The sequence below is a fragment of the Schistosoma mansoni genome (assembly GCF_000237925.1).
Source record: "Schistosoma mansoni, WGS project CABG00000000 data, chromosome 1 unplaced supercontig 0135, strain Puerto Rico, whole genome shotgun sequence".
NCBI lineage: Eukaryota > Metazoa > Platyhelminthes > Trematoda > Strigeidida > Schistosomatidae > Schistosoma > Schistosoma mansoni.
In genome coordinates this window covers 528,340-763,622 of record NW_017385993.1, presented here as the reverse complement: position 1 = coordinate 763,622, position 235,283 = coordinate 528,340, and the positions used below count along the sequence as shown (strand labels likewise).

At 37.5% G+C, this 235,283-nt stretch overlaps 8 protein-coding genes and 1 non-coding gene across 9 annotated transcripts in view; 4 read left to right on the top strand and 5 right to left on the bottom strand.

The window, feature by feature from the left end:
* The window catches only part of Smp_176090 (fbxl4, putative), a gene marked incomplete at both ends in the record, with an annotated part of 31,413 nt that extends 10,055 nt beyond the window's left edge, over positions 1-21,358 (top strand). The window contains 5 exons of the mRNA XM_018791684.1: positions 3,568-4,081; positions 7,753-7,885; positions 10,756-10,978; positions 18,092-18,292; positions 20,965-21,358. Of these exons, the coding sequence (XP_018645199.1) occupies positions 3,568-4,081; positions 7,753-7,885; positions 10,756-10,978; positions 18,092-18,292; positions 20,965-21,358 (1,465 nt within the window). The remainder of the gene's footprint in view (positions 1-3,567; positions 4,082-7,752; positions 7,886-10,755; positions 10,979-18,091; positions 18,293-20,964) is intronic.
* A 2,574-nt stretch (positions 21,359-23,932) lies between these two features.
* Smp_176080 (hypothetical protein) lies at positions 23,933-37,477 on the bottom strand. The gene is made up of 7 exons (XM_018791683.1): positions 37,382-37,477; positions 35,990-36,433; positions 32,761-32,794; positions 32,628-32,689; positions 30,398-30,494; positions 26,082-26,162; positions 23,933-24,886 (listed from the first exon to the last, which is right to left on the bottom strand). Exons 1-7 carry the CDS (start codon positions 37,430-37,432, stop codon positions 24,774-24,776), a joined length of 882 nt encoding a protein of 293 aa, XP_018645198.1. The 5' UTR covers positions 37,433-37,477; the 3' UTR covers positions 23,933-24,773.
* Positions 37,478-67,168: 29,691 nt separating this feature from the next.
* On the top strand, positions 67,169-73,987 carry Smp_098090 (hypothetical protein). Its single transcript, XM_018791682.1, has 5 exons — positions 67,169-67,404; positions 72,029-72,371; positions 72,410-72,647; positions 72,681-72,858; positions 73,729-73,987. The coding sequence occupies exons 2-5, from the start codon at positions 72,128-72,130 to the stop codon at positions 73,945-73,947; spliced, it is 879 nt and encodes a 292-aa protein (XP_018645197.1). The 5' UTR covers positions 67,169-67,404; positions 72,029-72,127; the 3' UTR covers positions 73,948-73,987.
* A 3,771-nt stretch (positions 73,988-77,758) lies between these two features.
* Positions 77,759-104,941, bottom strand: Smp_176070 (hypothetical protein). The gene is made up of 12 exons (XM_018791681.1): positions 104,327-104,941; positions 102,109-102,243; positions 101,056-101,245; positions 98,770-99,324; positions 93,870-94,150; positions 91,790-91,910; positions 91,651-91,693; positions 89,501-89,827; positions 86,216-86,663; positions 82,972-83,370; positions 79,955-80,656; positions 77,759-78,170 (listed from the first exon to the last, which is right to left on the bottom strand). Exons 1-12 carry the CDS (start codon positions 104,903-104,905, stop codon positions 78,117-78,119), a joined length of 3,834 nt encoding a protein of 1,277 aa, XP_018645196.1. The 5' UTR covers positions 104,906-104,941; the 3' UTR covers positions 77,759-78,116.
* Positions 104,942-109,901: 4,960 nt separating this feature from the next.
* Positions 109,902-184,976, bottom strand: Smp_176060 (ubiquitin ligase E3 alpha-related; the record flags this gene model as incomplete). Its single annotated transcript, XM_018791679.1, has 33 exons — positions 109,902-110,034; positions 111,535-111,706; positions 111,764-111,897; positions 114,466-114,898; positions 116,692-116,920; positions 118,961-119,329; positions 129,776-130,438; positions 131,666-131,792; positions 131,889-132,038; positions 133,156-133,396; positions 134,083-134,239; positions 135,432-135,671; positions 136,083-136,310; positions 137,990-138,142; positions 139,197-139,293; positions 140,302-140,373; positions 141,798-141,947; positions 143,396-143,691; positions 144,940-145,567; positions 147,387-147,532; positions 149,166-149,270; positions 151,009-151,284; positions 155,226-155,393; positions 157,165-157,716; positions 159,319-159,417; positions 165,685-165,773; positions 166,834-167,140; positions 168,369-168,512; positions 168,807-169,235; positions 170,249-170,536; positions 174,485-174,563; positions 177,650-178,008; positions 184,806-184,976. The coding sequence occupies 33 exons, from the start codon at positions 184,974-184,976 to the stop codon at positions 109,902-109,904; spliced, it is 7,884 nt and encodes a 2,627-aa protein (XP_018645194.1).
* Smp_tRNA_01167_Gln_TTG.1.1 lies at positions 115,722-115,788 on the bottom strand. Its single transcript has one exon. It is a non-coding gene (tRNA).
* On the bottom strand, positions 124,145-124,801 carry Smp_114210 (hypothetical protein; the record flags this gene model as incomplete). Its single annotated transcript, XM_018791680.1, has 1 exon — positions 124,145-124,801. One exon carries the CDS (start codon positions 124,799-124,801, stop codon positions 124,145-124,147), a length of 657 nt encoding a protein of 218 aa, XP_018645195.1.
* A 10,503-nt stretch (positions 184,977-195,479) lies between the features above and the next one.
* On the top strand, positions 195,480-205,052 carry Smp_176050 (rab6, putative; the record flags this gene model as incomplete). The annotated part of the gene is made up of 8 exons (XM_018791678.1): positions 195,480-195,549; positions 195,583-195,641; positions 195,680-195,733; positions 195,776-195,813; positions 195,850-195,917; positions 197,643-197,754; positions 203,416-203,509; positions 204,957-205,052. The coding sequence occupies 8 exons, from the start codon at positions 195,480-195,482 to the stop codon at positions 205,050-205,052; spliced, it is 591 nt and encodes a 196-aa protein (XP_018645193.1).
* An 18,225-nt stretch (positions 205,053-223,277) lies between these two features.
* The window catches only part of Smp_176040 (eukaryotictranslation initiation factor,putative), a gene marked incomplete at both ends in the record, with an annotated part of 61,836 nt that continues 49,830 nt past the window's right edge, over positions 223,278-235,283 (top strand). The window contains 2 exons of the mRNA XM_018791675.1: positions 223,278-223,288; positions 231,094-231,383. Of these exons, the coding sequence (XP_018645191.1) occupies positions 223,278-223,288; positions 231,094-231,383 (301 nt within the window). The remainder of the gene's footprint in view (positions 223,289-231,093; positions 231,384-235,283) is intronic.

The following is a 235,283-nucleotide window of genomic DNA, read 5'->3' as shown; positions in this document are numbered from 1 at the left end:
TCAATGTTTGTGATTACCTTGCCTTCCTTGCTTTTCACTGGTCTTTCTGGCTTATGGTAATTTCCAGCAAGTTTCTTTGTTGTATCATACAGTTGTCTCATGTTTCTCTCTCTTGCAGCCTTTTTCGCTGTCATTGCTAAATCTTCCACATATTTACGTTTGTCGGTTCTGATGCTCCTCTTCACTTGCTTGTTTGCCTCTGTGTATTCGGCTTGTTCCTTGGCTCTTTCTGCTCTTGTTCGGCTGGTACTGATTGCTGCCTTCTTGTTCCTCCTTTCTTCAATCTTATCCAGTGTACCAGCAGCGATCCATTCCTTGTGGTGGTGCTTCTTGTAGCCCAGAACCTCCTGACATGTTGAAATGATTGCCTCCTTGATACCTTTCCAGTTGTTCTGCATGGTAGTTTCCTCTCCATTGAGTAGATCATGAAAGGCCTGGAACCTGTTGCTGAGGACTATGTTGAATTTGTTGAGTTTGTCAGCATCTCGAAGAAAGGCCGTATCAAACTTTTGTGATGTTGTCCGCGCCGTTGTCTAGTGCTTCTTAAGTTTTAGTTTCATCTTGGCGACCAGCGAATGATGATCTGATGCTATATCAGCTCCTCTCCTAGTTCCCACATCCTCCATCGCCCTCCTGAACTTTTTGTTGATGCAGGTATGGTCGATTTGGTTCTGCGTAGTGTGATCCGGTGAAGTCCATGTGGTTTTGTGGATGCGTTTGTGTGGGAATATAGTGCCACCTATGACCAGTTTATTGAAGGCACATAGACTTGCAAATCTCTCACCATTTTCGTTTCTTTCTCCCAGTCCATGTCGTCCCATGACGTCTTCGTATCCAGTGTTGTCCATTCCAACCTTGGCATTGAAATCTCCCATCAGAATGGTCAGGTCCTTGTTTGGGCACTTCTCGAAGATCGACTGCAGCCTATTGTAGAATTGGTCTTTAGCGTCTTCATCGTAGTCGTTGGTAGGCGCATAACATTGGATGAAGTTCATTCTAATGCCCTCTCTCTTTGTTTTGAAGGAGGCTTTGATGATCCTTGGTCCATGAGATTCATATCCAATAAGTGAATTTTGTGCTTTTCTGGACAGCATCAATGCCACTCCTTGTGTATGTGGGGCGTTTTCTTCTTCATGACCGGAGTATAACAGAAGTTCCCCTGAAGATAGTCGTCGTTGTCCAACCTGCGTCCAATGTGTTTCACTGATTCCAAGCACCTCCAGGTTGTATTTTCTCATTTCTGCAGCAATTTGGAAGACTCTTCCTGTCTCCCACTGTTGGGATGATTCTGCAAATTTCTCGCAATCGACATGACAAGCTCATGAAACATTAAGGAGCATTTCATCCAATCAGCGTTTGATTAGAAATTATGTTAGTAACATAGAGAAAATGAAAAGTCACATTTAGAGATTCTGATTGACTGATTAATACACTGCTACTATGTTTGGCAGTATTCTAGAATTTTCAGTAAAACCCAAGGACTTTTAAAATACTATAAAAACCCCATATTTTCTGTACATAAAACTAACTTTGGAGTAAAGTGCTTCCCACATATTTTGTGCCTTTTCTCTCGTCTTCAAGTCGCTGTATAGTTCTAGCTCGAGGGTTACGAACCTAGCTTAGGATCCGAATATAGCGTTCAATCAACAAGACGTATCACCCACATTGTCCGGACATTCCATGTACCTATAAAAATTGTCGCTCTGGTTGTAAGAAGGTGCATCGGCCTCATGACTGCAGAAGGAACTTGGCTTTCATCATGAGACGTCATAATTATTCCTTCAACTTGAAGGGCAGAGATTAAATGGTTTGAATAGTTTTTTTCTGGTTAGCGTTTTTTTAGAACTCCGCCTGTAGCTCCTACGGGGGCTACTGCCGGTCCCAAGCCAGGTAAATAAGGGGGGTTGGACATGGGCTTAGCCAAACCATCCCGTAGAAAACAAACTCAACAGAGTATTGTTAAACAGGATGAAGGATTCCGTAGACGCCCAACTTCGAGATCAACAGGCTGGATTCCGTAAGGATCGATCGTGTACAGACCAAATCGCAACTCTACGTATCATTGTGGAACAATCAATTGAATGGAATTCATCACTCTACATCAACTTCATTGACTACGAGAAAGCATTTGATAGCGTGGACAGGATAACGCTATGGAGGCTTCTTCGACACTACGGCGTGCCTGAGAAGATAGTCAATATCACACGAAACTCCTATGATGGATTAAACTGCCAAATCGTCCATGGAGGATAACTCACCGACTCATTCAAGGTAAAGACTGGTGTTAGGCAAGGTTTCTTACTCTCACCCTTTCTCTTTTTCCTGGTGATCGACTGGATCATGAAGACGTCAACATCTGGAGGAAAGCACGGGATACAGTGGACAGGTAGGATGCAGCTGGACGATTTAGACTTCGCAGATGACCTGGCTCTTATATCACACACGCAACAACAAATGCAGGAGAAGACGATCAGTGTAGCAGCAGCCTCAGCAGCAGTAGGTCTCAATATAAACAAAGGGAAAAGCAAGACTCTCCGATACAATACAACATGAACCAATCGAATTACACTTGACGGAGAAGCTTTTGAGAATGTGGAAACCTTTACATATCTGAGCAGCATCATTGATGAACACGGTGGATCAGATGCAGATGTGAGGGTGAGGATCGGCAAAACAAGAACAGCATATTTACAACTGAAGGACATCTGGAACTCGAAACAATTGTCAACCAACACCAAGATCAGAATATTCAATACAAATGTCAAGACAGTTCTACTGTATGGGGCGGAGACGTGGAGAACTACGAAAGCCATCATCCAGAAGATACAAGTGTTTATTAACAGTTGTCTATGCAAGATACTTCGGATCCGTTGACCAGACACTATCAGCAACATTCTACTGTGGGAGAGAACAAACCAGAATCCAGTGGAGGAGGAAACCAAGAAGAAGTGGTGGAAGTGGATAGGACACACATGGAGGAAAGCACCCAACTGAGTCACAAGGCAAACCCTCACATGAACTCCTGAAGGCCAAAGGAGAAGAGGAAAATCAAAGGACACTTTACACCAAAAAATAGAGACAGACATGATAAGAATGAACAAAAATTGGATAGAACTATAAAGGAAGGCCCAGAACGGAGTGGGTTGGAGAATGCTGGTCGGCGGCTTATGCTGCATTGGGAGTAATAGGAGTAAGTAGGCGTGTTTTTAGCGAGTTGGTTTTCTACGGGACGGGGTTGCCTACCCCTTGCTTAATACTCCTCCTTTTTCCTAGCTTGGGATCGGCAGTAGCCCCCGGAGTAGCTGCAGACGGAGTTCCTAGTTAAAAGTATGTGTATGTTCGCAAGGCCACTTTGGCGTCGCTCCAAGGTGATCCATAAATTATAGTCTCACCAACTTTTCTAATTAGAATGAATGAATTCATATTGATATCCATTTAACAATCAACAACTTTGAATGTTGAACTGTATGGATATGTTCGTTTATTAGTTGGTAAATTTCTTAATAAGATGAAATACAACCATTTTTCTTTTATTTGATTCTTTTTTTCCTATTCTCATACATACAGCCAATTCCGTTGTTTAGTTAAAGATACCCTGGCTAATATGACTAGTATTGATCTTCAATCATTTTGGCCAATATTAAATGATTCAACATTAATAAGTTTAGGTAAACGTCTTGGTCAAGTTAATTTAACTGAAAGAGCAGTTGCTGAATATTATACAACAGGTCAATCATTAGTTGCACCAATCACTTTATTACGTCGTCAATGTAGAGAAGAAGAAGAAAGGAATAATGATGAGATTGAAAATCAATATGTAGCTAATCAACAGCACAGTTCAAACACACGTTACACTTACCGTGCACATACACCATTTGCTGCACGAGTACGTAGTTATAGTTCGAATGCTGCTGCACGTTTACTTAATCATACCAGGTTATTGGATTCCATTCCATCCGATGGTCCAGCAGCAGAAGCATTACAAGTACAAACAGATGAATTAAGTCAAAGTGATTATTTTGAATTGCCAAACTCTCATTTAAGACGTTTGGATATGTCATGGTGTGGAAACTATTCTATGGTGAGTTTAGATATTTGTTAAGTAGATATGTATTTGTGTGTAGACATGTTTATTCCTGTTTTAAAACCCATAAAATGTTATCAGAAAGAGAGTTTTTTTGGAGATTGTAGTAATTTAATCGTTGAATTTATGAATCGATTGAAGCACCGAATACATATGCGGCACACAAGTCCCTTGATTTGTGTGTGGGTTTTCATACTGTCCATGTGCCCAAACCGAAGCAGGTAGTTTTCTTAGATAGCCACTACCGAAGCCTTCGACATAAAGGTCTGGTCCACAAAGCAGTAGAGCAACGTCAGGAGATGCAATATCATGGTAGCCGGTAACCAATAATTGGTTCATACGACATTTGTTCTCTCAGGATACTGGAGCCCATGTGCACCATTGGTTTGGAATCAGGGCTTTTCAACTCTCCTAAGTGGACTCTCCGTATCCACCAACCCGGTTAAAGCGCCGGACATTGGCTTTTCGTGTTCTCGATTTCGTAAACAACAGTAATGTTGCGAGAAGGCAGTGAGTAGGTTTTCCCTACCAGTGGCTGTATACACGTGGCCATATCTATCAACATGAAATTAGTTAATCCAATAAACTTTGGTTTTTTATGTTATTTCAACTTATAACAATGAGTGATTGTTGGGGATCTTGTCATCTATTATCATTATAACACGTCTTCAAATATTCTAATAAGGTGGCCTAACCGAACATCTTTAAAATCATAAACGCACGTGATTGCTCAACGAATGGCTTCATTTTGTAAGGGAGAAGACACTGACAGGCTTCATTTCTCAAGGGATATCTATATAACTTAGCCAAATAAACTTCCTTCTTCACTTTTCTTTTATTTCGAGTAATCAGGCCTGTATTTGACAAGAGTGCGTATCCATATCAGCTTTATAACACTTTGTGTCACAACAGATTCCTACCTAACGGTCAAGTTTAGCGTAAAATTCCGAAGCCAAACATGAGTCGTGTCCAAAAATGTAATACTAGTATAGAAAACCACATATTCATTATGGAATCACAAACCTCAAATTATACAGTGTTCATATTTCATTTACGCATCACTAAAGAAAATACTTATCCTTATGATCAGTTAATCAGAATTATTGATTATTGATTATTGTAGGAAGCTAAATTATCAGCGATCAGTGAAAATAAGTCATGTACTATGTTTCCAAGTTAAACTAGACGTTTAGAATAGATAAAACGGTAAAAATCAGCATACATAAGTAAAACTGAACAATAAAACGATTTTAGAAGTTATATCGTAGTGAAGACATAAGTACGGGTAACTCCCAGGACCTATTGATGGACGATTATTCTGTATATATTCTTATGGTTTAACTATTGAGTAATTAGATTGTGTATATCTATATTCATCTTATTATAAGCTTCATTTTGATCTATGAATTACGATTATACGAATCACTGTCCCTAAATTATGTTCAGTTTATTGATTATTATCTCCCATGTTCGCAGCCACATTTGGCTTGATCTTGTACAAATATTATTTTCTATTTTATGGTATGATGTAGTCTGTCTGTCTGGTATATAAACCGAGTATGCTTGAAATAAACGATTCGCATATATTCGTATAGCAGACGCTGTCACTGGTGTTCTAGACACAATTGGAAGGACTAGGCGGACAAGGGACCAATAAGAACTCTAGACTGCACATACTGGTCGAACGTCATTGATTTGGTACAGTGTTAAGGTTAGACAAGTCGTATTTCGATTGGTGGATAATTCACGTGATAAAAGCCGGACATAAAGTCAATAACCAGTTGGCAACGGCTTTCTTTATTTTTTGAAATTCATAACAAAAAGATTCTCATCAATTCGAGAAATCGAATTAAACTTATCAAAATAAGTAGACGGAATAAATGATTAGTTAATTTGATAAATAAACATTATTAACTTCAATACACAACTTGTGACAATGATCGAGCATAACATAGGCTTCTTAGTGATTGATAAATAATGTTGTTATAACTTGTGGCCGAGTGGATGCCCTGTTAATGTATAACGTGATAAGACCGCCAATTAGAGAGCGGTGGATTATCGATTGAAACAATGACACACGAAAACCGTACGAGCAGTCTAGAGTACGTATCGGTCCTGCTTCTGCCTAGCCCAGCCAGTTAAGTCCAGGACAGCCTCTATGGTATGAATCATTGTATTTCAAACATACTGAGTTTATATACCAAACAGACTGATCACATCATACCAATAAAATAGAAAATAACATTTGTACAAGAGTTAGCCAAATGTGGCCGTGAATAGGGGGAGCAGTAATTAATAGACTAGGGATAACTCAAGAATGGTTAATCGTACAATAATAGTCTATAGGTCAAAATAAAGCTTATAATAAGAGGAACATGAATATGAATAGTTGAGTTATTTATCAAATATACGATAAAAGTTATATGCATAATATTGGCCCATAAATGGATCCCAAAGTTACCATTCACTTTTGTTATCGGGACACAACAAGTGTAGTAGATCATACTATTTGTAACTTTATTGTAATAACTACGCTCATTAACTGATAGTATTCTCTGTTTAATATTCTTATAGACGATCAAAGTGTAAGGTTCACGAATCCGACCATTCTTCAATTGAACTGTAATTATAAGGATTATATATCATATCTTTCTCTATAGATAGATCTTCAATTTGTTAAAAGCAACTAAAAACTAAATTGAAGAGGTGGAAACATTCACGTATCTGGGAAGCATCGTTCATAAGCAATGAGGATCTGATGCAGATGTAAAGGCGAGGATTGGCAAAGCAAATGCAGCATTTCCACAATTGAAGAACATATGCTACTCAAAACAACTGTCAACTAACTTCAAAGTGAGAATCTTCAATACAAACGTCAAGACAGTCCTACTGTACGGAGCTGAAACGTGGAGAACTACTACGACCATCATCAGGAAGGTACAAGTATTTATAAATAGTTGTCTACGCAAAATACTCAACATCCATTGACCGGATACAATCAGCAACAGCCTTCTGTGGAAGAGGATAAACCAGCTTCCAGCTCAAGAGGAAATTGGGTAAAGATGTTGGAAGTGGATAGGTCATACATTAAGGAAATCACCAATGTGCATTACAAGGCAATCCCTAACTTGGAATCCGGAAGGGAAACGAATAAGAGAAAGGCTAAAGAACACATTACGCCGGGAAATAGAAACAGATATGAAAAGGATAAATAACAACTGGAAAGAACTGGAAAGAAAGGCCCAGGACAATGTTGGATGGAGAATCTTGGTGGACGGCCTATGCTCCTCGACGAGGGGTAACAGGCGTAAGTAAGTAAATAACTAAAAACTAGAAATAATTAGAACATTATATATATATATATATATATATATGACAAAACTATTTATCAAGAATAGTACATAGGTAAAAGTGCATACACATAATAAATAAGAATGTTCTATCTAATAAGGCAATTCTTCATTATATGGAAAAGTTCACAAGTATTGATTTTTTTTTTGAAGAAAAAAAAATGGTAACGATTAATAGACCTAAAAAATTGATTCGATTCAAAATCAATTTGATCCTTTGAACAATATTCTATTCATGATAATATTGATTTTTAAAGAAAAAAAAGTTATTGAATTTTTCGGGGGGTGGGGTGGGTTGTTTTTTCTTCTTCTTTACAGATATCACCAACTGCATTTGGTCATTTTCTTACTGATGCTTGTCGTTATTTAACTACATTACGTTTGTCGAGTTGTAAATTTCTTAATGATGATTGCTTGTTACATATTGTCAATACTTGTCCATATATAAAAGGTGAGTAGAAAACAATTATATATATTTTTTTTTCTGGCTAATGTTTTTTTAGTGATTTGGTTTTCTACGGGATAGGGTCAACAACCTCATGCCCAACCCTCCTCCTATACCCGGACTTAGGACCGGTAGTAGCCCCTGGAGGAGCTACAGGCGGAGTTATATATATATATATAAGATTATAATTTATATTCGTTCTATCATGATGTTCAAGAATGGATATAAACAATATGGTTATTGATAAGAAATATAGTTCAGTAACTAAGCACTAATTATTGCACTCAGCTTTCAGCTATATGTTTTAATGTGAAGGGTATTATATCTATTTGAAGTAATTAGAGAGGGGTTGAGTATGATAAGTATTTATCTTTCACGTATAGTCATGTTTGTGATCAAGTTTCTGTATCGTGTATGTTGATTGATGTTAATTTTTGCTTGATAGAGTTTTGGTCTCTGAGCTGGATGGTTTAGTCGTGAAGCTTTCATCATCCATCTGAACGATATCATCAGCACAAACTTCAGGTAGAAGTGAAGTTTTTGAATTTCTTCACATATGGTTCACAGCTTATCCTTTAGACCTCGATGTTGATTGGTTCTCGTTGACCTTAAATCTGTCATTGTTTACTTCTTTATTTTGGTTGCATCTCCCGTAGGTTTGATGTTTGTTCCTATGTTTCGGCATAATTTTCCTGATTGGTTGATAAATTGGATTGATTTCAATGTGCTTCTTTATTGCTGATTGACCTGAGTGCCAAGCTTCTAAAAATTCTCTGGTGTTTATGGAATTGCCTATATCCAAAATCTCCACATTTTTCCAGTCCAATGTGTGTCCGCAGTTGTCCACGTGTATTGATATGAGTGAAGAAATGTCGCGGCGTTTGACTGTTAATTGATGTTCATGCAGACGAAGATAAAGAGGGTGTCCGCTTTGTCCGATTTAGTGTTTGTCGCAGTTGGCACAATTTATTTTGTAGATAATGTTTGGTTTATCTTTTTTTGTCATTTTATCCTTTGGTTTACGTAAGATTGAATGGAAGGATTTTGTTGGTTTGTGAGCAACACCTATTCCGAAGGTTTTCAGCAGTTTCATTGCCGTTTCCGAAATACCTTTTATGTATGGTAAGGTGATCCTTTTGTTGATTTCTGTATTTGATTTCGTTTCTGATGATGGGTGCAGCTGGTATTTTTTGATGAAATTGATTGGAAAGCCGTTCTTTTGGAGTATGGTTTTCTGATATTTTGCTTCATTTTTCCGTGCTGTAATTGTGTTGCAGTGTGTCCTCACCCTCTTGAACAAGGTTTTTACGTAGTTGATTTTGTGAGCTCTTGGGTTGTTGCTATTGTAGTTGAGAATTTGATAAGTGCGGATCGGCTTCCTGTGCGCTTGAGTCTCAAGTTTACCTATGTCGGTTCTGGTGATTAATATATCTAAGAATGGTAGCTTGTTGTTTGACTCTTGTTCCATGGTGAACTTGATGTCGCTGAAGACGTTGTTGATCTGCCTGTAGGTGTTTTCTAGTTCATCCTTTTTGACGATGACAAATGTGTCGTCCACATAACGAATCCAAATTTTTGGTTTGATCACTGGTAGAATCGTGGTTTCTAGTCTTCACATTACTGCTTCTGCGATAAGTCTTGATATTGGTAATCCCATTGGCGTCCCTTTTGTTTGTTCGTTGTTGATGAAGTTGATTGAATAATAAATAAATATAAACCAACTTAAATTGAAACAACAAATGTTTATTTTAGAATACTCAACTTAAATTTTACAGTAAACTAATACTCAATGGATCCATTTACAGAATAATGACTAAACAAAGCTATTTATACAATGTTATGACTTTATAAAAGAAGACCGTATGCCAATTCGTTACGATTTTATATTCGGCTTTTATCACGTGAATTATCCACCAATCGAAATACGAATTTTCCGATCTTAACACTGTACCAAATCAATGACGTTCAACCACTATGAGCAGTTTAGCGTCCTTATTGATCCTTTGTCCGCCTAGTCCTTCCAATTGTGTCTAGAACACCAATTACAACTTCTGCTATGTGAATCATTTATTACAAGCATACTCGGTTTATATACCAGACAGACAGACCACCTCACACCATAAAATAGAAAATAATATTTGTACAAGATCAAGCCAAATGTGGCTGTGAACATGGGAGATAATAATCAATAAACTGAACATAATTTAGGGACAGTGATTCGTATAATCGTAATTCATAGATCAAAATGAAGCTTATAATAAGATGAATATAGATATATGTAATCTAATTACTCAATAGTTATACCATAAGAATACTTACTTACTGGTTAGCCTTTTTTAGCGATTTGGTTTTCTACGGGATGGGGTCGCTAACCACATGCCTAACCCCCCTCCTTTACCCAGACTTGGGACCGGCAGTAGCCCCCGGAGGAGCTACAGGCGGAGTTAAACAATATGAATATATATAGAATAATCGTCCATTAATAGATCCCGGAAGTTACCCGTATTTATTTCTTCGCTAGGATATAACAGAATTTTGACCAGTTGCAGTCCTAAAACATCAATGGGAAGATTCAAACAAACAATACTAAGTCAAATTTAAACTTCACTCCATTGTACAAGCAAGTGGCTATCAGGAATCAGTGGCTGAGTGAATAACGCGATGGTATTTGAAGCGAAAGGTACTAGGTTCGAGTCCGAGAGTGAACATCAACAAGTCTGAGATGCAGGTACATCCAGCTGACGAGTCCCAAATAGGACGAAACACGCGTCCAACTGGATTCTACTGCTAGCTACTATCCATCTTTGCTTAACATAGAATTTCGTTATTACTTTGTATTCTTTATCTTTCTTCCTTATTTGTTTTGATGTATATAGAACTTGATTTATCATCATGTCTTGGTATTACATCATATGGTTTTTTAACATTGGGTCGATTAATTCATTTACAATGGATATCCCTTTATCGTACACATATTACTGATAATGGTTTAGCCATATTAGCTGAATTATGTCAATATTTAAAACATGTTAATCTTGGTTCATGTATAGATATTAATGATATAGATCATATATTACATAATCTAACAAGAAATAATCCGTAAGTAAATCATCATTATTAATATTTATAATTTACTTACATTTCAAGTCTTTACTCTAAACTACTGTTATATACACATATAGTTGAGATCATGAGTCAATTGAAGCTAGACCACCATGGAAAACATGGAAGCACTGGACAGCCGTTTCGCCCTATTATGGGTCTCCTCTGCAGTACGCATCCACGATCCCGCCTCGCGAGATTCGAACCGAGGACTTATCAGTCTCTCGCGCCAGTGCTTAACCACTAGACCATTGAGCCGGCCGGCATCCAACGGTGTTAATGTTTAACTTCAACTAATCCACGAAGTTGAGCAACCATTTCACCAATGTCTTCATTGAGTTGATATCTCATAACAGACCTGGTTAAACTCCACTGGTTACTGCTTCTCACTAGAACTCCAGGAAATAGCTTATGGAGACAGTCACTAGTGATAATATAACATATGAACAAGTAGTGTTAAAGATGTTAACAACTTTAATAGAAGAAGATTCAATACAAGAAGGGCATCGAAATCTGAAAAAAATTATCTTTTTGATACAGTAGTTGGAAAATTATCTAGTAAAGTGTGTATGTTAATAATTCATTTAATTATATAAGAAGTGATAAAGAGTTTTGAAAGTGATAAACAGAAGCAAACAATGAATAGGATGAATGAGTAAAGTCTTCTATAAATTTATCTTTATGTGGCTAAGGAAGGTACCAGAGGTATTACAAACTCCTTTTATACTCAAAATCTAAGGATGTCGGCGCCCCCAAATGCCCTGGTACGGCCGAGAGTGGGGAGAGTCCGCTCTCCCTCTCCAAATTCTCTCAAGTGACCACACGTATATAGCCTCTGCCAGCAGAGTCCTACTCACTGCCTTCTCGTGACATTACTGTTGTTTACGAAATCGAGAACACGAAAAGCCAATGTCCGGCGCTTTAACCGGGTTGGTGGATACGGAGAGTCCACTTAGGAGAGTTGAAAAGCCCTGATTCCAAACCAATGGTGCACATGGGCTCCAGTATCCTGAGGTAACAAATGGCGTATGAATCAATCGTTGGTCACCAGCTACCATGGAATTTCATCTCCTTACGATGCTCCACTGCTTTGTGGATCAGACCTTTAAGTCAAAGGCTCCGCATGTGGCCCCCTAAGAAAACCACCTACTTCGGTCTCGGCACGTGGCCAGTATCACAGCCCTTTCACACAAATCAAATGAAATTTGTGTGGCGCATATTTATCTGGTGCCCCTTTGTATTAAAATTTTATGTGTTTAAGTAAAAAAAGGGTTGTCGGCTCGAATCTCTGCATCTTCCATTGTATGTAAGAGACGAGATTGAATCAAATTTTACATTGGGAAGATTTGTATATTTTTGATGAGTCTGGTTTGATTCTTAGATAACTATTGAATTTAGGATTTATAAATATTTATACTTCTACTACCTTTTTAATAGCAATCTCTCTTTCGAGATTCTTTGCTTCATGATTGGGACTTACCGTTTGCACATTGTTTGTAATCAATGAAACTCAAATGATGTGTACACATTTAACAAACGTACTATCAAAAATTCTACTAGTCAATGATAATTTGTACTGATCATAACGTTGTAAATTTTAAGCCTACTGGCTTCTTTAATCAAAAATGTCCACATTGTATACTGAATATCCAGACATCAAATCAAAACCAGCAATTTCGATTAAAATATTTGAGTTACTTGCGAGTAGTATACTTGTTAGCGTTCAAATTCTACCATATTATGTTATTGAGGACCATAGTTTTGCTCGGATATTATCTGGGTCCCGATAAATGCCCGAATTTCGGAATACAAATCTCAAGCAAGTCACTATTATTAATCATCGCTTACACTTTTCAAGTCAAGGATATAAACAACTATATAAGATATACTGTTATACTAATCTATATCGTTCGTAACCAAAACGTGTACATAGACCTCAACATACATGAGCACACGAAAATGGTCTCTATCAATCATTGGGGAGTATTTAGAGTTGTTCTAACACTGAAAAATGATCCACTGCAACTGAGAACACATTTTATGTACGGTGGTAATCTAACAGTAGAAGATTTATCAGTATGGGGTTGTGGAGATTGTTAAGTTTTCGATTGAGATCATGAAACGATTGAAGTTAGATCACCATTGAAAACTTGGAAGCAAAGAACCTCCGTTTCGTCCTACTGTGGGACTCCTCAGCAGTGCGCATCCACGATCCCGCACTCGCGAGATTCGAAGCCAAAAGATTTCCTATCGTTCAACACCATAATTAATTATTCTATTACTGAATAGTCTCCTTTCCTCGAAAGTTTGAAATTCCTCGATAATTATTTAGTCAGTCAGACGCAACGAAGAACCTTACTTACATATACATCGGTTCAAGTTACCACAACAGATTAGCACAATGAGATGGGACCATCAAGGCAAATCCCAGTAGTATAAGTCATAACAGTAGTAGAAAAGATTGCGTAGAAAAAGTAGATAGCATAAGAACATATCGTGTATTAAGATATAAATGGAGAATGAAAGTGGATGCATCTGCATCACTGCACTTGATTATGAGACATATCACCTAAAATCTTCAACCATTGGTTACAATAATTGCCTCGACCCCCACTAGGTAGTCGCCCATCTACACAGCTCAGTCCAATAGTCATGGCATGGAATGTCATCATATATTGGTTTGATATCTCCTGACTTTCTATCAACTTACTTCTATATCAGCTAACACCACCCATCAAATCAGGTGGTGCAGTTGCATACGTAATGAATATCACAACTACTTCAGTTGATGGACCCGACCGTTGCTGCTACCTTGACGTGGTGGTCGGGCTTGCCTATCGTGATGAAGCAATCGAGCTATGCTGGCTGCAACAATCGTTCCTCGAGGTCCTACCATGCCAGACAGGTCGGTTGAAGAGCGGTGAGACTAAAAGCAGCAAACCCAAGGTCCGAAGGCGAAGTCGTACTGCTGACTGTACAGAGGTGTGACAGCAGTAAGGTGTTTCCTTCAGACAACCAGCATGACAGTGGTGCTGCCTTCCCACAAGGAGGGGTGGAGTTAGAAAAGGCCCACCCTAAAAATGCACACCTCGCCTTATCCCACGGATATCCGTCTCCGGCGGTAAGGTCCTTTGAAGAACAGAGCTAACACAAAAACTACCCACAAAAAGGTCGTGTGTGACCGACCTCAAGCAGTTGCCCCATGGGTACTGTGGTCACGCTCTCAGGTCATTAAGACCACTTCCAACCCAAGTTCCTTTTCAGGTACCCCTAGAAGAACCCTTCCACGGTGTGGACAACCGGGAAGTGATAACTGCCCTCATACCTCTAACAGCACTCAAGACCACTGTATTCATAATCAATCTCCTTCAATCCCTACTATTCCCTTTACCTTGACTTTCAACACTAAACTTCCTCTTCCGGTTTCCTCCTCAAGTGTCACCATGGCCAACGATTCTAGTGCGCGAAACGCTGTCCCAGGTCTACTAAAACCTCGCTCCAAACTACACATTGGAGCCTTCAACGTACGTACTTTAAGTCAAGTCGGTCAACAGACCTCCTTAGCTAAAACCCTAGAATCTCGTACCATTGATGTATGCTGTGTCTCTGAAACACGTATACAGGATCCCAGTGTGGTCATTCACTTGACCTCACCTCGCCAAAATGGACAGCCAACGAAATACACCCTTCGTGTATCTGGCGACCCGTTGGCTAGTTCTCGTGGACTTGCAGGTGTAGGCATAGCACTAAGTACAAGGGCAGAACAAGCACTACTAGAATGGATCCCCGTTAACAGTCGCCTGTGTGCTGTCCGGCTAAATGGCTCCGTAAGAACTCGGAAGGATAGGGACACACGTCGTTGCCTTTTCGTCGTTTCTGCCTACGCTCCCACTGACTACACCCATGATGAAGTAAAAGATGACTTCTACAGAAAACTCTCTGAGCTTCTTCAGAAAGCTAAGCGCTCAGACATAGTAGTCGTAGCGGGTGACTTTAATGCCCAGGTAGGCAGCTTAATTCAAACAGAAAGACATTTAGGTGGGTGTTTTAGTATCCCGGCTCAACGAACCGATAATGGTGATCGTCTGTTGTAACTATGCTCAGACAATCGTTTATTTTTAGCAAGCACTAATTTTAAGCATAAGGAGAAACATCGTCTAACATGGCGACTACCTTCACCAAACCAACGATGGACTCAAATAGACCATATTGTCATCATTCATCGTTGGAGAGGCTCAATAGAAGATTGTCGCTCGTATTGGAATACTTGTTTAGACTCTGATCACGCTTTAATACGAGCGCGCATTTGTCTGCGCCTCAATGGACGCAGGAAAAGTACACTAAGAAGACCCATTAGGATTGAACTGGAGGACGAGAAAGCCAAATGCGAATTCCAGAAACAACTGAGTTCACATCTAGGCAGTTTTGTAAACGAGACTGACCCAGATGCTGCTTGGAAAGACACACGAACAGCTGTGGAAACAGCAGTAACATCTATTAGTTATTTAAACCATAGGGCTCCAAAAAACCAGTGGATTTCCTCTAAGTCTATTTCACTGATGGATTCGCGTAAACTCATCCCATCAGGCTCTGAACACGACGAAGAGCGTAAACAAATTAGATCTAGGTTAACTAAAAGTCTAAGGAACGATCGTGAGCAGTGGTGGGCAACGAAAGCAAAAGAGATGGAAAAGGCAGCGGCTGTAGGCAACACCAGGTAACTCTTTAGACTAATAAAAGAAACCGGAATTAAGAAGTCAAGTGTAAGTGAGACAATCTCGGAAAAAGACGGAACCCCTATCTGCTCTCAACCCAAACGTTTAGAACGATGGGCGGAACACTTTAAGGAGCAGTTTAGCTGGCCTTCAGCTAATGCACAACTACCCACTATTCCCAGAAAACCTGAATGGAACATTGAAGTAGGCCCCCCGACCCTACTTGAAGTTCAAAAGGCTATAAGTAATCTGAAACGAGGAAGAGCAGCTGGTCCAGATGGATTGGCTCCAGAGGTCTTTAAATATGGTGGTCCAATTTTAGCGATTAGGTTGACTAATATTCTGGCTAAAATCTGGGAGACGGACGCAATCCCATCTGACTGGTCACAATCACTGATTGTCCCAATATATAAGAAGGGGCCAAAATCATCCTGTGATAACCATAGAGGGATTAGTCTGACTAACATAGCATCTAAAATACTAGCCTCAATAATTATCGGGCGCCTAACTAAGACTCATGAACTGCAAACACGAGAAAATCAGGCTGGCTTCAGACCTGGTCGTGGCTGTATCGACCACATATTCACCATTCGTCAAGTTTTAGAGCACAGACATGCTTATCGGCGTCCGACAATGACAGTTTTTCTTGACTTAAAAGCAGCATTTGACTCTGTAGACCGAGAGGTTCTGTGGTAGTGTCTGTCATTGAAAGGTGTACCTGAGAAGTACATAAACCTTGTGAAGGCTCTTTACTCGAACACTACCAGTCGAGTGAGAGCTTATGGCGAACTGTCATATGATTTTACTACCTCAAGTGGTGTCCGTCAAGGCTGTCCACTATCCCCATTTTTGTTTAACTTCATTATAGACCTATTGCTGGAAATAACACTCTCGTCGACTGAATTTTCAGGAATTGATCTTCTACCAGGTGGTTCACTTATCGACTTAGAATACGCAGATGACATAGTCCTGTTTGCTGAAGACGCTGGCAAAATGCAGAGTCTTCTGTTAGAACTAAGTAATAATGCCAGGATGTTTGGGATGCGTTTCTCCCCATCCAAATGTAAATTGTTACTCCAGGACTGGCCTGCGTCAACACCCGAACTAAGGATAGGGAGTGAAGTAGTCGAACGCGTGGACAACTTCACTTATCTTGGAAGTCTGATCAGCCCTAATGGGTTGGTGTCTGACGAAATCTCAGCACGGATTCAAAGAGCTCGTTTGGCTTTTGCCAACTTACGTCACCTATGGCGAAGACGAGATATCCGTCTATCAATTAAGGGACGAGTATACTACACAGCAGTTCTCTCTGTTCTACTTTACGGCTGTGAAACATGGCCATTAAGAGTAGAATATACTCGTAGGTTACTAGTATTTGACCACAGATGTCTTAGAAATATTGCTCGCATCTGCTGGGATAACCGGGTAAGTAATAGTGAGGTTAGACGCAGGGTATTAGGGAATGATGGTAAATCAGTTGATGAGGTGATGAATCTTCATCAACTGAGATGGTTGGGCCACGTGTTACGTATGCCTGAACACCGATTACCACGACACGCAATGCTGACTAGTGTAGGGGATGGTTGGAAGAGAGTTAGGGGCGGCCAAACCAAAACATGGCATCAGTGTTTGAAGTCACTAACTTCTAGTCTGAGCCATGTTGGTAGATGCAGACTACCTGGTTGGGGTCCGCGTGACTATCGTAACCAATGGTTGGAGACTCTAGGTGACATGGCTCAGAATCGATCACAATGGTTTAGGTGTATACACTCTTTATCTTCCCTTAAACCTTGAGATTAAAATTGCTTCATGACTTTCTTCCTTCCTATACTATATCCTTATATACAACCTTTCTTTATATACTACCACCACTAAATTAATTACTTTATGAATCCGGTGTTCATCTTGTGCTAACGAGGTATGGCAACTTTGACCGATGCATAAATGTGCCTGGTCCTACGTTGTCGCTGACTGACTGACTGACTCAGTTGATGGAGATTTGTTACTTCACCAACCGATTTGTCATGTTTACCAGTTACCTTATGCCTAACCTCAGCATTGTTCACTTGATGGAATTAAAGTACAGAAACATGACACCTACAATAGAATACTGGTAACATATGAATATACTATAATAATAGCCATGTTTTGCAACCACAAAGTAAAACAAAAGGAACTACTACTCAGTAAGCTCATCTTATTGTTGGCTGACAGACATCTCGTCTATGTCACAAGTGATGCAAGTTTCCAAAGTCAACTGAGCCTTTTGGAATATTAGATTTGAGCTGTCTGTAAGATATCTTGATTCATCTTGTTCACATAGTTTGCTATAGTCTCTTTATATTTTATGTTTACCACAACCCATTCCTGTCGTTTTAATTATATTGTTTTCTAGAAATTTACGTTCATTAAACTTATGGCGATGCAATAGTTTAACTGCCATAGGGATATCAACTATATCAGAACATTGTTTACAATTAGAAGAGTTAGACATTGGTTGGTGTCGTAATGTAGTTTCAACACAAGAATCAAATTGTATTGTACATTTAACTAGCCGTGTTCAACATTTGAAGAAATTATTCTTAACCGGAACAAAGTGAGTTTAATTTTTGACTTTCATGCTTATCAATCTCTATTCATGTATCATTAATATTGTATGACGTTGTTGTCATGATTTTAATATGTAGTGTGGTAGTGAGGTATGTTTAGCCACTGATCGAAAGCAAACTAGTTTCTCTGTCTAAGCTTATTGTACTGTTTAGTGTTATATCTTAAAGAAAGATCTCACCGTAACTCTTCAGATTTCACACTGTGATTGCTGTAGTTATGATCTATTGTCTGGCTTTGATGGAGTTTTGTTCTCTGAGCTGGATGGTTTAGTCGTGAAGCTTTCATCGCCCTTCTGAACGACATCATCAGCAGAAACTTCGGGTAGAAGTGAAGTGTTTGAATTTCTCCACATGTGGTTCAAGGCTTGTTCTATACACCTCAATGGTGATGTAGACGGCACATTCGTCATCGTCAAAAAGGATGAACTAGAAAACACCTACCGGCTGATCAACAACGTCTTCAATGACTCAAGTGTACAGGAAGCCGACCCGCACTTATCAAATTCTCAACTACAATAGCAACAACCCAAGAGCTCACAAAATCAACTACGTAAAAACCTTGTTCAAGAGGGTGAGGACACACTGCAACACAATTACAGCACGGAAAAATGAAGCAAAATATCAGAAAACCATACTCCAAAAGAACGGCTTTCCAATCAATTTCATCAAAAAATACCAGCTGCACCCATCATCAGAAACGAAATCAAACACAGAAATCAACAAAAGGATCACCTTACCATACATAAAAGGTATTTCGGAAACGGCAATGAAACTGCTGAAAACCTTCGGAATAGGTGTTGCTCACAAACCAACAAAATCCTTCCATTCAATCTTACGTAAACCAAAGGATAAAATGACAAAAAAAGATAAACCAAACATTATCTACAAAATAAATTGTGCCAACTGCGACAAACACTAAATCGGACAAAGCGGACACCCTCTTTATCTTCGTCTGCATGAACATCAATTAACAGTCAAACGCCGCGACATTTCTTCACTCATATCAATACACGTGGACAACTGCGGACACACATTGGACTGGAAAAATGTGGAGATTTTGGATATAGGCAATTCCATAAACACCAGAGAATTTTTAGAAGCTTGGCACTCAGGTCAATCAGCAATAAAGAAGCACATTGAAATCAATCCAATTTATCAACCAATCAGGAAAATTATGCCGAAACATAGGAACAAACATCAAACCTACGGGAGATGCAACCAAAATAAAGAAGTAAACAATGACAGATTTAAGGTCAACGAGAACCAATCAACATCGAGGTCTAAAGGATAAGCTGTGAACCATATATGAAGAAATTCGAACACTTCACTTCTACCTGAAGTTTGTGCTGATGATATCGTTCAGAAAGACGATGAAAACTCCACGACTAAACCATCCAGCTCAGAGACCGAAACTCCATCAAAATCATACATCTGTGCTACAAACCTTCTCCAAAATATATTGTCTGGTGTTCAATTGTCGATTGGAGATTGTATAATATGTGTATCGTGTGACTATTATTGTAGTCTGATAGTGTCAAATTGAATTTCGCTTCCCCGTTCGATTATCTTGTATATCACATCTCGAATCTAGAGTATTACCTTGCTGTAGCCGACAACTATTAAATTATTACTAGGTATGAATATTGTTTATTGAATCCGAAGTAATGAGAATATGAAATATCTGTAATAATACAAATTGAGTCAATATTACTGAATTATCTGGACAATAACAATAGCATGTGAATAATAAGATCAAGAGGGAGAAAATGGAGACATTCAACTAAAAGTTTATGTTTCCAAGACAAGACAATTAGATATGTAAGCATTATGGTATATCATCCTAAACAAAACAATCATTAAAAACTAGATACGAATTCTGTAACACTGTCACACTATCAAGGTCATCAGTAATCAATCAAGTTGTGAGAAGCTACAATCATTATTGGGATCTCCAATCATTGTGAATAGCATTTCCGGTCCCCGGCTGTTACTGCTACCTTGACGTGGTGGTCGGGCTTGCTTATCGTGATGAACCAGTCGACCTATACTGGCTGGAACAATCGCCCCTCGTTGTCCTACCATGCCAGACTGGTCGGTTGAAGAGCGGTAAGACTAAAAGCAGCAATCCCAAGGTCCGAAGGCGAAATCGTACTGCTGACTGTACAGAGGTGTGACAGCAGTAAGGTGTTTCCTTCAGACAACCAGCATAACAGCGATGCTGCCTTCCCACAAGGAGGGGTGAGGTTAGAGAAGGTCGACCCTAAAAATGAACACCTCGCCTTATCCGTCTCCGGCGGTAAGGTCCTTTGAAGAACAGAGCTAACACAAAAACTACCCACAAAAAGGTCGTGTGTGACCGACCTCAAGCAGTTGCCCCATGGGTACTGTGGTCACGCTCTCAGGTCATTAAGACCACTTCCAACCCAAGTTCCTTTTCAGGTACCTCCAGAAGAACCCTTCCACGGTGTGGACAACCGGGAAGTGATAACTGCCCTCATACCTCTAACAGCACTCAAGACCACTGCGTTTCCGGTCTATTGTTCTAGTTTGCTAAAATCTATTCCATTTGATGTGATGTTATTTCATAGTTTCTTATCCTTTCAGTCTTATTCTTACCCTGGCTCTTTTTTTAAAAAAAAATAATTGTTTCCTCTTTTAGCCTCCTCAATTCTGAAGAACTCTTATTAATTGGTCAATATGTAGGTGCTACATTAGAACAATTAGATATCCATGGTTCAACAAATATTACAATCTCTGCTATTACTTCTATACTTAATCAATGTTCAAAATTAAAATTATTAGATGTATCATTTTGTCCAGAAATTCATTCAGGTAATTTAATTAAACTACGGTATTTATATCCATTTTGTACAATTATCGACTCAATACCGGATATGAATGCAGAAATATTAGGGAATCGACTCCCTGAAATGATTATTGATGAAGTGGATGATATGGATGAAGAGAATATTGTAGGAAATCATGAACCATTAGCATTACCTGCACCAAATCCATTACAAGCTATTGATGCTCATAATTATTGGATTCATTAGTCTATGTGTGTGTGTGTGTGTGTGTGTAAAGTAACACTTTGTTCCAGATTCATTTGAACACTGATTTACTTTCCAAGTAAGCAGTTTATTTTTTTCTCGTTTCCCTGATGTTTATTATTTTAATTTGTATATTTTATTTCGAAATTCCGCTTTATTTTGTTGTGCATTTAAAAAAGTCAATGTGTTTTAATTTGTTGTGAACGAATAGATTGGAGACAGTATATAAACATTATATAAATTGATCTATTGTGTTTGATTTGATATCATAGATTTCAGTATAATTTGATATAGTTGCCTGGATTTTAGTATCTTAAATCTATTAAATCACAAACATGGATTTCATCCTAGGCCCGAGTGGGGAGAGTCAGCTCTTCCTCTCGAAACGCTCTCACACGGCCACGCGTATATAGCCTCTGTCACGGAAGTCCTACTCACTGCCTTCTCGTAACAGAATGGGGTGTTGTTTACGAAATTGAGACGACGAAAAGCGAATGTCCGGCGCCTCAACCGGGTTGGTGGGCACTGCAAGTTCACCTAGGGGGGTTGAAAAACCCTGATTACAAACCAATGGGGCACATAGGTTTCAGTATCCTGAAAGAAACAAATGGCGTATGAACCGGCTATCATGGGACTGCATCTCCTTACGATGCTCCACTGCTTTGTGGATCAGACATTTAGGTCAAAGGCTCAGGGTGTGGTCCCCTAAGAAAATCACCTGCTTCGATCTGGGCAGTATCACAGCTCTCACACAAATCGAATGAGATTTGTGTGGCGCATATGTGTCTAGTACTTCCTTGTACCAATATTTATGCGTTTAAATAAATAAAACTTCCATCCTGGTGTATTTAACAATCTTTTGTAGTGAAGTAAGTGGTCTATATGGGCGGCTATTCAATCGATTGATGATTCTTAGCCGTACCATGTATCATATTTTCGTTACAGCTAATTTATTCAAAGATAATCCCCAAAGTCCGACTCACTATCATGAACGGATAATGAATGGCATGCAAACTACAGTCGGATCGATAATTTGGTTTTATGAATGCTAGTTATAACTGCATGATACCAGCAAGGATATCTTCGTGAGATTTCAAAACGTGAAAACCGTGATTTTGATTTATTCACTGTCTATATCAACTAACAAAACGTAGAGACTCAGGAAATCAACATCTCAAATATTGGTCATGATTTATAAAAAGATCAACGACTACGGTATTTCAAACCCTGGTTTGATTGGTCTCCTATAATAAGATTGATCGCGTTAAGACTTCGTTGTGGGAGGAATAAAGGTATCATAGTCATACTATATCGACCAGAAGTCTTGTACGACCGAGAATGGGTAACTAGATGGTTGGGCACTAATGTTCGCCACACTCATGATCAACATATTCTCGTTGTTAATAGAAAGAATAGTGTAAGTCGTTGGATACGTTGTGCTTTGCTCGGATAATGATTCCAAATATCACTTGCGCACAAAACCAGGCAACATCGTTTACCACTCCGACTGTAACTATTACCTTGAGATAGTAGGCGAAACGATTGTGACAGTTCAATTTAACTGTATTAGCTAAAGTAATTAAACCTTAAAACTCTACCACATCAATGCGGTCGGTGTTAGATCTGTAAGAAACTGAAGCAAAGATTTAAGGACAAAGTTCTACTGAGATTTGTCGGTTGGTTTTTTCTACTAGTAATCAAGCATGTTTAGCAAAGCTGTTTTTCCAGTTTTATGTTAACAACTTTCATGATAAGTCTACCAATTTAGCCTATTCCAAATAAGTCATTTATGAATTACTTGTTTGTATTAAACAAATAAATATTTAACCGAACCTACTAAATACTCAGGATTGCAGATACCAATAAATCAACGATACTTACTTAGACTATGCATTCTCTCGAGTTGTTCCAATAAAGGAATACATTATGTTTCTTATTGGAATCGTAAGAAGCTTAATTGACAGATAAATGATCATAAGCTACTGAATAGATGCTTCATCAATTGTACGATTGCTACATTTCCAGAAACCAGAGTGTAATGAAGCAGTGTAAGTCAGTCACAACGTAGAACTTCGTGCATACGTACATCAGTTCGAGTTACCATACCACATTGGCACAATGTCGATTCAAATCTCATAGTGGTAGAAGTAGTAAGAGTATAAGCAGTAATCCGAAAGATTAGGGTTTGAAGATGTTTTTGAAGGAGTATAATCCAGTAAGATAAATGTGGAAAGAGATAAAAAAGAAAGGGAGCTGAAGAATTCAGAAGATTAGAATTTAGCAGATCACAACGAGTGAATGCACCTTCACCATTGCAAACGATTTTGAGCCATATCATTCAAGGTCTTTAAACCATCGATTGCTATCATCTCGCTGATCCCAACCAGGTAGTCTACACCTACCAACATGGCTCAGTCCAATTGTCAGTGAATTCATGGATTTGCGCTATGTTTTGGTCTGACCGCCCCTAGCTTTTTTTCAACCTACAAGTTACATTTATTTAATAGCTAAAATTTTTAACTATTATTTAGAAATTACTGATTACATTGATAAATTTAACTTCAAAACTGACACTTTAGACTATTATTATTATTGTTCGGACTTGTTGTTGTTGTTGAGTAAACTGTCATAATGTATGAAATTTAAGATATAAAGACAACAACAATTTCACGCTATACCATTGAAATAAACGTTTGTTTTATGATATAAATTACGTCAATAATGTATAGTTGTACATTACTTTTTTTCCCCGACATAATGAATATTAATGATAGAAATTTGAACAGTTATGAAATACAAGTTATACATTAATTATGCTACTACTTATAATGTGATAATATCAGTAGTCAATTACTAATACACAATTACGAATTAAATTTGTTATTGTACTTGATTAAAACAACAATAATAATCATCATTAATGTTTACCATGAATGATTAGGGTATATATAGTGAGTGAGTGAGTGAGTGACTATTTTAAAACAAAAAAAATACCATTAAAGAAATAATGAAATGAATAAGTATGATTAGAAATGCAAATGTATGTCGATGAATAACACTAATAAGTAGCATAATTAAAAACTATTAATAATAATAATAATAATAATATTACTAATGAATGTATGTATGGTTATTATTATTATTATTATTATACGAATATAAACGATCAATCGAACAATATCATCAGTAACCAATCGAATAATGACTACCCAGCATTAAAAAAAAATGCAGTTCATGATTACAACATAATCGAAATCAAAATTGTGATCATCATGTCATTGTCAAATTGAAAGATAAGCAATGAATATTATTATAGTACGAGGAGAGAAGAAAAATGTTTTAAGTCATTAATTGTTAAAAAAGCAGATTGATTTTCAAAAAGGTTAAACATGGCTTTTTTTTGTCTTGATTAGATTATTTATGAACATGACATGATTACATCACGAAGTATTGGTACAGGATGATTATCATGTGTTGATGTAATTGTAGCATCTTCTAAAAGAACATCTACAATTTCACATTTAGAAATATCTGAAACGATAATAAGTAAAATGAAAAACATAGAGAACCCGTGATATTATATGACACAACCGAAATAAACTTTAAACTTAAAGTAAATTACATGAATTGATTTTATGGGTGATACATCCTGTGCTAAGCATGTTACCCGATTTTTTTTTACATCAAAGAGTGATTACAATTACTTTCTTCTCATTTGTATTTTCCCACTGACCTTTGTTGTTAATTGATTGGTTACTCAGTTCTATTTTACTAGTTTTACTTGTCACAAGGTCACGTCTTGCTACTATATACCGAAAGTTATTCTAGTTTAAACTTGTCCCTGTAAATATCAAGTTTTCCTGACCTTATCACTTTCTTCTCTCTTCCATCATATTGAAGATTATTACAGAAGTGTTGTATTAGTCACCGGATCTATTGAGTTCTCATTGGATTCCGTATGTATGAAAAGAATCCCGAGTGCTTGTAACTAGGAATTGCCGTAGGTGAACACTTTATTTTGTCATATATGCTGAAACATCGAAAAGCAACCAACATAACGTGTGTTTAACAAACAAATAACTAATTTTGATTGGGCTTAGAGTATTGTGATCACGTCATTATTATTTCGAGAGAAAAAACAATACTCCCAAGTAGAAGCAACGGCCTCTATTAGTAAAAACTGGTACAAATAACTATCTAATCCCAAATGCCCTGGTACGGCCGAGAGTGGGAAGAGTCCGCTCTCCCTCTCGAAATTCTCTCAAGTGGCCACGCGTATATAGCCTCTGCCAGGGAAGTCTTACTCACTGCCTTCTTGTGGCGGGGGTGTTGTTTACGAGAGTGAGAAGACGGAAAGCGAATGTCTGGTGCTTTAACCGCATTAGTGGACACAGAAAGTCCACCTAGGGGAGTTGGAAAACCCCGATTCCAAACCAATGCTCCACATGGGCTCCAGTATCCTGAAGAAACAAATGGCGTATGAATCAATCGTTGGTCGCCGGCTAACATGGGACTGCATCTCCTTACGATGCTCGACTGCCTTGTGGATCAGACCTTTAGGTTAAAGGCTTGGGGTGTGGCTCCCTAAGAAAACCACCTACTTCGGTCTGGGCACGTGGCCAGTATCATAACCCTCACACAGATTTGTGTGGTGCATATATATTCAGTTCCCATTTTTACCAATATTTATGTGTTCAAATAAATAAAGAATAAAAAGATCGCTAACTTGATTTCGTTAACTTTCTTGATTTATCTTGCATCTCTGGGGCCATGTCTACACTACGTACTCGACGAATATTTTCACGATCTAATGTTGTTATTAGAAAGAAAACACAAATTAGTCTAATTTGATAGGGGTGATTCAATAAAGTAGGAAAATAAACTGAATTAATAAAAAGGAAATCGTATAAAATCTCATCAACCAAATGGTGTATATGTATCATACTTTGATCATGAAAATAATATCACTACCTTAACCCCACATCATTATTTAAGCTAGCCCTTTGCAGCTTTCTTTCATACCACGACACCATGTCATACACTGACCACCTCTCCGCTTTTTCCAACCAGTCCCAGAGTCGGCAAATAATGCACGACATGGAATTCTCTGGGACGACATTCGTAAAACATGTCCAAGCCACCGAAGTCGGTGTTTCAAGATGGTGACACCAATCGAATTATCGTCTCTGCGCCCGAACACACGATGCCGGACCTCTGCATTACTAACATAGTGTTGCCCCTGGATGTCAGCAGTCCTTTGGAGACAACGATGATCGAACACAGAGAGACGTCTAACATCCTCAACTCGGAGAGGCCAGGTTTCATGAATCATACTTTAATCATGAAAATAATATCACTATCTTAACCCCACATCATTATTAAGGAGTATGAAATATAAACTGGGAAATAAGTAATATTTTGTTCACAAACTTGAATATCAATTCAATTAAAAACAAAACAAATAAAATATAAATCACTATGCAGATTCATAATGATTTATTTATTTGAACACATAAATATTGGTACAAAGGGGCACCAGATGCATATCTTGAGTGCTGTTAGAGGTATGAGGACAGTTATCACTTCCCCGTTGCCCACACCGTGGAAGGGTTCTTCTAGAGGTACCTGGAAAGGAAATCGGGTTAGAAGTGGTCTTAATGACCTGAGAGCGTGACCGCAGTGCCCAAGAGACAACTGCTTGAGGTCGGTCACACACGACTTTTTTGTGGGTAGTTTTTGTGTTAGCTCCGTTCTTATTTGATATATTAGCTCAATACATTTTGAACAATCTGATCACTTACAATATACATGTTAAGAACATTTATATATAAAAATAAAAGGTCAACTATACTGGAAATGGGGGGTAAGAGTAGACAAGAATAATAATAATGATAAAATAATATGAAAACAATTTGACACCTAATCACTCTGGTTAATAAGCTAATAATATTACCAGGGTAGGTTTAAGGAGAGAACAAACTGTTTTTGAATAAACAAAAGGGGGTTTGAATTTTCGTATGGATAAGGCTTCAATAAACCTCAGTATACGCAGGATTTGAAAGTGACCAACTTGGTCTCGTGTACAGTTACGAGTATGAGGGTTAATATCACTTCCCAGCTGCCCACATCGTGGAAGGGTGTTTCTTGAGGGATCTGAAAAAGAAGTTGGATTAGTGTTGGTCTTAACGACTTGGGAGCGTGACCACAGTGCTTAAGGGACAACCGCTTGAGGTCAGTCACACACGACCTTTTTGTGGGTAGTTTTGTGTTAGCTCCGTTTTTCAAAGGACCTTACCGCCGGAGACGGATATCCGTGGGATAAGGTGAGGTGTGCATTTTTAGAGTCGACCTTTTCTAACCCCACCCCTCCTTGTGGGAAGGCAGCACCACTGTCATGCTGGTTGTCTGAAGGAAACACCTTACTACCGTCACACCTCTGTACAGTCGGCAGTACGACTTCGCCTTCGGAGCTTGGGATTGCTGCTTTTAGTCTTACCGCTCTTCAACCGACCAGTCTGGCATGGTAGGACCTTGAGGAACGATTGTTCCAGCCAGTATAGCTCGATTGGTTCATCACGATAGGCAAGCCCGACCACCACGTCAAGGTAGCAGCAACGGTCGGGACCAGATACATATGCGCCACATAAATCTTATGTGATTTGTATGAGGGCTGTGATACTACCCAGGTGCCCAAACCGAAGCAGAAATGATTTATTACAAATTATCTCCACTCTATAATTAGTACATCCATAAAAAATGAATACAATTAAACCATGATTTTTATCAGAAGGGTTTTTTGTATGGAGATTTTAGTAATTTCAATAGTTGAGATCATGAGTCAATTGAAGCTAGACCACCATGGAAAACCTGGAAGCACTGAACGGCCGTCTCGTCCCATTGTGGGACTCCTCAACAGTGCGCATCCACGATCCCGCACTCGCGAGATTCGAACCCGCGACCTATCAGTCCAGGTTTTCCATGGTGGTCTAACTTCAACTGACTCATGATTTCAATTATGAAAAATACTGAAATCTCCATAAAACCCCTTCTGATCATTATTCATAATTATATGGAATAATTAAAGTAATCATTGTTAGTTAATGTTTATTAATGAATAAAAATATTTACACGAATTGTTATTATGCAATAACATTGAAATAATGAGGAATAGACTTCATAATAACTAAGTAGAACTAGGTAATAAAGATAAAATTACCAGTATTAGATTGAATATAAAATATTTTTGTCTGTAAACATTCACATTTCAATAATCTCTAATGTTTATACAGTCAGTCAGCTACAACGTAGGACGACCAAGCATATTTATGCATCGGTCCAAGTTGCCATACCTCATTCATTAGGCACAACAAGATCAACACCGGATGATTCATAGACGTTGTCAAAACATTTTGTATAATTAACTTGTAATAGTGTGTATAAACATTAATTATTAATAAACACTAATGTTTATACACTATTAGAAAGTTAATCATACAAAATGTTTTAACAATGCCTGATATCACAACTAGATAGAATTGTTATTTGTTTTCACTGTAGAGCATCGATTAAGTTGTTGTTGTTGTTATTGTTCTTTTTAAGTTGGTGCAGTAACTAAGTGATTAGGATATCTAGGATTCAACTGTTGATGAATCAGGTCTAAGACGAGTAGTATTGTGGTGTGGTCTACTTATATCTATATAAGTAGTATATGGTGTTGGTCAGACATAGAATGTATTTTGCCAGAAGACCGATGTGCAAAGAACTGAAATGAAGCGCAATCGTTTGGAAAATGCATGAGCAATGAAATTAGAGAAGAAACAGAGAAGATTGAAACAATTGGTTGTTAATTTGCAAATTGACTGTTCATTGTTTGGTTATCAGAATTTACTGAGATAGTCTGTAATTTTTGCTTAAATACATTCGATTGTCCCCAACCAGTGTTTTGTTCACTACATTTGGTGTCGCTGCCAACCAGAAGGAGGAAGGGTGCTGTTCTGCGGACGCCGCTGCGGGTCTGGAGTTGAGGTGCTAGTTGGGGCAGTCTGGTGCGGAGTGGTGGCGTCGAGTGGAGTGTTCTGGCGGGGCGGCGTTGGCTGTAGCGGGTGCTGTCGACGGAGAGGAGCAGTGGGACGTGCGGCTGCTGGGCGGACATCGGATGTAGATGGCTCAGCAGGCCGGTGGAGTACGGGTGTTGAACGTCCCAGGTGCCGGGTGGATGCGGATGTTGGTGCCCCGGCAGGTCGACGGAGCTATGGAGGTCAGCGCGCCGCAGACTCGACATTCTGACGGAGAGTTTGGCACAGACTGCAGTGGAAGAAGATTGCGGCTTGGCGAGCAGAACCACCGCATGGTCGAATGCTTTAGAGGGGGGACGAGTGTGGTGTGGTCTACTTATATCTATATAAGTAGTATATGGTGTTGGTCAGACATAGAATGTATTTTGCCAGAAGACCGATGTGCAAAGAACTGAAATGAAGCGCAATCGTTTGGAAAATGCATGAGCAATGAAATTAGAGAAGAAACAGAGAAGATTGAAACAATTGGTTGTTAATTTGCAAATTGACTGTTCATTGTTTGGTTATCAGAATTTACTGAGATAGTCTGTAATTTTTGCTTAAATACATTCGATTGTCCCCAACCAGTGTTTTGTTCACTACAGTATCACCGGATGTTGTAGTGAAAGTATCTTAGAGACAAAGTACAGAAATCTGTGTATGGAAAATGAGTTACAAGAGTTGAATAAAACAAGCATTACATATGTATATTCTTTATCTAGTTCTTGTCTTCAAGTACCCTGATACGATATTCGGTACAGAACCAATCTTCTGTCTCCCAATGTTGTCGTATGGCTGAGGGTTTATAGTCTCTTCTAGGGAAGTCCTACTCACTGCTTTTATATGGTGAGGGTGTTTACAAAAAAGGCGAGATAAAAGTGGACGTTTGTTGATTTAATCTAGTTAAGAGATATGAAGGATCAACATAAGAGAGTCAATAAGTAATAATTCAGAAAAAATAATGAGGATTTTATATTCAAAGACTAACCAGGCAGAAGGATACGCAGAATATCCGCCTGATCACTGTTATCATAATCACCCACGAATGGATCTGGATTGCCCGGTTTCAATGATTCATCTGGCATCTAAATAGTAAAAATGATATAAAAATGATGAATTTGAGGAAAATTGAGAAGGAAAACAATAGAGGTAGGTTCTGTTTGATGAAGATCGTCCGTATTCTTCTTCATGAAATACAACATAAACCTAACCCATGGATTACCGCCAGCTTTGATTTCGAACCATGACTGGTAAACTGCACAATCTTTAATATCCTGAAAAACGGATCATGATGAACCAACAAATGGCAGTTTGATATTTATTCCATACTACTGTTATAGGACCGGTATCAGACAAGTCTACTTACTCTCACCTTTTCTCTTTCTTCTGGTGGTTGGCTGGATTATGAAGACCTCCACATCTGACGGGAAACACGGAATACAATGAACAACTTGAATGCGACTAGACGATTTCGACTTCGCAGATCACCTAGTCCTTCTATCCCATACACACTAGCAAATGCAGGTCAAGACAACCTGTTTAGCAGAAGCCTATGCATCAGTAGGTCTCAACATACACAAGGGAAAAATCAAGATCCTTAAATACAAACATGGAGAACACCAACCCAATCACATTTGATGGACAATTTTTGGAACATGTTGAGTCTTTCACGTACCTGGTTAGCAGCACCATCGATGTACAAGGAGGGTCTGATGCAGACACAATGGCAATGATTGGCAAAGCAAGGGCCACATCCCTACAGTTGAAGAACATACAAAACTCAAAAAGACTATCAACCAATGTCAAAGCCACAATCTTCAATACGAACGTCAAGACAGTTCTACTGTACGGAGATGAAACTTGGAGAACTACCACAACCATCATCAAAGTGACAGAAGTATTTACAGACAAATGTCTACACAAGATACTCACTATCCACTGGCCGGAAGCCGTCAGTAACAGCCCACTGACTGTGCGAGAGAACAAACCAGCTTCCAGTTGAAGAGGAAATTAGGAAAAGACGCTGGAAGTGGATAGGAAATGAATGAAAATATACTTCAAGCGCCTGACGAGTTTTTATGAGTACACCCTCGACATTTCCATTTCCCAGCTACGCTCGGAGAGATTTACCTGTTGTGATTTCCCAGCTTTTACCAAGGCGCTGACACACACAAATCCTCACAGTGAGGTATGATCACAGCTCAAATGTAAGCTTTAGAAGAAGCGATACACCTGTCAACCTTCTTAGTGATCGGTGACATTTGGTTTACATTTTCCCATCAAGTGAGCAACTTATCAAACAAAATAGCTAAGTACATGGATAATCGTCAACCACTTTTTCCTACTTACCGTTGATGATATCATAGAAATAACCCCGAAGAAACTCTGTAACTCTAGAGAAATTAACATATTCTTGTATTATAATATAAAGGTTGCTAAAATAGCACATAGCATGCCGACGATTTGTGTTCAAAAGTATTATAAGCATGTATGGTACTTTTGAGAACCTGAGAAGAAAATACAACTGCAATACTTATCTGTATTAATGTTTTTTCGGAGATGCAGCATGACTACGTCTCTAGACATACGCTCTAGCATCGGTGAAAGTTGTGTGGAACCGACCACCTTGCATAAATTGGAATTCACAAAGCAACCTACCAAATAGTACAATCCACGTTACATAACAGCACGTACATCTGGTTCACAAAGATCGGGGTTGTGCAACCCTTTCGTTTGAAAGGAAACATACTTTATATCCATAATTCCCGGCAAATGCAATATGATGCCTGCCGTGATGTTTGATCATGGTTTTTTATGATCGTATCCAATAGAGACATCGTTTCAAAGATTACTGTAGTCTGGTTGCTGCTTATGTGTATATTTTTTGCATAGGAATTCGTTCTTGAGTAACAAATTTCTAAGTGGGATTAAGATTTGTAAACATTTAAATGATTTAAAACATCCCTCGATATTAGTAAAAATTAGGGTCCAAAGGCTATTACCATGTCCGAACTTACCGTGTTACTTATGAACAGTAGATGAATTCAAATATATATACCACACTTAATTCCTTGTTTTCTTTTCTTCCTAGCTAACTCAAAATCTCGTATTTGCATTGAATGGTCTCAGATAATAATAATAATAATAATAATAATAATAATAATAATAATAATAATATCTACATACAACGAACATTTTCAATTTAGAAAAAAACTTACAGCAGGCATTATATCTCCTTTATATCCACTTATTGGAGGTCTTGTTGAGACTAAACGAAAGGCTGGCACACCAGCACACCATGACATAATCAACGAATTATGAATAGTATTATATGGATCTCTATCTATATACCAAGGCTCGGTGACAGGATAACCTTCCACTGAATCTTTAAGATCATTTCCATCCTAATTGCACAAATTTGAAGTTGAAAGAAAATAGATGTTAAGTATAGGGATAAACTGGATTAAAATCACACGTTTTATTACCGGTATTCGATCAAATTGCTGTTAGCTAAGCAAGATGAGACACATTAAAAACAGAGAGTAATTTATAACGAATAATTTCTGTCATCCTTTCTCAAATTAGTGAAGAATATCGCAATTACCAATCCTATATGATTTAGGAAAAACACAACTGTGTTATATCGTCTGTTAACACCGGGTGATGGTTTTCTCTTTGACAACAAATGACCAATTAAGTAGGCAGAACTCTTGATTAAGTGTAATAATTATACTATATGGTGGCTTGATATAAATCATTTCCAGGCAGAACATTTACAAACTTTAAAGAGAAATTAGCTTTAACAATTATCAACTTTTTATAAGCAGCTGTCCTGCTACTGGATGCATATACATTGTGACTGATTGCTTTAATCTTCCCATTTATAATTTTGAAGCTGTTTGAAGCTTTTATTAGTGATCTGTACATTCCATTTATATCAGTATGTATGTTGATTTACTGTTAGTCAGTTAGTCACACCCAACGTTGGACCTGACATATTTTAGCACCTGTTAAAGTTGCTATACCACATCGGTACAGTGAGGTGCTAGAATAGAAGTAGTAATAATATTTGTGGTGAAAAATATTAAATATAGACCATATTATTCGAGATAAATATGAATCCACGAAACAAAAGAGCTTGGAGAAATTCCGAAACTCAGGACCTATAAAAAGATAAGGAGTGAATGAGTGCATTGTGAAAAACTCGGAGTTACGTCGTCCAAATTTTCTAGTAATTGAAGATAATCGTATGTACACCGACCGAGTAGACTGTACCTACCTACATAGCTCAGTTCAACTTTTGATGACCTCACGGACTGATACCGTGTTTATCTTAGATAACTCTGGCTTTTTTTCTAATCCACTTCTACACCATCCAATATCCCACATCGAGGTATACAGCTGTTGAGCACAACTTAATACATATCACAACCCCCTTGATGGATAATGATTTGCAACATTATCAACTGACTTATCATCCTTGCATCTAACCTCAGGACCACTCACTCGGTGGACAATGTCCATGACAAAACTAAATAAAAATAAGTAAAGTGGATAGCCCTAACGAACACCAATTGATGTTATTAATTCTGATGACAGTTCCCCAGTACAGTTTAAGATTCTGTGCAATGGTTGCGAATGTGAGATCCTCAAATAAAACTTATGAGAAATGAAATCAATATCGACTTAAGATAAATGTGAGGTCAACTGTTAACACATCTCGTTACAATACTTTGTGAACTATCAATTTAATTTTACTAAGATGTATCAAGTGACAATTAATCAGTTTGTAAATTCGAATCAATGTAACCAATATGTAACAGATTAATGTATGTAAATTTTCGATTCTACTGGGAGCATGGTCTATAAAGCTTGTACAACGGAAGCAAACTTCTTACAGTAGTTAGCAGAATATAGTAGAAGAAAACAGATGATCCTAGTTCACTGTATTAAAGCCTGGGTTGCGAAATATTTGCTTGGTGCACGAACGCATCAGCAAGCTTTCCAACGACACACTGGCATTTACTAGCATCTAAGTTCTACAAGTAATCTAGTATATTTTTTTAGTAAATTTAAAGTCTGAGGTTGTAGGCATGCGATTGATATTGTTTTGATTAAGTGAAAGAATTCTGAGTAGTAGACAATATAAAATGATGTGATGATTGTTGACAAGAATTGATCTTAATGATTTACTGAACTTCAGGACAAAGTGCAACTTTACATATTAAACAACAATCAAAAAGGTTAAACAATTGGTTACTTCCCTTTGCTACATTATTATCTTACGTAAAACAGTAACTTAAGAGTAACTATTCTGGTTAGAGGCTAGATGTTAATAATAATGATAAATAATAATAATAACGATAATAGTAATAATAATGACTAATAATGCTCGATAACAGATAATGCCCGACGACCTGCAAGCTTCAAAAACTTTTAGAGATAGGGGTGATTTTTCTGTCATGATAACCATGCCTTGAAGTAACGGAAAGTATGTCGTATTATTTATTTATTTATTTAAACACATAAATATTGGTACAAGGAAGCACCAGATACATATGCGCCATACAAATCTCATCCGATTTGCTTGAGGGCTGTGATACTGCCCAGGTGCCCGAACTGAAGCGAATAACCGACTGATTGTTGTAGTAGTCTGTTTCGAATTTAGACCTACATTCCGTCCCTATAGTGTAATGAAACTGTAAATTATTTTCCATGTTTCTCATAATTTACTGAAGATCTGTGGAATTGTTTTAGGGAATGAACGATCATTGGCTTATTCCTTTTCATAAATAAACAATTCTAGTATTTACACAGAACCATAGACATACAATTTTGAAAGTTCTTTCTCTAATAACTGTATTGGGGATGTGCGATCTCAAATGACAAATCTAAGTGGATTAGGTCGACATTCTGTTACAGTAAACAATTCAGCATGAACACTTTATGAAATTTCAATTTATTTTTACGATGACTTTTGTTAATGACAAATACTCAGTCTAAATATCCTAATCAGTTTTTATCGATATACAATCGATAAGTTTAATGTACTTAGATTGATTATAGTGACTAACGCCAAAAAGCTTCATCTGCTAAACTGATGTTTGTACTCAAGTTAATGAGAGCAGGGTAAAGAAGAGGACCGAAATAGTTTTAACCATAGTATTGAAGTTGGAGTAGCGAATCACCAGCGCAGCGCACGAAAGTATCAAACCGGACGTCGGCCTTCAAGTTGAAGTTCAGAATTTCGTAACGTAAAACCAAACATTTGGGGTTTTTAACTGTTATATCCCACCGTAGTCTGCGATGTATTTTAGGTCATTTCGAGGAAATATATTACTTCCAGTATATCATGATTGTTTCGAGGTTTTGTTGGTATATTTTGGTGAGTGTTGAACTTCTACTCTTACAGAAACAGAAATGAAGTTGAATGGGTAATTAGCATAAGTATTAACTCGTGGCCTGAAACGCACTTCGTCTACCGTAGTCTAAGAGGATGAATAGCAGTGTTAAAGAGTAGTTTGGTCGGTATAAAACATACAAAATTACTTCAACTTCACAAAAATTAGGAGAAACTTACATTTAGTCGACGCAGATAATCTTCGATTCCAGATCCTCTCAACTCAGCTCTCAACGGTCTGATGTAACAATGCTTATTTGTCCTAATCACTGTCAAGCCCTCAGAGAACAGATGTAAGATACGGATCACATTGTAGTAAGGTACTTCAGATAGTGTAACATTAAGGAAATTGTCATCTGTCGTGATAGATTCTACAGGATCTATTTTTAAAAATGGAATACGAATGCGACAAATTGATCTGTGTGCATTTCCTTTATGGTTAAGTGAAGTTAACGGTCTATAACCAAGGATGTATAGCAGCAGAAATACACTAGCAATCATTAGCAAAGTGAACAAGACGAATAATGAACCCAATATGAAAGGACGGCTACGACTAGTACGTCTTGATGGAGGTGATCCATAAACTTCTGACCCAACAGGTGGACGAAGAACAAGAGGCTCCAGCTAAATTCAAGGGAAATTAAGGATGTTATTACTGAAAAACCAGAAACATATCAGAGAACCTTTTGAAAAGAATTCAACGAAAAACGGGATGGTGACAACTGTGTAATCACTACTTAAAAGATACTTGTTTTGTCCCAGAAGCAGAGTGAATCTAAGAACGACTCTCTCGTATAAAATATTCATTGTCTTGTATTCGCGAAGTGCTTGTCCACAAGTTTATTTAAGAAATATGAAGTGTTTGGAAAGTACGTATGTTCAATAATTCCGAGAATGGTCCTAACACTAAACAAATTCGAAAATTCAAATATATATATATATATATATATATATATATTGTTGCTCATCTTCAGCATTCAGGAACTAATACATATCGAGTGTTGTATGTTAATCCTGGTGTTTGCAGTACACAAGATACTTCCAGTAGGTTTTCAAACTAGAGCGAGAGACTTTCTTTAACATGTAGAAACGGAAAAGTACGAGTCGTTTGCAACAGCTTTTCTTAAGGTCCTATTTAATTGTAAGCTGTCCAATATGGACGACCAGGAAGCAACAGGACACTCAATAGCAAGCTTAACGAAACGCGTCAAGCGCTGCAAAGGGGTTGTCTGTGAAAAATGGTTCAGGACATGAAAATTGAAATAATACATGTGATGAAAGTCAACTGGTAGGAAAATGAGTTATATTGCAAGTAATCTTTCATAAACGCAAGAACAACCAGCCCAGCAACTTCCAAAACTTGGGATTGCTTAGATGAAGCGTTAGTTTTTGTTATGAACAATTCTCTTTAAGTTCCCGAAGACATAAGGGACGGATCTCTATGTAGATACCAAAATTATAAGGCTAAAGTATTGGACTAAATGGTTCACATGGACCACTAATGACCGTTTTTAAACACAAGATAAACCACATTTACATACAGCTATTATTATGGATATTTGCCAAACATACTGGGTCTACTGCGATCTTCTCAAAGTTCTTGACATTATCTTCAGAACCCATCTTGAAAAATTCGAACTTTTCACCACATTTAAAACCAACTAAAACAAAAGAAGGCAATGCCAAACATTTTCAGAAAGATCAATTATTTGTTTCTTGTGGTAAAGATACGTGTTTCAAGATAAATTCTTTAACTACTAAGAGGAATAACTTTGGATTCAGTCGCTCAAAACTAAAGGATAAACCTGTTACCCAGACAGTATAAGAGCTGATGAGAGGAGAGATGACCAAAAAATTACGTATTTCAATGACCCTGTATCTGACCCCATTTAGGTTGTACGCTGATTGTTATCGAAGTATACATCTAGGCTACCCTCGTAAGTAATCATCGACTTAAAACGTGTTAGTGAACAACGGAATTAAATAAGTCAAATACTGGAATGGACTAGGAATACACATATTTCACACATTCGTTGATCTCAACAGACAATTAGGGAAACTAAGCGAAAGAAACGAAGAGGACAGAGCGCAGCGAAATGAATCAAGGAAGGCATATGAGCCAACTTGATTTGATCAAGCGTAACTCAATATTTATGGTCAAACAAGTTACAGAGATGTGATGAGTAGGATAAGAAGTGCGCACACATACGCTCACATAAAAATTGTCATGGTTGATTGACGAAAAATTAAGAAAGCCAAAATGCGACCCGAGAAAAATGAATAAATTGGTCTATCTGCCAGCTTCGCGCGCTATTTAAAAGGACAGTGGTATTGTTTCTCGTTGAGTTAAATTCACTGTTTTGATCGTAAATTACGTATCAAAACTACCGTTTACACTTTAATTGAATTTATTTCAGTTAACGTGACATTGTATTTGTGTGTTTTGATCCTGCTTTTGTGTATTTACTGCATCAAAGCATTCTTGGTCGACTGTGGCTTGATTATTTGATCAAGGTTGTGATTTGTCATACATATCTACCTTGCCTATCATTTTACATCATTCTAAGATGGTCGGCTCTGCACACAAGTGTGGACAGCCATATTGCTTATTCCCCGTGGAAGAAGGGATGCAATGAGACGAATGTAAGAAGTGGTTTCACAAAATGTGCACCCGCTTAAGCCCTACTGTCTATAAAAGGTGTTCGAAACCCAGTTCTCATTGGCTCTGTATGTTTTGTTGTTCAAGCAAAACATTACTCATTCAGCAAGCCATTAGCCTTCTAGCGTTAGCTAAAAAGGTCGACGTTGGCCGTGCCGGCAACATGGATACTGATAACGAAGATTGTATCAGTGTCGTAAATGCTGCCATGGCAGGTACCAGACACCCAATTTTGTAACACGAAACAGAAATTTCTACTCCGATACAACTAATGAAAGACATGCCATTAGGTATTGAGGGACAAGTTGCTTTAGCAGCGACGGATGACCCAGCTAGAACCACTATCGTCCAGAGTAGTTCCAATCTGGATGTTGAGACTAGTGGGAAATGGATTACGCGGAAACGTAAAAGAGAAGGAAAAATACCCAAAGAAAGCGCGCGTATAGTCGACTAAACCTTGTTGGACTCACGTCCTGCGCACCAGGCAACTCCGCTTAAGTCCAAATGTAAGAAAATATTTAGCACTGTTGTGGATGGGAACAGTTTGGCTTCACCAAATGTTGTGAGTCACTCGCTCGACTCACACGACACTGTTATAAAGAAAGCTAACAGTAAGAAGCCGGTAGCTAACCGGCAGGATCTGACATCACGGTCGGAACCCGTGAACACGACTTTTAAGGAAGTTAAACAGGTCCCTAATGTAATCATTTGGAATTTGGAAGAATCGAAAGACACTGATCCCACTAAGAGACATGCCCACGACCTGCAGTTAGTGGGATCTCTCATCAGAAATGTACTGCCCGATGAGGTCCCAGGGGTACATATCTCGAAAGTCATCAGACTCGGTAAATATGTTGGAGGCGAAACCCAACAGAGAAGGATCCTTAAATTAGTACTCGGTAATTTTGAGGAAAGAGACGTAGTACTGAATAACGCACATGAAATTCGGGACTCAACTATTCGTATTCGACCAGACTGGCCACTTGAGGATCGGATCAAGTGGAAGAATGCCCTAACAGAGTTAAAAACTCGAAAGCTAAATGGTGAAGCGAACCTTACGATTAAGGGTTTTCGGGTAGTCAGGTCTTGGAAATGTGTGTTGCACGAATGCCCGTAGTCTTCGGAATAAGATGTCTGAACTAAGTTTGATGGTAGACGACTTAAATCCGGATATAATTGTTATCACCGAAACTTGGCTCACTGTAGATATAGACTGTTCTCCAGTCATTTCAGGCTACATCTGTGTCAGAAGTGATAGAGTTAGAAGTCGCAAGGGAGGAGGCATAATATTATATATTAGGGACCACTTCCGCATTAACTCGATCGTATCGGAGGCGCATGTAAGTGGTACGTGTGAGGTAGTATGTTGTACAATTAGGTCTAGAAACGGGTTAGTGACGATAGGAGGAATATATCGTAGTCCGTGTTGTCTCGCTGACGACTTTATCCTAAAACACGTCTGTTCTTGGAGTAAAGCAGAATGTTGTCTCATCGTTGGAGATTTCAATGCACCCCATATAAACTGGATAGAGCTCAGAGCTCCATGTGGGGGTTTCGATAGCGTCCTTCTGTCATCAATTATTCAATGTGCACTTGTACAATGTATCGTTAAGCCGACGCATATAGACTTGGAACATAATCCGTCATTGATAGACCTTGTCCTCACACACCACTGTGAAGATATCGTTGACATTCAACATCTTCCCCCACTGGTGAATAGTGACCATGTCGTACTTTCCTTTAAGTTCCGGATACATGGTATAGATTTTGCATCAGCTCCACCCCGTCCTAATATCTGGAGAGCTAATATTCCGGCAATCAGGGACTATGCTATCTCAATTGACTGGTCGGTCGATGCTGATGGATCGATTGATGATGCATGGAATAGGTTTAAGTCTACGTTCGAATCCGTAACTCAACCGTTTATCCCATGGTCAGCACGTAAGTTATCATATTGCCCTCCATGGATTAATAAGGAAACCCGGAAGCTGTTGAAGCGTAGGGGACACTTCTGGGACTTATTCTTGTCAACAGGTCAGGCATCATTTAAGTGCGAATATAAAAAAATCCGGAATATATGTAAAAAGACCATAGCTAAACCCCGCATGGCTTACGAACGACAGTTGGCATACGATAGCCGTACCTGTCCGAAGTGACTGTTTTCGTACGTTAAAAGGCGGACGAAACGTAGTGATGGTATCCCCCCAGATTTATTGGCTGAATCTGATCTAGCGAAAGTGGAGACATTTGCACACTATTTCAGTGGAGTCTACTTTATATGTAGTGTTACAATTACTTGTCCCATTTACAACGAGATACCAGCCATAGGATCTTTACACGTGACAGAGGATATAGTTCTTCCTTTGATAACTAACCTAAAACCTTGTAAGGTACCGGGCCCCGATGGGTTACACCCACGTTTGCTGTCGTCGCTTGCGGACATTATCTCAAGACCGCTCACGACGCTCTCTAACATGTCCCTTTCACAGGCTCAACTACCTAGAGACTGGAAAGACGCTACAGTCAATCCTATATTTAAGGATGGTCAGAGACGGATAGTATCTAACTACCGGCCTGTTAGCCTGACCAGCATAGTAGTTAAGTTACTTGAAAAATTAATTCGGGCTAAGCTACTGAGCCACATTGATTCGTACAATCTGTTAACTCCCGAGCAACATGGGTTTCGTAACAAGCATTCATGCTTGACTAACTTACTCATTGCGAGAGAGGATTGGACAGCTGCCCTAGACAACGGCCAGTCTGTTGACGTGATATTCATAGATTTTAGCAAAGCGTTTGATAAGGTTTCACACTTAGGTCTTATGCAAAAGCTCTCGAGCTTTGGTATAACAGGTGCTATACAGGAATGGATAGGTAGCTTCTTATGTGACCGCAGACAGAGAGTGAGGGTCAATGGAACGCTATCCGAATAGAAACCGGTCAAAAGTGGTGTACCCCAAGGCACCATCTTGGGCCCTTTACTTTTCCTTCTGTATATTAATGAACTACCTTTATTACTTAAGTCGTCCACATTATTGTTTGCGGATGATGTCGAAATCTGGAGAACAATAAGAAGTGAGACTGATCGTTGTTATCTACAAGCAGATTTAGACGAATTAGTTAGGTGGGCTCATGATTGGGGCCTGGAAGTTAATTCTAGGAAGAGCGTGTTCATGCACATCGGGCACGATATTAGTTACCACTATACCATTAATGGTACATCTCTGCCACGCGTTCATGCGCATAAAGACTTAGGAGTAATTATAAGTCACGACTTAAAAACTACAACGCACTGCAGTGCGGTTGCTTCCAAAGGTTATCGTGCGCTATGGTCGCTTCGCCTAGCATTTAAATGCTTTGACGAGGAGATGTTTCGAATTTTATATCCCACCTATGTAAGGCCACACTTAGAATACTGTATCCAAGCAGCTAGCCCTTGTCTGATAAAGGATACTAAATCGCTTGAGCGTGTCCAGCGTGTAGGGACAAAATTAGTAAAGGGTCTCCCTAAACTCCCTTACGATGAGCGTTTGAAACGTCTAAACCTTTTCCTCTTATCTTATCGTAGGACACGAGGTGACCTTATACTGGCATTTCGTATCTTTAATTATGATCTGGGTGTTAATATGTCTTATCTTTCTGCTCCCTCCAGCACTAATAATCTCCGAGGTCATAGAAAGAAGGTTCTGAAACCGCGATCTAATAAACTAAAGGTGGGGTCCCGTTTTTCTCATCGAGTGGTCAATGACTGGAACGCTTTACCAGAACAAGTGGTATCAGCACCATCAGTGAACATTTTCAAGAAGAAGCTGGACCTTCACTGGAAGGCAATCTGTCAGGATTAACACAGGTTCATCAACCTACTATCCTTATTACTGAAGACTGGAATCCAGAATAACCCATGTGGGCTTGAGATTGTACTATGCACGACGGTCTACAATAGTCCCGGCCAGTATCTTCAGAAATAAAATAAGTTTTGATCCTTCTTTTAAAAAACTATCAAAAAGCATCTCCTCCGACATGCACAAAGATAGCAGTCATTCACCTGCGGCCACTCGCAATTACGGATATGACTGACTGAATGAAACATAGTCAAAGTGAACGTGTAGTTCGAACAACGAACAATTAAGGGGCGAAATTTCTGAAAGCGGAACGAAAGTGGAAAGTTGTGAATGGATTAATTAAGGATTTAGGACAAATTGAGAACTGGACATAATTCAGAACTGGACACAAATAGAAGCTGAATTATATTTAGAACAAGATTCTTATAATCCCTCGGTCCATTACGAATACCAAAATCAAACGAATTAGTTCACCACCTGTTTACAACCTATGCGGACTGATATATGACTGTCATTAGCTGGAACTAATTCAGACGTTCAACTCAATTCTAAACTCGATATATTATTGTTGATATCTGTAAAACGGAAATAATTGACTGGCTGAATAATACCCACGTAACCATTGGTGTTCAAATAAACTATATATCTTCATCCATTCTGCTGCTTCAATTCCTACGGCCTGTGGTTGAAGTTAATGATAATAGTGTTACCACCTTTTAGGTCTGTGAATCCCAAATGTAGATGATCTATGTTGAAATGATCGAGGGCCTACTAGAATTAGACCGCAGCGGTGTGACAAACCAGCTAACTTTGAAGTCACGCCTCGCGGTCAGCACCTAACGTGGATTATTCCATCGACGTATCAAAGTACTATGGCTGCTTTGAGGACCGTATAGCACAAAAAACGTTATTACGGAAATATATTGGCAAGAATGGGTACAAGGAAGAGACAGTGACCACTTTTACTGGAATTTATCACATACTGGATAAACTCTTGGTTTACCATCAAATACATAAATAATTTATTTTTTTTAACGCATACTTTGATGCAAATACTACCGTTTATTCTTTTTTTTCCGCAAACGTACGAACGTCATAGAAGCTCGTGCATAATTGCACGAAGAAAAACGAAGCGGTTTCTTCAAAACATTCATATGATAAGTTGTTTGTTAATAATATTTGTAATAATGTAACCTCCACGTAAGGTCTGACAGATTAGGTACTAAATCATAGCGAGTCTACAAATGTGGAATGGTTCTCTTTATTAGCATGGATAAGTGTAATAACACAGACCCAAACTATTGTTTTACAATTTCTTAGAAATCTAGTGGAAGTTAACACACTTTACTGTAGTTTCATTTAGAAGAATGCTAGTAGTTGAGAAGGAACTCAAATTAAGGTAGAAAGCTGTTTATATGGGAGAACAGTACTGTAAATGCATGATCTGTTTAGCTGAACATGCTTATTTTAAATTATCACTTGTCATTTCCCGTCGGTAGTATCCAGGTATCTGACATACCAGGCTCTGCCACCGTTTCTTGGAAAATGAGACAAATCCAAGACAGCAAACACGCGTTTTCAACACACAGGCTATTCACACGGTGACTGGGGAGACTGTCGAGTTTTAAAAATACATTCTGACCGGAGCAGATTTTTACTAATCATAAGCTCTCACAAACACTAGAAATATCCAACGCTACCACCAAATTCTCACTAGACACTACTATCCCCTCGAAAATAGCTCTTAAAACAACAACTCTTCATTTCGACTAAAAAGGCAGGGCTAGGTTTCGAAAATTATAATTAAGGTATCTTTTATCAAAAGCATTCGTTGTCGTGCGCCAAATATACTCCGTACATGAGGGAGTGCAAAGTCAGCACAAAAAACATGGGGAGTATCTTTCTACGCTCACTACAGCATCCAAATCCTAAAACTTATGTCGTCTACCTGGAACGCACAGAAGAAAGTGTGCAAGTCATAACACTCAATCCCCATTGTACGATCGTAAGACCTATTATTACCAAACTGTCATGTGCAAACTGCCAAGTGAATAGATTTCCACATTGCGAATATATCTCATGCCTCAGACATTGACACCAAATGCATCGGCACAAATAATCTTAGTACCATCAACGCAGTATAGACACTGCCACCTAAACACTGAAGCTGAATTCAACTTATGTGCAGATGACAAAACGGAAGCGCCGGGTATACAAACACTGTTACTCAAAACATTCATATTATTCTTAGAGGCAGGTACATTAAGTCTTTTCTCACAAACAGATACCAAATAACCAAGATTAACTCAACAACATCTACACCTCGACCAATAACCAGTGGTGTTCTGCAGGGTAGTGTTTTGAGTCCATTGCTCTTTATAATCTATATCAACAATATATGCAAGTGCTTTACCACAGGTAAGACCTACCTCTACGCTGATGACTTAAAAGTCATCTATAAAACTGACATTGGCGATGTACGTAGTACTATGCAAACAATCCAACATGAACTCAACAAAGTAGACAACTGGTGCAAACGCTGGGGATTAGAGCTTAACACAGAGAAATGCGGTTGGCTATGTATTGGAAACACGTCACTTAAAACAAACCTAGCACTTAACAAAAACCCACTGCCCAGACTGACATCAGTAACTGACCTAGGGGTACACTACTCAGACAGTCTTAACTTCTCTGAACATGTCTCAACTAAAGCGTCTCAAACGCGGAGATTGATTGGCTTCATTCTTCGTAATTTCTTCCAAAACGAAACTAAAATCATCCTGTATAAAGCCTGGGTAAGACCCATCGTCGAATACTGCTCGTTCTTATTTTCCAACCTACGCCTATCCGATATAATTAAGGTGGAAGGAATACAGCGAGACTTCATTCGCAAAATACTTAAGAACGACTAACCCATTGACTACAGATCCAGATGCCATATCTTAGGACTGGAACCTCTCTGGAAAAGAAGGTTTAGGTCTAACTTAATTCTTTATTTCAAACTTCTTAAAAACCTTACTTATTCCACATGTAATATAGCTCTCTACCAAGACTCACATGGATACAACCTTCGAGACAAAATATCCACAGTCAAAATAGAAAAATACAAATCAAAAACTCGGGAAAACTTCTTCCTTATCAAGTGCTCATTAATATGGAACAGTCTTCCTTCTGAAATACTCATGGCAGATAAATTAAATACGTTTGTAAGACTTACCGATCAAGCCCTCACCTGCACAGATCTAGCACAAACGAACACATCCACGTCCCACACAGACATCACAGGCTCTCCACATATATAGACTAAATTGCCTTACTTCCCTACTTTGTAATTGAATTAGATACTTTCCACTCCCTAACTTTTTTTAAATTGAAGTAGACAGGCAACTCACTGGACCTATCAATACTCAGTCGCTAAATGACGCTTACAAATACCCTAAAGCGTCCAAAGAAACACACAATCGACTACCTTCTACTAGTGGTCGTACATCTGTTGAACCTGTTGCCCATCAACTGGTTAGGATGGGACAAAAGAACATCAGTACGAATTTAGTGTGAGTTCCTTCTTGTCTATTCTTTATCAGCTTTTTACCCTTCTGTACACTATATTGTCTTGCCATTAATATTATTTCACCACTCGTTATCTTACCTTATCTGTAACTAATATGAATCTACACTTTTCCGCCTACTTTGGTAAGCAACTATCCTACATTATATCCTTCTTAATGCCTATACTCTGATTGGCAACCTATACTTCACACTATAGTCAATTAAAGCATTGCATCGAAGCCTTACCCACAGTCCATAATGTGTAACTGTCTGATAAGCTTGTAACATGGTACTTATAGAAATAGTGTTTTCCAACAGGATGTGAAACACAGAGCAATGTGTGAGGTATGATATATATCCAAAAAATAAGCCTAAATGAGCCTAACATCACAAAAGGAGGGAGGGTGGAGTTACTGACCAGCAAGCATTGATGGTGAGGGCTATGACTTCAATCCACCCGTGTTTGTGGGGCAGAACATTTTGTCTGTATCAGGCTCTCTATGGATGAGAACAAGTCAATCAATCTGTGATATTGAGGTTGTTCTCCTACACTCACCATTCAGACTCTTGTTTCTAATTTCTATGCTGGATTAACTATTCTACTAAAACAACCTATAACATGCTAACTCGGACTTTTACATGAAAACTGTTTGGCAGGCATCGGATGATGAAAAAAAAGAAAAAAACAGACTGTAAAGGATATGGTTGCTATTTTACTTAACACTCTACTCTCTACATGCACCCTCCGTTCTAATAAACAGTCTTTCTCATTCCAATCTTGACTTCACTTCCTTCATTAGGACTTACTCCACCATTATAAATATCACATCTCATTGTTCTTTATTACTGCATTCCTTCATCTGAAGCCCCTGATCACATTTCACTCTAAAAACATGAGCTAGTATCAATTTGATCTAATAATTTATCATACTTCCGTTTGTTCCACTACTAAATGTTAAGCATTGTTTGTCGTTCATATCCAAGTGCCTTGCTGCTTCTCGGTTTCTTTCTCCTTTTCTTTTCTCTCTTCAGAATCTTACTCTGAGGGTGAAGCACTCCCCCAAGGTCATAATCGCACCAGGCGCTCTACAACACTACCAAAATCCTAACACAATTTTGCCGAGATTTGATCTGGTGTGTAACGTGGACGCGATGCCCCATTGGAAAATATTTTGATGAAAACACATTATATATCTGAACGAATGAACTGCTATCAACTTTTATAGATTACGTTTATTAAACAACTATGCTTGGGATGAATACTGTGAACCAGTATATGTTGTAACTTGTAGATCATGCCTGTGAAAATGGCGTGTACCTGCCCTTGCAGAAATGTATTATTATTATTATATCCTGAAACCTGGAAGATAACGTAAGTCGTCCCCAAACACAAACATAAATATCACCTCAATCATATCACGCGTAATGGAAAAAGTGATACAAAATTCATTATCTGATTACCCCCCCCCCAAAGGTCTAATCAACCCATCGCAACACAGCTTCGTTAGAACAAGGTCCTGCAGTACATGCCTGACAGACTTCTGTAACGCGGTCAATCGCATACCTGACCAAACAACTAGTGGTTATGCTATGTTTCGGTATCGAGAAAGCTTTTGATAAGGTGCCTCACAGACTTCTTATCAATAGACTTGGGTCATTTGATATTACTAGCCCTCTACTGCAATGGTTTGAATCTTTTCCTTCAAATAGATACCAAATAACCAAAAGTAACTTGACAACATCTACATCTCAACCAATAACCAGTGTCTTTGTGCAGAGTAGTGTCTTGTGTCCATTGCATTTTGCAGCATACATCAACAATATACACAGGTGCTTCAACACAGGTAAGACCTACCTTTACGCCGATGGCTTGAAAGTCATCTATAAAACTAATAATTGCTATGTACGTGGTACCAAGCAAACAATCCAATATGATCTCAACAAAGTATTTAATTGGTGTGGGTGCTAGAGCTTAGGGCACAACACAGAGAAATGCGGCTGTTTACGTATTAGAGAAACTGCTCTTAAAATACAGCTAACACTGGACGGGAACGTACTGCACAAATTCATATCAGTAAGTGATTTGGGTGTGCAGTTGTGTCACAGTCTTAACTTCTCTAAAAATATATCCATCAAAGCATCTTAAACACATAAGATATACCATTGAATACTGTTAGTTCTTATTTTCCAACTTACACCTATCCGATATACTAAAGGTAAAAGAAATACAACGACTTTCACTAGCGAGCTACCTGAAACTTGTAGATCACTAACTTATATGATCTATGTCGAATGATTGGAGTCCTACTCGAGTTAGACGAGAACGGTGTGACGAACCAGCTAACTTCGAAGTCACACTTCGCGGTCAGCATCTAACGTGGATTACTCCATCGACGAATCAAAGTACTATGACTGCTTTGAGGACCGTATAATACAAAGGACGTTATTATGGAAATATATTAGTAAGAATGAGTACCGAGAAGATAGAGAGATCACCATTGCATGCTCCAGTTTATGGCTTACGATTAACTGATGCGCGTTAGTTGTCCTTGGCCTTGACGAGGATAGATGATCTGTTCGATATTCAGTGACCCAGCAGCCAGATGATCACGCTAGGGCTTAGTGACATTTCACTGGCCCTACAAACTGATTCATCCACTGACCATCACTCTTGATACGAAATCCTAGGACTTGAGACCCTCTAGAAAAGATGACCAGGTCCAATTTCATCCTCTACTTCTAGCTGCTCAAAAACATTACTGACTTCTCTCTTAATATAGTCTTTACCCAGGACCCAAATTTATACGACCTTCGAGACAAAATATCTGAAGTCAAAGCTGAAAAAATAGGTCAAAAACTGGAGTAAACGTCTTCCCTGTAGTGTTCGCATTGATATAGAACAGTCTTTCCTGCGAAATATGTATGGCAGATGGATTACATAGGTTTTTAAGACTGATTGGTAAAGTTCTTGCTTGATCTTTTTTGCTAGCACTCACAAACACATCCGCACCATACTCGGATACCATTGGCCCTCCAAATCTCTAAGTCATATCAGATCCTGAGTTTCACTTCTGTTTTTCTTCTTCCTTGAAGTTACGTCAGACGTGTCCCCGTTGCCATACGTCCCTCCTTAATTTTTACTTGAAGTGAGCTGAAAATTCACTGGACCTATCGATAGTGCTCAACTATAGTCAGCCACAAGTGATGCTCATAACTATTTTATAGAGTTATGAAGTGACCAACACTATTTCTCGCCTACTACCAGTGGTCTTGCGTCCATAGGGCCTGTAAACGATCACCTAGTTAAGGTAACACGAACCTGTCTAAACCAAGTTAACGTGGGTTCCTTTTTGTATATTTTTTACTAGTTTACTACTTCCAAGAGCACTTTGTTGACTTACGATTAATGTCATCTTATTGTCCATCATTTATAATTATTATACTTTCACTCTTTTCCGCCTACTTCGGTAAAGATTTGTACGTTATTATACCCATCTAAGTGCTTAAACTCTGTTTAGAAGACCATAATTCAGACTATCTTATTCTGCAGTGTTACACAGACGGCTCTCCCACAGTACATAAATTGTAACCGCCCTATAAGCTTGTAAAATGGTACCTATAGAAATAGTGTTCTCCAACAGCATGTGAAACATAAGGTAGCGGGTATGACATGGTAATTTATCTTGAGATAACCTTGAAGGAGCCTAACATCACAAGAGAAATGAAAGTGGAATCACTGACCAGCAAGCATAGATGTAGAGGGCGACCACTTCAATCCACCTATGTTCGTGAAGTTGAAAATTTTGTTTGCCCCAGACTCCTTATGATTGAGGACGAGGCAATCAGTCAGTGATACTGAGACTGTTCACCTACGCTCGCTACTCAAAGTCGTATTCCCGATATTTTGCTGGATTCGCCGTTCTACTTAAATAACTTAAAATATGCTGACTCAGGCTTTTACATTGTGGCCTAGTGACTGACATTAGATGAAAAAATGAGAGTAATAAAAGGGACAACAGGTGATGAAAGATACACTTTTTAGCGTTTTCGAAAACTTTACTCTCTTTGGATGCATTATTGATTCTAATGAGTGGCCTTTCTGTTTTTAACTTAAGGTTCCCAACCATCATTTGAACTTATTCTAGCTTGTTAAACATCACAAATCATCGTTCTTTATTGCTGTGTTTTCTCGTATGAAGATTTTCAACCACTTTTCATTCCAGTAACACCAGTCAGTATGGGTTTTACTGATTTACCATACCTTTTCACGATATACTGTACATTTATGGTTTAAATCGGTATTAGCACCACCATAATAGTATACCTAATCCTAGAATCGTATATTTGTCATGATTTGACTACCAAATATGTAAGATCGTACTTGGAAGTCATACCATTGTCTGTTCTGACCCAATGTATTGTGACAACTAACAATAAGATGATTAGCGCTTCTGAAGAACGCAGTTGGACTGGGGATAGAATAATATATTTAATGTGATTAGTAATAAGTTACACGTAGTGACCACACCTGCAGGGCTGGGCCATGCCATTCCAATTGATTCGTGCCGCGTTCACCTTTCCTGACCTTCTCTTCGTGTTAAATGTTGGATATGAATTTTGTCGTTCATCTCATGTTCAGCTTTTAGAGGCATACGGTTAGGACCAATACCACAACACCACAAAGCGTAGAGCATTGTTGAGGGTTTACATCAAACATACTTCTTTTCAATCGTTTTTCTTGTTTACAGCATCACGTTCTCAGCGCACATTTATGGAACGTTTGACCCCTGACGTAAACCAAACGTACACGTCTTTGAAGGTTACGGCCTATGCCGAGCGCCCTTACTATTAACTTCATAAAAAAATATAAACTTCTTAAACAGTTGGATGGTATAAATGTTTGACCGTACCACAATTCTAACAAACAAATGTCGAGTTTGGATCTTCTGTACGTTCCTCAAAGTCACGGTGTGGATGAGATGCCATTCTTGAAACGGAACACAAAGACTACACCCATAGTACCACACTCATGCATCTGTAAGAGTATGCTGCTATTTATTCACGTTGATGTTATCTATTTAACGGCCCAGCTTGGGAAGTATTTCTTTCTATAAACCAATGCTTTAAATTAATAATCATGACTGTAAAATTTTCGTGTGTCTGCTCTGTCAGAAATATATATTATTTATTTATTTCTTCTAGATAGGTATTGCATACTGAGTATGTGCTTTCTGGTTGCTGGGGGGCTGTTGTAAATAACGTTTGGATTAATTTTCTTAGAATAAAAACTGCTAGGCATGGATTGCTTTTTTAACTGTTTAGTCGTCACGTTGAGGCCATCGTCATTTAGCATTTGGAAATTTATAGAGCTGTATGGACTCCTGCTGTAGCGATGCCCATCATATTCATATTCGTCGTTGCGCCATTTTCTCCATCCCATTACAACGAATCGATGTTGAGATACGCCAGGAAGAACCTCAAATGTGCATCTTCGACAGGTTTGTAATAACTGCAACAGTTTTACTGCGATGCATATGAGCAAGTCGAAAGGATAAGTTCCATTTCTTTGGTCTTTTGTGCATGCAATGATTATCAATTGACAACCTGTTTAAATATCTGGGCTTCCTGTATCGCCTACCATCTAGATACTGCAATAAGTTATCTTCGCTTGTTCGTTTTTATTGTTTGTTATGTCCATCAACTCCATGAACTATTCGGGTACGTATTTGAAAAGCTCAAAACCTATCGCTTTGGTGGATATAAAACATACAGCTGGCATCAACGCGGTGTCTGATAATGCTCACTGAAAAAAATGGGCGTTAATCAAATGTCCAGTTTTAAACTTCTAACTTTCATATGCTGATTGTTAGTGAAGATCAATTACTTTCAATTCTTCCTAAATTTAAACTTGTGTCGTCATTATGGTTCGATTACAATTCAAAAATCGTGGTTGGATGATTTACACAAAGATTGAATAGTATCACCACATGATTCCAGTATTCGTCGTCAGGATCGACTAGACAATAAGAAAACCTATGGTGATGGCAATAACTACATTCGTAAGTGTGAACTATTGTCAGCCTTATTTTGCGGTATTTAAGCTTTCGAACGATTATACTGCCTGTTTAGCCTTAAGGTGCCATACATGACACTTCAACAAGCACACTTGTATTTAACCTACAAACATCAATGTGACTCTGAAATCGCTCATGAGGAAATGCTTAAGATCTAAAAAATAGGCATCGCACCACAAACTGTCATCCATCAACAAATGATTCACAGAAAATGCTGTCACCATTGACACTTTTTATTTAAAATTCTTCTCTAACGTTTATTTTACCACGGAAACTAGCTTTAGAAGATGTAAATCTTGACGACTAAAGCCATAAGAGAGGATAAAAGAAAGAGTTGTCTTTTTGATGGAGTTTTGTCCTCTGAGCCGGATGGTTTGGTTCCCTCATTAATCCATGGAGGTAATGTGATAGCTTACATGTTGACCATGAGATGAATGGTGATGTTACGGATTCGAATGCAGCCTTAAACTTATTTCATTCGTCTTCGATTGATCTATCCGCATCGCACGACCAGTCAGTCGAGACAGCACAGTCTCTGATTGCTGGAACACTAGCTCCCCAGACACTGGAACGGGGTGGAGCAGATACAAATTGTATACCATGTGTCCGAAACTTAAAGTAAAGTACAACGTGATCACTATCCACTAGTTGTGGAAGGTGCTGAATGTCGATGACATCCTCACAGTGGTGTGTGAGCATAAAGTCCATCAATGACGGGTCATGTTCCAAGTCAATATCTGTTGGCTTTACGATATATTATTCAAGCGCACACTGAATAAATGTTGATAGAAGGTCACTATCGAGCCCCCACCCCACCCGATGCTGTAAGCTCTATCCAGTTGATAGGCCCTGTGTTGAAGTCTCCAGTGATGAGACAACATTCTGCCCTACTCCAAGAACAGATGTGTCTTAAGATAAAGTCGTCAGCGAGACAAAACGGACTACGGTATATTTCTCCCATAAGTCACTAACCCGTTTCTAGATCTAATTGTACAACACGCTACCTCACATGTTCCACTAACATGCGTCTCCGATATGATTGATTATACACGAAAGTGATCCGTAACATATAACATTATGTCTCCTTCCTTGAGTCTGATAACTCTTTCCTATTCCAATGCAGATGCAACCTGCAATGATGGGGGAACAGTTTATATGTACGGTGAGCCAAGTTTCTGTGACAGCAACTACATCGCGACATAATTCATCCACCATCAATTTTATTTCGAAGACTACGGGTGTTTGTGTAGCACACATTTAAGGTGTTTTGGGAATCGTACGTTCTACCCATGTAGGTCTCGCAAGCGTTGGCTTCCAAGACCTAACTACCGGAAAACCCCTAATCGTAAGATTCATTCAGCCATTTAGATTTCGGGTTCTTAACTTTGTAAGAGCGTTCTTCGACTTCATTGGATCTTCAGACAGCCAATCTGGTCGGATACGAATATTTGAATCATGCGTTCTGTGTGGGTCATTCAATATTACGTCTCCTTCAAAATTACCGATTACCAACTTCAACATCCTTCTTTGTTGGGTCTCGCCTCCAACCCATTTACCGAGTCTTATTACTTTCGTGATATGTACCTCTGAAACCTCTTCGGAGAGTACATTTCTGACGACAGATTACACTAACTGTAGATCGTGTGCGTGTCTCTTAGCAGGATCATTGCCCTTCTACTCTTGTAGATTCCAAATAATTAAACTAGGAACGTGTTCGACCCCCTTAAACGTCAAATCCAAGGCTTTCGACGGTGATGTGAGATTCTGCCTGTTAATTGCTGGGATCTTACCGTTTAGCTCTCCTTGTAACAGTGTCATCGGAGTCGAGCGAATGACTCACGACAATGTTTGATGAAGCCGAACCTTTCCCGTATACGATAGGACCAAATATTGTCTTACTCTCGGACTTTTGTGGGGTAATCTGACACGCAGGATGTGAGTCCGATAAGGACTTTTCAACTAGACGTGAGCTTTCTTTGACTATCTTTCCCCTTCTTTTGCGTTTCCGCATCATCCCATCAGTCGCAGCATCCAGATTAGAACTACTCTGGACGATGATGGTTCTAGCCGGATCATCAATCTCTGCTGTAGCAACTTAGCCATCAATGTCAAATGGTGTGTCGGTCACTAATTGTTTCGGGGTAGAAAGCTCTATTTCGTATTGCACGGTCGAGTTTCTGGCGCGTGCCATGACAGCACTTACGACACTGACACATTCCTCTTTATCAGTACCCATATCACCGGTGCAGCACTCGTCAACCTTTTTGTTAGCTAGTGACAGAAGGCTAATTGCTTCTTGAATAAGTAGTCGTTTGCCCGAACAAAAAACATACAGAGCCAGTGAGAGTTATGCTTTGAGCACCTTTTATAGACAGTGGGACTTAAACGGGTACATATCTTATGGAACCACTTCTTACACTCATCACATTGCATTCCTTCTTATATAGGGAATAAGCAATATGGCTGTCCACACATGTGAGCACAGCCGACCATCTTAAAAGTTAACTAAAATGGATATGTAAGAAAAATCCCAAACCTTGATCAAATAAATCAAGCCAAAATCGACCAAGGATGCTTTGATGTAATATATACACAAAAGCAAGACCAAAACACACAATAACAATACCACTTTAACGGAAATAAATTCAATTAAAGTGTGAACAGTAATTTTGATGAGTAATTTACGATCAAAACAGTGAATTTAACTAAACGAGGAACAATACCACAGTCCTTTTTTAATAGCGCGTCAAAACCTTGTTGCGAAGTAAACATTACAACTCATCTGTATCATCGGTAAAGTGCCAATTGTTTCGGAGTACATGCACACTTAATAATCTTTGGAGTTCAAATGGTTCAAATGGTTGTGGACGGGATAGAAAAAGTCTTCGCTTAACGGGTTTCCGTGTCTAGTGGCAATGGATCACCAATACCTCCAGGCAGGAACCTAGGTATATTAACGATAATAGAGGAAAAAAGAAATTGGCAAATCATAATACGGTGTTAACCTTAGACCTTAAGAATAGGTCAAGTTTCCTCTTAAAGAACTCCTGGGAAGTCGCTAGGACTAGCTCATTCGGCAGCGAATTCCAGCATTTGATAACTCTCAAGGAGTTGTCTAGAGTCTTTTCTGCTATGTTGGGTCTCCAGTTTCTGGGTGTTACCCCTTAGGTTAGTATTAAGACTAAGCTTAAGTAGATGCTTAAGGGAATGACTAGAAGTGTTAAGGATACTGTAAGCCATTAGAAGGTCACCCCTAAGACGCCTGTATTCTAACGGGTAAAGGTTAAGTAATTGAAGGCGCTCTTCATAAGGTTTGAATTTGAGTCCTCGAACTGATTTCGTGCCTCACCATTAGATAGTTTCAAGGTGTCCCTATCCTCTGGGAGTGAGGGGGAAAATACTATGTTTCCGTACTCCAAATGAGGACGAATAAAATTGTTAAAGCTTATGTGGAAAGTCCTACCGTCAAACGTGACCAGTGCAAGGTTTGCTCGAGAGGCATTTTTGCCACAGTTAGCTCACGACCTCAAATCTCAGGTACCAACACTTCTAAATCTTATTCAACTAGGGACACTTCTGGAGAGGATTTGCTTATGTTTTAACTGTAGTCTACAACATGTCTCAGATGGACTACTTTACGCTTTGAAATGTTGAATGTATAACCGTTGTCGTCTGCTCAACTTTGTAGTCGAGTCCGATCATCCTGAAGTGCTAGTATATCCTCTTGGTTGCATATCTTTCTCCAAAGTTTCACATCATTAGCAAAACCAGTAAGTCAGACGATACTTGTTGTGGAAGATCGTTTATATGAATCAAGAAGAGAAGAGGCCCTAGTAATGAGCCCTGTGGGAACCCTCTAGGATATTCCATAGCCTGAGGGAAAGTGAAGTCAACCCTGTCTATTTCTCAGATATGAAGTCAGTCGATTAGAGGTGGTTTGATACCCAATCGTTTGAGCTTGGTGATAAGACATATACGGTTGACCCTATCAAAAGCTTTTGAGAAATCAAGGTAAATGATTTCAACCTTCCCCTTGCGATCAACGGTGGTTGTCCATCTGCCCACCGCAGTCAGCAGGTTGGTTATACGATTGCGACCTTTGTTGAAACCATGCTGTTGGGGTGAAAAGAAGTTTACGGATAACAAGTAGTCATGCAAACCATCACATATCAGGGACTCCATAATTTAAGAAGGTATAGAGAGAAGGGCCACCGGTCGGTAGTTAGAGGGTTCGCTGCTCCGACCTCCTTTGAAAATTGGTGTGATGTGAACCAGCTTCCAAAATTCCGGTAGTGTGAGAACATCACGCCAAGTGGTGTTGCCAGGATTGAAGCTGCTTCTCTCAGTATAGCAGAATGAACTATATCCGAGCCAGGAGAAGTGCCTTTTATTACATACTGCAATTTACGGAACACCTAGTCAGCGCTCAGGTCCACTTCGGAAAGTCCTGTGCAGTTGCAGATGAAGCTTCCATCAGTGTAGTTGATGTGGGTCGGTTGAAATGTCTGAAGGTATTGTTCAGCCAAAAGGTATGCGGCATCACCGTCGTAATTGGTCGGACCATTAGGACCTAGCAGTTGGGAAACTCCAGTTTTGGATTGTCGAAGAGAAGCTGAGTGACGGAATAAGCTTATCGGATTGGGGACAATTTTATAGATAAGCTTGGTTTGGTACTGAAGCCTGTCTTCTCTTATTGACTTTGTGCATGTGCGCTCCGTTATCACCAGTTAGTTTGTATTCTACCCAACAGTGCTTTTTGCGGCTTAGCAAACGGTTTTTGATGACTGTAGGTTGCTTGTAGCTTTTGGGACCATCTAAGGGACTGAATGCTTAGTAGCACATAAGAGCGTGTACAGTAAGAAATCCCGATGAGCATCCCAATTCACATGTTGTAGATAGTCCTGAAAAACTGACACATTCGATCGTTTGGAATTCCAGCACCCGTTGTTGGTGGGATACCTTAGCTCGGTTTTGTTGACGAAACTGAAGGTTATAGTGGCGTGATCGATCTTCCCCAGGGGAGTCAGAATTGAGAGGTCATCGACTAGGAATTCTTCATTTGTAAATACCCAGTCTACGTGCGACGGCGTCTGACCGTTTCTCCGACGAGTTGCCGACTTCACATCTTCGAATAAACTTCAATGAGGTTGAAGAACCGAGCTTCAGTACAGTAGTCACTTCCAATATTGGTATGATCCGCGAAATCGACTCCAGGAAGATTGAAGTGCTCTAGAATCAGGATATGAATGAATCCGAGACGAGTAGAGCGCGTTAATCCTTCCAGCATACGATTGTCATATTCGATGTCAGCAGTGGAATTCCTGTAGATGGCTCCGACTAGAAATCTCGAGGTGGTAGACAATCTTACTGAGCACCATATGGATTCATCAAGATTGAGAAACTCTCGGTTGTGAAGTTGGTGTACCTCCAGGCATGATCGTATGTATAATACTACTCCTAGCCCCTTCCTGTTTTTTTGTCGTTTCGAAACGAAGACATCCCAAGTATTGCTAGCTCTCAGTCCGTGAACTGGGAAGATATCCAGAATTTAGTTAGGATGAAGAATTAAAGTGTTTGTCTTGTGATGTTAAAGGAGGATATTTCGATTGATGAAGTTTTTGAAGGTCAGTTTCGACACTGTGGTAATCGCTTCCGTGTTAGTTCTTATCACCATTGGTTCAACCTGTTGTTAAGTTATGGAAGCAGTGAACTATAACAAAGCATGATCACTATGCTCTCTACTTTCCCTTCTGTATGTTAATGGATTACCGCTATTGCTTAAGTCGTCGACACTATTGTTTGCGGATGATGTCGAAATCTGGAGAACAATAAGAAGTAAGGCTGATAGTTTTCATCTCCAAGCTGAATTAGATGAACTAGTTAGGTGGGCTTGAGGTTGGGGCTCAGAAGTCAATTTTAGGAAGAGTGTGCTCATGCACATCGGACACGGTAATAGTAACAGGACAGTGGTATTGTTTCACGTTGAGTTTAATTCACTGTTTTGATCGTAAATTACGTATCAAAACTACCGTTTACACTTTAATTGAATTTATTTCAGTTAACGTGACATTGTATTTGTGTGTTTTGATTCTGCTTTTGTGTATTTACTGCATCAAAGCATTCTTGGTCGACTGAGGCTTGTTTATTTGATAAGGTTGTGATTTATCTTACATATCTACCTTGCCTATCATTTTGTTTTATTCTAAGATGGTCGGCTCTGTACACAAGTGTGGACAGCCATATTGCTTATTCCCCGTGGAAGAAGGGATGCAATGTGACGATTGTCTTCAGTCTTCAGTCTTCAGTCTTCAGTAATAAGGATAGTAGGTTGATGAACCTGTGTTAATCCTGACAGATTTCCTTCCAGTGAAGGTCCAGCTTCTTTTTGAAAATGTTCACTGATGGTGCTGATACCACTTGTTCTGGTAAAGCGTTCCAGTCATTGACCACTCGATGAGAAAAACGGGACCCCACCTTTAATTTATTAGATCGCGGTTTCAGAACCTTCTTGCTATGACCCCGGAGATTATTAGTGCTGGAGGGAGCAAAAAGGTAAGACATATTAACACCCAGATCATAATTAAAGATACGAAATGCCAGTATAAGGTCACCTCGCGTCCTACGATAAGGGGAAAAGATTTAGACGTTTTAAACGCTCATCGTAAGGGAGTTTGGAAAGACCCTTTACTAATTTTGTCCCTACACGCTGGACACGCTCAAGCGATTTAGTATCCTTTATCAGACAAGGGCTAGCTGCTTGGATACAGTATTCTAAGTGTGGCCTTACATAGGTGGGATATAAAATTCGAAAAATATCCTCGTCAAAGCATTTAAATGCTCTGCGAAGCGACCATAGCGCACGATAGCCTTTGGAAGCAACCGCACTGCAGTGCGTTGTAGTTTTTAAGTCGTGACTTATAATTACTCCTAAGTCTTTATGCGCATGAACGCGTGGCAGAGATGTACCATTAATGGTATAGTGGTAACTAATATCGTGCCCGATGTGCATGAACACGCTCTTCCTAGAATTAACTTCCAGGCCCCAATCATGAGCCCACCTAACTAATTCGTCTAAATCTGCTTGTAGATAACAACGATCAGTCTCATTTCTTATTGTTCTCCAGATTTTAACATCATCCGCAAACAATAACGTCGACGACTTAAGTAATAAAGGTAGTTCATTAATATACAGAAGGAAAAGTAAAGGGCCCAAGATGGTGCCTTGGGGTACACCACTTTTGACCGGTTTCCATTCGGATAGAGTTCCATTGACTCTCACTCTCTGTCTGCGGTCACATAAGAAGCTTCCTATCCATTCCTGTATAGCACCTGTTATACCAAAGCTCGAGAGCTTTTGCATAAGACCTAAGTGTGAAACCTTATCAAACGCTTTGCTAAAATCTATAAATATCACGTCGACAGACTGGCCGTTGTCTAGTGCAGCTGTCCAATCCTCTCTCGCAATGAGTAAGTTAGTCAAGCATGAATGCTTGTTACGAAACCCATGTTGCTCGGGAGTTAACAGATTGTACGAATCAATGTGGCTCAGTAGCTTAGCCCGAATTAATTTTTCAAGTAACTTAACTACTATACTGGTCAGGCTAACAGGCCGGTAGTTAGATACTATCCGTCTCTGACCATCCTTAAATATAGGACTAACTATGGCGTCTTTCTAGTCTCTAGGTAGTTGAGCCTGTGAAAGGGACATGTTGAAGAGCATCGTGAGCGGTCTTGAGATAATGTCCGCAAGCGACGACAGCAAACGTGGGTGTAACCCATCGGGGCCCGGTATCTTACAAGGTTTTAGGTTAGTTATCAAAGGAAGAACTATATCCTCTGTCACGTGTAAAGGTCCTATGGCTGGTATCTCATTGTCAACGGGACAAGTAGTTGTAACACTACACGTAGAGTAGACTTCACTGAAATAGTTAGCAAATAACTCCGCTTTCGCCAGATCAGATTCAGCCAATAAAGCTGAATTTTCGCTTAACAGTAATGAGGGGATACCATCACTACGTTTCGTCCGCCTTTTAACGTACGAAAACAGTCGCTTCGGACAGGTACGGCTATCGTATGCCAACTGTCGTTCGTAAGCCGTGCGGGATTTAGCTATGGTCTTTTTACATATATTCCGGATTTTTTTATATTTGCACTTAAATGATGCCTGACCTGTTGACAAGAATAAGTCCCAGAAGTGTTTCCTACGCTTCAACAGCTTCCGGGTTTCCTTATTAATCCATGGAGGGCAATATGATAACTTACGTGCTGACCATGGGATAAACGGTTGAGTTACGGATTCGAACGTAGACTTAAACCTATTCCATGCATCATCAATCGATCCATCAGCATCGACCGACCAGTCAATTGAGATAGCATAGTCCCTGATTGCCGGAATATTAGCTCTCCAGATATTAGGACGGGGTGGAGCTGATGCAAAATCTATACCATGTATCCGGAACTTAAAGGAAAGTACGACATGGTCACTATTCACCAGTGGGGGAAGATGTTGAATGTCAACGATATCTTCACAGTGGTGTGTGAGGACAAGGTCTATCAATGACGGATTATGTTCCAAGTCTATATGCGTCGGCTTAACGATACATTGTACAAGTGCACATTGAATAATTGATGACAGAAGGACGCTATCGAAACCCCCACATGGAGCTCTGAGCTCTATCCAGTTTATATGGGGTGCATTGAAATCTCCAACGATGAGACAACATTCTGCTTTACTCCAAGAACAGACGTGTTTTAGGATAAAGTCGTCAGCGAGACAACACGGACTACGATATATTCCTCCTATCGTCACTAACCCGTTTCTAGACCTAATTGTACAACATACTACCTCACACGTACCACTTACATGCGCCTCCGATACGATCGAGTTAATGCGGAAGTGGTCCCTAATATATAATATTATGCCTCCTCCCTTGCGACTTCTAACTCTATCACTTCTGACACAGATGTAGCCTGAAATGACTGGAGAACAGTCTATATCTACAGTGAGCCAAGTTTCGGTGATAACAATTATATCCGGATTTAAGTCGTCTACCATCAAACTTAGTTCAGACATCTTATTCCGAAGACTACGAGCATTCGTATAACACACATTTAGGGTGTTTTTGGAGACATGCGTTCTACCCACACAGGTCTCGGAAGCATTGGCTTCCAAGACCTGACTACCCGAAAACCCTTAATCGTAAGGTTCGCTTCACCGTTTAGCCTTCGAGTTTTTAACTCTGTTAGGGCATTCTTCCACTTGATCCGATCCTCAAGTGGCCAGTCAGGTCGAATACGAATGTTTGAGTCACGAGTTTTGCGTGAGTTATTTAGTAATACGTCCCGTTCCTCAAAATTACCGAGTACTAATTTGAGGATCCTTCTCTGTTGGGTTTCGCCTCCAACATACTTACCAAGTCTGATGACTTTCGAGATATGTACCCCTGGGACCTCCTCTGGCAGTATATTTCTGATGAGAGATCCCACTAACTGCAGGTCGTGGGCATGTCTCTTAGTGGGATCAGTGTCTTTCGATTCTGCCAATTTCCAGATGATTACACTAGGCACCTGTTTAACTGCCTTAAACGTCGTGTTCACGGCCTTTGACCGTGATGTCAGATCCTGCCGGTTAGCTACCGGCTTCTTGCTATTAGCTTTCTTTATGACAGTGTCATGTGGGTCAAGCGAGTTACTCCCAACAACATTTGGTGAAGTTAGACTATTTCCATCCACAACAGTATTAATTATTTCCTTACATTTGGACTTGAGCGGAGTTGCCTGATGCTCAGGACGTGAGTCCAACGATGACTTACCGACTATACGCGCGCTTTCTTTGGATGTTTTTCCGTCTCTTTTGCGTTTCCGCGTAATCCATTTGCCACTAGTCTCAGCATCCAGAATGGAACTATTCTGGACGATAGTGGTTCTAGCCGGGTCCTCAGTCGCTGCTAAAGCGACTGGTCCCTCAGTACTTAATGGCATGGCTTTCATTGGTTGTATCGGAGTACAAATTTTTGCTTCATGTTGCGAAATTGGGTGTCTGGTACCTGCCATGGCAGCATTTACGACACTGATACAATCTTCATTATCAGTATCTATGTTGCCTGCACGGCCTACTTCGACCTTTTTAGCTAACGCTAGAAGGCTGATGGCTTCCTGAATGAGTAATGTCTTACTTGAGCAACAAAACATACAGAGCCAATGAGAATTTGGTTTCGAGCACCTTTTATAGGCAGCAGGGCTTAAGCGGGTGCACATTTTATGAAACCACTTGTCCGCACGCGCGCTATTTAAAAGGACAGTGGTATTGTTTCACGTTGAGTTTAATTCACTGTTTTGATCGTAAATTACGTATCAAAACTACCGTTTACACTTTAATTGAATTTATTTCAGTTAATGTGACATTGTATTTGTGTGTTTTGATTCTGCTTTTGTGTATTTATTGCATCAAAGCATTCTTGGTCGACTGAGGCTTGTTTATTTGATAAGGTTGTGATTTATCTTACATATCTACCTTGCCTATCATTTTGTTTTATTCTAAGATGGTCGGCTCTGTACACAAGTGTGGACAGCCATATTGCTTATTCCCCGTGGAAGAAGGGATGCAATGTGACGATTGTAAGAAGTGGTTTCATAAAATGTGCACCCGCTTAAGCCCTGCTGCCTATAAAAGGTGCTCGAAACCAAATTCTCATTGGCTCTGTATGTTTTGTTGCTCAAGTAAGACATTACTCATTCAGGAAGCCATCAGCCTTCTAGCGTTAGCTAAAAAGGTCGAAGTAGGCCGTGCAGGCAACATAGATACTGATAATGAAGATTGTATCAGTGTCGTAAATGCTGCCATGGCAGGTACCAGACACCCAATTTCGCAACATGAAGCAAAAATTTGTACTCCGATACAACCAATGAAAGCCATGCCATTAAGTACTGAGGGACCAGTCGCTTTAGCAGCGACTGAGGACCCGGCTAGAACCACTATCGTCCAGAATAGTTCCAATCTGGATGCTGAGAATAGTGGCAAATGGATTACGCGGAAACGCAAAAGAGACGGAAAAACATCCAAAGAAAGCGCGCGTATAGTCGGTAAGTCATCGTTGGACTCACGTCCTGAGCATCAGGCAACTCCGCTCAAGTCCAAATGTAAGGAAATAATTAATACTGTTGTGGATGGAAATAGTCTAACTTCACCAAATGTTGTTGGGAGTAACTCGCTTGACCCACATGACACTGTCATAAAGAAAGCTAATAGCAAGAAGCCGGTAGCTAACCGGCAGGATCTGACATCACGGTCAAAGGCCGTGAACACGACGTTTAAGGCAGTTAAACAGGTGCCTAGTGTAATCATCTGGAACTTGGCAGAATCGAAAGACACTGATCCCACTAAGAGACATGCCCACGACCTGCAGTTAGTGGGATCTCTCATCAGAAATATACTGCCAGAGGAGGTCCCAGGGGTACATATCTCGAAAGTCATCAGACTTGGTAAGTATGTTGGAGGCGAAACCCAACAGAGAAGGATCCTCAAATTAGTACTCGGTAATTTTGAGGAACGGGACGTATTACTAAATAACTCACGCAAAACTCGTGACTCAAACATTCGTATTCGACCTGACTGGCCACTTGAGGATCGGATCAAGTGGAAGAATGCCCTAACAGAGTTAAAAACTCGAAGGCTAAACGGTGAAGCGAACCTTACGATTAAGGGTTTTCGGGTAGTCAGGTCTTGGAAGCCAATGCTTCCGAGACCTGTGTGGGTAGAACGCATGTCTCCAAAAACACCCTAAATGTGTGTTATACGAATGCTCGTAGTCTTCGGAATAAGATGTCTGAACTAAGTTTGATGGTAGACGACTTAAATCCGGATATAATTGTTATCACCGAAACTTGGCTCACTGTAGATATAGACTGTTCTCCAGTCATTTCAGGCTACATCTGTGTCAGAAGTGATAGAGTTAGAAGTCGCAAGGGAGGAGGCATAATATTATATATTAGGGACCACTTCCGCATTAACTCGATCGTATCGGAGGCGCATGTAAGTGGTACGTGTGAGGTAGTATGTTGTACAATTAGGTCTAGAAACGGGTTAGTGACGATAGGAGGAATATATCGTAGTCCGTGTTGTCTCGCTGACGACTTTATCCTAAAACACGTCTGTTCTTGGAGTAAAGCAGAATGTTGTCTCATCGTTGGAGATTTCAATGCACCCCATATAAACTGGATAGAGCTCAGAGCTCCATGTGGGGGTTTCGATAGCGTCCTTCTGTCATCAATTATTCAATGTGCACTTGTACAATGTATCGTTAAGCCGACGCATATAGACTTGGAACATAATCCGTCATTGATAGACCTTGTCCTCACACACCACTGTGAAGATATCGTTGACATTCAACATCTTCCCCCACTGGTGAATAGTGACCATGTCGTACTTTCCTTTAAGTTCCGGATACATGGTATAGATTTTGCATCAGCTCCACCCCGTCCTAATATCTGGAGAGCTAATATTCCGGCAATCAGGGACTATGCTATCTCAATTGACTGGTCGGTCGATGCTGATGGATCGATTGATGATGCATGGAATAGGTTTAAGTCTACGTTCGAATCCGTAACTCAACCGTTTATCCCATGGTCAGCACGTAAGTTATCATATTGCCCTCCATGGATTAATAAGGAAACCCGGAAGCTGTTGAAGCGTAGGAAACACTTCTGGGACTTATTCTTGTCAACAGGTCAGGCATCATTTAAGTGCAAATATAAAAAAATCCGGAATATATGTAAAAAGACCATAGCTAAATCCCGCACGGCTTACGAACGACAGTTGGCATACGATAGCCGTACCTGTCCGAAGCGACTGTTTTCGTACGTTAAAAGGCGGACGAAACGTAGTGATGGTATCCCCTCATTACTGTTAAGCGAAAATTCAGCTTTATTGGCTGAATCTGATCTGGCGAAAGCGGAGTTATTTGCTAACTATTTCAGTGAAGTCTACTCTACGTGTAGTGTTACAACTACTTGTCCCGTTGACAATGAGATACCAGCCATAGGACCTTTACACGTGACAGAGGATATAGTTCTTCCTTTGATAACTAACCTAAAACCTTGTAAGATACCGGGCCCCGATGGGTTACACCCACGTTTGCTGTCGTCGCTTGCGGACATTATCTCAAGACCGCTCACGATGCTCTTCAACATGTCCCTTTCACAGGCTCAACTACCTAGAGACTAGAAAGACGCCATAGTTAGTCCTATATTTAAGGATGGTCAGAGACGGATAGTATCTAACTACCGGCCTGTTAGCCTGACCAGTATAGTAGTTAAGTTACTTGAAAAATTAATTCGGGCTAAGCTACTGAGCCACATTGATTCGTACAATCTGTTAACTCCCGAGCAACATGGGTTTCGTAACAAGCATTCATGCTTGACTAACTTACTCATTGCGAGAGAGGATTGGACAGCTGCCCTAGACAACGGCCAGTCTGTCGACGTGATATTTATAGATTTTAGCAAAGCGTTTGATAAGGTTTCACACTTAGGTCTTATGCAAAAGCTCTCGAGCTTTGGTATAACAGGTGCTATACAGGAATGGATAGGAAGCTTCTTATGTGACCGCAGACAGAGAGTGAGAGTCAATGGAACTCTATCCGAATGGAAACCGGTCAAAAGTGGTGTACCCCAAGGCACCATCTTGGGCCCTTTACTTTTCCTTCTGTATATTAATGAACTACCTTTATTACTTAAGTCGTCGACGTTATTGTTTGCGGATGATGTTAAAATCTGGAGAACAATAAGAAATGAGACTGATCGTTGTTATCTACAAGCAGATTTAGACGAATTAGTTAGGTGGGCTCATGATTGGGGCCTGGAAGTTAATTCTAGGAAGAGCGTGTTCATGCACATCGGGCACGATATTAGTTACCACTATACCATTAATGGTACATCTCTGCCACGCGTTCGTGAGCACAAAGACTTAGGAGTAATTATAAGTCACGACTTAAAAACTACAACGCACTGCAGTGCGGTTGCTTCCAAAGGCTATCGCGCGCTATGGTCGCTTCGCAGAGCATTTAAATGCTTTGACGAGGATATTTTTCGAATTTTATATTCCACCTATGTAAGGCCACACTTAGAATACTGTATCCAAGCAGCTAGCCCTTGTCTGATAAAGGATACTAAATCGCTTGAGCGTGTCCAGCGTGTAGGGACAAAATTAGTAAAGGGTCTTTCCAAACTCCCTTACGATGAGCGTTTAAAACGTCTAAATCTTTTCCCCTTATCTTATCGTAGGACGCGAGGTGACCTTATACTGGCATTTCGTATCTTTAATTATGATCTGGGTGTTAATATGTCTTACCTTTTTGCTCCCTCCAGCACTAATAATCTCCGGGGTCATAGCAAGAAGGTTCTGAAACCGCGATCTAATAAACTAAAGGTGGGGTCCCGTTTTTCTCATCGAGTGGTCAATGACTGGAACGCTTTACCAGAACAAGTGGTATCAGCACCATCAGTGAACATTTTCAAAAAGAAGCTGGACCTTCACTGGAAGGAAATCTGTCAGGATTAACACAGGTTCATCAACCTACTATCCTTATTACTGAAGACTGAAGACTGAAGACTGAAGTAACCATTATACTATTGATGGTACATCTCTTTCACGCGTTCAAGAACATAAAGACTTAAAAGTAATGATAAGTCATGACTTGAAAACAACTACGCATTTCAACACAGCTGCTGCCAAAGGTTAACGCGCGTCATGGTCACTTCACTGAGCATTCAAATGCTTTGACAAGATGTTTCGAATTTTGTATTCCACTTATGTAAGACCACACTTAGAGTGCAATATCCAAGCAGCTAGCCCATGTTCGATAGAGGATACTAACTCACTTGAGTGTGTCCAGCGTGTGGGAGCGAAATTAGTGAAGGGTCTTTCTAGACTCTTACGATGAGTGCTTAAAACGCCTAAACCCTTTACCTTGTCGTATCGTAGGACGCGAGGTGACCTTATACTTACATTTCGTATCTTTGATTATGATTTGGGTGTTAATGTGTCTTGTCTTTTTGCTCCCTCCAGCACTAATAATCTCCGAGGTCATAGCAAGAAGGTTCACAAGCCGCGATCTAGTAAACCTAAAGTGGGGTCCCGTTTTTCTCATCGAGTGGTCAATGACTGGAATGCCTTGCCCGAACAATTGGTATCGGCCCCATCAGTGAATATTTTCAAGGAGAAGCTGGACCTTCACTGGAAGGCAATCTGTCAGGATTGACACAGGTTCACCAACCTAAAATCCTTATTACTGAAGACAAAGTAAATTCGGAACTTTTACTGCTTGATCGGTTAAAATGTCGTCTGCTCTGTAATCTCATTTATTATGCACCCAACGCGTACACTGAATGGTGCATCAAATCTTATTGGGAAACAATAAAGTACTAGCTCGCTGTTGCATGTGTATAGGTTACAGGGATAAATCTTAAGTCACTGTGAGTTATAATTTTTGAGTCAATAATCACAATGAAATAGAATACATCACCAAACATAGTAGTTAAAAGTACAAGTTGATAGTGGGGAGACCTATTTCCTATGTTCAACTATTGATCAGACTTTTGTTATCGTAATTTAATATTCTCACTACTATCAGTACACCTGTCTTCCCACTATCAACTTGTACTTTTAACTATTGTGCTTGGTGACGTATTCTATTTCATTGGGATTATTGACTCAAATAGCCTTGTGATTGGTCTAACATTTTCGTATAATTATTCATGTATATTAGAGTAAAGCCTGATGATGATCTAGTTATAATTTTTGTTGAGTTCTTTATGATCCTAAAATGGGGTAGCCTACACCAGACTGAATAGGCGTTTAGTATATCTCGACATTCATAATGGTGGCAAACCAGACCACATTTTTTGATAACTAATCTCTCTCACCATCACTCTTATGATCATTACTACTTCTATATTCATTTTAATCATCTCATTTCTGTATGCTAATTTGCAGTTTGGCAACTTGAACCTAAGCGCATTAGTGCTAGGTTTCACCTTGCATGTAACTAACTTTCATTCAAATATTCGTCTTACTTTAGTGTAGAATGTATTAGTGAACTGTAAAAGGATCCTGGAACCACCGAGTAAGTAATGCAGTTGTTAGGAAACGGGTACTAGGTAATGATGCCCCCAAATGCCCTGGTATGGCCGAGAGTGGGGAGAATCCGCTCTCCCCCTCCAAATGCTCTCACATGGCCAGCGAATATATAGCCTCTGCTAGGGAAGTCTTACTCACTGCCTTCTCGTGGCGGGGGTGTTGTTTACGAAATTGAGAGGACGAAAAGCGAATGTCCGGCGTTTTAACCGGGTTGGTGGACAAGGTGAGTCCACCTAGGGGAGTTGGGAAACCCTGATTCCAAACCAATGGTGCACATGGGCTCCAGTATCCTGAAGGAACAAATGGCGTACGAATCAATCGTTGATCACCGGTTACCATGGGATTGCATCTCCTCACGATGCTCCACCGCCTTGTGAATCAGATCTTTCGGTCAAAGGCTCCAGGTGTGGCCCCCTAAGAAAACCACCTGCTTCAGTCTGGGCACCTGGGCAGTATCACAGCTCTCACACACAAATCGAATGAGATTTGTGAGGCGCATATGTATCTGGTGCTTCCTTGTACCAATATTTATGTGTTTAAATAATAATAATAATACTAGGTAAGGATGGCAAATCGACTGATGAAGTTGTGAAACCAATAATCTTAAGGATAAATTATCTCATTTGATCAACTCCATATGCGTTTATCAATTTACCTTTTCATGTGCAGCCAGGCATATAGGTCGCTTGATGCGTATTTTGCCCGAAATAATTTGAGAACATTATCCGGCTTGGTTGTAAAGAGGTGAAAATGGCTGAATAAGTTCAATAATCGAAAACCTTGTGAACATAGGTCTCTCAATCAAAGTGGATTCTGCCAAAGACAGTTATATCCCATCTTAGTATTGCAGAAGCGTCCGCTATACATTTGAAATAACCAGAATTATGTGTCCAAAAGAAACTTGTACCACCTCTTTTTCTACCATGATCTTAATCACTCGTAATTTTCTTCCTAATTTTTTTCCTTCACAGCTATCTGCTTCCCTCTTAGTCCCTTCATAGACCTTTTGCCCTCGACCGATTTGTCTCTGTTTCTATGATCTTTCTGATTACAGTTCATTTCAATTTCAACAGTTTATCTTATCATACTGAGCAATCCTTTCCCAATTATAATTTCCCTCTCTATCTTCATAATGAATATTCAAGCTCTCAACAACAAAATTTTTATTAGTTTCTTTGATAAAAGATAACATTTTAATGCCTTTGCTTATTCTATTTCACTGTTGCCGTGTTTAAAAAATTTTATTATCACTTTGAAAAATAAGTTTACATTTGCAGTTGTACAGCTTTAAAAATGAATTCGCCGAAAAGTGGATTCTTCACTGAACCAATATTTTGTATTTTATGTCTCTATGGGTATATTCCGTTTACTTAAAAAAATAATACAAGAAACAGTTCAGTTAAGGAAAATACAATCATAAAGGATTTTCCCGGTTAAAGGAGTCTCTCCCACTTTCATGAAAGTAAAAGAAATACAGCATGACCGCCACCGACTTCAATTGTGAGCTGTCTGATAACGTCTCAAGTCAGTGTGTTGCTCTATCTCTAGGACTTCAACCAGAGAGTTGTGAACGATCGACATACTCCAGTCTTATGCAGGTTCTATATCACAACATCATTTCATAAATCTTTCACAACCGCACTACTATCTCAGTAGTGCCTAGAATTCCTTAGGTGGACATGATTCGTCTTGACCTTTATTTTGCGTCGACTGATTTGTAGATCCGTTTTCGCATGTTATGAAGTTCATCTGTTTCTAGTTACTTTAAATTCCCTCATATCTTAGTTCGCTAGCTGTGGAGGTAATGTCATTTAATCTATTAAATGCATTAGTTCCTTGCTGTGCGCCAAAGGAACAGTATATTTTGTACCTTTACAATATTGAATGTAAAGCATTTAGTTTGGTAGTTAAGTCGTTCGAGGTTTTCACGGTTGCTTAGTCTGTTGTTATGACCTATTTATTTGTTCCATCCAGGCTAAAGTTTTACAACTGTGTATTATATCTGCAGGTTGGCTTTTAGTTAAGTGCTGTCGTTTTTGCTTTGCTGTGTGGATTTCCAGTACTAGGGAAATAATCTTATCGTGACGTTCGGGTCAGTTAAGCTATTAGTTTTCGAGTTTTCGTTTTCACATGAATATAGTGGACATACTTTTGTTAATAATTATCAATACAGGTCGTGAGCTGGACCAACTAACTAAACTGGTTCGAAAATATGTCTTATAGTGATGTTGATTGTGGCTTACCGTACCTACAATGTATTTAGACCTAGTATCACAGTTTGAAACCGTCACATATCGATATACTGTTCTACCAGCATAAACATCAAATATCTCAGATTCAATATGTGTTAAATGTCATTATGACTTTTTATGATAGAACAAGTAATTAGTGCAGGAAGAATGATGAAAGGGATTTTCTTGCAACCCTAAAATCTGCCTGCTAGCGGCTCCCATGTGTCATGCACTAAAGATGATATTTTCTTTATTTGTTTAAACACGTAAACATCGGTACAAGGAGACACCAAATACATATACGAGGGCTGGGATACTGCTCGGGTGCCCAGACTGAAGCAGGTGGTTTTCTTAGGGAGCCACACTCGAAGCCTTTGACCTAAAGATCTGATCCACAAGGCAGTGGAGCAACGTCAGGAGATGCAGTTCCATGGTAGCCGGTCACCAATAATTGGTTCATACACCATTTTTTCTCAGGATATTGGAGCCCATGTGCATATTTTCTTAAAGTCCTTGGATGAAAAATCAATTGAGAAGACTGTAATTATTGACTGAACTAAATCTTACACATTTTTAAAAGATTCACAGTGGTGTGTGCTGGCTGTTGTATTACCGAACATCGTAAGTCATCAACCACCTGTGATGCATTAAAGGCGGCAGAAAAACCGTAACTATACTCTAAAGTAAACCACGCCAAGTCAGGTTTTTTGAATCTTGTTTGTTCTTACTACACTTTTAGACCTAATGTTTCCTAATATATGTGAACAAAACACGAGATTTTTAACAATACTAAAATATTGAGGTCTCCATTCTCAGTATAATATCTCGAAATTAATTATTGGGGTTGTCACCCCGAAGCTATAATACTAAGAGTGCTTTTTACTCAACCTTCCCAAAGGGTGTAGGATCAACCGCTTGAACTCGCATGATGTATAAGTCACTTATTTACTCCTATCACCCCTCGTAGAGTACAGGCCACTGATCAACAATCTCCAGCCTATTTCGTACCTACGTTTCCAATCCAATTGTTGCCGAGTTTTATTTATTCTTTTGATGTCTACCTCTAGTGCAATGTATTCTTTGGTCTGCGTCTCTTCCTTTTGCCATGAGGATTTCAAGTCAGGGTTTGCTTTGTGATGCAGTTCTGGAATTGCTGCAGTGTGTGTCCTATTTACGTCCAGCATCCTCTCCAACTTAAAGCTGGTTTTTCCCCTGCCATAGTAGGTTGTTGTTAACAGTGTTTGGTCAACAGATCTGGAGTATCTTGGTTAAAAACTTTATCATTAACCGTATCATTTTGATGGTGTTTGTGATACTATCAGCTCTGTGCAGTAGCACTGTCTTGACGTTTGTATTTATTAGTATACAAACTTTGTATCTCTCATTTTGTCCACCTAATAAAGATCGACAGTATTTCTATTATTGTTTACTGTTTATTCTATGTAGATCATTAGAAACTACTCATAACTTTATAAACAGTACTAATTATGTGTTTCGTCGATTGAATATTGCTCCGTCTGGATCCCTTCTGAAGGTTGCTTCCGGTTTGAACCCTGGATAAATGAGGAGGTTTGGGCGTGAGGTTAGCGATCCCATTCCGTAGAAAGGAACTTAGTTAGGAAAAATACGCTGATCAGAATAAATCACTTAAATCTAGATGTGTTTTGTGTAACCAATTTTAGATAATTCTTAATTTACCGCAACTTTCACTCTTCTTCTTTCATTTCAGGTCAACTATCATTGTACTGATCGAGTTACTATTTTCGACTTCTCTGTTATCTTCATTAAAAAACACACATTAAAACATCGATTTTCTACTTAAAATAAAATGAGTAGACTTAAATTTGGACTACTTGTGCATCGATTATTATCGCCCACATACACTGTTGATCGTACCCTTCAAATTCCAACTCATTTATTTGTAAATAAGATTAATGTTTTCTCGACACAAATAAAACGATTTGCCGGTCATGCTCATTGGCAAAATGTGAAACATATCAAAGAAGCTGGTGATCGTGAAAAAGCTCAAAATGCACTGTACTACGTTAAGGCTGTACAGAGAGCAATTAGAGGTTAGTTAAAGATCAGTCTTATTCGATAATAATTGTAGAAGGCGGAGGAATTCGTGATCCAAAGAAAAACTCAAAATTAGCTGCAGTTTTAGCTGAAGCTAAATCAAAAGCTGTCCCCTTTTCTACCTTGGAAAAACAATTAAATACGGATAATGAAATTGAACCGTATATAATTGAAATAAAAGCTCCAGGTGGATTATTTGTGATTGTAGAAAGTCGAGCTAAACACGTTGCCTCTGAGCGTCAACGTGTCTGTTCTATCGTAAAAAAATATGGGTAATTTATTCATTCACTCTAATTTCATTTAAGTTTCTCTCTTGTTCTTTCTGGTGATATGGCTAACAAGTTCTTCGATCATATTGGTTTAGTCACTGTCTCTGCTAAATCTAGTAAGCATTTATCAGATTTAGATGCAGCAACTAATTTGGGCATTGAAATCGGAGCGAAAGAAGTTGAATTAAGTTCTAGTGAAGATCAAACTTATCATGTAAGTGATCCATATGTCTTTAGTTTTGCATGATACCATTTGGAAAGTTAAATACCTTTTTTTTGACGTTCTTTTTCATGAAATATACCAAACTCTACTCATTTTAGGTGACTATATAGTCGCGCATATTCCTGTGAATTATGGTTTCCTGTTATGTTTTATTATTTTTCTCGGCAACAAGATGTCCGTTACTCTAAATCACATTAAATTACTAAGTCGTTTTCCCTTCTTCTGTAGTGTATTCTATTCATCCTATACCATTACCTCATTTCCAATGTTTATAATTCAGATTATATAAATATTGGTACAAAGGGGAACTGAATAAATATGCGACACACAAGTCCCTTGATTTGTGTGAGGGCTGTGATACTGCCCAGGTGCCCAGACCGAAACAGGTGGTTTTCTTAGGGGGCCACACTCGGAGCCTTTAACCTAAAGGTCTGATCCACATGGCAGTGGAGCATCGTGAGGAGATGCAGTCCCATGGTAGCCGGTGACTAACGATTGATTCATATGCCATTTGTTCCCTCAGGACACTGGAGCCCATGTGCATTATTGGTTTGGAATCAGGGTTTTCCAACTTCCCCAGGTGGATCCTCCATATCCACCAACTTGGTTAAAGCGCCGGACATTCGCTTTACGTCCTCTCAATTTCGTAAACAACAGTAATGCCACGAGAAGGCAATGAGTAGAACTTCCCTGGCAAAGGCTGTATACGCGTGGTCGTGTGAGAGCGGACTCTCCCTACTCTCGGCCGTACCAGAGCATTTGGGGGCCCTCATTTGTTTACTATTTATAAAACTTGTTTTTTTCTCGTGTGTATGTGTGCATCTTCTTCTCTTTTCTTTTTTTCTCTTCAACTAATTTTAGTTTCATTGTGAAGTACATGAAATTGATAGTTTACGTCAATCCCTTGAAAATATTTATCAAATTCCAGTAATCAATACCCAAGATATTTATTATGCTAAAACTCTTGTTCCTATTCATCCAGAAGTACGTCAAACATTAAATGAAATGTATGAAAAAATTAAAACACTTGAATATGTTGATAGAATATTTGATAATGCAATCATTAATAATAAAGCATAATTATTATTTGGATTCATGAATTCCCCCCCTCTACATTAACCCCTCCCCCTCTATAACTTAATCCAGTATAGTTTCATATGTACAACATTTTGATACAAGCCGCATACTTCGTATATATTCATTCGTACAACTTTTTGTACTCTGTATCTGTTTCCAATTATATTTTAAAGATCAATTTGAGTTGAAAAAAAAGTGTATGAGGTTTTCTTTTTTCTGTCATTTCAAAGGAAATATCTTTCTTTTCTTTGTACATTGATGTCATTCATAATGAACATGGAACCAAATAAGATCAATTAGATATCACTCGATGTATCTTAGTATATTAGTTAGCATATTTAACAGTGTATAGCAAATACAAGATTATCGTACGGTAAATTGACTTGCTTGAATTATTAAGTACTATGATGCTCCTTGAGTTAGAGATTAAATTGGAACTGCCAACCTCTGAATTTTGTCGTAATATCCTAAATTCATTTGGTGCTTGTTTTACATAAAAGTCAAATTTACAACCAGGAATTTCAAATTTCCTTAGATTGATTAGTAGATGTCAGTTCGTTTAGTTGAAAATAAGGTAAAGCACTCTGTGATTGATTCACATTGAACAGTATTTGTTCCGTTGAATAGTATTCTAAAATCTCTAAAAAATTAAAACACTTTTTTAAATATCAGAAAGGGTTCTGTGGAAATTTCAGTATTTTTTATAGTTGAAATCATGAGTCAATTGAAGCTAGACTACCATGGAAAACCTGGACGGCCCTTTCGTCCTATTATGGGACTCCTCAGCAGTGCGCATCCACAATCCCGCCTCGCGAGATTCGAACCCAGGATCTACTAGTCTCGCGCCAGAGCACTTAACCGATAGACCACTGAACCGGCATCCAACGGTGTTAATGACCAGTGGAGTTCAACCACGTTTGTTGTAGAGATATCAACTCACTGAAGACAATTGGTGAACGGTTGATCAGATTTTTTAAATATGTTTATAGACACCGCCTCTGTTAGTGAGAACCCATTAGAAAACCTAGCTAGACATTAAACAACTCTTATATTTCTTTAGTATAGTTTTAGGGGTCGATATTCGAAAATGCTAAAAAATAAGCCTAATAGTGGTCTATCGTTATATAGACATTTATTTATTTGAATACATAGATATTGGTACAAAGGGGCACCAAATACATATGCGCTACACTACAGACACTCATTACATGCTTATGAGACATTCATTCTGAATTAATTGACCACTGAATACTACCAATGTCAGGTTGTCCAATCCTTAGTGCTATTTAACTTCAAGCGAATAGATTGTAGTGTAGACCAAATATCTTGACGGTAACGCATATTCATATGTCACCGTAATATCGGTCCTCTAAAGATTGGATAATCAAAATATGGGTAGTTCAGTGGCCCATTGAAAGCAAGTAAGCCAATCTACTGATGGACAGGAAACTTGAAAATGATATCGTTGAAAAGTAAATTTCCTCCCCTGAATTATCTTCATAATTCCAAAATAACACTTAGATGCAGTACTTTTAAACTTAATTAGTCTGATTTATAAAAAGACAAATATGCGACTCCTGCATACAAATTGACTTAGTCTTAATATTCTAGTATTTATAATCACGATCAGTTGGAAGAAATGTAGGGTCTAACACCTGACTGATATTTTTGAAGAACCTAACCGAATCTAAGCACCAACCAATCGTTATTTTCAATCAAAACAGAGGCATTCGGATTCAATTATACATAACTTTGGATAATATTTACCGGTTAAGATGAATCCACTTCGTTTTATTCGTTTGTAACCATTGTATGAATAAAATTATTGCGACGCGCAACTATAGTTTTTGGTCACTGCCATTGATTTCATACAAAAGCGAATTTCCTTTTTTTCAACATATTTCATATGTTAAAGAGTAAGAATCGCCAACACATAGACAATGACTCAAACATACTAACTGGAATGGGAACTGAACATAATGCTATATGACTGATTCCGACCCCTGATAATCTCGGTCTATAAAAGAAGGCGGATCCAACAAAACCGAATTCCGAACAGTTCATTTATCTTTCTTCATGATCGCTAATACTATTGCTTTGCATGTTTAATCACTGTACTGATATGATATAATAACCTGGGCTAATGCGTGTTTGTGTTAGGCTCTATATTGATTATAACTGACATTGACATTATACGTTATGTAATTATTACTAAAGCACATGTGTCCAGTGATTTATTCCAGTATTCAAAGACATCATATATTGTCCGAAAATATGGAATCACCGAGTGGTCCCAGTTTTAGTAAACTGTTCTATGCGTGGATTCGATAATTCATTTTTCTACTGTGCATCAGGTATGTGCTCAAGAAGTGTGACCTAGGTTATATACTATAAATATCCACTGGCTATTCAATATAGGCATGATACAATGTTTATTTTTCCTGTAATTTACAGTACTCAGTTAAAATTGTATCAAAATTGAGACAGCTTTTATTCACGGATGTCATTAGATGCTTACTGTACTATATTACGCATGGAATAATTGACTCAAATCCATTGGTCTAAAACGACATGTTATCTAAAGGTTTTGATTCCGATAACCAGATTCCTTAGAACGAAATATCGATATCCAGTGCTTCCTGGGTTCTGATTCGTTTAACCAGTGAGATAGAAAAGAGAAGTTGGTTTAAAATTTGGTGCATACACTTATTTCCTCAATTAGATTAAGCTGAACTGATGACACAATCTGAAAAACGTCGTATATACATTATTCACAGGATATTATACAATATTAATAACGACTACTGATAAGTCAATATATTTAATAGCTATTTTTAAGCGATTCGAATCTTATGCCCCCTCTGATACTATTACTACTACTTTTCCAGCATTTGTCTTGACAATTTCGTGGCGAGACTACAATTTATGGACGACTTTTGAACGAACCTAATATGACCTTGAGAAATGTTAGCCAATCAGTAAACAATCAGCATAGAGTAAAAATGTATTATACAAAACCAAATAATTAAAGTGGATACACTTCTTTTATATGGTCCATAAACTTGTCAAGGTTAGAAAAAGATTCAAAGGTTCCAAAATCGTAATGCATAAGGTAGAGGAACTCATCCATATGGCTCTATAATAGTTGGTTTCTGGAGCCATGATAAGGTCACAAAAACCCTTTCAGCCTCGACCGTATAGCTTCATTATTGTTTGTTTGTACTCCGGTTGTGTAAATTTATCATTTTTTTTATGGATATGTCCCTACAATAGTCATATCACTGAACAGCCGAAGCTTCAGTAACATCTGCGATTATTGCAACCAATGTTACTAGTGCTTTTATTATACAGTTCGCGGCAATTATTATAATATGCCTTAGTCTCAATCTGGATCGAGCGATAAAATTTCCTATTCTGGCAAACGTTTTCCTTCAACATATATTACATCGAAGGACAACATCACGGTAGTCTGCACAAGGTCTACAACAAGTCATTTAATACCCGCAATTACAAATACAGGAACTTCTTAGTAGTTTCATTTGTTGTAGCCGCTTAATTGTCAAGTCTTTTCTATAATTCTCTATGAACCGATCGTACATGAGCACCAGGTACTGAAATTGGCGCCGTGACCTTGAAATCTCTCAAACGCTTCTGATTGGCTTGTCCATAAATTATAGTCTCGCCCAATTTCGTCTCTCTGTACTGATATTGTGCGGTTATGGAATTAATGTACGCATACCTCATGCACTGCATTTGCTTATGATTGATATAATAATAATACAATTATCTCTTTTCTATTGTATTTCCTTTGTTTAAAAATATACACAATCATCAATGTCACAATTGGTTAACATTAAGAATAGAATTAAAAGTTATGGTGTTTGGTAAATCACAGATTCTATTCATAGTTTCAATAATTATAAAAACTATGACCTATTTTTGAAATAGAATAGATTGAAATTAAATGCATGATTTTAAAAAAAGGGGGGGTAAATCAAAATGAGAAGGATGAATAAATGGAATACAGATTGCCTTGATAAGTAACATTAGAACAATGATCGGTGATGATGATGGTTGATTGGTTGGTTGAAATCGCAACATTGTGGATCCAGCGGATCAAACTGTTCAAATTTCTTCTCCTTATTATTATCGTTATTACTGATTGTTGATGATTAAATAGTGCCTATTGGTTTATTGTAGGAATTATGACGAAGTTTGAGTAAAACCTGTATGTAAATAAACGCAATACGTAGACGTAAATAAGGCAGGTAATGGTGAAAAGGTATGAAATAAAAAAGTTAGACAAATAATACTACCCCCGCAACACACACACACACTCCGGTTATACACATATATATACATGAAAATAAAATGATCTATGGCCCTCATAGGGTGTAAAGAAGATTTGTAGCCCAGTAATTGTAGATGGAATACAGAAAGTTGGATGGAATTCACCACTAGTACGTATCAGAACGCAAAATGCTGCGGTCTCAAGACTTTTATAAAAACGACTTCAGAAGCAACTACAGAAGTGCGAAATCGTTCAAATTGAAGCAGCTGTTCACTAGTTCTTCTTGATTAATAAACCATCAGTGAAAATTATTGATGTGGTGGTGAATTAGTGATAAGATCACGGTGAATCCACAGTTTACGGGAGACCTTTGAAGAACCCTTAAGTATCCACCTACTACTTACTAGGGCTAAATGAGGGTTATAAATTAGTGTGAGGGATTGGAATTAGGACCGAAGATTGGATGTTGGGATCAGGAATTACAGCTAGGATTCTGATCACGAACTGACACCAGCTATAATGCCAAGATGCTACTTAGTCTTATTGACGAATGGATTTCGAGCCAAAATCCAACAATTGCTATCTTAAATCTGACTGGTTCGTCCATAAATTATATTCTCGCCTAAATCACTCAGATTTTACAGCTAGCAGGTGCGTTAGAACCCCACACCAGATACATCAGTTCAGGTAGAAGAATTAATTCTCACACCTAAAATGTGCCGCAAGTCAGGCAATAATACACAAATCCCTACCTAACAAATGCGTTGCATCAAACGCCCTCAATAAAATCTCTAGAGGTCCAGAAAAAGACTGAAGATTTTTGACTCAATAGGCATGGAAGAGAAACTTATCCAGAAGAATGTGGAGTTGTCACATTTTGGTTGGAGTCACTACATTTAGAAAGCACCCAAAAGTTTCTAGACTGCAGAGGTCATAAGTTAATCTTGAATTAAGATGGATATTTTTCAAGTTCCCTTATAAAAGTAGTCGGGTTACAACAAGGGACTTGGAAATGAGTAACAAGCACTGAAGCATTAGATTTACCGACTTAGTCACTTTATCATAACTTTAAATAAGTTGCTTAATACAAATTAATATTCGAAAACAGTCCCATGTACAGGATTTTCAGATATACTTCATATGTGAAGATATTGATAATATTCGTCTGCTTACAATGAAGTACATACGGGTAGGCTTGAACGTGAAACATAATACTTTAACCTGTCTTGAAAGGATGAGTGTTCTAGCTTCTAAAATTCGATTAGGTCATCACTATGTACAAGGCCAATCATCAAGTCACGGCAACAGCTACGGTCGTGCATGTGTTAGTGTTTGATTATTCAACTTTAATGAAACAACTAGAATTGTCATAATCCACGCAAATATGCACTAGTGATTATTTATTATTTATTTAAACACATAAATATTGGTACAAAGGGGCACCAGATAAATATGCGCCTCACAAATCTCGTTTGATTTGTGTGAGGGCTATGATACTGCCCAGGTGCCCAGACTGAAGCAGGTGGTTCTCTTAGGGGGCCACACCTGGAGCCTTTGACCTGAAGGTCTAGTCCACAAGGCAGTGGAGCATCTTAAGGAGATGCACTAGTGATAATGGTATCTTATAAAAAAGCTCAAATTTTACTAGTGTTACGGATGAAAAGAACCGATTTATGTTATCAATTTAAGAATACATATATGTATACCATAAAGTCATACTTTTAAATCGGCGCAGCGATTTCGTTCAGCTTGTATAGCTTCTAACGAACGAGCATTGAGTTGTTCTAAACGAGCATTATCCAATGTTAGTTGATGTAATGTTGTAGCTAACTCTAGCTCACATTCATCTTCATCATCATATTCTTCTTCTTCTTCTTCATCATCATCATCGTCGTCGTCGTCATCATCATTGTTTTGTTCACGTTTTGTTAGTTGTACATTTCGTACAGAATTTATATCGTTTTCTTCTTCAGTTAGACGTGAATAAGCGACTGAATCAGGTGAAGAACCTCTATTCGTTAAAATTGGTTCTACCAACGAATCACCATCGCCATTATCATCATTATCAAAATGAAGATGACGGTGGTGACGATCGGAATCACTTGAATACTCATCGAGCAAACATGTTTCTTTTTGATTATTAATACTACTATATTGTGTAGTAGCAGTAGTATGATCGTCATCATCATCATCAAGAACATTGTCATTGATTACAGTTGTTAAACTTTCAGCTATTTTAGTCCATGGTTGGGAAATATAATAATTCATTTGATCTTCATTATTCAAAGTATGTCGTGGTGTTGAAATAATAGGATTTTGATTTAACAACCAAGCTGGACAAAAACGTTTAGCCGTCATATAGGTACGATATATTCGTTTAGCTCGTCTACCACCAGATTCTAGGAGGTGATTTATACAGGACTATGTTGAAAGAAAACAGAAAAATAGATCTTAGAACGAATGATTAGTTTTACACAGAAACAAGGAATAATAATGGAGAATAAACATTGATTTACAACAGAGTATTCAATGAAAGTATATCGCCTCTGGTTAACTGTACTGATCAATTTCCATCTCTGAAATAAAAGTTATTTACACTATTCAGTATCTAATGTAAAAATACAACCAGACACTTACATCCCCATCTAATTTATTTACAAAGAAATAGAGTCCGCTACTATATCATTTTAAATAGCTAATGTTTTCATTCAGCCGTCTGATATATAACATCTTTGACTGACGCGAGTTCGAACATTACAGGGAACATTAATTCCCTCATGATGGCGAATATTCCTTACTGACGAGTGTCAACTATCACAAAACCTAGGCTTAGTGATTTGAACAAGTTGCCTCCAACCATCAGAAACGGATCTAAATAAATAACGAAGAGAAATAAGTCAGTGTAAAGAGAAAGTCGGTGTATAGAATAATTGAATTTGATTACTACCGTGTCATCATATTAAATATAGACCCTTTCTTAACCCGAAATTCACAAGCTCTTCAGATAATCTTCCCACATCAGTTGATAAAGTGTCGTGATTACAGATTAAACTAATATGAATTATTCGCTACAGTAACAACTTCTAATCCAAAATCAAATTGTTTTAAGGAAATGACTTTGTACGATGACGCTTTAAAATTAGGAGGTAGTGGATAATAGTTTAGTTTCAATCCGTGACACTTCAGAAATATTCATCTGCAAGTATTAGAGTCCGTGGTGAAAAACATTGGTCCAATAATAATAATATTAATGAAATATCTTATGGATGTTAGTTCAATTTGTGAACCGTAGTTTCCATGGGCTGAAATTATTCGAAGTAATATTGAAAATCAAGAAGCTCTGGAAAGTTATTTCATGGTAGTATGACACTCCACAGCCATGTGCACCTACGTCCCCCAATAAGGATCAAATTTATGACTTTAAGAACTCAGAGCGAAAGTATAAGACAGTCTTTATTTCAACCCCAATGAATGCTCAGCATAGAGCGACGATAGCCTAAGGGAACCTGGTTTAATTCTACCATTAGCCTAAAACTTCGATAACCTATCGAGAAGGCAGATCTGAAGATCCTAGATTCAGTCCCTAAATGGACTGTCAGCATATACTTCTGGGAAAGACTCAGGTTAAGATAGTATTCAAAACAAATGTTGATTCATGACAAATACGACTTTTAAAAATCCTTGTGATGTTAAGTAGTATTGAAAATTATTCCTATCTTTAAAAAGTGAAAGATGAAGAATACAACCAGGTTTAAAATTTAATATTTCATTGAAACATCTTTAAAACTTAGTATACATGTTAGTAGGTAGGTTAATTCAATCAGTCGTAATCAATCTAGAGTCTGGCTTAAACGTACATCAGTCCAAGTGAGAACAATGACAAAATAACAAGATGAATGGTAAAGGAGTCAGAATAATTGCTGTATTAATGATAGTAAGAAATACAAGGACTGAGAGTATAATTATAAAAGACTGAAGAAAAAAGCATGTTTAAAGAAATACTAAAACTCAAGATCTAGAGGAAGGAAGAAAATAAATATATCTATGTCAACGTTCCGAACAACTGGCCGTGAAAACACCAACCAGGTAAGTTAGGATAATTGACGAAACGGTAGTATTCAACGCATTCAACATCGAAAGTCACCCAATACTGAACAACGTACGTTATAAACCATGCAATAAATAACTTGAAACATAAATTAAAGTCATTGGCAAGCTTGTGAGATAGCTATTAACAATGATTGTGGACTGTAAGGCGCAAAATCGATTGCAATTATTCCCTATCTTCTCCTGAACTATTTTTTTCTGGTTAGTGTTTTTCAGAAGGAAATCACTAATGTGCATCACGAGGCAATCCCTAACTTGGAATCCGGAAGGGAATCGGAAAAGAGGAAGACCAAAGAACACATTACGTCGGGAAATAGAAGCAGATATGAAGAGGATGAATAACAACTGGAAAGAATTGCCCAGGATAGAGTTAGATGGACAATGCTGGTGGGTGGCCTATGCTCCTCCACGAGGGGTAACAGGAGTAAGTAAGTAACTTCTCCTGAATATTAAGTTTTAATATTAATCCATTCTTTTTTGAACTATATTCTTTTATATTAAATCTTTATCAATATCACTGATACTACTACATATACTTTGGCTTCTCTGCTACCCACTCTTATTATGTAATAATACCGGTTTCTCATGGTAACTAACTAACTAATTAATTAATTAATCAAATACTTTACCTGTAATCGACTAATTTCTGCATTTTCTGAACGTATTCGTGCATGTAAATCTGTTTGTATTGCGATCAATTCTTGTTTACGCGCTTTATAATACATAATTTGACGTGATTTAGGATCATTTATATCAACTGTAGAAGAAGTTTTAATAAATTCTGACAATTTTGGTGCTAAATCTGATGGTGGTGGAAGTGAAGGTGAATGACTGATAGAATAAGTTGAGTTATCAACAGTCGAAGTTGTTTCATTAGGATATAATACAATATTATTATCATTAGTATTAGTGGGGATCAATGTATTCTGAGTGTATACATTAGGAATAGTTTTGTCATTAATTTCTATAGGAGTTTGATCTGAAGGTGAATGTAAAATATCCTCAGGTTTGATCTCTTGTTTAACGACCTAAAAAATTGAAATGAGAAGAAAATATACACATATATATACTACTGATTTGTGAAAATTTTCTTTGAGGTTAGAGCTATAGGAGAATTCAATGTAATCAGTCAACTCATAATCAAAGTATGTTCTAGCACAAATGTGTTTTGATACAAAATTGTATTACTACACATTCCATAGACAAATAAGTCGATAATTGTGAGAAGCAGACAATATACCGACTAAATAGTTCAAAAAGAAGAAGCAAGTATCCGGGGTAACAGTCAGTTAGCTGAACGTAAGAGCAGGCACATATATGCATCGGTCTAAAATGCCATACCTCATTAGCACAACAGGATTAACACCAAATTCATAGCAGTAGGTAATTTAATAATGGTAATATATAAAAGAAAGATTGTGTCTAAGGATATAGTATAGGAAGAAAAACAGATATGAAGCAATTTTAATCTCACGGTTTATGGGAAGACAAAGAGTATATACACCTATGCCATTGTGATCGATTCTGAGATATGTCATCCAGAGTCTCCAACCATTGGCTACGATAGTCACACGGACCCCAACCGAGTAGTCTGTATCTACCAACAAGGCTCAGACCAGAAGTCAGTGACTTTATGGACTGATGCTACGTTTTGGTTTGTCCATCCCTAACTATCTTCCAACCGTCTCCAACACTGGTCAGCATTGCACGCCGTAGTAATCGGTGTTCAGGAATACGTAACACCTGGTTTTAACACTTATAGACATGATTATCTATAAAGAATGAAGTAAATGTGAAATCAACTTGATAACTACAGAAAATAGTCTGAGACATGTTGGTAGATGCAGACTAATTGGTTGGGGTCCGTGTGATCATCTTAACCAATGGTTAGAGACTCTAGGTGACATGGCTCAGAATCGATCACAATGGCGTAGGTGTATACACTCTTTATCTTCCCTTAAACCTTAAGATCAAAATTACTTCATATCTGTCTTTCTTCCTATACTATATCTTTATATACAACCTATCTTTTATATACTACCATCACCACTAAATTAACTATTTCTATGAATCCGGTGTTGATCTTGTTGTGCTAACGAGGTATGGCAACTTGGACCGATGCATATTTGTTTCTGGTCCTACGTTGTAGCTGATTGACTGACTGATAATAATAATAATGATTAGTGATTACTAACAGAACATAAACTTTTTTCAATACTTTTTAATAAAAACTTTAAAATACAAAAAAAGAAAAGAAAAGAGAAAAGAAGAAAAGATAAACACTTTAAAGATGAGTAAATACAATTTCTTTTTCCAAATTAAAACTTATTATTATCAGAAGGGGTTTTGTGGATATGATAGTAATTTTTTAATAGTTGAGATCATGAATCAATTGAAGTTAGGTCACCATGGAAAACCTGGAAGCACTGGATGGCCGTTTCGTGCGCAAAACTGATAGGTCCTGCGTTCGAATCTCGCGAGGCGGGATAGTGGATGCGTACTGCTGAGGAGTCCCACAATAGGATGAAACAACCATCCAATGCTTCCAGGTTTTCCATGGTGATCTAACTTCAATTGATTTATCATCTCAACTATTTTAAAACTTATTAATTATGAATCAATAATATTTATTGTACAATATGTAAACTATCATGATTCAATCATTTAATGCATATAAAAGTTTCACTTTACAATTAACCACTCACGTGAATGAAGGTTAATATAACGGATACATTCTAATATATAATATACATACAGTTGCTAACAGTTAGTCACGATTTAGAAATATTATAAACCAATACTTATTTTCATATTATAAGCAAACTATGAATAATAATAATAGGGTGGGTTGCAAAAGCAAATAGAGTCGAATGACCCGATAAAAGTAAAGGATAAACATCTATCATCCTCTATTGACAAACATATAATTGAAACAGGTCATAAGATTGATCTTAACTCGGCTTTTGTTGTGTTGTTTAAAAGTGTAAAAGGGCGTATACTGAGCCAGACCGTTGCTGCTACCTTGAAGTGGTGGTCGTGCATGCCTATCGTGATGAACCAATCGAGCTATACTGGCTGGAACAATCGTTCCTCAAGGTCCTACCATGCCAGACAGGTCGGTTGAAGATCGGTAAGACTAAAAGCAGCGAACCCAATGTCCGAAGGTGAAGTCGTACTACTGACTGTACAGAGGTGTGACGACAGTAAGGTGTTTCCTTCAGACAACCAGTATAACAGCGATGCTGCCTTCCCACAAGGAGGGGTGGGGTTAGAAAAGGTCGACCCTAAAAATGCACACCTCACCTTATCCCACGAATTTCCGTCTCCGGAGGTAAGGTCCTTTGAAGAACGGAGCTAACACAAAACTACCCACAAAAAGGTCGTGTGTGACCGACCTCAAGCAGTTGTCGCTTGGGCACTGCGGTCACGCTCCCAGGTCGTTAAGACCAACACTAATCCAACTTCTTTTTCAGGTCCCTCAAGAAATACCCTTACACGGTGTGGGCAGCCGGGAAGTGATATCAGCCCTCTTACCCGTAACTGCACATGAGACCAAGTTGGTCAATTTCAAATCCTGCGTATACTGAGGTTTATTGAAGCCTTAGCCATACGAAAATTCAAACCCCCTTTTGTTTATTCAAAAACAGTTTGTTCTCTCCTTAAACCTACCCTGGTAATATTATTAGCTTATTGTCCAGAGTGATTAGGTGTCAAATTGTTTTCACATTATTATTATCCTTGTCCCCCCCCCATTTCCAGTCTAGTTGACCTTTTATTTTTATATATAAATGTTCTTAACAAGTATATGTGTGATCAGATTGTTCGAAATGTATTGCGCTAATATATCAAATAATAATAATCATAGAAATTTACTTGGTTATCCATATTAGACATTTGTTGTTGGCTATTTGATGTCAAAACTTCTTGTTGATACATAGATTTATCATTTATATGATTATCTTTATTCTCATTGTCTGTATTCTCTTTTAAATATCCTTCTTCATGGTTATTATTTTCATCTTGTATAATATTGTTTACATTTAATGTATTACAGCTATTATCATTAGCACCACCACCACCATCTTCATCATTATTAACATCATTATCAATATGATGGTTATCTTCTTGATGTATACAATCATTTGTGACCACTGTCCCATTCCCAGTGGTCATCGTTTCCAATGGTGTTGCTGTTGAGATTTGCTCATTTAATTCTATGTTACCATGGTTAATATGATCATTGATTGATTTTTCTGAACAACCATCACGAGTCGTAGGTAGTTGTTGTGTCATTGAACTAATTGGTTCAATTGGTAATTTTCTAAACAGAAAAAAGAAGTTTTATTTTAAACGAGAAATATCATCTATCATATTTCAAGCAAGGGGGAATAGATCCTCTTTATGATAGAAATTTCCCCCGGTAACACAAAATAAAAATGAGAATATATTTCTATGCCAAAATATGATTGAGAATTGTTTCCACAAATACACCATAACAATATTGATATGAATTAGTAATGAATACTAATATGTAAATAATACATGTTTATATAGACTAAACACACTTGCACACACACACACACAATACAAATACACTCAACAATAAAAAAACTAAAAAAACAGATAAGTAAACAAAGTAAATTCTGATGATGCCTTTAAACTTTATGTAATTAAAACATGATATTAATAGTTGAATTCATGAGTCGATGTAATTTACTTACTTACGCCTGTTACCCCTTGTCGAGAAGCATAGGCCGCTCACCAGCATTCTCCATTCTGAACTCCGCCTTTAGCTCTTCCAGAATTACTGCCGGTCCCAAACCCAGGCAAAGGAGGAGGGTTGGGCATGGGGTTAGCGACCCCATCCCGTAGAAAAACTAACTCGCTAAAAAAAAAACGCTAACCAGAAAAAATAATTCAAACCATGAGTCGATGTAAGTTAGACCATAATTGGAAATCTAGAAGCACTGGACGGCCGTTTCGTCCTAGTATGGGGTATGATAGTTGTTATATCTAGAGCTTTAATTCTTGCTATTCCGCGTAATACTAGACTACTTGAACGATCGAACCCGCAACGTCGCAAGAGAAAAGACAGAAGACTAGTAAATAGGAATCATATTCCCAAAACAGTGTCAAATATAGTACAACAATATAGTGCAAACTAGTTTTGTGTAATTGTGGACACTGTATGATATGCCTTTGCATTCACTTATACTCACTCATTAAAACGACACAAAATAAAGTAACTGATCAAAGTGACTAAGTCAGTTAACTAGAGGAAGTTAAACTTCATGATCGGGATAAGTTGTTTGCTGATTAAATGAGGCTTTTGTTGTTCAATAAGAAATAGTATTAATGAATTTTACAAGTCTGACAGAGTAAGATATTCATCATATGATAATAAATAACATTTGAACAACTGATTTCTATCACAAATTTAGGTTTACCTGGTGATGCCTGTAGAACTAATAATAAGTTGAACAAAGAATAGTTATGAACTCTCTTTATCCTGTTGTATAACATTGAAACAAACCTGTATAACTGTCAAGACAGTTCTACTGTATGGGGCGGAGAAGTGGAAAACTATAAAAGCCATCATCCACAAGATACAGGTGTTTATTAACAGTTGTCTACGCAAAATACTTCGAATCCGTTAGCCAGACACTATCAGCAACAAGATACTGTGGGAGAGAACAAACCAGATTCCGACGGAGGAAGAAATCAGGAAGAAGCGCTGGAAGTGGATAGGACACACATTGAGGAAGTCACACAATTGCGTCACAAGGCAAGCCCTCACACGGAATCATAAAGCCCAAAGGAGAAGAGGAAGACCAAAGAACACATTACGCCGAGAAATGGAGACAGATATGAGAAGAATGAACAAAAACTGGACAGAACTAGAAACGAAGGCCCAGGACAGAGTGAGTGGGTTGGAGAATGCTGGACGGCGGCCTATGCTCCATTGGGAGTAACAGGCGAAAGTAAGTAAGTAAGTAAGTAAGTAAGAACTGTAAGAAAACATAGACAGATAGCATGGGCATAGATGTTTAGCAAATATCCATCATATAAAGAATTTGTTATGGACATCAAAACTGTTGGCTATTCACGTGGCAGTTTCACGATAAAACAACCTCAAAAATACTTGTTTAATCTGGTTGGCGTTTTTTTAGTGAGATTTTTTTCACGGGATGGGGTTGGCGAACCCATGCCCAACGCCCCTCTTTTACCCGGGCTTAAGATCGGAAGTAACTCTAGAAGAGCTACAGGCGGAGTCAAGCTCAAAAATAACCGGAAAGAAATAGATCACTAATAAATAAAGGTACCGTAAATTAGTTAATGTGGCATGATGGTAGGTAGGATGCGGATACCTTGATATTTGTTAAATTTTTTTTTAGAAATTCGTTACTTTCCATCTACTATGATTGATATCACAATCACTATTTGCTTACCAATGATTTGTGCTGGTCCATTCAACAGTAGAATAAATTAGCTAAGAGGATTAAATAAAACCATGAAGCATAGTTTGAATTATTTTTTCTGGTTAGCGTTTTTTTAGCGAATTAGTTTTTCTACGGGATGGAGTCGCTAACCCCATGCCCAACCCTCCTCCTTTACCCGGGCTTGGGACCGGCAGTAACTCTAGAAGAGCTACAGGCGGAGTATTTATAAACAGTTGTCTACGCAAAATATTCAATATTCACTGGCCAGATATCATCAGCAACAACCTACTGTGGGAGAGGACAAACCAGCTTCCAGCTGAAGAGGAAATTAGGAAAAGACGTTGGAAGTGGATGGGACATACGTTAAGGAAATCACCAAACTGCATAACGAGGCAATCCCTAACTTGGAATCCGGAAGAGAAACGAAAAAGAGGAAGGCCAGAGAAAACACTGCGTCGGGAAATAGAAGATATGAAAAGGATGAATAACAACTGGAAAAGATTGTCCAGGACTGATTTGGATGGAGAATGCTGATGGGTGGCCTATGCTCCTCCACGAGGGGTAACAGGCGTAAGTAAGTACGTATGAAGCATAGTATACATTAAAGATTTGAAATACAAAAACTTCTTATATATTATTGAGGTGAAAAATGTCACATCACTTATATACATGAATTCATAATCCATCTTTTTAATGCAAAATAATAATCAACTCTAACCTTAATGTTAAATTAAGGACTTCCTCCTGATCTAATTCCAAAACTGACGGTATAACTAATGGGGCACCAGACATGAACAAAATACAAGGATTATTTGATTTTAACTCATTTGTTCCCGCGAATGATGATGATGTGGATGTTGCTGTCGTCATATCTGACGATTGTTGGCTTTGTTGTAATGCTTTCGACCTTTCATGTTGTTTTAACTTGCGTTTAAGTGTTGTTATTTCACGCTGAACTTCCCATAGTTCATCGGAATAAGGAATCTTCTCAAAGGTTGTTGAATGTTGGCGATGACCTTTTGAGTGTTTGTCAGTTCCAGTAATTCTAATTTCATATTATTTAATTAAATACAGACACATGTGTGAGAAATAGTTATATAAAAATAAAGAACAAATAAAAACTATAGATAATAAAATAAACATGACAATATATTGTATTTGATTACATATTCAGTCGGTCAGTCAGCTACAACGTAGGACTAGGCACATATATGCATCGGTCCAAGTTGCCATACCTCAACAACAAGATGAACGCCGGATTCATAGAAGTAGTTAATTTAGTGTGCCGATGACAGTTATGTGTTTCTATTAGACAACTAGCATCGCCAGCGATGCCGCTTTACAATAAATGAAGGATTGAGTTGGTAAAAGTCAGATCCAAAATCAGCACACCTCATCTTAATTCATAGATTTCTTGCTCTAGTTGCAAAGTACGAAACGTACAAAGCTAACACAAAAAGACTGTGTGTAACTAACTTTAAGTGGTTGTCCTTTGGGATCTATGGTCATAAACTCAGATTTTCAGGACAACACGTAAACTGGTTTAGTTTCTAGGTACCTCAAGAAGCATTCTTCTGCCGTGTGGGGAACCGGGGAATGACAACCATCTCTAAGATCACCTTGTTTATGAGTGAGTGAAATAAGTCATTATTCTTGTTCAGGCATATGAACTGAAGAGAAACAAGAACCATTAATCCTGTATGCTTTTCATCTCAGCGGACTCTCCCCAATCTCGGCTGTATAAGGGCCGAAGTAGTACATTACATCACACCACTTGTCAACCCATATACATTTGAGTGAATTTAATTAATGACTGATTGACAGCATTTAATCAAAAACGCGAGGACTACGAGTTGAGGAATTAAGTACAGTAAAAAAAGATCCAGTTATTGATGTGTTGGCGAGAATGATAATGATTGGTTGTTTTGCTGAGTCAGACATGTAGATAGTGTGACAGGTGTTATATATTCCCCTATCCTTATTATTATTAATGGACCGTTCTTGTTGTTGGATTGTGTCGGATTATGGTGTGGAAATATATTGACGTTTTAGTCAGGCTAATCTCGTGTTCTTAATCTGAGTTGTGTTGAAGTCCTGTAGAATAGACGACACTGGGAGGGAATCTAGTGTAGATATTCGTCTAAGGTGAATTAACGTCCCACATACGTGTAAAAAGTGAAAGGACTGTTATAACAAGAAACCCTAGCGTTATAACAAGTATCCTACCCGTTTATAACAGTTATAAAATGTCAAACAATGATAAAATACAGGTGCATTTTTCATAAAACGTGCTTTGAGCTAAAAACCAGTTTTCTAAGCTTATCATTGTCAAATAAAAACTGGTTGGATAGTAACTAAGTGAAGTTTTGAAAAGACTGCAAAATGACCATTATACTTAATGTGCACTGAATAAACAGTTTTTGTGACACTATGGTTAAATCAAGTGAAATAATATACAAAAAACATAACACTTTTCGACAGTGTAGCTACTGACTCATTACGATAGTTGAAGTTGCGCGTACCATGACGCACCAATTAAACTGTATTGAATGCAATATTTATTCCTACAGAGCTCATAAAAAACGAGGGAGCGACATTAAACAGCCATTTCGTCCTCATTTAGAACTCCTCAACAGATTAATACGTAACCCAAGATTGTCAATGATTCTCTAGCTGATATCAGTCTGTTATGATGAGAACTACACTTACACTAGATTAATTAATTCTTCCACAAATACTGGGCTTCATTTAAATTGTTTTGGGCAGCCAGATTAGCGTCGGTAGTATTTACTCAAAAATTATGGCTCAAAGTTCAATATACAAACCTGTACCTCGTAAATGAGTTATACTATTCAAACAAACACATACCTTCGACGTTGATTACAATTATCTTTAGATCCACTCGATGTACCTGAGCACCCATCACCACCAACAGGGGCAGTAGTAGTAGTAGTAGAAGAAGAAGATATAGTAGTAGTATGCATATTAGTAGGTGGCATTGATATACTTTGTATTATTAAATTATGTAATCGATCTAGGTGTGCTTGTTGTTTAATTATTTCTTGTCGAATCGCTTCAGGATCTGTTAAGCTTTTACGTCGTTTTAGTTCTGTCATTATATGCTGTACCTAAATTTAGTTTTCAAAAAAAAATTAACAACAAGAGAGCATGTACAATATAGGAAGATAATGATTTCATATTAATCGGCTTGTGTATGCACGTATGTGTGTATGGGGGCATCTGTATAATAATCTTATATAGATATAATCAAAAAGTATATTTGGATCATATTGTGTACGGATAGAAAAGATAATAACTATTACTCTTTAAAAACAGAACAACAAGGGGTTTTTGTGGAGATCTTTAGTAATTTTATATAGTTTAAGTCATGAGTCAATTGAAGCTAGACCACTATGGAAAACTTGGAAGCACTGGACGGCCGTTTCGTCCTATTGTGGAACTCCTCAGCAGTGCGCATCCACGATCCCGCCTCGCGAGATTCGAACCCAGGACCTATCAGTCTTGAGCGCGAGCGCTTAACCACGAAACCACTGAGCCGGCCAGCATCAAACGGTGTTAATGTCTAACTTCAACCAATCCACGAAATTCAGCAACTATTCACCATTGTCTTCAGTGAGTTTATATCTCACAACAGACCTGGTTGAACTCCACTGATCATTGCTTCTCACTAGAACTCCAGGAAATACCTCATGGAGCCAGTCACTAGTGAGCATATTATCGTGAATGAGCCCTGCTGAGAAGTCCCACAATGGGATGAAAAGGCCGTCCAGTGCTTCCAGGTTTTTCATGGCGGTCTAGCTTCAACTGACTCATGATTTCAACTATATAAAATTACTAAAAATCTCCACAAAGCCCCCTTTTAATAAAGATCATATGCTCACTAGTGACTGGCTCCATGAGGTATTTCGTGAAGTTCTAGTGAGAAGCAGTGACCAGTGGAGAACAACAATTGTTTATTATGATTTTACATAGGTGTGAATAGTTGAAAACCTAGTCACATTAAACTGTGTGTACATGGATTGGTTAGTTATAATATGCTTGAATATGTTTAAATATTAGATATTTATTTAGTCAAAAATCATCAAAATCACAAACTGTTTAAATGTGGTACTGGGTTTGAGTCCCAGAGTGAACATCAACTCTGTGATGCAGGTACATCCAGCTGACAAGTCCCAAATAGGACGAAATGCGCGTCAAACTAGATCCCACTGCTAGCCACTATCCATCTTTGCTTATAATGTTTAAATGTGATTAGGTAAAATAAAACATTATTTCATGGATTGTTTATATTATCATAAGGACTAATAAAGGAATTTTGTGAATTATTTCGGAAAACTTGTATTTCCATAGTTGCAAGCGTGAGTCCATTGAACAACATTTTTGTTAAGAATCACACACTTCAGACTGTTTTCGAATCCCTTGCTACAACTGAGAGTGAAAAGGGTACTTTATTTCTTTCTGAAGACATTGTCGCGAGCTATTAGCTTTTTCGAAAAAAAATTATACTTAATTGCTTCAGGAAAAGAGGAAATTCAGTGCATAAATCGGATAGATTAATGCAAACGGTATATAAAGAGGTCGGAAAACTTTAATTCTAAACTGATAATATGTAATTGAGATTCACGATTATAAATGATCAAATGGTGTAAAATTACACAGTGATTACAAAATTAATGTATTTGTGGGGGAAGGTTTGTTGCCTAGGCTACTACATAGTAATTCTTAATTTTATTAGATATAACACTATCGAAACTCATTGAATAATATAACTCAATAAAGAATCACGTATTTGTCTGCTCAGCTGAGAACTAAACATTTTGGGAATTAGGGTTAGTAATACTACCTGTTTATACAAGTTAAATAAGAAATGGAATGCTGTGTTCGAACCTACAGGCGTATAGCTAAAAATGAACTTTTTTAACCAATGAACTATTATTACTAATGAATTTGTATTTCAGAGTGTTAAGAAACTCAAACAAACTCAACAATGATGCCAGTATAATGAATACAATTTGAGTAGACAAAGAGCGAGAGAAAGCACACATAAACAATCAATTTAAGCTTACATTACGTAAATGATATTCTTTGCTAGAATTGCCTTCATCACTATCCATTTGAATTTGTTCACATAAATAAGCAAGCAATGATTCCTGTTTCTTCAATTCAATATCTAATTCTTCATTAGTATCAGGCAACTCTAATCCATATAATGATTTTAATGGAGGTATATAAGATTTTAATAGATAGATTGGATGAGGAAATAACCAATGCCAATTACTTGGATCAATATTATTTGTCGTGAATGGAGGCAATTTTGGATCTAATTTACATAGATCCAAAGAAAAATCTTTAACATGCATATTTATGACAGATAGATGGAATGAGTAGCAAAGTGGATTGATGATTGAAGAACAAATGATGATTGGAATTGAATAACAATGGAAAAAAAAGAAACACATAATTAAGTACATCCGGGCCAACTATATATTGTAGTTTATAGCAAAGGTTGCATTATTATTAATATTACAAGTTAAAATCAAACTTTTACGAGCATGATAGGCAAAGATGGATAGTGGCTAGCAGTGGAATCCAGTTTGATGCGCGTTTCGTCCTATTTGGGACTCGTCAACTGGATGTACCTGCATCTCAGAGTTGATGTTCACCCTGGGACTCGAAACCATAAACATTGACCACTTTCCTATGATTGTTTAAAACACTTTTTAACTAAACAACTTATTGATTTCACAAAGTGTTGAGAAAACTAGTTTAAACAGTTGTATTCTTTCCCTATAGTTGTGACCATATAGAAACAAAAACATACTTATTGTAATGACTATGCAGTTGTGTTACAAGATAAGCCCTCACATGGAATCTTGAAGGTCAAAGGAAAAGAGGAAGACCAAAGAATACATTACGCCGAGAAATGGAGATAGACATGAGAAGAATGACCAAAAATTGGATAGAACTAGAAACGAAGGCCCAGGACAGAGTGGGTTGGAGAATGCTGGTCGGCGGCTTATGCTCCATTGGAAGTAACAGGCGTAAGTAAGTAAGTAAGTAGTAATTCGGTTGTGTAATGCTAAAGTGTAATTATGTTGTAATAATTATTCGATATGCATCAATCAATTTGAAAATGCTCTCGTGTATTACCAGTCTAATATTTCATCTCCAGTACGATAAATGACATATTTTTATACATATATTTCCAACATAAAATTGACGTGAGACCATGTGACCAGAACTCTGTATTAGTAAAATTTTCCAAATATGAAAAGTGGGAAAGTTTCACTGGACAGAATTGTGATACGATGCAAAACAGCAAATAAATAAACCAGAAGGGGTTTTTGTGGATATTTCAGTATTTTCATAGTTGAAATCATGAGTCAATTGAAGCTAAACCACTATGGAAAACATGAAAGCACTGGAAGGCCGTTTCGTCCTATTATGGGTCTCCTCAGCAGTGCGCATACACGATCCCGCACTCGCGAGATTCGAACTCAGGACCTACCAGTCTCGCGCCAGAGCACGTCTAGACCCCTGAGCGGGCATCCAACGGTGTTAATGTCTAACTTCAACCAATCCACGATGTTTGAGCAACCGTTCACAAAATAAACCTTGAATAAAAAACTTCAATAAGGTGAGATTTTATATGCTCCAGGACGGGGTAATAATTTTATATTCGAAGCATTCAGACATCAAATAAGCTAGGTGTTATATACTAGGGAAGAAGTAAGTACGGATAACTTACGGGACCTATTATCGGACTATTGTTCTATGTATATTCCTATTGTATAACTATTCAGTAACTAGATTATCTATATCTATATTCATCTTATCGTAAGCTTCATTTTGACCTATTGATTATTATTATATGATTTACTGTTCCTAAGCTATACTCAGTTTATTGATTATTGTCTCCCACGCTTACAGCCACATTTGGCTTGGTTTTGTACAATTATTATTTTCTATTTTATGGTGTGATGTGGTCTGTCTGTCTGGTATATAAACAAAGTATACTTGGAATAAACGATTTATATTGCCGAAGCTGTTATTGGTGTTCTGGACTCAAGTGGACGGGTTAGGCGGATAAAGGACCAATAAGGACGCTAGATTACTCATACTAATCGAACGTCATTGTCACAGTGTGGAGGTCGTAGAAGTCGTATTCTATTGGCGGATAATTCACGCAAGTTACGTCCTTGTTTAATTCGTAAGGTCATAACAAATCAGCAACGACCTTGGCCAAGACATAACGATTGGGCGACGGCTAGGTCAAGTCACAACACTAGGGCATTGGTTCAAAGTCCAATTACTTTAACTCAATTTAGGTAGATTTCACTCAGTCAGTTACTAAGTGCATAGATCAATGTCCACGGGTTTCAGTCATATTGTTACTTTAAAGTAACTCAATTAAATGTTTATGTATGAAAATAATCAATAGTCTATAAACGGTTTCGTCAGGTGTAAATAAGGTCTAAAAGTATATTTGTCTATTAATATTTTGCTCTACACATTGACTCATAGACTGAAACGTGTCGGCAGGTTCAGACTACTTGGTTGGCGTATGTGCGGTTATCGTAGGTAATGGTTGAAGGTGCTAGCGATAACATGGCTCAGAATCGGTTACAATTGAACAAATTCACTCACTTTTAATCTTGAAATGATTATACCTTTTATTCAGCGAAATTTTTTAGTTCTTTTTCATATCATATTGTCTATGCCTAATCTAACCTAATACTACTTCTGCTACCCTAGCGATCGTCTTGATAATTTCATGTCACTGCAAATATGATATGAGAAATTTAACCGATGCATACATATGTTAGGTCCTACGTTGCTCACAGATTAACTGATTATTTCAAGCAAAGTCATCAGTGAGACAAATTATACTCGAGTATCCCTGAAATGTTATCCAAAAACCTTGAATTTTATCACCGAGTTTGTCTTTGATGAACACTGAAGAACCGTTATACACAAAAAACATAGTCATAATGATGTATTTGTAGAATCCCAATATGTAGAATATTAAATTTTTGACGTATCGTGACTTTGTGTAAGTTACTTTCTTAGAGAATAAATAAATCAAGGATCTGGCAGCTTAAATGGTAGAAAGGAAATGAATCAGAATACTTTTAGTAAAATCAAACAGGTCTGATCATGTTAATGTTGTGTCATTTCAATCAAGGTGATTCGAAGTCAGACCTACTTGTTTGTATGTTAGTGGAAAATGTAATATTTGTAATATGGATGAGTAGGGTCAAAAATATTAATGGTGTTAGATGTCAACAGAATTAAATATGTAGATATTTGGTTAAATGGTTTATGTTGGATGGATTACTAAGTGGAGAAGATTTGTAGCTCAAGTGGATGATTTTGATGGACTTTTGTTCTCTGAGCTGAATTCCTAAGCTTTCGTTTCTATTGAGTACGGTAGGGTTTGACAATAATATGAGAAGCATCCGACACTCGCCTTTCTCAATAATTGGAGAAACCCTTTTTGAATTATTTTGACATGACTAATATCGATTTGCAGTTGCTAAAAATAAAATGTACTACTACTGTTGATTTAATTTGTAGATATTCTAGTTCTGCAGGATTATTTAGAGGGGATTTATGCAGCTTCTATTGTACCTTGGTACGAGTTATCATTTCCCAAGAATATCCTCAGACACAAAAAGCATCACAATTTACACCTCCTGATTTGTAGACACATTTGTGTTTCGAGGCAAATTAAAACATTTCGAAGAATGACAGTTATTTTATAATAGGCTGTAATTGTGCATGATTTAAGGATTTGCTGTGGTTCATCACCTCGATATAGAATTGTGGCTTAAACTTGATATTTTCTAATGTATGGTTCCAGAATGATAAATTTATTCGAAGATCGAGTATTTCAAGATTTTATGGCGTATAGTAAAATAGACTGTTTTAAAGTATGGGTATCATCTTGAAAAAAAATTAACATACCTTGACAGAGTCAGTAGTGATAAAGTGTTGCAAATCTCAATCGTCATTTCAAAATAAGTTTCAAAAACATTGATAAATAAATCATTAAAACAAATTCAACTTCTGAAGAAGATACTATCATTATCGTTACACCAAATAATCGATATTATGCAAACCCCGTTAATTAAAATATAAAAAAATAATACTCCTGAACTATACGACTAATTAGTCAGAGCTCGAAAGGTCAAACTCGAACATAATCGACTTTAAAAGACAAGGTAGTTGTCGCTTTCCATAATACGTTTGAGACACACTGCTTTTAATTAAGACCTTTTGTTTAGTATTTATTTCTTTAAACACATAAATATTGGTACAAAGAGGCACCAGATACATATGCGCCACACAAATCTCATTTGATTTGTGTGAGGGCTGTAATACTGCCCAGGTGCCAAAAGTGAAACAGGTGGTTTGCTTAGGGGGCCACACCCGGAGCCTTTGACCTAAAGGTCTAATCCACAAGGCAGTGGAGAGCATCGTGAGGAGACACACTCCCATGGTAGCCGGTGACTAACGATTGATTCATACGCCATTTGTTCCTTCAAAATACTGGAACTAATGTACACCATTGGTTTAGAATCAGGGTTTTCCAACTCCCCTAGGTGAACTTTCCGTGTCCACCAACCCGGTTAAAGCGTCGAACATTCGCTTTTCGTCCTCTCAATTTCGTAAACAACACCTCGGCCCCGCACGAGAAGGCAGTGAGTAGGACTTCCCTGTCAGAGGCTATATACGCGTGGCCATGTGAGAGCAATTCGAGAGAGAGAGCGTACTCTCCCCACTCTCGGCAGTACCAGGGCATTTTGGGGCTACGGCTGTTTAAACTAGTGTAGGTAGGGGGGGTGGTTTACATCTGAATAAATATCATATTGTTCTCACCATTATTAAGCTAACATTCTATACTCATTGCTCATTCAGTATAAATAATAATATTTTGTTTGAAAAAAATATAATAAAACATACCTTTAGGCGGTATAGGATTTAATAATATACCCAATAAACGATGACTTATACCTAAACATGGTGATAATACAATAATAATATTAGCTAATGTCATACGATTTTCACCAGCTCTATCAATAATATGCATCATATGTTGTATAATCCATGCTAATAAATAACGATTTGATATAGGTAATTCTTGATGAATTAATACAGATAAATTATGATAGAATTGTATATTATCTGTAGTGAATGATTCAATAACATTACTTAAACGTTTAGTTAAAATTGGTTCAGGTAAACTACGTAGAAAATGTTTGATTACACTAGCAATAACAGCTGGATCATGGGGTAGTATAGTGATTCCTGTTGTTTGTGAACTTATACTACTATGATTAGTAGTAGTTAATATAGATGAAGATTGTTTTATTGGTGAATTATTAAATAATCCTGAATTGGAATTTTTCACACAGAATGCTCCTGTAATAAAATTAGTCGGTGTAGGTATATTTCTGCCACGGTTATCTGAAGATTTATGCGAGAATTGAGAATTGTACTCTTTCGATTTAGAATGAGCTGAAAACAAAATAAGACATGTTAAAATGATAAAACAAAAATCAGGTCAAATAAAGAAAACGACATTATCCTACAAAAACCAAACATGATTCGTGGTCACATTATTCGGGTGTAACACTAGGTGATCTAAAGTGAATGTGAAACGCGGTTAGTAACTGGCTCTTGAATCGTGTCATCATAACTTGATCGATATCATTCGATCACCACTAAGAAGGACTTGACACACATGACATTGATCACTACCCAGTGATTAATCAATTGTGATTACATCTCAGTCCTACAGGAGGTTGGTCGCGGCTCGAATAGCTCAGTGGTAACGTCTCTGACTGTGAAGCTGAGTGACACGGGATCGAATCTGTCAGGGAGCACCAGCTCCCTCAAGATTACAGGTACACCTTGCTGACGAGTGCTAAGTAGCACGAAACCCGGGTCCAGGGTTTCTTGTTGATCACCTCCAACCACCATCTTACGTTATCATAACCATTGTCTGTAAAGAAATATAATTTGTTAACTAAAGCTACTTTATCGGAATGAGGATTGTAGTATTCTAACAGTTAAATTCGTGAGTCGATCTAAGCTAGATCACAATTGAAAATCTGGAAGCACTAGACAGCCGTTTCGTCCTAGTTTGGGACTCCTCAGCGGAGCACACCCACGATCCTGTACGCGAACTTGGACCCGGGACCTCCGATCTCGCGCGCAAACGCTTAACTTCTAGACCAACAGTGTGACTTTTTGTGGACATCATTTTGTAATTATATTTTATTCAATATTGTCTTCGTAAACAATTTCTCAAAAGTCTTTTTCAAGTGTACACCTCTATTATACACCTGTTCTAACCATAATTGACTGAGTTCGTTTAGATACAGAGCATATAATCTGTTTGACTACCGTATCATTATGATGACTTCAAGTCTGGTACACGTGGAAATCGTCATCGTTATATCAAATATATGTTAGTAAATATAACAATGACGATTATATGGAAATGCTAGACAATTACTTATATAAATAAAAAAACCTGGCACATATATGAATTGTTTTAGGTTATCATTTTTGATTAGTATCACGGTTGATGAAACTTTCCAGATAATTGTCTATCGAGGAATTCAGGAAGCTTCTTATTGTCAGGAAAATAGTATGAAAAGAGCAATGAGGATTGTTGGAAAAGAAAGAAAAAGTCCATTTGATCTAATGATAACAAATGAAGTTGCCCGCTAAACAAAACAGAGTTGCAAGATCATGTATATATGTGAATAGGTTTTATGTAGTTAATCTTGAAGTGTGTCACACAACGTCTCGAATCGATAATTACGATTATAGAAAGAATTCTAACTAAGGAAGTCTCTACATTTACCAACACACTTTCTCAACTGTCAATAACTTCATGAAATAATCTTATGTCTCAATTTCATCTTTCTTCTAACATAATCTTATACTCGATAGTACTAGGTGTTGAGATGGACGGTAGTTGAACATGTGTGATATATATCCCAACTTCCTGCAGTAGATGAAGATTTGAAGCACGAATTTACTGGTTTTATATCTTTACATATTAACCTACGCCTCATTTCAGTTAATGACCTATTAACAAAGAAGTCACTGATCCAATTCCAATCAAATTACGGAATATATATATAATGCTATTACTGAGAATCACATATTGTACTAAGCGCATAAGTATTGAGAATAAGGCGATTATTATTACTAGCATTTAATACATTGACTTACATGAGCTTAGATGTCGTATTTTCCCTTTAGAACTAGAATCAGATCCAATTTGAAAATGACTAGAACGTTGTTTAGTATAGTTAGCTTGATTACAATAAAATGCTGCTGATGTCGGTGGAATATCTGGAAATTCTATACCATTATCTATTGCAGAGATTACTGCTTGCACTTGTGAATGTACACCTGGTACCTAAAATTTCATGTTAAGAAAATAAACTGTATAGAAACAAAATATATTCAATGTGATCAGTAAAAAGAGGAGTAAATCAAAATAATTTATCTAAAATTTGAAGATGATTTTACAGTCCTGAACTAATATAAATTAAAAATCAGGGAGTACACTGGATAACCATTTTATTTCATAGTTTATATCATGGAATGAATAAAGATAAACAGTCGCTGAACGCCAGAAAGTACTAGATACTTGTTTCACCGTAGTGTCTAATTCAAGACCTTACGGTATCTCAGCAAATGTTTAATCTTTGCTCCCATTGAGTTGCAAACTTCGACTGTTCAAAAATTACATTATTTTTGTTCACATATCCGGATTTCAAACTTCAGTTAATTTACGAACCTGTGCGACCATCACCATGCAATACAACGGGTGGGTAACTGCTATACTCTCAAGATGGTCGAACCCCAAAGGTCACAGCTACTCACTAGAATTCCGAGAAATTAGCTCTTGAAATTAGTCACTTATAAGTACATAATTATTGTAAGTATAAGTTTTTTTCTGATTATTGAATGTAGTAGTTTATATCAAGAACTAACTGAAACTAAGTAACCACTTTAGTTTCTAAATTTTTCAACAGTTTACCTTCACAATCTTTATACACAAAATTAAATACTAAGACTTTCACGTTTCGTGTTAACTTAAATACCTTCAGAAGGATTAATATACTCACTCGAACAGTGACTGTATACGCGTAGCGATGTGAGAGCATTTCAAGAGGGAGAGCGAACTCTCCCCACACTCGGCTGTATCAGGGCATTTGAAGGCAATATTACAGTTTCTGAATGTAAATAATTATTGAAAAGAAAATGAATACTTACACGATAAATTCCTTCAGAACTTAAACCATATTGTTCAATATAATCGATACAATGACGAAAAAATGCTGGCAGAACAATTCCATCATGACTAGGATTTCTGCTACAGGCTACATCTAAAGGCATTCCAAAAATAGTCTAAACAATGAGTAAGACAAAAACGAAAAAAAATAATTACACTAAGTTATATTGGTTATAAAATGAATGCAAAATGCATATATGATGTTATCGATATATTCAAAAGTATATCATAAAACTGTTAGGTTGAAATTTCAGTCAGTCAGTCAGCTACAACGTAAGACCAGGCATATATATGCATCGGTCCAAGTTGCTATATCTCATTAGCACAACAAGATCACCGGATTCATAGAAATAGTTAATTTAGTGGTGATGGTAGTATATAAAAGATAGGTTGTATATAAAGATATAGTATAGGAAGAAAGACAGATATGAAGTAATTTTGATCTTAAGGTTTAAGGGAAGATAAAGAGTGTATACACCTACGCCATTGTGATCGATTCTGAGCCATGTCACCTAGAGTCTCCAACCATTGGTTACGATAATCACGCGGACCCCAACGGCTGAAATTTACTTTCCTCATTCATATCCTCATCCAACATATGAGGTTAGACCTCAGAATAATGTAGTCATTCATATGTTGTTTATCAATTTTTTTAGAGAATTAATTCTTCTCTGTAATAGAAAATTTCATTGGGGGTAACAGGCGTAAGCAAAATTAAATTAGCCCTCGTGGGTTAATGTTTTATTCAATATTAACACAAATTCAAAAACCCAAGCATGCTTTTTTCAATTTCGATCACTTCTCCCCTAGATAAGATCTCAATCTGCCAACTAAATAGAGAGTGCAGTACCCAGTAGTCTCCTAAACGTTACATTGTTTTTAGAACGTTGCTCTCGAAAGCAGGATACATTCACAAATTACTGCAACTTTATCACAGGTGTGCTCGAGGTATTGGTCGTATATGGTTAGACCACTGAATGAGGAATGATAAGGTTAAGTAGGTGCAGGGTAATAAGCAAAGATGGTAAGTGGTAAGTTGATAAGGAGGTAGCGGTGGATGTTCACTGAATGGTGTGATCGTGAGATGTGTAGTGTGTGACCAACTAATGTCTACTTCGACACGTGATGTTGTATGACGTAAGAATAACTTGGAAAAAGATAAGTGAGGCCATAATAAGATATGACATCAGTCAATGAATTCTTCGACTGTTGAACTGGGCCAAGTTAGTAGGTGCAGACAACGTTGTTAGGTGGGTTCTATATGATTATCATAACCAATAGTTCGAATTGTTGAACAAATTTTCCCTTAAGTCCTGGGTTCTCAAAATAATAATTTCGAGTTTGTAATTGTAGAGCTTGATGAAGAAATGATCGAAAACGAACTATTGTTCTTGTTATATCCCGTGAAGAATTATGAATGGTAACTTTGAGGACTATTTATGGACCAATGTGATATGCATATTTCCTATTGAATAATTGTGAAGTAACTCATGTATTCATATTGATGTTCACTTTATTTTGACTCATAGACTATTACTGTACGATTTACCATTCCTGAGTTATACCCAGTCTATTAATTACTGTTCCCCCTCTTTCACAGCCACATTTGGCCAAATCTTGTACATATGTTATTTTCTACAATATGGTACGATGTGGTCTGTCTGTTTGGTATATAAACCCAGTATGTTTTAAGAATAATGATTCATATTGCAGAGGCTGTTATTGGTGTTCTGGACTTAACTGGCTGGGCTAGGCAGAAAGCAGGACTGTTAAGTACTCAAGACTGCTTATACGGCTTTTGTGTATCATTGCACTGATCGATAATTCACTCCTCTCTAATTGGCGGGAACCAGCACGTTCATATATGCACTCAGGCACTCGATATAACAACTGACAGGACACACAATCGATATAACAATGTTAATATTCTTTTGCTTATACTAATACAATGTAGTAACTTGAAACAATTCATATACGTCTTAGCTCCTACGTGACTTAGAACTGATCAACTAACATGCTCAAACATCAGCACATCATATATGACAACTGCATCTCTGTGCTAATGTGGTATGGCAACTCGAACTGATGTACGTACGTACGAAGTTCTACGTTGTAACTGACTGATATGACAGTTAAGATACACATATATTAATAAATGCAATGAAATGATGATACACATTTAAGTATATTGAAATTTACTTTGTTTACAGTTTTTGTTTGTTCTTTTTTTGTCGATTTATTATGTGAATGTAATTTTAAGCCACGTTTCTTTTTAGTTTTAATTGAATTAGAATGTTGTAAATTTGACTGAGAAACTGTGATCATTGAATCAGTAGTGTTAGTAGTAGTAGTAGTATACTTTAATTTTTTCTCCTCTTTTTTCTTAATTTTCTGTTTTGATTTATTATTATTGTTATTATGATTGAGAATAGTACTAAAAGTATTTTCATTTGTAGTCGATGAAATAGTTACCCCAGTAATAGAATTGGTAACTATCGGATCGTTTATGCCGTTAGTGGTTTGTTGTAAATCCATAGAGTTTATCTCATTCAATGAACAAGAGTTCTTTTCCATTGATTGATCATTTAATGTATCTTGATAGGTGGTTAATGTTTTAGGCGAAGTATTTAAAATATTAAGTTGGTTTACTTTGTCTTTTTCTTCTTGTTCAACTTCTTCTTTATCTTTTCTACCTTTTTTATGTTTTTTTGATCGAGATAATCCTTTAAAACCGGATTTTGATAATTTTGATGATTTTTGATTTGGATTAGAAGACATTTTGATTTGAACTGAAATATAAGAATGAAGATTAAATAAATTCATTATCGCAATAACGGTAAGATGGTTTATTGAATCATGAAACATTATCATAGTTGAAAGCATGAGACAATTGAAGCTAGACCACCAAGGAAAACCTGGAAGCACTAGACGGCTGTTTCGTCCTATTGTGGGAATCCTCAGCAGTGCGCATCTACGACCTCGCCTCGCGAGATTCGAACCCAAGACCTAACAGTCTCGCGCCAGAGCACTAAGCCGGCATCCGATAGTGTTTATATCTAACCCCAACCAATCCACGAAGTTTGAGTAACCGTTCACCAATTGTTTTCAGTGAGTTCCTTTCTCACGACAGACGTGGTTTGAACTCTCACAATAGGACGAAACGACTGTCCAGTACTTCCAGGTTTTCCTTAGTGGTTTAGCTTCGATTGACTCACTCTTTCAACTATGAAAATACTAAATCTCCACAAAAACCCCTTCTGATTAAATCATATTACATGTACAAAAAGAATTTTATTAATGACAAGATGTAAGAATATAATTGGGATTGAATTAAATTAAATTCATAATACAGAGGGAGGATTATAACATAAAACTTAAGTTCTTCAAAAAGGTTATTTACTGTTTAAATTGTATGACCACCTTGTTTTGTATTAATTCATTCAATTGCTTTTGTGAAACTATTTATATTAGCCGAAACTCTAAGAGTTTGTATTTTTGTGCAAGTGAACACTTTCCAGCGTGATCAAGTGAAGATATAGTCAAGATAGTGGACAGCTGAAAAATAGTCTATGTAGTGCAAATATAAGTCAATTGTTCTTGATAACTCGTTGAGTTGGTATTTTTCTGACAAAAACGGTGAACTAGTGGAGTCCAAAGTCAGTGGTCTAAAGATGATGTACTTAACATAAAGTCTGAACTTCCTTGAGTGTACATGCACAGATGAGGAATTTTCATACATGAACGAAATAACTATCTTCAAATTATAATCAATTAAGTGAGAATCATATTAAAGGATATGTCTATTTACTCATGATGAAGAACATATCTGGATATATCAGCTTCAATAACTACATTCATCACACAAAAATCGTTTCTTTGAGTTAGTAAGTACTGAACATTACGCTTCCAGTATCAGACTGTTCATTATATGGTTAGCATCTGAGAGCAACATATCACATTACTAAGAAGTTAATCATTCCAAATGAGATTGGCTTGAACTACAATAATATTTTAAAAGAAATTTGCGTAGAAAGTTCATTTCGAGTCTACTTTTAATCATGTATTGACGACAACAGAAGAATCAATAGGGAGCACTAGAAAGATGTTTCATTTCACCCTTGGACTTCTTAGTAGTGTGTCAAAGTTACCTCATAAACGAAATAACATCTAAGACTTTCAAATCTCGATGTGAATATGATATCATTAGACAAGGTGGAAATCTAGTGGTTCATGTGTCTAACACCAAAGAATTCACGGCAGATCGCAAAATTATCATCAATCATTTCATTTATTCTGTAATTTAGATAATAGAAATGAACAGTTAATTGTATACATAGGAATCATCGAAAAATGAACATGAGACTTATCTTGATTTCGGATTTGATAAATATCACTAACTTCATATGCAAGTAATTTGCCAAGTGAATAAGCGCATACATAATATTTAAGATAACCCTTAGTAGTAGTTTAGATCAAGTTTAATAAGGACAAAAAAGCCTTAGTGCATGAAACCACTGGTTTCGAGATGCATAAAACAGTTTCAAGAATCTTCACTGTGATATTCAGTCAGTCAGTCAGTCACAACGTAGAACTTCGTACGTACGTACATCAGTCCGAATTGCCATACGACATTAGCACAGAGATCCAGTTGTCGATTCAAATCCCATGGTGGTAGAAGTAGTAAGAGTATAAGCATTAATGTGAAAGATTAGGGTTTGAAGATGTTATTGAAGGAGTATAATACAATGAAATAAATTTGGAAAGAGAAAAAGGATACGGACATGAAGAATTCAGAAGATTAGAATTTGGTAGAACACAAAGAGTGGATGCACCTTCGTCATTGCAAACGATTTTGAGCCATGTCATTCAAGGTCTCTAACCATCGGTTGCTATCATCTCGCTAATCCCAACCAGGTAGTCTACAACTACCAACATGGCTCAGTCCACTTGTCAGTGACTTCATGCATTTGCGCCACGTTTCGGTCTGGCCGCCCCTAGCTTTCTTCCAACCTACTCCTACACCATAAAACATTGCACGTCGGGGCAGTCGGTGGTTGGGCATATGTGATATTGATTTATTTTGAAGTGATTGAAAAGGTCAATCGACAGCTCTAAGTACCTAGTGTTAGTTCTTTGTCAGAACTCTCTTGATCCTAAACTAAACCACTATTTTTACAACATACACATTATTCAGCTTGGATTAAGAATCTTATCTACTAATTGACAGATATCATTGTATCCTTCATGCATTATGTTGGCACCGATCACTAGTACAATACACTAATAAGAATTTGCAAAAATGTCAAATATAAACTAATTGTGATCCATGTATCTAATGTAGTATTGTTATTCATTCATATTTGGCACCTAGTGTTGGAAACCAGTTTGATAACAACATCTTACATTTGAAAAGTTAGAAACGGATTTCAGAAATTTTGGGATTGTACCTCAATGTGTTTAGGAATTTCTGAATGCAAACTGACCTAAAGGGATTAGTTATTATTTGGGTACTAAGCCTCGAGAGATCGTTAAAAAGTCAAAAAAAAACACTCCTCAATAATAATCATTATTATGAAGGTGAACATAATTCAGGGTAAGCGAAAAGTTTCAGCAAAGGTCATCTGACACCAAAATTAAGGAAAGAGGGATTAAAATTATGACAGTTTTTGAGTTCAACGATGTATTTTTTCAATATCCTCTTTCCATCGATAAAAATTTCCACAACGTTGGAGTTAAGTATTAAGAGTTGGATGGAGATATGATTAACATAAATTTGAGGGCAATTTTCAATGCTACAAGATGTTGTAAAGTAGCTTTTTTCATAGTTTTAAAACTTTTAACCAGTAAATACTCACGAATTTGCATACAGTGTGGCAGATGTGTATATTGTTTATTGTCCCCTACGATCTTGGATTCTCATATAAATCTTTTTAAATCGCATATATTCTCATACTAAATGTTGCTTATCACTACCACCACTACAGTCACTATGTTTACTACTCTATATTTTTCTTGATAATTTCATCTCGCTATACAGTAGGGATAAATTGAACCGATGTACATATATGATTAGTCCTAAGTTGATCATGACTGACTGATTGATAAAAAATATACAGCAAATTAAGACTAGAATCTCAAAATAAACAATTAGAATTATTATCAGAAGAGGTTTTGTGGAGATTTTAGTAATTTTATACAGTTGAAATCATGAGTCAATTGAAGGTAGACCACCATGGAAAATCTGGAAGCACTGGTAGGTCCTGAGTTCGAGTCCCGCAAGGCGGGGTCGTGGATGCGCACTGCTGAAGAGTCCTACAATAAAACGAAACGGCCATCAAACAGTGCTTCCACGTTTCCAATAGTAGTCTAGCTTCAATTGACTCATGATTTCAACGATATAACAATTAGGATTATTATTAAAAGATGGAAATCATAGTAAACTAACAAACTAACCAAACAACAAAACATATCAATCATACAAATGACATCAAAAACAGCATATCAATAAACTAATTATGAAAATTTTATGTATTTAACAAAATATGTATATGTGTACTATTTCGACATAAAAAAAGGAGGGGGGGGAAACATGAAAAATTACAAATAATAAGTGAAGAGAAAGAGAGAAGTATAAGAAAGAAACACCAATGGGTAGATGGATGAAGGAGAGAATTCAGTGAGCATATTTCCAAACTAAACTTTTAAGGTAGATGAAATAAGAAAGAACAAGGGAGAGAGAGAAAAAGACAATCGAAACGAGTAGGTTCGAAAGTGATTATTATTACTTTCCAACTAGTGTTTACACATACCCAACAAACAGATTAAAATTAGTTCAGTACAATTAAGTTTGATGTTCGTTAAGCGTATGCTTTGAATATGTCTATGGCAGATATTGAAAGAAGGTAGAGAAGGCGAAGATATCAAAAGAATACCTTACAGAAACGGATCTTACCAAACAAAAGATGTATACATGATGAAAAATAGAATGAAGAGATACAGAGAAATAGCTACTTTCTTCGCCTCTTTTTTTTCTTCAAGGGTAAATATTACACAACAATAGGATAAGTTGTACTGATAAAGGGGGGGAGGAGTTAGTAAGATGAGAAATAAATAAATAAACTAGCACACAATCAAACAAGTTTACAAGATGAAATGATGAATATAGAGAAGAAGAATAAGAGGGAATAGAGCTAATGGATCCTAGACTTTACACACATCATCTGCGGAACACATAAACACACATATACACTACTTAATTAGAAAAACCATGCAAAAAAAGAGTAACCGATAAATAGGGGAAAGGAAGAATGAAGAATTTTAAAAAAAAATTAATCACTGTTCGTTCCATCAAGATAAGCGCATTTGTAGGCGCACAACAGAGACTTTTATTTTAACTAGATGAAACGGAAAAATAAAAAAGAGTCCTTTCAAATTTTACAGATAACAAACAACCTGTATGGTATGAGAGAGATCGTCACTTCATGAATTCCAAAAAAATAGCATATAACAAGACTCTATGTGTATATTTATGTATAAATATAAATTCAAGAAAGATAGTTGAATGACTTGATAAGATAGGGGGGGTAGAGGGAGGATGGGGCTAGCTAACACCGTTGACATGCCGATCCAACAGTACTGAGTGATGAAAGCATTCACATAATGACAAATGACAAGATAATGAAGTAATATTTCTACTGTCGACGGTGATGATGACGATGATTTGAAAAAAAGTAGATTGTTGACCGACACTTCTTCTTATGTGTTGTGATTATTTTTAATATAGACCAAATTGCAAATTTGAAGGTGTAATCAAATCCGATGATGTACTAGAGGCCAATTGATGACTAATCCATAATTCGTTAATACGTTTATATTCAGATTCCACAAGAAATAGAGGATTTCCACGGCTGGATATTTAAAAAAAACAAACAAAATAAAACGATAAAGGCAAGACATTAAGTAGCATGAAAAGAGTGTTCTGTTCATTTTCACTATTTGTACAGTCTAGTTTACGTAAGGTGAGTAAACATTGTACCATGTTCTAATTCAATTACTTCACTTCACGTAATTCAATCTAGTCAGTCGGATAGTGTCACTAATCCTAACACAGACAAGCAGTATCCACCGAATCAGTTGATTATGTAGCAGTAAAAGAATTTACTTGGGTTTTCCTATATGACTGTCAACTATATTACTGATGTAGTGTTTTTTGTGATTGACTAACATTTGGCATTTTAAAACACTACAATATGTCAGTCTTGAGTGCTGTCAGATGTATGAGGGCAGTTATCACTTCCCGGTTGCCCACACCGTGGAAGGGTTCTTCTAGAGGTACCTGAAAAAGAAATTGGATTAGAAGTGGCCTTAATGACCTGAGAGCGTGATCGCAGTGCCAAAGGGACAACTGCTTGAGGTCGGTCACACACGACCTTTTTGTGGGTAGTTTTTGTGTTAGCTCCGTTCTTTAAAGGACCTTACCGTCGGAGACGGAAATCCGTGGGATAAGGCGAGGTGTGCATTTTTAGGGTCAACCTTTTCTAACCCCATCCCTCCTTGTGGGAAGGCAGCATCGCTGTTATACTGGTTGTCTGAAGGAAACACCTTACTGTCGTCACACCTCTGTACAGTCAGTAGTACGACTTCACCTTCGGACATTGGGTTTGCTGCTTTTAGTCTTACCGCTCTTCAGCCGACCTGTCTGGCATGGTAGGACCTTGAGGAACGATTGTTCTAGCCAGTATAGCTCGATTGGTTCATCATGATAGGCTAGCCCGACCACCACTTCAAGGTAGCAGCAACGGTCGGGTGTAAAATCATATCAATTCATAGTACTATTAATGACAAGATTTTGCAATTTGAACAGTGGTGTTTTATTTCAAAAGTTACCTTAACTTAAAAACAAAGTAAGAATTACTGTTCTTTAGATTACCTATTTGATCAAAACAAGAGAAATGGCAACGTATCCAATGGGTGTTACAGTTTAGTATTTATGCAAGAATTGATATAACTATCTAGCTGTTAAATGACTGAATACAATAACATCATTTTTCGAAAATCAGTAGAATAAAACGATAACGCGATTGCGTTTGAAGAGGACGGTACTGGGTTCGAGTCCCAGAGTGAACATTAACTCTGTGATGCAGGTACATACAGCTGACGAGTCCCAAATAAGACGCAACGCGCATCCTGGATTCCATTGTTAACCACTATCCATCATTGCTTACAGAATCTATGTTGTTTCAGTCCTTTATTTTTTAAGTGATTACATCTATTTATTCTCAGATATAAACAGTTTAATGTGTTTTAGCATAAGTACAATATTCATTTATTGGTAGTAATTATAATATCGACAAAAAAGTGGATTGTAATAGATAAGAACAAAAAAATTAAACAAACAAACAAACTACCGTAAATCAGGATCAGTTTCACCAAAAGAATCTCGATACGGTGCAGGCATCTCAGTAATTCGTCTTGCTTGATCCGACAATAAAATTACACGACATGAATGAATACGCAGTAAAAGACTATAGCCGGAATGACAACGTCTAGAATGAGCTTGCATACGATAGACAGCAAACTCTTGATTATTATTATTACTACTACTACTGTTATTATTGTTAGAAATTATTGTTGTACTTGTACCATTTCCAAATATACTTGAATCAGTTTTTTGTTCAAATTGTCGACAACCATAACAGAATAAACAAGCTAAATGTCCACAAACAAGGCATAAACTTAAATCACTATGTGTATGACCTTCTGCATGACAGCTATAACGAAGAAAAAAGAAGACAAATTCAAATAGGGAAAATAATTTCCAAATAAATAATAAGTGTGTAGTAGAGATATTGATTAATTCTATAAACTGATACGATTAATGTGAATGAATTGGCCGATAAACTATGTACATTGATCAGTAAAATACTTAATTTCTATAAAAGTAAAAGGTAGGCGAACTCCGCCTGTAGCTCCTCTGGGAGCTACTGCCGGTCCCAAGTCCACACAAAGGAGGAACGTTGGGCATGGGTTTAGCGACCCCATCCCGTAGAAAATCAACTCGCTAAAAAAACGCTAACCAGAAGAAATTATTCAAACCATTTAAACTCTGCCCTGGGAGTTGAAGAAATAATTATGACGTCTCATGATGAAGGCCGAGTTCCTTCGGAAGAGTCTTCCAAATTGCTGCAGAAATGAGAAAATACAACCTGGAGGTGCTTGGAATCAGTGAAACACATTGGACGCAGGTTGGACAACAACGATTATCTTCAGGGGAACTTCTGTTATACTCAGATCATGAAGAAGAAAACGCCCCACATACACAAGGAGGGGCACTGATGCTGTCCAGAAAAGCACAAAATGCCTTTATTGGATGTGAATCTCATGGACCAAGGATTATGAAAGCCTCCTTCAAAACAAGGAGAGACGGCATTACAATGAACGTCATCCAATGCTATGCGCCTACCAACGACTACGATGAAGACGCTAAAGACCAATTTTACGATAGGCTGCAATCGATCTTCGAGAAATGACCAACCAAGGACCTGACCATTCTGATGAGAGATCTCAATGCTAAGGTAGAAATGGACAACACTGGATACGAAGATGTCATGGACTGGGAGAAAGGAACGAAAATGGGTAAGCCCTCACTTAGAATCCTGAAGGTCAAAGGAGAAGAGGAAGACCAAAGAATACATTACGCGGAGAAAGAGACAGACATGAGAAAAATGAACAAAAACTGGATAGAACTAGAAAGGAAGGTCCAGGACAGAGTGGGTTGGAGAATGCTGGTCGGCGGCCTATACTCCATTGGGAGTAACAGACGTAAGTAAGTAAGTAAAACGTAGGCAGCAGACTTTACACTAACCATGGTTAATGCATAACATACGAAGTGCCAAAACAACAGTTCCACATTAAAATACTGAAAACTTAAACGGGATACATTCATCTAATTTGAAAGAGATTGACTTTTTGCCTGAAGACCTTTATAGAGTATATGGGAGTATAAGTGTTAAAAATATAAGAGACTAGAGATTTAAAAATTAAGGAAACATTGAAGAATCTACATCATACAATCAATCAAATTGAATTGTTGGATAAATGTGCCATGTTTTTAGTAGCATATAACTGACTGACTGACTGATATCCCATTTACCCATTTACTACGATCGGAAAAAAGGTCGAACGTCAAGTTCATTCAATGAATAGAAGCATTACTGACATTTTGTTACGTGACAGATTAAAATAGAAATTAGGACAATGAGTAGAATTTATGCAACAAATAATTGTGTTAGCCTTCAAATGACTAAAATAAGTCATTACCAAATTACATTGTGATTACATAGACTGTAATTACAAAGGCTATATTTTCCAAAAAAAAGCAGAACCTTTCTAAACTATAGACAAATGTGACAGAATATTAAGTATTCATGCTATCATAGTCAGAAGTATATGCAATCAGTTTTAAAGTCTCTATCTCACAGTATTACTTGAACAATATACCAGTCATTATTACTAAATCAAAGGGTAACTGGATGCACTATGCCCAACTTTCCATCCTTTAACCATCCTATTATAGACTCGTCAGTGAGTGCTGAGTCCCGCTGTAAGCTACTATCTAACAGTGCTCAAAATGCTTGTGACTCAATATGAATAACAAGTCAATCTGCATAGGATGCATATTTGCCAAAAGAGAAGTGTAGATTGACATATCTTAGAGTGCCTGGTCCTACGTTGTAGCTGACTGACTGATATCTTAAAGTACGATCGCTTTTCTATACCATTATGCTAGCCAGCAGAATAACACAGATAAGATCAATACACTCGGGGACTACAAAATGTTGTCAAGAAAGAATACCGATGTACTGATAATGATAAAACATCCACATCAACTGAAGGCAAACAGAACTTTCCAGGAAGGGGTAATAGGCTATGAAGGTCTAGAAAAAGTATACAGATAAACAGAAGCCTGAGAGACACATCATTTTAAAAGTAGATGATAAGTGAGACATAAACGAGGTGAGCTATTGAATAAAGTTGATCATGAACAACTTCAAGGTGTAAGCCTACACGTCCTTGTCTGGATTAGGAAAGCAAACGTAGATGTATCTACGTTTTGTGTACATGATACTTTGATTCGACAACTAAACCTTCCAAACTATTTCAAACTTCTCATATGCATAGTTTGTTATATCTTTCGGATTGTATATCGTAACTGAGTCGAACTACTGAACACAACAGATATATACATGAGCGGCCTATGCTCTCCTACGAGGGGTGACAGGCGTAAGTAATTAATGAAAAAGAATAAAAACTTTTTAACAAAAAATAAGAAGACCTACTCCATATCTGTAGCTAATAACAGTAAATTAGTATATTCTTTTGGCAAGTGAATTAAATTTGGTAAATGTGCATTTGGATAAGGGATTAAATCATGTATTATTGATAATGTATTATCTGTTTTGTCGTTGGTTACATAACGATTGATTAATGATTGATAAATTTGACGACTTAATGACTGACGACCAGTTAAACACCAACTTGTTATTAAACGTGCTAACCATAATGATTCAGATAACAAAGAAATATGTAATAATTTTTCAGGTTGAACAGAATTTAATGAGTTTGTCGATGATGATGTTGTTGATGCTGTTGTGTTTGGTGGTGATACATTGAACGAGTTGGATTCAGGTGATGTTAACAAGATTAACAGATCACTAGGCGTTAATGGTAAGCCTAAGTACGCTAACAGTAGACTATGTTCATTCATAGTATCTGGAAAGAAAGAAACGAGAGATTGAAGAAAATGAAAGAGTTAATATAGATGAATGATAACTAAGTAATGACTAATAACATATTGATGGAGTTTCATAGCGTTACTCGAATTCTACCGATAAAGTTGTAGTATTCTGAGTGACGCAATAGCTCAATGCTACAGGACCTTGGTGGAAGTTTGAATAACTTTATGTCAATGTCTAAAACTGAAAAAGCGTGACTCGGGTTCAAATTCCATAGAGAGCAACAGTCCACCTAAGAATATAGAAACATAGGCGTTTCTGAAGTGCGCTAACGAACACGAAATCTAAGTTCAAATTATCCCAACTATCTACCCCAAACTACTTCCAAAAACGAGAATAATTACTGAATAATCCTAGTGTGTTTTATTTTGATAATTATGAATTGGGATTAGCTCAATTTAAAGACAGATTTCGTATTACAACTGATATTATAGCTTCTATATTTTCATCGATAAGAAAACCATGTGCTTCAGTTTGGGCACCCGGCAGTATCCCATCCCTCACATAAATCTAATGATGAAGTGTGGCGCATATGTATTCCGTGCCCCCTTGTACTGATGTTTATGTGTTTGAATAAATAAATAAATCGATAAGTTATATAAAAAATAATGATCAACTAGCCGGAAATATAATGAAAAATAAGTCCGAAAAAGAGTTTTCTTTTCGGGGAATTCATTTCTAAAGCTGTACAATCGCATATATAAGCAAAGATAGATAGTGGCTAACAATGGATTCCAGGACGCGCGTTTCGTCCTATTTGGGACTCGTCAGCTGGATGTACCTGCATCACGGAGTTGATGTTCACTCTGGGACTCGAACCCCGTACCTTTCGCTTCAAACGCCATTGCTTTATCCACTCAGCTACTGAGTCCTGGCAGCCAGTTGCTTGTGCAATAGGGTGAAAGTTTAAATTCAAACAAACAATACTAAGTGAATTTACAATTAATAATCGTTTCATAGTGATCAAAGTATATAATTTCTTTGTTACGACGAAATCATCCACTTAAGCTGTACATTCGTATTTATAGTTGTATGGTATATATATATATATATATATATATATATATATATATATATATAGCCATCACACGGAATCCTGAACGCCATAGGAGAAGAGGAAGACCAAAGAACATATTACACCGAGAAATGGAGACAGACATGAAAAGAATGAACAAAAACTGGATAGAACTAGAAAGGAAGGTCCAGGACAGAGTGGGTTGGAGAATGCTGGTCGGCGGCCTATGCTCCATTGGGAGTAACAGGCGAATGTAAGTAAGTAAGTTAGGTGAATATATATGAGTCTATAGAAGAATAGAAAAGATTGCATTATAAAGTGATTCGAGAATCCAAATATCAAACAAGGTTACATAACAATCTGATGGTTAGAAAAGAAAAGAAGGATGAAAATAATTTATAGGTCAGAATTATGGAAGATAATTGTCCGCTTGACAGATATGGAGAAAAACGAAAAACAGAAAGGTCATAATAACAAAAATTGAATAATAATCATGAAAAATACCTAAAACATACTACTGAAGGAACTTAAGACCAAGGAATGGTGAGAGGTTGGACATACAGTTCGAATTAAAAGTGATTCTAGGCACATGTCCTGATTCTGTAGAATTTTTCATCAGTCTTACATGTCACGTGAAAGTTATTTTTCTATGGTAACTAACTAAGTAATCCAATAGCGAACATTATGGTCTGGAAAAAAACAACTTGGAAGAAAGAACATATGCGGATAAAAACAAAGTATAAGTATCTACCTACCTGAACTGGTTGACTGATGCAAATCACTTGGCACATCAACACCTGTAATTTTATGTATAACAAAAGCAGCAATACGTAGAAATGGTACACAATTAGCACGTAGAAATAAACCTAATGATAGAGCCATAATTTGTGGATCATAATTATGATTGTCATCATTCATAGAAAATGATGAATTCATTGTAGAAAGACCGGATAGATCACGTAGTAAACGCCATACTTCAATTAACTTGACAAAATGAAATAACAATAAAAACATACAATCGATACTGAAAAATTCTGGAAATACAGCACACACACACAATATCAAAAATAACAAATTGAAAAAAAATCTAAATTTTCTAAAGAGTAACGAAATATAAGCATGACCTATGTAAATGATTGAAATCAAACCGAAGTTTTAGGTAACACGCAAGAATTGACAAAGATGTGGATTGATACAAAATTTGCTATGTTGTATCCTGAAGAGAATTGTGAATGGTAACTTTGAGAACTATTGATGGACCAAAATGATATGTATAATTCCTATTGTATAATTAAGTAACGTAACTATTCATATTCATGTTCCTCTTATTATAAGCTTTATTTTGACTCATAGACTATTATTATACAATTTACCATTCTTGAGTTATCCCTAGTCTATTGATTACTGTTCCCCTTATTCACAGCCACATTTGGCTAACTCTTGTACAAATGTTATTTTCTATTTGATGGTACAATGTGGTCTATCTGTTTGGTATATAAACTCAGTATGTTTGTGAATAATGATTCATATTGCAGAGGCTGTTATTGATGTTCTGGACTTAACTGACTGGGCTAGGCAGATAGTAGAGCCGATACGCACTCTAGACTGCTCGTACGGTTTCCGTATGTCACTGTCCATATCTATAATTCGCTGTTCTCTGATTCGCGGTTTTATCACGTCATACATTAACAAGTCATCCACTCGGCCACATGATATAACACGCTACACTTCAGATAATTATAAAAAGTGGTAGGGTTCGAAATAAGTACACTAACAGAATATAAGAGATGATAGCAAGTTCAACATTCAATTAAGAATGAATGAAACTATGACCTTTTTAGGACAGGTTATTTCAATTCAGCCGGTGTACATTACATTGCAAATACCCGTCAGGTATCAACATGAAACAACTATGAACCTACTACTTAGTAAAGTCAAGAATTTTCTCTTCATCTTAAAATGTTCTTACACGGCCGTAGTTTTTTGCTCTCACTCAGAAAAGTCCTACTTACTCATTTTAATGATGTATTTACAATATAGACGAAGGAAGAAGCAAAAACCTGCCAACTAAATCAGGTTTGTACAGACAAAAGATTCAACTAGAAGAATTGGAAAACGATGATTTCACATCCAGAGAGAATAAATGACACATAAACCTACTTTGGTTACTGGTTAGTATGATAATGAATAGCCCGATTTCGTTCTGCTACCTTGAAGATTTACTCCTTTACATCAAAGGGTTGGAGTTTCATCACTTAAGAAAACAACGTACCTCGATTTGAGCACCCGACCAGTATCCCAAGGCACATATAATTAGCGTACAATAAAATTTTATTTAATTTATGAGAAAATTGGAAATAATAATACTCAGTCAGCTACAACGTAGGACTAGGCACACATATGCATCGGTCCAAGTTGACATACCTCGTTAGCCCGACCGTTTCTGCTACCTTGAAGTGGTGGTCGAGCTAGCCTATCATGATGAACCAATCGAGCTATACTGGCTAGAACAATCGTTCCTCCAGGTCCTACCATGCCAGACAGGTCGGTTGAAGAGCGGTAAGACTAAAAGCAGCAAACCCAATGTCCGAAGGTGAAGTCGTACTACTGACTGTACAGAGGTGTGACGACAGTAAGGTGTTTCCTTCAGACAACCAGTATAACAGCGATGCTGCCTTCCCACAAGGAGGGATGGGGTTAGAAAAGGTTGACCCTAAAAATGCACACCTCGCCTTATCCCACGGATTTCCGTCTCCGACGGTAAGGTCCTTTAAAGAACGGAGCTAACACAAAAACTACCCACAAAAAGGTCGTGTGTGACCGACCTCAAGCAGTTGTCCCTTTGGCACTGCGATCACGCTCTCAGGTCATTAAGGCCACTTCTAATCCAATTTCTTTTTCAGGTACCTCTAGAAGAACCCTTCCACGGTGTGGGCAACCGGGAAGTGATAACTGCCCTCATACCTCTAACAGCACTCAAGACCACTTCAATAATAATACTAGTGACTATAATTATTCACTAACCTGAGGTATATTCCAATGAGCCGATTTTGTATAAGCATCATTCCATGTACATGAATCCGGTATAAGTTTATGCTTTTTTAGATAATTTAAACAATCCATATTAGGATTCCATGCTAATAATGTTTGTACTAGTAATGCTGTATAACATAAACGTAATAAATGTGATTCATGACTATCACCAATTGGTTGACGTATTCTTCCTTCATCACAAGCCAATAAATGAGCACCCAATGAAGCTGCACCAGATTCAAATGTGATATCAGCATCAGCTTCACTGGCTAAACGTGTACACTGACAATCGTGAACATTGAATTCTTCAAGACCTGGACGTAAATGTAAGAGGCTGATAAACAATGAAGTGATATCCACCTAGGGAAAAAAAACAACAGAAAATATTCCATACATTTGAATTTTTTGGATAATTTTTGTATAAAACAAAACAGTACAACAAAGACGAATACTTTGAGTGGTACAGTGAATTGATTTTGATATTTCTGTAAAGCTTCATAATCCCTTCACAAGCCGACATACTATTTACGGATCAGTTAAGGATAAACATCCGCTTTCGCCTCATCAATGCATATCTATAAACTTACTTGCCACACAAAGCGATCACTTTCTAAAAGCATCTCAAAATACTACCCGGAGTGGCTTTTAAAAAGAGAATGCAAAATAATCAAGAGTTCAATACAGGAGAATTTGATCATCTCTGAACAAGTTGCTTTAAAGGAATTTTCATTCAAAATAATCTATACAATCAAAGGGACTGGATTGAGGGGAGGTCGAATCAAACACTTATGCATAGCTGACATGTGACGATCCACTCGTTCACCCCCGAACTCTGAGTACTTATTTATTTTTATTTATTTAAACACATAAATATTGGTACAAGGAAGCACCAGATACATATGCGCCACACAAATCTCATTCGATTTGCGTGACGGGTGTGATACTGCCCAGGTGCCCAGACTGAAACAGATGGTTTTCTTAGGAGGCCACACTCGGAGACTTCGACCTAAAGGTCTAATCCACAAGGCAGTGGAGAATCGTAAGGAGATGCAGTCCCATGGTAGCCGGTGACCAACGATTGATTCATATGCCATTTGTTCCCTCAGGATACTGGAGCCCATGTGCACCATTGGTATGGAATCAGGGTTTTCCAACTCCCCTAGGTGAACTTTCCGTGTCCACCAACCCGGTTAAAGCGCCGGACATTTGCTTTTCGTCCTCTCAATTTCGTAAACAATACCCCCCGACACGAGGAGGCAGTGAGTAGGACTTTCCTTTCAGAGGCTATATATTCGCGTGGCCATGTGAGAGCATTTCGAGAGGGAGAGTGAACTCTCCCCACTCTCGGCTGTACCAGGGCATTTGGGGGCTTTATTAGCTGTAAAACATTTCTATCATGCCATGCAAGTCGGTCGAGCTTCGTGGGTCGGCATATGTAACAAATGTCCCAACCACTTCACTTAATGAAGATTTACCACCTCATCAATCGACTTGTCAACTTTACCGAGTACTCCATTTCTAACCGAGGCCTTGCCTATTCCGTGGTCCCAAAGTACGTGACCAGCGCTTCGAAGACACCTATGGTCGAATGCTATTAATCAACGGATATCTTTTATTCTTAGTGGCCACGTTTCACACTCACATATTAGGAAGGTTCACACTGCTATGCAGTAAATTCGTCTTCTGTTTCGCAGATACGACTCAAGAAAAAATGTATATTAATGAAATGAAAAACACGAAAACGCTGTGGAAAATTTCGAATCTTAGCGAACTCTATTCTTCTCCAAACCCCTGATCGTTATGCGATCTTTTGATAATTGAAATCTCGTATCATTTTGTGATGAAACCTTTGCTATGTTTCTATAGAGTTATATATCCATCGAACTATGTCTGGCTTATATAAATAATTTCATCGAAAAGAAAAATCCCTTTACTAAATTCTCTTCACTTTTATTTCACGTATGTTCTGAAGTCTTCCATACATGCATTGATTTTATAAACCAATTATGGTTTCTTACGGAGCATGCGAAAAAAGTAATCTAGTCTATTGATGAAGTGTTTAATTCACAGAGGGATAGAATACTAGAGAGAGAGAGAGGGAGAGCATAAAGTAACCGACTAAAACAAGCCTGCACAAATTGTCATAGTTAAAGTAGAAAAAAAGGTGGAATCGATAGTAATTACAAAAATCATTGGTGAAGTAAGCATGGTAACGGTGAATGAAATAGTAATATAAATTTATAATCATCACAGACCTATCTCAGCTGAGATGCCGATAGAAAACAAGAAGCAATGATAACTGTTTTGTCCAAGTATAGAACCTCTCTGTAGTGCGCACGCACGAAACCCCAAGGAATCGATTTGTGAAAAATACCACACAAAAATTAACCTTATGTCTATGAAACTGTTCTCATCAATACAACACAAGGCGGTATCAAAAGTCAAAAAAAGCATAAGCACGTGGATGGGAACAAAAGTAGTGTTAAACGAATACTTAATAAATTCAAAACAAAAAAATGAAAATCTTGCCTAAACGAACGATGATGTTAAGGATGTGGTGATACAAAAAGTTTAAGTTTAGAAGTGAGGAACTTACATCCCAAAGAAGACTAGTAGAAGGCTGACTGTTCATAGTTATAGAATGTGAAGAACAATGCATTTTAGACAGAGGAGACATTGAATCATGTTGATTTATTTGTTGTTGCTGTTGTGAAGAATCCGTTGATATGCCAGGATTAACAATAGTGTAATTTTCCAATGGTGGAAGTAATAAACGCCACAGGAAACGAGCATCTTCTGTTGCTGCAACACATACAGCTGATTCAGCAACGTCTAATATAGTTGGTGGATTATTGAAACGACAACCCTTTGGAACTAAAATGTTTTCAAACAGACAAAATAAGATGTTATAGTAAAATTTCTTCAAGAGAAGAACCATGTATAATGTAATATGTATTGCATTTACTACTACTAGAAGTTCAAATTCGAGCCACAGTTTTGTTGTAGAAGCCAAGTCAGTTGTTTGAAAAGAAATGAAAAGAAAACTGAAAACGGACTGTTTTAACAACCAAGCTATTAATTCTAATGTTATCGTCCAGTAGTATTGACGAAAATATTGGCGAGCGAGCTTCTTGATGTTCAAATCGAGAAGGTCGTGTATCTGGGTAGTTGTGTGAGTGTTAGTAGTGGTGTTGTGACTGGTGAGATCAATCTATACAAAGCCAGAGAGGTAATATGCCGATTTCGGTTGTATTTGATGTCGTCATTATGTTGGTCTGGCTGCAAAAAGTCGAGTCTACAACGCGTCGACGAGAGGATCTTGGCTTTATAATTCCAAATACTGGTCTCTCCAAGTTGAGAGTTAGTCTGTTCATGAAATGGTGCCGAGGTATAAAAGACAGCTGTATAAGAGCAGCATCTATCTATGTTTTTGGTCAGAGTCCTAGAGATAGTGCAACGTAATGGTTTGAGATGTTATCAGACATGGCTCAAAAAAAGTCAGTGGTGATCCTGCAGTTGTCGTTACTTACACATTCCTTTTAAGCGAAAATGAAAGAAATTCCCTTAACTAGAAGTCTTTCATAATTGTATTTTCAACTCAACAGTATTGCCTATTGCAAACTATTTTTGCTAAATTACTATTTGACTACATTCTCTCTGATCCTTTATATTTTTCGTAATGTCATCCCTTTATTTTATGTTTGTCTTAGGTGTCCAGTTGTACCAGGATGTGTGTGAATCAAATAAATAAAATCAAAAAATGACATTGACTCAAGTAACCTTTCGTTGACTGATACAAAGTGTGACAACTTTCTCTGATCTAGACTTTATCCAGTGTCGAGTTACTGACTGACGTGAAGCTTACGGATAGAAAACTGAACAACCTGGTCAATATCTTAGCTTTTAATTCGTATCCAATGGAGTGATATACAATACTGAGTAAACGAAGAGGCTAATTCCTTAATAATAACAGTTAAAGATAAGAAAAACTATGTTTAGCACTATGAACAGTTCAATTTCAAAACGTTTACATTCACTTCAATTTGAAAAAATCCTCTAACTAGGTATTAATGAGGAGGCAAATTCAGTCTCTTCATTTCTCCATACCGATACATTTCTCGTCTATTTACTTATGTCAGAGGTTAATGATACCCAACGTCTAATATAATTGTTCTACATCGAATCTATCAGTTAAAAAAATATAAACCCACTTACTATCTTTTAGTTGTGATTTTGGTACAACATCAAATGGAACACAATAAGACCACCACCACCAATGAATAGGGTGAGTTTTTAATTGTGACCAACAATATCGATGTCCTGAAGTCTTACAATCACTTGCATTGCATGAAAATGAACAACCACGTGAAACAACAGCATGACGAGAATGTGCTGTGAATGAAGCTCTTAACAAATGTCCAAGTCCATGAATTCGTCGTTCTGCTAAGCCACCATTAAAGAAATGCTCGTTACAACCATGTAACCTTAAGGTCTAGAAAAATTAGAGATATGAAAATCAAGAATTAGTCACGTCGAATATGTGAAAACGTCGTGGCGACCAACACCAGAAAAAACAACGAGGTGGTCTAAAGCCGGACATAATAAACTGCTAGGATACGGCATCAGTTTATGACTATTGGTACAACCAGTGCATCAGGAAGTATGCCATCTCAAGTTCCAGGTCACAGAGAGAAAAAAAGATTCATGGGCTCTGTTTAGGAACAGATTAAATGAAATTATGGAAAATCAGTTTCTTTGTCAAAAATACACTGATTTTTCACAAAAAAAGCTTCCGAATCTTTACCACAATAGTATTCATTACTCTTCGAACTTTATTCTCTATGTAGATATCAGGTTCATACACCGTGTAACCTATTTCAATCTGAGAAATTGGGTGAGACTAACAGCAGCCTACAAACACCAAACCTAACAACCGATTAAATAAAAATCTACTAGGTATATCATTAATGAACAAAACATTTGAACAAGAAGAAGAATGAACAAATTAGGATAATAGAACTATAAATAGGAATTTGTACACAGAGAATATCAGTCAGTTATAAGTAATGTAGACATCAATCAACACATCTAGACGAATACTACGGTAAAAGAAATAGTATTAGTAGTAGCGGTGACAATATCAGTGATAGTAAAAAATTATGTGTAGAGAATACACTATACAAGATTACTTACACGTTCGGAACCAATCAATGTATACGCCACACTATGTCTTAATGATCTCCATTCACAAGCAGCTGACCAAATTACATTACGAGCGCGTTGTGCAACACGTTCCAGATAATGTTTAGCAGAATTATGAGAATTAACAATAATTTTATGATTAATATCTTCTGTAGTTTTGGTGACACGATCAGATATTTGAGGTTTTGTAGAGTTTGATATTCCTACTGTTGGTGTTACTGGATATGATATAATAGTTGTAGTATGTGGTATAGATGAGCCAAGTGTACGTAAACGTTCGTAGAAACTCATAAAATCTAAATGAAAACGTTCAATCGCTTCGGAAAGACTTAAATTGGCATCAAATGGAACAGTTTGTGATAGCTGTCTGACAGGAGAATGATTAGATGTAGTTGATATTGCTGAACTACTATTAACAGCAGTAGGAGTAGTGGTTGGATTATATTCTGTTTGTGTAACCAACATTTGAATATTTGAACCAGGCACTGTAGGTGTATCATTGTCAGTTGGATATAAATTGACTTGAATTTCTGTATCTGCGACAACAAACGCTACAACTTGATCATCGTCTTCTTCATTAATTTCATTTGGTAGAGGAATAATTGTTGGTCCATTATTAACTAGAAACATTGATAATACAATAGAAAACAATATAAATAACTTATAAACAAAATGACTATGTAATAGACAAAAATTTATGGTTATATATTTGAGTTTATTTTATAAACATAATGACTTATGAGGTCGGATGTCATGTACTCACATTTGGGTCACATACTTTTGTCTAATTGCTACTAGTGACTATTCAACTGGTGAAAAGGAGTTTACATGGGAAGTAGAGTTTGAAGCTGTTACACACTTACCTAACTCTGACTGTAGCCTCTCCGTGGGCTACTGCCGATGCCAAGCTCGGATAAAGGAGGAGGGTTAAGCATAGTGTTAGCGACCCTATCCCGTAGAGAACTAACTCGGAAAAAAAACGCTAACCAGAAAAAAGTATTCACTTACTTACTTATGCCTGTTACCCCTAATGGAGGAACATAGACCGCCCACCAGCATTCTCCATCCAACACTGTCTTGGGCAATCCTTTCCAGTTCTTTCTAAGTAACATTCATCCTTTTCATATCTCCTTCTTTTTCCCGGTGAAATGTGTTCTTTGGCTTTCCTCTTTTCCACTTCCCTTTACGATTTCAGGTAGTAAGCGCTTGTCTCGTGATGCAGTTTGGTGATTATCATAATGTATGTCCGATCCACTTCCAATGTCTTTTCCTAATTTCCTCTTCAGATGGAAGCTGGTTTGTTCTCGCCCATAAAACGCTGTTGCTAATAGTATCAAGCCAGTGAATGTTGAATATCTTGTGTAGACAAGTGTTTACAAATATTTGTACCTTCTTGATGATGGATGTAGTAGTTCTCCTCCTTGTTCATCAATGATGCCTCCCAGGTACGTGAATGTTTCCACATCTTCCAAAGTTTCTCCATCAAGTGTGATTGGGCTGGTGTTCTCCGTGTTGTATTTGAGAATCTTGCTATTTCCTTTGTGTATGTTGAGGCCTATTGATGAAGAGGCTGCTGCTACATTTGCTGTCTTCATCTGCATTTGTTCGTGTGCATGGGATAGGATGGCTAGGTCATCTGTGAAGTCCAAATCGTCTAATTGGTTTTGAAATGTCCATTGTATTCCATATTTTCCCTCAGATGTCGAGGTCTTCATAATCCAGTCAATCACCAGAAGAAATAGGAAGGGGGAGAAGTTACAATAATGTTCTACTGTCTACACTGTCAAACGCCTTCTCATAGTCGATAGAGTTGATGTATAGTGACGAGTTCCACTCAACTGATTGTTCCACGATGGTCCGTAGTGTCGCAATTTGATCTGTGCACAAACGATCCTTAGAGAATCCAGTCTAATGATCTCTAAGTTGGGCATCTACTGCGTCTTTCATCCGATACAGTAACATTCTGTTGAAAACAATTCATGGTACTGATAGTAGTGTGGTGCCTCTGTAGTTCTCACATTTGCTCAGATCTCCCTTCTTTGGTATACTGATGAGGTATCTTTCTTTCCAGTCCGTCAGTGGCACTTGTTCTTCCTCCCAAATATTCTTGAATAGAAGATGGAACATGTTTGCAGTTACTTCAATGTCTGACTTCGGTGCTTCAGCTAGTAAATTGTAAGGTCTTCTTGCTTTCCCATTTTTGATTTGTCAGATGACCATCTTAATTTCATCGATCGTTGGTGGAGTGACAGCTATAGGAAGGTCAGTGTGTGATGCTTCGATTTCCGGTGGATTCAATGGAGCTGGTCTATTCAGCAGTTCCTCGAAGTATTCTGCCCATCTTTTCCTCTGTTCTTGAATCTCCGTGATTGTCTTCCCTTCTTTGCCCTTGACTGGTCTTTCCGGTTTACTATATCTCCCTGCTAGTCTCTTTGTTGTACCATATAGTTGTTTCATATTCCCTTCTCGTGCAGCTATTTCCGTCATCGTTGCTAGCTCTTCCATGTATTTCTGCTTGTCGGCTTTATTCCTCTTCCTCACTTCCTTGTTTGCTTCTGCGTACTCTACTGGCGCCTTGATTTTCTCTGCTCGTGTTCGACTGTTGTTACTTGCTGTCTTCTTGTTTTTCCTTCCTTCAAACTTGTCCACGGTTCCCATAGATATCTATTCCTTATGATGATGTTTCTTGCGACCCAGAACCTCCTAACACGTTGAGGGTAGTGCTTTTTTGATCCATTTCCAGTTGTCCTCCATCGTAATTTCTTGTTCTTTCAGTAGATCCTGTAAAGCTCGGAACCTGTTGTTGAGAGTTAACTTAAATTCGTTGAGTTTGTTAGTATCTCGAAGGAAGGTTGTATTGAACCTTTGTAATGCTGTTTTATGCAGTTGTCCAGAAATTCGTTAGCCTCAGTTCCATTTTGACAACCAGTAGGTGATGATCTGAAGCTATGTCAAGTTCTCTTCTGGTTCTCACATCCTCAATAGCCCTTCAGAATTTTTCGTTGATACAAATATGATCTATCTGATTCTCTGTGGTGTGGTCCGAAGTGATCCATGTAGCTTTGTATATGCGTTTGTGTGGAAATATCGTGCCACATATAACCAATTTGTTGAATGCACATAGATTTGCAAATCTCTCCCCATTTTCATTTCTCTCTCGTCGTTGATGCTATCATTGGTGGGTGCACAACATTGGATAACATTCATTATGATTCTCTACTCCTTTGTTTTGAATGATGCAGTGATGATTCTGGATCCGTGAGATCCCTATCCTACAACTGCATTTCGTGCTTCTATGGACAGCATTAGAGCAACTCCCTGAGTGTGTGGAGCATTTTCCTCTTCGTGACCAGAGTACAGAAGCAGCTCTCTCGTATCTCGCCTTTGTTGTTCAGCTTGGGTTCAATGGGTCCCGCTGATTCCGAATACTGCCAATTTGTATCTCCTCATTTCCGTTGTTATTTGACTGGTCCTCCCTGTCTCCCACATTGTCCAGACATTCCATGTACCTATAAAGAGTGTTGCTCTGGTTGTTAGAATGTGCATCGGCCGCGTGACTTCCGAAGAATCTCGGCTTTCATCATGAAGCATCATAATTCTTCCTTCAACTCTCAGGACAGAGTTTAAATGGATTAATTTGTTTAATCTGGTTGGCGTTTTTTAGCAAGATTTTTTCTACGGGATGGAGTTGTCAACCTCATGCCTAACCCTCCTCATTTACCTGGGCTTGGGACCGGCAGTAACTTTAGAAGAGCTACAGGCGGAGTTTGAAGCTGTTACTGTAGTATATTTTCAAATGCTTTGATTAACAAAACTCTTCACTCTAACAATCGACTATACTAACTAAACTATTGAATGACAAATGTTATTTTATCGATTCGAATATTGTCTAATAGGTCAAAAATAGTATTAGTTATAAGAGGAAAACATGATATTCACTTAGTATTGTTTTGTTTGAATCTTCTCATTGATGTTTTAGGGCTCAACTGGTCAGCCTCCAATTGGCACATGTGCATACTGTGCGTATTGCCTCGATATAGCTTAAATTCATAAGCATGGTAAGCAAAGATGGATAGTGGATAGCAGTGGAATCCAGGACACGCGTTTCGTCCTATTTGGGACTCTTCAACTGGGTTCAAGTCCCAGAGTGAACATCAACTCTGAGATGCAGGTACATCCGGCTGACGAGTCCCAAACACGACGAAACGCGCGTCCTGGATTCCACTTCTAGCCATTATCCATCTTTGCTTACCATGCTTATGAAAAAATGATATGTTTATAAGAAAATTGATTGCATAGTTAACTACCTAAATTGATATGAGTAATAATATCACTAAATTTACAAATGATTAGGATTCCTTTATAATGCAAGTAATTGACAGAATAGAACATTGTGGACCATTCAATATCCCCACTAACGTACAATGAACATAATTGCTTTTCTATATTATATTTATTTACTGCCCGCTCTATTTGAATGTCCATTATTTCAGTTAGGACGAAATCATAAAAGATTTAAAATAATTGAAAAAGTGATACTAAGATCCCAACTGTAGCCGCTACCTTCACTTAACGGTCAACCCTCCCTATTACATCGACACAATAGACCTATGGTGATTGAAGTGCAAGTTACTTTGGACTCAACCAAACAAGTCGGTTGGAGAACAATGTAAACTAAAAGCAGTAATTTAAAGTCTGAGAGCTAAGTTGTACTGCAGTGTAAAGAGAGAAATGATAAACAGCTATGCTGCATTCCCTCAAAGGAAGGAATGAGTTGGAAAAAGTCGCTTCTAAAAACAACATAGCACACCCTACTTCTCGGACTTTGGTCGTCGACAGTAAGGCTTTATAAGCATAGAGCGAACACATTAACAGCCACTCGCAAATAAGTTGTGGGTAATTGGGCTTAAGTAGTTTTACCTTGAGCTCTAGGGTCACGCTTCCAGGTCGCTAAGATTACTACTAATCCACTTTCTTCTTTATTATTCTTAGGAATAAATATCTTTCCACGATATGAACAACCATGAAGTGACAACTACCTATAAACCGCTCATAACACTCGACATAATCTCTAAATGACTAATGGGTAAGTAACATAGGATACTTTTGGTGGGCAATATGCCTATCATATGTAAATTAGAGATTACGCCTCTTCCCCATTAAATTCAATTTAACTACGTTACGTGACAAGATGAAAAAATTAGTCATCTAAAGTCAATTTAAGTATATGTAGCCTAATGAATAATAGTAGCATAAGGCTAGGTGGATTTTACGCGTCAATCATAAGGTTACAGGTTCAAACAACTCGTCATCTATTTCAATTTCACCAGCCGTCCTGATAATATATGTGTATGGTTGAAATCAGAATGCATAAACATGTACATTGATATGATTCATAGTCTAGTAAAGGAATACATAAACGGAACAGTAGTCATTGATATCTTATTTGTCCAATCTTAAGCAGTGATTGACTTTTTATCGATTAGGTTTTGGCTAGAACAAAATCAAGAAGTGAAGCTATCGGTCAAATCACCATGATCATCTAATTTTTCAGGTGCTTTTCAATTATAGAAGTGTAATATCGTTAGTGAACTTACCAACTACCTCAGCAGTAGTAGCAGCACGTCGACCACTTGGACGTTGTACAAGTGTATCCAGTGATTTCGGTTGACATAAACTAGCTAATCGTTGAACTAACGTAAATAAATTCGTGGAGACTAGAAGAGATGAAGATTGTGGTGGTAAAAGATTCCTTAAAGTGTTTCCACTAACTTTAGCATTATCATTATTACTGCTTCTGGAGTTAGATGAATTCATCGTGGTATTGTCATTATCTGAAACAGAACGTCTGGAAAAGCGTCTAGATGTCCAAAATTGTCGACTTAAAGGATTTAAACTACTGCTACTACTACTACCGCTAACTCCACAATCAGTATTTTTCGCAGAGACTTTTGAATTTTTCTTATTATTGCCCATTTCATTATTATAATTATCAATTTCATTATCTTGGACGATTAAACTATACTTTATTCGTTTCACAATCGAATTAATTAGTTTTGAAGCAAGTTCATAGTTTTCACTGAATGCCAGAAGTTTTGCACTTGGTGGATTATTATCAACATCCATATCAACTGATAATGATGACGATGATGATGTTGATAGAGAAGAAGTAGAAGGACCAGAGTAATTTACACTTGCATCTGATGAGATAATATTGCCAAAATTCCAAAATGTATAGTCTTCTAATGATGAATCTACAGTAGTTGACTGAATTAGAGAGAAAAAGAAATAGAAGTCAGTTTTCTTTGAAAAAGCATACAAAATATAGATAAGTACTTATGATTATTCTATTATTTGTCAAATATTTGCCTTTGCATTTAAAAATTATGCAGGAACGTCCGAAAACAACCACACCATTTCGATGATTGTCCTAAAAAGATATATTAGGGATTTCCTGGACCCCGGTTTCGTGCTACTTGGCACTCGTCAGCAAGAACTTGACACGCATGACATTGATCAACACCCAGTGATCAATCAATTGTGATTACATCTCAGTCCTACAGGAGGTCGGTTGCAGCCCGAATAGCTCAGTGGTAACGTCTCTGACTGTGAAGCTGAGTGATACGGGATCGAATCTATCAGGGAGCACCAGTGACAGTAGGGATTGTTATGGAACTTTAGCTGTCATTATGTGATTATGGATATGCACTTGAAATAGTGCAAATCCCTAGGATGTGTAATTTTATTAGATACCTATCAACCTCTTTATTTACATCAGACCGAGATGCAGATACAGTAGAAATCATGGATACGGGTAAAAACAAAAAAAGTCCTACATCACTGTACCTAGAATATCTACTATATGACGAAAAGATTGTAAAAGGTGATCTAATAAAAAATTTATATTGTTAAAGCAGTTATTATTTATGCACGTATGTATGCACTTATTCATTGACTTTTGTGATATGAGAAAACTAAAAGTAACATATTGGAATATTGAGTGCCAAGAATTCTAAATTGTTCTAGATATATAATACCATTTAGTAGAGACTTTCCAGAGAACTTACGGGTAAACAAGGGACTGTGTTATATCCTGATTGGATACTTATTGATTTCAGCTTGTTTCCAGGAGCTTTTAAAATATCAAAGTCACACATCAGCTTGTAAATATGATTGATGTTCCATACCTAAACTAAACTTGGAATTGTGCCTTCTTTTTACAGAATCTATCCGAAAATTTCTGTTTAAAGTTCAAATGCAGGAGAATTCCATGGGTTTTCACGGAGAAAGTTAGTACCACGGGTTCATTAACCTAGCATCCCAGAAGCGTCATTAGATGCATAAAACAGTATTGAGTTGATATCGTCGAAATAAACATTATCATTGTCATCATCAAAGGCAAATCTTCTACTACAGAAAACATTAAACTGACAGAAAATAAAAACTAAACATAGATTTTACAAACTTATTAGTTGAATTTATGATGAAACATACCGTATTTTGTAAACGATCAGCAATTGATGTATGTTCAGTTATAGTAGATGGGAATAATGGACCCAAAATAAAATCATTTATATCTGACGACATATCTAACCAACGTGAAAGATTACGTAACCAAGAACTTATTGGTTGAAAATTATTATTATTATTATTGTTGTTGTTGTTAGTAGTAGTAGTAGTGTTAGTAACAGAAGTGACAGGTCGGGATTGATTTGACTGTTCATCATTTGAAGATAACAGTCTTGATTGTAACCATTCAATAGGAAGATCTAAATAAATCGGACCTAACATTGGTAAATCCAATGTAGATATACATTTACATAATGGACAACGAAATTCAAATACCACCATTGATGAATTACGACTGCTAAGAAAAGACCAAAAAAAATAAATAAATAAAAAGAAATCTAATCAAAGCATACAACACTCAAGTGAGTAATATACCTCCACCTGAAGCTTCTCTAAAGTTATTGCCGGTCTCAAGCCCGCATAAAGAAGTAGGTTTGAGGGAGGGGTTATCAATCTCCCCCATAAAAAAACATCTTCACAAAAAGGCTTCCGAGGGAAATTAATCTAATAAAATATTCATAATTAGTTCTTATCATGTACTTTGTATCACGAACAAGTATGCAAACCTAATAAGCGAGCCGAAAAAGAGATTGATCGGAATTCGCCCCTTAACATCGAGAACGGTAAGATTCAAACAATTACAATTATATAATTAACTATTCAGTCAGGAAAGCCTGCTGAAGCTGATATAGATTTTTACATCATAGGATTTCTGGAATGGGGGAATTAAAGTATTTATTGATTTATCCTAAAATAGCTGTGTATTTATTTAACAAATGGAGAAAATTCTTATGAACTTCGATTATTTGTTTTTTTGAGAAAATAGTATAACCACCTCCCATCTGTCCTTATGGGGGGAAATTAGAACGTTGAGGACGATTGTCCGAGTTACTTTAGGAAAATGATGATAAATTTACACATATAACTTTATACAACTCTCGAATGGTTACACATGCATGAAAGACATTGTGCTCTAGCGAAACTTAATATTGCCATTTAGTTTTATCGGAGATAATTTTCAAGATCCTATTCTGCTGATTCGAAAAAAGGGGTTTTCGAATACACAAGCTTTTCAGTTGGCTTCAAAAGAAATTCAGCAAACAATCATAGTTAAAAATATAATTGAAAAAGTTATTCACGACGGACTACCAGACACTCGAGTGAGTTAGTACAATTTGAAGGTAAGTCGTTTTCGATGGAGCGGTGGCTTAATGCGTTGAAACAATGCACCTGTAATCAATCGATGGCACGTATGAACAATGTGATCTGTCTAGATCAGGTTTGTGCATGCATACTGTTCATACGACAAATGTAGCTCAAAAGCAGATTATGTAAACCCGATTACGTAAAAAATGAATTAGGCAGTTGAAAACGAAACGTTGATGAATATATGATCATCATCAAAAAATACTCACCGATTTAGATGATCTACTCGACCTTTTATTTGTCTTGCATATTTTGTTTTACATGCAGCATGCATAGGATGTGAACAAAAAGTGAAAAATGATCCTTCTTCTGAAATTGGATCACGACTAGAAACTAAAGGTCGTGGATGCCAAGGATCTAATATAAATGAATGATTGATATCTTGATCTGATGATGATGATAGACCATAACTATCAAGTAATTGATCAACTAAGCCAGGACCAAGAACATCTATAATAATTATGATTATCATTATTATAACGACATTTAACTCATTGCACAATTAAAATGAGAAGAAAATTACATTTAAACAATATCAAATATCAGGTCATTTTATACACTGATAGCATTATTAACTTGTATTAACACGAAGTGTGTGAGTAAATGTTCGGATAAAATGCATAGATTTGTTGTATGTACTTAGTATGGATAAACTGTATGCACTATGCTTTACATCAACAACAAGTTACCGTGGGAGACAACAAACTAGATTCAAGCGGAGGAAGAAATCAGGAAGAAACGCTGGAAGTGGATTGGGCATACTTTGAGGAAATCACCTAATTGCATTACAAGACAAGTCCTCACATGGAATCCTGAAGGCCAAAGGAAAAGAGGAAGACCAAAAAACACATTACGCCAACAAATAGAGACAGACATGAGAAGAATGAACAAAAAATGGATAGAACTAGAAAGGAAGGCCCAGGACAGAGTGGGCTGGAGAATGTTGGTCGGCGGCCTATGCTCCATTGGGAGTAACAGGCGTAAGTAAGTACTATGCTTTACAGGAATACCGACGTCACAACGGTACAAAGATGGGTTAAATTGACTAAAATTGCTTCAACGAACAATTAGAATTATTGTCGACAAATAATATTGATTTAAACAATCCTATATATCATAGGACAAAATTGACATACTTTTATTTGTGTAATCAATTGACATAGAAGTATCCTTTCGTAGCTCTAGACATCGTATACCAGATAATAATTCAGGAATTATTCGAAGTCCCATTCTTGATGAACCGGCACATGTAGCCGCAGCTGTTGTTGATACTGATGCAAGAAAAGGAATAAGCTAAAAACAAAAACAGAAGAGAGGTAAGAAGAATCAGGAATAAATGTAAAATGTCTAAAAAAAAGTTACTGACATTGAAATAATAGTGATACACAACGGAGACACAATTTGTAGTTCAGGAGGATGCTTTTAGTAGTGAGTATATCAAAATACCAGAGAATTTCTACAAACACAGAATCCAGATCAATCAAGAAACGGAAAAAGTCAACCAATAATATCATAGTAACGAGTAAACGGAACAAAACAGTTCACATATAAATAATCAGTCACAAACAATATCATCACAAAGGTTACATAAGTATATCAAAGGTAGACTCAATTTTGTTTAAGCACATAAACATTGGTACAAGGAGGCAATGAATTGACATGCGCCACATAAATCATTCGATTTGTATGAGGACTGGAATAATGTCCGGGTGCTCAGACCAAAACAGGTGGTTTTCTTGGGGGCTACATCCTGAGCCTTTGACCTTAAGGTTACGAGATGCAGTCTCATGGTAGCTGGTGACCAATAATTGGTTTATACGCCATTTATTCCCTCACGATCCTAGAGCGCATATGTACCATTGGTTTAGAATCAGGGTTTCCCAATCCCCTAGGTGGATTCTCTGTGTCCACTGACCCGGTTAAAGCGTCGGATATTTGCTTTTCGTCCCATCAATTTCTTAAACAACACCACCGCCGCGAGAGGGCAGTAAGTAGGGTTTCTTTGATAGTGTCTGTATACACATAGCCATGTGAGAGCATTTGGGGACGAAGAGCTGACTTCCCTCATACCCGGGCATTTGGAGGACATTTTGGTGTGGTTATTAATGTACATAATCAAGTGAGTTTCGAGTGAAAAAAAAAGAATTATGAATGCTTGTTATCATCGACCTCTGATCACAACACTGATTAGAAGAGGTTTGTGAGCCGATAGGGGATAAATGTTTCCTGTAATGTATCACAGTCAATTAGCTATTGGTCTGGAGTGAGTTGTACTGCTGGTTGAACGGAAGATTGTTGGTCCGATCATCATAATGAAGATAGAGTCAATAAATGCACCACTGGACGGTCAGTGGTTCCTATTATCCATGGGCCAGAGTTCACAATATAAACTATTTGAAAACAAGTTAGATGATGAAGATGAACAAAATAAACACAACGATACACACAAATGTAATAAAAATAGCTGTAATAAATTATCAATAACCTGATTGTCTTCATTATGAATTTTGTTAGCAGGAAATAGTTTATCATAATGCACAGGATGGTTACCAACAACTGTTGAGGATTCTGAACCAATCATTTCATTTTCAACACATAGACGCTCAGCAACAGACATTGTGACAGGACCTTCTAACCATCCAATACCACGTGATGATAGTACAGAAGATCGACATACATGGGCAGCCATAACCATTCGATTCGATGCTTGTTCTGTTACTTCTTCCTATCATAAAAATGGTAACAACATTGAAATAAGGATAATATGAAGTGAATCTATGCTGCAGATTATCATAATAATTGATTAATGATTCGGAGCTTAAAGAGATTGTTGAATTTGAAGTTAGCAAAGTAAACCGATGGGCGCAAAAACAAAATTAAAAAGGGCGCGACGTTCGTTGGTATATCTGAAAGTCCTGGGTCCGACCCTGTAGAGATATTCCTGTGAATATCCCAACAGACCCTTTGAGAGGTTGAGAATGACCACAAGAAAAACATTTTCATATTGCCAGAGTTCAACTTCAAAAAAATGAAGATGTATCCATTTTTCTTCCGAAGAAAACAATAAAGAATTTATTCGATTGAGAAGTAGGATAAGAAAATTATACAATCAAATTATACACATACAATAACATACCAAGCATAAATTACAAGTTACTAATTCAGTATTTTGTACAGTTGAACTATCTGTTCCTCGTAAATGTGATGAATCTGATATGATGAAAGCAGCACCACCTAAAGATCTTGTTGGACCAAGTGCACATTGTTGTACTACAGTCGAAATGATTGATTCAGATTGTGTTATTGTTGACTGATTATTATTGTTGTTCATTGTTTCAGGAGAATCAATATCCATTAATTCAGCCTAAAAAAAGTATGTATCAGCATAATAAAACAAGCAATGAATTGTACAGTGATGTTTCAATGTAGTCGACTCTGAGATTATGATAAAAAATAATTTCAAGTATCAGTCAGTCACAACGTAGAACTTCGTACGTACGTACATACATTATTTCGAATCGCCATACCACATTAGCACAGAGATCCAGTTGTTCATTCAAATACCATAGTGGTAGAAGTAGTAAGAGTATAAGCATTATTGTGAAAGATTAGGGTTTCGAGATGTTATTGAAGGAGTATAATACAGTGAAATGAATTTGGAAAGAGAGAAAGGATACGGACATGAAGAATTCAGAAGATTAGAATTTGGTAGAACACAAAGAGTGGATGCACCTTCGTCATTGCAAACGATTTTGAGCCATGTCATTCAAGGTCTCTAACCATCGGTTGCTATCATCTCGCTAATCCCAACCAGGTAGTCTACACCTACCAACATGGCGCAGTCCACTTGTCAGTGACTTCATGGATTTATGCCATGTTTTGGTCTGGCCGCCCCTAGCTTTCTTCAACCTACTCCTACACCATATAGCATTGCACGTCGGAACAGTCGGTTGTTGGGCATACGTAACAAGTGTCCCAGCCATCTCAACTGATGAAGTTCCACTACTTCATCAATCGATTTTCCATCCCTACCTAGTACCCGTTTACTAACATCTACATTACTTACCCAGTGGTCCCAGGATATACGAGTAATGCTTCGAAGACACCTATGATCAAATAGTAGCAGCCTACGAATATGCTCTACTCTTATCGGCCATGTTTCAAGTGTAGACTTTATACAGTTTTACATGATAACCAAGAAGTAGTTATGCAACATACAACAAATGATCAATTGAATGACGATCAAAAGAAATAAGTTGCTTCAATTAAATTTGTACATTTAGCTACAGATTACACATATTACCACATTGAGTAATCCTTAGTGCTGATAGAATTTGCCAAATAGTCATTGAACAAAACCATGATTCAACATCACAGTGAAGTATTTTTTCTTATTATATAAGAATGCGAACAATCACAATTCTGATGATTTACACCTATCTAGCTTTCGTGAAAATTTCCTGCTAAAATCATTAAATAGTATATGCATACACTATTAATGCCAATTAGTGGAATACAGTAAATTAGGTTAGTGAGAAATTCCTTATTTCTATTTCTTTAAACACTTTTACTATCCTATTTTTAATATTTGAGTTTATATTGACTAAATAGAGCTGGTCCCTAAAAATTGTGCTTGATTCAAAAATGCTAAATAAAATCTTAAGCAATATATAACCTCTTTAAATGTTGAGGAGTCCCATAATAGGACGAAACGGCCGTTCAGTGCTTCCAGGTTTTCCATGGTGGTTTAGCTTCAATGGACTCATGATTTCAACTATGAAAATACTAAATTTTCTATAAAACCCCTTCTGTTCTTTAAATTCCTCAAAGTTACAGGGAGAGAGTAACTGTGACCTACGGAGTTAACAGCAAGTTGAGACGCAGCAGAAACCTTGAGACGTACATTGGATTTCAATCTATCTATAGTGTCGACAATCCATTATGTAGTCGAACAATAATGTATTTCCACAAAGTTCTTAATGTGTTAGAATCAAAAATTATGTAAAATGGAAAGTACATATCATTTCAGGATACTAAACATACTTCGTTTGTAGTTGCCTCATTCTGTGATAACGAATCCATAAAATTTCTTTGCATGTTTGACATACGTGCCATAATTCGTGCACGTCGAGCTCGTGCTTTCTCTGCACGATCTTGTTTAACTTGTGCACTTGACAACTGATAAGATGAAGGTTCCTAAGATAGTAAACAGAGTGACATAGGTAATTTATTTTATTTTTTTGATAAAAAACTAGGGATATTTTTAACATAATTAAAACAAAAAACATCACAGAACTCCATAAAATATAAGCCATTAATAGTAAACCGAAAATTACAATTGGGACATTTGGTAAAACGATAAATAGACGGGAGAAATACTTCTTTAGTTTTTCATCATGACTCTCTCTCTCTCTCTCTCTCTCTCTCTCTTGAATGAACCCGCTAAGACGGATGCAAACTAACCACAGGTCCTGTCCTATGTTGTCTATAACTGACCAACTGACAAATTTACATGCTTAAAACATTCATCACATAATCATTGTGAATAAACACGAGTCATTTGGCCTCCTATATGTGTAAACCACAAATTCAAGAGATTTAATGAAATACAAGGAATTGGAGTTACGTTTACTTATTTATTTATTTAAACACATAAATACTGGTATAAGGAACACCAGATAAATATGCGTCACACAAATCTCATTTGATTAATGTGAGGGCTGTGATACTGCCCAGGTGCCCAGACTGAAACAGATGGTTTTCTTAGGGGGCCACACCCGGAGCCTTTGATCCGAATGTCTGATCCACAAGGCAGTGGAGCATCGTGAGGAGATGCAGTCCCATGGTAGACGGTGATTAACGGTTGATTCATACGCCATTTGTTCCCTCAGGATACTGGAGCCCATGTGCACCATTGGTTTTGAATCAGGGTTTTCCAACTCCCCGAACATTCGCTTTTCGTCCTCTCAATTTCGTAAACAACACCCCCGCCACGAGAAGGCAGTGAGTAGGATTTCCCTGGCAGGGGCTATATACGCGTGGTCATATGAGAGCATTTCGAGAGGGAGAGCAGACTCTCCCCACTCTCGGCCGTACCAGGGCATTTGGGGGCTGGAGTTACTTTACAGTTATTATACAACCTTATTCAACAAGAATAATAGCATAGGGTAACCAATTGTACCTCAATAAACTTTATTTATGCAGGGAATTACAAAGAAATAATTAGTAACCTTTTTTATGAACAAATTACCTTTTTTATTTCACCAAGTTCAGACGAAAGTTTATGAACAGACTGTTGTCCACCTATCATACCTTGTACAACTTCATTCCAATAATCTAAAGTCCATCTACAATAATAAAGATGACAAAATACATATATCATGACTAGTAAATTCAATATTCAGATATGGATAGACATATGTTAGGTGATTAAGGGTTATCAGTAAGATTTACAGGAATTAAGTTTTGTACTAGTTGACATTCACTAAAAATGAAAATTTGTGATTATGAAGTACATGATACTTCGCAGGCGATTCGCAAGTGTTACGGTTAATGCGACAAGCTCTAGATAAACATATATTCGGTAACAACATAGTAACTAACTAGCGTATTTTCATACTTCGAATAGCTTGAGACAGAAGAAATACTTGTATGAACTAGACAGAAGTTTACCTGAACATTTTAGGACTTGAAACACCGACCATTAAAATATATGGTTATCAAATCAAAAAAGAATTCAGTATTCGGGCATAATAAACTGTTATAACTTGTGGCCGAGTGGAGGCCTTGTTGAAGTATGACGTGATAAGACCGCCAATCAGAGAGCAGCGAATTATCGATTGGAACAGTGATACACGAAAACTGTACGAGCAGTCTAGAGTACGTATCGGTCCTGCTTCTGCCTAGCCCAGTCAGTTAAGTCCAGAACACCAATAACAGCCTCTGCAGTATGATTCATTGTATTTCAAACATACTGAGTTTATATACCAAACAGACAAACCGCATCGCACCAATAAAATAGAAAATAACATTTGTACAAGACTCAGCCAAATGTGGCTGTGAATAGGGGGAACAGTAATTAGTAGACTGGGTGTAATTCGTGAATGGTAAATCGTATAACAACAATCTATGGGTTAGAATAAAGCTTACAATAAGAGGGACACTAATATGAATACTCTATTTATTTAGCGATTATACGATAAAAAATATATACATGATATTGGTTCATAAATAGATCCCAAAGTTACCATCCATTATTCTTATCGTGACATAACATAAACACTAGACCAACTCAACAACTACCAGGAGAAAAAACCAAAGGAAGGCTATGGTAAAATAAAAATTAATTTACCTACCTAATCAAATCCGAGTGATCATCGTGATATGTAGAATTCAATATGCGTACCAATCGAGAAGTTATGCAATTACTGGAATTTAGAAAAAAGACATGACTAATTACAAAAAATTAGAAGTATTTGTTCCACAATTACCATTAACTACAAGGGTTGAAAACTGGCAGAATGGATATCAATGAGACAGTTGAATAATTGCCAGAAAAAACGCGAATGGCTGAGATGGAAAAGATTATTACACTCTAGTGTACTGGGAAAAAACATATCTTTAGTGTCTTAATGGACTTAAATCACTGAATATTGCATAAACCACATTACTTTCAAACGCATTGCTGTAGTAGAATGTAAAGAGATTATCATCCCTCACTGATTAATAACACATTTCAGGTTGTAACATCTTTAAAAGAAACACGGGAATAAAAGTGAACTTCCTGTGTATAAACCGCACTAATTGTTAGGGAGAGTTTACCTTAGGGAAGAAGGGGGGAAGTCCCACAACTAAGAACCTCATTATAATTCTAAACAAATGGTGCATATAGGATCCAATGAATGGTATACGAATTTACTTCCTTCACTTGGGATCATGAAAAATTATTTCCTAAGACATTCAGATATTCAAATGACTGATGAATAAATTCCTACGCAAACAGCTTTCCTTTGAAAAGTCTATTCATTTTATTATGTCATACATATACAATGAAAATCAGAGTGGACATTTCAAAACACAAATAGTAAATAAGTTAACCTAACCAAATCCACATGACTGTAGACACGTACTGTACTTAAGCTACACATATTATATGTACCAAAGATGTTGCTAAGTGGATGCTCACAAACTTTTCTGTAAAGTTAAGTGCGTAAAATTTAATTCAGTTGTAAACACAAGCTATGATACATATTTGGTGAAAATTCTTCGTATTGATGGTAATTACCTTACTTAGGAAATGATAGTAAATCAGTTGATATGGTCATGAATCTTCGTCGACTGAGATGGTTATACCACGTGTTACGTATGCCTAAACACCGATTACCACGACGCACAATGCTGGCTAGTATTAGGGATGTTTGGAAGAAAGTTAGGGACGGTCAAATCAAAAAGTGGCATCAGAGCATGAAGTCACTAACTTCTAGTCTAAGCCATGTTGGTAGATACAGACTACCTGGTTGGGGTCTGCGTGACTATCATAACCAATCGTTGGAGACTGTGTGACATAGCTCAGAATCTATCATAATGGCGTAGATGTATACACTCTTTATCTTCCCTTCAACCTTGAGATTCAAATTGCTTTAAATCTTTCTTTCTTCCTGTGCTATATCCTTATATACAAACTTTTATATACTACCACCACTAAATTAACTATTTCTATGAATCCCGTGTTCATCTTGTTGTGCTAACGAGGTATGATAACGGACTGACGCATAAATGTGCCTGGTCCTACGTTGTAGCTGACTGACTGACAGACCTTACTTTTAAAAAATGCTAATAACAATAAACATACTTATTTAAAAGTGTAAACAAAACAGATTTATCGATTGTGTCTGACTTCAACCAATGCCCGGAACGTGCAAGCTCTTTTAATTCAGCATCTGATTCATTTTGTTCTGGGACACGGCTAACGGCCGTCAAAAACGGATATGAACCAGTTTTACTAAGAAATGAATGGAAAACAAAAGAGAAAATGAAGACGTGGTGAAATTTTATTCGATTTAGTTATAAATAAATTGATAAGTGTTATTCCAAATTTACGAGATAGAGATTTAGTCTGTAAAACATTCAATCCTAGTGTAAGATAACGGTATATGATTACGTATAATTCGGACGTTCTTTTGCAGGAAAGTTTTCAGTCTCTGAAGTAAAACTGAATTTAAATTGTAAAATGCATCTGTAGTTCGAAGGGGTTTTGTGGAGATTTCAGTATTTTCATAGTTGAAATTAGGAGTTAATTGAAGCTAGACCAGCATGGAAAACCTGAAAGTACTGGACGGCCGTTTCGTCCTATTATGGGACTCCTCAGCAATGCGCATACACGATCCCGCACTCGCAAGATTCGAACCCAGGACCTACCAGTCTCGCGCGCGTGCACTTAACCGACAGACCACTGAGCCGGCATCCAACGGACAGAACGGCCGTCCAGTGCTTCCAGGTTTTCCATAGTGCTCTAGTTTCAATTAACTCATGATTTCAACTATGAAAAAGCATCTGTAGTTATTGAATTCGGAAACCCAAACGTTAGTGCTAAGAAAATTAATTATTTAAGCGCTAAATTCAGTAGTTTTGCAAAAAAGGAACCCAAGATTTCCAGTGTTCTTATTGAACTGGAGAGGGGTTCGAAATTGAAACCAAACAGTTAGCCACTTTGTTAATATTAGCTGCAGGGAATAAATAAAATGGTTATCATTGTTGCATATCATTCTCAAATGGTATGGCTGAGGTGAGATACAAATGTATCTTCTACAAAACAGAAGAGAAAATACAACTTAATATTATCCAGAAAACTGAAGAGTAACTTAATTTATACATTCAAAAAAAATAGCAACAATGCTTAAAAACTGTTAGCAGGATAGAGTTCTGACTGTTGTATAAACTGATTGAATCGGAAGTACGCTGATTGACCGATGTTCAACCAAACAGCGCTAGCAGACGAGCAGAGATCCTGCAATATTCTTGTATAAAATGTGATGTTTTTACAAACGTATCTCTATTATTTGGATTATTGGAATAAGAATATTGTTCCGGTGAAGGAACGTTGAGTGAGGTATAGTGTCTAAAGCATATTAATGTTATCTGTTTTAAAAGGACGAATTCTTGTTTAATATTGGGTGCCATATGATCAGGCCGTTATTATGGGAGAACTACTATCCAACAAGATTTATTTGCCCATCCGTGCAAGGAGGCCCAATAACCAATGAACAATGACGGAGAACTGAATGTAATCGATTCCCTTCGTACCAGTATAACCCTAATCGTTTGTAACATAACAATAACTGCAAGTTCAACCATAACTCAATCGTAATCGTTTATCGAGTTTCAACACTTAAAAATTAGAACAACCACACAAAAACAATCAGCGCTATAATAAAATCCAAACAAACTTACCTTCCATTTAATTCATCTTCATACAATGCAACAGTAATCAAATGTAATAACAAATCTAATAGACTATGTGACCACCATGAAGCTGATGTTCCATGAGAATAGGCAATATCTAATAGTGTTTTAATTAAACGTACAAATGTAACACATTGAATAATATGTAATGGACCAGGATGAACAGATGGTGTAAATCTGTGTAAAGGACGAGGAGCTGGTGGTGGTATTGGAAGATTTTTTAAATTGATATTATTTTGTTCTTGAATCCATTTCTTTAAACATTTAGAAACATTTGCTTCAGCCTATTGAAGATAATAAAAACGAAGTTTTGTTTATGTCCTGGGTTAAACTATTAAGCACAATTCTATTCAACCTAATAAGAAAAACGACTAAAAATACAGACTCCAAGTTCGTCGTAATATGCATTATCCTAATGGATAACTTTATTCTCAATCTTTTCTATGATGTATCTCATTTCCATTGCTATTTGACTGGTCTTTCCTGTCTCCCACATTGTCCGGACATTCCATGTACCTATAAAGAGTGTTGCTCTGGTTGTTAGAAGGTGAATCGGCCTCGTGACTTCCGAAAAAGAGGAAGGCCAAAGAACACATTACGCCGGGAAATAGAAGCAGATATGAAAAGGATGAATAACAACTGGAAAGAACTGTAAAGGAAGGCTCAGGACAGAGTTGGATGGAGAATGCTGGTGAGCGGCCTATGCTCCTCCACAAGGAGTAACAGGCGTAAGTAAGTAAGTTTTCTATGATGTCAATATAATGGCGATGAGAATCTGTATTAATTATTTACTAAACAATTCAAAGTGTTTTCAAGAATTAGTCTACGAGAATACAGTTGACATTAACAGTTCTAAAATTATTCTTGCTGCAACTTCGGAGGAATGACCACTTGTTTTTGATAACTAATGTACTTTTTCAACCATTTAGCTTGAATTCTAAACAGACAAACAACATTAAACAGAATATTTGAAGCGAATATAACATTGAAGAAGAATATAAAAATACTTTTGTTGGTTATGATACAAGTTGTTATTCTCTATTTTATGGTACGATGTGGTCAGTCTGTTTGGTATATAAACTCAATATGTTTGAAATACAACGATTCATACCACAGAGGCTGTTATTGGTGTTCTGGATGTAACTGGCTGGGCTAGGCAGAAAGCAGGATCGATAAGCACTCTAGACTGCTTGTACGGATTTCGTCTGTCACTGTTCCAATCGATAATTCGCTGCTCTCTGATTGGCGGTCTCATCAAGTCACACATTAACTAGGCATCCACTAGTCCTCAAGATATAACAGAAACCCAAAATGAATTCTAGAAGTTTATTAATCATTTAAAAATAGATTGATCGAATGTGTCTTCAGTTTACTTATTATTCTAACAGACTTAAAACTACAATGTAATGTTTTAGATACTCATACATTTTCTACGACTGTGGAAACCAAATGTTTTACAGTAATATTTGAATTGATGTTTATCAAAACTATATTGTACAAACATACTAGCATATATATGATAGTACACTTACAGCTGTTTGTTCCGGATGTCGATATCCCCAATAAAATCGATTAAATCGATATGCCATATATTCTGGTCGTATACTGAACACTGTACGGTTATTCACCGATGATTGTACGGCTAGTTTACGTAATATTTTAGGTAATGCATTTTCTATAGCACGTTTATTAGCACTCCTCGATATTGAAGCAGATAACACTGATGGTCTAGGACCCACATCCATAGGACAAGATGATGTTGACGATTGTTGTATTTCTTCTGTGCTCATTTCATGGTCTGATTGATCTGACTGTTGATGTGTTGAATCGGATTGTTCCGTCGGAGTTCTTAATAATAAACTACTTGCATTTTGATATGGAAGGATGGATAATAATTCACTGTAACTTAAAGGTTTCAGGCATAATGTATGTATAACATCATTAATTAAGCTCGGATAGTAAACTTCCGATTCATTATCAATCAGGATTTCATCCAAACAACTCAACAATTTATTATTAGAGTCGTTCACCATATAGTAGTCTTTGGTAAAATAACCCATTGAAGGACGTGATCGATTAGAAACACATGCCAATATAACGCGTAACAACATTTCCACTGCATGCACACGACCAAGACCGGGTTCTTTAGAAGACACATCACTGAATTATTGTTTTGTATTTTTATTTTTAAAAAATAAAAGTTGGATAAAGAGAAAACATTTAATAAAAGACAACGATTTTGGAAGTTCAGCATTTATCAACTGCTTACTTATAAGTAGCTTGCTATTCTATGGTACAACTCTTCAAATAAGGCTATTCTTTGAGTCACTTTTGCAACTAACAAAACAATCCTCTGTCTAGTAGTTTCATTCAAACACAATCTTTATATTACTATTAGTCTTAATGTGATGGCCATCATAAAAGTAACATTACCTGATGTAACATGAGATAGGCGGGGAAAAACGTTTAAACAGTCAGAGAACTTCAGTATAAACAAGTGCTTGAGATTGCAGCATACCGGTATGTATTATTATTAATATGTAATCATTGAATAAGAACGTAAATATATGTAATTTACCCGATGATTTATAGGATGAGAAATAAACATCACTAAATAAATCTCCAGTTGATAATAAGTTGAATAACTTTCAGGTAAACGATCCGAGATGCAAACGAATTTTAAAATCAGAAGGGATTTTGTAGAGATTTCAGTATTTTTCAAAGTTGAAATCATGAATCAATTGAAGCTAGACCACCATGGGAAACCTGGAAACACTGGACGGTCGTTTCGCCCCATTATGGGACTCCTCAGCAGTGAGCATACACGAGCCCGCACTCCCGAGATTCGAACCCAGGACCTACCAATCTCGAGCCAGAGCCCTTAACCGATTGACCATTGAGCCGGCATCCAACGTTGTTAATATCTAACTTCAACCGATCCACGAGGTATGAGCAACCGTTCACCAACTGTCTTTTGTGAGTTGATATCTAACAACGCGCACTGCTGAAGAGTCCCATAATAAGACCAAACGGCCGTCCAGTGCTTCCAGGTTTTCCATGGTTGTCTAGCTTCAATTGACTCATGATTTCAACTTTGAAGAATTTAAAAATGACAAATTAGGTTCATTTACTTCAATAAATACAAGTCAGAAAATGCATTTGATGGTTTCAACTGATGCACATGATTCCATAGTTGTTTTGAATAAATTATGCAAGATAATCAATTCAGGTACATTGATTCTAGGAAAGAACTTAAGACTAGTGGGATTCAATCATATAAAGAAGAATAAATAAAACAATCACCTTTATTACCAGCATTGCATAGTTATGATTCTATGTTATATCAGTCAGTCAGCTACAACGTAGGACCAGACACATTATGCATCGGTCCACGTTGCCATACCTCGTTAGCACAACAAGATGAACACCGGATTGATAGACGGATATTTCGCCTTCGCCATAGGTGACGTAAGTTGGAAAAAGCCAAACGAGATTTTGAATCCGTGCTGAGATTTCGTCAGACACCAACCCATTAGGGCTGATCAGACTTCCAAGATAAGTGAAGTTGTCCACGCGTTCGACTACTTCACTCCCTATCCTTAGCTCAGGTGTTGACGCAGGCCAGTCCTGGAGTAACAATTTACATTTGGATGGGGAGAAACGCATCCCAAACATGCTGGCATTATTACTCAGTTCTAACAGAAGACTCTATGTTATATGAATTGTTTAGAATAGGAAAATTTGGACTACAGAATTAAAACACTCAATAATGTAAAGATTAAACACTAGGCATCAAATATTCAAAAATTAAAATGAATTATTTGTGGAGTAAACGTTGATGATTTTGTTGTCCAATACGATCCTAAAAGCTTTCCAATTATAAATTACAAAGCTTAGAGAAGATAACCTTAACCTACCCAAAAAACATTCACATGAACTATCAAAATTGATTAGTTCCATTGAAACAACTTGAACTCACGTCTTTAAATAATTACCCAAATGAAATTTATGTATTAAACGAACAATAAATTCATCTGGTGGTAATACACAACTAGCAATTTGTAACAATTGTAGATCACGATCAACTAATTCAACACGAATGGATGGACTAAACAGATTGGTCATCTATACAAGCGTGGAATATTAAAAAAAGATAAATTTGAAAGAAATACGACAGTTAGTTATAATAAACATACAGACAGGCATAAAAGTGAACTAGCACAAGTTTTCTAACTATATCATAATTAGATAAAATCAACAGGATACATAGAAAAGAAGTCAAAATAATACCAGCAGCAGTGAAAGTAAGGGAGATCGAACATTAAGAATATGGTTCGAGAAGACAAAATTAGGAGATATATATAAAGAGTTACTGGGATAGATAAAGAAGATGCATCTCCACCACTAAGAATGAAACTCATCCATAATATTAAAAGTTTCAAATCACTAATCGTGGTGAGCTAGCAGACTTCGACAAGGTACCTTGTATACAACAACATGGGTCATATACATGTACAGTGAAGATAAAGGGAAAAAGGTAAGAATGACCAATATAGTTTCTTTATGATCGAGTCATTGCTAAGTGGATATCAAAAAGTTGAATGTCAAGATGTAATCATTATTGATTAGATCAAGGTGTAATTCTATAAAAACCCAGAGTACAGGTTAATGAGACATCTAGGCCGATAGAAACTAACAGTATTATTCTGTGCATCTAATCTTGAAAATGACACAGGTTACGTAAATATAGTAAGGAAAAATAAAAGGAAATATGATTCCATCGATTATAAAAGTTCCGTTGCCTGACCACTCTTTCTTTAGCAAGGTATTCTAACAAGAGGAATAGAGGAAATGTATTCATGTTACTGAAAATAAAACTTTGTAATATAACTGACCAACAATGAATGATTATGTTGGGTGTAAGGCGGTTACCTACAAATTATAACCGAACGCTGCTGTGCAATAAGACAACTTGACTGATGTTAGAAGTTTAGACCATTGGATACTGATTCAATAACCCATGAGTTAAACAATCGCCATGAGATTCGAAAGTTCTAGGTTAGATTCTTTGCGGTGTTGTGGATACACATTGCTGAAGAAACTTATACTAGAATGAAATAGATTTTCAGATCTTTCTAGCTTTTAATGGTTGTCGAATTAAGATTCATTTGTGAAGTACAGAGAAAAAGCAATCCTGATTACAAATATTCACCACTGAGTAATCACTATCAAATAGTCTATTTGATAATAACGGGATAAGATGATAATATTTAGGTTAATATATTTTTACCAATTCACTATGAATTTCGGCCAGGGTGACAGGTGCGAACTCCGTTTAAGGTAACATTTTGAGGTCGACTTTTTTTATATCAACTGGCCACTACCCAGTGGTCCATCAGTTGTGAAAAATCTCAATCCAACAGTAGGTCAGTCGCAGCCCGGATAGCTTAACGATAACGTCTATGACTGTGACGCTGGATGACACAGGATCGAGTCCGTCAGGAAGCGTCAGTTTCTCTAAAATTTCAGGTACACCTTGCTGACGAGCGTCAAATGCCACGAAACTCAGGTCTCGGATTTCCTATCGCATTCCTCCAACTATCACCTTATACACAGGTTCGAACATGCGACAAATCAGCTAAAAGCTGAATACTTTAACCACTAAGCAAACTCCCTCTCCCCTCCAAAGCTTATACATTCAATACATAAATTTATTAACACATAAAAAAAATAAGTACAACAATAAAATCACACTTACAGATTGTTGAATAGCGAATCCATTACGAACCCACATTTTCGCATTGCATTGAGCACAGAATGCGAATATTTGCAACGGTCGTTCAATCAATAAATTTACAAATCCCTTTTTAGAAATAAATAATAATTAGTTAGAAAGTAAAGACAATATTCAAGTTGATAATGAGTTGATTAATATCAAAAGAAAAGGTATAACAGAGAACTGCACCATGTTAAGGTATATCAATGAAGCACATAGAATCCACAAGTAGGATACTCAGGAGAATTTACGAGTAGGAAGAGAAAGTAGGTGAACAGTATGAAGATATTGGGTAGTTACAGAACTCCTTACCTATTAAATCTGTTATATCTTGTTGAATGTGGCCACAACGAATCGAATTCACACACACTAATTATGCTGTCTATAGTGTATACATATTTTTTTTCTAATTGACTCAACATTTCTCAAAACCGTTTCTTTTTTCCTAATCCTTTTCAATCATCGAAAGTAAAATATGTTGGGAAACTAAGTGTAAGGTGGTAGTAAGTACGTAAATACTATACAATTAGTCATTCACATAAAATATGTGACTAAACGGGAGTGTGTATTAGATAGGGTTAGTGGGATATGAGCTAAAATTAGTAAGATAGATAAATCTATGATTGACCACTGAGCCGGTATCCAACGGTGTTAATGTCTAACTTCAACCAATCCACTATGTTTGAGCAACCGTTCATCTATGATTGTTATCTATCCGTAGAGACTAAAAACAGTAACATTAAACAAACCCTTAATCAACAAGGAATGAATAGGTAGACTACATCTAATCTCAAGACCTTGATTATTAAACAACAAACGCAACTCTGTTTAAATTTGATCCCTTCACAACACCACAAGTAACTACATTTTATGATTGAGATATTAGTTGTCTATAAGTTATATTATCCATGGTTTCAATGCCTTGGATGCTGAACACAAGCACTTCAGCTTCTTATTCCGTCTAATCCAAATGATTTTTCGCCATAATATAGTTTGTCGAAAAAAAACCGATGATTGAATTAAACGAACAACTTCGATAGCTAGTTAAGTTCATACTTTATTCGAACTCACAGCAAAAAATGATCAATACATTCAAACAATAGCAACATATTTAGAGGAATTTTTTTAGCTTAAGTGAAGGATGAAGGACACCGCTCCAGTGGACAAGTACAGTGAGCGATAAAAACACCAATTAGAAGATATTTTTACTACGACTTCCTCAAATACTAGATCAATAAGGAAGGAATATTATGGTCGCCCCCAAATGCCCTGGTACGGCCGAGAGTGAGGAGAGTTCGCTCTCCCTCTCCAAATGCTCTCACATGGCCACGCATATACAACAACTAACAGGGAAGTCCTACTCACTACCTTCTCGTGGCACCAGTGTTGTTTACGAAATTGAGAGGACGAAAAGCGAATGTTCGGCGTTTTAACCGGGTTGGTAGACACGGAAAGTCCACCCCCAAGAGTTGGAAAATCCTGATTCCAAACCTATGGTGCACATGGGCTCCAGTATCCTGAGGGAACAAATGGCTTATGAATCAATCGTCGGTCACCGGCTACCATGGGACTGCATCTCCTCACGATGGTCCACTGCCTTGTGGATCAGATCTTTAGGTCAAAGGCTCCGGGTGTGGTCCCCTAAGAAAACTACCTGCTTCAGTTTGGGTACCTGGGCAGTATCCCAGCCCTCACACAAACCAAATGAGATTCGTGCGGCGCATATATATCTGGTGCTTCCTTGTACCAATATTTATGTGTTGAAATAAATAAATAAATATTATGGTCACAAAATATCATATAAACAATAAGAACAACTTCCTACCTGATCTAATAAACCCAAGCTTTCAAAATTCAATCCCATTTCTAATCCATGTCCATACAAACTTGCCAATAATCGAGGGATTGGTTGTAATAAACTTAAACGATACACTGATACATCATATACATACACTTCTGTTGTGACACCAAGTGAATGGAAATTTAGTTTATTCGACATGGCATTGTTATCAGCTTGATTAGATTCATCACTGCTATTAACTGTTGTTAACGGTTTAATACGAAAGCGACGATCCAGCACACCAATACGTGTTTCAAAGACCTATACAATAAGAAGCATAAACAAACAAACAAACAATAATATGAAACCACATGAGAGATTCTGTAAACAAAATACAAAAGAATAACGCGTTATGCAACAACAAAATTACAGAATAATATAAATATTTACATTTTTTTAACAAACATCATTCAATTACGAAGGCTAGAAGTACATTAAACAATCAAGTGTGTATCCGGGCCACAATATTACCGGATGTGAATGATTTAATTTCCCTTTTTCACCTCACAACAACACCATCCATTAAATAAAAATGGACAAGCATATTCTAATTCAATACAGGTTAGCAGTTATCACGTTCATAGGTTTAGGCTTTATAACGTTCTTCCTTCCTATACTATATCCTTATATACAACTTTTCTTTTATATACTACCACTACTAAATTAACTATTTCTATGAATCCGATGTTCATCTTGTTGTGCTAACGAGATATGATAACTTGGACCGATGCATAAATGTGCCTGGTCCCACGTTGTAGCTGACTGACTGAGGTTTAGGCCCATGTGACTGTATATAAAACTGAAGAATTTTAAGCAACAGAAAAAACAACTGTCTAATTTTCAGACGATATCATGTCTTTTCATAAGCCATCCTAACTAAATCATTAACAAAAGCCTGTTGTCGTGGAATTTTAATGTCCTCATTACATATCGGATGCTTCACGGGTTTAAAATCTTAAAGCTGACTATTTTCGCAACAAAAACCAATTTTAATAGTTAAACTCACGAGTCGATATAAGCTAGACCACCCTTAAAAACCTGAAAGCACTGGACGACCGTTTCGTCCTACCATATGACTCCTCAGTAGTGCTAATCCACGATCCTGCATGGGGGACTCGAACCCAGGACCTTCGGTATCAAGCGCAAACGCTTAACCTCTAGACTATTGAGCCGGCATCCAATGGTGGTCTAGCTTCCATCGACTCATGAATTCAACTATTAAAATCTCCACATCTCCCATTCTAATAAGAACCAATTCACTGAACAAAAGATGAGTTTAATATTTCAGTATTTCATAGATAAGAAACTAACACCAATGACTTCTTTGAGTTTTCACAATATTTGTGTTCAGACTTTACCTTAAAGATAATGAAAATAGCAATGTCATAATAGTCTACGTAAGATCCTTAGTTTATTTAACTAATCATGTGAGAGGTGCAATTGTTTATTATCCAACAAATTGATAATGGTATGATTTGTTCATATATTTTTACACTTAACACATGAAAGACAAATAAATGCTGATTTCATCATACTTCGGAAGGAATACTTATCAAATAGGAATGAACGTATTATTTCATTTTGCCTTGACACCACGTGACTTTCAGTATATAGTGGCGTTATGATATTTTTCTTAACAAAACAATCAGATTTAATCTCCGAGTAAAAAGTCAGTCAGTCACAACGTAGAACTTCGTACGTACGTACATCAGTTCGAATTGCCATACCACATTAGCACAGAGATCCAGTTGTCGATTCAAATCCCATAGTGGTAGAAGTAGGAAGAGTATAAGCAGCAGTCCGAAATATTAGGGTTTGAAGATGTTATTCAAGTAGTATAATCCAATGAAATAAATTTGGAAAGAGAAAAAAGATAGAGACATGAATAATTCAGAAGATTAAAATTTGGTAGAACACAAAGAGTGGATGCACCTTCGTCATTGCAAACGATTTTGAGCCATATGATTCAAGGTCTCCAACAATCGATTGCTATTATCTCGCTAATCCCAACCAGGTAGTCTACACCTACCAGCATGACTCGGTCCGATTGTCAGTGACTTGATGGATTTGTGCCACGTTTTGGTATACTAGATTAAGTAGCATCTTATTTCTTAACAAGCTTTGTTTTCTAGTTCATTTGTGACACTTATTTTTCACATGTGTAGTTGATATATCTTCTGATTTTCATGACTGGTTCCTTTCTATATTCTATGACTGACTTAGACGGTCGCAAAATCTGGTCACAACCATACAGTTTTTCTGTGTGTCTTAATTATACATAGAACAAATTATTTTAACGGAGTATTTTAATTTATCAGAAAAGGTTTTTGTAGAGATTTAGTATTTTCATAGTTAAAGCGTGAGTCAATTGAAGCTAGACCACCATGGAAAACCTGGAAGCAATGGACGGCCGTTTCGTTCTATTGTGGGACTCCTCAGCAGTGCGCATCCACGACCTTGTCTCGCGAGATTCGAATTCAGGACCTACCAGTCTCGCGCCAGAGCACTTAACCGATAGACCACTGAGCAGGCCGGCATCCGATGGCGTTTATGTCTAAATTACAACCAATCCATGAAGTTGAGCAACCGTTCACCAATTGTCTTCAGTGAGTTTCTATCTCACAACAGATGTGGTTTGAACTCCACTGGTCACTGCTTCTCACTAGAACTCCTAGATTTACCTCTCGAAGTCAGTTACCGCTGAGGAGTCCCACAATAGGACGAAGCAGCCGTCCAGTGCTTCCACGTTTTCCCTGGTGGTCTAGTTTCAATTGACTCACGTTTTCAATTATTTTAATTTAGGCAGTCTATCACCACTTGTTGAAATTTCCAATTCATCTTGGATCCCTTGTGTTTAATGAATTTTCTAATAGCCAGCGTCATAATAAAAGGTTACTAATGCATTATTTCAATCATGTTTATAATAATAATAACCTATTTTATGAAAATTAAGACGAATTTAAACCCTTCAAAAAGTATTTGTCACTATTAGGAATATATCAGTCAGTCAGTCAGCTACAACGTAGGACCAGGCACATTTATGCATCGGTCAAAGTTGCCATATCTCGTTAGCACAAGAAGATGAACACCGGATTCATAGAAGTAGTTAATTTAGTGGTGGTAGTATATAAAAGATAGGTTGTATACAGGGATACAGTATAGGAAGAAAGTTATGAAGCAATTTTAATCTCAAGGTTTAAGGGAAGACAAAGAGTGTATACACCTACGCCATTATGATCGATTCTGAGCCATGTCAACTAGAGTCTATAACCACTGGTTATGATAGCCACGCGGACCCCATACAAGTAGTCTGCATCTAACAACATGGCTCACACTAGAAGTTAGTGACTTCATGCTCTGATGCCACGTTTTGGTTTGGCCGCTCTTAACTCTCTCCCAACCATCCCCAATACTAGTCAGCATAGCGCGTCGTGGTAATCGGTGTTCAGGCATACGTAACATGTGACTTAACCATCTCAGTCGATGAAGATTCATGACCATATCAACTGATTTACCATCATTTCCTAATACCCTGTGTCTAACCACACTATTACTTACTCGGTTATCCCAGCAGATGCGAGCAACATTTCTAAGGCATGTGTGGTAAAATACTAGTAACCTACGAGTATCCTCTACTCTTAACGGCCATATTTCACAGCCGTAAAGTAGAACAGAACGAACCGCTGCGCAGTATACTCGTCCCTTAATTGATAGACGGATATCTCCTCTTTGCCATAGGTGACGTAAGTTGGCAAAAGCCAAACGAGCCTTTTGAATCCGTGCTGAGATTTCGTCAGACACCAACCCATTAGGGCTGATCGGACATCCAAGATAAGTAAAGTTGTCGACGCAGGCCAGTCCTGGAGTAACAATTTACATTTAGATGGGGAGAAACGCATCCCAAACATCCTGGCATTATTACTCAGTTCTAACAGTTCTAACTGGAATATATCAGTTTGAGTACATTTGCTGTGTTCATGTTCTCACCAATAGATCCTTGTTTTAGTTAATCTAATTATCTCCGAATATATTTTACAGAAGCTAGTATGTTTTGAACGTTTCATGGGTTATCACTGAAATTGCGAAACCGAATACTACATAAGTGGTTCAAATTAGTATTACATTAACGTCAAATTATTAAATTTGTTTTCTTATAAGCTGTTTGCTTGGATTTATTTCAGAAACCAAAACAAGGAACTTACTTGACGAACTTCACGTAATACCAAATTGTAAAGTTCATAATCTGAACTTGCCACTTGTACAGTTAGACCAAGTAGACTAATTAGTAAACTCATGATATAAAATCCACTAGCCCATTCTAATTCTTCTTCAACATGATTTTGTGTTTCACGTTGCATACCATTCATATCCTGTAGGTGAGTATAAAAGAAAAGTGAATAAGCAGTGCAAATATGTAAATGTAAATATATGAGCAGTTGAACTGTCCTGAAACTGAATAAACAACAGAGTATCTCATCTTAAAGAGAGTATTTTAGTGGTGATATTGTGCTTTTTGAGTTACCTCATCGTTGTTTTGATCAGAAACATCAGTAACTTCTATTATTTATTTATTTAAACACATAAATATTGGTACAAGGAAGCACCAGATACATATGCGCCGCACAAATCTCATTCGATTTGTGTGAGGGCTGTGATACTGCCCAGGTGCCCAGACTGAAACAGATGGTTTTCTTGGGGGACCACACTCAGAGCCTTTGACCTGAATGTCTGATACACAAGGCAGAGGAGCATCGTGAGGAGATGCAGTTACATGGTAGCCGGTGATCAACGGTTGATTCGTACGCCATTTGTTCCCTCAGGATACTGGAGCCCATGTGCACCGTTGGTTTGGAATCAGGGTTTTCCAACTCCCCTAGGTGGACACTCCACATCCACCAACCCGGTTATAGCGCCGGACATTCGCTTTTCGTCCTCTCACTTTCGTAAACAACATCCCAATCACGAGAAGGCAGTGAGTTGGACTTCCCTGGCAGAGGCTATATATTCGCTGGCCATGTGAGAGCATTTGGAGAGGGAGAGCGGACTCTCCCCACTCTCGGCCGTACCAGGGCATTTGGGGGCCGTCTGATCGTCTGCTGCAACTGTGCTCAAACAATCATTTATTTATGACAAGTACTAATTTTAAGCATAAGGAGAGACATCGTTTGAAATGGCAGTCTCCTGCACCAAACCAACGATGAACTCAAATAGACCATATTGCCATCAGTCATCGTTGAAGAGTCTCGATAGAAGACTGTCGCTCGTCCTGGAATACATGTTTAGATTCCGATCATGTTTTAACACAAACACGTATTTGCTTGCGCCTCACTAGACACAGAAAAGTCACATCAACAAGACTCATTCGAGTTGAACTCAGTAATGCGAAAGCCAAACGTAGATTACAGGAACAACTGAAGTCACATTTGGGCAATTTCGAAAACGACGTTGACTCAGATGTTGCTTGGAAAGATATACGAACAGCTGTGGAAACATCAGTCACATCTATTAGTGATTTAAACCAATGTCATGAAGAACAAGTGGATTTCTAATAAGTTAATTGCACTGATAGGCTCTCGTAAACTCATCCCATCAGGCTCTGAACACGATGAAGAGCGATAATAAACCAGATCTAGGTTAACAAAAAGTCTTAAGAACGACCGTGAGCAGTGGTGGGCAACGAAAACAAAAGAGATGGAGAAAGCAGTCTCTGTACGTAACACCAGACAGCTTTTCAGACTATTAGAAAATACCGGAATTAAGAATGATATAACGGATGGTTTACAATATTTTTCCTCTCACACGTATATTACGATGGTACATCCATACTTTAAAACTTGGAAGCACTGGACGGCTGTTTCGTCTTATTGTGAGACTCCTCAGCAGTGCGCATCCACGATTCCGCATCGCGAGATTCGAACCCAGGACCTACCAGTCTTACGCGCGAGTGCTTAACCTTTAGACCTTACAAATTTTTTAACTTATCACTAAAAGTATATTTCTATCACAAAATAAATTCTATGATAGAATTAAAAAAAACTGACCAACGAAATTATGCACACGTAATATATAAATGTATGAACATCATAACTGCGATATATATATTTGTTACTAAGGGGGAATAAAGATGACAAGTCAACTTACTTGTATAAAACTAAGTAATGATAAAAATTGTCTTATATAATCAAGAAATGAATATCTTGCAGCTTCCGTCCACCAAGTAACTGAACAATTACCATCATTATCTATTACAATTGGTCGAACATTAGTTAAACTAGCCAGAATGTAATTCACATCACGTATAACATGAAATAATCGTTCAAATGGATGAAATAATGAACGAGCAAGTGTATTACCAGCTTGCCATGATAAAACACGAGGTTCTGGAAGGACACCATTTATTGGATTCATACTAGTTGATGATATTGTAACATTGTTAATATAAGATCCAGTTGATGAACCCCATTCGAATGGATTTAAACGTCTAAGTAGGTCAAGTACAGCATTAACCCATGATACATTTGTATCAGCATTGAAATTAGATATAACTAATTCTTCTTGAATATCAGCAGGTATATTTTGATTATTTGTTTGTGAATAGAAATCGGGTAAAACAATTGAATTCACTTGAAATGCACTAGTTAATCGGGAAATTAATCGTGTCAAAATATTATTCTGCTCTAAAAGTTGACGTGCCTGTAATACAAACAATAATAATAATATTGCATTATTTCTCAAAGTTGAAATCATGAGTCAATTGAAGCTAGACCACCATCGAAAACCTGGAAACACTGGACGGCCGTTTCGTCCTATTGTGGGACTCCTCAGCAGTGCGCATTCACGATCCCGCACTCGCGAGATTCGAACCCAGGACCTACCAGTCTCGCGCGCGTGCACTTAACCGACAGACCACTGAGCCGGCACTCAATATTGCATTACATATTTATTAGGTATGATATCCTCTTCTAAGTTAAAAAAAAACCTAATACACAATACTTTATACTTTGTTATGGACGATATAGAAAACAGGTACAACTATATACCAAGCTGTGTGGCCAAAACGCCAATTGTAAGAATTTGTTTTATATGCATTGTTCGTATACAAGACAGAATTGTGATTAACATTGGTTGGTAGCATATAGGTTTCTTTTTAATTTCTTTTTGCTTCAGTTAATGACAAAATGACAATACAGAGTGCTCTGAAAAGGGCATCATTATCAAAGATTGACTTGAGCAATATATCATTTGATATAACAGTTCACCCGGTGTTACAATTTAAAGCGTTATGAACGTAATAGTCAATAAAATCTTAGCGAATCCATACATTATTATCATGATATAAATATGAGTAATGAATGAAATTAATTCAATAAAGTACAGAGACTGATTACAACTGATATCTTCTTAATGATATCACACAGCTAATACTTTATTGATCCATTTTCTGCACCTAAACATTACTTAACTATTTAAATACATAAATATTGGTACAAGGAAGCACCAGATACATGTGCGCCGCACAAATCTCATTTGATTTGTGTGAGGACTGTGATACTGACCAGGTGCCCAAACTGAAGCAGGTGGTTTTCTTAGAGGGGCACACTCGGAGACTTTGACCTAAAGATCTAATCCAATAGGCAGTGGAGAATCGTAAAGAGATGTAGTCCCATGGTAGCCGGTGACCGACGATTGATTAATACGCCATTTGTTCTCGCAAGATCCTGAAGCCCATGTGCCCCAATGGTTTGGAATCAGGGTTTTCCAACTTCCCTAGGTGGACTTTCCGTGTCCACCAACCCTGTTAAAGCACCGAAAGTTTGCTTTTCGTCCTCTCAATTTTATAAACAACACCCCGCCGCGAGAAGGCAGTGAGTAGGACTTCTCTGGCAGTGACTGTATACGCGTGGCATGTGAGAGCACATGGAGAGGGAGGGCGGACTCTCCCCACCCTCGGTCATACCAGGGCATTTGGAGGTAAAGTGGTGTGAGTCGGCTATAAAAATTTCTCGACAACTAACTAACAGCACATCCTCCTGACCTAAAATTTGATTGGCTGTTTCAAATAAACGGACGAATCGAAACCGATCAAGGAGCATGAATTATGTGTATCTTGTAAACAACTAGTTCAAACAAACTGATAAATAAATTTCAATATTCATAATGAAGAAGAGATCTCCATGAAGTCAGCAAATTACATATCGGTTTAACTTTCAAGTATATAACGAAGTGGTGTTAAGGAAAAATTAAAAACTAAAACTTTTTTTAAAATGTAAATGCATGAATCTACATAGAACTTACCAAACTGATAACGGTGTAAAATTGACAACTTAAACCACACAGACTGTCTCCGACTAAATGATCATCATAAATATGATTTTGAATTAATGATGAATATGACTGGGTATACACAGATGACAAAAAGGACACACAGTTGTTTGATATAGGGAATCCATAGATGAAGTAAGTTTTTGTCGAAAACAAAATCAACACAAAAACAAAAAAAAATCAATCGTTTCACTACAATCATGTACAGTTAACATGGTATGGTTACTATGGAAACAAAACATAACTGTCAAACAAAAAAAATAATATTTAGTTTTTTGTTATAAAATTGACTTTTAAACAATAGTTTGCTGGTTCGAACTCTGCTTTACTTCATTTTATTTAGGTGACCTCCAAAGTATATGAATAACATTGAATATACAGATCGAATTAAAGCCAACTTAATAAACCTTAACATGATAAATGAGGTGCATTATTATTATTACATTGTAAGATTCAACTGTTAATCAAGAATAATTTTAATAGTTGAAATCATGAGTCAATTGAAGCTGGACCACTACTTGATTTATCCGTTGTTACAATTTCTTTTCTGATGTACACTCATAACTAGCAGATCTAATGAAAGTGACTAGTCATAATTAAAGCAAAAAGGATGAACAGGGTAATGATGAGAGGCAACACTAGACAACTGTTTAAACTTATTGAAGAGATTGAGGTTGAAAGTTCAGCTGACAACAATTCATCCCTATTAAAGTTACCCTCAGATTAGAATGAAAAATCATGTATGTATTAAAATCAGTCCACAAAGTCACCAACTTCTAGTCTTAGCCATGTTGGTAGATGCAGACTACTTGGTTAGGGTCAGCGCGACTATCGTAACTAATGGTTGGAGACTTTGGGTGACATGACTCAGAATCGATCACAATGGTGTAGGTGTATACACTCTACTCCTTTCCTTAAACTGTGAAATTAAAATTGTTTTATATCCTTCTTTGTTCCCCTACTATATTCTTATATACAATCCTTCTTTTATATATTACTGTAGTGAACAAGAATACGACTGGTGGGGACAATCGAATGTATTTAAGCATAAATTATAGATTATCTCACTAAATTCTGATAACCATACAACAAACAGTTAATTTGCAGAATAACCATCAATTGTCTCAATCTTCACTGTTCCTTCTGTAAATATCAATTCATCTTCTCTAATTTCATTGTTCATGCATTTTCCTACCAAATGCGCTTCATTTCAGTTCTTTCCTCATCGGTCTTCTGCCCAAATACATTCTATGTCTGACCATCGCCATATACTGTGTATGTGGATATAAGTAGACCACACTACATTACCACTATTATATTACCTACTTCTATGAATTTGGTGTTAATCTTGTTGTGCTAATGAGGTATGGCAACTTGGACTGATGCATATATGTGCCTAGTCCTATGTTGTAGCTGATTGACTGACTGACATGTCAATAATACAATGTAAATAGATAGTTGTTTTCTTTTCAGTTAGAGATAACAAAAAATTTATTTGTACACTTTATATTTAATACCAAGTGAATTTATTTATTTAATCACATATATATTGGTACAAAGGGCACCGGATACATATGGCCACACAAAATAATGAGAATGGGAGGAGAAGGAAGAAGATGCGTATATATAAAGGAAGGAAAAAAAGAAAAGGAGAAGAGTAATGATGGGGGGAACTGAAATGTACAACCAGAAGAGCTCTCTTAGTTAGGAAAGTTATAGCCACTCTTTATGAAGAAAGTAGAAGAAGGTTACAGCAGGATCGCCACTGGCTTCTATTCTGAGCTATATCTGATAACGTCTCTAGCCACTGTGTTGCACCATCTCAGTTATTTAATACCAACTGAATAGGTCTTTTTAACGGGCATTGATTTGTAAACAACAAATATTGATTATAAACAAGAAATACATAGTTGGACTCATTGTGAAAGTAACCTAATTGATAAAATTTTTATTTAACAATAATTAAAAACTTTGGATTAGTGTACACTTATATTTCCCCTATTTGTAAGTTTTTCGTTAGGGTAGATACACTGTTGTTAAGCCATAGTGGCAACCATTTTGATTTAAAATGAAGCTTAAATCATGTAATTTTTGATCACTATTAAATACTCAAGTATCAATTACAGATTCGTGTACATTGATTTAAAGAAATATTCTGAGTGTGAGGCCTGATAATACTACTAGGCTGATCAAATCGAAGTAGGAAAAGATGAATTCACATCTGAAACCAAGTTTTTAGAAGGTTAAACGCATTAACCACTTAGCCGTTGCTCCACAAGTGATAACAGGGTGGATAGCATAGATAGCAAGAAGCTCTCTTCGCACCTCACAATAGTACATGCACTGTGTTACACCTTCAGTCAGTCAGTCAGTTACAACGTAGAACTTCGTACGTACGTACATCAGTTCGAGTTGCCATACCAGATTAGCATAGAGATGCAGTTGTTCATTCAAATACCATAGTGGTAGAAGTAGTAAGAGTATGAGTATTATGTGAAAGATAAGGGTTTGAAGATGTTATTGAAGGAGTATAATCCAATGAAATAAATTTGGAAAGAGAAAAAGGATACGGACATGAAGAATTCAGAAGATTAGAATTTGGCAGAACACAAAGAGTGGATGCACCTTCTACATTGCAAACGATTTTGAGCCATGTCATTCAAGGTCTCTAACCATCGGTTGCTATCATCTCGCTAATCCCAACCCGGTAGTCTACACCTATCAACATGGCTCAGTCCACTTGTCAGTGACTTCATGCATTTGTACCACGTTTTGGTCTGGCCGCCCATAGCTTTCTTCCAACCTACTCCTACACCATAAAACATTGCACGTCGGGGCAGTCGGTGGTTGGGCATACGTAACACATGTCCCAGCCATCTCAACTGATGAAGTTTCACTACTTCATCGTTCGATTTGCCATCCTTACCTAACAACTGCATTACTTACCCGGTGGTCCCAGAATATACGAGCAATGCATCGAAGACACCTATGATCGAACACTAGTAGCCTACGAATATCCTCTACTCTTATTGGCCATGTTTCACTGCCGTAAAGTAGGACAGAACGAACTGCTGCACAGTAAACCCGTCCTTTTGTTGCTAGACGGATATCTCGCCTACGCCATAAATGGCGCAAGTTGGCGAAAGCTAGACGAGCCTTCTGTATCCGTGCTGAAATTTCGTCACACACCAGACCACAAGGGCTGATGAGACTCCCAAGATAAGTGAAGCAATCAACACTCAGTGTTATGTAGTAGCGAAGACATAAGTACGGGTAACTTGCAGGACCTACTATTGGACTATCTTATTGTATAACTATTCGGTAACTAGATTATCTATATCTATATTCATCTTATTGTAAGCTTCATTTTGACCTATTGATTATTATTGTATGATTTACTGTTCCTAAGCTATACTCAGTTTATTGATTATTGTCTCCCACGCTTACAGCCTCATTTGGCTTGGTTTTGTACAAATATTATTTTCTATTTTATGGTATGATGTGGCCTGTCTGTCTGATATATAAACAAAGTATGCTTGAAATAAACGATTCGTATTGCCGAGGCTGCTATTGGTGTTTTGGACTCAAGTGGACGGGTTAGGCGGATAAGGACCAATAAGGACGCTAGATTACTCATACTAATCGAACGTCATTGTCACAGTGTGAAGGTCGTAGAAGGCGTATTCTATTGGTGGATAATTTACTCGAATTACGTCCTCGTTAAATTCGTAAGGTCATAACGAATCAGCGACGACTTTGACCAAGTCATAACAATTGGCTACAGCCTAGGTCAAAAACATAAATTGGCGACGGCTAGGTCAAGTCATAACACTCAGCTACTTCACTCCCTATCAATATTTGAGGCGTCGATGCAACCCAATCCTGAAGTAACATTTTGCACTGCGAGGGAGAGAATCACATCCCGAACATGCCTGCATAGTTGCCTATAGTGGTCAGAAGACTCTGCATGTTGCCAGCGTCTTCACCGAATAAAACTATGTCGTCGGCGTATTCTAAGTCAACAAGTGAGCCTTCTGGTAAAAGTTCAACTCCAGGAGATTGAGATGATGAAAGTGATATCTCTAAAAGCATGTCAACGAAAAAGTTAAACAAGAATGGGGAGAGTGGACAGCCCTGACGAACACCACTTGAGGTAACCAATTCTGATGACAGTTCGCCATAGGCTCTAACTCGATCAGTTGTGTTCGAGTAGAGAGCCTTTATGAGGTTAATGTACTTCTTTGGTACTCCTTTCACTGACAAACACTGCCATAGAACCTCACGATTAACGGAGTCAAATGCCGCCTTAAGGTCAAGAAATACTACTATTGTGGGACGTCTGAATGTATGTCTATGTTCTAGGATCTGACGTAGAGTGAATATCTGGTCTATGCAACCACGTCCAGGTCGGAAACCAGCCTGGTTTTCTCTAGTCTGCTCTTCACGAGCTTTGGTTAGGCGTCCAAGTATTATTGAAGCTAATATTTCAGACACTATATTAGTCAAACTGATCCCTCTGTGATTGTCACAGGAGGACTTTTGTTCTTTCTTATAGACTGGCACAATCAGTGATTGGGACCAGTCAGATGGAATTACGTCCAGTTCCCAGATTCTACCTAAGACCACAGTCAATCTCGTTGCTAGTACTGGACCACCATCCTTAAAAATCTCAGGGGTAAACCTGTCAGGGCCTGCTGCTCTCCAATGCTTCAGATTTCCTATAGCTTTTTCAACCTCGTAGAGAGTTGGGGGACTTACATCAATTTGCCATTAGAAGACGATCAGGTGGACCTAAAGTTAAAGTGACATAATTTCTTTTTATTTATTTAAACACAAATATTGGTACAAGGAGGCACCAAATAGATATGCACTACACGAATCACTCAATTTGTGTAAGGGCTGGAATACTGGCTGGGCACCCAAATCGAAACAGGTGGTTATCTTAGAAGACCACACCTGGAGCCTTCGACCTAAAGATCTGACCCATAAGGCAGTGAAGCAACGTCAGGAGATGCAGTATCATGGTAACCAGTCACCGATTATTGGTTCATACGCCATTTTTTCCCCATAATCCCGGAGCCCATATACACCATTGGTTTGGAACCACTGTTTTCCAACTCACGTAGGTGGATCCTCCATATCCACCAACTCGGTTAAAGTGCCGGACGTTCGCTTTTCGTCCTCTCAATGTCGAAAACAACACCCCCGCTGAGAGATACCAATAGAAAATTTTACGAGTCATGTACCCTAGACCTTAAACTTATCAGCAGGGTATACTTGCAATCTTGACAGAATTAATATTAGCATTGGTGAAGACACTGAACTTTTAGTTGAGAGATAGAAAGTTCGATATATAATTCAACTAATTTTTTTCTAGTCACTCGAATGTGTTGCTTAAACATCGACTACATATTAGCCTGTACTTGGTTAGCGAGTTACAACTTTCCTATTAAACCTAAAAGTGTAAGAATGTCCTAGATTATTAAACACATTATTTTGATGCAACATTTAACAGAATGATAACTAAGTACATGATTTTAAGAAATCTATCTCAGTTGAAATATGTTGCGATTAACGAATTTAGGTCAGAAGATAATCTCATTAAGATGAGGTTAGTTAGATGGAGTCAATTATTCTTGTCATTTTATTATTTTATTCTGATCGAAATACTTTTAGGTAATTGATAGACATCTCAGTCAGTCGGTCAGCTACAGCATAAGACTTGGCACATATATGCATCAGTGCAAGTTGTCATACCTCGTTAGCACAACAAGATGAACAGCGAATTCATAGTAGTTAGTTTAATAGTGATAATATATAAAAGAAAGATTGTATATAAGGATATACTATGGGAACAAAGAAAGATATAAAGCAATTTTAATCACACGGTTTAAGGGAAGACAAAGAGTGTATACACTTACGCCATTGTGATCGATTCTGAGCCATGTCACCTGGAGTCTCCAACTATTGGTTACGATAATCTCGCGGACCCAAACCAAGTAGTGTGAATCTACCAACATGGCTCACACTAGAAGTTAGTGACTTCAAGCATTGATGCCACTTTTTGGTTTGGCCGCTCTTAACTCTCTCCCAACCATCCCCAATACTAGTCAGCATAGCGCGTCGTGGTAATCGGTGTTCAGGCATACGTAACACGTGACTTAACCATCCCAGTCGATGAAGATTTATCACCTCATCAACTGATTTAACATCATTCCCTAATACCCTGTGTCTAACCTCATTATTACATCTATTTAATATCGTATGATGATTAGTTTAAATTGATGTGGATTACATTCACTGATATATATACATAAAAGCACGAATAAAATCACTTACTCTGGTAAATTTAATTGCAAATACACATCGATAAAAGTTATCTTTTAAGAGTACACTCATAATAAGACGTAACATTTCTTGTCGAACAGCTGAATAAGTAAGAAAACATAAGAAAAAATAATATATTAAGGTCAAAATTAACTGGGTTAAACAACAAATAATGTAATATATTTATGTTGAAAGCGTGAGTCCATTGAAGCTAGACCACTAAGGAAAACCTGGAATCTCGCGAGGCGAGGTCGTGGTTGCGCACTGCTGAGGAGTCCCACAATAGAACGAAACGGCCGTCCAGTGCTTCCAGGTTTTCCTTGGTGGTCTAGCTTCAATTGACTAACGCTTCCAACTATGAAAATACTAAATCTCCACAACACCCCTTCTGATATATTTGTGTCTACCAATGAATGTGAAGCAACTGTAAACTGTCAAAATATGAAATATACTATTACCAGGCAAACAAAATAAATTAGGTTGTAAGAATATTTAAACACTAAATATTCAGCCTCGCAATTTCAGTCCTATGATGAGTGGTTAATAAAACAATTATGAGTGAGGAGGTCAATTCATCCCATTAATCTATGAAATTTTTAATTCCTGGACTTAGTCATGTCAGAAGATGAAGATTTCATGATTAAGACGTATGCAGTACTCGTAATTAACAGTTGTAGACTAAGAATGACATGAAGAAAAACTAGTTACAGTGGCATAGTTCCATTAGTTCAATTTATCTAATGGTCATTTTTAACTCTGTGTCATTGAATTCAAATAGTTTCCACTGCTATTGATACTACTTTTACGACTATACTTTTTAGTAGATTAATCGCCATTCTTGCTATGACATATGGCATATCGCACTGATGGACAGTTTTGGCCGAATCCTACATTGTCTTTGGGTGACTGGAAGACCTTTAGAATACAGTACAAGTTATTTAAGCTTTTTAAGTTCCCAAGATGTATGCTTGAATATTAAGGCCCGAACCTTCTGTATAGACAACTGGGTGTTGTCAATAACTGTTACACCATGAGTAATGGCTTGGAATTGAGAGTAAACCTTTTTATGTTTATGTAGTTCTCTAACAATTGAACAATGACAAGACACCATGCACCAAAAACTATTCCATATCCCAACCAAAACAAGTAAATATTACTTACATCTCCATGTTAAACTATGACGTTCCAATATATGATTTAAAAATGAATCTTCTTTAACAGTTTCTCCGGGCAGTAATATTGGCAATATATCATTTGATTGACTGGATTCACTAACATCGATACTATTTTTATCAGCTGGTAGATGACCCAAAATAGCATGACAAATAATCGGTCGTAAACTAGGTACTTGATCACAGAAACGACGTAACCAACGAATAAATAATGTGAAGAAAACTTCCATTGAATAAACATCCGTATGTTGAGCTGCACAATTTATTGGACGTGTAGATAAACTTGTAGATGTACGCTGGAAGACGCAAGTGGAATACAACAGTAAGATCCGTGTTCAAACATATTATGATTCAATAAAATAGATGAAAGTTGATATGAAGTTGTTCTAGGGAATAGTATATGAAATAATTAAAAACTAGAAGTACTAGAAGATGGTTTGGTGGTTAGTGTATTTTAACATTCAGATTGGTAGATTCAAGTCTTACTTGACTTACATCGGTTTAAGTAAACAGATACTATCAATAAATTTCATGTACGAAAAGTCACGAGTGCAAGTTCAATTGTGGACTTGAATATTGTAGTGATACAATTGAGCTATACTGGGTGCAACAATTTTTTTGAGATCTTACCACAGAAGGCGGGTTGTTTAAGAGGTGATAAGATTAAATATAGAAAGCCCAAGGTCCGGGGACGAAGTGGTGTTATCAACTGTGAGTTGGTGTGATGGCAGTAAAACACAGTCTCCAGAAATGATGCCTTACCCAATGAAAGGAGAGTGCTAGTGAGGGTCAGGCCCAAAATTAGCACACCTCATCTTGACATATGGATTGCCATCGCCGGAAGTAAGGTCTGGAAAGTACGAAACTAACGTATGAGAAACTATTCACAAAAATGCTTTGTATGACCGGTCTTATAGAGTTTCCATTGAGCTCAGTGATCATATGGTTGACAACATAAAACTTTTCAATGGTGTACATTTTCGGCAAATGAGATCGAACATTCAAGATCATGTTTTGCAGTGAGCATGATACACGTAAAACAGTTTCGGAGTCCAACAGTCTACACTTCAACTGTAGCCAACCAGTAACTTGAACCTATCATGAGGATTGGAAGTTATTTCGCAGATCGATCAATAATTATAATGATGTGTATTCAAAATAACTGCAACTAAAATCTTTCATTTTAGTAATTTAAACCCTTTTATAATTATAATTTTTAAAGATCACAGGTTGTAAGTAGCTAACGAGAACTAGACGAAATAAAATGAGTTCATGCTATTCTGCCCACAGAGAACTATATGTATGAAGCATCCATCATGTGGAACAAGATATATTGAAGGTGCTTAATATTGAAGAGTAGAACGAACGAATCTAGTAAATCCACACAAAGATTCACAAAGAAAACGACATGAATTAATTCACAAGTAGAAAGAGATACAAACAATCAGTATAAAACACATTATGTATAACATATGTGATGAGCGAATTAATGAAGTTAAAAATAGCTCCATTCCGATTAATTACCATCAAAATTGACGCCAAATTAGATGCTTGTGAAGCGGTGAGGTTTGTTTGAAGAACTGCACGACCATCACAATTAACAAGTACCGCATAATGTGTACCCTGTTGAGTTGTACAATCCAGCACACGTCTTAATGTTTTGATAACCTAAAATTTGTTTGACGCAAAAAACAACGGTAAGTTTTAAGCTGTGTAATAAAAGTTAATATATTAGAAGGGGATTTTGTGAAGATTTTAGTAATTTATATAGTTGAGATCATGAGGCGAGATCGTGGATGCGCACTGCTGAGGAGTCTCACAATAGGACGGAACGGCCGTTCAGTGCTTCCAGGTTTTCCATGGTGGTCTAGCTCCAATTGACTCATGATCTCAACTATATAAAAGTCAATGTAGCTGAATAAAGTTTTTTCGTATAGAAATAAAAAATGCTTCAAAAATTACCTGCTCATAATTGTGATATTCATTGTTGTAAAGCAAAACTAAAAATGATCGAGAAGCTGCGGTTCGCTCAGAAGCTGTACGCATAGGTCGTGGAGGAAATAATCTAGGATGATACTTTCTAGCTCGTTCTAACTGAGCTAAGCATCTGGCCTCTACATCCACTGCAGAACGACGTTTGGGAGCAGTTCTTGGCCAGGCATCTTGTCCTAGCTTTTCAGCATCCTCACTAGGTGAGACAAGTGGGATATGCGATAATGGAGGTGGCCAATCATCCCATGAGTTCTCATTATCCATTTTATAATCAACCACACCGTCATCTGTCGACCATAAATCAACAATTGTCTGTTTTTCAGCACCATTTTCATTCAATGAACATTTTTCCTGATGCAGTCGACTACTCAAGGGTTCTGTTGATAGACGAGGTGTACCCTGAAAAGAGATATTGAAAAATTCACTGAGATATCTATGGTGTGAATTATTGTAAAAACAATATACAACGAACAATTACATAAGTGAATTATAAATAACAAACTTAGAATCATATCAAACCAATTTTATATAGATTGCAGATAAGCGAACAATTAGAACATAATTTACACTACAAGTATTGTGTTCGAAAGACAAATAAGCAACCCTCACCTAAAACCCAAACCAAAGTGGATAGAACGTGGGAACTCGCATCTTACTGATTAAAAGCCGCTTGTTTTAATTAATCTGACTCACTTGATTATTGTATGAAAGATCAAATGGATAGCTTGTCATAATTCTAACATCTTTGATAATTTTGAGTAAATTGATTTATCCTCTGAAGAAGTGGCTTACATTGAGTCACGAAACGTCAGAAAATCCAATTTTTTTCTACTCCTTTGAGATATTACAAATATATTAATTTATTTATCTTTGATAATTGACTTTAAGGTTTCTTTAAACAATCGAAGATTTTGTATGACCACAAACAATCTTGAGTACAGATCTATTGGTTGGATCTAATTCATAGCCAAATTTTACGGTCGAAGAAGCTGGGCAGCATTTCTCAAAAACTGGTTGCAGTAGCGCAATTGTATAAAATTCTTTATTTTCCTCCAGATTTTCCAGTTAGTTCTATTTCAACTGTAATTCTTATATCACGCTTACAGTGGATTTGATATTACTTTCACTGTGATGATATGAGGTATGTTAGAATTCACTGATACCAGACTATATATTAACTATGGCCGACTGATTATCTGTGAATGATGTCACCATAAGACAGGTTAAATCATAAGTGTCATTTATATATTGTAAACTGACACCAGAATGGCAAAAACTGTAAGCCAGAACAAAGATGTAGGTTTTTTTCCTTTGGGATAAGAAATAAAAGTTTTAGAAAATGTGTCACTTGAAAATGACGTCATAAAAAGTAACTATGTATCTGGTAATTATTAAATATTAGGTAATCTTACTTGGATTAAATCAGTAAGACAAAGAATTGCACTCTTTATTAAAGGTTTCAATAATTTCCCCGTACGCATAACAATATCACTTGGAAGACCATTAATTCGTCGACGGAGATTTTCAAGTTCAGCTCTTAACTTTACATCTGTATTTTCAGTATCAGTAAGTTTGGATACGTTGTTCTCTTCACCTCCTTCGTCTTTTGATGTGTTTTTGTGAAGTTTACACCAAGCATCTGAACGCCAAGCTTCAGGATCTCCGCAATCACAATAGCCGACACCAATGGATGTGCTTATCTAAAAAATGTAATATAAAAAGTAGTTAAGAAAATGAAAATTGCTATACATTCGGTTTAGTAGTTTAACTTGATTACGCTATCAGTCAAGATAAACCAACGGTTTTTACTTGGAATTATAACATATTAGCAGTAGATAACAAGGAAAAAACATCACTAACATCGTGATCATAATATTAGATTTTTAAACAAGGATAAGCATTGATTATGATCCTATACTTGACCCGAGGATGCGTAAATGAACATTGAGTGCATTCACTTGATGTCTTTTGTGACTTTGTCAAACCTCCTGCCTTAGAGGAATGGGTTTTTACAGGCTTCTTACAACCTCTCGAGGCACCACAGTCTACTCCGGTGAATCGAAAGTCTGATTGAAATGTCAGAAAGTTTAAGTAAAAGAAGAGAAACCTAGTGATCAGAGCGTGTCTTCGAGTTAGAAGCTGCTGCTTTTACTAACTGGCAGAAGCTATTTTAACTCATCCGACCCACTGGCAGCAAGAAGCCTAGTGTAAGTGAAACAATCTGCGAAGTTGGTGGAGTGCCAATAAGCGATATTCAAAGACATCTTGGATGATAAGCAGTTCTCTGAGTAGCATTTCAGCTGACCTGTTTTTCCACCAATATTGAATACTCTGTCCTGCAGTTCATGGATGGTGACGACCGATCCCACAAATGAGGCGGAGGTCCACAAGGAAATCCAACTCTTGAAATAGTACAAGTTACCAAGACTAGATGCCTTACTCCTGGTTCTTTCTAAGCATGATGGCAAACTTCTGGTTAGGCAACTGACTGGCTTGTTTGAAAAGACTCGAAAAACTTGTATCACCCTGTATCACCTATATGACAACTATCACGTGATTAGTCTACTTCTGATTGCGTCCAAATTATTGGCTTGTCATACTTCGTAGATTGTTCGAAACCCGGGAAAGGTTGACACTTAAGGAATAGACTGGTTTTCATTCTGATAGAGAATGTATTGATCATATCTTCACCCTCCGCCAAATATTAGAACACCTCCATGTTCAAGGTAAGCCAACAATCGTTGTGTTTCTTGATAATAGGGTCGTCTTCAATTTGTTAGACAGGACTGTTTTCTGGGATTCTGTTGAAGAAGGGTGTGCCTTGGAAGTTCATTAACATCTTGAAGGCCCTATATACGAACAACCCAAGTAGAGTGAGGGTACACTGGCACCCCCACTCATTGTTCCATCCAAGTAGTGGGATTAGGCACGAATGCAAATTCTGATCATTCCTCATCAACTTTGCCATCGATAACATTCTAGAAACTTATTTATTTAAACACACACATATTGGTACGAAAGGGCACCAGATACATATGCGCGGTGGTGTGGATGTTACTCGGAAAAAAACTTTCTGACCTTCAGTAAGTGGACAAAATTGTCTTACTGTGCAAGAATACTCAAACCATGCAATCCGCATATAGTCAGTTGGCAATCAGTGTCCGTAGGTATGACTGTGTCTGAACCTTCTAAGTCTAAAGTACTTTTACAAGACTGGTGCGAGTCTATACCTTTACTCACTCCTAGAAGTGAAACGTTAGAGTAATCGCGAAATTCATATATATGGGTAGTCTGAGTGCTGGTAGTCACGTGACAGATGAAATCAACCTACGCATAGTGAAAGTCAGAGGTCAATCTGGGACATCTTTGGCGTTGTTGTGATTTCAGTTTGGATATAACGGTTTAGGTGTACGATGCGAAGGTGGGAGAGGTTTCACTCTATGTGTGTGAAACCTGGCCCCTCCTAGTTGTAGAAATGCTGGACCATTCTCTGTGTTCGATCATTGTTGACTCTGAACGATCGCTGACATTCAGTGGCAAGACCATGCCAGCAATGCAGAAGTTCGTCAAAATTTTTAGGTACAGTGACGATAATTCAACTACTATTACTATCTTGAAACACCAGATTCGTGGGCTTGGGCATGTCTTGCAAATGTTATTCCAGTGGCTTTCACATCGCGTATTATTACCAACATAGGGACTGGCTGGAAAAAATAGAGATGGTCAGTTTAAAACATCTTGCCATGGTATGAAATAAGGCTGAAAAAGACTGGCATTTGCCTGTTCATCACAACTCTCTGGTTGGGGGAAGGTCTCAGAACAAAAACCGATACTTTGTATGGCACACTTCATTTTCGGGTACCATGTTTTGCCAGATGACGTGAACCAGAATACTTCACAACGGTGCAGATCCACTAACTTTTCATATCTCTCCATATCTTGAATTCCACTATCCCTTGATAAATACATTCCTATGTTATAGTCCTTCTTTTTATCACTGCCACCATATCATTTCGACCTTTGTTGCTATTTCATCTCGTTGTGCCAATCTAATATGACAAACTGGAAAGACTCACATGCGTCATAACATAAACAGGGTGGAAAAAAATTTGATAGCCTGTTCAAGTGTTTAAGAACCTATTTTCTAACTGTCCAAATACTGAGATTAAACTACCTGTATTATATATGTTTAAATTAAATGATCACGAATGGTAGTTATCCGTACTCACGAGCTTGGGACTGCAACTAATCAGTCTCTAATTGGCATACGTGCATACTGTGCGTATTGCCTCGATATTGCCTTAATTCACAAGCATTATAAGCAAAGATGGGTAGTGAACATCAACTATAAGATGCAGGTACATCCAGCTGACGAGTCCCAAATAGGACGAAACGCGCGTCCTGGATTCCACTGCTAGCCACTATCCATCTTTCCTTATAAGCCGTACAATTGTTTGAAAGATCAACATTTAACCAGTAAATTTTTGGCTTCATACGCATAACAAGAAACGATTAAGAAGATTAAATGGAATTGATGAGCTTAAATTTTAAAAGGACATTAGTGCATACTGTCAGTTAAAATATCAAATATCAGAGACTTTTGGACACAAGTTTGTAATCAACGAACTGTGCATTTTGTTCAATGTCCAAGAACTTAAGACTTCTATGATTGATGAGACCCATGAGCAAAAATGTGTCTAAGACATTGAGGACATTTATGTTTGTCCAAAATTTGTACATTGCATTACCCAGAGCCGCAGTTCGAGCTCCAGTATGGTCTCAAATGTGCGTAACAGGACGACGGCTTTTACACTGTAACATTAGAACCAACCAATAAGAGGAACCTCATTAAAACGTAATCTCACCCCAACTAAAAATTTACTTCCAAATGTCTAAATGAGAATTTTTGCTATACTGTAAAAATGTCTTGCCATAATGATTTGTGACATATTTGATATTTTTGTTGCGTTCTTTTTAAACCAATGCCTCAAATATAAAACGTAATTACAGATCAAAGGTCAAAATGTATCGTTATTATTCGTAAATGTAACTGGCGACGATATTGTTGATCTAACGACTTTATGATGGTAACAATGAACAATACTTTTAAACCCTCTTGTTGTCAAATGGACTAACAAAACCAATACATAAGGTTACTTTAACAATCGTATAAATTAAGTCATTTAAAGTATTGAATATCTTACGCCATAATGTATCCTACAAGTTATAAAAAATTAAAATTTTTAGCTTATTGGATTAAACTTTAATTGCAGCTAACTACTGTTGTCATGGTTTTCAACCAGAATAATTTATACGTCCACATTGTTGTCCTCTCCTGTCCTTTAATTCACTGTTCTCAGATTTTTTGGGAACACACTCACTTATATTCCTTTTAAGCGTGCAAAGACCACTGGATAAAGTATGTCTTATAAAAAAACACCAATAAGTCGAACAAGTAGAGAGTTCAAATATCACGAGCCAGCTACTTCACTTTGAGCACTCGAATGATATCGTTATTCCTTATACAAAGAGTAGTTCAGAGTTCAATATATAGATCATTTATATTCACCCCTCTTATGTAAATATCATAATAATGAAAAGCTTGAAATAATAAAAAATACCCAAAAGAGATACTGCCAATAACCTACTTTATAATTGTGTTTAATGTGAGCACTGTTGAAGAAACACGCCCTGCATAATACACACGTTGAGTCAATTGCGCAATCCCTAGAATTTGAACAAAAATGAACAAACAGTTCCTAGAAAAAGTTAATGTTACCTAAATGTGAGTGTCGTAACACACAAAAATACGATGGGTAATAAAAATGTCATGTGAACGGAACAATGCTCAAACCTTGAAATTATCATGAAGCATAAAACTCTGAGTCAGAGTTCATCTTGTTGTACTGATGAAGTATAGTGACTTGGACAGATGCATATATGTGCCTGGTCCTACGTTGTAGCTGACTGACTTAAACATTGCTTGATATTCTACCATAAGATTGATATTCCAAGCACACAAATTACACAAAATTCACTAAGAAACAGTAACTACCCAAAATGACGTTACTAATAGTTCGAATAGTTGTGAACTTCATCCAACTTTGGACGAACGATCAACAGGTAGTGAACTGCTAGGGGCCTTTACTGGCGGAGATCAAGTTAAGGTATGAGAACTAAACCACGGGTTGGAGTGAAGTAGTTCCACAAATTCTATAGAAATTCATTATCGCCAGGCAGTACTGTTTAATTATTTGACAGCATTTAATGACACATAATCAAACAAAAACACAAACGTTTTGATCTGATGAGAAGATTTGGTTAAACCACTTACGTAACAACACGAGTAAATGAACCAATCACCAGATCCCAGCATAGTGTAAAGAAAAAAAACTTACTTCGACTAGTACCAGTTAACATGTCAGCACAACTCATAAAAATACAAATCACATAAAAAGAAATTGGAACAGTGGTGACTAGGAATCAAAACAACAGGTCTCTAAGGCGTATGTTACCAAGCACACTTTCTAAAGATATATATCCATGACTAACACGTCTAACTGTCCAAAAAACCTTGAAATTGAAGTCTAGCAACCCCATATAGCTTAGTCAAAAAATTGATTTATAAATTACTAGATAATTTCTACATCCTTGATACAACATGTATGTGTATATGTATATTAAGCTATTCCTTATCAACTTTCGATTCGAAATTTTCAATATTTCCTCCCAAAACTTTCTTAACTAAATCCCCAATCCTGATCAATTCAAGTAAGTTGAGGGATATGAAAAAACCCCTCCACTGACTTTAAGCTGGTAAAGGAAAATAAATATACATTACTGTATGTTTTAGAGCAAGGTCAGAATTACCGATTGAATGCCATAGTTGCACCTGGAAGGTGATGAAAAACAGATTAAACTCTGAAAACCTAAGATTAGCAAAGCAACTAGCCACACTGGATCGGATACTTGGGAAAAACAAAGATGTTTCCATATTTTTGTATCCGGAACCACGAAACTTAATTCGGGATACGAATATATGAGTTAAATACTACTTCAAGGTTGTTGGGCTATAACAAACTAAGCAACTAATAAATATAGCAATGACGGATTGTCACTTTGCATATAGACCTATCTTCAGATATTATTGCTTGTGATTTCCATAGGAGGGGGATTCGTGAGATGTTCACTTGTAAATTCAATCTTAACAATTGCATATTAGCATTTGCTTTTATTTTTGTACTCTGAATTGTCCGATCGACGATTTTGTACGAGGAGCATTAGGCTGTGAAATAAGTAATACACTTACCAGATTATGATGAAGGTTGTTTCAGTACCTCAATTGTCGAAAGCCATATGTCTTGATGACCTATGAGTTTATTGACATACTGTGCATTCTACCTGTTAAAGCTCTCGATGCTCAACGAGTAGGTGACAGGCTGGAGCCACCAACTATGATCAAGGACAATAAACGATATTAATAACTATAGTACAACATTCTTCAAAATCAAGTACATAAACTTCGTTGAAGCATGAAAATTCTTTGGGATTTGTTAATATTTACTAGTTAAGTTCATTATTAGATTTCGAGGCTATAAATTCGCGTAAAACGTTAATATTACACTATATTAAGTAGTAAGATGGTCATAGACCAGAAAAATCGCCCTGAAAGGTTTTCTTACAACAACCCCAGAATCAAATAATTGCGTGAACCGCTCCCAAACTCTTTTTGCAATGCTGTCTGGAGTAGGAATAGCTTAGAAGCAAACCAGGACCTCTCAAACCAACACAGGGTACTAGTACAAGAAGCAACTGCTTATTTATCTGGGCCACATCAGTGGGTCTAAACTATATGGTTGGAATCAGTGTGATAACTACGGTCAGTGGTTGCAGAAGTTAGGTTATATACGTTAGAAATGGTCACAGTGATACAGATTTATTCACTTTATATTTTGAATTCCGGTATTCCCTCATCCAAAACCGTGTTCGAAATGTTCGGTTAATCATACTATCATTGGTAATACGATTATTTATTTTGTAGCGCTGGTGACGTAGGGCAAATTGGGCTCCTCCATATCCCTGTCAGGATATATATTGATCATACCCCAGATCGAGACTTAGGGCCACTTCCCGAGTCACTGACCCAGAGGTTTAATCCACAGGGCAATGGAGTTAGAAGATGAGGCATCATGGTAACCTGTGACCAAGAACAGGTCTTTACATCATTTATTCTCTTAGGATTTTGGAGCCCATGTGCACAAGTGTTTTGGGATTAGGGTTTTCCAACCCCTCTACGTGGATCCTCCTTTTGACTTCCTAATCAACACCACCGCCGGGAAAATGCAGTAGGTAGAATTACCGTGGCAGTGGCTATATACAAGTGGCCATATGGGAGTATTTCGAGAGGGAGAGCGAACTCTCCTCACCCTTGTCTGTACCAGAACATTTAGGGGCTATCTTGTTATTGCCTTAGTTTTCTGTTTTTCATATAAGATGGGATTTTACACCAATGCAAGTTGTAAGACATTATGTACTCAATCTACATTTTTATTCTTAATACTGGACTAAACGACAAGAGAACAATGATTTTAGCCATAATAAACAGAATAGTATCAAGACATCTTTACGCAGAAACAATCCAAAATTTCAGCCACGATTTCTACGATGGACCATCAATGTTAACCCCTGACTAGTATACTAAATATAATATATATGCCAGTAATAGCTTATTACGATCGACATGGACCTCAGAGTCACCTTACACACCCAACCAGTTCTAACAGACAAGTTTGTAAAAAACTTTGCTTTACTACCTGCAACAATATGTTGGTTCATTGGCTTGAAATATTCGACCACATATACCCTGTTCACTCGGAGCAACGGATTGCAGGTAAGCTTCAAGTTGATTAGCACATTCACTTGAATCCTGATTTTTGATGAATTCCCTCCCAGCAATAAATAATTCAAAACTACGAAACAGTGTTCGTTCTAAGGCAGTGTATTCTGATTTGCTTGACTCGAAGTCACTCTCGCCAAATGGTTCGGTTGATATATTCTCCGAAGGTTTGAAAACCTGAGGAGTACATACTTCAAGAGCCTGAGTTCTAACTTCATCGAACAACAGACGCTCAAAACTTGCATCGTCTGAAGACAGCAAGGCCTCTGTAAATTGCTGAAAATATTATGATTTAGAAACAACTATTTGGAATTCCGCTAACCATTTAGAATCCGCCGTAACCACTATCTTTATAAGTTGCGCTACTTAAGGAAACAATTCCAAGCCCTGGACAGTGGCCATGTGGTCTGATGGAGCTTTTTAATTCCAGTTTTGGATGGACAGGATGCTGTATGTTTATTTAGCCCCCAAAAGATCTAATTTTCGTACATGTCGACAGATGGAATTCCAACTATGTGCTAAGTAATGGAGTTTCGCGTGCCCAACTTCATCTTTAGTTGTCAGAACTAGCAAACGGTTTGCACCTTTTGATCTGTAACTGAGTAGTAAGAGAGCTTCCCTAGTTGTGGGGAGGTACGATTCTAATTATAATCCTCTTAGAAACTATAGTGCAAAGCAATTTATTTAAATAAAAGGGCATTAACACACAGTAATCTCCGTTATAGGGCCAGTGAAATGTTGGTCTACACCGTTACTACTTCTTAGTACTCCGTTAGTGGCCAAATCAACCCGTTCTTGCCTAGGGATACAAAACGGGTGAATAAAGGAGAATAAGCTGATATGCGTACGTTAACATGCAGTTTTCACACAATGAATTTTTTGGATCTCTTCTTGGAAAACACTGTAGCGGTAAATAATTCCCCAAAATCAATAGCTAATTAAGTGTTCAACATTGGATGCTGACCACGTTGTTTAAGTGGACTTGTTTAACTGAAGGCTTTCGGTCATGCATCCGTACCAGATCACGTTGCAACACGGCGTGGGACACAGCTCCTACGTTACAATAGCCAGTTAAGAACGAAGTCTCTCGATATATTGGTAACGAATCAAATATATCTTTCCTGTCTCTCCTCGTCTGACTTCTGGTTTCTATTCGACTGGGAACGATCGATTATGGAAGATACTACTGGTTGCTAGTTGTAAAATTAGAATATCCGTTGTATCCTCATTGGTGAGCCCGACGCGATCTGGTACACCAAGCCAATATACTGTGAGTCTGTTCCATTTTTGAATATTATTATTCATTGTTATTCTTTATTTGAATTTTATATATTGTGATATACTGTTTTTTTCGCGAATTTTTTTCCCGCATATATTTTAATTAGACATTCTTCGTTCTCTATATTATTATGACGGAACACCCACCTAAGGTTCTTAAGTTTAAGTCTATTCCCCCTATTTCGATTCAGTTAACGCCATTTTGGCCCGACAATATCGAGTCCTGGTTCTGCTACGCAGAAGCTGATTTTTGCATGCACGGAATCACGGACTCGCGCACACGTTTCCTCGCGGTAGTTAAGGCGTTACCGCGCGAGTTTAACAGGTACGTAACACCTAGTATATTTACTAGTGATGTTCCCGAACCTTACGAAACTCTCAAATGTTCGATTCTAAAACGTGGAGACCTAACCGACCGACGACGGTTAGACCAACTCTTCCATAACATCGACTCGCAACAAGGTTCTATGACAGACATGTTGCTAAGAATGAGAGAGGTTATCGGCCAACGAACTTTCGATGATGGCCTATTCAGACAACTTTTCTTGTTTAAACTTCCTCATCAGGTGCAGGCAGTGCTTGTTTCATTTCGAAACAACGCCATAGATGAGCTGGCTGCATCTGCCGACCGAATCTTAGAAATCACTAAATCTTCTAAGGCCGAGGTTTTTTCCGTCAAGGAAAAACCCCAATCGACCCCGACTGACATAGCCGAACTTTGTCACACGCTTACACGAAATCTTAAAGTTCGTAATGACCGTAGTCGGTCAAAAACCCCGCGTAGAAGTGTCTCACGTAGGCGATCTGGCTCTCGACCACGAGAGACAGACAATCCCGACTGGTGCTGGTATCACAACCAGTACGGTAAGTCTTCCAGAAATTGCAGGAAACCCTGCAATTATCCTACCTCAAAATCGAGTGACACGAAAAACAGTTCGGGAAACTTCCCAGCCGGCACGCGTTAACAGCAACCGTAGCCGGCGAACACAGCCGCCTCTTATATGTCACGGATGTGACTACGAAAGTTCGCTACCTCGTCGACACTGGCGCAGAAGTTAGCGTTCTTCCAGCAAATCCCAACGACAGACTTAACGAGTCTGTTTTAAGTTTACAGGCGGCAAACGGAAAGCCGATCGCTACATACGGTAAAAGGTACGTCTACCTTAACGTGGGTTTACGCAAACCCATACACTGGATTTTCGTGGTTGCAGATGTTTCTACGCCAATCATTGTTATAGACCTGCTACAATACCACAATCTACTCATCAACACACGCTCACGAAGGTTAATAGACGGAAACACTAAGTTATCTGTTTGCGTAACTCCTTGTTCTGGTTGCAGGTTATCCCCAGTCACAATCAAGCACACCATAGACCCCTTGTACTAATCAGTACTCGACAAATACCCCGGGATATACCAATCGCAATCGAAATTGCCTTGTGTAACCAGCAATGTTACACATCACATCTCGACTACAGGACCACCTGTATTCTCGAAAGCCCGTCGACTCGCTCCCGAAAAACTTAGGTTAGCCAAAAACGAATTCGACCATATGATAGACTTAGGTATAATTCGACCATCGAATAGTCCATGGTCATCCCCATTGCACATGGTCCCTAAAAAGGACAGCAATGATTGGCGGCCAACTGGTGATTATCGGCGTCTGAATGCTAAAACCATTCCCGATCGTTACCCATTGCCTTGTATTCATGATTTGACAGCTACCTTGAAAGGTACAACTGTCTTTTCAAAAATCGACTTAGTTAAGGCCTATAACCAAATACCGATGGCACCTGACGACGTTCCTAAAACCGCCATCATCACTCCCTTCGGTCTTTACGAATTTCTACGAATGCCTTTTGGTTTAAGAAATGCGGCTCAAACCTTCCAAAGGTTTATAGATGACGTCTTCCGAGGTCTCAACTTCGTACATGCGTATGTTGATGACTGTCTAATAGCAAGTCCGGACAGAGAATCGCATCTCAAGCATCTGGACACTGTTTTTGACCGACTCCAAAGGCATGGCATTACTGTCAACATTCAGAAATGCCAAATAGGGACAAACTCCTTAGACTTCTTAGGACACACCATTGATGCCCAAGGCATCCGACCCCTTAGAAGCAAAGTGGCGGCCATTCTGGATTACCCAGAACCGACCACGATCAAGCACTTACGAACTTTTAACGGACTTGTAAGTTTCTACAGACGGTTCATACCCAAATGCGCATCCCTTATGAAACCGTTAACCGATCAGCTTCGTGGAAATGCGAAATCAACTAGTTTAGACGACATAGCCCGTAAAGCATTCTCCACAGTTAAGGAACACATCGCTAAAGCAACCCTGCTTGCTCATCAGGACACTCAAGCGCCCATTAGTATCGCCGTAGACGCATCCGACTCAGCAATCGGAGGAGTCATACAACAATGGGTTAACAACTCATGGCAACCTTTAGGATTTTTCTCGAGACGGCTGCTAGACGCGGAATCTAGGTACAGCACGTTCGGTAGGGAACTCCTAGCTATGTATTGTGCTGTACGGCATTTCCAACATTCCATCGAAGGAAGAGAATTCACGCTTTTTCCGATCACAAACCTCTTACCTTCTCTTTAAGTTCATCTTCAGACAAGTACTCACCGCAACAGTCTCGACAACTGGACTACATTTCGCAGTTTACTTCAAATATACAACACATTTCTGGAGCAAACAATGTAGTCGCAGACGCCTTGTCTCGAATTAGCTCCTTGAACAGTTTCCAAGAAATCGACCTTCTTAAACTCACTCAGCTTCAAAAAGAAGACATTGATCCTCAGCATGAGTTATCCTCGACAACTCTTAAACTAAGTATTAAGCAGATGGGAACAGGTAAGGAAACCTTACTCTGTGACACATCTACAGGTAGGGATCGTCCAATTGTACCAAAACATTATCAACGCAACGTCTTCAATACGTTGCACAATCTTTCTCATCCAGGTGTTCGTGCAACAGTCAAACTTATAGCCGAACGCTTTTGTTGGCCTGGCATGAATAAAGACGTGAGGGAGTGGGCACGCTCCTGTGTAAGCTGTCAGAAATCTAAGGTCGTAAGACACAACAAATGTTCCTTAGGCTCTTTCAAAACCCCTGACGCGCGTTTCGACCACGTCCATCTAGATTTGGTAGGACCCTTACCCGACTCGAACGGATACTCATATCTCCTAACATGCATAGACCGTTTCACTCGATGGCCAGAAGCAGTACCGATTAAGGACATTACTGCTGAAACTGTGGCTCGCACTTTCGTCGAACGATGGGTAGCAAATTTCGTCTACCCTTCCACAATCACTACAGACCGCGGACGCCAGTTCGAATCTGGACTTTTCCGTTGTCTAACCTCACTTTTAGGAATCACGCGCTTCCGAATGACCGCCTACCACCCACAAGCAAACGGGTTGGTAGAACGTTTTCATCGACAATTAAAAGCTTCATTATCAGCTTCAAACGTTTCACAGTGGACAGACGCTCTTCCACTCGTCTTGCTAGGTATCTGCAATGCAGTGAAAGCTGACATTGGATACACGGCATCTCAACTCGTTTACGGAACGACACTCCGACCCCCAGGAGAATTCGTGGATCCTTCAGCTTCTTCACTGAACATGGATCTAAACTCTTACACGAGTAGGCTTACAAACGCTATGCGTTCAGTTAAACCTGCTCACACTCGACCTCAATCAACTGATGTTTTCGTTCAACCCGAATTACGACATAGTACACACGTCTTCGTTCGTCGAGACTCACATCGACGACCCCTCGAATCAGCATACGAAGGACCCTTCAAAGTTCTTCAACGCGAACCTAAGTACTATGTAGTCGATAAGAACGGTACGAACGATAGCATCAGTATCGATCGACTCAAAGCAGCGTATTTAGAAGGAAACCCTAGCTACGTCGAATTTCCATCAGTACAATCGTACGACACGGCTCCAACACTCGTAGTACCCTATACGACAGCCGACACACAACTTGATACTTCGTCAACGTCGATAGACAAACCTAAAACAACGCGTTCTGGAAGACGAGTAAGATTTCCAGAACATCTTAACGAATATTGCACGTAGGACATAAGCTTTATCTTGAATTACCCTTGCATAGTTTATTATAAAATTTTTTTTAATATGCTCATTTTTTTTATTTATATAAAAAAAAACAAAAAAAAACAAAGCATTTTTTAATTTTTTTGAGCGTATATATATATATTTTTATATACAAAAAAAAACCCAAAAGAAAACCTTTTTTTTTCCGATCGCTTTTACGCTTTTTGTAAGTGTATTAGTTTATTCTTTTTTTCTCCCGCTCATCTTGTGTCCTTACACAAGTACGAGTGTATTTTCGACATGCACTCACACGTTTTATTTTTCCTCTTTTCCAGGACGGCTGGAAAAGAACGACGAAGTTTCCCAAGGAACCGAAATTTTCATTGTACTTTATTTCTTTATTGCTATGTTGTACATTTTGGTCCCTTAGTATAAGGAAAGACGACCAGACGCTGCTAAACGAAGCAAGCTATCAGAAGAGTGTTTACCAACGACAAACTCGTTGGGTTTAAACTTCTGGCTGGTCACGTCTTAGGGGCATCACAACCTCACTAGGGGGGGAGTGATCTGTAGCTGTAAATAATTCCCCAAAATCAACAGCTAATTAAGTGTTCAACATTGGATGCTGACCACGTTGTTTAAGTGGACTTGTTTAACTGAAGGCTTTCGGTCATGCATCCGTACCAGATCACGTTGCAACACGGCGTGGGACACAGCTCCTACGTTACAATAGCCAGTTAAGAACGAAGTCTCTCGATATATTGGTAACGAATCAAATATATCTTTCCTGTCTCTCCTCGTCTGACTTCTGGTTTCTATTCGACTGGGAACGATCGATTATGGAAGATACTACTGGTTGCTAGTTGTAAAATTAGAATATCCGTTGTATCCTCAACACAAAAACATATACACATATAAATGAAAATATTAGGGATTTATTTATCACCACGGATCCTTGTACTTTAGCGAATTTCATCCGATGCGTAGCTTATGACTGAAAACTATAAGTGACATATTAATGTGCAGTGAATATGTACAATATGATACACCGGGATTATATCCTTCTCATCCACCTATACAGCACTGGCTGTGTTAGTAGCTTGCAGATGGTTTGAGCAGGGTTTATTTTTTAACCCGAGTACGTTTTTAGATACTTCTTTGAATGCTTTCCAAGAAAGCAAAATCCTTCTTAAGGTTATGGTAAGAAACGGTTTGTCTTCTTCCAAATATATTTTTAGATAAACAGTGAAAACTGTTTTAAACAATTTAGGATCAAGGCTACCTAGTGCTCCAGTGAGAAACTCTGAGAGTGAGCATACTATGTTTTCTCCAGAATGCCCTTGGAATGTGACACCTGGAGTATCATGAAAAAAATATTCAGGTCCTTTTCAGTGGTCAAGATACCGTATTCTCCCAGAAAGTATAAAGCGGGTAGAGTATCAGTGATGTTCGTTTTTTGTATTCTGCATATTTTAGCGTTGGAGGGAACGGGATTTTCGGTAGTCAGGTCGTCTATGGCGTGTATGTCTTCTTAGGATGAAAATATATCATTGAGAGTGAGCATCTTCCCCTCTTTAAGAACGTCTGCACACGGTCGATTTTTTCAAGACCTACCGGGTACAAAGCTGTATCCCTATTCAGCCAAAGAGAAATTCGCTAGTAACACTTCCCATAATCACCGCTATGGAATTCAAAGAAACTGGCAGTTAGGTGGACTCCTCCACCTTGTTGCCTTTTCTGTGTACTGGCATATCTATCCCTTTTTTGCAAACGCATGAGGATTTATCCTTGACCAAGGAAAACTTGAAGAGGGTAACAAGAAGGAAGTTAGCAACTTCTACCAGCGCGATTGTGAAACCAGCCTTCTCAATTTGATGTCCCAAAAATAATACCATGTTGCCCTCAGCGCGAATCCTAATATACACTATTTTCCTCACCACTTCACTCTGCTCTTGAGAACTACCATAGCCTAGCTTCATTCAAATCAGAAAGCGCCTTGCAAGTGCAAGAACGAGATAATAGCCAACTATTCATCCTATTCTGAGGATTCGCAGAGCTCTTATCACGTTCTTGTTAACTGTAACCACTACTCGCTCAGTTATCATCACAGCAAATATCTTTCGAACTTCATATTCAGTAGCTGGGATTGCAACTCTGTTACAAACCGTAGGTTGATCAAAGGTTCATTTCGAAGCCATTTGACATGACAAGGAATCGTTAAACATCACTTACAGTACTGTCGGACCTCTAGAAACACGACTGCCGATCACAACCCCTACATACATGCTAGTCACACTCGGTTTCTAACCAGCTTTTATCATATTCTTAGTAAAGTTCCGTGGCCATTATGTACATCTCACGTCCAATGTGACCCATACATGTACAACTCACAGTAACCTATTCAAACAGCAATTCCCGGTTTGTAAAAATTGGGTAGTTGTGGTTAGTTCATCATACACGATAGTCCTGAAAACTATTCTTGATACACCTTGGGTGGTCATTACATCTGTTGAGCCTGGCATAGTTGAACATCATACATGTGACCTACAGTAACAAAAAGGACTAAAGATATCGGCCAATACAAAGATAGCTCAGCTAAACATCAAAAAATTTCAGTGTCAGATCCCATATGGGAAACACGAGGGTTTTCTGGTAACGGTTGGATATCTATTTGATCACTTCCTGATAAACGTAAGCACGCTGACACTCGTCATCTCCTCTTCGAAACATCACAAAAAGCTTACAATTCCAACCTTTATTTGATTACGCTCAGCCTTGTATGCAACAAGGTGGACGACTGCTCCACAGAATGCAAACTGGACATCGATTCTGCCCAAAAAGTTGTTCGTATGCAATCAACCACTTTATATCAACCCACTTTATTCTTGGAAGTTTCTTAAGACACCACTTGAGCTTGGAGTTGGAAGTGGATTAAATGGACCAAATAATTATAAAAAGTAATCAATCCTAGAAAATGTGTAACCAGAACATCTCATAACGAGGGAGTCAATGTGATTTGAAGACGCAGATAGAACCTATATTAGAGGTCTTTTATAGCGGGAGTTGATAAGTAAGAACGTGAAGTCTATGTTCATCAGTTAACTCATGTGCGAAAATCAGAATGTTATGAGAAAATAAAACAAAACGAGAGATCAAAACTACATTTAAACGACAATTCGTGCAAGTAATGTGAAACTGTGAAGAGTGTGAATAGTGAAAAAAGTTACTTACAGAAGACGTTTACGCTAACTAACTCCACAACCCCAGCTTTTACCTAGTCTTTTGTAGTTTTCACGTTTGGCCTTTAGTTTGTTTCCTACGTTTTGACCCTGAAAACCTAAGTATTAAGGGTCTGTAGAATTATGGTTTACCTCGTTATTAGTATTGCTCTTATAGTGGATCTTATCCTAAAATTGTAGATTTGTCATGATGTAACTACCTAATATATAACATCTTACGTGGAAATCACATCGTTGTCTACCCTGACTTGTCCAATCGTAAGAATCATAAATATATTATGGAGAATAGATTAGGGCTGGAGATAGAACAATAAATTTAGTATGGATAGAAGAGATAAGTTACACAACAATGAGCACGCCTGAAAGGCTGAGCCATGCCATGCGATTTGTCGGATTGAATTACTTCTTCCCACCTTCTCCATAGTTGGTCCTCTCTCCACGTTAAGTGTTGAATATCTGTTTTCTCAGTTCTTTCGTGTTCATTTTCGAGGACTGTGTGGTTAGGGCCCAATGCCACTACAGGTTTGTCGGAAAGTTTATTTTCACCAATCAGAATGGAATTTTGATGTTTATCAATAGCAAGGCAAAATTTTATTATTTGAAACTTGGCGCTTTGCTTCCTAATCATTTGGTTTATTCCTACGAACTTACTTAGTGTTCGTGATGCAAAAAAGCCCAGAGAAGAAAATCTAGTTATAACACAATAGTGAGGCTATGTGATTCCACCAACTTAAATTACGTTGTTTAGGGACAGACTATGATAATTCGCTGATTGATCGAGCACAATCGTAACTTCACCTGATCTTCTGACGTTTATGATTCGGCTTTTTAGTGTTTTTTGGGTAGTCTTCTCCATATTTCAGTATAGTATACGCCTCTTTGTAGATTCTTCGAGCTTCTGCCATGGACATGAGTGCCTTTTAAACATTCTCTCCAATTTGTCAATGAGTGCGGCCACAACCCCATTCTATATTGATACACTCAAGTATGAACTGTTACCGTGAAAAACCGTTATGTGATGACATTCGTGTGTTCCCCAGGTAATCAGGTCTAATAGAAAGTGATTAGAGGAAGTCAGATCCAAAGAAAAAGCAGACTGAACCGTTTAAAACTGACACGAAAAACAGTTTCCAACAAAATTTTGAAGTTGTCAGAATGCCTGTCAAATACAAAATAAGAGTGAATTATGTGATAGTTAATAGATGGTAAAACTAGAACACTAACAAAACATGTTTTATAAGTAGAGCACTTATTCAATTGTCTACTTTTTTCCCTTCTAAGACATCGAAGATCTTGGGCCATGGTGGCAAATGTATTTAAACCTGGTTTGAATTTTTAAAATCCGTTGACTGAGCCCCAATGCCTTAAAAAGATACATAGTTGTCACTGAAGACTATTCACATTCATTACGTTAGTTTTGAACGTCATATGAATATGTACCTAAGTTTCCTAATTGCCAATTACTGTTCGGCATCATCTTCAAGCTCGGAGGATTTGTCGCTATATATTTAACCTAGTATTGCTCATGAGATTTTCGGTCGGCCGCATACTACATTTGTAAATGGATTCACTTTTTTGAAACAACATCACATTCCCAAAAGGCGTCTATTAAAGTCTCCCACGATGTATATGCATCGAATTTCCTAATAGTATTCGTTCACGTCATGATTTTCTTTCCTGAATACTTTCAATGTGAAACGATCGAAGTACTGATTAATTAATGTGAACGCATAAAGATAAGTGTAAAAGTGACAAAAAATCTCAGTCACTGTGGACAACCTGGTACACGGTAGCAATCCCGAATATGAATTGAAGTGTTCGTTGGGTATCCGTTGAGCTTCGTCGATTTCGCTTTTTCTCATATTTATGTAATATATTTCTGTCACAGCAGGTACACGCTTTTTTTGCGGGCATGATCTACAAATTACAACATTAGTTTGCTTGCAGTATGATTCCCAAGTAGGGTCGTTAAATAGATTAAATGGGCAAAATTAAATATTAGTACATTCATGCAGATGTCTTGTGGCGTTAATAATTAGGTTTGAGCGTTGATATTACACTGAGTATAGTTTTTAAAACATTTTTCCAGTGTGGCGTCGCGTCTATATTATACACCAGTTCCAAGTGCTTTATCCTTCCCCACTATTTATTGATTATTAACCATGACCTTCCGCTCCTAACCCTCATTTTCAGTTTCCGAATCTCTCTAATGGATAAATCCAAATTATTCTTCCCAAGTGTCATGTCCTTTTATTTTTCTTATTACAAGTAGACAGATAACTCACTAATCTTATGGATGCTGACCAACTAAGGCCGATCAAAAGAAGCTCATATGTCCTAAATTCTTGTGAGTTATTCAATGTTTTATTTTTCTTACCCTGAAAAGTTTACAATATTCTCTTTCATATCCTCTGGTATGCTATTAGCCCTTACCATCTCTTAACCACATATAATCTGACTTGTCTCTTCTAACCTTTACCATTAGTTATCTTCATAGTAGTACGATATATTAAATGGATATCTAACCCATAATACAAATGCTATTACCATCTGATTTGCTTGTAACATGGAACTTGTAGAGACAGTGTATTCCAACTATGGTCCTTGATAAAAGCAATATTCATACCGACCACAAACGTAAGAGAGCCTAACATCATAAAAGGAGGGAGGGTGGCGTTACTGACCAGCAAACATGATGGTGGGAAGATAACTTCAATCAACCCGTGTCTGTAGGGCAGAACATGTTAAATTACGGCTCCTTATGTCAAGTCGGATGTCACGAACCAACTGTATTGATGCTGATTTGTTCATGCAAAATACCACTTTAAATCATGTTAAAAAAGCTGAATTGGTTCCACTTCCTACCGAGTAATCCAATTACAAGCAAACTAGACAGTTGGCTAAAAACGAAGCCCACTCTATACCCTACAAAATCTAAAAACAAAAAAAGAGTTCAAACAGCTTCTAAAGTAAAGGGAGATAGTCATTTGTATCGGAATACTGTTTTCAGCACTTTATTTTATAATTACACAATTCCATACTTCCTTCCGCACTACCTTCATTTATACAGTTCCTTATCCACTCATACCTTGCCCACACTTATTTTTCTTTAACACATTAGTATGCTCTTACCTAATAAGTACTTCAGTAACAGACAAATAGACTAAATGGTTATACCTTAACTATTCCTCCATGAATATTGTGTGCTCTGCTTTTCGTCCTTCCTTTTTCTTAGACCTTTTTCAGCCTCCTGCAGATACTCCACCGAAAACAGATATGGCACGAGTGACCTCGTCCTACACCGTTATTGAAGCTTCCAATATTCTGGAGGGATATAAGTTCGAAACTTCTAAAAGCCCCCAACTTCGCATGTATCTATTCTCGACCATCAGTTGTAAGTTGCAACGCTACCCCCATAAAGTGCGCCAAGTGTGATATTGACATGTTCCTTACGAAATCCATTTACATTCATATTTTATGAAATATCAACCCAGCTGAGTAATTTTCAACAGTGAAAATTGTAACTTCTTTAACAATTTGATATTGCCTGTAAACCGGCATGCCTCATGTAACAAACTGTTATTTGAGAATAAATTATTACTATTATTATTGTGTCATAATTCTGGCCGTGCTAAGTATTTATGCAATAGAACTTTTTAACTTTATAGTTGTTGAAAAGCAGATTTGTTGAGCGCTCGGCTTGAACTATGACCTTGAAAAAACGCGCACGTTAAGCCTGCTCCAGGCGTCAGAAGCCCCATAGCTGTGCCCTGAGAAAGAGATTTTGAGAAAAGAAAATCAAAGGAGCATCAAGGTACTTGGATATTAGAGCTAAACAATGTTTCACATACTGTTGAAAAATATCATTTCTAAAAGTACCATTTTACAAGCTTATCAGGTAGTTAGAAATTATGGACTGTGGGTAAGGCATCCTTGCAATGCTCTAATTGGCTAAAGTATAAAGCATAAGTCGCCAGTCAGAGTGTAGGCATTTAGAAGGGTGTAATGTAGAATAATTGTTTACCAAAGTAGGCAGAAAAGTATAGGAATATATTATATATAGATAAGGCAATGAGTGATGAAATAAAACTAAGTGAAAGTCAAAATAGTGTATGACAAAGTAGAAGGCTGATGTAGAATAGACAAGAAGGAACCCACATTAACTTGGTGCTGATGTTATTATGTGCTATCCTGATCGGCTGATGGGTAACAGGTTCCGTAGATGCAAAACCACTGGTAGTAGGCAATCGATTTCGCAGTTCTCTTGACTTTGTAGGGAAGTAGTGAGTGTCCCGTAAAGACCAAGTTTAGTTGAGCAATATCGATAGGTTCAGTGAGTTACCTGTCTACTTCAAGCAAATAAGTGGTGAGGATAAGTTATCTAATACAACTGCTAAGTAGGAAAGTAAGACGCAGTGAACTTAGAGTCCAATATGGCCTATACATATAGAGAGCCTATGATGTTTCAGTGAGACGCAGAAATGTTCGATCGTGCTAGATCAGTTCAAGTGATGGCTTGATCAATAAGTCTTACAAACGTATGTAATTTATCCGTCGTGCGTGTTTCAGAGGAAAGACTGTTCCATAATAATTTATACTTGATGAGGAAGAAGTATTTCTCAACTTTGACAATGGATACTTTGTCTCGAAGGTTGTATTCATGTGAGTCTTGGGCAAGGACTTTATAACATGTGTAATTGATGAGGTTTTTAAGGAGTTTGAAGTAAATAATCAAATTGGATCAAAGCCTTCTTTTTCAAAGGGGTCCTATTCCTAAGATATGGCATCGAGAACTGTACGCAAAATAAGTGAGTCGGTCTCACTTATTTTGCGGGTAAAATCTTGTTGTATTCTTTCCACCTTAAGTATATGGGATAGTCGTAGGTTGGAGAATAAGAATGAGCAGTATTCTATGACAGGTCTTACACAAATTTTATAAGAAATGATTTTACATTCATCTTGAAAGAAATTACGAAGGATGAAGTCAAGCAATCTCTTTATCTGAGACGCTTTCGTTTAGATATGTTTTAGGAAGTTAAGACTGTCTGAGTATTGTACCCCTAGGTCAGTTACTAATGTCAGTCTCGGCAGTGTGTTCTTGTTCAGTGCTAGTTTTAATGTGAGAGACGTGTCTCCAATACATAGCTAACCGGATTTGTCTGTGTTGAGCTCTGACCTACAGCGTTTGCACCAGTTATCTACCATGTTGAGTTCATGTCGGATTGTTTGCATAGTACTACGTGCATAGCAAATATTAGTTATATTGATGACTTTCAAGTCATCAGCTTAAAGGTAGGTTTTACCTGTGTTGAAGCACCTGCATATATTGTCGATGTAGGCTGTAAAAGGCAATAGACCCAAGACACTGGTTGTTGGTTGAGATGTAGATGTCCTAGACTCAGTCCTGGTCATTTGGTATTTGTTTGTGAAAAAAACTTGATCCATTGCAAAAGGAGGTTTGTAATTCCAACTGACTGGAGTCTGTTTAATAGAACTTTATGAGGTACTTTATCAAAGGCTTTCTTAATATCGAATATAGTATAAACATTAGTTTCTTTTGGTCACGTATGCGTGTAACCTCGTCAAAGAAGTCTATCAGACATGTACTTCAGGACCTTGCTCTAACGAAGCCGTGTTGTGACAGGTCTATTAGATCTTCCTTAAGTAGGTGATCAGATAGTTGGTTTTGCATCACTTTTCCATCAAACGTGATGTAACTGGAGTGATATTTATATGTCTGTATTAAATGTTATGACCTGCGTTCTTTCTTATGCGTTTTGCAGGGAGATGATATCAGCTTTGGGCTTTTGATTCATTAGTGAACACAATACGTTCATCTGCCTCTTTATATTTTATTGTGTTGACTTTGGACTCCTTCAAGTACTATTATGTCTAATGCAGGGACTGAAGTCCTTTGATATATAGTACGTCCTTTTTAGTTCTCGCAGCTTAGACCTAGTCTTTTGATTGATATGGGGAGTAATTGTTTAGAGGAAATAGTAGTATCCAGTGCAGATTCTGCGTATGTATTGAATATTTTCAATGTTTCTAAGAGCCTATCACTGGTAAAGGATCTGCTTCAATCAGAGTGCTTTATTAAAAGTTGAAAGTTCTCCCATTCGGTGTTTGCATCGTCTCTATATTGGAAACGCATATTTATTGTCTTTAATTTGTTGCGCTTGGCAAGAATCGGAAGGGTAAATCGGACTATTTTATTATCGTTGCTGTGAAACTTTTCGACAATTAATACTGATATTCGTGTGACATTGTGACAGAATAGCAGGCCATGAGTGTAGTGATTTCGTGTAGGCAGGTGAGCAAGAGTGCGTTTTTATCAGGAACACACTGGATGAATCTCATAAGGCGTTCATTCGTTAAATAAACATCTTGTAGCAGGGTATCCGGAAAAGCCGGGACTATGATGTTAGTTCATAAAGCGGTCCAGGAGACTAGAAAATATATTGGCCCAACAAGTGAAATTGCTGGCAAACGAGAACCACATTGAAATGAGGAGTGGAGCAGGCGCGTAAACTTCGTATGCTTCCAAGTATACTCAAGGGTTTATCAGTCTTGATGAATATATATAAAACTCAGTAAGAATGTGCAACACCTCGTGATATCTAGTTTGGGTCAACTATAGGAAGCCCATCACCGACAAGGGTTTGAAAATCGTATGCTGAAGGGACGGACCTGCGCTACAGGTCTTAAACCCACTTATATCTCGACCCTAAGAGATTTCAATCTTCCTAACGTCACATATGATGAACACACGTATATTAGAGGTGAAAATTTTACTGAAGCTCAATTCTTCAACCTCATTGAAGAGTTGGGATGACTTGAAAATTAAGTTAACCAATTGATGAATAAACAGTCAGATAACGTCACCCTTTGACTGAGTATTTGCAAATGAAGAATTCCATAATTTACAACTTCTCAGTCCCGGCTCTATTCGGGGAAAGTGATTGAGCAGTCATATACCTCCGTTTTATAGGCAAAACTGAGCTTAAAAATCCTGTTAACAACAGGCATTGGAATTTCAAATTGTTGTATGTGTCAGCTTTACAGGTCATTCTACATCTGGTAGACTGGGACATCCACCTTCAAATTGATGTGGACGCTCATTTGGACTGTTTTACTGTGAACAATCTTATGTGCTACAAAACAGTCTGTCTCGTAAACGGTCCCCAAACATTGCAAGCAACGTACAGTCATCAAGAATCTCAGTCTCCGAATGCTTAGATGCAAAAATCACTGCTTAGCGGAATACAGGCGAACTGACGACAACGACATATACAGACAGTTCAAATGAGCAACGAAACGATGCACAAAGGCCATTAGAGGAAACACGCTTCCGTATCAAATAATGCTAATCCACAAATCTATCTGCTTCTCGAACAGTTTACTCTATCACGCAACCTTTCTTCGACAAGCCAAAACCGGGGTCTTCCAATTGTTGGGCCCAGATGACCCAACCAACAACGACGGCAACGCCGCCAACCTTCTGGAAGAACAGTATTTTTAAACATTTCAACCTCCCCATACTAGCTGCACCAGTGAGAGCTTCATATGCAACTCAATAGGACTCCAAAGGAAACATTATTACTGATTAAGTGCATCAAAAACCGCAGCATCTAAGCAAGAACATCTCTCCTGGCCTGCATATAGTACAATCGGTCATGATAAGAGAAGTGTCTTCAATCTTGACGTGGTGTTCTCACATTCGCTAACCCGAGATACCAGAAAAAACTGGTTCTTATAACGCCAATTTTCAAAGGAAGTCGACGTTGTGGACCTTCAAGTTACCAACCGGTAGCAACTCTTTCGAAACCGTCAAAAATTATGGAGCCTCTGACATGCAACGGTCTACGTGGCTACTTACTATCCACAAACGTCTTTCTACCCAACAGCACAGTTTCAGGAAGGGTCATTCTTGCATTACCAACCTGCTGCCCACGGTGGGTAGGTGGACAACCATCCTTGATCATGAGGGAAAGTTGACGTCATTTGTCTTGTCTTCTTAAACGCTTTCGTTTAGTTCAATCATACATTTCTCATCAATAAGCTCAAACGATGAGGTAACGCTTCAGATCTCAACAATTGACTTTTTAGGGTTGGAGGAAACTTCGCTTTGTCTCAAGCTATGGAATGTCCTTGTGGGGTACCTCGAGGTTTAGTACTAGGAACTCTTCATAGTCTGTATAAACGACCTTCCTCAACAAGTACTGTCTGATACGTTGCTTTACTCTAGCTATACGAAACTGTGGAGACTAGTTTGCAACCAAGATAATTAGCTGGCAATTCAGGAGGATACGACTCAACTTGAAAGTTAGGCAGATGACGGTGGACTAACCTTTGGCACTTCAAAGTGTAACGTAGTCCATCTGAGACATGTTAGAGGTATCCCAAGTTGAAAAATATCGAAAGGGTGTTGGTACCATATGATCTGGAGTCTTACTCTAACCGAGACAAAAATGTCGTCTGAACAAACCTTACACCGTTGACGTTACCGCACATTTCTTTCCAACCCGACAGGAGAGTGTTTGTTTTAGTCTTTAACAGTCTTATTGGGACCCATTTAGAACATGGAAATATAGTGTTTCCTACCTCGTTCTGGATGGATAAGAATACACTAGGATGTATGCAAAAGTGATTCACGAAATCAGCTCTATGACTTACATTTAAGCCTCACAAATAGAGCCTCAATTCAATGAGCCTCTATCCATTAGTGTGTAGATATTTTAGAGGTAACCTAATGACTAGTAACATTCTAAACACTCATCTACGTCCCCGAAAATACCTACTTAAGCTCAGTCTCGACACTCACCTTAGGGATAACTCCAAGGAATTTGAGACAAGTCCCAGCATAATGGTTTGAAGCAACACCCACTGCCTTTTACAATTGGTAAAATCTTGGAATTCGCTTCCGATTTAGGTAGTTCAAGCGACTTTCAAGGTCTTTCAAAAGGAAAGTAATTCCTTATACTTTACTTACATGTCCGTTTTTATTGTTAGACGTGCTCAGATTTCTACCTATAGGCATCGACGATCAACTGCCCCTATATACGGAATCCGTTAAAGCGAAAGCTTTCGTTCCGTCCTGACAATTTGAACAATATACTTTTCCGCGGGAGCTTTGTCATTTTTATTAGTTTTCGCGGGATGAAGGGAGCAGTTGATCCTGAGTATTCGATTATAAAGTCCAAATGTGTTTTCCTTGGGGAACATGGCGGTAACTTTTATAACGATCACTTTGAATTAGTAGCTGGCAAGACATCCATCATCCTACGTTTCATGCATGATACATTCGATCCAGCTTATCATGTTTGTTGAACTTATTACATGCATTTGTGATATTGCAGGCTACAATAGGCATTGACTTTGTTTCCAAAACTCTCTGTTTCAATGAAAAATCAGTAAGAAGGTGTGTTATTTTTTATTTGACCTTCATTTACCAGATACGTTTGCAGCTGTGGGATACAGCTGGTCAGGAAAGGTATTTCGAAAAGTTTAAATTTCATGTCACATGAAGATTTAGCAGCCTCATTCCTAGCTATATAAAGGATTCGTCCGTGGCAATTGTTGTTTATGATGTCACAAGTAAGTGGCTTTTGAATAAATAAAATAAGTCGGATAGTTTGATTATCATTTGCCAACACAAAAAGTTAGATGCTTTCAGGTGACAATTGTGTGTTCATAATTTTGGACGTTAGTTGACTTCCCGTTGTTAGGGTTCGAACGAGATAGCTCGTCGTCTCTGTCATTTGTTAATTTAGGTACAATTATGAAGCTTTTAAAGGAAATTAAAAAAAGTAGTGCATTAAGCGGTTTTTATGTTGCTCAAGACTAATTGTAGGTTCAAGATCTGGAGTTTGAAACTGTATTACCTATACACAAACCTTGTAATTTTTGTCCAAACGATCACTGTTCTGGTAATGTGCCGCAGAAATGGTTTAAAGAAGCCAAATTCCATTTAAAAGAAGGGTTTTTTGTGAGTATTACTCATAGCTTACTATAAAAGTCTGACTACTTAAGTTTTTTACTGTCTCGCCTAGTTCAAAACGTATTCATTTTACCGTTATTAGGGAAAATATTCAAATTACAAATGCTTTATTTGAAAATAAACTACAAGATTTAGATATCTGAAGGTAATTGGATGAGACGTTTTCTAACTAAATTTTAACACCGGCAAAATGTGCGTCTAATCCAAAGCTTACGGGCTACTTCGAACGGAGGAGTCGGGAGGTAATACATTCGTTTGTTTTGAGTAATGAAGTAGCCAGCATAGTTCGTTTTGTTAATTATTTAGTTGATTTGAGACCTACTAAACGTTGACAAGTATTCAACCATTAGTAACTACAGTTAATTATCTTTGATACACTTGAACTAGTTTGACATGTTAAGTAATCTTCTCAGACTTCATATTGAATATTTTACAACAAACCTTCAGTAGCTAAGGATAACAATATATTAAAGTTCTTTGATATCCATTAAGTGGTTATGAACGGTATTTCATCAAGATGCTTTATATTGTGAGTGATGAATTCAAAATAAGGCACTTCATTTCAATGTTTAGGGTGAAATATGTGAAACGAATTCGACAAAATGAAAGGTTCATTATCCATCAGTATACATTAATTATATATCCTGAAAATGAAATACATATAAATGATAAATGATGATGTTTAATTCTCTTATACTTAACAGATAGCTAATTAAACCATTGAAAATTGCCTAACTGATAACCTACACTAATCCATGTTTTGGTCACTGATTCTATTATCTAATAAGACAAAACCGATCGCTTATTTATATTTCAACTAGTGCCAGTGAAGTGATAGTTATCACTGCACAAAATTATTCGAACAATACGTTGGTTTACAAATATATTGACAAGTAATTCTTTCATCCTTATGTTTTGATAGTCTATTTTATTTTATGGAAGTTAGAAGGCAACAAAAAAGCTAGATAAAGTTTTGGTTTTCTGCCGTAAAAAAAACGGTCTTTTTTCCTGATTGTCCTAAAATTTATAGCTTTTGTTGTTATTATTCTGTCAATTTTCGAATAAAGTATTGAAACTTCAACTTTTTTGGTGACGATCAACAAAATGGTATCTCGAGTCAAATTCAAAGAAAGCTTTCTCTCGGCTTGAGAGATAATTCCGAGACATATGTTTTATCATACATATGTCTTTCTTTGTTGTCAGAATTGGTCACATACACTAAGCACCAAAGCATGTACTAAAATTTCATTTTATAGCAATTTTATTCATGTCACAGAAATCAATGCTAGCTTAATTATTCCTTCTTTTTTCTGATGTGTAAGGTCGGGAATCATTTGTCAGAGCAGATAAATGGATTTCAGAAATTCGCACTGAACGTCCATCGAAAACATTGATTTTTCTCGTTGGCAACAAAGTTGATTTAGAAGACAAACGGTAAGTTATGATCCAAATTTTTGAAAATTGTATTCGATCGAACTTTTTAACATACTATATTACAACTTTGCTAAACGAATATCACGAAAACTTTGTAGGTCATTAGTAATACTTGACGGCAGACATTTCGCTGCTTAGAAATTCAGTTATAACTTGTGTTATTGAACAAAGTGTTATCTTCTGAACCTACTTTTCACCATTTAATAAAAAGCGATCATAAATAGTTATGTCGTTGGCTAGAATTAGTCTATACTCCTCACCCATTTGACTACAGCAAACATAGGATCTGGTAAGAAAGCACATCAAAACAACTTGCAAAAGCTGGTGACAGCAGAGAGAAGGAATTTTAGAGTTATTCTAGACATAAAGCGAGTAAGAATAAAAGGTACAAAGTTTTATTGGGAAATTAGAGTTTAATATTTGGAGGTAGATGAAGAATGAATACTAGTTACTTCACTGAAACCAACTTGAAACAATGTTACCTGACTTCTGCAATCACAGATTATGGGCTTTTCAGGGCATACGGCTCGTAGGTTTTCATCTGCAGGCAAGGTTCAGGAAGATAACAAACAACACCATTCATTGTTTACATGACCTGATCTTCTTGCTTTTATCCTCCTTTTAAACAACTCAACTATCAGCTGGCTATTGATATGCAACATACGCTCCAACCATATACACACACCACCCTAAATGGAGTAAATTTTACCAACACAAAGTCTGAATGCAAGCACAATAAATTTATATTATTAGATGAAAACCCAACAGCACATTTTTCCGGATTCAGCGGGTCCGTGATATATAGGGGCCACTACAAAATTATATTATTTTTATCTATCTCCCTGTTGACACGGTTGAGTTAAACTGACCACTGCTTGATTGATATGTACGAAATAATATGCGAATTACATATACCCACACTTACGCAAATAGTAAACACATAATTCTAGAGCTTCTGTCTTAAGTGTAATATTGTAGTGAACGAGAACACAGGTAAAAACAATCGAATGTATTTTAGTACAACATTACAGAATATCTTAGTGCAATCTGGGAACCATACAATAAATACTTTATTTGCAAAATGCTCATTAATTGTCTCAGATTTCATTGTTCCCGCATTTCCATACCATTTGTTTTCTGTTTCCGTTTTTTCCTCCACGATCTTCTCTATCTTCTGCTGCCAGACATTCTATTCCTGACAAAGGTTATGTACTACTTATGATGATTTGAGTAGCACATACTGCAATATGATCCCATGGCTTACAGTCCCAATGATATTCCTCTTAATATTTTAGTAAATTAAATTGGTTTGCCAGACTTGTAAAGGTAGTCAACATGAATTATATATATATATATATATATATATATATATATATATATATATATATATATATATATATATATATGGTTAGAAGACAAATTAAATAGACTAACTTTAACACACGCTATACCAAAAATGTTACACAGCATTTCACACTCAGTGATTGTTAATGTGAGGCACTCTATTGTGCCGTTAAATATGATGTTTAATTTCTGGATATACAGGTAAAATTTTACATACAGTCTCATCTGGTTTACGAATTACCAGTTCTTTATTTTGATCTTGTGTGATAATTAAGAGTATTTGAATTATAGTGCAAACTAGGAATCCTAGGAATAACTCAGTTTACCCTAGAAGTATTATATAAACACGAACGAACGTATTGTATTTGGAATTTAAAATTAGACAGTCATCAGGTACAAAGGAATCTTTAGTTCATACAAACATCACATATTGTTAATGGTCATCCTACATTTCACAAAACTTCACGTTTTTTATATATCGGGGTGTTTATTTATAATTTACTTGAAACCGCTACCGAATAAATAAAGCATTGGAAGTTAGATAGAATTACTTACCTGCATACGAATAGTTGTAACATAAATCATAAATCATATGCTCACTAGTGAGTGGCTCCATGAGATAATTCCTGGAGTTCTAGTGAGAAGTCGTGACCAGTGGAGCTAATCCATATCAGATAGAGACAGGTATCTACCTCAGTACAATGGAAGTTGGTCGCACAACTTCGCGGATTGGTTGAGGTTAGACACTAAAACCGCTGGATGCCGGCTTAGTGGTCTATCGATTAAGTGCGCTGGCGCGAGACTGGTAGGTCATGGGTTCGAATCTGGCGAGTCGGGATCGTGGATGCGCACTGCTGAGGAGTGCCACAATAGAACGAAACGGCCGTCCAGTGCTTCCAGGTTTTCCACAGTGGTCCAGCTTCAATTGACTCATGACCTTGACTATATAAATTTAAGTGTCTTTATGCACTTATGATCCTGAGTTGCGCTAATTTAAGTCAAACTTGTTCTAATCGATGAATAGAGTTTTGATACTCCATTGAGTGATCAGAATCGCTTTCGTCGGATGTTTCTTAACGAACTTTGTTGAGAATAATTGGTAATATTTAAATGATTCCAATGATTCTTTTTAGTTTGAATCATACACTTAATATAGCTTTTTCATGTAAGATAACTTTGTATATGTTATTATTCGATAGAACTTGATAACCTTATGCGCTGGTATAAGGAATTATGGTTCACTACCAAGAAGTAAATGATTAAATGTTCATTATCTAATTGATAAATGTTTAGAATCTGAATATTTGATTTATTCCATCCATTTCATCGAAACTATCAGATTAGAATGACACCATTCAGAATTGTTATGGATGAGCTCTGATGCGATATCACGTCAGCTATCTATAAAGCCCCAATCAGATAAACGTTACGATCCGACATGATGATGATATATTGATTAGACCAGAATTTTAGCATTGATATGTCTCATTGTAAACGTTTTCAACTTGAGATTAAAGTAGCAACGTTCTCTGTAGACCCAAACCTCATTCCAAAACAATTTTCAATGGCATGTCAACAGGTAGTTACTTTGATAAAGTTCAGTAAGCAAGGTAGAGAAAAGTCTTTATACTGGGATTTCACTAACTATTATGCTAACCAAATAGTGTATCAGTTTATTCATTAGTGGATAAAATATATCGACAACAAATTATGCAAGTGACTCTTAAGCTAAGTAAATAATATCCCGATCTAGTGTACAGTACATATAACAATAATAATAGTAATAATAATAATGGCAATAGTAGTTCCTGAAGTGAATATCAACCCTGAGATGCAGGTGCGTTCAATTTTTGCGTCCAAAATAGGACGAAACGTGTTTGAATTCATCTAGTGTATCGAACCTACTATTTTTTTTTAAAGATTTATATTTTGTCGGCATTTATCGCAAATATAGAACTTTAGAAATCTCCTTTTTTACAAGTAATTTATCATGCCATAAATAAACCGTAAAGTCGCTAAACTTCTTTATGTATTTAAAAGTCACCAGCTTTTTGATGGAATTAGTTTGAGTTTTAAAATTAACAAAATTAAAACACTAATTACAAGGTCTGAATGTAACTTGATACTCACGTGGTAAATCATTGATCCAAATAAAATTCTATACATGTATGACTTTACGTTTAAAACATAATAACTATTTTATGAAATTGTTCAAAGTCTCATACCTACTTAGCATAATGTGAAGTGTAATCCTTATCACGAAACGATATTAGTATTAAGACCACTGAACATCAGTCTAACAGAAAGCGGTTTCGTTGCAGTTTGTAACTACTAATCAGTAAACACCATAGTCTCCACACAGTGAATTGAATCCCAGAATTTCAGGTCTTGAAGTGCGCGTAAAATGTTCAAACGTTTAGGTCCGAACTTAACAGTTTACATTGTCAGCTTATGTTATGTTATGACATAACCTTAGCGTGATTTAACGTTCTGGACATTAAAAATGACCAAAAATGATAATGACGTTTATATTGTTTATGTTCGATGACAAAGAGCAACGCATTTTAATTCAATTATTATCCGAATTCATCAGGTTATTTAGTATGTACCCATAGATTTCCAAATGTACTCAATTATTTCCATACTCTTGATCATGTAAAGAATCGTTTTAATAACAACCTTAGAGAAAAGTTTGACACTTCTACAAACTTAAGTAGTGATTAAGTAATAGTGTTTTTTTTATGTCTATATTATCATGTATTCATTCAGTATGATATAAATTGTTTATAGTGTAGATGGCGTCGAGTCTCGGTTGACTATGATCACCACTACAATAAGATTACGCGCCCAAAAACGACTTGGTTCCTTCGCTAGATCATAAACCAGAAGGCTGTAATTAGTCCAGATAAAGTATATTTATTGGTGATCTCGTGGTATCGAAAGAATACCAAGACGTGCCAACGGGTACAGGCAATAAGGGCAGAGCGTAAGAAAGTTTGAACGGACAAGTCGGGCGACCGAACGAAAAGTGATTTTAATACAGTTAAATAAAACGAGTACAGTAAAACAATCACTGGTACAATTGGTTATAATAATAATTGTTTCCATTATACCAATCGCGTCCTCGTCGAGAAAAGCAGGTCACTACAATAGTATGGCATCAATTTTAATCAATTCAAACAGTCTCAGTTTGTATCAGCCCAACCAGAAGAAATAATATTGGTGACAATGACAGTAGAAATCAAACATAGAAAATATAGATCAAAAACAAATCATGAGAATGAGAAACAATAATTATGCGATAATGTTAAGTTTAGCATTATAAACAACCCATATCATGATCAGTACAATTTCCTCTGCACTTTATGACTTTAGAAGTTAGTGACTTTATGAGTTATTAGGTATCTTGGCTTGGTCATGGTTACTTATTAGGTAGCTGTCATTACGACTCTAGACAGAAGGTGGTTTGAGATGTGTAACTCATATCAATAAACTCACTGAAGATTCGAAGCCATATCAACCATCTCTAGCTAAAAGTATTCTCCTAATATCAACATTGCTCACTTGAATCTTCTATCATGCTTGAGAATAACGTTGATAAAATTCTAACAAGCTATGCATGTCTTGTATGTCCACTTCATGTGTCCAACATCCTTACATTTCTATAGTTAGAAAAACATATTTTTGGGGTCACACGTTCAACAGTTTGTAAACATCAAAATTATTTTCCTATGTCCACACTGAAACTGTGTGAGCTACTTATTTCACAGAACTAATGAAACTTTCAAGATAACTGAAGTAGTCAAGACGATAAGTTATTTCACTTCCAACTCTTAGACTAAGCTTTAAAGTTCTGGAGTAACATTTTGAATTTAGGATATAGATATGGCTGTAAACTTACTTCAGACACTTTAAATATTACACTAGGAGTAAAGAGGCCTATGCATCTTCATCGAATACAATAATTTAAAAAAATTATATTGAGATAGCAGAGAAGATTTCTATCTCACGTGGATGGTTTTGATGGAGTTTCATTCTCTGAGCTGGATAGTTTGGCCGTGGAGTTTGTGTCGTTATATTGAACGAAACCATCAGCACAAACACTTCACTTCTATCTGAAGTTTGTGCTGATGATGTCGTTTAGAATAGCGATGAAAGCTTCACGCCTAAACCATCCAGCTGAGAGGACTAGACTCCATCAAAATTTATATTTGTATGTGTTGGATTCATGCAAAGTCAACTGATGACAAAATCATATCCGAATGTATATCTGAGATAAAGAATTTTACTTGCACAAGTTCTTTTCCCTTTTTATAGAGTCGTAACGACTGAAGAAGCAGCTAAAAAAGCTGAAAAAGAAAATTTATTCTTTGTTGAAACTAGTGCCAAAACAGATTTCCAAATAAATAAGGTAAATAATTAGTTGAGTATTTTATGTTATTATACTTCAACTGATTTTACTGATTGAAATATTTTGTCAAATATATTAATTTTATGTACGAGTCATTAGTCAATTGAAGCTAGACCACTATGGAAAACCTGGAAGCACTGGACGGCCGTTTCGTCCTATTGCGGGACTACTCAGCAGTGCTCGTCCACGATCCGGCCTCGTGCGATTCGAACCTAGGACCTATCAGTCTCGCGCGTGAGCGCTCAACCTCTAGACCACTGAACAGGCCGGTATCCAACGGCGTTAATTGATGCGCACCGCTGAGGTGTGCCACAATAGGACGAAACGGCCGTCAAGTGCTTCTAGGTTTTCCATAGTGTTGTATCTCCAATTGACTCATGATCTCGTCTACATAAAATTACTAAAAATCTACTCAAAACCCCTTTCTGATAAAATATATTAATTATTAATAAACATTTTAAAGTATAAAACGTAATAATCCACAATCTCTTATTGTGCTTATGTGAACTATGGAAAATTTAGCTTGATATGGTTTAATTGAAGATTCTGCCTAATTAGGATAACAACTATATCTATATATAAGGGAATGATGATGGAATCACTTAGCCCTTCATTCATCTGATATCCCTATCATTTATCTATACTACTAATTCATTGAAAATCTACTTTAGTGATTCTTCTTTTATTCTCAATCTTTCATTACACTGTATACCTTTGTTTGTTTGTTTTCTTGGCTTCAAATGATTTCACTAGAGTTAATCATCACATGGACATAAAACCAAAAAAAAGAAAGCAATTTATTTGTTTATTATTTTTGTAATTACATTTTACCGACTTTCTATTAAATTCAATAATAATATTGTTATAGTTAAATTATAAACTTTCTTTTTTTATAAGCAATGATGAATAGTGGCTAGTAGTGGAATCCAGCTGGATATACCTGCATCTCAGAGTTGATGTTCACTCTGGGACTCGAACTCAGTATCTTTCGCTTGAAACCTCATCGCTTTATTCACTCAGCTAATGAGTCCTGATAGCCACTTGCTTGTTCAATGGGGTGAAGTTTAAATTCACTTAGTATTGTTTGTTTGCATCTACCTATTGATGTTTAGGATTGCAACTGGTCAATCTCCAATTGGCATATGTGCATACTGTGCGTATCGCCTCGATATAGCCTTATTTCACAAGCATTGTAAGCAAAGATGAATAGTGGTTATCAGTGGAATCCAGTTTGATACGCGTTTCGTCCTATTTGGGACTCGTCAGCTGGATGTACCTGCATCTCAGAATTGATGTTCACTCTGGAACTCGAACCCTGTACCTTTCGCTTCAAACGCCATCGCGTTATCCACTCAGCTACTGAGTCCTGATAGCCATTTGCTTGGTTATCTTTTTTAAATTATTGTTGCTACGTAATTTTAATCACTAATTAATTTTTTTGTTTTAGTTGTTCGATGAAGTTGTCATGGAAATCGTTAAAAGTATAAATAATTCAAAAGAAAATGAACGTATCCTTTTTTTTCTCGTTGTATACATGCTCTAACAGTGAATAATTGAGAACAAAAAAGAAATGTGCAATGTAAACAGGAAAGCATATTGAAAGTTCAAATATGATCACTTTGATGACTTGAACATTATGGAATGTTTCTCTATCTATTCTAACACTATTGAATACATATTTTGAAGGGACTAGATGTTTTTGGTAAAACTTGATCTTTGGTAAGAGTAAAACATAAAGATAACATTCATAAGATTGAATCGTTTTACACAGTGAAAAGATTACTATACGATACTTCAATTGACTATCGTAACCAATGGTTGGAGACTCTAGGTGACATGTCTTAGGTGTATACACTCTTAATCTTCCCTTAAACCTTGAGATTAAAATTGCTTCATAACTTTCTTCCTTCCTATACTATATCCTTATATACAACCTTTCTTTATATACTACCACCACTAAATTAATTACTTCTATGAATCCGGTGTTCATCTTGTTGTGCTAATGAGGTATGGCAACTTTGACCGATGCATAAATGTGCCTGGTCCTACGTTGTAGCTGACTGACTGACTGACTGACTGAATCAGTTCCTTAAATAACTTTATATTATTGACTTTTCATTATTTTCATCTCAAAATAATAAATTAAATAAATAGTAAACTTTTTTTAAAAAATTTCATATTGATTAGTTACTTAAATCAACTAAGCAACTAAGAACCGCATATCAACTAAATAATAAAAGCATTCTGTTTAATATTGATTTATTGTTTTAAATATACTTAACTTTTAAGAGTGTTTTCTTTCAATGTCAAAATCCAAATTAATCTAATTTACTTTGATCAACCAAGTGATACCGCAATATTTCCTTAGTGTAACATGTAACTGAAAGCTATTAGCTTATATTTGATTGTTGGACTGTATTTTTTATATCTACTTTTTGTTTTTAAAACGTTACTTACTTACTTACGCCTGTTACCCCTCGTCGAGGAGCATAGGCCACCCACCAGCATTTTCCATCCAACTCTCTCCTTGGCAATTCTTTCCAGTTCACATTCATCCTTTTCATATCTCCTTTTATTTCCCGACGTAATGTGTTCTTTGGCCTTCCTCTTTTCCACTTCCCTTCTGGATTCCAAGTTAGGGCTTGCCTTGTAATGCACGTTGGTGATTTCCTTAATGTATGTCTGATCCATATCCAACGTTTTTCCCTAATTTCCTCTTCAGCTGGAAGCTGGTTTGTCCTCTCCTATAAAACGTTGTTGCTGATAGTATCCGGCCAGTAACGTTTTAAAACGTTACAGTCATTCAATTAAATAATCAATTAAAACGACACGAAATCGATAATGGTAATGATCACATGCTCACTAGGGACTGGCTCCATTAGGTAATTCCTGGAGTTCTAATGAGAAGTCGTGACCAGTGGAACTAATCCATGTCAGGTAGAGACAGGTATCTATCTTAGTACAATGGAGGTTGGTCACGCAATTTCGTAGATTGGTTAAGGTTAGACATTAACACAGTTGGATGCCGACTCAGTGGTCTATCGATTATGTATTCTGGCACGAGACTGACAGGTCCTGGGTTCGAATCTGGCGAGTCGGGATCGTGGATGCGCACTGCTGAGGAGTGCCACAATAGGACAAAACGGCCATCCAATGCTTCCAGGTTTTCCATAGTGGTCTAGCTTCAATTGATTCATGATCTTAACTATCAAATTATGAAATGGTATATTTGAGGAATAGATCTTAACACATTATCAACATTCTTGTTTTATAATTATATCACACAAATAAACTATGAAAGAAAAAAAGAAGAAAAAATTAATCATTGATCTTAAGTCGAATTAGTAGAAATCATCATCATTAAAGTGTAGTTGTTGTTGTATAGTCTAAGAAAAAAAGTACTTCTCTAAAATGTGTGTTAACTGTTTTTTTTGTATTTCTGTTTATCTTTGTATAAACGGATTGTTATTATGATGATAATGATTGGAATGTGCTTGTTCATAAGTGCTTAAATCTAAATGATTAGATACATATATCAGCATAAACACAATAAGGTAAATTGATAAATGAACAAATTACACAATATTTCTGATGTATATCATTGTGATTAGATTAGGCTTTATTGATCTAAAGTAAATATGATTGTTTTGTTAGTAATACAATATATTGTTTGTAATTTACACTTTTATTAAAATGAATAATAATATAGTTTGATAAATGAATGAATGAATTTACTCAGCTAAGCGTAGTTGGCGGTCTATGCTCCATCGGGAGTTCACAGGCGTAAGTAAGTAAGTATGAAATCACTTTGACTAACTGTAAGATCATAATTTAATAATGATCAGTTTAAACAGATGGTTGATAAAGGTTTGTTTCCAGTTAAAAGTTAATTCTGACCACCTATTGGCATTAGTTAGTGATGAACTTGTGAAAAGTATAAAGGAAACATGGAAATGTTATACCATTATATTTAGAATTGTTTGTTTTAATCTTCCCATCGATGCTAGGACTGCAACTAGTCAGTCTCTTATTGGCATATGTGGATACTGTGTGTTTTGCTTCGACATTGCCTTAATTCACAAGCATGGTAAGCAAAGATGGATAGTGGCTAGCAGTGGAATCCAGGACGCACATATGCCAATAAGAGACTGACCAATTGCAAACCTAAACATCAGTGGGAAGATTCAAACAAACAATACTAAGTTGAATCTAAACTTCTCCCCATTACACAAGCAAGTGGCTATCAGGACTCAGTGGCCGAGTGGATAAGCCGATGGCGTTTGAAGCGAAAGGTACTGAGTTCGAGTCCCAAAGTGAACATCAACTCCGTGATGCAGGTGCATCCATCTGTTGAGTCCCAAATAGGACGAAACGCGCATCTCGGATTCTACTACTAGCCACTATCCATGTTTGCTTATATCATTATAGTATGTTATGGTCTAGCAATAGTGCAGTAGTACTGATGATCCGAAACGAGGTCGAACTCAACAGCTGTATTTTCAGAGTACTTTTGTGTTGAAATCTATTGGTACATATATTATCAACTTCAATATGTTTGTAGTACATTGTCATTGTTATTCAATATCACTGATATTCTATTATCAAAACTTTTTTAATAAATTTTATGTTTTTACCGAAATCTATAGTGACTGTACTTATTTGACCTTGAATTGTAACTGATGTGATTATTATTTTGTAAGTAGTATGTACTTCTAACTGGATAATTCTTTTTTCTTCCTCTGATTAATCTCAATTTATCCAAAAAAATAAAACTTTCGAAGACAATTTATTGCTGGGGATTAAAAGAAGACTGCTTTTAGAAAGGCAGCATTTATGTATCATTATACTTATATGGTCTTGAAGGTTAGAAAAAGAAGCTTAATCAAAGTGCAGCCGACCGACAGGAAAACCGTAAAATGAAAAACTAATGCGGTAGAGAAATTTATCACCATAAAATATCTCTATTTTTAAAACGAATATAATAAGTGGGTTTTCTGTGGAGATTTTTAGTAATTTTTATATATAGTTGAAATGATGAGTCACTTGAAGTTAGACCATCATGGAAAACTTGAAAGCACTGGACGGCCGTTTCGTCCTATTATGGGACTCCTCAATGGCAGTGTGCATCCACGATCTCACCTCGCGAGCGAGATTCGAACCCAGGACCTACCAGCCTCGCGCTAGAGCACAAGTAATCCGGTTTTTGGGGTAATTAACATCACAAACAATTATTGTTGTTTTTTTATTAAACACAACTATATTGGCTATTTTCATCACTTAACCCATTCTATATATGTATATGTGTCTGTCAATACAACATTTCAATTCGAATCAACATCATTCAAAAAACAAAAACAGATTCAAATAATAATATTGAATTGGATAAAGATCATGGTTATTGGAAATGTTGGTGCTTTTAAAAGAATCAAAATAACCGATCACCATAGATACATATATAGATCATCTACTTATGAACTACTGTTTTTTCTATTCACCATAAATAAATAAACAAATTTCTGTATAACAAAACATAATGATAAACACATATATATGTAATGGATTGTATAAGCTATTTTGCATCATGTAAATAAATTATCAATGAATGACCTTCAATGGGGTAGGTATTTCACTATACTTGTTTTGTATTTGTGTTTTTATACCTTTTTTAATGATATACACTACACACATATCTACACACATAGATGGAGATAGACATGGACTTATACATGGAGATCGAACCTGTGATAGAAAGTGAGAAAAAAATATTAACCTGTTGAAATCTTTCCTTGTTCAGTTTTTTTCTTTTATTCATTTATTAAGTCGAAATTTTATTATTTATTATCCGTTTAATTTGTAATTAAATACATTCATATATTTGTTAGAAGAGGATTTTTGTGGATATTTCAATATTTTCATAGTTGAAATCATGAATCAATTGAAGCTAGACCACCATGGAAAACTTGGAAGCACTGGACAGCCGTTTCGTCCTATTATGGGACTCTTCAGTGACAGTGCGCATCCACGATCCCACACCCGCGAGCGTGATTCGAACCCAGGACCTACCAGCTTCATATATTTGTCAATATCTCAATTGAGTAGAAAAAAATTAGATTTTCTAATGTTTCGTAACTCAGTATAAACCAATTCTTCAGAGAATAAATATTCATTAACATATATCTTTGATTTTATGTGTTGGCTAAGATACCAACCGAGAGCCTAAACTGGTTATTTATTCTCTGAAGAAGTAGCTTAAACTGAGTGACGAAACGCTAGAAAATCTAACTTTTTTCCTACTCATTGGGATACCTAGATATGTATTAACATATTTATTTATAACACTCTACTACCCAATGCTCAATTTATTCAAAATTTGTAATTGCTTCTTAGGTTTATACAAAAAAAAAGAAAAAAAGAAAACATTTAAAAGGATATAAATACATTTCTATTCGTGATTTATTATTAAATATGAAAAAGTAACAACATCGGAATAAAAAATAAATCATAAATGATATAATAAATACCCTGGTATGATCGAGAGTGGGGAGTGTCCGCTCTCCTTCTCGAAAAAGGCTTCACATGACCGTTTGCATACAACGACTGTCAGGGTAGTCCTACTCACTGCTTTCTCGTGGCTGGGTAGAGTGTTGTTTACGAATTTGAGAGGACGAGAAGCGAATGTCCGGCTCTTTAACCGTCTTGGCGGATGTGGAAGATCCACTTAAGTGAGTTGGAAAACATTGATTCCAAAGCAATGGTGCACGTTGGATCCAGGATCGTTAGGGAACAAAAATAGAGCATGAACCTATTGTTGGTGACCAGCTACTATAGGACTGTATCTCCTGACGTTGCTCCACTGCCTTGTGGATCAGACCTTTAGGTCAAAGGCTCGGGGTGTGGACACCTAAGAAAGCTACCTGTTTCGGTTTGGGCACCCAGGAAGTATTCCAGCACTCACATAAATCGAATGATTACTTACTTACTTCTAAATAACTTACGCCTGTTGCCCCTCGTGGAGGGGCATAGGCCGCCCACCAGCATTCTCCATCCAACTCTCTCCTGGGCAATCCTTTCCAGTTATTTCCAGTTGTTATTCATCCTTTTCATATCTGCTTCTATTTCCCGACGTAATGTGTTCTTTGGCCTTCCTCTTTTCCGCTTCCCTTCTGGATTTCAAGTTAGGGCTTGCCTTGTAATGCACATTAGTGATTTCCTTAATGTATGTTCGATCCACTTTTAATGTATTTTCTTAATTTCCTCTTCAGCTGGAAGCTGGTTTGTTCTCTCCCACAGATAGCCGTTTCTGATGGTATCTGACTAGTGAATGTTGAGTATTTCGCGTAGACAACTGTTTATAAATACTTGTTCGTTTTTGATGATGGTTGTAGTAGTTCTCCACGTTTCAGCTCTATACAGTAGGACTGACTGTCTTGACGTTCATATTGAAGATTCTCACTTTGATATTGCTTGACAGTTTTTTGAGTTCCATATGTTCTTCAATTGTAGAAATGCTGTCCTTGCTTTGTCAATCCTCGCCTTTACATCTGCATCCGATCCTCCTTGTTTATCAACAATGCTTCTCAGGTACGTGAATGTTTCCACCTCTTCTAGAATTTCGCCATCAAGTGTGATTGCGTTGGCGTTCTCCGTATTGTATTTGAGAATCTTGCTCTTCCCCTTGTGTATGTTAAGGTCTATTGATGCAGAGGCTAATGCTACATTAGTTGTCTTCATCTGTATTTGTTCGTGAGTATGAGATAGGAGAGCTAGCCCATCTGCAAAGTCCAAATCATCTAAATGACTCTGAGATGTCCATTGTATTCCGTGCTTCCTGTCAGATGTCGAAGTCTTCATAATCCAAATTGAATGATTGGTGTGGTGCATACCTATTTGGTGTCTCCTTGTACTAATGTTTATGTGTTTTCTCAATACATGAATAATAAACAATTAATTTATCAAGTAATTCATCGTTTCCACCTAACAATCGTATACAAATTGTTAAGTTCGTTTCATTCGACCTTCTTGAGAACATATTTATATATTACAATATCAACACTATTCCAATCAGTAAATAATAAATTATTTGAAAAACAAAGTAGGAGATCGGATTTAAACTAGAAAAAAAGTTTTGAAGAAGTTTTATTCCAAAGAACTTACTCATCTTCATGTTTAGAAAGGCTCAATAGTTAAGCTTCAGTTGGCTTAGCTACAGAAGTGAATAAGAATTCACTGAAGTAGATAAATCACTGAAACAAGAAAAGCACTAGAATTGCTTCAGAACTATTCAAGAACGCCTACACATGACCTTTAAAGACTAGACAATCAGTTTTAATATTCTGTTAAGTTTAAATATTTCATGATTTCAGATTTTTCTTTGATCTTTTGACTTGTCTGAGTTTCCCGACAGTGTCGTATAAAGCACTATCATACTGCTTCATCTTCTCTTAATAAGCAAAATAAACTTTTCGGCAATATTCACGTTTTTTAACACCAAGGATATTAACAGTACTAACCATAAAAATTACTTTTTAGTGATTTACTAATTAATTATCTTACTTGCTTCAAATAAACAGATATAAATAATGATTAACTTTTTAAACACACACACATATTGTTTTCCTTAATATCATGCAAAGTTGTTTTTTTATATACAAACATGCATATCCAATCAATTTACAAACACCTATTTGTATAGGGTACTAATGTTGCTTCGAAAACACCGATGATCGTAGGATGCTAGTATTCGATCATAGGTGACTTCAAAGCATTGCTCGTTTATCCTGGGACCACTGGGTAAGTAATGCGGTCGTTCGTAAACGAGTACTAGGTAAGGATGGCAAATCGATTGATGAAGTAGTGAAACTTCATCAGTTGAGATGGCTGGGACATGTGTTACGTATGCCCAACAACCGACTGCCCCGATGTGCAATGCTTTATGGTTTAGGCGTAGGGTGGAAGAAAGCTAGAGACGGCCAGACCAAAACATGGCACAAATCCATGAAGTCACTGACAAGTGGACTGAGCTATGTTGGTAGGTGTAGACTATCTGGTTGGGATTCACGAAATGATAGCAATCGATGGTTAGAGACCTTGAATCACATGACTCAAAATCGCTTGCAATGGCGAAGGTGCATCCACTCCTTGTGTTCTACCAAATTCTAATCTTCTGAATTCTTCATGTCCGTATCCTTTTTCTCTTTCCAAATTTATTTCATTGGATTATACTACTTGAATAACATCTTCAAACCCTTATCTTTCACATGATGCTTATACTCTTGCTGCTTCTAGTACTATGAGATTTGAATCGACAACTGCATCTCTATGCTAATGGGGTATGACAACTCGAACTGATGTACGTACGTACGAAGTTCTACGTTGTGACTGACTGACTGAATTTGTGTCAGTACAATACATTTATGTTGATAAACTCAAATAAAAGTATCTTTAAACCTTCTACATAATGAACTAAATGAGAAGTACATCACATCTTTAAAAAATCTCTTTCTTTCTTTTTGTCTCCTTAAACTGACTTATTTGTTGAATCAAACCTTCAATTCTTATTGAATCGAAAAATTAAACAATGGGGAGATAATTAGTACAATAGTTATATCAACTTCAATAGAACTGTTATATCCAGGGACTAAAGATAGTTTTGTTACAGAATTCAAGAAGAACCTTCAGAAAAAAATGGATCATGCAAAATAAAAATGAATGAAATAAACCTATTGCTGAGTAATTCTTAACTAACTATAATGCCTTATATATCTTCATAATGTATATTCAATTGCTTAACACTAGCATCATTACTAGTACGCTTAATATGAAGAATGTTTTATGCGCTTATTTAATTTGCTTCAGTGTTACTGTGTGTTAACACTATAATTGTCGTTTGCAACTGTACAGATTTAAAAATGAATTCACCGAAAACAGAACCCGTTTCTGGAACAATTTCTCTAATTTTACTAGAAGATTTGTCGGAGTAAACAAACATCCTAAAAAGAAAAGTTGGGTCTTCTATTTTAGAATCCAGATGTATCGGATAATACCCCGACTTTCTTTTTCGTTCAGATATTCAGTTAAGAGATAAGAGGCCACCCAGTGTGATTAACAATCCAATAATTTGTCACAACAGGCTCACCGTAATAAATAATAAATGGTATAAGATCATTTTTATCCAGGATCGTTCATTTTTATAATTAACAACCAGCTTAAAGTCGTACTATTTTGATTAGATATTTTGAATATGAACATGAGTACTTATATTTAATATATATTCATATACTTAACTAGTTCGTAAGGATAGGTCGTGCACAAACCAGATTGTGACACTACGAATTATCTTTGAACAATCAGTTGAGTGGAACTCGTCCCTATACGTCAATTTCATTGATTATGAAAAGGTATTTGACAGTATAGACAGGAGGACATTATAGTAAATTCTTCGACACTATGCAGTTTCTGAAAAGACTGTCAACATTATTCAGAACTCATACGACGGACTACAGTGCAAAGTCGTAAATGGAGGACAGCTGATAGATGTATTTCCATTAAGGACTGGAGTCAGACAAGGCTGTCTACTCTCCCCATTTCTATTTCTCCTGGTGATTGACTGGATTATGAAGACTTCGACATCTGACAGGAAGCACGGAATACAATGGACATCTCAGAGTCATTTAGATGATTTGGACTTCGCAGATGGGCTAGCTCTCCTATCTCATACTCACGAACAAATACAGATGAAGACAACTAATGTAGCATTAGCCTCTGCATCAATAGACCTTAACATACACAAGGGGAAGAGCAAGATTCTCAAATACAATACGGAGAACGCCAACGCAATCACACTTGATGGCGAAATTCTAGAAGAGGTGGAAACATTCACGTACCTGAGAAGCATTGTTGATAAACAAGGAGGATCGGATGCAGATGTAAAGGCGAGGATTGACAAAGCAAGGACAGCATTTCTACAATTGAAGAACATATGGAACTCAAAAAACTGTCAAGCAATATCAAAGTGAGAATCTTCAATATGAACGTCAAGACAGTCAGTCCTACTGTATAGAGCTGAAACGTGGAGAACTACTACATCCATAAACAATTGTTTACTAAAAATACTCAACATTCACTGGCCGGATACTATCAGCAACAGAGTTTTATGGGAGAGAACAAACCAGCTTCCAGCTGAAGAGGAAATTAGGAAAAGATGTTGGAAGTGGATCGAACATACATTAAGGAAATCACCAATGTGCATCACGAGGTTATCCCTAACTTGGAATCCGGAAGGGAAGCGGAAATGATGAAGATCGAAGAACACACTATGTCAAGAATTGGAAGCAGACATACAAAGGATGAATAACAACTGGAAAGGACTGGAAAGAATTCTCTAGGACAGAGTTGGATGGAAAATGCTAATGAGTGGCCTTTGTTCTTCCACGAGGGGTAAAAATCGTAAGTAAGTAAGTATATTTAACCAGTTGACTGCGTTTTTCGACATTCTAAGACTTCAAGATCGATCTTTTAAATAACACTATCGATTTTGGCCTTTCATCCATTCCAGTAATTTTACTACTCAGTCTTGCCGTTCCCGCAACATTTCTTTTCCTGTTTATTGACATTCATTAATAAGCCTTGTCCACAACCTTATGAAACTTCATAATAAAGCTTAAAAACATTTAATCAGTTCCAATAGCATTGAATAACTTAACTATTTAGTTATGCATATTCTGGTTAATTGGTATACACCTTAATTACAAGCAGTATGAATAGTCTATCTTAAACAAATGCATACATTCAGTGAAGAACGGTGCCCTCAGAAGTTTTGGATTAGAAGACATCGTTGTACTTTAAGAATTATAATATTGTGTTTTTAAGTAGATTTTGTCACCATACTACAAGAAGTCACGCTTATATGTATCATCTAAAATGTTCTTTTAAATACTATGTGTTTTTGTTACTCTGGAATGTATAAGAAATATTTTCATATTTAAAAGAATGTTATACTAAATAATAAAATGTATAAAGTAAGATCCAGATTAATATGTGGAAGAAGATATAGAATAGAATGAGGTGTATGACTGAAACATATATTAAGCTGTTGTAAGGAATCAGGTATTGAAAAGTGGATAGGTATTCACTTGGGGATCAAAGTAAGTAGTTGTGGTGTTTATATGAACCAATGATTTCTTTGTATTGATGAGTGTTTTTATTTTGAATTCCAAATACAGTACATTCGTTCATGTTTATCTAATACTTCTTGATTAAATTGCGTTATTGCTAGGATTACTAGTTCATACTATAATTCAAATACTTCAATTCATCACAGTATTCTTTCGGCCAAAGGTAAACAGCGTTAAAACTTGGGGTCATCAGATGTCACGATAAGTAAAAGCTAAATACGACCGTCTAACATGACTATTAATTTAAATTCAAATTGATACTCAACAGAGTCAGGTCAGTCGTATCTAGTTGTCATCTATTATCACTAGTCATCAATCGTGGTTATATCGTCGAACTAAATCAAAAATTCTGGATTAAATAACATGATTTATATATAATAGTCAATGTCTTACTGAGTGTACCTTTGATTAAATTTAAAATTTTGATCCTAATTACATATAAAGAGAAAGAGTAGTGATGAATAGAGTTTTGCACACTTTTAGCAAGAAGTCTATTTGTTTTATTGATTCTTTAGTTTGTATTGGCGTTTTACCTTAATTCGTTACCACTGCACTTTCAACAACTTAAATATTTGTATTCAACCATTAGGAATACAACTTGATAGATGAAGTACTTTTTCGATCAACACATTAACATAACATGATACTACTATAGTTTAGCCACAATTAAGAGCAAATAAAAAAATATATATTTCTTTGCTCAAGTTGTATTCCTAAATATTGTATTTGTATTTTCTTTAACCTATGATTTCTTTGAATTCACTTAGTATTGTGTGTTTGAATCTTCCCATTGATGTTTAGAACTGCAACTGATCAGTCTCTTATTGGCATATGTGCATACTGTGCGTATTGCCTCAATATAGTCTTAATTTACAGAGTGAACATCAACTCTGAGATTCAGGTACATCCAGCTGACAAGTCCCAAATAGGACGGAACGCGCGTCCTGGATTCCACTGCTAGCCACCATCCATCTTTGCCTACGATTTCTTTGTTATTATTACTTTATTATGTGGTACATCAACTTGAACTGATACACAATTGAATGTTGTATAATAGTTTCCTCTGTTCTTTTGAAAGGTACTAATAATACTGTCATTTAATCTATTTATTGAAATATTTTTTCTCTCGACGATAAAAATAAAATGATACCATTTATTTTTGTTTCTTGACGTTTATCTTACTTCTAAAAAACAAAAGTCATTGATTATCATTGAACAGTAGTATCAGGTAACTTGTATGTTTTAAATTGGGAGAGGACAAACCAGCTTCCAGTTGAAGAGAGAATTAGGAAAACACTTTAGAATTGGGTCGGATGTACATTGGGGAAATCACCAAACTGCATCACGAGGCAAGTGCTAGCTTGGAATCCTGAATGGAAACGGAAAAGAGGAAAGTCAAAGAACACGTTACATCAGGAAATAGAAGCAGACATAAAAATGATGGATAGCAACTGGAAATAACTGGAAAGGATTGACCAGAACAGGGTTGGATGCAAAGTGCTGTAAGGCAGCCTATGCTCCTCCACAAGGAGTAACAGGCGTAAGTAAGTAGGTAATGTGTTTTAAATAAACAATTTATCGACTACTAAATAAAAGTTTCCATAATTCTTTTCTATGAAACATTGTAGAATTATGAAATTATGATTAGTGAATAATATCGATTTGGTTGATAGTGTAATCATTTGTCAAATAAATAAACGGATCATCCAACAACAACAAAAAGAAATTAGTAACTACTAAGTCAAGTAATATTTCTAGGTTCGTATAAATTTGAATATCGATTTTAAAAAAGATAGTCTAATGTGTTAGTAAAAGTTAAAAGCCACTTGTACGACTAATAACTGATAAATATAACAGTAGAATTAAAAGTAGTCCTATTCATCTTTTTAACAGCGTTTCATTCTTCCATATGATACAGTAAAATAAAGGTAGTAAGCGAATGCTTTCTATGAAAAAGAATTTAGTCTTCAGTTTTTATCCAAGTTTACCATGTATATTATTCTTCTGATTAGACATAGATAACTTATTCAATTTTCTTATCTGTCTTTCGTCATTATTATTGTTATATCTAGAGCTTTAGATTGTTGCTATGCTGCGTACTACTAGACTAGTTGTACGATCGAACCCGCAACGTCGCACAAGAGAAGACAGAAGACTAGTAAGTAGGAGTGTGATTCCCAACGCAATGTCAATTATGGTACAAAACTGTCAGGTATTTATAGTTTTTACTTAAAACGAAATCATCATTATTGTTATCCAATCTGCACACAGGGGGTTATTAGCATTTGTCCAATAGGGGAGCTACACGTAGTGAGTTTGGAATATTTTTCCAAAAGCTGGTGGGATGGAATATATTCGGTTTCTTCGGAGCTTCTTAGAGCTTCCTCACATTCACCTGTGAGCCGTCCTCACAAATATTTACAAACCACATACGATACAAATTAACTATTTTTCAAATTTATTGAGTCTCATGACTAACTGTGTTGTTAACAGCTTTGCTTTAATGACAACCGTCTAGTCGTTCTGTGGAAAAATAAAAGTTAATTTACCTGCCATCTCCGTTTTCCCGTAGAAAGACAAACTGAACACAATAATAAACTAAAAACCAACCCCGAAAAACCGAATTCAGCAGGAAAAGGATTAAAATATATAAAGCTAATGAGAAACCCTAGAAACTTAATGTCGTAAGGAGGTCATGAAAACGTTTAGAATGTAAACATTTTTGGATGATCCGAAAAAAACAAATCAAAGCATAAATATTTGTATAAACTCTGGTATAGCAAAACGAGTGACTTGCGAATCCTCATAAAGTGTAATATACGACAGCAATTCCATTTTTCATTGGCTTCTTCCCCATGTAGCGGTAAGTAAATCCCCAAAAGAAATAGCTCTGTAAGTTTTCGACATTGGATGCTGGCCACATTAGTCTTAATGGACTGACCTAGCTGAAGGACCATGCATCCACACAAAGTCACAAGTGGGAACACCGTGCTCAACATCCCTTGCAATCTCTAGCCAGTCGATCCATGACATATTGATAACCTATCAAATATATCTTCGGACCTCCTCGATTCTGACTTGATTTCACTAGGTGGGTGCGGTTAATATTAGAACGTGTTACTGGTTAAAGCGTTGTCAAACTCCAAATACTGTGGATCTTCACCCAGCTTTTTGCAAGTGTTCACTTACGTCCTTGACTCTTCTAGCCGTCCTTTCATATTTTCAGTTTTCTTTGGATGAACCTTCACGATTTGACCATGTGTAAGACTTACCTTTTAGGACTGCACTATGTTATTGTAACCACCCGGATCTGTGACATGATCTTGTTTGACTGAACTCAAGGTTATGGAATGAAGCGCGTAATTGCTGTTACCTTTTCGGTATGTACAGGGAACATTATCCTCTTAAGTTGATTCTTGCAAACAGGGTTTCGATTAAATTTGGTTGAGAGTACTTTTGTTGATTCCCAGGTACTTGACAGCTTTCTTTAGTCACCATTTTATCCTGCATACTCGTTAGCAGAACATAGAGTGGATTCAAGCACTTTCTGTGGGGGACTATGTTGGGGCACGCTGGTTCGCAATTTCTTACCTAATCAAAGCTAGCGGATGCTTACAGAAGACTAGAGAACCTTCCTGTGTGAAAGCCATTAATATACTAACGTTTTTCTTATTGTAATTCCTACTTCCATCCACTTTTGTTATTTGGAATATAAATTTGTTCTTGTTCAACTGTGTTCTGATTTGGGGACTTGTCGACTGAATTAGTGTTCAAGAATACTAATCAATAGGAGTAGGTAGGTCATGATAAGAGAAACTATAACAGTGGCAAAGGGAACTTATGACAACACTAATTTACTTTGTTCTCAAAAGACTTTTGACTGTGTACTGGCCATGTATCACTGTAGAGGTATCTTACAGTCTGGTATATTTTATTACTGAGTAGTACCACAGATGTACGTGTTTAAGTTGTATTTTGATGTAGATGAGACATAACTGTGAACCGTGAGCTGCTGAAGGAAGCTTCGCATCCTATGCATCAAAATGCCGCCCAATCAAATTTACCTTGGTTCTGTGGGATCGTTTTCCACTCTCAGACCTAATACCTGAACTTGAGTCGTTGCGATTAATGATCTCTTTCAGCATTTATCATCATAGGATAATGCTATAAGGGTAAATTGTAGATAGCATCGAGTCGCGATTGACTATGATCACCACTACAGGAAGATTACGTGCCAGATATCGACTTGGATCCCTCAGTAGGCCAGAAATCAAAAGGCTGTTAATGGTTGTAATAAGACATATTTGTTGGCGATCCCGTGGTATCGAAAGAATACCGAGACGTGCCAAAGTTTACGGGCGGAACTACCGAGACTAAGTGGGCTTATGAAGGTCACAGGAAACGGAGGGAAAAGTGATTTTCGTACAGTTAAACAAACAAGTACAGTAAAACAATCACTGGCATAATTGGTTATGAGAATAATTGTTTTCATTATACCAATCGCGTTCTCGTCATAAAGGTAGGTCACTATAGGAGCTCCTTGCTAGGGAGGGTCAGCGCTATCGATACCTGGCGGTTTCGTTCGTTGGACTGATCGGCAGAACAGTAAGCGATCGTTGATCCTCGAGTTGCCACCAAAGGTGTTTGACGTAGAACGGTACAAGGAGAAACTTGCTGTATTTGTTGCTTGAGTTAGAGTGCCACACCAGAGTGGTTTGTATCCAGAATCTGAACATTGCGTTCGTAGGCGTCACGAACAGACAACGCTGTAGACATAGGACGGAACCACAGTGAGCCAAGAAACCAGGAGCGACCATAATAACCAAGTTCGGCATCAAGTGTATGCCGTACGTATTTGGAGCCAGGGAAATCGACTGAGTGTGTTGACAATAGCGTGTGTGATCAGGCCAGCTTTCGCCTAGGTTGACTGAAGTCGACGATACCAACAGGGCGATAGTCGTAGGCGTGGGCTGAGGATAAAGGAAAAAAATCAAAGAAAAAGAGAAAAGTGTAACATGCATGGAGTATAGAGATAGAGTCTTATACCGTATCCGTAGTTGATTGAGAGGTTATTCGCGAAAGCGAACGGATAGGCGTACTCGGCGGCCGGAACGTGGGGCGGTAGTCTCGTTCTTATCTCGTGAGACTGCAATCTCATCCGAAGTCAAGGGAGGCGTGATCTGCTGGTCTAAACGTGAGACTGAAGTCTGGTCCGTAGATAGTACAGATGACACTTGCTGTTGACTAGGACGCGAGAATGAGGTCTCGGGCGTATCTAGCGTGCGATCGGAAGTAGATGTAGAGATCCCGCTAGAAGGTCTGATGAGTCTAGCATTGAGTCTCGGCTTATCAGGTAGGGCACTGTCATCGACATGTGCTCGCTCGAGACGATCAATGCTGACTATCCCGACGCGGCCATGTCAATCAACCTTGAGGGTCTTTTCGTGATGGGAAATCACATGAAAGGTCTTTCGTAAGGCTTCTGTAAAGGTTTGCGTACCGAGTCCATTCATATGAAAACATTTGAACAGTTAGATAACTCTCGAGGGAGAGCGACCTGTTGATGTTGTATACGACTTGACACCGGAGGCAGAGTTCGCGTAAATCCAGACAATCGTCAGACGTAATCTGACTTACCAAACGTGTTACTGCTCCGTGGTGTGAAAATTTCCCCAGGCAGAAGCAATGTCGTGCAGTAAACAAGTTCAGCGGTGGAACACTGAATATCTGCCTTTAAGCTCGTTCTGGTACTCAAGAGGACGAGCGGTAAGGTTTCGTACCAACTGTCCCATTCTGAGTTACCTATAACCATCAATTATGCAATCCTTTCAGTATATTCTCTTCAAGATACTTGTGTAGGTCAACTTAAGGGGTACGACTTGATAACTCTAATATATATGGTGGGAAGGTAACGTCAACCCACCCATGTCTGTAGGAGAGAATATTTTGCTAAATTACGAGCTTCGCTTACCCGTTTGTCATGAAACTGATATTTATATGTGCCAATCACTTAGATGAGATTCAGTGTACTTATATTTTTCCGACTCAAGCCACTTTTGATGAGGCAGTGTTGTATGTTTCCACGCATCAAAAGCCGTAGTCCGGTAATGAACTCAGATAGGGATCTGTGAGAGTGTCTTCTTATGGATTTTCCTAATGTTATTGACTGCCAAAACATAATTTACATCGAATCAGACTTATTTTGTAATATCTATCGTTCTTTGGAATAAAGTATGGGAGATTAGCTGCGTTGTTGCAGTGTATGGGTCAGGAAAGTAAAATTCGTCCCAAACTTTAGAAGTCGTTCATCATAAGCATTAAGGGTTATGAAGAGAGGATACGCTGCATTCAAAGGAGTAGAAACAAACCAGCTTCTCTCTTCAAAAAATGAACAATATTTGATACTTTGAACCCCAATTATATTCTCTTAGATCAATCAATAAATGAACTGATACTACATAAGTAATAAACTGTGAATCAGTCTTTCAGTTGTTTCTTTGTAATCAAACTTCACATTATTCCATTAATGCACTTATTTATCTGGTACATATTCTAAAAATCAGGTAAATGAGCTACATTCAGAAGTCAGAAGCGAAGAGGTTGGAAGATGTATTTGATGGATTATCAATATATCGAGAAGTGATTGATCTAATCTGGCTAATGATCGTAGGAGATGTTTCCCACGCCGTTCTGTAACGTGATCTGGTATGGGTGCATGACCGAGCGCCTTCAGTTAAACGAGTCCACTAAAACGAATGTAGTCAGCATCCAATGTCGAACACTTACAGAGCTATTGATTTTGGGGAATTATTTACAGGTACATTGTCTTATGTAACAGCTTACTCTTTATAAGCTTGCCAAGTACTTTAAGTAGAACATGAATCATGCAATGATCTCAACAAGACAATGGAGCACGTTTACGAGTCAAATGTATACTCACATTAATAATGAAAACGAAATCTAAATATGCATCGAAGCCAGCTGGAAAGTTTATTACATTTTGGTGACCAAGTAACGGAGGAGAGCGACAGTCACATGAATTAAAATCACTTTACGCAATTGGAACCACTGAAGGCCTTAACAGCCAATTCATTGAATACGTCAGTAAGGACAGAAAGTGCAGATGATGTGCATTCAGGAGTGATGTGAACGTTGATAACATAAACACCAGTTCACGCTTACAAACTTGGAGTAATCTGTGACGAGGAGTGTGAGTCTACCAAAGACTTGTGTGCAGTAGGGTTCAAAGGGGTATACATCTCATGAAACCAATTCTTTCACTTATCACGTTAAATTCCCCCCTACAGGGAATAAGCAATTTGACTATCCAAATCTATGAGTACAGCAGGCTATTTTAAGAGGATTTAAAATATCGACAACATACACAAGATAATCACAAGTGTGACCACCAAATAAATATAAAGTACCACTAAACCGACTTGTAGAAATCCTAAACCTTAGCAGAAATAATTCAATTCAAGGTTAATCAAGTAGTCTTTTGGTGCAATAAATACACAAAAGCAAAGTTAATTATTAACAAGTACGAAGTTACTGCACTTCTACGTTACGCGCGCTCTTTGATTCCACGGAGCAACATGACTGTGTCGTAAGTTCATTGTTGTTTTGGTTTTAACTTAGACATCTCTAAAGCTCAGAACTATACCACATTTCATCCTGATTTTAGCGACCAACAATCAAAAGATTGAAAAAAATCTCGGATAGTTGTAATCTCGAGAATGTATCTTAGTAATTAAACCAACCGGAACATTTAGTAATAAAAATGTATGCTCAAATCTTAATTGGACCACATAAACGTGATAAAATCGAAGTAATCGCAGCTGTGGATTAATGCAAAAGTTAGGCCTTTGTTTTTCTATTGGATTTATGTCGACACTGCAATCACCTGAATCTAATAGAATGGGAAATATATTGACATTGGGATATTCAATATTGTATTGGAGTTCTTATATCTTACAGTTGTTCTTTGATTAAGTGAATTTAGAGCTGCAAAGACAATTCTGACATATGCTGTGCCAAAATATATCCGGTGTCAACCAAGATCTATCGAATGTTTGTAGGTCAGCTGCTACCTTGACGTAGTGGTCGGGCTTGTCTATCGTGATGATTCAATCGAGCTATACTGGCTGGAACAATCGTTCCTCAAGGTCCTACCATGCCAAGCAGGTTGTTTGAAGAGCGGTGAGACTAAAAGCAGCAAACCCAAGGTCCGAAGGCGCAGTCGTACTGCTGACTGTACAGAGGTGTGACAGCAGTAAGGTGTTTCCTTCAGACAACCAGCATGACAGCGATGCTGCCTTCCCACAAGGAGGGGTGGGGTTAGAAAAGGTCGACCCTAAAAATGCACACCTCGCCTTATCCCACGGATATCCGTCTCCGACGCTAAGGTCCTTTAAAGAACGGAGCTAACACAAAAACTACCCACAAAAAGGTCGTGTGTGACCGACCTCAAGCAGTTGTCCCTTTGGCACTGCGATCACGCTCTCAGGTCATTAAGGCCACTTCTAATCCAATTTCTTTTTCAGGTACCTCGAGAAGAACCCTTCCACGGTGTGGGCAACCGGGAAGTGATAACTGCCCTCATACCTCTAACAGCACTCAAGACCACTGTATTCGTAATCAATCTCCTTCAATTCCTACTATTCCTTCTACCTCGACTTTCAACACTAAACTTCCTCTCTCGGTTTCCTCCTCAAGTGTCACCATGGCCAACGATTCTAGTGCGCGGAACACTCCCAGGTCTACTAAAACCTCGCTCCAAACTACACATTGGAGCCTTCAACGTACGTACCCTATGCCAAATCGGTCAACAGGCCTCCTTAGCTAAAACCCTAGAATCTCGTACCATTGATGTATGCTGTGTCTCCGAAACACGCATACAGGATCCCAGTGTGGTCATTCACTTGACCTAACCTCGCCAAAATGGACAGCCAACGAAATACACCCTCCGTGTATCTGGCGACCCGTTGGCTAGTTCTCGTGGACTTGCAGGTGTAGGCATAGCACTAAGTACAAGGGCAGAACAGGCACTACTAGAATGGGTCCCCGTTAACAGTCGCCTGTGTGCTGTCCGGCTAAATGGCTCCGTAAGAACTCGGAAGGATAGGGACACACGTCGTTGCCTTTTCGTCGTTTCTGCCTACGCTCCCACTGACTGCAGCCCTGATGAAGTAAAAGATGACTTTTACAGAAAACTCTCTGAGCTTCCTCAGAAAGCTAAGCGCTCAGACATAGTAGTCGTAGCGGGTGACTTTAATGCCCAGGTAGGCAGCTTAATTCAAACAGAAAGACATTTAGGTGGGTGTTTTAGTATTCCGGCTCAACGAACCGATAATGGTGATCGTCAGTTGCAACTATGCTCAGACAATCGTTTATTTTTAGCAAGCACTAATTTTAAGCATAAGGCGAGACATCGTCTAACATGGCGACCACCTGCACCAAACCAACGATGGACTCAAATAGACCATATTGTCATCAGTCATCATTGGAGAGGCTCAATAGAAGATTGTCGCTCGTATTGGAATACTTGTTTAGACTCTGATCACGCTTTAATACGAGCACGCATTTGTCTGCGCCTCAATGGACGCAGGAAAATTACACTAAGAAGACCCATTAGGATTGAACTGGAGGACGAGAAAGCCAAATGCGAATTCCAGAAACAACTGAGTTCACATCTAGGCAGTTCTGTAAACGAGACTGACCCAGATGCTGCTTGGAAAGACACACGAACAGCTGTGGAAACAGCAGTAACATCTATTAGTTATTTAAACCATAGGGCTCCAAAAAACTAGTGGATTTCTTCTAAGTCTATTTCACTGATGGATTCGCGTAAACTCATCCCATCAGGCTCTGAACACGACGAAGAGCGTAAACAAATTAGATCTAGGTTAACTAAAAGTCTAAGGAACGATCGTGAGCAGTGGTGGGCAACGAAAGCAAAAGAGATGGAAAAGGCAGCGGCTGTAGGCAACACCAGGCAACTATTCAGACTAATAAAAGAAACCGGAATTAAGAAGTCAAGTGTAAGTGAGACAATCTCGGAAAAAGACGGAACCCTTATCTGCTCTCAACCCAAACGTTTAGAACGATGGGCGGAACACTTTAAGGAGCAGTTTAGCTGGCCTTCAGCTACTGCACAACTACCCACTATTCCCAGAAAACCTGAATGGAACATTGAAGTAGGCCCCCCGACCCTACTTGAAGTTCAAAAGGCTATAAGTAATCTGAAACGAGGAAGAGCAGCTGGTCCAGATGGATTGGCTTCAGAGGTCTTTAAATATGGTGGTCCAATTTTAGCGATTAGGTTGACTAATATTCTGGCTAAAATCTGGGAGACGGACGTAATCCTATCTGACTGGTCACAATCTCTGATTGTCCCAATATATAAGAAGGGGCCAAAATCATCCTGTGATAACCATAGAGGGATTAGTCTGACTAACATAGCATCTAAAATACTAGACTCAATAATTATCGGGCGCCTAACTAAGACTCGTGAACTGCAAACACGAGAAAATCAGGTTGGCTTCAGACCTGGTCGTGGCTGTATCGACCACATATTCACCATTCGTCAAGTTTTAGAGCACAGACATGCTTATCGGCGTCCGACAATGATAGTTTTTCTTGACTTGAAAGCAGCGTTTGACTCTGTAGACCGAGAGGTTCTGTGGCAGTGTCTGTCATTGAAAGGTGTACCTGAGAAGTACATAAACCTTGTGAAGGCTCTTTACTCGAACACTATCAGTCGAGTGAGAGCTTATGGCGAACTGTCATCTGATTTTACAACCTCAAGTGGTGTACGTCAAGGCTGTCCACTATCCCCATTTTTGTTTAACTTCATTATAGACCTGTTGCTGGAAATAACACTTTCTTCAACTGAATTTACAGGAATTGATCTTCTGCCAGGAGGTTCACTTATCGACTTAGAATACGCAGATGACATAGTCCTGTTTGCTGAAGACGCTGGCAAAATGCAGAGTCTTCTGTTAGAACTGAGTAATAATGCCAGGATGTTTGGGATGCGTTTCTCCCCATCCAAATGTAAATTGTTACTCCAGGACTGGCCTGCGTCAACACCCGAACTAAGGATAGGGAGTGAAGTAGTCGAACGCGTGGACAACTTCACTTATCTTGGAAGTCTGATCAGCCCTAATGGGTTGGTGTCTGACGAAATCTCAGCACGGATTCAAAAAGCTCGTTTGGCTTTTGCCAACTTACGTCACCTATGGCGAAGACGAGATATCCGTCTATCAATTAAGGGACGAGTATACTGCGCAGCAGTTCATTCTGTTCTACTTTACGGCTGCGAAACATGGCCATTAAGAGTAGAATATACTCGTAGGTTACTAGTATTTGACCACAGATGCCTTAGAAATATTGCTCGCATCTGCTGGGATAACTGGGTAAGTAATAGTGAGGTTAGACGCAGGGTATTAGGGAATGATGGTAAATCAGTTGATGAGGTGATGAATCTTCATCGACTGAGATGGTTGGGCCATGTGTTACGTATGTCTGAACACCGATTACCACGACGCGCAATGCTGAATAGTGTAGGGGATGGTTGGAAGAGAGTTAGGGGCGGCCAAACCAAAACATGGCATCAGTGCTTGAAGTCACTAACTTCTAGTGTGAGCCATGTTGGCAGATGCAGACTACCTGGTTGGGGTCCGCGTGACTATCGTAACCAATGGTTGGAGACTCTAGGTGACATGGCTCAGAATCGATCACAATGGCGAAGGTGTATACACTCTTTATCTTCCCTTAAACCTTGAGATTAAAATTGCTTCATAACTTTTTTCCTTCCTATACTATATCCTTATATACAACCTTTCTTTATATACTACCACCACTAAATTAATTACTTCTATGAATCCGGTGTTCATCTTGTTGTGCTAACGAGGTATGGCAACTTTGACCGATGCATAAATGTGCCTGGTCCTACGTTGTCGCTGACTGACTGAGGTCAGCAAAATAGTAGAATAAGACAAGCAGATAGGCAAATGGTCATAAAAACAAGGGCATATTAGAGATATATACGAGTAAATGTGCAACTAGCTACAAGCCAACCAGTAGGATAGAGCTAACAAAGTTAGCTGTCCTGTGTTTATTTTGAGTACCCAGTTATGTGTTTATGTTTTTTCACATCGAGGTGGAGACGTACAGTCTTTGACTAATGTCGAATATCTTGAGCTGTTACTGTCTGAACAATTTCTCTGTTCCTGTGTCTTTGTAGAATACTTAGTAATAGAGCCTGACAATAATGGTCCTTAAATATGTGGGTGTTTATCGTCATTGATTTAATGATGCGGAATGTAATAAGAAAAAACATGCCAGTTCCAAATTATTACTAAGTAATCTAAACGATATAGTGAAGTCAAATCTAATCTTTTCACGTCATAAGTGATACACGTATATCAACTAAAGCTCTATTATTGGTTGAGTTATTTTACTTTCAAATTTTCAAATCTTTCTTCTTAGCCTACAACCTTCCTGAAAACAGAGACTAGCCTCTTGTATACAGTACTCTAACCCTCTCCGGATAAATATTTTGTATAGTGTTGTAAACACACTGAAATATAACATGTTGGCGCACCTAGATTTCTATAAAACAAAAATTCGTGCTGTTTTCAATGGCCTTCAAGTTCTGGGTGATGGTAGCGACGTGTGTTGCTGCCTTTTCGGTGCTCAGGTGAATGATTTTGAAGGAGTTTTGTTCTCTAAGCTGAATGGTTTGGTCGTGGAGCTTTCATCGCCGTTCTGAACGACATCATCAGCACAAATTTCGGGTAGAAGTGAAGTGTTCGAATTTCTCCATATGTGGTTCACAACTTGTCCTGTACACCTCGATGTTAATTGATTCTTGTTGACCTTAAATTTGTCATTGTTTACTTGATTGTTTTGGTTGCATCTCCCGTTGGTTTGATTTCTGTTCCTATGTTTGTGCATGATTTTCCTGATTGGTTGATAAGTTGGATTGACTTCAATATGCTTGTTTAATGCTGATTGACCTGAGTGCCAAGCTTCTAAAAATTCCCTGGTGTTTTCGGAATTGCCTCTATCAAAAATCTCCACATTTTTCCAGTCGAATATGTGTCTGCAGTTGTCCACGTGCATTGATATAAGTGAAGACATGTCATGGCGTTTGACTGCTAATTGATGTTCATGCAGGCAAAGATGAAGAGGGCGTCCGCTTTATCCGACGTAGTGTTTTTCGCAGTCGGTGAAATTTATTTTGTAGATGATGTTTGGTTTGTCTTCTTTTGTCATTTCATCCTTTGGTTTGCATGGGATTGAATGGAGGAATTGTATTGGTTTGTGCGCAACAACTATTCCGAAGGTTTTCAGCAGTCCTGTCGTTTCTGATATACCTGTTATGTATGATAGGGTGATCCTTTTGTTGATTTCTGTACTTGAATTCGTTTCTGATGACGGGTACGGCTCGTATTTTTTTGATGAAATTTGATTGGGTAACCCTTCTTTTGAAGGGTGATCTTCAAGTATTTTTCTTCATTTTTTCGTGCTGTAATTCTGTTGCAATGTGTCCTCACCCTCTTTAACAAAGTTTTTACGCAATTGATTTTGTGAGCTCTTGGTTTATTGCTATTGTGGTTGAGAATTTGATCAGTGTGGGTCGGCTTCCTGTACACTTGAGTCCCCAGTTTACCTGAAGCCTTCTACCTAAAGGTCTGATCCACAAGGCAGTGGAGCAACGTCAGGAGATGCAATCTCATGGTAGTCGGTGACCAAAAATAGGTTCACACGCCATTTGTTCCATCAGGATACTGGAATCCATGTGCACCATTGGTTTGAGATCAGGGTTTTCCAACTCCCCTAGGTGGACCTTCCGTATTTGTCAGCCCTGTTAAAAAGCCGGATATTCGCTTATCGTCCTCTCACTTTCGTAAACAACACCCCCACTGAGAGAAGGCAGTGAGTAGGACTTCCCTGGCAGTCACTGTATAAGTGTGGCCATTTCAAGAGGGAGAGCTGACTCTCCTCACCCTCGGCTGTACCAGGGCATTTGGTGGCCTCAAGACACTAAACTAAAGGTTGCTGAAATTGTACAAAAAAAGAAGTGATAAGGTGCTGCATAAAGTCTTTAACATGTCTTCGAAGTATTCTCCGGAAATGTTAGGACCTCCGTGTAAGCAAGATTGAGATTAGACGCAGAGTACTAAACATAAATGGCATACCGCTCAATAAGATTGTGAATCCTAATGGACAGGTAGCTGGGATACGTATTGCATTTACCCATCCAACACCTACTCCGAATCCCAATGTTAACTGGCATAAAAGTAGAACGACCAAACTAAGACTCAACATCACTTTGTGAAATCATCGACTGTTGGTCAGTGCGGACTACCTGGTTGCGGTCCGCATGGTTATTGTCCTTGTATTCTGAAGCTGTTGGGTGGCATGACTCAGAACTAATACCAATAGTGCAGATGTATTCACTCCATCTTTCCTTAGATTCCAAGTGTTCACACCTTTTATCCCACTACTTCGTTCATTCTTATTCTTTATCGTTAATTTTTGGTAATAGATTATACTTTTGCTACTTTGTTCATCTTGACGATTTCATCCCCCTGTCTCGACTTGGCTTGGGAACTTAGACCAATGGACACGTCTCAGGTTCTACGTTGTTTATGATGAACTAGCATGCATAGGAGAGTTTACATAATTGTTTAGTCATATTTCCTTGTTTCTCCCCTGTGAGCATACTGGAAGTTCATTCTGACGAGTTTTCTCATGGAAAATGGCAACTTGAACTGATGTACATACGTACGAAGTTGTACGTTGTTGCTGAGTGACTTTTCCATATTCCAGAGTACATGAAATTTATTGTTTTGTTATCTAAGAAGGAATAAAGAAAATTTAGCGAAAACTTTCTTCTCAGCACTATTGTATATTAAAGCTGTTCAATCGTATTTATAATTTATTTGGAAATGGAAAGTGGTTACACCTTAAAGTGTTTAGAGATTTCAAGTGTCACAAGAGAGTTGACCAAAAATTGAGAGGTTAGAAAAAACAATGTAAAAGTAAGTGCGTGGAAGGTAATTATTCACTTGTAGGGTATAAAAAAGGCGAGCAAGAACGTAATAATCAGTACTTCAGAAAATTGTAATTTACTAACGACAAGTTTACTTATTATACAAAATTAGAAGTTTTAGGGGTGTGGTATAATGAGAAATTTCGTTTACTACTTTTGCGTACAGAGCTCAGGTTTAAACCATTAAGCAATCAAGCGATTGGGTTAAGGAAGAAAAGCAGGTAGATAACTAGCACACCCCAGTGGCAACTGCAAGTATTTTTTGGTTGATCAGTGTGACGAGGACTGACGAAAAGTCAATATTTATTAATTTATTCACCTTTTTCTTTCAACCTGCCTATATTCAGTTGGACAGATGAGTTAAACGAAGATTCGGAATTGCCTCCTATTGAAGAAAAGTTCGATCCAGAGCGTAACATCAAAACTGTCGTACGATATTTCTACAATGAAGACGGTGATTTGATCAAGGAAACTAAGGAATATCAAAAAGAAAAACGTGTTGTTGCTTCACAAGTAGCGGACAGGAAAAAATGGAGAAAGTTTGGTGCTTCAAAATCTGATCCTTCTGGTGGAAATTTAGCCAATACGTACCCAGCCGATGTAGTTACCATGCAAATTGTTCAATCAAGACAGGCATGTGTATATTTTTGTTCATCTGCCTTTTTTATTGTTTAAAAACGTTATGCCATATACTATAGATAAGATGTCAATCGTTTGGCTGTCTTCAGTTAGTCTTATGCAACGTAGAACCTAACATATGGGCGTTGTATGTAGTTGCTATACCAAGTTAGCATAGTGAGATAAATTATCAATGCGAATCCCACCGTAATAGAATTAGCAACAGTATCAATAGTGCTTGATACCTTAACATGGTGGTTGTGCCTATCTTGATGACTCAACCGAGCTTTATTTATTATTTATTTAAGCACACAAATATTGGTACAAAGGAGCACCAGATACATATGCGCTACACAAATCTCATTTGATTTGTGTGAGGGCTATGATACTGCCCAGGTGCCCAAACTGAAGCAGGTGGTTTTCGGAGGGGGCCACACCCGGAGCCTTTGACCTAGAGTTCTGATCCGCAAGGCAGTGGAGCATCGTGAGGAAATGCAGTCCCATAGTAGCCGATGACCAACAATTGATTCATACGCCATTTGTTCCTTCAGGATACTGGAGTCCATGTACACCATTGGTTTGAAATCCGGGTTTTCCAACTCCCCTAGGTGGACTCTCCATGTCCACCAACCCGGTTAAAGCACCGGACATTCGCTTTTCGTTTTCCCAATTTCGTAAACAACACCGGTGCTACGAGAAGTTAGTGAGTAGGACTTCCCTGACAGAGACTATTTACGCATGGCAGTTTGAGAGCATTTGGAGATGGAGAGCGGACTCTCCCAACTCGCAGCCGTACTAGGGCATTTGGGGGCTTTATTAGCTGTAAAACGTTTCTATTATGCCATGCAAGTCGGTTGGAGACTAAAACCAGCAACTTAAGGTCTGAGAGCTAAGTCGTGTTGATGGCTGTAGAGGGCTGTAACAGCGGTAAGGTGTTCCCTTTGAAGACTAGCATCTGCAGCGATGCTGTCTCCCCACAACCGAGTTATCTAAATCCCTGTCGAGTTCTCATCAAACACCAGCTCACCAAGACTGGTGGGAATCCCAAGATAAGTGAAATAGTCGATATAGTTGACTTTTTCACTCTCCATCATTAGTTCAAGCGTTGATGTAGACCCAGTTCTGAAGCAACAGTTTGCATCTGGCAGGAGAGAATCGTTCTGAGATTGTTGCTTAAGGTGATCAGAAGACTTTTACTTTTTCAGCGTCTTCACTAAAAAGGGCTATGTTATCCGTGTATTTTGTGACCAGTAGTTCTCGAGTGAAGAGTCTATACAAGGTTAATGCACTTCTTTGATATGTCTTTTAATCACAAACTGATTCAGAACTTGTTAAAAACTACCCTAATGTAATGGAATACAATTATTGTTGAGCGTCGGAAACTATGTATTTGTTGTAAAACTTGACGAGTGAATAATTTGATTTACACATTCACATCTATGTCTGTAACCAGACTGGTTTTCACACGTTTTCTCCTTACAAGCCCTAGTTAAGCGTTGAGTGTTCATAGAGGCTAGTGTTTTAGACATATTTTACTCAAGCTGACTTGAATATTCTACTATAACTGAAAGATGATAATACGAATGAGTTCATAAGACTAAAATGTGTGATAAAATCTAAAAACTCGGCTTCATTGTTTCACAATTAAATGTAACGTTTTGTTGAATCGCTTTTATCTATTTGGTACAATTAAAATTTACTCTTAAAATACAGTCTGCAAGCAATCACTTGTTTATTGTTTGATAACTTAAGTTTTTATTGTGTGACTCTTACATTTGGAATATTTTTTTACTGAATGTAAAACATAATTCTCGGGTTAAATAAAGTATGGTGTAATTTTTCCACTTTTCCATTTAGCTCTCAGATTTCTCTTTGCTTACTAGGATTTTTCATTATTTGTTCCTCATAGTAATCAACCTTATAAACAATTTTGGTAAATTTCAACCCCTCTGGTATATGCAGTCTGGTATACAGTCTGCAAGCAATCACTTGTTTATTGTTTGATAACTTAAGTTTTTATTGTGTGACTCTTACATTTGGAATATTTTTTTACTGAATGTAAAACATAATTCTCGGGTTGAATAAAGTATGGTGTAATTTTTCCACTTTTCCATTTAGCTCTCAGATTTCTCTTTGCTTACTAGGATTTTTCATTATTTGTTCCTCATAGTAATCAACCTTATAAACAATTTTGGTAAATTTCAACCCCTCTGGTATATGCATCTGATTCTACTTTGCGTAAATTTGATCGATTCTTTTTATTTGAAGTTGATATTTATCCAGGCTATACTATACAGAACATGTGTGGGAGACAATCGAATGTCACAATAGATTGATCACTGGGACAATTGATTGATCACTGGGTGATGATCAATGTCATGCTTGTCAAGTCCTTCTTAGTGCTGATAGAATGCTATCGATTAAGTTGTAATGTGGTCACTAGTCTAGGTGGCTCGACACTGTATGCACTATATTGAGATAAGATGGTGGTTGGAGGTGGTCAACAGGATCAGTCTTGTTATACATGGAAAAAGGACTGTTTAACTACTTTTCAAAAGCCCTGAAATGATCTGTTCTGACGAGATCATTAATCTTCTCTTTTATAAATGAAAAGAAGTTCAATTTAAACTCACTTGTATTTGAGCTTCTTCAAATGATTTTTGTGCTTGTTCACAAGATGTTTTCATTTCAGTATACTGTTTACGTAATCTATCTAATTCTTGATTAGAAGTTGTAGATAATCCTAAACTTGGCTAATAAGATATTAAATAAAAAACAATGAACAATTTTAAAATGCATTCAGTGATGAAGCGAATTTTCAGTGTTATTAAGATCCACTTTTTTATAACTAAATATATAATTTTTGTAAGCAAAGATGGATAGTGGCTAACAGTGGAATCCAGGACGAACGTTTCGACCCATTCGGGACACGTCAGCTGGATGTACCTGCATCTCAGAGTTTATGTTCACTCTGGAACTCGAATCCAGTACTGTTCTCTTCACACGCCATCGCAATAACCACTCAGCTACTCAGTCCTGATAGCCACTTACTTGTGAAGTTTGAATTCATTTGGTATTGTTTGTTTAAATCTTCCCATTGATGTTTATGATTGCAATGGATCAGTCTCTTATTGGCATATATGCATACTGTGCGTATTGCCTCGATATAGCCTTAATTCAGAAGCATTATAATTCTTGGAGTTTTGTAAACAGTAGAATTAAGTTTTAAGGTTTAAAGTACCGTATTCTAATTCAGTACTCTAGTTGGTTGTCGCAACACAGCCAAATACATTGAATAGTGGGAAAATTTTTTTAAAAGTCATAAAATATATTTATCAGGTCCGGCGCTCGTTAGCACTAATAGGTAAGAGATAAATACCATTCTGAAGGAATTGTTAACTTCATTAGTGTTCAAACCTGCTTAAACAAATATAACAGTCAGAGATATTTCCCAAAGAGTATCTAGAGTCTTAGTTACCGCCTTGCAGAACTAAGATGCTCACAGTGATCAGTGGACAGTGAGATTAAAAAGAATATAAGAACATTTAAAAAATTTCCTAAATTACCAAAGAACTTTATATTGCTTGGGTACAAATCAGCTTTAGTGTTATATTTGGTGAAAAATGGGTACAAAATTGATGCTGATGGAACCAAATTACTCCAAAATAGCATTCAATCTTATGAACAAAGATTCAACTACATAATATATTTTCATAGTTGAAATCATGAGTCAATTGAAGCTAGACTACCATGGAAAACCTGGAAGCACTGCTTGACGACCGTTTCGTCCTATTATGGGATTCCACAGCATTGCGCATCGACGATCCCGCACTCGCGAGATTCGAACTCAGGACCTACCAGTCTCGCGCCAAAGCACTTAACCGATTGCTCAAACTTCGTGGATTGGTTGAAGTTAACC

Coding starts and splice junctions, on each gene's coding strand:
- Smp_176080 (XM_018791683.1), bottom strand. CDS start 37,432: ATGGGTTCTGAAGATAATGTCAAGAACTTTGAGAAGATCGCAGTAGAC. Junction 36,434..37,381: donor AGAAGATCGCAGTAGACCCA/GTATGTTTGGCA, acceptor CCTTGAATTTAG/CTGGAGCCTCTTGTTCTTCG. Junction 30,495..32,627: donor AAGGAGATATAATGCCTGCT/GTAAGTTTTTTT, acceptor TTTACTATTTAG/ATGCCAGATGAATCATTGAA.
- Smp_098090 (XM_018791682.1), top strand. CDS start 72,128: ATGAGTAGACTTAAATTTGGACTACTTGTGCATCGATTATTATCGCCC. Junction 72,372..72,409: donor TGTACAGAGAGCAATTAGAG/GTTAGTTAAAGA, acceptor TAATAATTGTAG/AAGGCGGAGGAATTCGTGAT. Junction 72,859..73,728: donor GTGAAGATCAAACTTATCAT/GTAAGTGATCCA, acceptor AACTAATTTTAG/TTTCATTGTGAAGTACATGA.
- Smp_176070 (XM_018791681.1), bottom strand. CDS start 104,905: ATGTCTTCTAATCCAAATCAAAAATCATCAAAATTATCAAAATCCGGT. Junction 101,246..102,108: donor GTTCTGAAGGAATTTATCGT/GTAAGTATTCAT, acceptor ATGAAATTTTAG/GTACCAGGTGTACATTCACA. Junction 94,151..98,769: donor AAATCCTATACCGCCTAAAG/GTATGTTTTATT, acceptor TGCATGTTAAAG/ATTTTTCTTTGGATCTATGT.